Source organism: Chiloscyllium punctatum, chromosome 42 (assembly GCF_047496795.1).
Source record: "Chiloscyllium punctatum isolate Juve2018m chromosome 42, sChiPun1.3, whole genome shotgun sequence".
Taxonomy (NCBI): Eukaryota; Metazoa; Chordata; class Chondrichthyes; order Orectolobiformes; family Hemiscylliidae; genus Chiloscyllium; species Chiloscyllium punctatum.
The window spans coordinates 42,251,623-42,539,980 of record NC_092780.1 but is presented as its reverse complement, the minus strand read 5'-3'; the positions used below and the strand labels follow the sequence as shown (position 1 = coordinate 42,539,980).

The 288,358-nt window shown below is 43.6% G+C and overlaps 1 protein-coding gene across 1 annotated transcript; it reads left to right on the top strand.

Moving 5' to 3' along the window:
- Positions 1-60,122: 60,122 nt before the first annotated feature.
- Positions 60,123-197,523, top strand: LOC140465534 (vasoactive intestinal polypeptide receptor-like). Its single transcript, XM_072561073.1, has 13 exons — positions 60,123-60,337; positions 109,721-109,823; positions 110,650-110,757; positions 135,955-136,058; positions 142,670-142,767; positions 161,709-161,838; positions 165,196-165,346; positions 172,428-172,488; positions 174,065-174,131; positions 179,063-179,154; positions 191,810-191,939; positions 194,688-194,729; positions 197,221-197,523. The coding sequence occupies exons 1-13, from the start codon at positions 60,287-60,289 to the stop codon at positions 197,410-197,412; spliced, it is 1,329 nt and encodes a 442-aa protein (XP_072417174.1). The 5' UTR covers positions 60,123-60,286; the 3' UTR covers positions 197,413-197,523.
- The last annotated feature ends 90,835 nt before the right edge of the window (positions 197,524-288,358 follow it).

Genomic DNA, 288,358 nt, shown 5'->3' with positions numbered 1-288,358 from the left:
AGCGCAATATTGAGGGCTGAAGGGCCTGTTCTGCGCTGTATTGTTCTATGTTTTGTCTCAGAGATGGTTAGAATGCTCTCAAAGGGGCGTGGGACCAGCAGGAGATCATTGTAGACATTGGAATTAGTGACTTTGGAAGGGAAAAGAATAAGATTCTGAAGGAAGAATACAGGCAGTTAGGCAAGAATTTAAAAAGGAGGACCTTGATAATAATAATACCTGGTTTACTCCCGGTGCCAAGAGCTAGTGAGGGTAGGAACAGGAGGATAGAGCATATGAATGTGTGGCTGAGGAGCTGGTGCAGGGGAGAAGGGTTCACAGTTTTCTTTCATTAGAATCTCTTCTGGGAGGGAAATGACCTACACAAGAAGGATGGATTGCACCTGAAATGGAAGGACTCTAATATACTGGCAGGGAGATTTGCTAGAGCTGCTCGGGAGGATTTAAACTATTAGGGTGTGTGTGTGTGTGTGTGTGTGTGTATAAGAGAGAGACAGTTTGTGTGTTTGGGTGAAACCCAGGGAGATCAATCTGAGACTGGTACAGTTGGGAAATGGAGTGAGTCAAACTATCAGGGCTGGAAGGAACAAAGCAGAGAACAAGCAGTTCAATTCAAAAGGCCGAGCAGGGAAGGCAGATGAACTCAAGACATGGTTGGGAACGTGGGACGAGGATATCATAGTAACTACAGAGGTGTGGCTTAATGATAGATAAGACTGACAATGTAATGTTCCAGGATACAAATGCTATAGCAAGGATAGAAAGAGGCGCAAGAGAGAAGGGGTAGTAGCCTTTTTGATCGGGGACTGCATTACAGCTGTATTTAGGTGGAATATTCTTGGGAATACATCCAGGGAAGCTATTCCAGTGGAACTGAGAAATAGGAACAGGATGATCACCCTATTAGGATTGTATTATAGACTCCTCCAATAGTCATCAGGAAATTCAGAAACGTATTTAAGGAGATATCAGTTATCTGTAAGAATAAGAGGGTGGTTGTAGCAGGGGATTTTAATCCTCCAAACATTTTTTAGATTAGATTAGATTACTTACAGTGTGGAAACAGGCCCTTCGGCCCAACAAGTCCACACCGCCCCACCGAAGCGTAACCCACCCATACCCCTACATCTACATCTACCCCTTACCTAACACTACAGGCAATTTAGCATGGCCAATTCACCTGACCTGCACATCTTTGGACTGTGGGAGGAAACCGGAGCACCCGGAGGAAACCCACGCAGACACGGGGAGAACGTGCAAACTCCACACAGTCAGTTGCCCGAGGCGGGAATTGAACCCGGGTCTCTGGCGCTGTGAGGCAGCAGTGCTAACCACTGTGCCACCGTGCCGCCCAAAGACTGGGACTGCCATTGTGTTAAGGGTTTCGATGGAGAGGAATTTGATGGGTGTATACAAGAAAATTTTCTGATTCAGTATGGGGATGTTCCTACTAGAGGAGTTGCAAAACTTGACCTACGCATGGGAAATAAGGCAGGACAAGTGACTGAGGGATCAGTCAGGGAGCACTTTGGGGCCAGCAACCATAATTCTATTAGTTTTAAAACATTGATGGAAAAGGATAGACCAGATCTAAAAATTGAAGTTCTAAACTAGAGAAAGGCCAATTATTAGGTAAGAATTTTCAAATGTTGTTTAGGGACAGATGTTCACAGATAAAGGGACCGCTGGAAAATGGGGAGAGCCTTCAAAAATGAGATAACGAGAGTTGAGAGACAGTATATTCCTGTTAGGGTGAAAGGAAAGGCTTGCAGGTGTCGGGAATGCTGGCTGACTAGAGAAGTTTGGTTAAGAAAAGGAATCAAGCATTTATTAAGTATAGACAGCAGAGATTGAGTGAATCCTTAAAAGAGTATAAAGGAGGGCAAAAAGCTGACATGACAGCATTTTGAAGGACAGGGAAGATACAGAATGTGGGGAAATAGATGGTGACATCTTTAAAAATGTTCATATTACAGAGGAGGAGGTGCTGAATGTCTGAAAACACATAGAAGAAGATAAATCCCCAGGACCTGATCAGGTGTATACTAGAACTCTGTGGGAAGCTAGGGAAGTGATTGCTGGGCCCCTTGCTGAGCTATTTGTATCATCCATAGTCTCAGATGAGGTGCTGGAAGACTGGTAATGTGGTGCCACTACTTAAGAAAGCTGATAAGGAAAAGCCAGGGAACTATAGACCAGTAAGTCTGACAACAGTGGTGGGCAAGTTGTTGGAGGGAATCCTGAGAGATGGGATTTACATATATTTGGAAAGGCAAGGACTGATTAAAGTGGGAAATCATGTCTCACAAACTTGATTGAGTTTTTTGAAGAAATGAGGAGGATTGATGAGGGCAGAGTGGTGGGCATGATCTATATGGACTTCAGTAAGCAATTCAACAAGTTTCCTCATGGTAGACTGGTTAGCAAGGTTCGATCTCATGGAGTGCAGGGAGAACTGGCTCCAAAGGTAGAAGATCGAGGGTGGTGGTGGAGGGTTGCTCCAGGACTGGAGGTCTGTGACCACAAGGATAGGTGCTGGGCCCATTGCTTTTTGTCATTTATATAAATGACTTGGATGTGGACATAGGAGGTATAGTTAATAAGTTTGCAGGTGACACCAAAATTGGAAGTGTCATGGACAGCGAAGAAGGTTGCCTCAGAGTACAACAAGACTTTGATCAGATGGGCCAATGGGTCTGGGAGTGGCAGATGGAGTTCAGTTTAGATAAATGTGAGGTGCTGCATTTTGGAAAAGCAAATCAGAGCAGGACTTATACACTTAATGGTAAGGTATTGCTGAACAAAGAGACCTTGGAGTGCAGGTTCATAGTTCCTTGAAAGTGGAGTCAGAGGTTGATTTAATAGTGAAGAAGGCATTTAGTATGTTTTCCTTCATTGGACAGAGCATTAGATTATAGGAATTGGGAGATCTTGTTGTGACTGTACAGGATGTCAGTTAGGCCACTTTTGGAATATTGTGTATAATTCTGGTCTCCCTCCTATCAGAAGGATGTTGTGAAACTTGAAAGAGTTCAGAAAAGATTTAGAACATAGAACATAGAACATTACAGCACAGTACAAGCCCTTCAGCCCTTGATGTTGCGACAACCTGTGACACCAATCTGAAGCCCATCTCACCTACACTATTCCATTTTCATCCATATGTCTATCCAATGACCATTTAAATGCCTTTAAAGTTGGTGAGTCTACTATTGTTGCACGCAGGCCATTCCATGCCCCTACTATTCTCTGAGTACAGAAACTACCTCTGACATCTGTCCTATATCTATCACCTCACAATTTAAAGCTATGTACCCTCATGCTAGTCATCACCATTACTATTTATAAGGCTGTTGCTATAGGGTTGGAGGATTTGAGCCATAGGGAGAGGCTGAAAAGGCTGTGGCTGTTTTCCTGGAGCGTTGCAGGCTAAGGGGTAACTTGATAGAGGTTTATAAAATCATGATAGGCATGGATAGGGTAAATAGACAAAATCTTTTCTGTGGGGTGGGGGAGTCCAGAACTAGTGTTCATAGGTTTAGGGTGAGAGGGGAAAAATTTAAAAAGGACCTAAGGGGCAATTTTTTCATGCAGAGGGTGGTGCATGTATGGAATAAGCTGCCCAAGGAAGTGAAGGAGGCTGGCACATTTACAGCATCTGTTATTAAAAGGCACCTGGATAGATATGTGAATGAGAAGAATTTAGCAGGCTATGGGCTAAGTGCTGGCAAATGGGACTAGGTTAACTTAGGAGGTCAGCATGGATGAGTTGTTCTGAAGGGTCTGTTTCCATGCTGTACATCTCTGACTCTATGATTATAACATGAGTGAGGAGTAATTGAAGTCACATGTGCATTGTGTCCAATTCCTGTCATATTGTATTTTAGATTTAGAGAGGGTACAGAAAAAAATCCTGATTCAAAACAGGAGGGAGCTTGTTTAAGTACCTAGTTTGGAGAAGGTGGTATTGTCCTCCCAAGAGAAAAGAAGGTTAAGAGGAGATTTAATGGAGGTGTCTAAAATCATAAGGGATCTGTTGTGGCTCTGTTCGCCGCGCTGGGAATTTGTGTTGCAGACATTTCGTCCCCTGTCTAGGTGACATCCTCAGTGCTTGGGAGCCTCCTGTGAAGCGCTTCTGTGATGTTTCCTCCGGCATTTATAGTGGTTTGTCTCTGCCGCTTCTGGTTGTCAGTTCCAGCTGTCTGTTGCAGTGGTCCATTGCAGGGAGTTTGACTCCACCCCACAGCTCACCAATAGGATAAACAACGCACTGAGGAACCTCCAAAAAAACAGACAGATAACCAGATTTGACCTACAAAGAATGAAACCTGAAAGCAACAACACCCCCAGATTCTATGGACTACCTAAAGTGCACAAACCAGACATCCCATTCAGACGAATAGTATCACTACCAGGGACACCATCACACAAACTGGCTAAAGAACTACAGCAGAAACTGAAACACCTGATCAGAGGATCCAGACACTCTATACAGTCAACACAGGAATTCTTGGGCGTCATCAGAAATATACACATAGACAAGGAAGAAACCATGGTCTCATTCGATGTAACAGCACTGTTCACCTCTATCGACAAAACCCTAGCCAGAGAAACAATAGCCAACCTGCTGGACATACAGAACAGACAACAGGACGGTGAACCTATCAACAAAGACGGCATACTCAAACTACTGTGCCTCACAAAACACTTCACATTCACAACCAAATATATGAACAAATCAACAGCACACCCATGGGCTCACCCATCTCTGGACTCATAGCAGAAGCGGTAATGCAAAGATTAGAACAAACAGTCTTACCGCGAATTCAACCCAAACTCTGGGTCAGATATGTGGATGACATCTTTGTAATAATTAAAAACACAGAAATAGAGAAAACACATCGGATCATCAACGCCACACTCACAGGAATCAGATTCACTCGAGAGGAAGAAAAGGACGACCAACTCCCATTCCTAGATGTGATGGTACAGAGAACACCGAACGGAGAATTCACCACAAAGGTATACAGAAAAGCCACATACACAGACCAAGTCCTAAACTACGAAAGAAACCACCCCAACACACACAAAAGAAGTTGCATCAAGACACTATTCAAAAGGGCCACAACACACTGCAGTACACCAGAACTGCAAAAAGAGGAAGAAGAACACCTCTACAATGTATTCGCCAAAAACAGATATCGGTGCAATTTCATCAACAGATGCCTAAGGGAAAGACAACGGAACGAGGACATGCCGCAACCCAAAGGACTAGCCACACTACCATACATCAAGAGCATTTCCGAACTGACAGCCAGACTACTGCGACCACTAGGACTCATAACAGCACACAAACCAACAGCCACTCTCAGACAACTCACCAGAACGAAGGACCCAGCATGAGCAAAACCAATGTAGTGTACAAAATCCCATGCAAGGACTGCATAAAACGCTACATAGGACAAACAGGAAGACAGCTCACGATCTGCATCCATGAACACCAACTAGCCACGAAACGACATGACCAGCTATCCTTGGTAACCACACACGCAGGTGACAAGCAACATGAGTTTGACTGGGACAACACTATTATCATAGGACAAACCAAACAGAGAACAGCCAGGGAATTCCTAGATGCATGGCACTCATCCACAGATTCAATCAATAAGCACATCAACCTGGACCCAACATACCGACCACTGCAACAGACAGCTGGAACTGACAACCGGAAGCGACAGAGACAAACCCCTGTAAATGCCAGAGGAAACATCACAGAAGCATTTCACAGGAGGCTCCCAAGCACTGAGGATGTCACCTAGACAGTGGACAAAACGTCTGCAACACAAATTCCCAACTCGGTGAACAGAACCACAACAACGAGCACCCGAGCTACAAATCTTCTCACAAACTTTGATCATAAGGGATCTAAACAGAGTTGGCAGTAAATAAACTGTTACAATAGCATAAGTCTAGAAGAAAGACACCAATGTGAGCTGAATAGTACAGGAACCAAAAGGCCCATGATGAAAACGTTTGCCAGGGCAAGTGATTAGGATCTGGAGCACAATGCCTCAGAGTATGGCAGAGGTGGATTCAATCCTGCCTTTGAAATTGGAATTGAGTGAATACCTAAAGAGAGAACAATTGTGGGATTACAAATAAAGATTGGGGCTAGCTGCATTGCTCTTTGTAGACATCCAACACAGCAACAATATGTCAAATGGTCTCTTTCCACATGTAACCGTCCCATCATCCAATACAGTCCTGGCCCATATTGAGTTAGGAGAATGGAAGGTTTGTCAATTTTTCTCCTCCACCCACATTAATTCCACTCAATAACTGAACACTGCCAATGAGAAAAGTCAAGGTTCTTGAGTTTTCTTCTTCTTTCATTTATGTTCTTGATTGACTGTTATGTGGCACCTTCTTAATTTATATTATGAAGAATTGCAATATACAACTTTTAGCTTTTCTCTTTATTTCTCTATTTTTGTATCTAATCTATTTTAGTTTCTAAAAATTTTTATCTAGGTACTTTGAGCCTAAGATGGTGCCATGTCTGGTGCATTGTACATATTTCACTGTTCTCTTGTATTTTATACTTGAATACATGTGACAATAATTCTAAATTCTAATTCTAACATATTTCAGGACAGTAGAAATCACATTACAGTCTGTCAAGTATGATCACTGTTTATTGTACAGATGATAAAGACCCACAAGAAAAGGCTTTGTTTTGTTAATTACATATGACTGTGTTTCTTGCAATGATTGTTGCCTGACTCTCCTTTGCTTTACCTTATGATGGTGCTGCACTCCATGCTAACACTGTGCACAATTATAATTCTTATACAAACTCTTTGACCAGAAGTAGACTGGAGCACATTCAAAAAACTACCAATATCCTCTGGATATTACACTCAAGTTTCACAAATGGGGATCAAACTCAGAATCCTCTGCAATTTTTGATAAGATTCATAGCTCAGGTTGAGGTTCAGGTTGTAAGTTTGCTAGCTGAGCTGTTTGTTCTCAGATGTTTCATCACCATGCTATGTAATATCATCAGTGAGCATCTAGTGAAGCACTGCGTTCTGTCCTGCTTTCTATTTATGTGGCTTGATCTGTTCAGGTGGGTAATATCATTTCCGATTCTTTTTCTCAGAGATTAGCAAATGGGGTCCAAGTCGATGTGTTTATTGACAGAGTTCCAGTTTGAATGCCAGGCCTCTTGGAATTACCATGCGTGTCTCCGTTTAGCCTGTCCAAGGATGGATGTAATGTCCCAGCTAAAGATCTTCTTCGTCTGTGAGCAAGGATATGGTGATAGTTGGTCATGACTTTTGGTGGCTAGTTGGTGCTCGTGTATGCTGGTGGCTAGTTTCCTGCCTGTCTGTCCGATGTATTGTTCCAAAAGAAATGACTCACTATCGCTAGTTTCCTTACGTACAGACAATGAAGGACACCACTTCAACTGGGACAGCACATCTATCCTAGGACAAGCTAAACAAAGACACACACGAAAATTCCTTGAGGTCTGGCATTCAAACCAGAACTCCTTCAATAAACACATCGATTTAGACCACTTTTGCCAACCTCTGAGAAAAAGAACCAGAAATGATATAATCCACCTTAATAGACCAAGACACGTAAATAGAAAGCGGGACAGAACACCAGAGATTCAACGGAGGCTATCTGACAATGTTACCTAGCATGGTGATGAAACATCTGAGAACAAATCTATCAGCTCAGTGAGCAAATTTATAACCTCACAATTCTCTCATTGAGCACTAACAGCACTCCTAATTGAGCCCAGCTGCTCAGGAGCATGGGTGGATGCCTCTTCCATTAGTCATTCTGTTTAATTCCTTTTCATGATCTCATTTCCATATCTCATTACTTGCTGTTCTATGCAGTTTGATCGTTTTGTTTTGTCTGGCTCTTTGGTGCATTCTGTTTCTGTTTAAGTTCAGTAGCATATTAATTTACCCTTTTTTGTCAAATTCTCTTGTTTGCTGGAATCTTTTGTTTGTGCCTCTAATGGTTATTTGTCAGCCTACGTGCTGACATTGTTGGGGGTGACACACTCCTTTGTCTGGCTATTCGTACGTTTGCCTTTTTGATTTTATTCCACAAGTGTTGCTACTTTGAGTGGTAAGAATTTAAAGCAAGCAGTTTTCGGTAAGAGAGGTTTTAATTGCCTGGCTCCACTGAGCTTCTTGTTGCTAGCAAACATCTTCATTTCTTATTTAAGCAATCACATTTCAGCTACAGTACCCACCTGAAGTCAGATTTTGGAATTGTCTCTACACCATCGACCCAAGTCCCTTGCTTAAAACCTTCAATTATAAATGTAACCTCATTGCTGCACTAATCTATAACGCTCCACTCCCTACCCAGTCAAGTGCTCATCCTCCCTGCTTGTTGGCTATCCATTCCCAAAGTGGCCATGCCCTGGCATTAACATTCCAGGAGTGAATCACATATGAAACTGATGCACATTAAAAATATAGTGAGTTGGAAAAAATGATTTTCACATTTGACAGACATACAGCTGTGACAGCGTCAACAACAGGAGGATTCAACCAGAGTCCAAGACAGAGTCAGAGAAGGGGGAGGGGTTGGGGAAGTGAGTATAGGAGGAGATGAGGGTGTGGGGGGTGAGTGTAAGGGAGGGTGAGGGGGGAGTGTAGGAGAGGGTGAGGGTGTGACTACGGGGAGAGTGAAGGATTGAGTACAGGAGTATGTGAGGGAGAGTGTAGGAGAGGATGATGGAGTGACTGCAGGGTAGGATATGATGGAGTGTGAAAGACTGAGTCCAGGGACGGTGAGGGGGTAAGTGTAGAGGAGAGTGAGAGAGAATGCAGGGGAGTGTGCAAGAGTGGGTTAAATTGGGGGCAATGAGTGCAGTAGTGATTACATGGGTGCTGAGAGTGATGATGCCGTGGCTTTAAGAACTATATGTTGCACTTTTTTTGATATGAAGAGAGGTAGAGACAGAGGTATTGAGTGGTCTGTTCCAAGACAAAAAGGTTTATGAGGCCTTGGGTTTTTTTTAAGGTAGAATATTAGGAGCAGCCTGACCGAACAGGGTTTTAGTTTAGCTTTCACGAGTTGCTAGGGCTTTGATGTTGGCTGCGGAAGTTACATTGCTTACTGTTACAGCTAAAAGCCTGGGTTCTCTTTCTGCTACCTGAATCCCATATGAAACACTCTGCTTAACTGATAATGCCTTTGCCAAGGTGTCTTTATTGAATGTTACTATGTTGGAATAGTTACTGTTTAGTAGTTAAATAATCTATTGTTTCTAATAGAGTTAAAATTAGACCAATTCTTCTTGTTTGCATTTTAACTGTAGGTTAAGAATAAGGTGTGTTTTGCTTAAAGCTAAGTAGTGGGACAAATCTTATTGTATCTGAAACAAAGTACCTAAAATAAAATAAACATTAGGGTCAAGGTTATCTCATTGATATATTTGCAAGTAGTTTGGTCTGGTCCATAACAGTGAGTGTGGGTGGTTAAATAGAGTGCTGAGTTCTGGGGAGGTGAGTTGAGGAGAGGAGTGAGTGGTGTAAGAGCATGTGTGAGTATAGGGTGAGAGAATTGAGAGGTGGTGTGATGAGAGGGTGTGAGTGGGGGAGTCATTGTAGGGAAATAAGTGGATGATGGGTAAGGGAGATGTTTTGGGGGTTGAGAATGTGAATGGGGGCAGTTGAGGGGAGGTGTAAGGGGATTAGTGGGTGGAGGAATGAGTGGGGGTGGAAGTGGCTTTGGGATTGTGTGGGGGTGGATGAGTGTGGTTGTGGATGAGTGTGGGGCTGTGGTGAGTGTTGGGGGTGTGGTGAATATGGGGTGTGGTGAGTGAAAGGAATGTGAGTGCAGGGCAATGAATGCAGAAGGATGAACTAGAGGGGTGACTGAGAGGGGTGGGTGTGTGGTCTAGGTGCAGGGCGTGAGTGAGATTCGAGTGATCCTATGGGCAAGTCTGTGGATTAGGTCAGTCTATGGGTGAGGAGAGTGTATGGGTAGAGTGGATGTTTATTTGTGGGATGGGTGTCCAGGTGGGGATGGTCTGTGATGGAATTGATCTGAGAGTGCAGTGGATCTCAGGTGAGGCTTTTGGTGGGTGGGGTGAGTCTGTGAGTGGTGTGGGTCAATGGATCAGGTGAGTCTGTGGTGGTGGAGTTTGTGCGTGGGTGTGTCTGTGTGGGTGGGTGGATCTGGGGTGAGGTGAGTTTGTAGGTCCATGGGTCAGGTGAGTCTATTGGTTGGGTGGAAAGTATGTATGTATGGGTGGGGAGGGTCTGTGGGTGAGTTGAGCCTATGTGCATTGTGGATCTGGAGGTGGGTCAAGCCTCTGAGTGGGGTGTTTCTATTGGTCTGATGGGTTTGTGGATGGGGTACGTCTGTGGGATTAGGTGGGTCTGTGGATGTGGTGAGTCTGGGGGTGGTTGGAGTTGATGTGTGGGTAGGGTTATTGTGCGGGTGGAGTGGGTCCATGGGTCAGGTGGTCTGTGGGTGCGGTGAGTCTGTGAATCAGGTGAGTCTGTGGGTAAGGTGAACCTGTGGGCTCGATGGCAGTAATGGTCCAATAATATGACTATTCATGACAACCTGTGGAGTCAGCTTGAAGCCATTTATTTTCTCCAAGTTACATTTTTATAGTTCAGCTTAACTGCATAATGAGATATGAAGGCAAGTAAAAAGAACTAATGCAATTTTTCTTCCTTTTGTTAATAATCTGAACAAATCTTCACCTCAGCAGATGGTAGCATTGCCTCCCAGTAAGCAAATAATAAAATCCAGACACAAAAGGCATATTTTCATCTGCATCTTTAGTGATGTGTTTAAAAAAAACATAAATTTAATACCCACTACCCTGCTAAACAAATAGCTCAGTGAAATGAGGAATGAATTCTGAATCAATTTAATGTTTCACGGTTGGTTGAGATTTTAACTCTGAAACTGCAGGCAACGTCACAGAGCAGCTGGGCTTACTGATCTCATACTGTCATAGAGTCTTAGAGGAAAAAATGAGGATTGCATATGCTAGAGATCAGAGTCGAGAGTGTAGTGCTGAAAAAGCACAGCCAGTCAGGCAGCATCTGTGGAGCGCGAGAATTCGACAGCATAAGCGCTTCATCGAATGGCTTTCCTGGAGCTTATGCTCGGAATGTCAATTTCCCTGCTCCTCGAATGCTGCCTGACTGGATGTACTTTTCCAGCACCACACTCTTGACACAGAGTCATAGAGTCTTACAGCATGGATATAGTCCTTTAGCCCAAACTGTTCCATGCTGACAAAAATGTCCATCCCCGCTAACCCCATTTGGCTGATATCCTTCTGCACTTGAGCCACATCCTTCTTAGCCTTTCCTATCCCTGTATTTGTCCAATGCTTTTTAAATATTGTTAATGTGGCCACTTCAACCACTTCCACTGGCACATCATTCCACATGCAAACGACCCTCTATGTAAAAAGATTGCCCCTCAGGTTCCATTTTATTCTTTCCCTTCTAACCTTAACCTGATGCTCTCTAGTCCTCGATTCCCCAACCCTGAGAGACAGACTGAGTGCATTCACCCTATCCATGCATCTCATGATCTTATGCACTTCTATTAGGTTCCCCTCAGTCTCCTACACTCTAAAGAAAAAAGTCCTAACTTGTCCAACCACTCCCTATAACTCAGACCATTGAGTCCAGACAACATCCTTTTCAATTCCTTTTGCACTCTTCCCAGTTTAATAACATCCTTTCTGTAACAAGGTAGATTTAAACAATCTTTGGATGTGCACATGGATGATGATGGGACAGTGTAGGGGACGAGCTTAGAATAGTTCAGGGGTCGGTGCAACATCGAGGGCCGAAGGGCCTATTCTGCCCTGTATTGCTCTAAGTTCTATGTTCTAAAACTGAACACAATACTCCAAGTGCATTCTCACCTGTACAACTGCAACATAACTTCCCAACTGCTATACTCAATGCCCTGACTGATGCCAGTGTGACAAAAGCTTTCATCACTGCCCTGTCTACCTGTGACTCTACTTTCAGAGAACTGTGAACATGATCTCTGAGATCCCTCTGTTCCACTATACTCCTTAAGGCTCTACCAGTCACCATGAAATTCCTAACTTGATTTAACTTTCCAAAAATGCAAGACCTCACACTTTGTTATATTAAACTCCAGTTACCATTTCTCGACCCAATTCCCCAGCTGATCAGTCATGTGGTAATTTCTGAGAACTTTCCTCTCTGTCCCCTGTCTTCTGTTCAATCGCAAAGGAGGGTGCCTGTAAACAGGAAAGTGGCTTGAAGTGTGTATACTTCAATGCCAAGAAGTATACGAAATAAGGTAGGTGAACTTGCAGCGTGGGTTGGTACCTGGGATTTCGAAGTTGTGGCTATTATGGAGACATGGGTAGAACAGGGACAGGATTGGCTGTTGCAGGTTCCAGGGTTTAAATGTTTTAGTAGCGTCAGAGGTGGGGCTAAAAGAGGAGGATGTGTGGCATTGCTTGTCAAAGATAGTATTACAGCGGTGGAAAGGATGATGGATAAAGAGTCGCCATCTGAGGTAGTTTGGGCTGAGGTTAGGAATAGAAAAGGTGAGGTCACCCTGTTAGGAGTTTTCTACAGGCCTCCAAATAGTCCGAGAGACGTAGAAGAAAGGATTGCGAGGATGATTCAGGAGAAGAGTGAAAGTAATAGGGTGGTTGTTATGGGGGACTTTAACTTTCCTGATATTGACTGGAAAAGCTATAGCTCGAGTTTGTTAGATGGGTCGGTGTTTGTCCAATGTGTGCAGGAGGGTTTCCTGACACAATATGTAGACAGGCCAACAAGAGGTGAGGCTATACTGGATTTGGTTCTGGGTAACGAACCAGGCCAGGTGTTAGATTTGGAGGGAGGTGAGCACTTTGGGGACAGTGACCACAATTCGGTGACTTTTACCCTAGTGATGGAGAGGGATAAGTGTGCACTGCAGGGCAAGAGTTATAGCTGGGGGCAGGGAAATTATGATGCGGTGAGGCATGACTTAGGATGCGTGGCTTGGAAAAGTAGGCTTCAAGGCAAGGGCGCAATTGATATGTGTATCTTGTTCAAGGAGCAACTTTTGAGTGTCCTTGATAAGTATGTACCTGTCAGGCAGGGAGGAAAGGGCCGTGTGAGGGAGCCGTGGTTTAGTAAGGAATTGGAATCCCTTGTTAAAGGGAAGAGGGCGGCCTATGTAAAGATGAGGCGTGAAGGTTCAATTGGGGCAATTGAGAGTTATAAGGTAGCCAAGAAGTATCTGAAGAGATAGCTAAGTGCAGCAAGGAGGGGACATGAAAAGTCCTTAGTTGGTAGGATTAGGGAAAACCCAAAGGCTTTCTATAGGTATGTCAGGAATAAAAGAATGACTAGGGTAGGAATAGGTCCAGTCAAGGATAGTAGTGGGAAGTTGCGTGTGGAGGCTGAAGAGACTGGGGAGACACTGAATGAATACTTTTCGTCAGTATTCACTCAGGGACAGGACATTGTTGCCGATGTGAATACTGAGTCACAATTAATTAGAGTGGACGGCTTTGTAGGGAAGAGGTGCTGGAAATTCTGGAAAGGGTGAAAATAGATAAGTCCCCTGGGCCTGATGGCATTTATCCTAGGATTCTCTGGGAAGCAAGGGAGGAGATTGCAGAGCCATTAGCCTTGATTTTTATGTCCTCGTTGTCTACAGGAATAGTGCCAGAAGACTGGAGGATAGCAAATGTGGTTCCCTTGTTCAAGAAGGGGAGTAGGGATAACCCTAGTAACTATAGGCCGGTGAGCCTCACTTCTGTTGTGGGCAAAGTCTTAGAGAGAATTGTAAGGGATAGGATTTATGAACATCTGGATAGGAATAATGTGATCAAGGATAGTCAGCATGGTTTTGTGAAGGGCAGGTCGTGCCTCACAAACCTTATTGAATTCTTTGAGAAGGTGACTAAGGAGGTGGATGAGGGTAAAGCAGTAGATGTGGTCTATATGGATTTTAGTAAGATGTTTGATAAGGTTCCCCATGGTAGGCTACTGCAATAAAACAGAGATATGGCATTGAGGGTGAGTTGGAGGTTTGGATTAGGAATTGGCTGGCTGGAAGAAGACAGAGGGTAGTAGTTGATGGTAAAGGTTCATCTTGGAGTGCAGTTACTAGTGGTGTTCCGCAAGGATCTGTTTTGGGACCATTGCTGTTTGTCATTTTTATAAATGACCTGGAGGAGGGGCTAGAAGGTTGGGTGAGCGAGTTTGCGGATGATATGAAAGTCGGTGGAGTTGTTGACAGTGAGGAAGAATGTGGCAGGTTACAGCGGGATATAGATAAGCTGCAGAGCTGGGCAGAAAGGTGGCAAATGGAGTTCAATGTGGGTAAGTGTGAAGTGATTCACTTTGGTAAGAGTAACAAGAAGATGGGGTACTGGGCTAATGGTCGGAAACTTGGTAGTGTGGATGAGCAAAGGGATCTTGGTGTCTATGTACACAGATCTCTGAAAGTTGCCACCCAGGTAAATAGTGCTGTGAAGAAGGCATATGGCGGACTGGCTTTTATTGGTAGAGGAATTGAGTTCCAGAGTCCTGAGGTCATGTTGCAGTTGTATAAGACTCTGGTGCGGCCGCATCTGGAGTATTGTGTGCAGTTTTGGTCGCCATACTATAGGAAGGATGTGGAGGCACTGGAACGGGTGCAGAGGAGGTTTACCAGGATGTTGCCTGGTATGGTAGGAAGATCATATGAGGAAAGGCTGAGGCACTTGGGGCTGTTTTCATTGTAGAAAAGAAGGTTTAGGGGTGACTTGATAGAGGTGTACAAGATGATTAGGGGGTTAGATAGGGTTGACCATGAGAACCTTTTTCCACATATGGAGTCAGCTATTACGAGGGGGCATAACTTTAAATTAAGGGGTGGTAGGTATAGGACAGATGTTAGGGGTAGATTCTTTACTCAGCAAGTCATGAGTTCATGGAATGCCCTGCCAGTAGCAGTGGTGGACTCTGCCTCTTTATGGGCATTTAAATGGGCATTGCATAGGCATATGGAGGATAGTGGGCTAGTGTAGGTTAGGTGGGCTTGGATCGGCACAACATCGAGGGCCAAAGGGCCTGTACTGCACTGTATTTTTCTATGTTCTATGTTCTTCTATGTTCTATACTGCCTATTTTAGTGGTGATATGGAGGTGCCAGTGTTGGACTGAAGTTGACAAAGTTAAAAATCACACAGCAATAGGTTATAGTCCAATGGGTTTATTTGGTAGCTTTCAGAGCACTGCTCCTTCATCAGGTAACTTGTAGCCTATTTTAGTGTCATCAGCAAACTTGCTAGTCATGCCTAATACATTCTCATCCAAATCATATAGACAACAAACAGAAATGGGCCCAGCACTGACCTTGAGAGGTACTCCACTAGTCAACGTTCTCCATTCCAAAATGTGTCCTTCCACTATTACCCTCTGCTTTCTACTATCAAGCCAATTGTGAATTCAATTTGCCAGCTCCCCCTGGATTCCATGCAATCTAATCTTCCAGAGCATATGGAACCTTGTCGAAGACCTTACTGAAATCCACATAGACTGTCTACCACCCTGCTTTTGTCAACCTTCCTGATTACTTCAAAGAACTCTTAACAAATTTGTGACGCATGATATTCCGCTCATAAATGCTGGCTCATCCTAGTCAAATCCTGGCTTTCCAAATGCATGTCTACCTTATCCCTCAGAATGCTCTCAAGTAACTTACTCACCATAGATATTAAGCTTTAATATTTCTAACATTTTTGGTCCAGATTGTGTAAAACTGAAAGAAAAATTATGACTGTAATTCAGGAATTGAAGCATTCGGAGTGACATTATTGCTGTACTAGCTTGAAAAACCAGTGCCAAACTACTGAATTCACATTTGATTGTCAGCCTCAGATTAGCCAGGACTGAAGGAGTACTGGCCTGTCTACAGGAGTACTGTTTTCTACACCAGCCAACCAATCAGCAGCCTTTTCTTCTACAATATAAATACAATGTATATGGATTTTCTGAGGAGCAATGATCTCACACAGATTGCTAATCCATTCCTTTATATGAGGAGTGAACTTTCTGGGAGGAGATTTCACTCAGGACTCAGGATTCCACAGAGCCGTGCTTCTATTTTGATAATCGCTTTATAATGCTGAAGTATCAGAGGAAGGGAAACCAGGGCTTCCTTCACAGCTGGCAGCTGCCCGTCTGATATGTAAAGGTGCTGCCAGCCTCAATCAAGCAGTGAATGTATAAGGTAAGTATGATGGAAGTGTAAGGGTCTGCTGGAGTACCAGAACTGTCCCAAGACACGATCCATTCCAATATTGCATGGAAGCACCCCATTTGAGTCATTCTAAATTGTCTTCAGAAGTTGATATTTCTTACATATCATAGAATCCCTATAATGTAGAAGCTAGCTATTTGGCCCATACTGACCCCCTAAAGAACATCCCACCCAGACACATGCCTTAACTCTATCCCTGCAACCCTGCATTTCCCACGGCCAATCTAACTAATCTACACATCTTGAGATTGTGGGAGCACACAAAGAAAACATGCAAACATGGGGAGAAAGTGCAAACTTCACACGGACAGTCACCTGAGGGTGGAATCGAACTGGGGTCCTTAGTACTGTGAGGTGGCAGTGTTAACCACTGAGGCAGAGTGCTCCCCATTATCATGTCTTGGTCCTGACTGTAAAAGCAAGCAACTACAACAAACCAAATCAATCCATGTTTTCTTGAAAAAAAGTGTGACATTAGAGTGCTGGGAGGGTAGGGTCACTACTGAGTGGGATGGAGGGTGCCAGGACACAAGTGGGCAAGGTAAATGACACAGACTTGGTGATAGGATTTGGGTCTGATGCAGGCTGGGAGGAGGGGGTAGGTGGAGTTGGCTCGGGTCCAATAGCAGAGGGACTCAGAAGTATCAGGTCAGTTCCAGCAAGAAGGGATATTGGTGCTCTCCAGTTCGGAACCAATTGGGGAGTAAAGGGGGTTTGGAGTCGGGGTAGGATGGTGATGATGGGGCCAAATGGTGGGGAGTATCTATTTTACATCATTTTGTCAGAACCCCCTGAAGTTTACAATTTAAATGCAGACTATGGAGGGTTACAAATTATTCCTTTGGGGTTTACTACAATAGAGATCCCCATGCTTAACTCCCATCTACACTGGAATAACAACTATCTGGCCAGCTAGTGACTTCCCTTCACATTAGTAATTTTGCAAACTAACCTTAAATAAAGATCCAATGTATCAAGTAATGTGCATTAGAGAATGGCAAAAGTGAGGACTGCAGATGCTGGAAATCAGAGCCTAGGTTAGAGTGGTGCTGGAAAAGCACAGCAGATCAGGCAATATCTGAGAAGCAGGAAAATCAATGTTTCCTGATGCCCGAAACCTGCTTTACCTGCTGTGCTTTTCCAGCACCACTCTAATCTAGTATTAGAGAATGGCACTAAGAGTGGAGACAATTACTATTCTCAGGGGTATCTGGACAATGAAGTCAGGCTGAGGAACCAGGAGTAGAAATCCTAAGAAAACCTCCTAGAAGTATTAGAACAAAGAAAAAAGAACAAAAAAAATTACAGCACAGGAACAGGACCTTCGGCCCTCCAAGCCCATGTCTATCCATATTCTTTATCTAAACCTGTCACCGATTTTCTAAGGATCTGTACCTCTCTGCTCCCTGCCAATTCATGTATCTGCCTAGATATGTCTTAAGTTACACTATTGTGCCCAACTCTACCACCCCCATTAGCAACACGTTCAAGACACCCACTACCCCCTGTATAAAGAACGTTCCATGCATATCTCCCTTAAACATTTCCCCTCTCACATTGAACTTGTGACCCCTAGGAATTGAGTCCCCCACTGGAATAAAGCTTCTTGCTATCCACCCTGTCTATAACTCTCATGGTTTTGTAGACCTCAATCAGGTCTCCCCTTGACCTCAGTCTTTCGAATGAAAATAATCTTAATCTATTCAATCTCTCTTCATAGCTAGCACCCTCCAAACCAGGCAACAACTTGGTGAGCCTTCTCTGCACCCTCTTCAAAGCATCCACATCCTTTTAGTAATGTGGTGACCAGAACTGTACACAGTATTCCAAATGTGGCCAAACAACTGCAGCATGACCTACCAACTCTTGTACTCAATACCCCGTCCGATGAAGGCATACAATGCCATATGCCTTCTTGACCACTGTATCAATCTGCATTGCCACCTTCAGGGTACAAAGGACCTGAACACCAAGATCTCTCTGAACATCAATGTTCCCCAGGGGCTTTCCATTTACCGTATAGTTTGCTCTTGAATTGGATCTTCCAAAATGCATCACCTCACATTTTGCTTGGATTATCGGTCGTTCAGCGGTTAGCACTGTTGCCTCACAGCACCAGGGTCCCAAGTTTGATTTCAGCCTCGGGTGACTCTCCCCGTGTCTGTGTGGGTTTCCTCTGTGTGCTCTGGTTTCCTCCCACAGTCCAAAGATGTGCAGGTCAAGTGAATTGGCCATGCTAAATTTCCCATAATGCTAGGTGCATCATTCAGAGGGAAATGGGTCTGGGTGGGTTACTCTTCCGAGGGTTGGTGTGGACTAGTTGGGCTGAAGGGCCTGTTTCCATACTGTTGGGAATCTTAATCTAACTCCATTTCTCTGTCCAATCTATCTATATTCTTTTACTTTCTCTGACAGACCTCTTCTCTAACTGCTCCTCCACCAATCTTAGTGTCATCAGCAAACTTGCTAATCAGACCACCTATACCTTCCTCTCGATCATTTATGAATATCACAAACAACAGTGGTTACAACACTAGTCACTGTGGAACACCACTGGTTACAGTTCTCCATTTTGAAAAACTCCCTTCCACTTCTATTCTCTGTCTCCTGTTGCCCAGCCAGTTCTCTATCCATCTAGGTAGTACACCCTGGTCCCCATGCGACTTCACTTTCTCTATTAGCCTACCATGTGAAACCTTATCAGATACCTTACTGAAGTCCATGTATATGACATCGACAGCCCTTCCCTCATGAATCAACTTTGTCACTTCCTCAAACAATTCTGTTAAGCCAGCATGACAATGCCAGCACAAAACTATGTTGTCTGCCTCTGATAAGCCCATATTCCTCCAAATGTAAATAGATCCTATTCCCTATCTTCTCCAGCAGCTTCCTTACCACTGACATCAGGCTCAGTCATCTATAATTACCTAGATTATCACTGCTACCCTTCTTAAACAAGGGGACAATATTAACAATTTTCCAGTCCTCCAGGACCTCATCATTGTTCAAGGATGCTGAAAATATATCTGTTAAGCCTCCGTTACTTCTTCTCTTGCTTCTTCCAGTAACTGAGGATAGATCCCATCTGGACCTGGGGACGTCTTCACCTGAATGCCTTTCAGAATAACGAACACTTCCTCCCTCCTTAGTAAACTGAAGATGAACATAAAGTGAGGTAATCTGGTTGAAGACTTATCTGACAAGGGGAAAGTGACAGAGTATTGGTGTCAACCATGCAATCCCAACTGTTATCATCTAATCTGGATTAAGGAATGCTTGAGATCTAATGGAATAAGGGAGTAAGAGTCAGTTGAATTTGAATAGGTGTATAAATATGGGGAGCGATTAATCAATGGGGAATTATTTGGAGCATAGATAACAAATAAAAACTAAACGAAAAGTGTGGGCTTTTAAACATAGCTTTGTTACCTCTTCACACCCCTTCAATGTTTCTAAATAGCTAATGCAAGCACATGGACAGGAGTTACAGAAGATGCACTTCTAAGATCTACTTCCAAGCCCCACTTGAAGCAACAACAGCTCCAACTCAGTACTTTTTAACACATTGTGGATCCCGTCACCAATGAGCTCCTTCTGTGGTAAGGTGGCTGCTGAAGCTTCAGCAGAGTTTTCAGTCAGTCCTTATAGCATTTGACTTTTGTTTTAGTCTTAAGTAAAGCTTAATTGTCCAGGGCACCCATTTTAGCCAGTGGAGCCAGCAGTTAAAGGAACAGGCAATTTTCTTGATCAATAAGTGCACCCAACTCCAGCTTCTTGAAAACCGCGTTAGGGAACTGGAGCTGGAGCTGGAGCTGGATGAACTTCGGGTCATTCAGGAGGTGGAGGGGAGTTATTGAGAAGAGTTACAGGGAGGTAGTCACACTTCAGGGAAAGGAAGAAGGTTGATGGGCTACCATCAGGGGACAGAAAGGGAACTAGCAGGCAGCACAGGAATCCCCTGCGGCCATTCCATTCAACAATAAGTATACTGTTTTGGATACTGTTGGGGGGGAGCAAGCAATGGGGCACAGGTCTCTGGCACAGAGTCTGTCCCTGTGCTCAGAAGGGAAGGGGGAAGAGGAGTAGAGCATTCTTTATTTGGGAGTCCATAGTTAGGGGACAGATAGGAGGTTCTGTGGGAACGAATGGTACTCATGGTTGGTGTATTGCCTCCCAGATGCCAGGGTTCATGATGTCTGTAGTCGTGTTTTCAGGATCCTAGAGGGAGAGGGGCCGCAGACCCAAGTCATGGTCCACATAGGCACCAACAACGTAAGTAGGAAAAGAGATGGGGATTAAGGCAGAAATTCAGGGAGCTTGGGTGAAAGCTTAGAGCTAGAACAAACAGAGCTGTTGTCTCTGGTTTGTTGGCCATGCCTTGCGCTAGTGAGGTAAGGAATAGGGAGAGAGAGGAGTTGAACATATGTCTACAGGCATGATGCAGGAGGGAGGGTTTTGGATTCCTGGAAAATTGTAGCTCTTTCTGGGGTAGGTGGGACCCTTGCAAACAGGATGGTTATTACCTGAAGCAAAGGGGTACCAATATCCTGGGGAGATATTTGCTAATGCTCTTTGGGTGGGTTTAAACTAATTTAGCAGGGGGATGGGAATCGAAATTGTAGTTTGAGTACACGGGAGGTTGAGAGGAGTGAAGACAGAACTACGATTTCAAGATTGCAAGAATGCACCAGAAAGCAAGAACTTGTTTGAATTGTGTCTACTTCAATGCCAGGAGCATCCAGAAAAAGGTGGATGAACTTGCAGCATGGGTTGGTACCTGGGATTTCGAAGTTGTAGCCATTTCAGAGATATGGGTAGAGCAAGGACAGGATGGTTGTTGCAGGTTCTAGGATTTAGATGTTTCAGAAAGAACAGAGAAAATGATAAAAAAGGGGTTAGTGTGGCACTGTTATTGGTTAGGCCACTTTTGGAATATTGCGTGCAATTCTGGTCTCCTTTCTATCAGAAGGATATTGTGAAACTTGAAAAGGTTCAGGAAAGATTTACAAGGATGTTGCAAGGGTTGGAAGATTTGAGCCATAGGGAGAGGTTGAATAGTCTAGGGCTGTATTCCCAGGAGATTTGAAGGCTGAGGAGTGGCAATATAGAGGTTTATAAAATCATGAGGGGCGTGGTTAGGATAAATAGACAAGGTTTGAAAGAAGATTTGTAGCTTGGGTGCTCGTTGTTGTGGTTCTGTTCGTAGAGCTGGGAATTTGTGTTGCAGAGGTTTCATCCCCTGTCTAGGTGTCGTCCCCGTCACAGAAGCGTTTCACAGGAGGCTCCCAAGCATTGAGGATGTCACCTAGAGGTTTTGTGTAGTGTCTATAGGTTTATTGGGTCAAAGCTGGATTCGAACATTCTTCTGCACTTCCCTGAAGGACGAAATGTCTGCAACACAAATTCCCAGCTCGGCAAACAGAACCACAACGAGCACTCGAGCTACAAATCTTCTCACCGGTGGGCAGCATGATGGCACAGTGGTTAGCACTGCTGCCTCACAGTGCCAGAGACCCGGGTTCAATTCCCGCCTCAGGCGACTGACTGTGTGGAGTTTGCACATTCTACCCGTGTCTGCATGGGTTTCCTCCGGGTGCTCCGGTCTCCTCCCACAGTCCAAAAATGTGCAGGTCAGGTGAATTGGGCATGCTAAATTGCCCGTAGTGTTAGGTGAAGGGGTAAATGTAGGAGAATTGGGTCTGGGTAGGTTGCGCTTCGGCAGGTCGGTGTGGACTTGTTGGACCGAAGGGCCTGTTTCCACATTGAATCTAATCTAATCAAATCAAACTTTGAACATCCTGTCATTAATCCTGTGCTATTCTTTGCTCAAGAGTGGGTTACTCTTTGTCCAGGAATGGATTACTGTTTATTGGAGATTCGGGGAAGTGTCTGCCCAGGGAGAGACAAGGGTGGTATCGGTCCAGGAAGAGTAAGGGAGAGGTCTCTGTCTAAGAAGAGTCGGGGTGGGGGGTGTGGGGGAGGGGGAGGTGTGGTGTGTGCGGTAGTGTCCATCCAGGGACAGACAGAAGGAGGTGTTTCTCCAGGGAAAGTCATTGGCAATGTTTTTCCAGGGAGAGTCAGGAGGAGATATCTATCCAAGGAGAGCCAGGGGTAAAAAAGGCTGTCCAGGGTTTGGTCCTTGCTGTGAAAGGGTCATGTACAAAGCTGGGAATGATATTGTCAAGGGGAGTGGTGGGGAATTGTTAAGGAATATTATGCACCTGGTCTCAATGATGGGAGGATGGGGGTCAGGAGAGCCTTTGGGGCCTGGATCATAATGGGTTCAGCTGGAAATTGTGGATACTAACAAATTGATGGACAAGATCTGGGCTAGTTCCAGGGTGACATGGATTATGACGCATTTAGGAAGCTAAAGAATAGGGGGAGCTTTCTGGATGACATTGGGTAAGCTGAATTCACTCATTTGGGCAATGGATATAAATCTCGTCATCTTCTGATCGTCCATCATATTGTCTTACCATTTTGAAAAGGGTATGCCCAAAGTAGGATGAGATTTTAGTTTTGGGTTGATGCAGTTTAAGCTTAGCATTATTGATTGACTGAAGGAAGACCCCATTGACCATAAGTCTAGTGGGTGAACAATCGTGATCTGCTGGGTTACTTATCCAATCATTGATTATATCTCCAGAACTTAACTGGAGCCATGAAGCCACAGCAGATTGTGAATGAGTGCCATCTTGTGCTATCTGAGATATATGGTTATAGCTATGGAGGAGCTGAGATAAATTAGTCATTCCTTAGATAAGTTAGTCGCAACTGTTACAAGCACTGGAATCCTCACTGGAAGCTGCTGCCAGTGAAGGGGAAGGGTTGGAGAGAAATGGAGTGAGGTTTTGTGTAGTGTCTATAGGTTTATTGCGTCAAAGCTGGATTCGAACATTCTTCTGCACTTCCCTGAAGGAAAGCTGACTATTGGGCTACTCCCTGAAGACTTGACTAATGTTTTCCAAGAGAATTAGTTCTCTGAGAGCTTCATGCATGGCTTTTACTCCTAATACTTATATCCACCCGCCAGATTTACTTTATCTTTTCAAATTCAATATATTTTTTCCCAGTTTGAAAAGTTTGAAACTGTTAACTGCATGCCTCAGGAATTAACTCATATGCATCCAAAATAGTCTTTTGTAGAGAGTCATGATACAAAGAAACCTCTGACAGTGATACATAAATTTCATGTGCTCTACCTGGAAGCTTTCCTTCAGCAACTTCATTTGTTTTTCTGTTATCAAATAACACAAAAGTGCCTGCACAACCCTTTTCCATAATTTGGGAGGGCCTGAAGCATATTGAAAACAAAAAATGCTGGAAATCACAGCAGGTCAGGGACCATCTGGAGCAAGAGAGAGAGCAAGATAATGTTTCAAGTCATTCAGCATCTGCACTAATTTGCTCCTACAAACACAATCATATTCTGACTGGAGTTTAGATTATGACTAGGGTTTTCTCCATCAGAGCTATCAGCAACATCCAAAGTCCCTTTGTTAACTGTGTAATTTAAATTCTCTACTTCACTCCATTTTTGCACTTTCTTTATTCTCTTAACTCTCCAGAATCTCGAGTCTCAATTCTTCTCCTCTTCCTCCTCTCTTTGAGGTTCAAGCATTTTAATTCTCGTTCCCTTTTTAATTTTGGGCTGTCTTTTTCATGGTTAAATCTCTTCCACTGTGATTGAGTCGTTGTTAACACAAGTGACCCACCACTTGGTGTACCTTGTCCATCATATATTTTGAGCAATCCCAAAAGATGTTTCAATATTTCAATTACCTCTGCTGTTTTGGCTCTGACAGGCAATTCCACCTGTAATTTATTTACAAATTCCACTGAAGTAGCTTTTGTCAAGTCTTGTACATTTGCAATAAATAATTCATTTAACTGCCAGATGGTTTTGGCTTTTTCCAGGGTTTTAAAATTTGAAACCTGGAATCTGTCCAATAACCCTTCACCCTTTCTATTGACTCTTTGTTCAATCATGCATTGTTCTTGTTCAGAAGATCCAAGTGAACTGCCAAACCTTTTTTAACAACCTAAGAACATAGAACATAGAATAGGACAGGCCCATCAACCCTCAATGTTATGCCGGCCTTCTATCCTACTCTAAGATCATACTAACCTACATACTCTATCCAAAAATCGCTTAAATGTCCCAAATGTATCTGACTACTATTACTGCTGGCAGTGCATTCTATGAGAAATGAACCCACCTCTGACATTCTTCCTTAAACCTTCCTCCAATTACTTTTAAATTATGCCCCCTCATGATAGACATTACCGCCATGGGGAAAGGTCTCTGGTTATCCACTCTACAACATCTTGTACACCTTTATCTAGTAATCTGTCATCCTTTTTCACCCCAAAGAGAAAAGGCCTAGCTCCCTCAACCTTTCTTCAAAAGTCATGTTCTCCAGTCTTGGCAGCATCCTGGTAGATCTCCTTTGCACCCTCTCTAAAGCTTCCACATCTTTCCTATAATGAGGTGACCAGAATTGAACGCAATATTCCAAGTGTGGTCTTAAACTCAATCCCCCTGCTAATGAAAACCATCACATCGTATGCCTTCTTAACAAACAAATGTGAGAGATCTATGGAAGTGGACCCCAGGATCCCTCTGTTCCTCCACACTGTCAAGAATCCTGCCTTTAACCCTACATTTGAATTTGACCTTCCAAAATGAATCACGTCACACTTTTCCAGGTTGAACTCCATCTGCCACTTATCAGCCCAGTTCTGCATACTATCGTTGTCTCATTGTAACCTGCAACAGCCCTCCACACTATCTACAACTCCACCAACCTTCATGTCATCGACAAACTTACTAACTCACACTTCCAGTTCCTTATCCAAGTTATTTAGAAAAAATCACAAAGAGCAGAGGTCCCAGAGCCAATCCTTGTGGAACACAACTGGTCACCGAGCTCCAAGCTGAATATTGTCTATCTACCAACACCCTGTCTTCAATGGGCCAGCCAATTATGTATCCAGACAGACAGGTTTCCTTGTATCCCATGCCTCCTTATTTTCTCAGTGAACCGTCTCAAATGCCTTGCTAAAATCGATATACATCACATCCATTGCTCTAGCTTCATCAACGTGTTTTGTCACATCCTCAAAGAATTCAATAAGGTTTGTGAGGCTTGACCTGCCCCTCACAAAGCCATGCTGACTATCTCTAATCAAACTTTGATTTCCCAAGTAATTATATATCCTGTCTCAGAATCTCCAATACTTTGCCCACCACAGAAGAAAGACAGACTGGGAAGAGATAATTGGCAATCATTCCTTATTGTTCCAAAGCTGTCATAAAACTATATAAATGTACAAAATCCCATTGAGATCATAAAACAATCAATTTACCCGACTTACTGTTATTTAGGACAAAAGCAAATCATACTGGATTGTTTCAGGAGCATTAAAAATTGCTCTTTATTACTGAAAGGTGGCTGCGAGATGACCTGGATTGGGACCTAGACATTTAGAAAGGACAAGAAACCGGGAAAGGGTTGATGAAGGAACTGAAGATATGATACCTACATTTGCTGTTGACACAAAGAGTAGATTGCAAAGTACATTGCAAAGCGGACATGAGGAGTCTACTAAGTGACTAGGCAAAAATTTAGCAAATGGAGTAATATGTAAGAAAGTGTGAACTTGTCTACTTTGGCAGAAAGAACATATTATCTAACAGGTGAGAGCTTGCAGAGTTCTGACATGCAGAGAGATCTGGGTGTGCTAGTGCATAAATCACAAAACGTTGGTTTGCAGGAACAGCAAATAATCAGGCAAGCTAGTAGAATGTTATGTTTATTGTGGGGGGAATTCCATAAAAGAATTGAGAGGTTCTGCATCAGTTACACAGGGCATTGGTGAGACCGTATATGGAACATTGTGTACAGCACTGGTCACCATACTTACAGAAGGATGTGAATACACTGGAAGCAATTCAGAGAAAGTTTATTAGATTGGTACCGAGAATGAGCAGATTGCCTTATCAAGAAAGGCTAGACAGGCTGGGCCTGTATTTTCTGGTATTTTGAAGAGTCAGGAGGTAACTTAATTGAAACATATAAGATGTGGAGGGTGGATGTTGAAAGGAAGTTTGCTCTTGTGGGAGAACTAGGGGTCAGAGTTTAAAAATAAGGGAACACCATTCAAAACAGAGAAAAGAAAAAAAAACTGTCAGAGTTGTTAGTCTTTGGAATTGTTTTACTCAAAAGGCAGTGGAAGCAGAATCTGCAAATATTTTTAAGGCAGAAGTAAATTGATGCTTGATTATCAAGGAGATGAAAGATTATTGGAGACACGCAGGAATATAGAGATGAAGCTAAAAGCAGATCAGCCATGATCTTACTGAATGATAGAGCAGACTTAAAGGGTTGAGTGGCCTTTTTTGTTCCTTTCTTGTGTGTTCCCATGACTACAGACCAGCATAGTCTGAATTGGCATAGTTCAAATTGGGCAGATTCCAATCTTTGAGCAGAGTATTAGCATGTGACTACTGAGGTTATAGTTGCATCCCAGAATGCCTTAGAGGCTCATTTCCCTTTTAATTAAACCTTATCATTATGTCTTTGCTCCAAGTACTTTCTCAGTTTTCACCGTTAATACATTTTCTCAGATTACTGGCCAAACATAAAAAACATAGAACATAGAACAATACAGCACAGTACAGGCCCTTTGGCCCTCGATGATGCGCCGATCCAAGCCCACCTAACCTACACTAGCCCACTATCCTCCATATGCCTGTTTAAATGCCCATAAAGAGGGAGAGTCCACCACAGCTACTGGCAGGGCATTCCATGAACTCACGGCTCGCTGAGTAAAGAATCTACCCCTAACATCTGTCCTATACCTACCACCCCTTAATTTAAAGCTATGCCTCCTCGTAATAGCTGACTCCATACGTGGAAAAAGGTTCTCATGGTCAACCCTATCAAAACCCCTAATCATCTTGTACACCTCTATCAAGTCACCCATAAACCTTCTTTTCTCCAACTAAAACAGCCCCAAGTGCCTCAGCCTTTCCTCTTTTAACCCCTTTAACCAAACATATGTCCAGCTCCAACACCTCTCTCCATAGTTCATTGCTCACAGATGTAAATGCGGCTCTCCCTGACTTGTCCATTCGAAATGGTATAGGTGGGTGAAAGCAATGGCCTGAAATCATTTTGAACAGCTGTTGTGAATTAATAACAGATTACTCAATTAACAATTTGAAAGAGTATCCTTCAACTCATCGCACTGAATTAATTAGTAGCCAGTGGCTGCTGTAACAGGATGAAGACATTATAAAAACATCACATTTTGCCCTGTGGTTTGAAGGGCAGTGCTTGTCACTGGCCACTCGGGTGTCTTTCCTATCTTCCTGGTGGTGGAAATTGAATAAAGATTCGTGCACTTTGTGTCTTTTCACTGTGTCTCACACCTGCACACACACACCATGGGTGCTGGGGAAAAAATAAGCACTACCGCAGTTAGGCGGTAGTGTGGGGGTTAAGGAAAAAAAAAAAAAAAAGAAAAAAAAGAAAAAAAATATAAACAAGAAAAAAAAAAAAAAAAAAAATAAAAAAAAAAAAAAATAAAAAAAAAAAAAAAAAAAAAAAAAAAAAAAAATAAAAACATCACATTTTGCCCTGTGGTTTGAAGGGCAGTGCTTGTCACTGGCCACTCGGGTGTCTTTCCTATCTTCCTGGTGGTGGAAATTGAATAAAGATTCGTGCACTTTGTGTCTTTTCACTGTGTCTCACACCTGCACACACACACCATGGGTGCTGGGGAAAAAATAAGCACTACCGCAGTTAGGCGGTAGTGTGGGGGTTAAGGAAAAAAAAAAAAAAAAAAAAAAAAAAAAAAAAAAAAAAAGAATAAAAAAAAAGGAGAGAAAAAAAAAAAAAAAAAAAAAAAAAAAGTAAAAACATCACATTGCCCGGGTGTCCTTGGAGAAGGAGCACGCGGGTGTCCACCGACACCCTGGAGTTGTGACTGGCCACTCGAGTGTTTCCTTCCCTTTGGAGACTGGATCATTCTGTGACTGTGCAAAAAAAAAAAGAAAAAAATAAAAAATAAAAACATCACATTACGTTAGAGCCCGGGTGTCCTTGGAGAAGGAGCACGCGGTGTCCACCAACACCCTGGAGTTGTGACTGGCCACTTGAAAAAAAAATATATAAACAGGGAATTAAGGGCAGTGCTTGTCACTGGCCACTCGGGTGTTTTTCATATCTTCCTGGTGGTGGAAATTGAATGAAGATTTGTGCACTTTGTGTCTTTTCACTGTGTCTCACACCTGCACACACACAAAAAGAAAAAAGAAAAAAAAAAAATAAACAGGAGTGTCCCCCTTCACTGTTTTGCTCACAAAAAAAAGAAGGAAAAAAAAAAATAAATAAAAACATCACATTACGTTAGAGCCCGGGTGTCCTTGGAGAAGGAGCACGCGGTGTCCACCAACACCCTGGAGTCGTTCAGGGAGAGGTGGGCGCCGCAGGGAGTGGAGTGCATTATTTCCCCCTCCAACTCTATTTTGATTTAGTCCCTACCCTCCCCTTCACTGTTTTGATCACACAGCATTGCCCTTTGATGTGAAGGGCAGTGCTTGTCACTGGCCACTTGGGTGTTTTCCTATCTTCCTGGTGGTGGAAATTGAATAAAGATTCATGCAGCTCGTGTCTTTCACTGTGTCTCACACCTGCACACACACACACCATGGGTGCTGGGGGAAAAAATAAGCACTACCACACTTAGGCGGTAGTGTGGGGGTTAAATATAAAAAAAATAATAAGTAGGGAAAAAAAATATATAAAGAGCAGTAGTGGCCCGGGTGTCCTTGGAGAAGGAGCACGCGGGTGTCCACTGACACCCTGGAGTTGTGACTGGCCACTTGAGTGTTTCCTTCCCTTCTGGAGAGATTGGACCATTTCTGTGACTGTGCGAGGACTGTTCCTGTTGCTGCTTGGGGCCTGCCTCCCTGCTGCCGCCTGGGACTTTGGAGAGGCCTGCCTCTGCTGCTGCTGCCTGAGGCCTGCCTCTGCCTTCGCTGCCTGGGACTCGCCTTGGGGCCCCTCCCCAGGACCTCCACCACCACCACTGCTGCTGCTGTGGCCTGAGGAGAGGCCTGCCTCTACTGCTGCTGCTGCCCGGGGCCTGCCTCTGCCTTTGCTGCCTGGGACTCGCCTTGGGGCCCCTCCCCAGGACCTCCACCACCACCACTGCTGCTGCTGTGGCCTGAGGAGAGGCCTGCCTCTACTGCTGCTGCCCGGGGCCTGCCTCTGCCTTTGCTGCCTGGGACTTGCCTTGGGGCCCCTCCCCAGGACCTCCACCACCACCGCTGCTGCTGTTGCCTGAGGCCTACCTCCACCACTGCTGCCTTGGGCTCGGTTTTGGGGCTGCCTGGGACTTCCCTTGGGGACCCTCCCCAACAGGCCTGCCCCCCCCACTGCTGTGACTGGAGGAACTGCCTGGGACTTGCCGGAGGCCTGCCTCCACTGCTGCTGCCTGGGACTTGCCTTGGGGGCCTTCCCCAACAGGCCTGCCCCCCACCACAGCTGCAACCGAGGAACTGCCCAGGACTTGCCGGAGGCCTGCCTTCCACCACTGCTGTTGCCTGAGGCCTGCCTCTACATCTGCTGCCTGGGACTCGATTTTGGGGCTGCCTGGGACTTGCCTTGGGGACCCTCCCCAACAGGTCTGCCCCACACCGCTGCGACCGAGGGCCTACCTGGGACTCGCCTGAGGCCTGCCTCCACCGCTGTTGTCGCCTGAGGCAGGTCTCCACCGTCGCTGCCTGGGACCCTCCCTGCGACCTCCACCACTGCCGCTGCCAGAGTCCCGACTCCACCACCGGCAGCAGAGGATGGCGAGCCCGAAGGTCGCGGGGCCCAGCCGCACCTACGCCGGGGTAGCCGCTGCCTTAGGCTCGGCTGGCCCAGCCCCGGCTGCAAACCACACCCCCTTCAGGCACCTGACCAAACGCCTGGGGGTCAAGGCCTATCCCCACCCCAATATGACCATCGAGGCCTGCAGCAAGGCTATGGCTAGTGTGGTCGGCCCACTGGCCATAGTCGCTGCGGCCCGGATGTACGGGAAGGCTGTATTTTTCCTGAAGACCGAGCAGGCGGTCCACCTGGCCGTGGAGAGGGGGCTCGCTGTGGGCGGGACACATTTGCCCGTCGACCCTCTGGAGGTCACGGCCCAGAGGGTCGTGATCTCCAACGTCCCGCCCTTTATTGCCAGCGAGCTCCTTCTCCCCCACCTCACCACCTTGGGGGAGATCCGGTCAGGGATCCAGCCGCTCCTGCTCGGTCTGAAGGACCCTGCCCTCCGTCACGTCTACTCCTTCCGTCGCCAGGTGTTTATTTGCCTGGCCCGGGAGGAGGTCACGGAGGGCTCCTTTACCCTCCTCCACGAGGGCGCGGCCTACCGCGCCTTCTGGACGGCGGACGGCGTGCGGTGCCACCTGTGCCGCGAGGTGGGGCACATTAGAAGAAACTGCCCCACCCAGAAGGCCGCCCAGCCCTCGCCAACGGCTGACGGTGGTGCCGCCGCGCCCACTCCCCCTCCCCCAAAGTCAACACCACAGGCCCCGGCACCGGAGCCTGAGCCGGAGGCTTCCGATCCTCCAGCCTCCGGCAGGGAGGGGGGTGAGCGTCCAGCCGGCCGGAAGGCGCTCAGGAAGGCGCGACGCGTCAGGCCCGCCCACGGGGAGACCACCCTATCCCCATCCCCGACACCCAGCCCACGACCTGCCCCGCCCCGGCACGACGATGCCCCTGCGGCCGTGCCAGCGTCGCCCCGGCGCGGGAACCCTGACCCCCAAACCCCCGGACCCGTACCCGACCCTGACCCCACGTCTACCCCCTGCCCCGATGGAGAAACCCCTGGGGCTGCGACGCCTGCCCCAGGCCCTGCAACACCTGGCCCCGGGGACCCCGAGCCTGAGCCCCGCCCTGGCACTAACCTGGGGGGGACCACTGCTGCCCAATCTCCTGCAGCCACCGTGTCTCCGGGCCCCGGAGAGGGAACTGGGCCCCTGCCCCGCCCGCCGTCACCTGATAAACCAGGGGCGGGGCAGGAAGTGACACGGCTGACCCTCCCCACCCTGGCCACGCCCCCTGCCTTCCCCCAGCCAATCGTATTCCGGGAAAGGCTGGGGGGAGGGGCCTCAGGCCCCATGACCACCAAGGCGGGCGGGGAGGGAAAGGCCCATAAATCCCCCCCTGTCTCTCTGGGGAAGAGGGGCTGGCCCTTGGAGGGGAGAGACAGTCCTGCAGCGCGCCGGCGGCGCTGCCCCTCTCCGGGGGACGGACCCACCAACGATCCCGCACCGCGGCCTGACCTGCCCAACAACGACGACGAGGGCCGTGGTGCGGGCGTCGACAAAGGACCCTTTACTGGGTCGCCGAGCGGCGGAGGGGAGGTAGGTGTTATCCCCGCTCCTCCCTCCCAGACTGTTTTTCCGGGAGCCTTGGCCCTGGGGGACGATCTTTTCCTGGGGGATGACCTTTTCCCCGAGGAGCCAGGCGTCCCGGTGTCGGGAGGAGAGCGGGGCCCCGAGCCTCCGCCGCCCGACGACCCGAACTCGGGGCGTTCCGGGACGGGGTGCGCCGAGGAAGGTACCGCCGGTGACCCTGGGGGTGGGGTCGCCGGGGGTTCGAGGCCTGTTGGCGGCGCCGGACCAGCCCCCATCCTCTCGGTGGGGGAGGGGTCGGCGACCGAGGGCGACCTCCCGGAGGAGGGTTCGGGATCGGTGGCGGACACCGGGGACGACGCGGACTCCGTCTGCAGTGACGTTTTTGAGTCCCAGGTGCCCCCCGCCGATCTCCCCCTCATCCCCCTCGAGGAACTCCGGGAATTTGTCGAGGAAACTCGAGGTCGCCGGGATAGAGCCCAACTGGCGCTCGACCGCTGGAGCTCTTATGAAAAAGTTTATTGGTCGGCCCACGCTGCTCGCCAGGCGCCTGGGCTCGACGTCAACGAGCGAAAGCGAGTCAGGAACTTCCTGGGGGCACTCCTGGTGAGGGCGAGGGACTCCTGTGCCCCTCCCTCGTCCTCCCAGTAATTGTATTTGTTTTTAACTGTACTGGTGGTGGTAGCACAATGCTTCCGACATGGAGACTACTATAGCCAGCCTCAACATCAACGGCAGCAGGGAGTCACAGCGCAGATTCCAGACCCTCTCGGTCCTTCGGGACGGGAGGTATGCGGTGTGCTTCCTGCAAGAAACCCACACTACCCCGGGAGACGAAGCCACCTGGCTCCTGGAGTGGCGAGGGGGGGTCTACATGAGTCACCTCACCCGCAGATCTGGTGGGGTGGCTATCCTGTTGGCCCCGCATTTTCAGCCCGAGATCTTGGGGGTCAGGGAGCCGGTGCCAGGCCGTTTGCTTCACCTGACGGTTCGGCTGGGGGGCGCGGTGCTTCACTTGGTGAACGTATACGCTCCCCTGGCCGGGCCGAGGCAAGCGAGCTTCTTCGAAGAACTGTCCGCTCATCTGGCTTCCATCGACGAGAACCAGTGCGTCGTCCTCGGGGGAGATTTTAACTGCGTCCTCGAGGGCAGGGACCACGGCGGTACCCGCACTGGCTGCGCGTCGGGGAAGAGGTTGGGGGACTTGGTCAAGTCCTTCGACCTGGTGGACGTCTGGCGGACTCTCCATCCCGACTCCATCGCCTTCACCTTCGTGAGGCCTGGGGTCGGAGCGTCCAGAATCGACCGCCTGTACGTTTCGCGGGCGTACGCCTCCTGTTTTCCGAAGGCCTCCACGCGGCAGGTGTCGTGCACGGACCATCACCTGGTGTGGGCGGAACTCCTTCCGTTCGGCGCCAGGCTCGGCTCCGCGTACTGGCACTTTAACAACCTGCTGCTGGAGGACGAGCGGTTCCGGGACTCGTTTCGTCGTTTCTGGGCCGGCTGGAGAAGGAAGCGGGGAAGCTTCCCCTCCCTGAGGCTATGGTGGGACGTGGGCAAGGCTCACGTCCGCGTCTTCTGTCAGGAGTACGCGAGGGGGTCGACCAAGAGGCGGAAATCCAGGATCGCGGAGTTGGAGAGGGAGATGCTCGACCTGGAGTCACGCCTCGGTCAGCCCGACGCGGACCCGGCCCTGCGCGGGGTGTACGAAGAGAAGAAGGCCGCGCTCCGGGACCTGCAGCTCGTCGGGGCTCGGGGCGCGTACGTGAGGTCGCGGATCCAGCTCCTGCAGGACCTGGACCGCGGCTCCCCCTTCTTCTACTCGCTGGAAAAAAGGCGCGGCACCCGTCAGCAGCTCCTTGTGCTGCTGGCCGACGACGGGTCCCTCGTCTCGGATCCGGAGGGCGTCAGGGCCCACGTCCGAAACTATTACACGGCTCTGTTCTCTCCGGATCCGTCCAGCGAGGACGCTCGCAGAGTTCTGTGGGAGGACCTGCCGCAGCTCAGCCCGGAGGACGCCGGAAGGCTCGACGCTCCCGTCACCTTAGAGGAGCTGACCGGCGCCCTCGACCGGCTCTCGAGGGGCAAAACCCCGGGGCTGGACGGGCTGACTGTGGAGTTCTTCAGGGCGTTCTGGGACGTCCTGGGGAACGACTACGCACAGGTCCTGGGGGAGTGTCTAAATGCCGGACAGCTGCCCCTTTCTTGGCGCAGGGCGGTCATCGTCCTGCTGCCGAAGAAGGGGGACCTTCGTTCTTTGAAGAACTGGCGTCCGGTCTCCCTCCTCAGCACGGACTACAAAATCTTCGCCAGGGTGTTGTCTTCTCGCCTGGCTTCCGTGCTGGCCCACATGATTCACCCGGACCAGTCCTACACGGTCCCGGGCCGGAGGATACACGACAACGTCCACCTGGTCCGGGACCTGATCCATTTCTGTCGACGGGCTGGTCTGCCGAGCGCCTTCCTGTCCCTCGACCAGGAGAAGGCGTTCGACAGGGTCGATCACGAGTACCTGCTCGGGACTCTGCGGGCGTTCGGGTTCGGGACGCGGTTCGTCGCCCGGATCCGACTTTTGTACGCCGCCGCAGAGTGTCTGGTTAAAGTTAACGGGTCCCTGACGGCGCCCCTTCGCTTCGGGAGAGGAGTGCGTCAAGGCTGCCCCCTGTCCGGCCAGCTGTATTCCCTGTGCGTGGAGCCTTTCCTGCGCCTCTTGCGGAGGAGGTTGTCGGGGCTGGTTCTGCGCGGCGCGGGCACGGGGGTGGTCCTCTCGGCCTACGCCGACGACGTGCTCCTCACTTTCACCGACCCGGCTGACCTGGGGAGGATGCGCGAGTGCCAGGCCGTGTACTCTGCGGCGTCTTCCGCCAGGATCAACTGGGCCAAGTGTTCCGGACTACTGGTCGGCCCGTGGCGGGTGGACTCTCTGCCGGAGGAGTTACGGGGGTTCAGCTGGAGTACCACCCATCTCCTCTACCTGGGGGTCTACCTCAGCCCGGCTGAGGAATCCTGGCCGGCCAACTGGCAGGAGCTGGAGGCCAAAGTCTCGGCTCGCCTAGGCCGCTGGACAGGACTGCTCCGAGTGCTATCTTACAGGAGTCGAGTGCTGGTCATAAACCAGCTGGTGGCCGCCATGCTGTGGTACCGGCTGGTCACTTTGGTCCCTCCTCCTGGCTTTGTCGCTGACATCCAGAGAACGTTGGTCGACTTCTTCTGGGACAAAAAGATGCACTGGGTCGCCGCGCAGGTCCTGAGTCTCCCTATCGAGGAGGGCGGTCAGTCGCTGGTGTGCGTCCGCACCCAGGTCGCGACGTTCCGCCTTCAGACCTTGCGGCGATACCTTTACGTCGAGCCTCCTCCTAGGTGGTGCGCCCTGGCGACGTATTTTTTCCGCCAGGTGCGTAACCTCAACTACGACACGCAGCTCCTGTTCGTCGACCGTGACGGTTTGGAGGTCGCCCTCAAGGTGCTGCCTGTCTTTTACCAGGACCTGATCACTGTCTGGAACATGGTCGAATCGCATCGCGCCTACCCTCCGGCTGGAGTAGCGGCTGTCGTCAGGGAGCCGTTGCTCAGGAATCCGCACCTCCGTACTCGCGGGTTCGAGTGGCTGTCGGAGGGGAGGGCCGTGGCGGCGAGGGCGACCAGGGTCGGGGACGTGCTGGGTGCCGGGGGCCTGGGCTGGACGCTGCCGCAGGACATAGCTAGCAGGGCAGCGGTAGACGTCCGGTACGTGGCCACCGCCATCCGACGCCTTAAAACGGCGGTGCTCGGACCCGACGTAGTGCACCAGTTGGAGGACGCTCAGGTGTGCGGTGGGATCCCGTCCGCGCTCACCCCGGCCCGGACGGAATTTCACATTGGCCCCAAGGTCCCGTACTTCCCGCGGGAGCCTGTGCCCCACAACCTGAGCCGCCTCCGGAATTTTAATTTTGTTGCTTTTAAGGATATTAAAAGGAAGGCCCTGTATAGACTGCTGCTGCACACCGTCCACCTCTTCTCCCTCATCCACCGTCCGGACACGCCTTGGCGTGCCCATTTGCCACTGGGCGGTGGGGATCCCCAGTGGAGGGCTCTCTACGCGGGAGTCCTCCCCCTTTCTCTCGGGGATCTGGGGTGGAGGGTGCTGCACGCAGCAGTCCCCTGCAACCACAGGTTGCGGTGGTTCACGGACTCCCAGCCCAACTGCTTGTTCTGTGGCGCTGTGGAGTCCGTGGACCATGTATATATTGGGTGTGGGCGTTTGCACTCCCTTTTTGATTTTCTTAAGAACCTTCTCCTCTGTTTCTGGCTGCACTTCAGTCCCACGCTCCTGATCTTCGGGCACCCGGTACGGAGGAGGGAGGGCAGGTCCGAGGACCTCCTCGTGGGTCTGCTCCTGGGCCTGGCCAAACTGGCCATCAACAGGTCCAGGCAGCGGGCCGTGGAGGGGGTCGTTAGGGCCGACTGCCTGCCCCTCTTCCGGGGTTACGTTAGAGCCCGGGTGTCCTTGGAGAAGGAGCACGCGGTGTCCACCAACACCCTGGAGTCGTTCAGGGAGAGGTGGGCGCCGCAGGGAGTGGAGTGCATCATTTCTCCCTCCAACTCTATTTTGATTTAGTCCCTACCCTCCCCTTCACTGTTTTGCTCACACAGCATTGCCCTGTGGTTTGAAGGGCAGTGCTTGTCACTGGCCACTCGGGTGTCTTTCCTATCTTCCTGGTGGTGGAAACTGAATAAAGATTCGTGCACTTTGTGTCTTTCACTGTGTCTCACACCTGCACACACACACCATGGGTGCTGGGGATAAAGATAAGCACTACCGCACTTAGGTGGTAGTGTGGGGGTTAAAAATAAAAAAAAAAAAAGAAAAAAAAAAAAAAAAGAAGAAAAAAATAAAAGAGCTCTTGTGAGGAGCACTGCTTATCACTGGCCACTTGGGTTAAAAAAAGAAAAAAAAATAAAAACATCACATTGCCCGGGTGTCCTTGGAGAAGGAGCACGCGGGTGTCCACCGACACCCTGGAGTTGTGACTGGCCACTCGAGTGTTTCCTTCCCTTTGGAGACTGGATCATTCTGTGACTGTGCAAAAAAAAAAAGAAAAAATAAAAAATAAAAACATCACATTACGTTAGAGCCCGGGTGTCCTTGGAGAAGGAGCACGCGGTGTCCACCAACACCCTGGAGTTGTGACTGGCCACTTGAAAAAAAAATATATAAACAGGGAATTAAGGGCAGTGCTTGTCACTGGCCACTCGGGTGTTTTTCATATCTTCCTGGTGGTGGAAATTGAATGAAGATTTGTGCACTTTGTGTCTTTTCACTGTGTCTCACACCTGCACACACACAAAAAGAAAAAAGAAAAAAAAAAAATAAACAGGAGTGTCCCCCTTCACTGTTTTGCTCACAAAAAAAAGAAGGAAAAAAAAAAATAAATAAAAACATCACATTACGTTAGAGCCCGGGTGTCCTTGGAGAAGGAGCACGCGGTGTCCACCAACACCCTGGAGTCGTTCAGGGAGAGGTGGGCGCCGCAGGGAGTGGAGTGCATTATTTCCCCCTCCAACTCTATTTTGATTTAGTCCCTACCCTCCCCTTCACTGTTTTGATCACACAGCATTGCCCTTTGATGTGAAGGGCAGTGCTTGTCACTGGCCACTTGGGTGTTTTCCTATCTTCCTGGTGGTGGAAATTGAATAAAGATTCATGCAGCTCGTGTCTTTCACTGTGTCTCACACCTGCACACACACACACCATGGGTGCTGGGGGAAAAAATAAGCACTACCACACTTAGGCGGTAGTGTGGGGGTTAAATATAAAAAAAATAATAAGTAGGGAAAAAAAATATATAAAGAGCAGTAGTGGCCCGGGTGTCCTTGGAGAAGGAGCACGCGGGTGTCCACTGACACCCTGGAGTTGTGACTGGCCACTTGAGTGTTTCCTTCCCTTCTGGAGAGATTGGACCATTTCTGTGACTGTGCGAGGACTGTTCCTGTTGCTGCTTGGGGCCTGCCTCCCTGCTGCCGCCTGGGACTTTGGAGAGGCCTGCCTCTGCTGCTGCTGCCTGAGGCCTGCCTCTGCCTTCGCTGCCTGGGACTCGCCTTGGGGCCCCTCCCCAGGACCTCCACCACCACCACTGCTGCTGCTGTGGCCTGAGGAGAGGCCTGCCTCTACTGCTGCTGCTGCCCGGGGCCTGCCTCTGCCTTTGCTGCCTGGGACTCGCCTTGGGGCCCCTCCCCAGGACCTCCACCACCACCACTGCTGCTGCTGTGGCCTGAGGAGAGGCCTGCCTCTACTGCTGCTGCCCGGGGCCTGCCTCTGCCTTTGCTGCCTGGGACTTGCCTTGGGGCCCCTCCCCAGGACCTCCACCACCACCGCTGCTGCTGTTGCCTGAGGCCTACCTCCACCACTGCTGCCTTGGGCTCGGTTTTGGGGCTGCCTGGGACTTCCCTTGGGGACCCTCCCCAACAGGCCTGCCCCCCCCACTGCTGTGACTGGAGGAACTGCCTGGGACTTGCCGGAGGCCTGCCTCCACTGCTGCTGCCTGGGACTTGCCTTGGGGGCCTTCCCCAACAGGCCTGCCCCCCACCACAGCTGCAACCGAGGAACTGCCCAGGACTTGCCGGAGGCCTGCCTTCCACCACTGCTGTTGCCTGAGGCCTGCCTCTACATCTGCTGCCTGGGACTCGATTTTGGGGCTGCCTGGGACTTGCCTTGGGGACCCTCCCCAACAGGTCTGCCCCACACCGCTGCGACCGAGGGCCTACCTGGGACTCGCCTGAGGCCTGCCTCCACCGCTGTTGTCGCCTGAGGCAGGTCTCCACCGTCGCTGCCTGGGACCCTCCCTGCGACCTCCACCACTGCCGCTGCCAGAGTCCCGACTCCACCACCGGCAGCAGAGGATGGCGAGCCCGAAGGTCGCGGGGCCCAGCCGCACCTACGCCGGGGTAGCCGCTGCCTTAGGCTCGGCTGGCCCAGCCCCGGCTGCAAACCACACCCCCTTCAGGCACCTGACCAAACGCCTGGGGGTCAAGGCCTATCCCCACCCCAATATGACCATCGAGGCCTGCAGCAAGGCTATGGCTAGTGTGGTCGGCCCACTGGCCATAGTCGCTGCGGCCCGGATGTACGGGAAGGCTGTATTTTTCCTGAAGACCGAGCAGGCGGTCCACCTGGCCGTGGAGAGGGGGCTCGCTGTGGGCGGGACACATTTGCCCGTCGACCCTCTGGAGGTCACGGCCCAGAGGGTCGTGATCTCCAACGTCCCGCCCTTTATTGCCAGCGAGCTCCTTCTCCCCCACCTCACCACCTTGGGGGAGATCCGGTCAGGGATCCAGCCGCTCCTGCTCGGTCTGAAGGACCCTGCCCTCCGTCACGTCTACTCCTTCCGTCGCCAGGTGTTTATTTGCCTGGCCCGGGAGGAGGTCACGGAGGGCTCCTTTACCCTCCTCCACGAGGGCGCGGCCTACCGCGCCTTCTGGACGGCGGACGGCGTGCGGTGCCACCTGTGCCGCGAGGTGGGGCACATTAGAAGAAACTGCCCCACCCAGAAGGCCGCCCAGCCCTCGCCAACGGCTGACGGTGGTGCCGCCGCGCCCACTCCCCCTCCCCCAAAGTCAACACCACAGGCCCCGGCACCGGAGCCTGAGCCGGAGGCTTCCGATCCTCCAGCCTCCGGCAGGGAGGGGGGTGAGCGTCCAGCCGGCCGGAAGGCGCTCAGGAAGGCGCGACGCGTCAGGCCCGCCCACGGGGAGACCACCCTATCCCCATCCCCGACACCCAGCCCACGACCTGCCCCGCCCCGGCACGACGATGCCCCTGCGGCCGTGCCAGCGTCGCCCCGGCGCGGGAACCCTGACCCCCAAACCCCCGGACCCGTACCCGACCCTGACCCCACGTCTACCCCCTGCCCCGATGGAGAAACCCCTGGGGCTGCGACGCCTGCCCCAGGCCCTGCAACACCTGGCCCCGGGGACCCCGAGCCTGAGCCCCGCCCTGGCACTAACCTGGGGGGGACCACTGCTGCCCAATCTCCTGCAGCCACCGTGTCTCCGGGCCCCGGAGAGGGAACTGGGCCCCTGCCCCGCCCGCCGTCACCTGATAAACCAGGGGCGGGGCAGGAAGTGACACGGCTGACCCTCCCCACCCTGGCCACGCCCCCTGCCTTCCCCCAGCCAATCGTATTCCGGGAAAGGCTGGGGGGAGGGGCCTCAGGCCCCATGACCACCAAGGCGGGCGGGGAGGGAAAGGCCCATAAATCCCCCCCTGTCTCTCTGGGGAAGAGGGGCTGGCCCTTGGAGGGGAGAGACAGTCCTGCAGCGCGCCGGCGGCGCTGCCCCTCTCCAGGGGACGGGCCCACGGGACCCCCCGACGATCCCGCACCGCGGCCTGACCTGCCCAACAACAACGACGACGAGGGCCGCGGTGCGGGCGTCGACAAAGGACCCTTTACTGGGTCGCCGAGCGGCGGAGGGGAGGTAGGTGTTATCCCCGCTCCTCCCTCCCAGACTGTTTTTCCGGGAGCCTTGGCCCTGGGGGACGACCTTTTCCTGGGGGATGACCTTTTCCCCGAGGAGCCAGGCGTCCCGGTGTCGGGAGGAGAGCGGGGCCCCGAGCCTCCGCCGCCCGACGACCCGAACTCGGGGCGTTCCGGGACGGGGTGCGCCGAGGAAGGTACCGCCGGTGACCCTGGGGGTGGGGTCGCCGGGGGTTCGAGGCCTGTTGGCGGCGCCGGACCAGCCCCCATCCTCTCGGTGGGGGAGGGGTCGGCGACCGAGGGCGACCTCCCGGAGGAGGGTTCGGGATCGGTGGCGGACACCGGGGACGACGCGGACTCCGTCTGCAGTGACGTTTTTGAGTCCCAGGTGCCCCCCGCCGATCTCCCCCTCATCCCCCTCGAGGAACTCCGGGAATTTGTCGAGGAAACTCGAGGTCGCCGGGATAGAGCCCAACTGGCGCTCGACCGCTGGAGCTCTTATGAAAAAGTTTATTGGTCGGCCCACGCTGCTCGCCAGGCGCCTGGGCTCGACGTCAACGAGCGAAAGCGAGTCAGGAACTTCCTGGGGGCACTCCTGGTGAGGGCGAGGGACTCCTGTGCCCCTCCCTCGTCCTCCCAGTAATTGTATTTGTTTTTAACTGTACTGGTGGTGGTAGCACAATGCTTCCGACATGGAGACTACTATAGCCAGCCTCAACATCAACGGCAGCAGGGAGTCACAGCGCAGATTCCAGACCCTCTCGGTCCTCCGGGACGGGAGGTATGCGGTGTGCTTCCTGCAAGAAACCCACACTACCCCGGGAGACGAAGCCACCTGGCTCCTGGAGTGGCGAGGGGGGGTCTACATGAGTCACCTCACCCGCAGATCTGGCGGGGTGGCTATCCTGTTGGCCCCGCATTTTCAGCCCGAGATCTTGGGGGTCAGGGAGCCGGTGCCAGGCCGTTTGCTTCACCTGACGGTTCGGCTGGGGGGCGCGGTGCTTCACTTGGTGAACGTATACGCTCCCCTGGCCGGGCCGAGGCAAGCGAGCTTCTTCGAAGAACTGTCCGCTCATCTGGCTTCCATCGACGAGAACCAGTGCGTCGTCCTCGGGGGAGATTTTAACTGCGTCCTCGAGGGCAGGGACCACGGCGGTACCCGCACTGGCTGCGCGTCGGGGAAGAGGTTGGGGGACTTGGTCAAGTCCTTCGACCTGGTGGACGTCTGGCGGACTCTCCATCCCGACTCCATCGCCTTCACCTTCGTGAGGCCTGGGGTCGGAGCGTCCAGAATCGACCGCCTGTACGTTTCGCGGGCGTACGCCTCCTGTTTTCCGAAGGCCTCCACGCGGCAGGTGTCGTGCACGGACCATCACCTGGTGTGGGCGGAACTCCTTCCGTTCGGCGCCAGGCTCGGCTCCGCGTACTGGCACTTTAACAACCTGCTGCTGGAGGACGAGCGGTTCCGGGACTCGTTTCGTCGTTTCTGGGCCGGCTGGAGAAGGAAGCGGGGAAGCTTCCCCTCCCTGAGGCTATGGTGGGACGTGGGCAAGGCTCACGTCCGCGTCTTCTGTCAGGAGTACGCGAGGGGGTCGACCAAGAGGCGGAAATCCAGGATCGCGGAGTTGGAGAGGGAGATGCTCGACCTGGAGTCACGCCTCGGTCAGCCCGACGCGGACCCGGCCCTGCGCGGGGTGTACGAAGAGAAGAAGGCCGCGCTCCGGGACCTGCAGCTCGTCGGGGCTCGGGGCGCGTACGTGAGGTCGCGGATCCAGCTCCTGCAGGACCTGGACCGCGGCTCCCCCTTCTTCTACTCGCTGGAAAAAAGGCGCGGCACCCGTCAGCAGCTCCTTGTGCTGCTGGCCGACGACGGGTCCCTCGTCTCGGATCCGGAGGGCGTCAGGGCCCACGTCCGAAACTATTACACGGCTCTGTTCTCTCCGGATCCGTCCAGCGAGGACGCTCGCAGAGTTCTGTGGGAGGACCTGCCGCAGCTCAGCCCGGAGGACGCCGGAAGGCTCGACGCTCCCGTCACCTTAGAGGAGCTGACCGGCGCCCTCGACCGGCTCTCGAGGGGCAAAACCCCGGGGCTGGACGGGCTGACTGTGGAGTTCTTCAGGGCGTTCTGGGACGTCCTGGGGAACGACTACGCACAGGTCCTGGGGGAGTGTCTAAATGCCGGACAGCTGCCCCTTTCTTGGCGCAGGGCGGTCATCGTCCTGCTGCCGAAGAAGGGGGACCTTCGTTCTTTGAAGAACTGGCGTCCGGTCTCCCTCCTCAGCACGGACTACAAAATCTTCGCCAGGGTGTTGTCTTCTCGCCTGGCTTCCGTGCTGGCCCACATGATTCACCCGGACCAGTCCTACACGGTCCCGGGCCGGAGGATACACGACAACGTCCACCTGGTCCGGGACCTGATCCATTTCTGTCGACGGGCTGGTCTGCCGAGCGCCTTCCTGTCCCTCGACCAGGAGAAGGCGTTCGACAGGGTCGATCACGAGTACCTGCTCGGGACTCTGCGGGCGTTCGGGTTCGGGACGCGGTTCGTCGCCCGGATCCGACTTTTGTACGCCGCCGCAGAGTGTCTGGTTAAAGTTAACGGGTCCCTGACGGCGCCCCTTCGCTTCGGGAGAGGAGTGCGTCAAGGCTGCCCCCTGTCCGGCCAGCTGTATTCCCTGTGCGTGGAGCCTTTCCTGCGCCTCTTGCGGAGGAGGTTGTCGGGGCTGGTTCTGCGCGGCGCGGGCACGGGGGTGGTCCTCTCGGCCTACGCCGACGACGTGCTCCTCACTTTCACCGACCCGGCTGACCTGGGGAGGATGCGCGAGTGCCAGGCCGTGTACTCGGCGGCGTCTTCCGCCAGGATCAACTGGGCCAAGTGTTCCGGACTACTGGTCGGCCCGTGGCGGGTGGACTCTCTGCCGGAGGAGTTACGGGGGTTCAGCTGGAGTACCACCCATCTCCTCTACCTGGGGGTCTACCTCAGCCCGGCTGAGGAATCCTGGCCGGCCAACTGGCAGGAGCTGGAGGCCAAAGTCTCGGCTCGCCTAGGCCGCTGGACAGGACTGCTCCGAGTGCTATCTTACAGGAGTCGAGTGCTGGTCATAAACCAGCTGGTGGCCGCCATGCTGTGGTACCGGCTGGTCACTTTGGTCCCTCCTCCTGGCTTTGTCGCTGACATCCAGAGAACGTTGGTCGACTTCTTCTGGGACAAAAAGATGCACTGGGTCGCCGCGCAGGTTCTGAGTCTCCCTATCGAGGAGGGCGGTCAGTCGCTGGTGTGCGTCCGCACCCAGGTCGCGACGTTCCGCCTTCAGACCTTGCGGCGATACCTTTACGTCGAGCCTCCTCCTAGGTGGTGCGCCCTGGCGACGTATTTTTTCCGCCAGGTGCGTAACCTCAACTACGACACGCAGCTCCTGTTCGTCGACCGTGACGGTTTGGAGGTCGCCCTCAAGGTGCTGCCTGTCTTTTACCAGGACCTGATCACTGTCTGGAACATGGTCGAATCGCGTCGCGCCTACCCTCCGGCTGGAGTAGCGGCTGTCGTCAGGGAGCCGTTGCTCAGGAATCCGCACCTCCGTACTCGCGGGTTCGAGTGGCTGTCGGAGGGGAGGGCCGTGGCGGCGAGGGCGACCAGGGTCGGGGACGTGCTGGGTGCCGGGGGCCTGGGCTGGACGCTGCCGCAGGACATAGCTAGCAGGGCAGCGGTAGACGTCCGGTACGTGGCCACCGCCATCCGACGCCTTAAAACGGCGGTGCTCGGACCCGACGTAGTGCACCGGTTGGAGGACGCTCAGGTGTGCGGTGGGATCCCGTCCGCGCTCACCCCGGCCCGGACGGAATTTCGCATTGGCCCCAAGGTCCCGTACTTCCCGCGGGAGCCTGTGCCCCACAACCTGAGCCGCCTCCGGAATTTTAATTTTGTTTCTTTTAAGGATATTAAAAGGAAGGCCCTGTATCGACTGCTGCTGCACACCGTCCACCTCTTCTCCCTCATCCACCGTCCGGACACGCCTTGGCGTGCCCATTTGCCACCGGGCGGTGGGGATCCCCAGTGGAGGTCTCTCTACGCGGGAGTCCTCCCCCTTTCTCTCGGGGATCTGGGGTGGAGGGTGCTGCACGCAGCAGTCCCCTGCAACCGCAGATTGCGGTGGTTCACGGACTCCCAGCCCAACTGCTTGTTCTGTGGCGCTGTGGAGTCCGTGGACCATGTATACATTGGGTGTGGGCGTTTGCACTCCCTTTTTGATTTTCTTAAAAACTTTCTCCTCTGTTTCTGGCTGCACTTCAGTCCCACGCTCCTGATCTTCGGGCACCCGGTACGGAGGAGGGAGGGCAGGTCCGAGGACCTCCTCGTGGGTCTGCTCCTGGGCCTGGCCAAACTGGCCATCAACAGGTCCAGGCAGCGGGCCGTGGAGGGGGTCGTTAGGGCCGACTGCCTGCCCCTCTTCCGGGGTTACGTTAGAGCCCGGGTGTCCTTGGAGAAGGAGCACGCGGTGTCCACCGACACCCTGGAGTCGTTCAGGGAGAGGTGGGCGCCGCAGGGAGTGGAGTGCATCATTTCTCCCTCCAACTCTATTTTGATTTAGTCCCGACCCTCCCCTTCACTGTTTTGCTCACACAGCATTGCCCTGTGGTTTGAAGGGCAGTGCTTGTCACTGGCCACGCGGGTATTTTTCATATCTTCCTGGTGGTGGAAATTGAATAAAGATTTGTGCACTTTGTGTCTTTCACTGTGTCGCACATCTACACACACGCACACACACCATGGGTGCTGGGGAATAAAAATAAGCACTACCGCACTTAGGCGGTAGTGTGGGGGTTAAATAAATAAAAAATAAAAGAAAAAGAAACAAAAAAAAAAAAAAAAGAAATAAAAACATCACATTGCCCGGGTGTCCTTGGAGAAGGAGCACGCGGGTGTCCACCGACACCCTGGAGTTGTGACTGGCCACTCGAGTGTTTCCTTCCCTTTGGAGACTGGATCATTCTGTGACTGTGCAAAAAAAAAAAAAGAAAAAAATAAAAAATAAAAACATCACATTACGTTAGAGCCCGGGTGTCCTTGGAGAAGGAGCACGCGGTGTCCACCAACACCCTGGAGTTGTGACTGGCCACTTGAAAAAAAAATATATAAACAGGGAATTAAGGGCAGTGCTTGTCACTGGCCACTCGGGTGTTTTTCATATCTTCCTGGTGGTGGAAATTGAATGAAGATTTGTGCACTTTGTGTCTTTTCACTGTGTCTCACACCTGCACACACACAAAAAGAAAAAAGAAAAAAAAAAAATAAACAGGAGTGTCCCCCTTCACTGTTTTGCTCACAAAAAAAAGAAGGAAAAAAAAAAATAAATAAAAACATCACATTACGTTAGAGCCCGGGTGTCCTTGGAGAAGGAGCACGCGGTGTCCACCAACACCCTGGAGTCGTTCAGGGAGAGGTGGGCGCAGCAGGGAGTGGAGTGCATTATTTCCCCCTCCAACTCTATTTTGATTTAGTCCCTACCCTCCCCTTCACTGTTTTGATCACACAGCATTGCCCTTTGATGTGAAGGGCAGTGCTTGTCACTGGCCACTTGGGTGTTTTCCTATCTTCCTGGTGGTGGAAATTGAATAAAGATTCATGCAGCTCGTGTCTTTCACTGTGTCTCACACCTGCACACACACACACCATGGGTGCTGGGGGAAAAAATAAGCACTACCACACTTAGGCGGTAGTGTGGGGGTTAAATATAAAAAAAATAATAAGTAGGGAAAAAAAATATATAAAGAGCAGTAGTGGCCCGGGTGTCCTTGGAGAAGGAGCACGCGGTGTCCACCGACACCCTGGAGTTGTGACTGGCCACTTGAGTGTTTCCTTCCCTTCTGGAGAGATTGGACCATTTCTGTGACTGTGCGAGGACTGTTCCTGTTGCTGCTGGGGGCCTGCCTCCCTGCTAAAATAAAAAAAAAGGGGGGATTCTGGGCTTGGGTGTTCTTGGAGAAGGAGCACGCGGTGTCCACCAAGACCCTCGAGACTTTCAGGGAGAGGTGGGCACCGCAGGGAGTGGAGTGTATTATTTCCCCGTCCAAAAAAAAAGAAAAAAGAGAAAAAGAAAAGAAAAGAAAAAAAAAAATAAAAACATCACATTACGTTAGAGCCCGGGTGTCCTTGGAGAAGGAGCACGCGGTGTCCACCAACACCCTGGAGTCGTTCAGGGAGAGGTGGGCGCCGCAGGGAGTGGAGTGCATTATTTCCCCCTCCAACTCTATTTTGATTTAGTCCCTACCCTCCCCTTCACTGTTTTGATCACACAGCATTGCCCTTTGATGTGAAGGGCAGTGCTTGTCACTGGCCACTTGGGTGTTTTCCTATCTTCCTGGTGGTGGAAATTGAATAAAGATTCATGCAGCTCGTGTCTTTCACTGTGTCTCACACCTGCACACACACACACCATGGGTGCTGGGGAAAAAATAAGCACTACCGCAGTTAGGTGGTAGTGTGGGGGTAAATAAAAAAAAAGGATGAGTTGTCCTTTGATGTGAAGGGCACTGCTTGTCACTGGCCACTCGGGTGTTTTCCCCTTTTGAGAATTGGATCAGTGTGAGAGTGTGCGCGTGCACGTGCAAGGACTCTCCTCCTTGAAACAAAAAGAAAAAGAAAAGAGAAAAAAAATTTTAAAAAAACATCACGTCCACTTGACCAGACCTTGATTTTTTTTCACGATTTAAAGAGAGGCTGTAACAACAAGACAAAATTTCATTGAAGGACAGCTGAGGAGTATCACCCTTCAGCTGCTGTGGCTGTACAATGATATCCCTGGTTCTTGTGCTATCGTCTTAACCTTAGTTCAAAGAGACCATTGAATGGTTAGGAAAATCACAGTGCATAATTTCACGTCTTCAAAAAGCTTGCACAACGGTTGTGAACAAAACTCTTCTCACAGATTAAAATAAAACTAAGAGGCATGGATGCTGGGGATATTAAACAAACAAAAACAGAAATTTCTGGAGAAACTCCACAGATCTGGCAGCTTCTGTGGAGAGAAAAGAGTTCAGGACTCAAAATATTAACTCTGTTTCTCTCTCAATAGATGCTGCCAGATCTGCTGTAGTTCTCCAGCAATTTCTGTTTATGGCGCTTCAAAGATTGCTTGAAAATTTGAAGTTGGGATTGTTGAGATTGCAGCTTTTCAAAGGTAAAACATTCTGGAATTAAAAGACAAGATGAAATAATCATCTACATTGCCTGCTGCCACTCCTGACAGTACATCTGGAACACGAGATGAAGATAAAGAATTTTGTGTGCTCTCATACAGAAGTAGAAAGTCATTCTCATGTGTCAGTGGTGCTGAATGATTTGCCTGCCTCTGCAGAGCCTCTGTAATCTTGGACAATCACATATAGCACTCTTAGGTTGTTGCTGGCTGAGAAGTCACTGTGAAGCAGGAATCTCTATCACATTTTCAATCTCCATCACATCTTCAATCACCACATACTTCATCATTAACATTGCCAGTCATAAAAGCTGGCATTGCCACAGGAGGAGGAAAGGAATTCAGCTCCCTGTGGAGACTATGAGAGGAGATGTATATTCAGGACAGTGGAGTTGGGTACTGCAGGATTTTCATCCTGAAGTGTTGAGATTGGATCTGTTAGTACCAGTATATCAGGCTCACCCTCTGAGTATATCTCCTGGTCAGGAATCTGTAAAAGATGAGGTTCACAATTGAAGGATCATCAAAAGTATAGGATATTGGTTACTGTGTTCCAGTTTGATCTCCCTGATATCGGAAAAATGTTAAAATTGAAAGAGTTCAGAAAAGACTTTCAAGAATGTTGCTAGGGTTTGAGCTATAGGGAGAGGCTGAATAGGCTAAGGCTACTTTCCCTAGAATGTCGGAGGTTGAGGGTTGACGTTATAGAGGTTTATAAAATCATGAAGGGCATGCATAGGATGAATAGCCAAGGTCTTTTTCCCAAGGTAGGGGAATCCAAAACTAGTGGACATAGTTTTAATGTGAGAGGGGAAAGATTTAAAAGGACCTGAGGGGCAACTTTTTCACACAGAGTTGTGCATGTGTAGAATGAGTTGTCAGAGGAGCTGGTGGAGGCTGGTAAAATTACAACATTGAAAAGACATCTGGATGGACATATGAATAGAAAGGAGTTAAAGTGATACAGGTCAAGAGCTGGCTAATGGGACTGGATTAACTTAGGGTGTCTATTCAGCATGGACAAATTGGACCAAACGGTCTGCTTCCGTGCTTTACAATTCTATGTGGGGATAAGAGGGTCCTTCTCAGGATGGCAAGTAGCATTCTGCAATGGTCAGTGTTGGGGCCACAACTTTTCATTTTAAACTTTATTGATCTAGATAAATGAACTAAGGGCATTCTGGCTAAGTTTTCAGATGATGCAAAGATAGGTAGAGGCACAGGTAGCTTTGAGAGGCAGGGAGGCTGCAAAAGGATTTGGACAGGTTAGGAGAGTGGGCAAAGAAGTGACAGATGGAATACGACATGGGAAAGTGTGAGCTCATGCACACTGGGAAGAAGAATACAAGTATGGACTATTTTCTAAATGGGGAGAAAATTCAAAAGTTTGAAATGCATAGATACTTGGGAGTTCTAGTCCAGGATTCTCTCAAGGTGAACTTGCAGGGTGAATCAGTAGGCAGGAAGGCAAATGCAATATTGGCATTTATTTTGAGACGGTTTCAATATAAAAACAGGAATGTACTTCGAGGTTCTATAAGGCTCTGGTCAGACCATACTTGGAACATTGTGAGCAGTTTTGGGCCCCATATCTCGGGAAGGATATACTGGTCCTGGAATGAGTTCAGAGACAATTCACAAGAATGGTCCCAGGAATGAAAAGCTTAACATGTGAAGAATATTTGTGGACCTTGGGTTTGTATTCTCTGGAGTTTAGAAGGATGAGGGGGAAACTAATTGAACTTATAGAATACTGAATGTCCTGGACAGAGTGGATGTAAGGAAGATGCATCCATTGGTAAGAGAGTCTAGGACCTGAGGCCTTAAAGGAAAAGGAAGACCTTTTAGAACAGAGATAAGAAGAAACTTCTTCAGCCAGTGAGTGGTGAATCTATTGAATTCACTGCCACAGAAGGCTATGGGGTCCAGCTTATTGAGTATATTTAAGACAGAGATAGATAGGCCCTTGACAATCAAGGGAATCAAGGGTTACAGGGACAAAGTGGGAGAATGGGGTTGAGAAACTTATCAGTTATGATTGAATGGTGGAGCAGACTCAATGGGCGGAATGGCTTAATTTCTACTCCGATGACATATGGTTTTATGGACTCTATGACTCCAAGTGGTTCAAAGCAGAGAACCTTCTTCACTGAAGGTCATGAGAATTCAGAAGCTGGAGAAAGTAGTGGATTTTGTTTTACAAATTGTCATCCAATCTCTTGTGGGTGAAAGTGCATGTTCCTGAAGAGGATTGAGGTAAGTCTTCACAAAACAGAATGTAATCATCATTATACAATGGGATGGCATCATCGCCTTGGCATGGGGTGTTTTTACATGGGCTGCAATGTCTGATAGTCACTGTAGAAAACCCAGTTGGATATATGTGTGCCAACTTAACAAGGACTTTTTCTGATAGAGCATGATGTAAATCAGATCGTTAATAACTTTGCCACTGAAGGTCAGTGTTAATTTAAAGTGATCTTCAGCAGAAAAGATGTGGTTTCCCAGACCCTGCACCTGGACTTTGAGGGTTGAATGTGAAGCCATTCCAAAGTATCAGGCAGGACAGAAATAGTTAGTCCAGAATCAAGGAAATAAAAATTGGTATAAAATTCTTGATATTTAAGTTGATTGACCAGTAATTCTGGCCTGCATCATCAGCTTGAGCTAACAACTTCCATGTGGACCAAGAAAGAGTGAAAATCGCATGTCATGTTTAATCGCATGTTTAATTTGTTGGATTCTCATCGAAACATAGAAACTAGGAGCAGGAGTAGGCAATTTGGTCCTTTGAGCCTGCTCCAACATTTGATATGATCATCACTGAGCCTCTATCTCAATGTCATATTCGTCCATTCTCTACATATTCCTTAATGCTTTTAACACCTAAATGTTTAACTGTGTCTCTCTTGAATATATTCTCCTTTGCTGTTGAGTTGATTTATTGAATATATACTTAAGAGAGGATCTCACTTTTCAAAATTCTTCAAAGAGACCAAATCTGCAACAATGAGAGCCTTGAACACACTCTGCTGGACTAACTTATTACTTGTCAGCTATTACGAGGGGACATAGCTTTAAATTAAGGGCTGGTAGGTATAGGACAGATGTTAGGGGTAGATTCTTTACTCAGCGAGTCGTGAGTTCATGGAATGCCCTGCCAGTAGCAGTGGTGGACTCTCCCTCTTTATGGGCATTTAAACGGGCATTGGATAGGCATATGGAGGATAGTGGGCTAGTGTAGGTTAGATGGGCTTGGATCGGCGCAACATCAAGGGCCAAAGGGCCTGTACTGCACTGTATTTTTTTCTATTTCTATTTCTATTTCTATTGTGTTGCCATATTGTACCATAATATGAATATTTCAAAATGGTGGTTCCTGCCTTTTGCCTAGACTTGGCAAGCTTTTTATTAGGTATGCTAGACATCTTTAGCACTGGGCAAACCTAATCACATCCTGGTTTCACATACTTCTCTTGGCCTGCCAAGCATGCTGGATTACCTCCTTAATGTTAAATTATTTAGGCGGCTAAACATTGGACAATTTATCATCGAGCATTCCAATTACTTTAATATGTCAAATCATTACAGCGCTGTACAGGCTCTTTTGTCTTTGATGTTGCGCTGACCCTTGGGACCAATCTGAAACCCAGCTAACCTACACTATTCCATTCTTGTCCATATGGCTATCCAAAGACCATTTAAATGCCCTTAAAAGTTAGTGAGTCTAGAACTGTTGCAGGAAGTATGTTCCACATTCTTACTACGCTCTGAATAAAGAAACTACATATGCCAACTGTCCTATATCTATAACCACTCAATTTAAAGCTGTGTTCTCTCATGCTAGCCAACACCATCCAAGGAAAATGGCTTTCACTGTCCTCACTATCTAATCCTCTGATTATCTTATATGTCTCAATTAAGTCACCTCTAACGAAAACAGCCTCAAGTCCCTCAGACTTTCCTCATAAGACCTTCCCTATGTCCTATGCGACATCTTAGTAAATCTTCTTTAAACCCTTTCCAAAGCTTCCACATCCTTCCAATAATGCTGTGACCAGAACTGTATGCAATATTTCACATTTGGCCGCACTAGAGATTTGTACAGCTGCAGCCTGATCACATGGTTCTGCAGCTCAATCCTTCTACCAGTAAAATCAAACACATGGCATGCCTTCTTAATAACCCTGTCAACCTGGGTGGCAACTTTCAAAGATATATGTACCTGGACACTAAGATCTTCTGCTCATCTACGCTATCAAGAATCTCACCATTAGCCCAGTACTTAGCATTCCTGTTACTCCTTCCAAAGTGATTCACCTCACACTTGTCTGCATTAAACTCTATTTGCCACCTCTCAGCCCAGCTCTGCAGCTTATCTATGTCTCTCTGTAACCTAAACAGTCTTCTTCACTATCCACAACTGTATCGACCTTAGTGTCGTCCTCAAATTTACTAACCCATCTTTCTATGCCCTCATCCAGGTCATTTATAAAAATGACAAACAACAGTGGACCCAAACTAAATCCTTCCATGAGTAACTGAACTCCAGGATGAATATTTCATAGAACATAGAACATAGAACTTAGAACAATACAGCGCAGAACAGGCCCTTTGGCCCTCGATGTTGCGCTGACCTATGAACAATTCTCAGCTTATCCCCCTACATCATCCATGCGCTTATCCAAGGATAGTTTAAATCTCCCTAATGTGGCTGAGTTGACTACATTGACTACATTCCATGCCCTTACCACTCTCTGAGTAAAGAACCTGACTCTGACCTCTGTCTTAAATCTATCACCCCTCAATTTGTAGTCATGGCCCCTCGTACAAACTGATGTCATCATCCTAGGAAAAAGACTTTCACTGTCTATGCTATCTAATCCTCTGATCATCTTGTATGTCTCTATCAAATCCCCTCTTAGCCTTCTTACTTCCAAAGAGAACAGACACAAGTTTTTCAGCCTTTCCTCATAAGACCTTCCCTCCAGACCAGGCAACATCCTGGCAAATCTCCTCTGCACCTATGCTTCCACATCCACAAAATATGGCGACCAGACCTGTACACAATATTCCAAGTGTGGCCGCACCAGCGTTTTGTATAGTTGCTGCAAGATATTGCAGCTCCGGAACTCAATCCCTTTACGAATAAAACACACTGTATGCCTTCTTAACAGCACTATCAACCTGGGTGGCAATTTTCAGGGATCTATATACATGGACTCCAAGATCCCTCTGCACATCCACACTACCAAGAATCTTTCCATTGACCCAGTACTCTGCCATCTGTTATTCTTCCCAAAGTGAAGAAAGTGAAGAAGGAACCCCTAGGAGGCAATGATCATAGTATGATTGAATTTAGTCTGCAATTTGCGAGGGAGAAGCTGGAATAAGAGACAATGGTATTACATCTGAATAAAGGCAACTACAGAGACATGAGGAAGGAGCTGGACAGAATTGACTAAGAGAGGAGCCTAGCAGGAAAGGCAGTGGAAAAGCAATGGCAGGAGTTTCTGGGAGTAATTCAGGAGACAGAGCAGAGATTCATCCCGAGAAAGCATGGTACAGGGAGAGTGAAGCAACCATTCTGAAGTTTAGATTAGATTAGATTAGATTACTTACAGTGTGGAAACAGGCCCTTCGGCCCAACAAGTCCACACCGCCCCGCCGAAGCGTAACCCACCCATACCCCTACATCTACATTTACCCCTTACCTAACACTATGGGCAATTTAGCATGGCCAATTCACCTGGCCTGCACATCTTTGGACTGTGGGAGGAAACCGGAGCACCCGGAGGAAACCCACGCAGACACGGGGAGAACGTGCAAACTCCACACAGTCAGTCGCCTGAGGCGGGAATTGAACCCGGGTCTCAGGCGCTGTGAGGCAGCAGTGCTAACCACTGTGCCACCGTGCCGCCCACTTAAACAATCCCAAATCAGTCTTGTGAACCTCTAGATTAGATTAGATTAGATTAGATTACTTACAGTGTGGAAACAGGCCCTTCGGCCCAACAAGTCCACACCGCCCCGCCGAAGCGCAACCCACCCATACCCCTACATCTACCCCTTACCTACACTACGGGCAATTTAGGATGGTCAATTCACCTGACCTGCACATCTTTGGACTGTGGGAGGAAACCGGAGCACCCGGAGGAAACCCACACAGACACGGGGAGAACGTGCAAACTCCACACAGTCAGTCGCCTCTCTATGTTCTATGTTCACATTTAGGTGAGGCATCACCTCACATTGAACTCCATTTGCCACCTCTCAGCCCTATTCTGCAGGTTATCCAAGGCCCCCTGCAACCTGTAACATTCTTCCAAACTCTCCACTACTCCACCGACTTTAGTGTCATCTGTAAATTTACTAATCCATCCACCTATGCCTGCGTCTAAGTCATTTATCAAAATGACAAACAGCAGTGGTCCCAAAACAGATCCTTGTGGCAGACTTCAGTAACCAGACAGAAACAGATCCTTCGGTCCAACAAATCTGTGCCGACCTGATATCCCAACCTAACCTAGTCCCATTTTCCCGCATTTGGCCCATATCCCTCTAAACCCTTCCTTTTCATACACCATCCAGCTGTCTTTCAAATGTTGTAATTTTACCAGTCTCCACCACTTCCTCTGGCATCTCATTCCATACACACACCACCAACATAAAAAAGTTGCCGCTTTTAAATCTTTTTAAATCTTTCCCCTCTCGCCTTAAACCTATGCCCTCTAGTTCTGGATTCTCCCACCCCAGGGAAAAGATTTTGTCAATTTACCCTATCTATGCCCCTCATGATTTCATAAACATCTATAAGGTCACCCTTCAGCCTCCGACACTCCAGCGAAAGTAGCCATAGCCTATTCTGCCTCTCCCTTTAGCTTAAACCCTCCAACCCTGGCAACATCCTTGTAACTCTTTTCTGAACTATTTCAAATTTCATAACATTCTTCCTATGAGAGAGAGAACAGACTTGCATACAAAATTCCAATATTAGCCTGACCAATGTCCTCAACATGACCTCCCAACTTCTATACTCAGTGCTCTGACCAATAAAGGAGAGCATACCAAATGCCATCTTCACTAACCTACCTACCTGCAACTCCACTTTTAAGGAACTGCATTTATGAACCTGCATTCCAAGGTCTTTTTGTTCAGCAACGCTCCCCAAGAACTTATCATTATTTAAGCTTTTCCCTCCTTTTTTTTGGCTCCCTCTGTTGATCTTTGTAAGCTTCCTAATCCTCTGTTTCCCATTGGCTTTTGCCACATTATGTGCTTTCTCTTTTGCTTTTATGCTATCCCTGATTTACCTAGTCAGCCATGGTTGCCTCATTCTCCCTGTACCATGCTTTCTCGGGATGAATCTCTGCTCTGTCTCCTGAATTACTCCCAGAAACTCCTGCCATTGCTTTTCCACTGCCTTTCCTGCTAGGCTCCTCTTTTAGTCAATTCTGCCCAGCTCCTTCCTCATGTTTCTGGAGTTGCCTTTATTCAGATGTAATACCATTATCTCTTATTCCAGCTTCTCCCTCGCAAATTGCAGACTAAATTCAATCATACTATGATCATTGCCTCCTAGGGGTTCCTTCTCCTTAGACCCCCTTATCAAGTCTGCCTCATTGCACAACACTCAATCCAGTAATGCCTATTCCCTCATGGGCTCCATCACAAGCTGCTCCAAAAGCCATCCCATAGACATTCCTCAAATGCCTTTCTTTGCATGCCACTACTAACCTGATTATCCCAGCCCACCTGCATATTGGAATCCCCCATGTTCACTGTAACTTTGCCTTTCTTAGACATCCTTTCTATCTCCTAGTATATCTTACGCCCCAGCTCCTAACTCCTGTTTGGAGGCCTGTACATAACTCCAACATTTTTATAACCTTTGCGGTTCCTCAATTCTACCCACACAGATTCTACACCATCTGACCCTACTTTGTTTATTACTATTAATTTAATTTAATTTCTTACTACTAAGACAACACCACTCCCTCTGTCCAACTGCCTTATCTTTTCAATAGGATGTGTATCCTTGGATATTCAGCTCTCAATCCTGATTGCCTTGCAGTCATGTCTCCATGACGCCCACCATGTCATAACTGCCAATTTTGATCTGCATCACAAGCTCATTTACCTTATTCCTCATACTGCGTACATTCAAATATAACATCTTCAGTCCTGTATTAACCATCCCTCTTCTCATCATCATTTGATGTCCCAGTGTGTTTGGAGTTTGATTGCTAACCCTTTCCAAATACTTTGTCCTATTTATATCTGTGCTGGAGACTTTAATATCTGCTCCTAAGTTCTCATTCCCTGTCATTTCTTTCATATTTTTCCATGCAGTTGAATCCACCCCAATGGATGTTAACTTGCTGCTTTGTTTCCCACTGGGGGAAGGTTCTCCTCTCCACCCGCCAACTTTCTAGTTTAACTTCCTGAGGTCAGCCTATTTATTACAGCATTAGTCCCAGGTCAGTTTGGATGGAGACTTTCCCAGCAGGAGAGATGCCTCCTGTTCCAATACTAATGCCCCATGAAAAAGAACCCCTCTTTCTAGCACAACTCTTTTAGCCATGTGCTAATTTCCCTTATTCTTGTGTCCCTATTCCAATTTGCATGTGGCTCGGGCAGTAATCTGGAGATTATAATTCTTGGGGACCTATTCTTTAATTTTGTTCCTTACTCCTGATACATCATGGATCATAACATCTGGATCCTCTCCCTCCCCCTCCAATATCCTTTCAAGCCAGCCAGATATCCCTTACCCTGGCACTGGGCAGGCAACATTCTTGATCCTGCTTACAAAGGATGTTACTTATTCTCCTAATGATAGAATCCCCTATAACAACCACTTGTCTTTCTGCTCTCCTCTCTTGAATGGCTTCCCATACCATGGTGCAGTGACCTGTTGGCTCATCATCCCTGCACTTGTGCTTTAATGAGTTGCTAATGCATGCTAGCAAGCTTCCCAGCACCAACAGTATGAAGTATCAACCCTCCTTTCAGGTTCACGGAATGTAATCGAAGAAGTTTTCCCATCTTTGGACTCCAATCTTTGGACTGTTGCCCAGTTATGTTTACTCATGTTTACTAACTGTTAACTCTTCTCACCTCCTCCAGGACTGGAAGATCCTCCCAAAGAAACAGAGGATGTACCTCTGAGTAAGTCTCTGGATTAACTGAGAGACAAAAACTAAAACAGGAAACAAAATGGGGGCAAAGTTTATGGCCTCAATTTGATGAACTCAGTGTTGACTCCTGAATGCTGTAGAGAGTCTAGTCAAAAGATAAACAAATATTGGTAAAGCTTCCATTGAGTCTAAATGGAACCACTTCACCATTGTTTATTGAGAGTGTCTGGAAGGCTGAAACCAGATGAGACTTGGAATAAAACATGCAGATGTCACTTGGAGCAATATGACCTTCATTCAGAGAAGATAAAACCCTAATGCAGCAGGGGTCAAGGCCAAAGATTCTCCCAAGCACGACCATGGCCCTCTGCAATAACAGAGCTTGCCCATTTACACTTTCCTCCTCTGATCTCCCTTTGTTCAATCGCTTGTTCTACTGTTGGTCCAGCCCAATTTTTGATTCAGTAATTCATACGGTCTCAGTTGCAATCCAGAGATTTAAGGGCAAAGTCTGAAGTCCAAAAACTGAGAGAAGGCTGCATTGTTGGATGTGCTGCCTTTCAGATTGTCCTATGTGGCCTTTTAGGGATAAGTAAAAGACTCTACTGCACCATTTGAAGACAAGTAAAGGAATATACCCTAATATTATAATCGATGTTTATCTCACAACCAACACCAACAGAAATGGATTTACTGGCTATATACACTGTACAGATGCCTTCATGCTTTTCCTTGTCCTGTAACGGTGATGATATTTCCAAAGTACTGGATGAGTGTTGAAGTGACCAGAGGCTATGAAAAGTGTCATATAAATGCAATTCTTTCTGTGATTAGAATAATGCATTGTCCTGAAAAAGAAATTGAAGACCATTGTGCTAATATTCTAGAAGAACAATCCAGGACAGAGATCTCTGCTTCCTGTGGCACCGAGCAGGATATTGTGGTAAACTCAAAAGACTGAAACCTGGGCAAAATACAAGGCTGATTCACCTAATGCTTGCTCCCACTGGTAAGATTTGTGCTTTGAGGAGAAATTCAGAGTCTGAATCTCTACACTCTAGAGTTAAGAAGAATGAAAGGTGATCTCATTGAAATCCATAAAATTCTTACAGGGCCTGACAGAGTCAATGCAGGAAGAACATTTCCCCTGGGATCTGGAACCAGAAGACACAGTCTCAGAAGAAAAGACAAAGAATGTAGCACTGAGATGAAGATGAATTTTATCAGCGAGTGGTGAACGTTTGAAATTCTCTACCCCAGAGAACTGTGAAAGTTGTTGAACATGTTTAAGACAGAGATTAATAGATTTTTAGTTATTAAAGATATTAAGGGCCATGGGAACATAACGTTGAGGTTGAAGATCAGCCATAATTCAGTTGCAGGGTGCTGCAGACTTGAGGCAACGAGTGGCTTGCTCATATTTCCTGTGGTTTTATGACTATGTCTGGTCAGGAAACTGCCTCCAATATTTACCCTTGAGGTTCTTGAGGTCCTCAGCTGCTCTAAGACCAGCAGAAAACTCTAAGCCAGTGTCATCCTGGAGTTAATTCATTCCCTGTAATCAGCAGGAGCTGCCAGTGATATCTGCATGAAAAAAAGCCTCACATTTGTATGATGTACTTTTTTGCCTCTTGCTTGTCCAAGTACTTTACAGACAATGGAGTGCTTTTGAGGCATTAGGAAATAGGGCAGCCAATTCATAGGCAGTAAGCTCCTAAAATTGGTCAACCAAACAACTTTAGATGCTGTTTGTGGAATAAACATGGAGAGAATTTTATTTGTTCTTCCAAACAGTGCAGTAGAATCTTTAACATACACCTGACCAGCCAGGTAAAGCCTTGGTTTAAGGTTTCATTCAAAAGGTGGCACCTCAGATAGGAAAGCACTATTTCAGTACCGCACTGAACTGTCATCCATGACTTTATGCTCATTTCTCAAGCATGGGACAAGTGCCCCCAAACTTCTGTCTCAAAAACTAATGTTTGTGTAAATATTGGGTACCACAGAAGGCACATAAAGGAGGCAATTTGGCCTCATTAAATTAATATCATAACTTCATGCCAATCTTCTGTTTTATCCCCATATTGTAACATATTACTTTTATCAAAATAATTTTCCAAGACCCTCATCAATGCCTCATTGAAACTGTCTCCACCACGCACCCAGGTGGTGCATTCCATACTCTACTTGCTCCTCTCTTGCATATCACTTTAAGTCTATGTCCTCTCATTCTTGTTCCTTTAATGAGCAGGAACAACCTCTCTATCTATTCTGTGCAACCCACTCATGATTTTGAAAATCTCTATCAGATCTCCTTTCAGCCCTTTTCTTTCCAAGCAGAACAGTCCCACCTTTTTCAGTCTATCCTCAAAACTGAAATTTCTCATTCCTGGAACCATTCTTGGAGAAGTTCCATTCCTGGAACTTCTACACTCTGTCCAAAGCATTCACATCCTCTGATATGGCACCCACAACTGTACAAAATGGTCCAGCTGAGGTCTAACAAGTTTCAAATGTAAGTTTAACATTACCTCCCTCCTCTTCTACTCTATACCCCAATTATTAAAGCTGAAAATACACACGGGAATTCCTAGAGGCATGCCATTCAAACTGGACCTCCATCAACAGACACATCAATTTAGACCCCATTTACCAACCTCATAGAAAAAGAACCGGAAGTGTTGTCAAACACTACAACAGACCACAAAACATCAATAGAAAGCGGAACACCAGCGCTTCCAGCTCAGCGAGTAAACCGACAACTTGAACCACAAACCGGAGCTACTTATCTTCTCAAAAATCACAAAATCTATGTTTTATTTACCCTCTTGACTTGTGCAGCTACCTTCAATGATTTATGCACAAATACCCAGTTCTTGCACCCCCACTATTTTATATTGTCTTTCCAATGTTCTTCTGACTAAAGTGCATCATCTTGAACTTCTCAGTATTGAATCTTATTTCTCACCTGTCCACCCACTCCACCAATTTATGTGTCTTTCTAATATTCTGCACTGTCCTCCTTACTATTTGAGGTCGAAGCAAAATGTGATGGGTTAGATCACCTAATACATAGGAAGGGACAGAGAGGACTTCAGGGAATATGCTCCTGTCAGGGTTAGTCTGCTTTATTTCAAAACAATCGGAGTTGTGACAATGTTACGAACAGCTTGTGGTGAGATGGTCTCAGTCAAGACTCCATCCTCACTTCACCCGGAGGATCATTCCATCCCATGTTTTGGTATTTTGTCAGTATCAATGCCTAAAACCCTGATTTCATCATTAGCGCGGACAGGAATTTATCGTACACATCAGCGAAGACCGAACGACGTGAGGGAGTGACGGTACTGAATGTGCAATGAGCAGGAGGCAAGAGGCAGGTGGAAGGTGGGGGGAGGTGTGGTTGGAATTAAGTTGTACGGGGGATGGTGTAACAATCCGTCCCTCCGATTGTTCCAAACCAGAGGGAGGGGAAATAGGGACACTTTAATCCAGTCACGGGTAAAATTGGAACTGGCTACGTTTGCAATGTGTTGAACAATCTCGGGGATCGCTGCAGACTCAGTCACTGCTCTGAGACTCGTCGCCTGCTCATTCACTGTTCAGGGCTGGAGTTGAACAGTTCGGGGCTGCTGCTGACAGTGCCCGTTACTTCGCCAGGCAGCCGCTACACGTGGACTGTCAGCCAAAGACTCAATCGGTGGATTAAGGCTGCTCCTAACCAGCTCTTCTCTCTCTCTCGCTCGCTCCTGGAGAATCAGAAACAATATGAAGTGTCCAGCAAGCCCTTTACTTGTATTCAGTTTTTGCACCGTGTCTGTGAGTACCTGGAAAAAAGAACAAAGCCGAAAACTCAGAAATAGTGTTACTCACCGTTTTATTGCATACTGCAGTTTGGAAGAATAGAGTTTTTACAAAAATAAATAATCCTTTATATCAGTTTTCAATTCTTTAGGATACCAACTAGGAAAAATGTTCCTCTCTATCTGTATAATGGTTATTGTTTAAATTCTGTTTTATCGCTGACAACTTGGAGATTTTGGAATCTATCTAAATTTAGATTTTACAATAAAGTCAGATGCTGGTCAGGTCCTGGAATAAATATACACAGGAGGCAATAAGAGAGACTCTAGATTCTGGTAGCAGGGTCTGTGTGGAGAGGTTTGAGATCGACCAGCATTGGCCAGAACTGAGTCTCACCATAGATGCTTCTGGCACCCTCTGTCTCAAATACTGCTCCCCCACAGACCCTGCTAGCATTGAGCAGGCGGCCAGAGCTCCTAGCCGAGTTCATGGTCACAGCTTGGAGAGGGGAAAGGGGGCCTCGTGGACGGTGTGGAAGGAGAACAAAGCAAATGGGGCAAGCTTTAGACCGGGAACCTCAGAGAAAAGAAAACATCTATACATCATCTAGCACAACCTCAGCCTTGTCCCAAACTACTTTACAAGGCAAGGAAGCATTTAGCCTGCAGTTACAGATGTGATGTACCCAACACAGCAGCCAGAGTGTGCATAGCATCATTCCACAAACAGCAGTGCCATCATAAACATAATGTCTGTTCCAGTGATGTCAGTTTTAAGATAAGTATTGCCACTGGAAGTAACTTTCTCATGATAGTGCCAATGTAATTTTTGTTATTGCACCCACCTGAGAGGGCAGCTGAGTTCTCAGTTTGACCTGACATTGAAGAAGGAGCATTGCAGACAGTGCAGCACACACTCAGATCCCTATCTATATTGGGAGTCTATGATAGACAGGGAAAAGCAGGTGCACCAACCAGCAAAGATAGTGCGACAGTTAGGTAAGACTGGCCAGACAGACAATAAGCTAGCCAGCCAGACAGACAGTGAGCTAGCCAGACAGACAGTGAAACAGACAGACATTAACCTAGCCAGACAGACAGGCAGTGAGACAGACAAAGAATGAGCTAGCTAAACAATGGGACAGACTGACAGTGAGCTAGCCAGACAGGCAGTGAGACATACAGACTGTCAGTGAGACAGACAGACAGACAGTGAGACAGACAGTGAGACAGACAGAGAGTGAGCTAGCCAGACAAACAGATAGATAGTGAGCTAGCCAGACAGTGAGACAGACAAACCGTGAGCTAGCCAGGCAGACAAGGAAACATACAGAAAGACAGTGAGCTAGCTGGACAGATAGTGAGACAAACAGACAGTAAACCAGACAGACAGTTAACTAGCCAGACAGATAATGAGACAGACAAACAGTAAGCTAGACAGAAAGTCAGTTAGAGTGACAGACAGTGAATCAGACAGTGAGCTAGCCAAACAGAAGGTGAGATAGTCAGGCAGTGAATTAGCCAGTGATTTGACAAGGAAGGACAGACCTAAAGCAGACAAATGAAATGTAAACAAAAAAAAACTGCTGATCAGTTTAGTTGGAATGTATTTGTATCCCAATCAAGAGATTAGATGACATTATAAATATTGAAAATTTGTTAATTTGGTTACAGTTTTAGAATGTCCTTTGTGTATCACAGTGTAGCTCCATGAGTACAGCCGAATCTATCTCTGGGTAACCCATGGTAGACACGTCAAGTAATCAGCACAGTATTATATGTGTGGAGTGGGGAATTTACATAAAATTCACAGCCAATTTTGAAGATAACTGTGATATATCAGACTAAAGAACAAACTGTTCTGACAACAGTAAGTTCCAACAGTGAATGTGATGCAATCACAACAAACCTGTTGTTAGCAACACACCATTGTTCAACTCTGAGAATGATAGAAAGGAGCATTATATTGCATTCATCTTAGCATGAGATGGAACAAATTTTATTGACATTTAGGGTGAAAGCCAACCCAGGATCAGAATGTCTGTTTCCAGATCATCAGTAAAATTACAACAACCCTCACTGGCTGATGATCTTAAATTCAGCAAGTGGGGAGGCCGTGACTTGACTCTAGGGATCTTCATTTGCTAAAAAGTAAAAATAATGATACCGTTGGAAACAATGCACCTTTATGTGTTAAATATTGCTTGCTTCAAAGGTACATGTGACTCAAGCCCTAATGCTCTAAATTTTGCTTTTTTTTTGGAAGAAAATTAATTATGTAAAGAGTTGTAGTTGTTCACTCTTCAGCTACGGAAATCAAACAAGACTTCCTGATTTAACTTTTCTTAACCTCTTTTGATAAACTTGGCCAGGGCAAATAAGACAAGGGATTCCATGATGAGCAATAGGACCTCGAGATGCACTGAGGATCAAAGGGACCTTGGTGTGCAAGTCTACTGGTCCTTCAGGCATCAGAACAGGTGTATATAGCGATTAAGAAGATCTATAGCGTCCTTGCTGTTATTAGCCGAGGGGTTTAAGAGCAGGGAGGTTATGCTAAGACTGTATAAAATGCTGATGAGAAATGAAAACAGTTTATTTCTATCTACTGTATTCCTCAAGATTTTGAATACCTCAATCAAATCTCCTCTAAACCTTTTCTAAGAAGAGCAGACCCACCTTCTCCAATCCAACCATGTAACTGACACTCATCATCCCTGAAACCACTACCATAGAATTATGCAGCACAGGAACAGGCTCTTTGACCCACCATGATGCTATTCTAAACTAATCCCACCTGTCTGCATGTGGCCCATATCCAGCTATTCTGTATCTGTCTGTCTAAATGCCTGTTAAACTCTGCTATTGTATCAATCATCTCTCTGGAACCATGTTCTAGGCACCCTCTGAGTAAAAAACTTGCTTCGTACATCTCCCTTAATTTTCCCCCTCACTTTAAACCTACGCCCCCTAGTATTTGATATTTTCACGCTGGAACAGTATTATGCACCATAATTCATAATCCAGCATAATCTTGTAATTTTACATTTTTGTCTAGACAGTGAAAATAATGAAACCATTGACTTCCCTAGTTTCGGTCTAATAACCCAAAATTATTTATAGTGGCACTCATAACAGACAGATTAACACACTTATATGAAATTAATCTGTACACTGTTTTGATGTCATTGGAGGATTAACATATATTGTAAAGATTTCTGATGAATGTATTTTCTTTACAAATGTCAGCAGGGAGTTCATTTTAAAAGCCACCTATCTTATTTATAGTGTGCACATTATATTTCTGATGTTGCACATTTTTCACATGTCATACTTTACATTCACTATAAATAATTTTGTTTAACTTTGTCTACTCAGTTAGGTAACCAAATCAAATCTCTGAAAATCAAGAACGTGAAACTTTATCTAAAAGAATCTAGTTACTTTTGAGATCTCTGTAAAGTCAAAAATGGATTTAAGACTATGCCATCAATAGAAATTAGAACTAACAATACTCAAGAATGTTTGAGACCTTTAGTCAATATCTCCTGCAATTTTGTATTCCTTGCTCATGAATATTCTCGACTTTATCATTTTTTCTCTGATCTGTTTCACCATTCCAGCCTCGGGCGACTGTCTGTGTGGAGTTTGCACATTCTCCCTGTGTCTGCGTGGGTTTCCTCTGGTGCTCCAGTTTCTTCTCACAGTCCAAAGATGTACAGGTCAGGTGAATTGGCCATGCTAAATTGCCCATAGTGTTAGGTGCATTAGTCAGAGGGAAATGGGTCTGGTTGGGTTACTATTCGGAGGGTCGGTGTGGGCTTGTTGGGCTGAAGGGCCTGTTTCCACACTGTAGGGGATCTTGAGACTCATTGCTTGTAATTCCATGTGAGAATTTAAGGATGTTTTATGTACTTTAGATTACTACATGGATGGGAGTACATGAGCTTGAGTTCAGGAATTCAGAGCTTGAGAGATGGCTCAAATCGCTGCTGAACATACAAAAGGCTAAGATTGTCTTGGAGTGCATGCTTCAGGAGGTTCACAGAAAGTACAGAAGGTTCATAAGTAAATGATCCACTGGCAGTATAAGATGAGACAGCAGTGATATTCTCAAGCTACTGTTCAGGTGACAGCTTCTCAGTGGGACGTCATCCAATGCCACGGGGGCACAGGGTAGGAGCATGGAGTTGGCACAGCAAAATGTAGAAATGCTCCACCGATTTGATACTTGACACGTAATGAAAAACATTTTATATTCTCCCCCAGGATAAGTTTGGAAGTAGGAGGGCATTTGATCAGGCAGGATGATGGCAAGTTGCCTGCACACCAACTAGATCCATGCCAGGGAGTCCCCTGAATGACCACCCTTCATCTTACGTAGCTCCCTGTGTACAAGGATGAATTGCTTCCATACTAAAATGGGTTCTCAACTAACTGAAGATTCCAGTGCATGACTGGCAGCCTCTGTAATAGCAAGGCTAGTTGGGTGAATGGGAGGAATACAATTGGTCATTTCTCTATCGATGTTCGACCAGCATTCCTTCTGATTTTCTTTCCAACTGAGTGGGCCTCTGGGATCATCATGTTGGTGCTGACTGCCATGTCCGGAACCTTGGGGCCGATGGGTGCATCTCAGAGGGAACATTAAGCTAGATTTACCATTGGACAAGGAGACTTGAGGGATGCACATCTTTTCTATTCATCTTTAAATCTTGGGCCACGTTTTCCTAAGGTGTTGATGTGGACATTGCACTTTTTCAGATAGATGTTGAGGGTATCTTTGAAATATTTGCTCTGCTCCCTTGGGAGTCTCTTGTATTGTTGAAGCTCCCAGAAGAGAATTCAAATAATACTGTGAGTCAATTGTCTAGTGGTGTTATCACAGAACTATTCTGGGGACCCATCACTGCAGATGGTGGAATTTGAATTTAACGAGGGAAAAAAAATCTTGAATTAAGAGTCTTATGATGACAATGAATCCATTGTTGATTGTAAGAAAAAAAAACCATCTGGTTCACTAATGCCCCATAAGGAAGAAAACTTCATCCTTCCCTGAAATGGCTTCCATGTGACTCCTGACCAACGGCAATGTAATTAAGGATAATTAAGGATGGGCATTGAAATTGCTGGCCTTGCCAGTGACGCCCACATTGCATGAATGACTAAGAAAAGTGGCCTGGCCAGCACAGCTGATCGACTGCGGGCGGTGTTTCAGCACTAGATACATTAGCCTAAGAGAGAAGAGCTTAACATTGATGCACATGTCCTGCAGGATATGCAGAATGCAGGCAGCTTTCGTGGTATATCTCCAGGGTTTGAGGTGACTGCTGTACACAACCTAAGTCTCTGAGGCATGTAGGAAACCTACTGCTCTGTGGATCATGGGCTTGGTGCTGAGGTTGAGGTCTTTAAACACTAGGCCTGATGAAGGGTTAAGCCTGAAACATTGACTTTCTTGCTCCTCAGATACTGCCTGACCTGTTGTGCTTTGTCGACTCAATTTCTGAACACTGTCTTCCTTAGGTGATTGAAGGCAGTATTGAACATTTATGACTGCTTTTTTTGACAGTAGGATCCCAAGGTATGGAAAGTGAATCCCATCAAACAAGGCCTTGTCCTGCATTATGATAACTGGAGGCCATTGCTATGTTGCTCAAGAACTTTTGTCTTATAAATGTTAATGTAAGGCTCACATCTTCATGACAGTGTTGATAGTCGCTTGGAGTTTGATCTTCGAGTCTACGCAGACATGAACATCATCAACATACTGTAGTTCAGTGGCAACCATTTATGTCATCAACATAAATTAATGATCGAGTAAGAGTCACTTCTTATCATCACTGGCACTTACCTCGTGGCAACCCTCCATGTTGTCACATCAGGAACACGTAATAGTCCTCATTCAAAGGCACTCAGTGCCTGATCAACAGACCTGGCATCAAGAAGGGGAAGAGCCCACTGGAAACTGCCTACCACTTAGCTGATAATGTCCTACATGACCTCTCCACACTGCAAACCCCTTGCTGCCATCACTTACTTCAGGCTTGAGTTGCTCCATAATGCAAGGCTTCCCACTGAGTGCATTGCCATCAGTGGTCATCTACTCCTCGTGGTGCTGCTCAGCAACTTAGCTGCCAGACATTGGTTGGCCAGCAGCTAGCTCTCAGTGGGTGGAGTTGGATCTTCTGATCACTGGGTCCTGATCCCAGGAGGAAATAGTGCTGGCCTCTCATTAGCTCTCCAGGTAGCATCTCAGATTCCCATCATCTTTATAAAACTCCCATTTTGCTGTCACCTAAAGGATTTGTCTGAAGTGTGCACAACATTTTACAGGGGATTGGAAAACAGCCAGAAGTCATGGTCCATGTGTGAACCAATAATCTGGGTTTTGAGACAGAATCTTGAAAGCAAAGGAGGTGACTATAGATCAGGATTACAACAGCACTAAGCTCTCATTGTCGAGGCATTGTGGTGATCTTTCAGGAATCAATGGAGTCAGGGAGGGTCCCAAAGGATTGGAAATAGCTAATGTAACACCCCTGAATGTGCTGGCATTAGAGAGGGTCCAGAGCGGGTTTACAAGAATGATCTCAGCGATGAAGAGCTTGTCATATGAAGAGCAGTTGGGGACTCCAGGTCTGTACTCAATGGAGTTTAGAAGGATGGGGGCGGGGTTAATTGAGACTTACAGAATACTGATAGGCCTGGATAGAGTGGACATGGAGAAACTGTTTCCACTAGTAAGAGAGATTAGGACCCATGGGCACAGTCTCAAAGTGAAAGGATGACCCTATTGCAATTGATATAAGGAGGAATTTTTTCAGTCAGAGAGTGGTTAATCTGTTGAACTCATTGCTATAGAGGTGTGTGGAGGCCAAATAATTGAGTGTATTTAAGATAAAAAGAGATAGATTCTTGATTAGTAAGGATATCAAAGGTTACAAAGAAAATCAAAGGATATCGGTTATCAAAGGATATCAAAGGCTAAAGAACTGGGTTGAGAAACAGATCATCCATAATCGAATGGCAGAGAAGACTCAGTGGGCCAAATGGCCTAATTCTGCTTCTATATTTTATGGTATTATGGTCTAAAATTAATCTAGGAGATTTAGTAATGGGGACAAAGAGACGATAGATAAGTTAAACAGTTATCTTGTGTTAATCCTCACTTGAGAGGATACAAGTAGCATCCTATTAATCAGGAGTTGGGAGGGAAGAAACAACTGAAGAAAATTATAGCTCCCATGGAAGCAGTGGTAAATATATTGTTGGAACTATGAGTTGACAAGTCACCAAGACCTGATGGAGTTCATCCTAGGGGTCATGAAAGAAATAGCCAGTGAAAAGGTTGATGCTTTGGTTTTAATTTTCTAAACCACATTAGATTTGGGGCAAGTTAAACTGGAAATTGGATAACGTAACTCCTTTATTCAAAAAGGTTGGGAGACAGAAAGCTGGTTAGTTTAGCACCTGTCATAGGGAACATGAATGAATGAATGGCTTTATTGTCACATATGTCTTGAAGATATAGTGAAAAGTATATTGTCGCCACAATCTGGTGCCATTTGGAGTTACGCCAGGAGTCCAGGCTCTGGGCCTACCATCACCAGGAGTCCAGGCTCTGGACCTACCACCATCAGGAGTCCAGGGTCCGGGCACCGCCACCATGAGCCCAGGCTCTGAACACTATCCCAATCAACAGCACTGATGCTGCAGCCACTGCCCACCAACACCACCTTAGCCTTAAAAATTATGAGGAAAGGAAGAAAGAAAAGAAAAAAGGCAAAAACTACATTGAGAAAACAATGCTGCCAGCCTGGAGTGGACAGGTTCCAACAAGGTCAAACCAAACTATACTGTGGTATGTTGGAACTTATAAATAAAGGTGTTACAAATAGGCAGTTGGAAAATGTCAAGATAACCAGGCAAAGCCAACATGGTTTAGTCAAAGGGAAGTCATGTTTAGCTATTTATCGGAGTTCTTTGAGGAAGTAACTTGTGTTGTTGATAAAGGAGAAGCAGTGGATATATTGTACATATATTTCCAGAAGGCATTTAATCAACTGCTACAGCAAAGGCTATTGTGAGAAATAAAAGCTCAGAGTGTAGGAGGTAACATATTGGCATGGATAGAAAATTAGCTGACTAACAGAAAGCAGGGCGTAAGAATAAATGAGTCTTTTTCAGGCTGGAGGGATGTGCCACAAGGTCAATACTGGGGTCTCAACTCATTTCAACTTATATAAATGACGTGGATGGGGGACTGAAGGTATAGTAACTAAATTTGCTGATGACACAAAGATAGGTAGGAAAGTGGGTTGTGAAAAGACATATGGAACCTCCAAAAGGATATAAATAAGATCTGGCATCTGAAGTATAATGTGCAAAAGACTGATATTATCCAGTTTGGCAGAAACTGGGGAGGGGAATTGGATGTAGGAGTACAGACATTATACTTCAGTTATACAGGGCACTAATGAGACTGTACTTGGAGCATTGTGTACAGCTCTGATCATTCACATTAATGTGTTGGAAGCAGGTCAAAGAGATTTACTAGATTAATAGAGCTGAGGTAAAGTGAAGAGGGAGCAGCATTTAGATTAGATTAGATTAGATTCCTTACAGCGTGGAAATAGGCCCTTCTGCCCAACCAGTCCACACTGACCCTCCGAAGAGTAACCCATCCAGACCAGTTCCCTCTGACAAATGCACCTGAGATACTTAGCAAGGAAGGATAAACTACTGACCAATTTCAGCACAGGTTAAACAATTCTTAAACTCAAATACATTAGCGGTGAGCAAAGTCTATGATGAAAATCATTTATATAATGCCTTATACAATCTCAAACAATGTCTCAAATTGCCTTATAGCCAGCTAACTACATTTGAATGCCAGAAATACCAGAGAGAATTAATATAGAACATAGAACATAGAAAAATACAGCGCAGTACAGGCCCTTTGGCCCTCGATGTTGCACCGATCCAAGCCCACCTAACCTACACTAGCCCACTATCCTCCAAATGCCTATCCAATGCTCGTTTAAATGCCCATAAAGAGGGAGAGTCCACCACTGCGACTGGCAGGGCATTCCATGAACTCACGACTCACTGAGTAAAGAATCTACCCCTAACATCTGTCCTATACCTACCACCCCTTAATTTAAAGCTATGCCCCCTCGTAATAGCTGACTCCATACATGGAAAAAGGTTCTCATGGTCAACCCTATCTAAACCCCTAATCCCCTAATCATCTTGTACAACATATCTAGCAACATCCTGCAAGCAGCAGCATAGCAATCAGTTAAATGATTTTAGGGACACAAAAACAGAAATGCTAGAAAAGCCCAGCAGGTCAAGCAGCATCTATGGAGAAAAGAAAGATCGCTGGACCTGAGATGTTAATTTCCCACACATTCTGCCAGGCCTGTTGAGGTTTTTCAGCAATTTCTGTTTGTGTTTCTGATTTCCAGCATCCTTAATTCTTTTGGTTTAATTGATTTTACGGATATTGTAGGACTTTAATCCACACCTTCCAATGTAATAAACAAGGGAACAAGCAACTGAGCCACAATTGACACCTAACAAGAGTTTGTACAATTATAATACTGTCTTCAAACACAATTCAAAGGGCGGCAAAATGAGTGGAAGGGGATTCAATTGTAAGGGAAGTAGATAGGTGGTTCTGCCGCCAAAAATGAGACTCCCATATGGTATGTTGCCTCCCAGGTGCACGGGTCAGGGATGTCTCAGATCAGCTGCAGAACATTCTGAAGGAGGAGGATGAACAGTCAGTTGTCGTGGTGCATACAGGGACCAATGATATAGGTAAAATATGGGATGAGCTTCGACAAACAGAATCAAGGGAATTAGGAGCCAAGTTAAAAAGTAGGGCCTCAGAGGTAGTCATCTCAGGATTGCTACGAGTGCCACATGCTGGTCAGGGTACAAATGAAAGAATAGCAGGATGAATGCATGGCTTTCTGGGACATTGGGACTGGTTGTGAGGGAGGTAGGACTATACAAATTGGGTGTTCTACACCTGGGCAGGACAGGAACCAGTGTCCTTGGGAGTGCTTTTGCTAACTCCGAGATTCATTTTCTGAGGGTCATGTTTTCACTTCAACTTCTCTCTTCCTTTTTATATATTAGAAGAAGCTCCTTATTATCAGTTTTGTATTTTCCTCACTAGTTTGCCTTCATGGTTTCTCTGTTCTTATTTATTCCTTTGTGAGGTTCTCAGTTTATCGGAGTCTTTAGGAACTATCGCTGACATTGGCCTCATTATATGCTTTTTCTTTCAGCTTAGTATTGTCCTTACTTCCTTGCTTGGTGATGATTGGTTTGCCTCTCTCTTAGGATCTTTCCTTCTTATAGGGATGTATTTTTGCTGAGAGTCATGAGTTACATCCTTAAGTGTCCAACGTTGCTTCATTACTGTCACTGTAGCTGGATCACTCCTTTCTTAGGGATCTTTTACTCTGAGGTAATTTACTAACCTGCCTCATTACATATTGCCACATCTAGAATAGCCTGATTCCTGCTTAGCTCCATGAAACATTGTTCTAAAAATCTGTCTCTAATGCACTGTATGAATTTGTTGTTGTAGTTACCCTTCCCAATTTGATTATTCCAATCAATCTATCATAATTATTTTTTTTGTAACATGCTCCTATTATGTGTTGATTTATAGCCTTTCTTAGAGTGGGCATTGCTTGGGATGTACACTGTTGAGAGTGTGTCGCTGGAAAAGCACAGTAAGTCAGGCAGCATCCGAGAAGCAGGAAAATCAACTTTTTGGGCAAGAGCCAAGGGTCTTCCAAGGATGCCTACATTGAAGAAGGCCTCTTCCTCTCTCTACAAAGATCTGAGTGAGTCTCTCTCTCTCCCTATACTCCCCAAGTCCTCTCCTCTGTCCTAGAACATAGAACATAGAACATAGAACAATACAGCACAGAACAGGCCCTTCGGCCCACGATGTTGTGCCGAACTTCTATCCTAGATTAAGCACCCATCCATGTACCTATCCAAATGCCGCTTAAAGGTCGCCAATGAATCTGACTCTACCACTCCCACGGGCAGCGCATTCCATGCCCCCACCACTCTCTGGGTGAAGAACCCACCCCTGACATCTCCCCTATACCTTCCACCCTTCACCTTAAATTTATGTCCCCTTGTAACACTCTGTTGTACCCGGGGAAAAAGTTTCTGACTGTCTACTCTATCTATTCCTCTGATCATCTTATAAACCTCTATCAAGTCACCCCTCATCCTTCGCCGTTCCAACGAGAAAAGGCCGAGAACTCTCAACCTATCCTCGTACGACCTACTCTCCATTCCAGGCAACATCCTGGTAAATCTTCTCTGCACCCTCTCCAAAGCTTCCACATCTTTCCTAAAGTGAGGCGACCAGAACTGCACACAGTACTCCAAATGTGGCCTAACCAAAGTCCTGTACAGCTGCAACATCACCTCACGACTCTTGAATTCAATCCCTCTGCTAATGAACGATAATACTCCATAGGCCTTCTTACAAACTCTATCCACCTGAGTGGCAACCTTCAAAGATCTATGTACATAGACCCCAAGATCCCTCTGTTCCTCCACCTGACCAAGAACCCTACCATTAACCCTGTATTCCGCATTCTTATTTGTTCTTCCAAAATGGACAACTTCACACTTGGCAGGGTTGAACTCCATCTGCCACTCCTCAGCCCAGCTCTGCATCATATCTAAGTCCCTCTGCAGCCGACAACAGCCCTCCTCACTGTCCACAACTCCACCTATCTTTGTATCATCTGCAAATTTACTGACCCACCCTTCGACTCCCTCATCTAAGTCATTAATAAAAATTACAAACAGCAGAGGACCCAGAACTGATCCCTGCGGAACTCCACTTGTAACTGGACTCCATGCTGAATATTTACCATCTACTACCACTCTCTGACTTCGACCGGTTAGCCAGTTTTCTATCCAATTGGCCAAATTTCCCTCTATCCCATGCCTCCTGACTTTCCGCATAAGCCTACCATGGGGAACCTTATCAAATGCCTTACTAAAATCCATGTACACTACATCCACTGCTCTACCCTCATCCACATGCTTGGTCACCTCCTCGAAGAATTCAATAAGACTTGTAAGGCAAGACCTACCCTTCACAAATCCGTGCTGGCTGTCCCTAATCAAGCAGTGCCGTTCCAGATACTCGTAAATCCTATCCCTCAGTACCCTTTCCATTACTTTGCCTACCACAGAAGTAAGACTAACTGGCCTGTAATTCCCGGGGTTATCCCTATTCCCTTTTTTGAACAGGGGCACAACATTCGCTACTCTCCAGTCCCCTGGTACCACCCCCGTTGCCAGTGAAGACGAGAAGATCATTGCCAACGGTACTGCAATTTCCTCTCTTGCTTCCCACATAATCCTAGGATATATCCCGTCAGGCCCGGGGGACTTGTCTATCCTCAAGTTGTTCAAAATGTCCAACACATCTTCCTTCCTAACAGATATCTCTTCTAGCTTATCAGTCCGTTTCACACTCTCCTCTTCAACAATACAGTCCCTCTCGTTCGTAAATACTGAAGAGAAGTACTTGTTCAAGACCTCTCCTATCTCTTCCGACTCAATACACAGTCTCCCACCACTGTCCTTGATCGGACCTACCCTCGTTCTCGTCATTCTCAGGTTTCTCACATACGCATAGAATGCCTTGGGGTTATCCTTGATCCTATCCGCCAGGGATTTTTCATGCCCTCTCTTAGCTCTCCTAATCCCTTTCTTCAGGTCCCTTCTGGCTATCCTGTATCCCTCCACTGCTCTGTCTGAACCTTGTTTCCTCAACCTTATGTAAGCCTCCTTCTTCCTCTTTACTAGACATTCAACCTCCCTCGTCAACCAAGGCTCCCTCACACGACCATTTCTTTCCTGCCTGATCGGTACATACATATCAAGGACACGTCGTATCTGCTCCTTGAAAAAGTCCCACATTTCCTCCACATCCTTCCCTGACAGCCTATGCTCCCAACGTATGCTCCTCAAATCCTGTCTTACAGCATCGTAATTTCCCTTCCCCCAATTGTAGAAACTTCCTTGTTGTGCGCACCTATCTCTCTCCATAACCAAGGTGAAAGTCACAGAATTGTGGTCGCCATCACCAAAATGTTCACCCACTAACAAGCCCACCACTTGTCCCGGTTCGTTACCGAGTACCAAATCCAATATGGCCTCCCCTCTGGTTGGACAATCTACATACTGCGTTAGAAAAGCTTCCTGGACACACTGCACAAACACCGCCCCATCCAATCTACTTGATCTAAAGAGCTTCCAATCAATATTTGGGAAGTTGAAGTCGCCCATGACTACGACCCTGTGGCTTCTGCACCTTTCCAAAATCTGTTTCCCAATCTGTTTCTCCACATCTCTGCTGCTATTGGGGGGCCTATAATAAACACCCAACAAGGTGACTGCACCTTTCCTATTTCTGACTTCAGCCCATACTACCTCCAGAGGCAGATCCCCCTCAAACTTCCTTTCTGCAGCCGTTATACCATTTCTAATTAGCAATGCCACCCCCCCTCCTTTTTTACCACCCTCCCTAATCTTACTGAAACATCTGTACCCAGGAACCTCCAACAGCCATTCCTGTCCCTCATCTATCCATGTTTCCGTGATGGCTACAACATCGTAGTCCCAGGTACCGATCCATGCCTTAAGTTCACCCACCTTATTTCTGATACTCCTTGCATTGAAGTATACGCACTTGAGCCCATCTCTGTGTCTGTAAGTAGTCCCTGTCAGTGCTACCTTCTCCACAGCCTCCCTACAGTCTTGGACATCCTGATACACAGCTAGCTTACTTGCTGGACTACAAGTCCGGATCCCATCCCCCTGCCAAATTAGTTTAAACCCCCCCGAAGAGTGCTAGCAAACCTACCCCCCAGGATATTGGTGCCCTTCTGGTTCAGGTGCAACCCGTCCTGTTTATACAGGTCCCACCTTCCCCAGAATGCAGTTCAATTGTCCAAATATCTGAAGCCCTCCCTCCTACACCATCCTTGCAGCCACGTGTTCAACTGCACTCTCTCCCTATTCTTTGCCTCTCTGTCACATGGCACCGGCAACAACCCAGAGATGACGACTCTGTCTGTCCTAGCTTTTATCTTCCAGCCTAACTCCTTGAGCTCTTGAAGCTCTTCAGCTTCAGCCTGAAGCTCTTCAGCCACGTACTCAAGAAGACTTGCTACCACAGCGACATCTGCTCATTCCTGATGAAGGGCTCCAGCCCAAAACCCAATTTGTGTAGTCCTACCTCCCCCAGAACCGGTCCCAATGTCCCAAAAAGCCACGCATTTTTCTGCTCCTTGGATGCTGCCTGACCTGCTGTGTTTTTCCAGCAACACACTCTCGAGTCTGATCTCCAACATCTGCTGACCTCATTTTCTCCTGGGGTGTACACTGCTTCTACCCTTGAAGAAGGATGACTGGAGTTGAAACATTAACTGTGCATTCTCTCCACTGGTGCTGCCAGACCTGCTGAGCATTTCCAGCAATTTCTGTTTTTCATAGAATCATAGAATTCCTACAGTGCAAAATAAGGCCATTAGGCTCATCGCTTTTGCATTGACCTTCCAGTGCATCCTACCAGACTCAGACCCCATCCTATCCCCATAACCCTGCATTTCCCACCCCTAAAACACCTAGCCTGCACATCCCTGGACACTATGAGCAATTTAGCACATTCTGTCCCTTCTCTTTTATTTTCTGGCAACAATCAGCTCCACCACAAACCTACAATCCTACCTTCTCCTTTACCTTTGATTTTATCATTTTCCATCCATCTAAACGTAAGGGGTGCCATTATAGAAGTTCATATAATCATGAGGGGCATGGATAGGATGTGTAGACAGGTCTTCTCACCAGGGCAAGGGCATTGGTTTAAGGTGAAAGGGAAAAGACTTAAAAGGGATATAAGGGACAACTCTTTCAGCAGATACTGGTGCATGGAAATAATGAGCTACCAGAGGAAATGGTGGAGGCTGGTACAATTACAACATTTAAAAGGCATCTGGATGGATATTTGAATAGGAAGGTTTGAGGGAATGGGCCAAATGATGGCAAATGGAATGAGGTGAGATTGAAATGTAGGCAGGGGCAAGTTAGATGGAAGGGTGTGTTTCCATGCTGTATGACTCTAATACTCTATGATTCTTAAGAAAAAGCAAAAAGAACCTCTTCTACTCTGTACCCAATTCCCACATTGCTCCAAAGTCCCCAAAATAAACACTCAGTCAGATGTAACCTTTTCTTTTCTATCATGTGAAGTATAAATGTGTCTATTATAAAGGATGTAATGGAGCATTTAGAAATATACAGTCTAATCAAGCAAGGTCAGCATGTTCCATGACATGGACATCATGACTGACTAATTTAATAGAGTTCTTTGAGGTGGTAATAAGCAGGATAGATAAGTGGGAAAGATATACCGGTATTGGAGGCATTTCAAAGAACATTCATGAGGCTGATACCAGGTATGAGGGGACTATCTGATGAGGACAGGTTAAGTGGATTAGGCCTGTACTTATTGGATAATGGAAGAATGTGAGAATACCGTATTGAAATGTGCACAATGCTTAGAGAACTTGATGTGGTAGATAGGAAAGGTAGGAAAGTCTATAACTAGAGGGCATCGTGTCGGATTAAGGGGGTGCAAATTTAAGAGTGATGAGGAGTTGAAAAATGTGATGCTGGAAAAACACAGCAGGCCAGACAGCATCCGAGGAGCAGGAGAATCGATGTTTCGGGCATAAGCCCTTCTTCAGGAGTGATGAGGAGGAATTTCTTCTCTCAGAGGGTAGGGAATGTGTGAAATTCTTTGTCATAGAGGCCTGTTGAGACTGGGCCATTGAGCATATTCAAGTCTGAGATCGACAAATTTTTAATCAGTAAGGAAATCAAAGGTTATGGGAAAAAGGCGGGGAATTAGAGTAGAGGATTATCAAATCAACCATGATTTCTCTGAATTGCAGAGCAGACTCAATGGGCTAAATGGCCTATTTCAGTTCCTATGTTTTATGGTCTTAAGTTCATTTCATTTAATGTTGTGAATTGCAGGAGTACAATTACAACTTTAAGTAAGAACCTTTAGTATTTGCTTGTGATGCATTACTCAGATTTTGCCATCAAAGTAACTGCAGGCTAGTGATGTTTAATGTTATCCAGTTAAAACTTGCAGTGTAGCTGCAGACAAGGGCACTGTGTAGTTAAATATGTAAATCTGGATGTTGCTACTTGAGAAGTGGAATTCTGACATTAACTTTGTAAAAGTACCATCACATCGATCGCCTCTCCATTAGCATTCATTGTCAAGCATCAACTTTCTGGATTTGGACAGGACATGACAATTTAAATTCAACTCAGAAAATTGTGAGTTGTTCATTTTATTCTAAGAATGGCTTTTTAATTTAAAGAATTGAATTTCACAGACATTGGAAATAACTATGACAAGAATGGAGATATTTCAGGCTTTAATTGTTGTTGAAATGTTTTAAAGTCTTTTCAGGACAAAAATATATTCTTTCTATCTCTTTTATTCTTTTTCTCTTAAATCAGATCTCTACTTCAACCTCTTTATTCTTGTTTCTTTGTAGCTAAATTGTCCATTTCAATTTACATTTCTTTCAGCAGTTTCAGCCATGACAATAGAATGCAATGACAATATAGCAACCTTAACATGGTGCAACATTCCAAGGACCATTGCAGGAATGTTAGTAAGCAAAATTATGTTGACGGTATCCCAAACACAAAAGCAAGTATTTGATAAACAAGGTTAACCAAAGAGGAAACTGTTACCACAAGAAGAAGAGAGATAGGGAGACTGCAAGGTCTAAGGAGAAAATTCCAAAGCATTAAGCTTTGGCAATTGAAGGCATGACCTCCAAAGTGCAGCATGGAAAGAATGCAGAATTCTTGAAGCCATGTCATGTAGCGATTGCAACAAAGTCAGCCAGGTGGACATCATAGAATATGAGTTCCCTGATTTGGGGCTGTTAATCTCATCCAATTAGGGAGTTCTAACTAACAGATATAAGCAGGGATATCAGAGGTTCTGTTCACTCCAAGAGCCAGCTCTGAAGAAGCTGGATCAGTGTCAAGGACTCTCCACGTGTAAGTAAAGAGTGAATTCATTACTGGATATTGGCCTTTGTGGTGTTATTTCAGTAGGTCTGGAATAGAGTACAGAGGTTGGAATGGACTTGATGTTAAGGGCAAGTATTTTAAATTCAAGGTATTGATGGATCAAAGCAACTGTGGTTCAGCAAACACACAGATGATGGATGAATGAATTAAGTTTGGGTACCACATTTGAAACTATTGACCTGACTGGCCATGATCCAATTATGCCATATTAGCCACCAAAATAATATCACACAGTTCTTACTCCAAATAGTGGAGTGAAAGGGATTAGAATATAAAGCATCCATTCAGAATAATGATCTTCACAAAGATGATTGTTTGCATTGCCAAGAGCAGTTTGCCCTTTTAATTGTTGGCAATAATGCATATTAGAGGATTAATGAGATCAGTATAAAAGCAAGGGCAATTGTATGAGTAAATTTACATTAATATACAATATGACTGAAACATTTTATGGACGAGTTTTGGCATTCTTCTGTCCTCCTCTAACCTAACTTTAAAGTCCACAGACGTGCCCCAAAAAGAGAGTCCAGGGAAGTTCCTGTTGAGAGAAGAGAGAGTCTTTAGCTCAGGAGTCTTCGACAAGGAGGTTTAGTGAAGTGATTACGCCACAGTTGAAGAGGATGAAGACATGACTGCCCAGCTGGTTGAGTGTGCTACATGCATGATGTGGGAAGTCAATGACTCTGGTGTATCTGGCTCGTATATCTGTGGAAAGTGTGTGCACGTTCAGCTACTGACAGAGCATATCGCAGCACTGAAGAAAGAACTCGAGGACCTTAGGCTCATCTGAGAGAACGAGATCTTTTTGGACAGGACCTTCAGCGATGTTATTACACCGACCATACCAGAAGAGAGCAGAAGAGAGAAGACGATGAGGAAGGCAGAGAGGAGACAGGTGCAAGAGACCGCGGGAGAAGTACCTGCCAGGAATAAGTTGAATCTTTTGGAAACAGTAGAGACAGATGACACTGCCAGTCCGCGAGGCGGTCAGGTCTATCAATCAAAAGTTGGTGTGGAGGCAGAGCCGAGGAGTCAAACATCGCACAGAGCCGTGGTGATAGGGGACTCCATAGCGAGAGGAACTGAACGGGTTTCTGAGGCAACAGGTGGGATTTAAGGATGGTGAGTTGCCTTTCTGGTGCCAGGATTAAGGACATCACAGACGGAGTGCAGGAAATCCTCAAAGGTGAAGGTGAAGAGCCAGAGGTAGTGGTACATGTCGGCACAAATGATGTCGGGAAGAAGAGGAGGAACATACTACAGCGGGACTTCGGAGAACTAGGAAGAAGGCTAAAAAGCAGGACGTCCAGAGTGGTTATTTCCAGTTTGCTTCCAGTTCCTTGGGCTGGGGAGGCCAGAAACAGGGAGGTAATGGACTTGAACGTGTGGCTGGGAACTGGTGCAGGAAGCAAGGATTTAAATTCTTGGATCACTGGGGTATGTTTTGTGGTAAGCATAAATTATACAAAAGAGACAGTTTGCACCTTACTAGGTTGGGGACCAGCATTCTGGCAGGCAGGTTTGCTACTGCAACACAGCTGCATTTAAACTAAATAGCGGGGGGGCGGGGGGGGGGGGGGGGGGGGGGGGGACAAACTGGAAGTTTAAGGAGGAAATTGAAGGGAAAGTTAGAACAAGGGAAATCAAGAAAGTCAACGGTATCAATGAAGCAGCAAACTCAAAAAGGGATCATGCCATAAGGTTGAGTGAAATAGGGGTTGATAGGAAGGGTGAGGGCAGTAACAAATTAAAAATACTATATATGAATGCATGAAGTATTAGAAATAAGATGGATGAGCTTGAGGCTCTTTTGGAAATTGGCAGCTACGATATTGTGGAGATAACTGAGACGTGGCTTCAAGTGGACAGGGCCTGGGAAATAAATATTCAAGGCTATACGTGCTATCGTAAGGACAGACTGACGGGCAGAGGGGGTGGGGTGGCCCTGTTGGTAAGGGATGATATTCAGTCCCTTGCGCGGGGGGACCTGGAATCAGGGGATGTAGAGTCAGTATGGATAGAGCTGAGAAATTCTAAGGGTAGAAAGTCCCTCTTGGAAGTTATCTATAGGCCCCCAAACAGTAGTATGGGTGTAGGGTGTAAGTTGAATAAGGAGCTGAAATTGGCCTGTCACAAAGATGTTAACTACAGTTGTTATGGGGGATTTCAACATGCAGGTAGACTGGGAGAATCAGGATGGTATTGGACCTCAAGAAAGAGACTTTGTGGAGTGCCTCCAAGATGGATTCTTAGAACAGCGGGTGCTGAAGCCTACCAGGGAGAAGGCAATTCTGGATCTGGTATTGTGCAATGAACCAGAATTGATCAGGGACCTCAAAGTGAAGGAGCCATTAGGAGGTAGTGACCATAATACAATAAGCTTCAATCTGCAGTTTGAAAGGGAGAGGGTACAATGGTAGTGACAATATTTCAGTTGAACAAAGGAGCTATGAGGGAGGAGCTGGCCAAAGTTCAATGGTGCAATACCTTAGCAGGGATGACAGTGGAGGAACAATGGCAGATATTTCTGGGGAAAATGCAGAAGATGCAGGATCAGTCCATTCCAAAAAGGAAGAAATATTCTATGAGGAGGCAGGGGTGACCGTGGCTGATGAGGGAATTTAAGAAACATATAAAGTCAAAAGAGAAAAAGTATGTTGTGGTTCTGATCGCCGAGCTGGGAATTTGTGTTGCAGATGTTTCGTCCCCTGTCTAGGTGACATCCTCAGTGCTTGGGAGCCTCCTGTGAAGCGCCTCTGTGATGTTTCCTCCAGCATTTATAGTGATTTGTATCTGCCGCTTCCGGTTGTCAGTTCCAGCTGTCCGCTGCAATGGTCGGTATATTGGGTCCAGGTTGATGTGCTTATTAATTGAATCTGTGCATGAGTGCCATGCCTCTAGGAATTCCATGGCTGTTCTCTGTTTGGCTTGTCCTATAATAGTAGTGTTGTCCCATTCGAACTCATGTTGCTTGTCATAGCTGGATAGCTGGTCATGTTGTTTCGTGGCTAGTTGGTGTTCATGGATGCGGATCGTTAGTTGTCTTCCTGTTTGTCCTATGTAGTGTTTTGTGCAGTCCTTGCAGGGGATTTTGTACACCACATTGGTTTTGCTCATGCTGGGTATCGGACAGGAGACGAAACGTCTGCAACACAAATTCCCAGCTCGGCGAACAGAACTACAACAACGAGCACCCGAGCTACAAATCTTCTCCCAAACTTTGAAGAGAAAAAGTATAACATAGCAAAGTTATACGCATAGTGGGAAAACGGAGGACTGGGAAGCTTTTAAAGAACAACAGAGGATTACTAAGAAGGAAATACGCAGAGAAAAAATGAGGTACAAAGGTAAACTGGCCAAAAATATAAAGGGGGACAGTAAAAGCTTTTTTAGGTATGTGAAAGGGAAAAAAATGGTTAAGACTAAAATTGGGCACTTGAAGACAGAAACATGGGAATATATTATGGGGAACAAAGAAATGGCAGAAGAGTTGAATTGGTACTTCAGATCTGTGTTCACTGGGGAAGACACAAGCAATCTCCTAGAGATAACAGTGGCTGAAGGACATTTAAAAGTTACATTCTCAAGTGAACTTTAACAATTGGTGTCATGTCAGCCCAGATAATGTATTTAAGGTGATTTTAAACTTCTTCTGATTTCATTTACCTGAGATCTTTCATGGGCCTTTTTTATTCAATGGAAGAAACCTAACATGGCTGCTGACCACAGACTAAACCAAACTTCGTGAGACCTGTGTGGGATAAACAAAGCTGCTGGCCCAAAATTACATTTTTATCTAAAAACATCAAAACCAGCCAACTGAGACAGTGCCATGTTTAATTCATAATCTCATGTGTTGGGAGATGAAAAGTTCACCAGTTAGCATTGGAAAAACATTGGAGCTAAACTCCAGAATACACACTGAATTAGATTAGCTGCCTGTAAGCAATAGATCACAGAGCTAGACAAATAGGCTTTTAAGCTAGAACTGAATGACTCTCTCATTCTCTCTGCCTATCTTCTGCATCATCTCAGAAATCAGTGCCCAGAGTGGCACAGAATGTAGTCTGGGTGAAAAACTTCAATGTCCATTACCAAAAATTGTTCAGTAAAACCACTCCTGACTGAGCTGGCTGAGCCCTAAAAGTATAGTTGCTAGACTGGATCTGTGGCAGGTGGTGAGGACCCAACAAAGTGAACAAACCTACCTAACCTCAACCTTACCAATCTGCCTCTCGCCGATGTATCCGTCCATCAATACTGGTAAGAGTGACCACCGCACACTTCTTGTCGAGACAAAGCACATTGAGGATGCCCTCCATCTTGTGTGATGTTACCACCATGCAGACTGGGATAGATTTTGAACAGATCCAACAATTCTGGGTAAGCATAAAGTTCTGTGGATCAACAGCAACAGCATTGTCATCAATCAATAATCTGTCACCTCATGATGCAGTGTGTCTTGAGCATATTTAAAACAGATAGATAAGTTCTTAATTGCCAAGGAAAGCAAAGGTTACAGGGAGAAAGCAGGAAAACAGGGTTGAAAAATGTGTCAGCCATCATTAAATGGCGGAGCAGATTCAATGGGTCAAATGGTCTAATTTCTGCTCCAAAGTCATATGATTTTATGGTCTCCCAATCTTCCATTACCATCAAACCAGAGGATCCACCCTGATTCAATGGATACTGCAGGAGGGCATGCCAGGAATCGCAATGGCCATAGCTAAAAGCTCTGTGTACACTTGCTGAAACTACCAAACAGAACTCCTTGTGTGCCAAACAGCACACATAGCAAGTGATAGACAGAGCTAAGTGATTCCATAGCCAACAGATCAGACCTAAGCTTTGCAGTCCTGCCACATTCAGTTGTGAATGTGGTGGGCAATTAAACAATTCATTGCAAGAGGAGGTTTCACAAATATTCTCATCATCAATAATAGAAGAGCCCAACACATCAGTGTATGCCCGAAACATTGACTCTCCTGCTCCTCAGATGTCCCCTGACCTGCTGTGCTTTTCCAGCACTATACTTTCCAACAACATCAGTGTAAAAGGTCAGGTTAAAGCATTCGCAGCAAATTTCAGCTAGAGGTGTTGAGTGCATGATCCATCTTGATTTCTTCTGGACACACGCAGCATCATAGATGCCAGTCTTCAGCCAATTAAATTCATTCCATGTTGGAGACTCTGGACAATGCCAAGGCAATGGGTCCTGACAACATTCTGGCAATAGTACTAAAGACTTGTGCTCCAGAACTTGCTGCTCCTGTAATCAAGCTGTTCCAGTACAACACTGGCATCTACCTAACAATTTGGAAAAATGCCCAGGTATGTCCTGTATACAAAAAGCAGGACAAATCCAACCCAACCAATTACCCCCCACCATCTTCAGTAAAGTGATGGAATTTGCTCACAGCAATGAATATTCTTATTGGCAGTTATAACATGGCAGTTGGTGTTACTTTTGATAGAAGGGATGCGGATCTGGAAGCTTAGCTCAGTGTAAAATAAAGTACCAAGATTGTGAATGGTTTGCTTCAACCTCCATCCTGCAAGAGGGATGGATTCAGTGGCTAAGGAGTAGAACATTTGTGATGTACCAAAGACGATCTCATTGGCCTTCTCTTTCAGCAGAGAACATTTATTTTCATCCAGTACTTGGGGGAACTGGTTAAGCATGGGTCAGTCCTGGGAATTAAGACATTAGGGTCAGTCCTTGGGGGTGAGAAGTAAGGGTTCAATGTCTGTCATGTGGGTGATGGTGTTGGGGATCAGTGTCAGTCCTGCAGGTAAGGGGTTAGGGGTCAGTGTCTCCCCTGGAAGTGAAAGGTTAGAGTTCAGTGTCAGTTTTGGGGGTAAAGGATTTGGTGTCAGTCTCAGTGCTGAGGATGAGGGTCAGGATCAGGGTGAGGTCAGGATCAGGGTAAAGTATTTTATTTGTATTCATTAAAATGAAGTCAATATAATTAGTGTCACTTGTGTACAAGCCAGTTCCCAGAACTCTATCTGGTTTGATAGATCATGTATCTTTTTTCCTTATTTATCATGGTACATAGGCACTGACACATAGGCATACAAAGCTGCAGATTTTCTTATCGATGATAAAGCAAATGGTATTACAGAATAGAAAAGAAAACATAAAAAAAGCATGCTACCTAAATATAGAACTCAGTTTGAACCATTTCAAAACAGAGTAAACAAAGGATCATATATTTCCCAATACCAAACTTCACAGTATTTCAAATCCAGAGAATTACTGTGAAATTACTTCGTAATATTAACATTCAAACATCTTCTGGCTGTTTGTTCTATTTACTACCTTTTCAAATGAAGAAATATCTTTTCAACATCATTGCCAGTAAATTTGGTCCAAACCAGATTTTATTGAAATCAAATCCCTCATTGGAATTGGAATCATTCTCCAAACTATTATATATTATTCCTTCCTTTACTCCAAGCTTTGCTCTGGCTGACTCTTGTACTCTAATGTACTTATCTCTTTTGACTTTTTTAAAACTCTTATTAGGCAGAAAGTTTTCTTACGTGAATACTCAATAAAATGAAAGCTCAGATCTTTCCAATCATTTAATAATCTGCCAATTTCTAACCTAACAATCCTAATATGACAGTTTTAGAAGTTAAATTTTTACAGCAAGGTAATTGAGCTCTGCTAAATTATCCTGTATTTCTAGGAGAGAAACTATAATTGCTTCCAGCCAGGTCTCCTTCACAGTGGCCCTAAAAGCTTTCAATCTTGTTTTTTTTCTCTCTGCTAAAATGAACAATTGCTTATTCTAAACCAAAAGCAGGCCAATGTTTACTCCTTGTCATAAACGAGGAGAAAGTGAGGACTGTAGATGCTGGAGATCAGAGCTGAAAATGTGTTGCTGGAAAAGCGCAGCAGGTCAGGCAGCATCCAAGGAACAGGAGAATCGACGTTTCGGGCATAAGCTTATGCCCGAAACGTCGATTCTCCTGTTCCTTGGATGCTCCTTGTCATAAACCCCACAGTATAAACAAGCAATATTCCATTCAGGGAGGTTTGCAGGCACCTTCTCTCTGATACATTCTAATTATGTCACAGTTTTGGAAAGTCTCTCTAAACTTGTTCTTTTCAAAAACCCTTCACAAAATTAAGCAAAAACCAGTTTTAAGCCTAAATGCTAACAATGATATTCATACACTCATGTATCTATATAAACCACATACTTTTCTTCACAGTAAAAGTACAGGATATTGATTGACACATATATGAACAGACTCTTAACAGACATAGGTGTAGAGTGAAGTAAAGAGATATCAACAAGTAATATTTCTCTCTGTGAATAAACGTATTCCAATTACTGTCTGGCTCTGCTTTAACTCCTATACCAAATAGCTATTAAGACTATAAATGGTAGTTGGAAAGTATTCCAGAGCTTTGGGCCTCAACAACTAATTGTAGGCATGGATGCCAATGGTGTGTGTACAAAAATCAGGAGTAATGCTAGAGCACAGAGATCACAGGCGTTTGTACTAGTGTTGAACTTATGCTAGGGAATGAGAAACCAAAGAGGGATTTGAAAATAGACACGAGTTTTAAATATCTGTGGCAGGTACAGAATGGGGGTGTTATAACGTGGCAGTTGATGTTACTTTTGATAGAAGAGATGCGGATCTGGAAGCTTAGCTCAGGGTCAAATAAAGTACCAAGATTGTGAATGGTTTGCTTTAACCTCCATCCTGCAAGAGGGATGGATTCACTGGCTAAGGAGTAGAACACTTGTGAAGTACCAAAGACGATCTCATTGGCCTTCTCTTTCAAGAGAAAACATTTATTTTCATCCAGTACTGAATGTCAAGTAGGCAACATCAAGGGCAGTGGAATGTTTGAGAGAGGGGAGCATAAGGATGAGGAATAAGACAGGATCAAAGATAGATACTTGGAAAATCCTAAATGCAAACATGGATTTGAAGGACAAATGGGTAGAGAATTGGGAAATGTTTAGGGACTTCAGATAAGAAAGGGAATCAACAGAAAGAGTAGCAGTTTGCAAGGACAAGAAGTGTCAAGGCTTTTTCCAATGATTATAGCAGATTTTAATAAAGAGGTTATAATACTGAGAAGAGGTCATCATTAACATCAGAAAAGATGGGAACCACAGAGAGAAGTAACAGTTATTTATTTGGTGGGAATATGATCAAGAGAGCATGAGTGGGACTCATAGAGAAGTTCAGTTCTGAGAGGGCATAAGGTGAGATGAGAGCGAAGTAAGAGAAATGTGCTGGGACAAAGACAAATCTTAAAGAATATTCAGGCCAATTTCTTGGATAAATGTGAAAGCAGCAGAAGCAGCTTGACCAGATTTTAATTTAAAAATTCTGTCTATCCCAATCAAGTCTTACAATGAATGGGTTATAATGAATGAAATTTAGCACAGCACAGCTAGGAGAGCAATTTGACAGGAGTGTGTCAATTATGCAAACTATAACAGCTCTGAATACAGCTTCTCCTCACTCTTTGATTGATGTCTTATGCAGTTGTATATTTAACAGTACACCTCAAAGCCTGTTCCTTTTAAAATGAAATTGCTTTAATTAAATGTGTGGTGTGTAGCTCCAGTTTGAGGTTTTGAATGACGGGCTGTTTTTGCAAAGGCACCAAAATATGCACAGAGTAAGAGGATCCATTATAAATATTATCAAGAGATTGAAACCAGTTTATATTTCTGTCCAGGGTCATGCTGAATAAAACTGCTCATTAGCACTTTGGCAAGTTTAATTACAACATATATGGAGAAGCATGGGACTCAGTAAAAAAACACTGTACTAACTATTACATGAGATGTTATCAGTAGGAACAATGCAGACTCTGCCATAACAGGACGTCTAAACCCAAATGCCGTTGCTTTGATTTGCCCCTGATCACTTCAGCTCAAACTAACTGTGTCCATAATGTTCCTCAAACTATGAACGAACAATTGATTGAGGAAAACAAGGCAACTAAGTATCTCCAGAACCAATCTGATTTAATGATTGGCAAATAGCCAGCAGATAAGGAAGGTAAATTTGAGTGTGAATTTAATGCCAGGCCAAGAACAGAAAAGTAAAGAAATCGAAGGGAGAAAGACTGGGTAAAAAGAGAAACAGTAGAAAAAGACAAAAACACTGACATTTGAAATTTGACGTTCTTAGATTCTGAAGAATTCGCATCCTGAAGGAATGAAATTACAGAATTATAAATGTGTCAGAGAGGTTGTTTAGCCACAATAAGTCATAGTTATGCCATTAAAGGAGTACCTTTGTTTTATATGCAGTCTCTAAATAAATGCAGTTGATTTAGGTGATATATCCAATGTGATGTGAATGAGAATGGTGAAGGAAACAGTATTTTTTTCTCTGTAAATGCAATAGTTGACCAGCACAACATAATGAGGAATCATTTAAACATGTACCTGCTCCTTGCTTGATGCTGCAGTCCCATTTATGCAACAATAATAATTGAAATTTGTAGTATAGTTTTTTGGTCTAATATTGTTCCAACTGAGCCTTTCATGCTATTTACTACATGCAAGTCAGACTCCAAACCAGTGAAATTTAGTAAGCATTAATCAGAGGGCCACAAAAGTTGAAAAATTTAACCAAATGGAAACAAATCATTTTCACAGAATGTGGTAGAAAATGCATTTGTAAACACAATGACAAAGAGATGCAGAAATACGTAATAAGAAATATGCAATAAATATTATCAGCAACTTTACATGCAGTCTCTTCATCACCATCACAGGCTGCTGTACCATTAAACAGTGTATTCAATCACTGGTCAGATCAGGTTCACATTGACAACAATCCTGACAACTCTAATTCCAAACAGTGTATTGACAACACGAATCCCACACTGTATACTGACAGTTCTAATCCCGCACTGTGCACTGACAGCTCTAATTTTATACTACATACTGACAGCTCTAATTCTACACTGTCTACTGACAGCTTTAATTCCACACTGTGTACTGACAGATCTAATCCCAATCTGTCCAAGGACTGCTTTAGCGTCACACTGTATACTGACAGCTCTAATCTCACACTGACAGCTCTAATGTCACACTGACATGGACAGTACTAATCCCACACTGTTTACTGACAGTTCTAATCCTACACTGTGTACTGAGAGCTCTAATTCCACACTGACATGGACAGCTCTAATTCCACACTGTGAATTGACATTTCTAATCCCACACTGCAACATGATAACTTTAAATTCATAAATGACGACTTTTATTTATTGTAATTGACATTATCTTTTTGAACTGACATCAGAATATGTCATTAGAATTGGAATATGGATTGCTATAATATTTGAAAGGACAGTTACATTATGCATCTATTGCTGAATGTTGGCTATGAATGAAGTTTTTAAAGCATTACACACACTATTGAAAAGCTGGTCCCTTTACAATTGTCATTCAGATTCTTTGAACAAAAATTGAGTTGTGGCGCCTGGTGTTAATTCTGAGAACTCGTTCATACTGTACTGACAGATTAACTTGATTTTGCCACTCTGGCCTATATCTTGCTGACTAATCTCAGTCATGGCTAAGTTTTTAATTGAAGTCTGGAAACTGATATGAAGTGGATGTAGCTGAGTGAAAACACATCCCAACAACATCCCAGCTGTAGCATCGCAGAACAATATACCAGAACTAACCACTTGTTGAGAAATAATATGCAGTCCAACTATGGTTACAGGTATGATATTTGACACGAGTCAAGATGCAGTTCAGAACCCCAATACAGCCTCCTCCCCAACCACTGGTTAAACATTTAAAGGAGTCATCATTGAGTGACATCTAATCAGCAAAGATGTACTCCCAAAAACTCAGATTATGTTGCAATGAGACCATTTGGTTCTACATCTCATCACAGTTCTGATTCAGACATAGAGTCATACAGCATGGAAACAGAGCCTTTGGTCCAGCCAGTCCATTGCCAACCAAATTAAAATAGTCCCACTTTCCTGAGTTCAGCTCATATCCCTCCAAAGATTTCTTCTTCATGCACTTATCTAAATGTCTTTTAAATGTTGTAACTGAACTGCATCCACCACTTCCTCTGGAAGCTCATTCCACACACAAATCTTGCCCCTGTATTTTTTTTAATTCTTTCTCTCTCACCTTAAAAATATGCCCCTAGTCTCAAAATCCCTCACCTTAGGGAAAAGACAGTGGCTATTCATGCTATCTACATTTCTCGTCATTTTATAAGTCTCTATAAGGTTTATAAAACCTTATACACCTCTATACACATCGGCATAGAACATAGAACATAGAAGAATACAGCGCAGTACAGGCCCTTCGGCCCTCGATGTTGCGCCGATCAAAGCCCCCCTAACCAACACTAACCCACTATCCTCCATATACCTATCCAATGCCCGCTTAAATACCCATAAAGAGGGAGAGTCTACCACTGCTACTGGCAGGGCATTCCATGAACTTACGACTCGCTGAGTGAAGAACCTACCCCTAACATCAGTCCTATATCTACCACCCCTTAATTTAAAGCTATGCCCCCTTGTAATAGCTGACTCCATATGTGGAAAAAGCGTCTCACTGTCAACCCTATCTAACCCCCTAATCATCTTGTACACCTCTATCAAGTCACCCCTAAACCTTCTTTTCTCCAATGAAAACAACCCCAAGTGCCTCAGCCTTTCCTCATAGGATCTTCCTACCATACCAGGCAATATCCTGGTAAACTTCCTCTGCACCCGTTCCAGTGCCTCCACATCCTTCCTATAGTATGGCGACCAAAACTGCACACAATATTCCATATGCGGCCGCACCAGAGTCTTATACAACTGCAGCATGACCTCAGGACTCCGGAACTCAATTCCTCTACCAATAAAAGCCAGTACGCCATATGCCTTCTTCACTGCACTATTTACCAGGGTGGCATCTTATCTCAAGTGAAAAAAGTCCCAGCCTATCCAGTTTCTCCCCATAACTTAAACCCTCAATTCCCAGCAGCATCCTGGTAAATTTCTTCTGAACCCTCTCTGGCTTAGTAATATCCATCATAATATGGAGCTGAGTGTCACAGATGAAGTGGAGCTAGTTTTCAAAGGCCAACTGGAATCAAAATAAAATGTGCCAGTGGCCAGAGACAGCCTTGAAACATATGAAGCTGAGGAGTTATTGAACCAGCTCCAGGACATCACTGCAAGAGTTTCTTCAGCAATTCAACTACTTCAACAGTCCCCCAAATATAATGTGGAGTGGGAGTGCCCATTCATGATTCCATAAGGTTCGGCTCCTTTCTAAACCTTTCCAATAATGACAGAGTCCTTGCTAGCCTTCATTGGAATACTATCTAGGGCAATCAATCAAATGGACTTTGTGCCACAAACTGGGCACCTCCCAAACCCTTTAAAGCCTTTCCACTTCTTGCAAATCTCAAATGAAGAAAATGATAGAATATCAATCAGTCACCATTCCCAATGAATTAGACTTTGCAGACTGAAGAAAACCAACATTATCTCAGCTACATCACCCAGAGGCATGGATAGGGTGAATGCACTCAGTCTTTGACCCAGGATTGGGGAATCGAGGACTAACGGGAATCAGTTTAAGGTTAGAGAGGAAAGATTAAAAGAAACATGTGGGGTAACCTTCTTACTCAGAGCATGATATGCATATGGAATGAGCTGCCAGTGGAAGTGGTTGAGGTGGGTACATTAACAACATTTAAAAGGCATTTGGACAAATACATGGATAGCAAACGTTTATAAAGATATGGGAAAGTACAGGGAAATGGGGTTAGCATTGATGGACATTTTAGTCGGCATGGACCAGTTTGGGCCAAAGGGCCTGTCTCCACGCTGTAGGACTCTGTGACTCTTTAGAGCAAGTTTCAGCATGATCTCCACCGCTGTTAATGGGCATTGTCCGCAGGATTCATTGCAGGATCTCACCAATGCTTCTGTGACAGTGTTTTCCATTTCCATGTTCTCTGTCACTTAGAAGGACAGGAATCATAATTTCAATACAACACCATCGTCCTCAAGGCACACCCTATCCCGATGTGGATTTCCATACTAAACAGGATTGTGGGAGCAGAATTCTGCACATTGATTACGGTGATTCATGGAAATACCCTCCCCTCCCCATGTTCTTGGGGCACTTATGAGCAATGAGTGTCATGTGCCATTGTCACCTACATCCTGAGATTGAATCATAAAAGGAATCTGTGAATTGTGCTGGCAGTATGAGTCAGAGAATAATGAGCATAGCGACTGTTTACATTAAACTCCGTAGCAGGGAATAGAGTGAACATTTACCTCCTTAGACTAAGGTTTATTAAGTGCCTAAAGTGCCTTGTTTGCACAGTCTTCATTGACCAGTATTGGAGATATTATCAGTTGCACAAATGAATCACTGGAAGTGCTTCACCATTGCTGAGGAGCACTATTCCTTTAAACAGTCAACAAAACAAATCAAAATGAAGTGTGGCTGCATACCAGCTCACAGCAGTTTATTATCAGATTTCTGATAGTGTGATTAATAAGACAGAACCATGAAGAGAACATGAATAACTTGATTAAAATTGGTTTCTTTTCAACCATAACGGTTACAAACTCAAATGTCTTTTGAATGCAATACAATTTAGAGTTGGTGGATTCTGTTGAGTCAAGTACAAATACAAGAATCATGTGCTGCAATAATTAAATCACCAATTTGATTAGTTACAAAGCTGGCAATTTAATAGATTTGAATGGTTAATCTATTTGAGTACTTTTCAGTTCAAATTCAGTGACTCATTGAGAAACTATTCAAAGTCATGTTCCTGGAAATCTTTCAGCATCATCCTTTCAAGATGGCTGTTATCAAGCTAGCAATGCTGCCTCTGCATGTGAACTCAAATTGATCTTGGGGATACCTTCAAAGCTCATTTTAAACTGTAGCCTTAACCCCCTTCACAGTTCCACCACTTGCTCCACAGTAAATGGGTGAATCCAATTTCCATATATTTAAAGGTGCAATCCAAGCGGGCTGTAGCCCTCCTGTTCTTAAATATTAAAACTGATGCCTTTCAAATAGATTCCTGTAGCCTCTACAGGACTTTGAATCCTTTCATTTTCTTCATTTAGTCTATTCTTGCCAGATCTCCAGACCAGATGCCTGGTTTGGGTGCAGGGAACTGGGTCTGTTAACTGCCGACTGTATGAATAACTCCAGAGGGGACAATTGTCACCTAAAGCTTTGGAGAGATTTAGTGAGGGAATTCCAGAGCTTCTGCACCAAGCATCATTTATTAAGCCTCTGTGTCTGAGTCAAACCAGCGTGGACCTCAGTCCTCTCACCTTTAGTGGAGAGGAAAGTTGCTTTTCTGAGATTGCACCAAACTAGCAGGATAGGTGTCCAAATATTGCCCACAATCAGCCAGAGCATAGAATTACTGATAGGGCCATAGAAAGTGCCACTGAAATCATGAGGCGAATAAGCCAGCTCTTGTTGGGAGCAGAATATCAATGGCACTCACAAGATAGCAGTGTCCAACTCAAAATTTTTTTCAGCTCAACTACCCTCCAGAGCCCATGCTTCAGCCTCTGTTACATGTGCAATTTTCTTGACTCTGTAATGATGCCATGTCTTCAAATGCCCAGGCCAGAAGCTCTGGAATTCCCTCACTAAATCTCTCCATAGCTTTACCCTGTTTTCTCAAAGTCATAGAGTCATAGACGCCTTCTGTAAAGAAAAATGCCCTTCAGGCCTTCAGGTCTGCACTGGTGAAGCCTCAAAGCAACTTGTTATAACTTACATCCTAGATCAAACTGTTGGTCACCTGTCCTCACATTTCTTCTGTAGCTCAGACTCAAGCTTTGTTTGCTAATGTTGCTGAGAAGCACCTTTTCCTCAATGAAGGATGCCATATAAATAAAATGTCTCGCTGATTTGGCTTTATTAAAGAGTGGGTTTTAACGTTTTACTGCAAGACTCTTTTAAAGATAATTTCTGTTGGCTTTTTGCTGAGAAATAGCCACAATGAGACACGCATAAACCCAATGCCACGCTGAATCATCTCCCTCTAAATTTGGTGACAGAAAGATAAATGAAAACTTGCCTTTGCATAGTGCTTTTCACAACCTCAGGAAATCTCAAGTGCTTTACAGCCAACAAGTGTAGTTGCCATTGTAACATTGGGGCAGGTGGAAACATTGCAAGCTCCTGCAAATAGCATTGCGATGGTATAAATAGCATATTTATAACCTGTAATGCTGCAAGGAATGGCTGATTTACGCCAAGCTGAATGAGAATTCACTGCACAGCTTGTGGCATAGAACGTGAGATGTTTGTAAATAATTCTGGCCATTGAGAATGGTGTTGAAAAGTGAGCTCTTTCATTCAAAAGATGAGAGAAGAATTGAATGTATTTGCAAGCATCCATGTTGAAATTGGTGGTCATATATGAATTTGCAAGTGGTTGCAGTGAAAGTTGTGAGAGGGGAGTACTCTAACGTCACTGATGATCACAATATTGTGAATCAGAGGAACATGTTACACAGAATAAAGAATTTAGTTGTTAATCATGCTGCCAAATGTCTTTTAAACACAATGACTTTCTTTGACCTCATAATGTGTTTATATGCATTTATTAGCTTCATTAGGAAGTTCTAATGCACCATATGTCTACTCTTACAGTGAAACCATTGAGTGAAACAAGGTGGGAAAGCTAAATTAATGTCTTAAAATCTCTTTACTGTCAGTCAAGTGGTATCAGTGAAGCACTCATCAAACTTTCTTATCGCACAACACCAGGTTATAGTCCAGCAGGTTGATATGGAAGCACTAGATTTTTGAACGTTGCTCCTTCATCAGGTGGTTGTGGCGTACACAACCACTTGATGAAGGAGCAGCGCTGTGAAAGCTAGTGCTTCCAAATAATTGCTGGACTACAACTTGGTGTTGTGTACTTTTTAACTTTATGCACCCTAGTACAAACTGGCACCTCCAAATCGTTAAAATTTCTGGTGACCTAACTTTAACTCGAGCATGTGACTCATGATTCGATGCGCAAGCCCTTGTGAAAGACATTTCTACTTTCATATCTGTGGTTTCTCTGTGTTATATGGCATATTGTTTGAGATCAATATAAATAGCAAATAGGTGAAATTATCTGATATTTGTGATTCCATTATGCAACTATGAGAAAGCAAGAGGTATCTGATAGGCTTCAGGAATGATAAAGAGTTTGAGAAAACACTGATGGACATGTGAACGTGCTAATGGTTTGGAAACAGTAGTAGATCTGGTCTAGACCAGGAGAAAGAGCCTATTCAATATCAAAAGGAAAAATTCAAAGGGAACTTCTGTAAATAATAAACAGAAACAGAAATTATCTAGTTTTGATAGGATTTGTAGCTCATGTTGAGATTCTGGATGTAGGTTTGCTCGCTGCTCTGGAAGGTTCATTTTCAGATGTTTCATCACCTTACTAGGTAACTCTTCAGGTGGGCATCCGGATGAAGCACTACTGATGATTCCTGCTTTCTATTTATATGTTTGGGTTTTTTGGGTTGGGGATGTCATTTCCTATGGTGATGTCCTTTCCTGTTCTTTTTCTCAGGGGGTGGTAAATCAGGTCCAAGTCAATGCGTTTGTTGATAGAGTTTCAGTTGGAATGCCATGCGTTTTGGAATTCTTGTGCATGTCTCTGTTTGGCTTATCCTAGGATGGATGTGTTGTCTCAGTTGAAGTGGTGTCCTTCTTCATCTGTATGTATGGATACTGGTGAGAGTAGATCATGTCATTTTGTGGCTAGTTGATATTCATGAATCCTGGTGGCTAGTTTTCTGCCTATTTGTCCAATGTAGTGCTTGATACAGTTCTTGTAAGGGTCTTTGAAGTTCATTAGCTGCTGTTTTAGTGTGTTGGTGGGTTTGTGGGCTACCATGAAGTCACAATAGAGCGAACAGCCAATGGGAAACTTCAAATCAGCGTCTACCCGAAAACAACACATATGTACCAAATATTGAACTACAGAAGCAATCATTCCCAACATCCACAAACAAAGCTGCATTAGAACATTACTCCAACAAACCAGCACACACTGCAGCACAGAAAAACTATGCAGAGTATCGGTATACAGCTTATTCAAAAAGAACGGGTATCCAATGAACACAGTCCACAGATTTCTCAACAAACCCAAACAAGCAGACAAAACGTGTCCAGAAACCCTAGCCACTCTACCCTACATCAATGAAATCTTGGAAATGACTCCCAGACTACTCAGACCCTTTGGCATCATGGGAGCCCACAAACAAATGATTTTCAATATCTATTATTAAGGTTTAAGTGATCAATGTCGCTGGATTATTAGCTCTTAAAGGATCTGCGCTTTTTCAAAATTTTCATCATTTGCAAGTATGTACTCGATAGTGTGCTGTCCTCTTTTAGTCCAAAGATGGATGACCACATATTTGCCATAGAAGACCAATTGTCACAATTTTGTCAATTCACTTAGTCTATTAATATTTTCATAATGTTATGGTTCCATCTATAAAGCTTACAATGTTGCCTATCTTTGTGTTCTCAGCAAATATAGATATGTGGCTTTCTATTCCATCATCGAAGTCATAAATAAATAAGAGGCAAATTGAGGTCCGAACCCATATCCTTGAGGATATGAGTCATATCCTGTCAATTAGACAATCTGCTTTGCTCCCCGGCTCCTGTTATTCAGCTAGTGTCCTAACCGGAAGAAGAATGAACCTTCAGCTAATATTCTCTGATGAGCAACTTTTTCAAATGCCTTCTGACAGTCCATATCATAACATTAATATAGCTTCAAGAGGTGTATTTTGTCCCAGTTTTTAAATGAAGAAAGATTGACACAGTGGTGATGTGCAATCTGCTCAAAGCCACTAAACAGTTTGTGAGGTCCATTTTTAAAGTTGGAGCAACAGAAACAGCCTGAATAGGTGGGGCCAAGCTCCCACAGAACTAGGATTGTTAGTTTTAACTTTTAGCAATTGCTGGGGTTTTGAAGCTGGATGTGAAAGCTTTTATCCCTCTCTCCTTTACATCTAAAATTTGGGGCTCTCTTCCTGCTGCTCGAATAGCATATGAGACAATGTTTTACTGAATTTGCCTTTGCCAAGGGTGTGATTATGGGATGTTATGATATTGGAACAGTTAAGTAGTAGTGGTTTTTACAATTTATATATATAGTTTTGTTAAGCAGATCAATAGAGTTACAGCTAAGCCAATCCTTTTTTAAAAATTTTGTCTGCATTTTAACTGCAAAAATGAAGTGTTTTTTCCTTAAAGTCGAATAGTTTGATCAATCAAATTGCATTTGGAATGCAACGCCTTACACTGACCTTTAAAATAAGAAAGAGTTGGAGCCTAGGGTATCTCCTTAATATATTTTGAGTGGGTTTGGTCTGGTCAATAACATTATAAATGACAGGAATGGTCTTATGTCCATTAATTTAGTTACATCTCGACAATTAAACTGTCAAGTGGAGCTTAGGAAGTTTGTGGGGAGTTGAGACTGTCACACATCTCCTACTGGAATATGCCTATGCAAAGAAGGTCTGGAGGAAGATGCGGTGGTTTGTGTCAAAGTTCATCCTGAGCAGTTCCGCGGGTCTCTGTGCTCTGCATGACATACACCGAGACAAATATCAACTCCAACTGGAAGACCATCAACTTGGTGACTGATGCTCTTTGGTCTGCTCAAAACCTGTTGGTCTTCTAGATCAAGGTGTTGACCCCCATCAAATGTTGCAGATTGGCATATTCCAAGGTCCAAGGCTGAGGGACACATTAAAATTCGGAGCAGCCGCCACCAAGGCACAGTGGAGAAAGGCCACTGTCTGAGGTCTCCCTGCTGAAGGTAAATGGGGTTCCATTCAGTCATGGGACGCTCTCAATATCTTAAATACACATAAATGTTGGCATTGTATGTATAAGAGAGTTGGATAGAGTCAAAGTCCAATGTTTTTTGTTTTATTTGATATCCAACTGTACAGAACTGATCTGCATGTGTCACAATGTGTGCATGTACAAATCTTTTTATGAATAAAATATATGTTTGAAAAGAAACTTCTGATATTATCCACCCTAGTCCAACGTCAGCATCTCCACATCATAATATCTTGAACAGCATGCAAAAGCTCCTGACAATGTTCTTTCCTTGTGTTGCAACAGTTAGGAAGGTACTAGGCTGGTCATTCATAAGGTGTAATTTATTTAGCAATACTGTATGTTGAAATAAACAAACTGTATTAAGATGGATTATTGGCTCCTGGTTGAATCCACTGCCCGTTGCTGTCAGCCACCAACGCCCTCAATTGGTTTGCCATTGTCTCCTTCCAGTTCACCACAGAGACAACTCACTGAAGTGTCTCTTTAGCCATACACCCATGTACATGGAAGTGGAGGGTTGGGTTTGGGTTGGGTGAACTTCAAACCCACTGTGTCAAGGGCCTCTCTAACTAACAATAGAATAGCCTTGCAGAAAGTGTGTTAATCTTAATTAAGATGGTTTATTTCATGACAACAACAAGAACAGCCTATATTATCAATCAGGCATAATTACTTAGAACGCTCAGGAGCTGTATAGTAGACATGTGTTCCAGTGAATGCTAGTGTAGAACTCCCTGTTTTCATTCACAGACTGTGGTCAGATTGGGTGGAGCTAGTGCTGCTTCAGCACTTTATCTTTCAGAAACTTGTTTATGAAACATCATCCTGCAAGGTTTTTTTTTCTATAAATAACTATAACTTCTATAATTTTATAATAATATATGTAACTCATATAAACTCATATGTAACTCATATAAACTCATATAATAATTCATATAAACCTTCATCACTATACGACCTAACCCCACACATTTCTGACTTCACAAAAGCAGATGTCCTGAACATTTCACGGTTTTTTCAAAACGCACTCTCTTCAAACTCAGAAGAATGGTAGCTTTCTGTTGGAGGACTGTTATCTTTTATTCTAATCCATACATAATTTCTCCTCTGGAGAATAACTTAATTCTCAGACATCCTTTTCAGGGCCATCGTTCCTTGTAGCCCTTGTTGGATATATGTTTGCACTGTATTTTCATTAATACAAGTGACAATAAATAAATAAATACTACATTTGTTGCACCATACCCTTACCTTAATCTCTTAATTTCCTTCACAATTCTTCTTTGCTATCTCAGGTAGTTGTCACGTTAATACTATCAGGAGGCCTTTATAGTCAAGAATATCCATTATGGAAGACAACTTCTTTGTTGAAACAAATACATTCTTCCTTACAGTTCTCTGGAGATTTTGACCAGCAAATACCTTTCCAATTGGAACAGCACTTTTTAAAAATGGTTTCTTAAACCACATCGTTTTTTTGGGGGGAGCCATATCCTAAGTATGTCAATGTGGATCTGGCCACCATGGAGTCAGTTGAGGATGTGATAACCCAATGGTGTTATCACTAGATTATTAATTCAGAGACTCGGGTAATGTTCTGAGGATCCCAGTTCAAATTCCACCATGGCAGATGGTGGAATTTGAATGACAATAAGATTCTGAAATGAAGAGTTTAAAGTTGACCATGACGCTATTGCAAATTGTAGAAAAAATGCATCTGCTTTCCTAATGTCCTTTAGGCAAGGAAACTGCCATCCTTACCTGGTCTGACCCACGAGACTCCAGACTCATGTGAGCAAACAATTAGGGATGGGCAATACATGCTGGTGTTTTTAAAAATTTGCTCTTCATCTCTCTCGATTTGTTGATGAGATTGGACATCTTTGATTGTTCAACTGGGGAGCTTTATTTCACTCAGGGTCATGTTACTTGATGATTGTTGCTCATTTATCAATATCTTTTTCACTGACATTGACAGCAGACTGAAAATTGAACATTTTCAGCAGACCTATGAATTCTGTTACTTCTAGGAGAAAGTGAGGACTGCAGATGCTGGCGATCAGAGCTGAAAATGTGTTGCTGGAAAAGCGCAGCAGGTCAGGCAGCATCCAAGGAGCAGGAGAATTGACGTTTCGGGCATAAGCCCTTCTTCAGGATCTTTCTCAATTTTGACAGTTTGAAATGGTTCTTTTTTACCGTTATATGTTGTCTCACTGAATTCTCACTTTCACTTAAGATTTACTGTGAATCTATGAAGTCTGTTGACAATTATTTTACTGGAGTACTGATCCCTGGGCCTTTCAATATCGTTTTCAGCTGTGCCTCATGGAGCCTGTTCTCAATGATGACAAGATTCCTTGTAAGAGGTGAGAATGCTCCTATATACAGCATAGTCTTTTTTTTCTGGTCTTTGTACTTATCTCATACAGTTAGTCCCTTTTACCCTAGGGATTTCTAGCTTTAGTCCTGGAACCTTCTCTTGCTCCTTATGAAATCTTCCTTCTCAGTGTTAAAGACATATTTCTGTCTTTTTCCTGCACTTCTTACCGGCTTCTTAGTGAAGGTTTGCCTTTATAGTGCTGAATTTACTCCTGTCTGTATGGAGTTTGCATATTCTCCCCATGTCTATGTGTGTTTTTTCTGGGTGCTCCAGTTTCCTCCCACAGTCCAAAAATGTACAGGTTAGGTGAATTGGCCATGCTAAATTGCCTGTAGTGTTAGCTGAAGGGGTAAATGTAGGGGAATGGGTCTGGATGAGGGTTGGTGTGGACTTGTTGGGCCGAAGGGCTTGTTTCCACACTGTAAGTAATTTTATCTCATCTAATCTTTTCTGCTTCCTCAGTTGTTTCCATCTTTCTCTCTGTCAGTAATCACATTTCAGCCAGTGACTGGCTGTATCTTTTTAAAACAATAATGTTTTTAAAATGGTAGATTCACTTTCCTTCAAATAATAATCTTTCTTCTGGCTTTTCTGGAATTTTCTCCAATTAGGTGATGTCTTCACAAGGAATTCAAATCCACACTGCTGCCAACATGTAATATGACCCTGATAACTACTGGATTAGTGGTGCTGGAAGAGCACAGCAGTTCAGGCAGCATCCAACGAGCAGTGAAATCGACGTTTCGGGCAAAAGCCCTTCTGACCCTGATAACTCCTGCCTAGTACTTGATGATATCTGCCATCTCTGACAGTATGTATCACAGGGGAAGAGTCTTTTGAGGTAGTACCATGATACCAATCCTCCTTTGAGAAAGTGAGGACTGCAAATGCTGTAGATCAGAGTCAAGAGTATGGTGCTGGAAAAGCACAACTGTTCAGGCAGCATCCAAGGAGCAGAAGAATCGATGTTTCAGGCATAAGGCCTTCATCAGGAGTGAGGCTTGTGGGCCGGTAGCATGCGAGATAAATGGGAGGGGGAATGGGATTGGGGGGAAGATAGCTGGGAATGCAATAAGTAAATGAAGGTGGGGGGGATTGTGGAAGATTCCTTTGAGACTTTGGATGGAGTTGAGGGGTAGAAGTGGGTGCGGGTTTTGCACTTCCTGCAGTGGCAGGGGAAGGTGCTGGGAGTGGAGCCCCAAAGGCCCTAAAGGATCCTTCCACATCTAACAGAAATGTACCTATACCTCCACAAATGTCATTTACTATATCTGTTGCTCCCGATGTGATCTCCTCTACTTTGGGGAGACAGGACTCCAACTTGCGGATCATTTCAGAGAACGTCTCTGGGACACCCGCACCAACCAACTCTACTGCCCATGGCTGAACACTTCAATTCCCCCTCCCACTCCACCAACAACATGCAGGTCCTGGGCCTCCTCCATTGCCAAACCCTAACCACCCGACGCCTGGAGGAAGAACACCTCATCTTCCACCTTGGGACCCTGCAACCACATGGGATTAATGTGGATTTCACCAGTTTCCTTAATTCCCCTCCCCCCACCTTATCCCAGTCCCAAGCCTTCAACTTGCAACGCCCTCTTGATCTGTCCATCATCTTTCCCATCTATCCACTCCACCCTCCTCTCCGACCTATCACCTTCACCCCCACCTTCATCTACTCATTGCATTCCCAGCTACCTTCCCCCCAGCCCCACCCCCCCTCCCATTTATCTCTCAGCCTCCCTGGCCCACAAGCTTCATTCTTAATGAAGGCCTTATGCCCGAAATGTCCATTCTCCTGTTCCTCAGATGCTGCTAGACCTCAGATGCTGTGCGCTTCAATCACCACACTCTTGACATCAATCCTCCTTTGTCTACACCATATCTGGGCGCTAAGTATTAGTTTTACCACTTTGGAGTTTTTACATAAAAAACAATTGTCTCAGTAAACGAGGTGGCTAATGAATATTGACAGTAAATGCTGGTGACAGTAAAACCTGATTATATCACTAGTCAGGCATAATTACAAAGGACTCCTGAAGGTTGTACATCTGCTCCCTATGATGAACTCCACCCAAAGACTCAAGAAAAGCTTCTTCCCCACTGTTATCAGACTTTAAACTGACCTTTCATGTATTAAAGTTGATCTCTGCATCTTCCCTGTAGCTGTAACACCACATTCTGCAGTATGTTCAATTACTTTGATTTATTCATGTATCTGGAGTTACACAGCATGGAAACAGACCCTTTAGTCCAATTTGTCCACGTCAACCAGATGTGCCAATCTAACCGAGTTCCATTTGCCTGGCTAGCATATAGAACAATACTTTTCAGTGCATCTTGGTAAATGTGACAATTATAATCAAACCAAATCAAATCCAACTTCCTGACATTGGGTGGAGTTGATGTACCTTTCAGTACTGTGCCTTATACATCAATCAGCACATTGACGAGGATGAGGAAAATGTTGAAACAAGAGAAAAGGCAAATTCTCGCCTTCATCATGGGAAACATGAAGTTAATATTAATCAAATATTCCCAACCTCACTAAATCGGCTCCTCACAGATTTCATCAGCTATGTTTTAAATGGATATCACTCATCTCCAAATCATCAGCTGGTACCACTGCTTCCACTCCTAAAGAGATCAGTGACAGTGGACTGCTCAGAAGTCTTTCATCAGGCTGCATATTATTATTTTTGTGGTTGTACATCAGTTGTATGTCAATGGAGTGGAAGCTTGAGGATAATGGATGATCGTGGCTGATCTAGGGGCACGTTCCTTGCCATAAGTGAACAAACAAAAATGTGCTGCACTTATGCAAAGTTAATCAGAGACACAAACCAGCTCACTCTGGTTGGAAATTCCATAAGCAACGTTGACATAATTGTCGGCTGTAGCAAATAATCCATCAATCAATTGTCACGTTCAGTTCTAACTGTAAGTTCTTGAAACTGTTATTGGGAGAGCACTGGAGGATCTGGAGTGATGACAGCAGTAGAATCTTTAGCAACCACTGATAAAGCCTGGTCAGATCTACATGAGAGCAGGGTGTAAACACCAACCATCATTGGCTAGCATGCAAGAGAGCATGAGATGATTATTTGGGTAGAAAAGGTGTGCAAGAGTATGGCTGAAAAGCAAAGAATTGGCACTACGTAATGATGCTCATTTGAAGAGTTCAATGGACTGAATGACCTCATTCTGCTCCGTAATAATTCTGTGATCTGTGATCATTCGATACAACAGACTGAGAAACCCATGTTCAGACATTCCCTGAGCTTATCCTCTGCATGTTACACTTGGGTTGCCAGAATTGCCTCTTGTAAGCTACACCTCTCATGTAGAGTGGCAGTTTGTTCATGCTGCCTCTGTCCCAGCTGGTGACAGTTTGCTGCTGCCACAGTGACTTCAGCTGGTGATCTTCCAGAAGATAACAGTCACACTGAACTCGAAACATTAACTCTGCTTCTTTCTCGGCAGGTTGTGCCAAACCTGCTGAGTTTCTCCAACATTTTCTGAATTTTTTTGTTGCTGGTATTCTTGGTGCTGCTGATGTTGTTGATCGTCTTTATTGTCATTTGACGGCCAAGCTGGTTTAGCTTGCACTTCCATCCAAAACTGCTGCTGCACATTTAGGTGCTCAGTCCCTCTGGGCTATGAATGTCCATACATACATTGTTTGTGAGGTTGTTTGCTCTTTATCTCTAAGTAAGGCTGTTCCATTTCTGATGTAATATTCCTTTATTTATATCTGCACTTTACAGGTTACTAAATACAGATCTCCAGTGTAGTGTCTAAGACCTCTCTGTTCAGAAGTTACTTCTAACATGACGTCTTCTCATCTATTGATATCAGAGTCACATAATCGGTTACATAATCTTCAGTTACATCTATCATGTCATTTCCTCATAAGTATTGCTCTACTTGGTTTCCGTTATTTCAGTCATTTTACATAGTCTTTATAATCATTAACATCGTTATTGACATTATTGCCAATCTCATAATTAACAACATCCTGCCATTGAACATTCAGCAGTCATTCTTCAGGGTGATGACAACACCTTGGGGCCTTCCGTGTCAGGAGATTCCACAATGTTTTGCTGCAGTCTTAATGATTTTGGACACTAATTTCTGCCTGGTAGTGAACTGTGTTGACTGACATGATGTCAAATCCTCTTTAGATTAAAGGAAGTCTGACAATTGCTTATTCTTCATATCAACCACCAAATATGTGGCAGGGGCTGGGTCTGGGTGGGCTGCTGTTTGGAGGGTCAACATGGATTTGAAGGGCAGACTGGCCTGCTTCGACACTGTCAGGGTTCTATGATTCTGTATGTTTCAATTGAATTCATCCTGCTGCACAATATAAATCTGTTCAAAAATCTTCCATTGATTCTCTCAAACACTAAGATTGCTAATTGAATCTAACCCACACCAGCTCTAAACTTATACTCAGCCTACAGTACACATCCGTTTCTTTAATCAGTGCATCATATTCTGGAGTATTTTATACATGCCTTGCCTTATCAGAATATCATCATATTTTGGATCCACATTACATAAAATGTGATAGTTTGGTGTTGCTTCTTACGTGTGAAGTTGTTCTGTAACATTGCAGATTTCCTACTTGTAGTCTGGTTGTGTGTCTTCTACATTGTCAAGTGGCTGTGATAATTCTAAGGTCTGTACTACAACTGGCATTGATATGGACTATCGTGATTGATTGACCTGATGAGTACTTGCGTTTCTTCTACTATTTCTGTGTTTTCACTCTCCAAAACATTGCTAGCTTGCAGCTTAGCTTTAAAAACTTTCTGCTTCTTTCTCAGCTGCAGCTCCAAAGTTTGGCAATATTATGCTTTGCCTTCAGACCTTTCCAGCTTGTCCCTTGGCTCTGAAATATTTAAACCAACACTGCTCCCTTAACCCAACATTTTGAGATCCCAGTTGGCCGTATTTTGGGCTGTGCACATACACTGTCCCTGCGGCAATTTGTTCCTTATGTCTAAATAAGGCTCTTGCACTCCTGATGTACTGTAACATCCATAGGTTAAGGGATATTAAGCACAGTGCTCCTGTGTTTTATGTGTTGTGACACTAATTGCTATCAGCATGTACTTAGAGTAGTTTCCTGCTATAGGCCTCTTTTCTTGACTAGTCTATTTATTTTACAATCATACAGGAAAGCCACTATTGATCTTAACAGAAGACGTTGTTGTCTTAAGTATGGCAGCTCATGATGGCAATCAGGGACACGGTACATGAGGAATTTAGCTATTGTTACTAAGACTGTTGGGAGACGTGTGAGTTTAGGTCTTCACTCCATAGGTTCCTAAAGGTTTGCTATTTTTCTGCACTCAAATATTTATGGCATGAGTAGATTGAGTACAGCTTAGTACGTTTCTAACATTAACCCTTTCAGAACCATTACCTTATATAGTACCTAGTGTAATGAATAAGAGCTCTCTCTTTAATGTCATTTCACCCACTGATATAGGAGCCTTGTTACCATCATGGACATCTGACTCATGAACCTACCCAAGCTATTGCAGCATTAGCTTGAGTCATGCTGATCTGATAAACCACATGTTCATAAATATCCAAAATAGTGAACATAACATTTGAAGCAATGAAATTGACCTGTAAGACAATAACTACTCAGATAATGTTATGTGAGTAAAAGCCTTTCACACGTTAGTCAAAGAAACAGCTTGAAACTTTCAGGATTGATGAGAACTTTCACACATTATTTCTTTATCCTCTCCAACATCTTGCTGTATTTTCACCAGCGAGTTCTGGGGATCCAGGGAAACCTGTGAATTACTCAGCAGGTCAGAGCCAGTGTCCCAACACAATGGCAGTTTCAGTCCATTTAAGCCCTTCCCAAATCCATGCATGTCTCTAAATTAAAACATCATTCAACAGATTAGTCAGAAATCAATTATTTCTTCCAGATGCTATCTGACCTTCTCAGAATTTCCAGTATTTTCTCTTTACGCTTAAGATTTCCACTCCCAGCCATTTGTAGCCATTATGGTCAACATTCCAGGCCAGTTTCTCAAAGTGGAATCAGCCTCAGCTGAATTCCAAGACCCAACCCACAACTGAACCATGTTGGTCTTGCAATGCTATTTTGAAATATCAGTGCCCAAATTGGACAGCTTGACACCCAATGACACCCAAGCATTTCCTGGAACTAGGAGCTGTAGAGTTCATGGAGTAATCTTTCAATAAAGTAACAGTAAGCACATAGCTTGGTGTACTTCTGAATGCCATGTGCTGTAGTATTTCGAGTAATATGTCATATAAAGTGTTATAAATAAATCTAAGCCTGAAGACTGTTCTTGACCTTGCTTCATCCACAACCAGCCTATCTTGAACCCATGTGGGCATAAACACATACACACAAAAAAGAGTAGTTAGCCCAGGATGTTGGCTATTTCATACATAGAAGCATTGAATATAGAAGCAGTGGGGAAGACCTGCTAGCAGTTAGTATAGCTGCATTATTTCCATATCTCATGGTATGCTGCCACACAGAGTAACGAACCAACATAATTCCACCCCCACAGCCTTGTTCTGTGTCACCCTTTCTCCTTCTGTTAATGCAAGTGGTTGCAGCATTCAGTGCAGTTATAGCCCAGAATAACCAGGCATCTAACAGTGATAGCAAAAGCTGCAACGTATGGGGAGAATTTCTTGGTGCAGTAGTGACATTTAATGCAATGAACCCTGCCTTGGCATAACCTTTGAATCCTTAGTCCATTTAGTCTCCTCTCTTACAACTTGCAGTTCTGTTAACTTCCAGAAGACCAGAGACCCAACTCAACTTTATCTCCAGCTCCTGTCAGCGACAAATACAGTCAGAACAATGCCTTCTGCAGCTCCTGCTTTTGTAAGTTCTGCTGCAATAGCATTGTACTCAGATGACCAAACCTGTTATTACAGGCACCATGGAAACCTAATGCCGCAGTGCTCGCAGATAAAAACATTCATCCTGACCTCTCCATTTTCTGGCCACCACTGCCCATCATGGAAATGCGTAATTTAAAACTTTCATCGAACAATAATGGTAGACAGAAAATAAAAGACCAGAGTATCTAGACTGAGCCAGAGCTGATTTCACATGTTTGTGAAGTGTGAGAACTTGTTCCCACAAGTGTGAGAAAAAAATTCCCAATAAATTAGTTAAAAGACCCGTGTTATTATTTCTCACTGCATTGAGCTCCAGAGGTCAGTCAAAGAAGAGACAGAGATAAAGGACTGTACACAGACCTCAGGGACAAGGGTACACACACAATTCACTTTAAAGGATGCAGACCTGAGAGTGAGGCTGAGTATAGGATTGACGGGACAGAAACTACTGGGTTAAACTGGCCTAAACTAGTGTCTCTGATTCTTCCTACTTGAATTGATCGCACCTTGTCAGTCTTCCATTCATTTCTATACCTAGCTTGCCCTTAATTATTTAGAATCATCAAATCCTTACAGTGTGGAATAGGCCATTTGGCCCAACAAGTCCACACCGATAGAGGTCTATAAAATCATGAGGAACATGGATAGGATGAATAGACAAGGTCTTTTCCCTGGGGTGGGGGAGTCTAGAACTAGAGGGCATAGGTTTTGGGTGAGTGGGGAAAGGTATAAAAGAGATCTAAGGGGCAACATTTTCATTCAGAGGATGGTGTGTGTATGGAATGAGCTGCCAGAGGAAGTGGTGGAGGATTGTACAATCATAGCATTTAAAAGGCATCTGAATGGATATATGAATAGGAAGGGTTTAGAAGGATGTGCTGGCAAATGGGGCTAGAATATCTGGTCGGTATGGACAAGTTGGACCAAACTTGTCTGGGCTGTACATCTCTATGACTCTATGACTCTCTGAAGAGTAACCTACCCAACCCTATTCTACATTTATCCCTGACTAATGCACCTAATCTACACGCCCCTGAATACTATGGGCAATTTAGCACGGCCAATTCACCTAATCTTTGGATTGTGGCAGAAAACCGGAGCACACGGAGGAAACCCACGCAAACATGGGGAGAATGCGCAAACTCCACACAGACGGTCAGCCGAGGCTGGAATCAAATCTGGGTCCCTGGCACTGTGAGGCAGTAGTGCTAACCACTGAGCCACCGTTCCAACCTTATCTATTTTTTGTTATTCACTTCAACAACACCTTGTGGTGGCTAAAAAAAAATGAAAGATAGCTGTTTTATATTTTAAACCCTTCAGAGCTATTTAGAGATGACACTAATTTCGATATATGTAACATCCCTTACCAGAATTGTAAAAATACAGTTCGATGGTGAGTATTCAGGTAATTTCCACTCAGTATCAGAGGCTTTCATGGAGGGTGCATGCAGCTAAAATAGCTGATCACAAGTTTAAACTTCCTCCATGTAAACTTCTACAATGTACTGATACACTCACCACTCAATTTCCCTCCAATCCTCAAATGGTTAAACCAGACCTAGTACCAACTTAAAGGGAAACAATATTCCTTTCTATCCCTACTGGAACCCTTATTGATGGAGGCTGATTTATGTCAATTCAGGGAATTCTTTTTTGCTCGCCTTCCTATTCCATAGATTCCTTCATGATTTCCTATGTACAGTTTGTTCCTTCCTGCACAAACTCACACCCCCACCCTGGCCATAGTAGGTCAGTTTCTCATTGGCCCGTTGTTACTTCATGTGTCAATTGTGGTCTCTGCCTCTTGAAAATCAAGCCTTAGATTCATATTTACACTCTTTGTTTGGTTAACTGATGCGAATTCACTATCGAGGACACTAATACAACAGACTTGCACACTTTCATCTAACTTCTCCCTGGTAGTTACAATTTAACAAAATGGAGATGGAATCTGCCTGTCTTTGATCTCAGTGAGTAAGAGTTAATCACTCTGCCACTGTCACTTTCATTTATTTTAGGTGTTTTTATTATACCACATTAAAGCTGTCATATGACTTAACATTGGGGTTGTCTGGTGTATTCAAATTTCACATTCCTCCCTTGTCACATTCCCCCATTGAATTTCGCAGGTTAGCCACTACCTGCTTGTTATTGGCAAATTAATGCACTTTGAAGACATCCATGATGAGATACAACTCAGACTGTTCTATGTAATAATCTGACGCTTCATTGTCATCATTATTTGTTAAAAGTGAATTGAAATCTTGACATATTTGAACTGGATTCAAACCCACTGTTCTGTGCATTTTATTTAATTTATCTTTTTTGTTTAATTTGAATCCTGTTCATTACCAATATGTTGGGTTTGTGCCTTTCCAAAAAGAACACTGAACATAGACTGTAGACAACTTCAAAGACAGTTTTCTAAGAAGAAAAAGAATAAAAACCTTCACCTACCAACTCACGCACCAAAACACCTCACACCCTCCCCTGCAACCCAGGCAGAACAAACAATACAGACCATTTTCATACTGTTAAAATGTTACCTTCATACACAAAAGGAACCAATATGGACCTCAGTCATTCTCTCTCTTAATGTACTTTGAAAAAAAGCTGTTCGCCTTAATATTGTTTGCATTGTTTCTTATATTCATTTTTGCAACTTGTCCCACCTTTTCTGTATTCCTTTCCTGTTCTTTCTACTGCCTGCCAGACCTGCTGAGTTTCTCCTGCATTCTCAGTTTTCATTTGTTTTAGACTTCTACCATTCACTGCTGTTTCTTTTATTTGTAGAGTCTTTTATTTAATTATATTTTGCATATTTCCATTTGTTCTTCTGTAGTTTTACCCATCAACAGTTTGTCACAGTTTAGTAAGGTGAGTTCCCATGTCAAACCCTGCTATATGAAAGATATTGTTAAATGTGAAAGGATTCAGAAAAGGTTTACAAGAATGTTGCCAGGACAGAAGGGTTTGAGCTATAGGGAGAGGCTGAATTGGCTGAGGTTATTGTCCCTGGAGTGTCGTAAGTCAAGGGTTGACCTTATTGAGGTTTATAAAATCATGAGGGACATGGATAGGGTGAATAGCCAACGTCTTTTTCCAAGAGTGGGAGAGTCCAAAACCATAGGGTTTAAGGTGAGAGTGGAAGGATATAAAAGGAACCTATCAGGCAACTTTTTCATACTAAGGCTGGTGGGTTTATGGAATGAGGAAATGGTGGGAGCTGGTACAATTATAATAGTTAAAAGCCACCTTTATTTGTACATGAATAGGAAGGGTTTAGAGAGATATGGGCGAAATGCTGACAAATGGGGCTAGATTAATTTAGGGTATGTGGTCGGCATGGATGAGTTGGACCAAAGGATCTGCTTCTGTGCTGTGCAAATCTATGACCCTATAACTCTTCAGAAATCAGACTTAATGAAAATTAAGCTCTCTGTCCTTCTCCTGTCAAATATCAAATGCAATCATGTCACTGTTAGATAACTGTTCACTTGCCATTGTTGACTAATTCTAGCTCATTATTCATCACTAAACCTAATATTGCTTGTCTTCTTTTTGTAACAAGAACATCATGTTCCAAAGAAATGCCCCAAATGCATTCAGGAAAATTTCAACCTTTGGGGTTCAAGCTGTTCTGTGTCTTATGTATGACTGCCTTCTCCCATTAAACTACTTTCCAAAAGAGCTCTCTGATTTCCAATTTATAAAACCCACGACTTTCTCATATTTTGTGGTGAGAAAGTCAGGAAAGGAATATAACACAGGTACTCTTCTTACTTTTAGCAATTCCAAAGGGTTTCTCTGGAGCATTTTCTATGATGTTCATTAGTGACACTTCTGATTACTACAGGAACATGTAATCATTAAAGAGAGCTGTTGTCCAATTTATCATTCAGTCCTAAATTTCTAAAATGGTATTTTTGTTATTGCCTCATGGAACATGATAAGACATTTTGGGAAATCCCTTTAATCTGTTCCTTAGGCATTGATGATCCATCCAGATTGTGAGCTGATGTTGGAGATCCAGCTGGCTGAGGAGATGTGCCAGTCTGAACGAGCAACAGTCCAAACAGACTGGGAATCTGGTGAGTTAACTACATGAGCTATAGGTAGAACATGACTCTTGCTGGGGTCAGATTCCAGAGAGTATCTTTCACATTGGCAGAGGAAGCCACTAACAATGTGGATGACACACACACACACACACACACACACAATCATCCCACCACATAGATTAATTTTAAATGTTTACAATACCATTCTTCCTCAAAGTAACTCACTCAATGATGGCACATCATGGACTGGATCCTGGTTTTCTTCAATAGTTTGAATTGTGAACAATGATTGGTCAACCCATTTTACATTTCTCCAATTTATATTGTTAACGGTTTCATAAAACCTGGTCAAATTGTCAAAAAGCTGCAAACAGCCTTCCTGTTACAATAAAGTCACAATTAATCTCTTATCTCTACCAAGTAAAACTCTGAACAAAATGTCAATGAAGGTAAGGCCTTAACTGATGTGGTGAATTGTGCCTTGATTTCTTACTGAAATGAGATTAATCAGCATCATTGTAATATTATATTTAATTTGGTGGTAACTTCCAAACCTGACATTCTATCACCATGAAGAACAAAGACAACAGGTGCATGAGTTCCAGTGCAAGTCACACACCATCCTGATGTGGTCTGTATCACTGTTTCTTTTTGGCTAATGGGTCCAGAACTCCCTGTGAACATACCTATCATGTACCACCATCTGAACAGCATCTAGGCATGTGCAATAAATAGAGACCTCAGCACTTATACTGTACATTAATATAATAAACACTGACGACATTCTCTTCTGTTTTTCCTCTGCAGTGTGTGTGTTGCTGCTCATTAATACATTCATTTTTGTCTCCTTCCTCAGGATGTGACTCCATGTGGGACAATGTATCCTGTTGGCCACCTGCAATTACTGGTGCCACTGTGGTACTTCCTTGCCCCAAGCTTCTATTGCCATATGGGGACAAACCAGGTAAACCTCAGTCAGGTCATTGAAGATTGCACTTTCTATCGCATCACTCCATTCCAGGATCACAGTCCAGGGATTGGAGCACAAAATATAGGGTGATGTTCCACTACAGCACTGAAGGAGCACTGCACTCTCATAGGGGCTGACATTTGAATGGAATTTTCATAAAGATGGACATCCCCCATTTCAGATCAGAAAATACAATTTTCCCAATAGTGTCTTCCCAACTTCTGAAAGTCAGTCCATTCACACAATTTTGACTTTCCAAGGTTGTGCTGGAGTAGGGCTGACCCTTCAAGAAATAATGTAATGCTGAGAATGTAGGAATACAGAGGCCGTTGCTCTTTGTGGGAGCTTCCTATATCTAAACTAATTGCTGCATTTCCTATAACTGTTCCGACATTTCAAAAATATCCTAATTGGCTGTACAATACTATGGGATGCCTGGCAGTATGAAAAGGTATCATAAGTCAATATTTTCTTTCTTCTGTGTTTATTAATTTTCTGTCATAAATGACCTAGTAATGACATTGAAGAACATGTGACAGAACTGATAAGAGAGTTTACCAGTTTGTTCTAGGAACCGGGTGACTCAGGCACATAAGAGTGAGTGGGGTGTGGGGCTTGTAAAGACATTCTGTTTCCACACATCGTGTCCCTTTCACGGCTCTCTTGGCCACTACTGCTGGATAATTTTCAGCACCACCACTCCACCCCCACCCACTTAACTGACCAAGATGTCCCCAGCCCATTTATGTGCCACCTGACCTCCATTGCCAGCTCAATCCTGACACTGGCTGCAGTCCCAACAGTGGGCACCCCTTGGAGGCTACAACTTCAGGCAACTAATAATCCAAACTGAATAAAATTGGAATGTGGCTTCTTATGCAGGAGGACATAACTTCCCTGCCATGGAAGTTACCGCCTCCACGATAAATTCTCAGCCACATTTTTTAAAACTGAAAACACATGAATTATTTATCTGTCACAGTTCAGCATCTCATCTGGCACAATACTTTCATGATGACAAACAGGGATATTTCACGGACTGAGACACAAAAGTATAATTCTTGCCAAAACTCGCCATAATTCTTGCTTCCTCGATATGCTTTCAGACCAGAACACTTCCAATGCATTCTGTCCAGAGGATTTGTAAATGAGATGATTCTGACAGCTTGTATAGTATGTATTTCTGAGCAACATTTTATTATGTCACTTGACAATGTTTGCACAAACTCTTCATCTGAGCAATGGAGTTTCACATGGAACTGTTGAACTAAAGTCAGATGAAGAAACTACTTGCTGTTTGATGTTCGATTTGGGATTTAGAACCTGATGTCTGGATAATTTCTAGGTCACTTCAACACAGCGTTAACTCAAAGTTTAATTCGCCTAACTGGGCGAAGGTGCTCAATTAGTGGCACTGAGGAGGTAGGATCTACTGTGGAGCATGAGCAGCGAAGGCAAGCAGCAGCCATGACAATACATGGTTCTGCCGTGGCAACAAGATTAGAGACCCAACAATTTGATCACACACAGTGAGAGATACCACACACTTGAGAGTAATTGCCAAAATCTTTCAATGAAAGATATTTTAACCTCTGTTGACCCAGCAGTTGTTGTGCAATTTACAAATGGAAAATTTGTCACTAACATTGTGATATTTCATTATCATATCTGTTCTCATCATACTAGGCACAAATATCCCAGTGTAAAATTGCTCTCTGGTTTCCCTTTTCCCAGACTCTCACTTTGAATTCAGTCAAACTTTAACACAAAGTCTCGTTTGCACTGGCTCTCAGACCAACACTGTGGGAATGCTACACTGTCAGTGGTGATGGTACCAAGATTGGGTGTTAAATGGAGACCCCGTCTGCGGTCGCTCAGCTGGGAGTAAAAGGTCTCACAGCATTATAAATAACACAAAGGGATTTCCCATTGCTATCTTGACCAAATACTTGACCAAAACCAATGTCACCAAAACAAACAATCCAATCACTATCATGTTGCTGTTGTCACTGTTAATGGGAGGTGGGGATAGAGCAGACTGATCAGCTGTTTTGGACTGAGCCTTGGGCACGTGTGTGTCAACCAGACCATTTGCAATTGTAAGTGTTGTATGGATAAAGCTCATGCTGTATTTTTACTACATTGCATTGGAGCAAAAGTAGGCCATTCAGCCCATCAAGTCTGCTCTGCTGTTCATTGAGGTCATGGCTGATCTGATTATCCTCAATTCTACTTTCCCACTTTTTCCCTATAACCCTTAATTCCTTTACTAATTAATAATCTGTCTACCACCATCTTGAACACACTTAATGACCAGCCTCAACAGCCCTCTGCAGTAAAGAATTCCGTAGGTACACTAATCTCTATGAGTAGAAATGCTTCCTGTTTTCTTTTTAAATGGGTGACAACCCCCCCCCCCCCTTTACTTTGAGGCTATACCTTCTGGTCCTAGACTCTCCCATGAGGTGGAACAACCTCTCCACATCTACCCTGTTAATCCCCCTAAGAATCTTACATGTTAGAGTAAACTCACCTCTCATTTTTCTAAACTCTGTTGCGAGTACAACTTTCCTGAGATAAGGTTGGGGCAGCATGGTGGCTTAGTGATTAGCACTCTGTCTCACAGAACCAGGGCCCTGGGTTCAATTCCCACCTGTCTGTGTGGAGTTTGCACATTTCCCTGTGTCTGCTTGGGTTTCCTCCGGGTGCTCCGGTTTCCTCCCACAATCCAAAGATGTACAGGTCAGGTGAATTAGCCAAGCTAAATTGCTCACAGTGTAAAGTGCGTTAGTCGGGGGGTAAAAATAGGGTAGGGGAGTGGGTTCCTCTTCGGAGGGGTGGTGTAGACTTGTTGGACCAAAAGGGCCTGTTTCCACCCTGTAGAGAATCTAATCTAGGTTACGAAATATATTCACAGTATTCTATGTGTTTTAATGCATATTTATTCGTGGATTCCATTCCCTTTGAAATGAAGGCCAACACTCCATTTGCCTTCCCTTTTGCCTTCTGAGCTCATATGATTGCATTTTACAATTTATTTATGAGATATGCATTTGACAAGGTTCCACATGGTAGACTAGTTAGTAAAGCTACATCACATGGGATCCACCGGAAGCTCGCCATTTGGAAATAAAATTGACCTCAAGCTATGAGGCAGAGGGTGGTAGTGAAGGGTTACTTTTCAAACAAGAGGTTTGTGACCAGTGGTGTGCCACAAAGATCGGTGCTGGGTCCACAGCTTTTTGTCAATTATATAAACAATTTGGATGTGAATATAGGAAGCATAGTTCATAAGTTTGCAGATGACACCAAAATAGGTGGTGTGGACAGTGAAGAAGATTATCTCAGAGTACTCTGGTACCTTGATCAAATGGCCAATGGACCAAGGAGTGGTAGATGGAGTTTAATTTAGATAAACGTGAAGTGTTGCATTTTGGTAAGACAAACAAGGGCAGGTCATATACAATTAACGATAGGATCCTGGTGAGTGTTGGTGTAGGTCCATAGTTCCTTGAAGGTTGCATCACAAGTAGACAGGGTGGTTAAGAAGGTGTTTGATATGTCTGCCTTCATTGGTCAGAACATTGAATGTAGGAGTTGGGGCGTTATGTTATGGCTATACAATACTGGTTTCCCTTCTTTTGGAAGGATATTGTTAAACTTGACAGGATGCAGAAAAGATTTACAAGGATGTTGCTGGAACTGGAGGGCTTGAGTTTTAGGAAGAGGCTGAATAGGCTGGGGTCTTTTTTTCCCTGGAGCATTGCAAGCTGAAGGATGACTTTATAGATGTTTGTGAAATCATGAGAGGCATGCGTAGGGTGAACAGCCAAGGTCTTTTTTCAAGGATGGGCAAGTCGAAAACTAGAGGGCATAGGTTTAAGGGGAGAAGGAAAATATTTAAAAAGGACCTGAGGGGAACCTTTTCACATAGGGTGGTGAATGTATGGAATGAGCTGCCAGAGGAAGTGGTGGAAGTTGGTACAACTACTGCATTGAAAAGACATGAGTGTGGGTTTTTGAATAGGAAGGATTAAGAGGGAGATGAGCCAAATGCTGGCAACTGGCACTACATCAGATTGGGATGGTTGGTCAGCACGGACAGGTTAAACCAAAAGGTCTGTTTCCATGGTGTATTCTATGACCCCAAATGTCTATGTGTGGTAGCTTTGTGCAGTCCTTTTCCATTAAAATCATACTAAGCTTCTGTATTCTTCCTGCCAAAGTGCATAACCTGTCAATTTCCCACATTATATTCCATCTGCCAAGCTCTTGCCTACCCTTCTAACTAGTCCATATTTCTCTGCAGATTGTTGATGTCAGCTCCCATACTTGCCTTCCTAACTGATTCTGTGACATCTACAAACTTGGTGATTCTATATTCGCTTCCCTTATCCAATTCACTAATAAATACTGTAAACAGTTGTAGCCCTAACACTGACCCCTGTGGCATTCCACTAGTTACAGGTTGCCATCCTGAAAATGTCACCCATTTCCCAACTCTCTGTCTTCTGTTAGTTAGCTAATCCTCTCTCTGTACTAAAATACCATAGGTATTTTATTAAGTAGGCTAATGAATAACATTTATTCATGCCTTTTGGAAATCCACATCCATGGCCTCTCATTTAACTATCCTACTTGTTATCTCATAAAGAATTCTACTAAATTTGTCAAGAATGACTTCCCCTTCATGAAGCAATGCTTACTCAGCTTTATTATAGAATGTGTTTTAAACACCCTGCAATTGCCTTCCTTGTAATAGGGGTTGATTATCTCATTCTGGATTAGTGGTGCTGGAAGAGCACAGCAGTTCAGGCAGCATCCAAGTAGCTTCGAAATCAACGTTTCGGGCAAAAGCCCTTCATCAGGAATAAAGGCAGTGAGCCTGAAGCATGGAGAGATAAACTAGAGGAGGGTGGGGGTGGGGAGAAAGTAGCATAGAGTACAATGGGTGAGTGGGGGAGGGGATGAAGGTGATAGGTCAGGGAGGAGAGGGTGGAGTGAATAGGTGGAAAAGGAGATAGGCAGGTAGGACAAGTCCGGACAAGTCATGGGGACAGTGCTGAGCTGGAAGTTTAGAACTAGGGTGAGGTGGGGGAAGGGGAAATGAGGAAACTGTTGAAGTCCACATTGATGCCCTGGGGTTGAAGTGTCCTGAGGCAGAAGATGAGGCGTTCTTCCTCCAGGCATCTGGTGGTGAGGGAGCGGCAGTGAAGAAGGCCCAGGACCTCCATGTCCTCGGCAGAGTGGGAGGGGGAGTTGAAATGTTGGGCCACGGGGCGGTGTGGTTGATTGGTGCGGGTGTCCCGGAGATGTTCCCTAAAGCACTGAGTTAGGAGGTGCCCAGTCTCCCCAATGAGTTGGCTGAAGAGCTAGTTCACAATATAAAGTGATGCCAACAGCATGAGTTCACTTCCTGCATTGTCAGAGGTTACCATGAAGGATTGTCTTTGCCAACCTTTCCCCTTGCTTGAGGCATTGTGACCACCAATCATATCCCTTAAATGGGAAAGCAGGGCTATAGTAACTTTACCTTTATCATGAATTCTAACACTTTCCCAATTACAGATGGTAAACTAATTGGCCTGTTTTGTCTACTCCCCTTTTTAAATATCAGTTTTCAAATACTTGGGACTTTTCCAGAATTTTAGGATCCTTGGAATATTACCATCCATGTTCTCCAAAGCTATTTCTTTTAAAATTCAAGGATGCAACCCATCAGGTCCAAGGGACTTATGGGTCATTAGCAGCATTAGATTTTCCAGTACTTTGTTTTCCAAAAGATGTTTGTATTTATTGTATTTATTTCTAAAGGTTATCGTATTTATTTCTTCCCTACAACTGGTCAACAAACCAGGTCATGGAATTGCAGGTCAAAGAAGCATCAGAGAGTGAATGACCAGTCAGGAGGGGGCTGGTAGAAGATTTATTAGGACAGACTCCAAAGAAGGCAGAATCCACTGGGATTAGTATTGTGGCGTGAAAGAATCATTTCATGGTGTCAGCAGGATGGAAACCTATGACTATATCAAGTTGACAAAAATGTTTTCCACTCCTTTTAAGGAGTGGAAAAGCTGAGACATCGAGATCCAGCCAAGTTTGTCAGGTGACACAAATGATAATGAATCTTTTTTTCGTAGAATTCTTACAGTGGGGGCACGGTGGCACAGTGGTTAGCACTGCTGCCTCGCAGCGCCAGAGACCTGGGTTCAATTCCCGCCTCAGGCGACTGACTGTGTGGAGTTTGCATGTTCTTCCTGTGTCTGCGTGGGTTTCCTCCGGGTGCTCCGGTTTCCTCCTATAGTCACAAAGATGTGCAGGTCAGGTGAATTGGCCATGCTAAATTGCCCATAATGTTAGGTAAATGGGTGGGTTTCGCTTTGGGGGGTAGGTGTGGACTTGTTGGGCCGAAGGGCCTGTTTCCTCACTGTAAGTAATCTAATCTAATCTACAGTATAGAAGCATGCCATTTGTCCACACTGCCCCTCCAACGATCATCTCGACCAGACCTATTCTCCTGGAGTAACCCAGTATTTCCCATGGCTAATCCACTTAGCCTTGGAGAAAATGAGGACTGCAGATAATGGAGATCAGAGTCAAAGAGTGTGATACTGGCAAAGCACAGCACACAGGCAGCATCGGAGGAGCAGGAGAATCGAGGCTTTGAGCATAAGCTCTTCATCAATGGTCTATCTAGCCTGGACAATATGGACAATTTAGCAAGTCCAATCCACCTAACCTGCACACCTTTGGACTGGGAGGAAACCGGAGCTCCCCAAGGAAACCCAGGCAGAGAATGTGCAAACTCCACACAGACAGTGGTCCGAGGCTGGAATTGAACCCAGGTCCTTGGTACTGTGAGGCAGCAGGGCTAACCACTGATGAGTAGATGATCTTATTTGAGCTTTTGATGAGATTTTAATTGAAGTCATTCAACTGGCAACACAGCCTGGGGAACAAATCATGATGGCAGACTCCAGTGCACTGACTGAGAGATAGAAGCATCACTTTGGCGCATATATTGGAGTCTAGAAGCAGTCATCTGCACTGAAGAACAACAGCCTCCATGATCAGCAGCATGAAGCGAATCCAACAGAGGGCAGTTGAGAGGGAGAGGCATCACCTTGATGCATAAATTACAGCCTGGAAACAGTCACCTGTAATGAAGAGCAGATTGTCTCAAGGAGCAGTTATAGCCTAGACATGGCGTTGGTGGTTCCCCCCTTCCCTCATCTTGGAGTAAGGAGTAAAGTCGTTCCTGTCCTCTGCAGATGCGTCTATCCGCTCAAAGATAGATTACCTGTTTGTGTCCCGAGTGCTCTCGGTCAGATCCACCGACATCAAACCAGTGTTCTTCTCTGACCATGGCCGACTGTCATCTACAGGATGAGCAGTGGGCTGATAAGGGAACGTGGATTTGCAGGAACAATAGCTTGTCACATAGAATAGAATGTAGAACATAGAAAAATACAGCGCAGTACAGGCCCTTTGTCCTCGATGTTGCACTGATCCAAGCCCACCTAACCTAGACTAGCCCACTATCCTCCATATGCTTATCCAATGCCCGTTTAAATGCCCATAAAGAGGGAGAGTCCACCACTGCTACTGGCAGGGCATTCCATGAACTCACGACTCGCTGAGTAAAGAATCTACCCCTAACATCTGTCCTATACCTACCACCCATTAATTTAAAGCTATGCCCCCTCGTATAGCTGACTCCATATGTGGAAAAAGGTTCTCATGGTCAACCCTATCTAAACCCCTAATCATCTTGTACACCTCTATCAAGTCACCCCTAAACCTTCTTTTCTCCAATGAAAACAGCCCCAAGTGCCTCAGCCTTTCCTCATATGATCTTCCGACCATACCAGGCAACATCCTGGTCAACCTCCTCTGCACCCGTTCCAGTGCCTCCACATCCTTCCTATAGTATGGCAACCAAAACTGCACACAATACTCCAGGTGCGGCCGCACCAGAGTCTTATACAACTGCAACATGACCTCAGGACTCTGGAACTCAATTCCTCTACCAATAAAAGCCAGTACGCCATATGCCTTCTTCACCGCACTATTTACCTGGGTGGCAACTTTCAGAGATCTGTGTACATGGACACCAAGATCCCTCTGCTCTTCCACACTACCAGGTATCCGACCATTAGTCCAGTACCCCATCTTCTTGTTACTCTTACCAAAGTGAATCACTTCACACTTACCTACATTGAACTCCATTTGCCACCTTTCTGCCCAGCTCTGCAGCTTATCTATATCCCACTGTAACCTGCCACATTCTTCCTCACTGTCAACAACTCCACCGACTTTCGTATCATCCGCAAACTTGTTCACCCAACCTTCTAGCCCCTCCTCCGGGTCATTTATAAAAATGACAAACAGCAATGGTCCCAAAACAGATCCTTGCGGAACACCACTAGTAACTGCACTCCAAGATGAACCTTTACCATCAACTACTACCCTCTGTCTTCTTCCAGAGAGCCAATTCCTAATCCAAACCTCCAACGCACCCTCAATGCCATATCTCCGTATTTTTTGCAGTAGCCTACCATGGGGAACCTTATCAAATGCCTTACTAAAATCCACATAGACCACATCTACTGCTTTACCCTCATCTACCTCCTTAGTCACCTTCTCAAAGAATTCAATAAGGTTTGTGAGGCACGACCTGCCTTTCACAAAACCATGCTGAATCTCCTTGATCACATTATTCCTATCCAGATGTTCATAAATCCTATCCCTTACAATTCCCTCTAAGAGTTTGCCCACAACAGAAGTGAGACTCACCGGCCTATAGTTACTCGGGTTATCCCTACTCCCCTTCTTAAACAAGGGAACCAGATTTGCTATCCTCCAGTCTTCTGGCACTATTCCTGTAGACGAGGACATAAAAATCAAGGCCAATGGCTCTGCAATCTCCTCCTTTGCTTCCCAGAGAATCCTAGGATAAATGCTATCAGGCCCAGGGGACTTATCTATTTTCACCCTTTCCAGAATTTCCAACGCCTCGTCATCCATTCTAATTAATTGTGACTCAGTATTCACATCGGTAACAATGTCCTGTTCCTGAGTGAATACTGACAAAAAGCATTCATTCAGTGTCTCCCCAATCTCTTCAGCCTCCACACGCAACTTCCCACGACTATCCTTGACTGGACCTATTCCTACCCTAGTCATTCTTTTATTCCTGACATACCTATAGAAAGCCTTTGGGTTTTCCCTAATCCTACCAACTAAGGACTTATCATGTCCCCTCCTTGCTGCACTTAGCTCTCTCTTCAGATCCTTCCTGGCTACCTTATAACTCTCAATCACCCCAATTGAACCTTCATGCCTCATCTTTACATAGGCCGCTCTCTCCCCTTTAACAAGGGATTCCAATTCCTTATTAAACCACAGCCTCCTCACACGGCCCTTTCCTCCCTGCCTGACAGGTACATACTTATCAAGGACACTCAATAGTTGGTCTTTGAACAAGCTCCACATATCGACTGCGCCCTTGCCTTGAAGCCTACTTTTCCAAGCCACGCATCCTAAGTCGTGCCTCACCGCATCATAATTTCCCTGCCCCCAGCTATAACTCTTGCCCTGCAGTGCACACTTATCCCTCTCCATCACGAGAGTAAAAGTCAACGAATTGTGGTCACTGTCCCCAAAGTGCTCACCTACCTCCGATTCTAACACCTGGCCTTGTTCGTTCCCCAGAACCAAATCCTCACCTCTTATTGGCCTGTCTACATATTGTGTCAGGAAACCCTCCTGCAAACATTAGACAAACACCGACCCGTCTAACGTACTCGAGCTATAGCTTTCCCAGTCACAGTAGGGGATTTAAATTTTTCTCAGCATAGACTGGGACTGCCAAAGTGTTACCTGCTGAGATGTGGTGGAACTTGTTCAGTGCATTCAGGAAAGTTTCCTCAAGCAGTATAAAGATGGTCCTACTTAGGAAGGGGCAAAACTTGACCTAATCTTGGGAACTAGGGCAGGAGAGGTGACCGAGTTGACAGTGACCATAGCTCTATTAATTTTAAAGTAGTTATGGAGAGGGACAAAACTGGCTCACAGGTTCAAGTTCTAAATTGGGGCAAGGTGAATTTTGATGGAATTAGACAGGATCTTGCAGGGGTTGATTGGAGTAGTTTGTTTGCAGGCAAAAGGGACCTCCAGCAGTTGAGAGGCCGTCAAAAGTGAGATATCTAGAGTTCAAGATCTATATGTTCTTCTGAGAGTGAAAGGCAAGGTTGATAGGAAGAGGGAACCCTGGATCACAAGAGATATTGCTTCTTTGACCAAAAAAAAGGAGGTATGGCTTAGGTATCAAGGGAATCCCTGGAGGTATGCGGGAGTTTACTAAAAAAGTAAATCAGGAAGGTAAAAAGGGGGCACGAGAAAACCTTTGCTGAGATGATTAGGATGAATGTAAAGAGGTTCTTTAAGTATATTAAAGGAAAAAGAATAACTAGAGACAGATTAGAACCCCTGAGGACTGAAGTTGACATGTATGTGTAGAACTGCAGTGATGGGTGAGGTCCGCAATGAATATTTCTCCTCTGCGTCTGTCATGGAGAAAGATGTGAAGACTTGGGAACTTGGGCAAATCAGTGGTAATATCTTGGGGACAGTCCATATCACAGTAGAGGAGGTATTGGACATATTAGGAGAATGTATGAAGGTGGATAAATCTCCTGGTCCTGACCAGATATATACAAGAACATTGCAAGAGGCTGGAGAAGAAATTGCGAGGGCCCTGGCTAATATCTTTGCATCATTGTTAGCCATGGATAAGGTTCTGAAGACTGAAGGGGAGTGAATGTTGTGCTCTTATTCAAGAAGGGCTGCAAAGAAAAGCCTGGGAATTATAGACAGTTAAGCCTCACATCTGTTGTAGAAAAGTTACTTGAGAAGATTCTCAGGGATAAGATATTGTTATGGACAAGGCCAGACCCCCTCAAAACACCTAGCTAAAAACAATGACTACAGATGCTGGAAACCGGAGTCTAGATTAGAGTGGTGCTAGAAAAGCACAGCAGTTCAGGCAGTATCCGAGGAGCAGTAAAATCGACATTTCAGGCAAAAGCCCTTCATCAGGAATACAGGCAGAGAGCCTGAAGGGTGGAGAGATAAATGAGAGGAGGGCAGGGGTGGGAATCTCTCAGTACTTTGCTTTCCGGTTACTTTGACCAAAGTGAATCACCTCACATTTGTCCGCATTAAATTCCATTTGCCACCTCTCAGCCCAGCTCTGCAGCTTATCCATGTCTCTCTGTAATCTACAACATCCTTTGTCACTATCCACAACTCCACCGACCGTAATGTTGTCTGCAAATTTACTAACCCACCCTTCTACGCTCTTATCCAGGTCGTTTATAAAAATGACAAACAGCAGTGGACCCAACACCGACCCTTGCGGTACACCACTAGTAACTGGACTCCAAGATGAACATTTCCCGTCTTCTTTCAACAAGCCAATTACTGATCCAAACTGCTATATCTCCCACAATCCCATTCTTCCGCATTTTGTACAATAACACTACTGTGGGGAACCTTATCGAATGCCTTGCTGAAATCCATATACACCACATCAACCAGTTTATTTTCATCTACCTGTTTGGTCACCTTCTCGAAAAACGTAATAAGGTTTGTGAGGCACGACCTACCTTTCACAAAACCGTGCTGACTATCCCTAATCAAATTATTCTTTTCCAGATGATTATAAATCCTATCTCTTATAACCTTTTCCAACACTTTACCAACAACTGAAGTAAGGCTCACTGGTCTATAATTACCAGGGTTGTCTCTACTCCCCTTCTTGAACAGGGGAACCACATTTGCTATCCTCCAGTCTTCTGGCACTATTCCTGTAGACAATGACGATTTAAAGATCAATGCCAAAGGCTCGGCAAACTCCTCCTGGCTTCCCAGAGGATCCTAGGATAAATTCCATCTGACCCAGGGAATTTATCTATTTTCACACTCTGCAGGATTTCTAATACTTCTTCCTTGTGAACCTCAATCCCACCTAGTCTATTAGCCCGTATCTCAGTATTGTCCTCGACAACATTGTCGTTTTCTAGAGTGAATACTGTCGAAAAATATTCATTTAATGTTTCCCCTATCTCCTCTGACTCCACAAACAACTTCCCACTACTATCCTTGATTGGCCCTGATCTTATTCTCATCATTCTTTTATTCCTTAAATACCTATAGAAAGCCTTAGGGTTTACCCGATCCTATCCGCCAACAACTTTTCATGTCTCCTCCTGGCTCTTCTGAGCTCTCTCTTTAGATCTTTCCTGGCTACCTTGTAACCCTCAAGTGCCCTAACTGAGCCTTCACATCTCATCCTAACATAAGCCTTCTTCTTCCTCTTGACCAGAGATTCCACTTCCTTCATAAACCACGGCTCCTGCACTCTACAGCTTTCTCCCTGCCTGACAGGTAGATACTTATCTAGGACACTCAGGAGCTTTTCCTTGAATAAGCTCCACATTTCTAATGTGCCCTTCCCCTGCAGTTTCCTTCCCCATCCTATGCTTCCTAAATCTTTCCTAATCACATTGTAATTGCCTTTCCACCAGCTGTAACTCTTGCCCAGTGGTATACACCTATCCCTTTCTATCACTAAAGTAAACATAACAGAATTGTGATCACTATCACCAAAGTGCTCACCTAATTCCAAGTCTAACACCTGGATTATTTTACTATTATTTCTCTGCATAAAAATTCTGCACCTGTATGCTTCCTTCCACTTTATCTGACGAAGGAGCAGCACTCTGAAAGCTTGTGATTTCAAATAAGGCTGTTAGACTACAACCTGGTGTCACCTGACTTTTGAAAGCACTACTAGAACAATAATGGGCTGAATTAACACCTTCAGTGTAGCATGTTTCTATACCATTAGTCTTTTTAATGTATTAACTGATGAATGTAACTGAAATCGCAAATCTTTTTACTCTTCTACAGCTTCTGGTTTCTCACCATTTATAAAATATTTCAGTCTATCAGGGATCTAAAGTAACCCAACATGGAGCCAAATTGAATTCCATTTTCTGTATTTTTGCCCATTCATTAAGTCTATCAATGACCTTTTGTAATTATTTTCTCGCATATAACTTCCCCTTCTAACTCAAGGGCTCAGAAAATTTACATTCTGCAAACTTCTATTCCTTTATCCAAATCAATTAATGCTGAAAGGTTTGAAAAGCACTTGTCACATCTGAGCAATCAGAGAATGCTCTCTTTACACCTATTCTCCTCCAGAAATTCCCAGAGATCATGAACTATTCTGCAAACACAAACACATTTCTTGTTGTGAGAAGTTCCACTTCAGAAAACAAGCTCCAAGCAGGTTTACAATTTCATCAAATGCAAGGTAATAAATATTCCCCAATTGTTCATAACACCAGTTTATGAATTTTAAGCAAAGAATTAAAGATTATTACCGATAGCCCATTACTGAACTTACAGTCTAAGAAGAGACAAGGCTTATTTGAGTGATGTCAATATTATCTTGTGTGTTATAAAGTACATTTAGAGAGACAGAGGAGAGATCCACTGCAAATGACTCCTTGATATTACAAGGAAAACTAGCCACAGAAAAATACACTTTTAGGGAATGCTTAGTTGTCAAGATGACAATTTCAATCCACATTACAATTTACATTAAGTCAAAAACACTGAATTTAATGAATGATTTCTAAATGAACAAATGTATACGGAAAATACCATTTGTTATAATTTTTACTGAAATGTGAACCAGAACAAATGTAAATGTACAAATGATACATTGTATAGAAAGCTAAATAAATAATTGATACAAGAAAGATACAGTAGAAACAACCACAAGCACATCCACCACAATTCTCAAAATGTGGCATAATGTAGCTGCACAGTTCTATGATGTGATGTTCTTTATTCCTACAGGTAGATCAGGAGTCCTATATAGTAATAGATTTCGCCTTTCAATTTATCAGCTCTAATTATTCACTTACAGTGAGAAGCAGTTCTGTGATTCCTCTCTCCTCCAGTTCAGGTCACTCCTGGTGGATTGCAGAGTACCCCTTCAAATGACCAATCAATAGACACCAGTTCACGGCTCGGCCAATTCTTTTGTGTCTTTGCACATTACTTCCAAGAGCACCTGTCTTTATCTGCTGAAAAGAAAAATTAAACCTTTTCTGGAATTGATTCTCTGAACATGTTTCTCTTTCAGTCTCTATTTATTTTCTCTTTATATCTGTATTTGGGCCTTCTTTCTCCAGCTCCTTTGCTTACAGGTCTCCTGCATGTCCACAGTTCCCCTTAGACTATGGCAGCATAGCATTTAAATGTTACCATTCCTTCCTGGTGCTAAATGCTTCCAACTCAACACAGCTCACTAGTGTTGTGTATAGCAATGGTTCTGATAGGCTTAATGTCAAAGACTGCATTAAGGTCTATCTCAGCTTTGGATATACTTAATGACCCAACCTCTACAATAAAGAATTCCATGGATTCAGTACCCTCTGAGATTATGTCCTGTGGTACAAGACTGTCCCGCAAGGAGAAACAACTTGTAAGGGACAGGATTGTAAGGGATAGGATTTATGCACATCTGGATAAGAATGATGTGATCAAGGATAGTCAGCATGGTTTTGTGAAGGGCAGGTCGTGCCTCACAAACCTTATTGAATTCTTTGAGAAGGTGACGAAGGAGGTAGATGAGGGGAAAGCGGTAGATGTGGTATATATGGATTTTAGTAAGGCGTTTGATAAGGTCCCCCATGGTAGGCTACTGCAGAAAATACAGAGATATGGCATTGAGGGTGAGTTGGAGGTTTGGATTAGGAATTGGCTCTCTGGAAGAAGACAGAGGGTAGTAGTTGATGGCAAAGTTGATTGGAGTGCTGTCACTAGTGGTGTTCCGCAAGGATCTGTTTTGGGACCATTGCTGTTTGTCATTTTTATAAATGACCTGGAGGAAGGGTTAGAAGGTTGGGTGAGCAAGTTTGCGGATGATACGAAAGTCGGAGGAGTTGTAGACAGTGAGGAAGGATATGGCAGGTTACAGCGGGATATAGAGAAGCTGCAGAGCTGGGCAGAAAGGTGGCAAATGGAGTTCAATGTAGCTAAGTGTGAAGTGATTCACTTTGGTAAGAGTAATAAAAAGATGGATTACTGGGCTAATGGTAGACTACTTGGTAGTGTGGAAGAGCAGAGGGATCTTGGTGTCCATGTACACAGATCTCTGAAAGTTGCCACCCAGGTAAATAGTGCAGTGAAGAAGGCTTATAGCGTACTGGCTTTTATTGGTAGAGGAATAGAGTTCCGGAGTCCTGAGGTCATGCTGCAGTTGTATAAGACTCTGGTGCGGCCGCATCTGGAATATTGTGTGCAGTTTTGGTCGCCATACTATAGGAAGGATGTGGAGGCACTGGAACGGGTGCAGAGGAAGTTTACCAGGATGTTGCCTGGTATGGTAGGAAGATCCTATGAGGAAAGGCTGAGGCACTTGGGGTTGTTTTCTTTGGAGAAAAGAAGGTTTAGGGGTGATTTGATAGAGGTGTACAAGATGATTAGGGGGTTAGATAGGGTTGACAGTGAGAACCTTTTTCCACGTATGGAGTCAGCTATTACAAGGGGGCATAGCTTTAAATTAAGGGGGGGTAGATATAGGACTGATGTTAGGGGTAGGTTCTTCACTCAGCGAGTCGTAGGATCATGGAATGCCCTGCCAGTAGCAGTAGTGGACTCTCCCTCTTTATGGGTATTTAAGCGGGCATTGGATAGGTATATGGAGGATAGTGGGTTAGTGTAGGTTAGGTGGGCTTTGATCGGCGCAACATCGAGGGCCGAAGGGCCTGTACTGCGCTGTATTGTTCTATGTTCTATGTTCTATAACTTCTGCACTTCTACTTATCAAACGCCCTAAGAACCTTATATATTTAAATAAGTCGAAAGTCCAGTGAGTATCGGCCTAACCAATTCAACTTCTCATAAGGAAATCTCTTCATGCTCAGGATCAGCCTCGTAAGCTTCTCTGTATTGCCTCTAATGCCAGTATATCTTTCCTTTGATAAATGGACCCAAACTGTTCACAGTATTCCTATGGAAATACAAGTATTGATTTAGAAAACCTCCCTATTGTTACATTTCATTCCCTTTCAACTAAAAGCCACATTTGCCTTCCCTATTACCTACTGAACTTGGATGCTCGCTTTTGTGATCCATGCATGGGGATTCCCAAATCTCTGTTCTGTAGCTTTCTGCAGTCTTTCTCCATTGAAATAATATTCAGTTCTTCAATTCCTCCTGACACTGACAAAGTGCACGATCTCTCGTTTTCTCACAATATTCCATCAATCCCACTAATTGCCAAGATTTTGCCCATTCACTTAACCTGTCTCCATATGTAGACTTAGAGTCACAGAGATTACAGCACAGTAACAGACCCTTTGGTCCAACTCATCCATGCCAACCAGATATCCCAACCCAATCTAGTCCCACCTGCCAGCACCCAGCCCATATCCCTCCAAACTTCTTGTATCATCCCCAATACCTGCCCTCCCACTTACTTTTTGTGTTGTCTGCAAACTTAGGGATGATATATTCACTTCCCTCATCAAAGTCGTTAATATTTATTGTTAATAATAGTGGCCCCAGCAGTGATTCCTGTGGCACATCTGTATTCAATTCCATAATAAAGTTACAGGTTGCCACTATGAAAATGCCCTCCTTATTCCAACTCTCTGCCTTATGAGAGACTTATCTCTGAATTATGTTGGTGAATACTAATTTTAAATTCTCCCAAAGATGAAACATCCTGTCAAGAACTCATGGAATTTTGTTGTTTCAATCAAGTTGCCAGTTACTTTTATAACTGGCAATAGCTACAAACCTAACCTTACAACTTCTCTTCAGAAGACACCCTGGCCAATCCAGATATCAGTCTAGTAAACCTTCTCTGAACTTCCTCCAACACACTTACATCCTTCCTTAAATTTGGAGACCAATAATATACCTAGTTTTTCAGATTGGCCTTACCAATGCATTCTATAACTGAAGCAACACTGTATTCAATTCCATAATAAAGTTAGCTTTTACTTTGCCAGGTTACTTGCTGTACCTGCATGCTGATGTTTTGTGATTAATGCATGAGAACACTGTGATCCCTCTGCATCTCAAAGCTCAACAATCTCTCACCATTTAGATAAAATGAACAATTCATATTTTCCCACATTTGCCAGATCTTCGCCCATTCAGTTAACCATCTCTATATCTCTATGTAGTCTCTTTATGTTCTCTTCACAACTTACTTTTCTACCTATCTTTATTTCATCAGCAATATTTGCAACCATACTTCAGATCATTCATCCAAAACATTTGTACAGTTTGTAAAAGGTTGAAGCCTCAGCACTGATCCCCATGACACATCACTCATTACATTTTCTAACCAGAAAGAGACTACTTATGCCTTCTTTCTGTTTTCTGCTAGTCAATAAATCTTCCATCCATGCTAATATGTGGCCCCCATGTGACTTTATTTTCTACAATATTTTTTGATATGGTACTTTATTAAATGGAAATTTCCAGGAATTGAAGTATAAAAATCCATTAGTTTCTGTTATTCATATCAAATAGCATTTCTTCCTACAAATTAGCCCATTGTAGAAAAAATGTGAAATGATTAAGTTCTAAATTAGGGCAAAGCAAATTCTGATGGTATTAGACAGGAGCTTGTCGGGGCTGACTGGAGTAGTTTGCTTACAGGCAAAGGGATCTCTAGTAAGCAGGAGGCCTTTAAAAGTGAGGTAGCTAGAGTTCAATGTCTATATGTTCCTGTGAGGGTGAAGGGCAAGTTGGGCAGGAGTAGGGAACCCTGGATGACAAGAGATATTGAGACTTTGAACAGAAAAAAATGAAGCATGACTCAGGTACAGCCACCTGTAATCTAGGGAATCCCTGGAGGTACAGGAGTGTACTGAAGAAGGAAATCAAAGGGGGCACAAGATAACCTTGGCTGAGAAAATTAGGCTGAATCCAAAGAGGTTCTTTAGGTACATTAAAGGATAAAGAATACCTAAAGAGAGTATAGGACCTCTCAAGGACCAAAGTAGACATGTATGTGTGGAACCACAGGAGATGGGCAAGGTCCCCAATGAATAAATCTCCTCTGTGTTTACTGTGGAGAAAGACATGAAGACTTGGGAACTTGGGTAAGTTAGTGGTGATATTTTGGTGACAGACAATATCACATAGAGGCGGGTGTTGGGTGTATTAGAATGTATGAAGGTGGATAAATCTCCTGGTCCTGACCAGATATATCCAAGAACACTGCAAGAGGCCAGAGAAGAAATTGTGGGGGCCCCGGCTGATGTATTTGCATCATCGTTAGCCACAGGTGAGGTCCCAGAAGAATGGAGCAAATGTGCCCTTATTCAAGAACGCATGCAAAAAGAAACCTGGGAACTATAGACCATTAAGCTTAATATCTGTAGTAGGTAATTTACTTGAGAAGATTCTGAGCGATAAGATACACATGCATTTGGAAAGACAGAGATTGATTAGGAATAGTTAGCATGAGATTATGCCTTAAAAATGTGTTAGAGTTTAGATTAGATTCCCTACAATATGGAAACAGGCCCTTCGGCCCAACAAGTCCACACCGACCCTCCGAAGAGTAACCCACCCAGACCCATTTCCCTCCAACTAATGCACCTAACACTATAGGCAATTTAGCATGGCCAATTCACCTAACCTGCACATCTTTGGACTGTGGGAGGAAACCAGAGCACCTGATGGAAACCCATGCAGACACAGGGAGAATGTGCAAACACCACACAGTCACCCGAGGCTGGAATTGAACCTGGGTCCACTGAGCCACCGTGCTGCCCCAAGTTCTTTGATGAAGTGACCAAGAAGGTTGATAAGGGCAGGATGGTAGAGTAGTCTAAATGGATTACATTAAGGTCCACATTAACCTGGAAGGTTAAATCGCATGCTATCCGGGGAGCTGGCAAATTGGATATACAATTGGCTTAATGGTATGCAGCAGAGGGTAATAGTGGAAGGATGCTTGTCCGACTGGAGGCCCGTGACTTGTGGAGTGCTTCAGGGGTTGGTGCTGTGCCCATTGCTGTGTGTTATCATTATCAATGATTTGGATGAGAATCATGATATGTTGGACTGAGGTGGACAAAGTTAAAAATCACATAACACCAGGTTATAGTCTAACAGGTTTATTTGGAAGTATTAGCTTTGGGAGCTGTGTTTCAATAGATGTTGTGTGATTTTTAACTTGGATGAAAATGTACAAGGCATGATTAGTAAGTTTGAAGATGACACTAAAATACGTGGTATCGTGGACAGTAAGGAAGGTTCTCAGAAATTGTAGCAGGACCTTTATCAGCTGGGGAAGTGGGCCATGAATTGGCAAAAGAAATGTGAGGCCTTGCATTTTGAAAAGTCAAATCAAGGTCGGAGTTTAGTGGTGAATGGTAAGGCTTTAAGGAGTGTAATGGAAGAGACGGACCTTGGAGTTCAGGTGCACGGTTCTCTAAAAGTAGTCACAGGTAGACAGTTAAAAATCACACAACACCAGGTTATAGTCCAACAGGCATCTCCAAATCATGACAGGTAGATAATGTAGTGAAGAAGACTTTTGGCACACTAGCCTTCATCAGTCAGGGCATTGAGTATAGAAGTTGAGAAGTTATGTTGCAGTTGTGCAGGACACTGGTGAGGCTACACTTGGAGTATCATGTTCAGTTTTGGTCCCCTTGCTTTGGAAGGATGTTATTAAACTGGAAAGAGTGCAGAAGAAATTTGCAAGGGTGTTTCCAGAACACAATGGTCTGAGTTATCAAGAGAGTTTGAACAAGCTAGGACTTTTTCGTCAGAGCATAGGAGACTGAGAGTTAATCTTACAGAACTGTATAAGGTAATGAGAGGCATGGATGGGGTGAATGCACTCAGTCCTTTTCCTGGTGTTGGGGAATCAAAGACTAGAGGGCATCAGTTCAAGGTGAGTGGGGAAGGATTAAAAGTGAACCTGATGGGCAACTTGTTTACACAGAGGGTGTGTGCAAATGGGATGTATGCTGCCAGTGGAAGTGGTTGATGTAGGTACATTAACAACATTTAAAAGTCATTTGGACAAATACATGGATAGGAAAGGTTTAGAAGGATATGGGCTAAATGCAGGTAAATGGGGTTAGCGTGAATGGACATTTTGGTCAGCATGGACCAATTTGGACAAAAGGGCCTGTCTCTGTGTGTAAATCTTTACGACCCTATAATTATGTTCAGGCAAGTTTATAGATCTGGATAATATGCAGGATATTCCTATAGATCCCAATCTTGGTGCAGGTATCAAAGAGGATCTAAGTCTCTTGAAACTTCAAGTTCATTCGATTGTGGATTATGGTGTATTCCTACTTACGAATGACATTCCCACGATATTAATATCTGGAATGGAGCAAACTTTGAGCTGATGTAAATGTAGATATTCTTACCATAGCAGTGGAAGGGAAGTACTCCTTGATACCAGAATCCTTTTCATTCCTCTTTATATCAGTCTGGTATGTCCATGGAGATGGTGTGTAATGATTCTCAGTAATCTCGGACAGCACAGCTGTGAAGTTCTTCAGTGCATCTAAGAGAACTTCATTTTTTCAAGCAGATGTTTTAAATTTTAAGCACATTGCTTAAACAGGGGAACACAAATTTTAATTTGTGATCTTCCTGTTTAAGGGTTAGTGGTGATTTGCATCCTCAAAGCTGTGAGACAAATCAGTTCTTCACTCCAGATGGTACAGGGCAGGATGGTACAAGGTAGGATGGTACAGGGCAGGAATGAACCGTCATGAGAAGATGCCAATGCATTCACTAGGGCTCAACTTCTAAGGAAATGAAAAAGAAACATGCACATCCTACAATTGCTTTATATTTTTGAATTTGTTCACTGGCTGAGGCCAGCATTTATTGTCCATATCAGAGAGCAGTTAAGAATCAATCACATTGCTGTTGGTCTGGAGTCACATATAGGAGGAGAAAGTGAGGACTGCAGTGACTTCCGAAAAGACCACTCCCTCCGTGACTCCCTCGTCAGGTCCACACCCCCCACCAACCCAACCTCCACTCCCGGCACCTTCCCCTGCAATCGCAAGAAATGCAAAACTTGCGCCCACACCTCCCCCCTTACTTCCCTCCAAGGCCCCAAGGGATACTTCCATATCCACCACAAATTCACCTGCACCTCCACACACATCATTTATTGCATCTGCTGCACCCGATGTGGCCTCCTCTGTATTGGGGAGACAGGCCGCCTACTTGTGGAACGTTTCAGAGAACACCTCTGGGACACCCGGACCAACCAACCCAACCACCCCGTGGCTCAACACTTCAACTCCCCCTCCCACTCCACCAATAACATGCAGGTCCTTGGACTCCTCCATCGCAAGACCATGGCAACACAATGGTTGGAGGAAGAGCGCCTCATCTTCCGCCTAGGAACCCTCCAACCACAAGGGACGAACTCAGATTTCTCCAGTTTCCTCATTTCCCCTCCCCCCACCTTGTCTCAGTCAAATCCCTCGAACTCAGCACCGCCTTCCTAACCTGCAATCTTCTTCCTGACCTCTCCGCCCCACCCCACTCCGGCCTATCACCCTCACCTTGACCTCCTTCCACCTATCGCATTTCCAATGCCCTTCCCCCAAGTCCCTCCTCCCTACCTTTTATCTTAGTCTGCTGGACACACTTTCCTCATTCCTGAAGAAGGGCTTATGCCCGAAATGTCGATTCTCCTGTTCCTTGGATGCTGCCTGACCTGCTACGCTTTTCCAGCAACACATTTTCAGCTGGAGTCACGTATAGTCCAGACTAGGTAAGGATGACAGTTTCCGTCCCTAAAGGACATTAATAAATCAGATTTTTTTTCTGACAATTGACAATAGTTTCATGGTCCTCATTAGACTTTTAATTTCAGATTTTTAATCAAACTCAAATTTCACAATCTGCCATGGCAGGATTCAAACATGCGTCCCCGGAACATTACACGCATCTTTGGATTAACAGCCAACGATAATGCCACATCCACCAGGAGAGCCGAGACACCATTGGAGATTGTCACCTCAGGGGCAAGATACCTAGAGACATGAGTTGGATCAAAACTTTAAGTGGTTAATGAGTTTAACAATTTGGCGGAAGGTGTAAGCTTTGGGGGAGACATGAAGTTAATTGTTAGCTATACCTTTACTTTCAACGTAGCTACTGAGATTGGACATAAGGAGCTGTGTCGTGGTCTTATCAGATTGCATAGAACTGGTACCCAAGGTGTATAGTTCCAGGGCTATCTTGTTTCTCACCAACTCCAATGTTTAGTGCAGGGCTTCGCAAAATATTCTTCTTCTGTGACCCCATCTTGAGGTTTTAAAATTGTCATGTTATGTGAGGGAGAACTGTGAGAGCAGGTGTACAACTATCATAACTTGGTCAGGGCTCTGTAGTGGTCATTGTTGCTTCAGAATTAGCGACTTCAGGTTTTCAGCTCTTGACTCCAACTTGGCTTATGGATATTTCTCTCTATCAAACATTCTAGTGAAAGGTTGTGACCTTTCTCTCTACAGATGAGACCTGATCTGCAGAGTTTCTTCAGTGTACATTTCAAAAGACACTTTTTCAACCCGCAGACAGCTTCTGTGTAAACACTATAATCACACAATTTTGTTAAGAGATGAAAGTATGAAATTTTATTTCATTGCATAAAAGTGATTCAATTCTTCTACTTGACTGTTTTCAAGGTCTCTCATTAATTTCTATACATTTAATAAAATGAAGACCAATAATTGAACTGAACTGCATGTCATGTCATTATGTTTTACCTCCTTGGTTTGTTGAAACTTGGATTTCAGTGTAGAGAGAAGGACTTGCATTTATGTAGCACCTGTTTACAGCTTTGGATATCACAAAGTACTGTACAGTCATTTAAATACTTTTCAACTGCAGTAACCATTCGTAACGTGGGGAACTAGCAACTAATTTCCACAAAGAAAGATCTCAAACATAGCTGTAAAGTAAACGACCAGATAATTTTGACATTTTTAGCATTTTGGCTAGGAAATAAATGTTGGCAATGGCACCAAAACACCTCGCCTGCTTTTCTGGGAAGAGTGACATGGAATTTTTAACATCAACCTGTGAAAGACTCTTGGGTTTAACATTTTATTCCAAAATGCAGCACAAGTAAGTGTCCAAGCCATTGTCCAGGCCCGTCATTCATCCCATGAAAGTTAATTGCTTACCTCCTTCATACTTCTCAATGTTCAGCTTTATTTTAGTATTCAGTTTGAATATGACCTTTCTGAGCATGTTTCCTGGTCTTTCCTTTTACTCTTTCACCCTGCTTGATCCTTCATTCCAATGTTAGTAACATAGCAAAGTACAACGTTCAGTCATCTCTCTAACTGAAATGAAACAAGACGTTTACAATGGATCCAGCAACTTCTATAAAGAGCAGAATGTTGAGTCACCATCAGAGAAAATAGGAGCAGTAGTAGACCACTTAGCCCTTAAAGCCTGCTCCACCATTCATTAGAATCATGGCTGACCCCCCTATCTCAAAGCCATATTGCTTCTTTCTCACCATACCCCTTCGCTCTGATGGTCATGAAACATTAACATCATCTCGCTCCATTACTTGTTGCCTGACTAGCTCTGCATTTCTAACATTTTCTGTTTTTACTTCAGATTTGCAGCGTCTGCAGGATTTTTCTTGATGTTTACTTTTACTGGCATCCCATTGAAATGGAGAGTCTCTTCTGTTTATCACTTAGTCAGTGTTCTCGGATGACTACCCCAGGCCTAAGCTGACAAACATTCATTAACACCAAAGCAAACTCCTGCTGAGTGTCTATAATAAAACAAGAAATTGTTGGAAACATTCCAACAGCCCAGGCAGCAGTTTGGAGAGAGAAATAGAGTTGGTATTTCAGGATGACAATCAGAAGGTTCATGGATGTTTCTTGGCTACTGCCAAGAATTCATCTATTAACCATAGTGACAGAACAAACAAGTTGATCGCTGTGGTAAACTTTCCCATGTCGAACTACCTTAGGCTTCTAATGTGAGTTGATCTAATGATTATGGTAATTCAAAGTTTGGGAGAAGATTTGTAGCTCGGGTGCTCGTTGTTGTGGTTCTCTTCACCGAGCTGGGAATTTGTCTTGCAAACATTTTGTCCCCTGTCTAGGTGACATCCTCAGTGCTTGGGAGCCTCCTGTGAAGCGCTTCTGTGCTGTTTCCTCTGGCATTTATAGTGGCCTGTCTCTGCCGCTTCCGGTTGTCAGTTCCAGCTGTCCGCTGTAGTGGCCAGTATATTGGGGCCAGGTCGATGTGTTTGTTGATAGAGTCTGTGGATGAGTGCCATGCCTCTAGGAATTCCCTGGCTGTTCTCTGTTTGGCTTGCCCTATAATGGTAGTGTTGTCCCAGTTGAATTCATGTTGCTTGTCATCTGTGTGTGTGGCTACTAAGGATAGCTGGTCGTGTCGTTTCGTGGCTAGTTGGTGTTCATGGATACGGATCGTTAGCTGTCTTCCTGTTTGTCCTATGTAGTGTTTTGTGCAGTCCTTGCATGGGATTTTGTACACTACATTGATTTTGCTTATGTTGGGTATCGGGTCCTTCGTTCTGGTGAGTTGTTGTCTGAGAGTGGCTGTTGGTTTGTGTGCTGTTATGAGTCCTAGTGGTCACAGTAATCTGGCTGTCAGTTCTGGCTGACAACCGGAAGTGGCAGAGACAGGCCACTATAAATGCCGGAGGAAACAGCACAGGAGGCTCCCAAGCACTGAGGTTGTCACCTAGACAGGGGACGAAACGTTTGCAAGACAAATTCCCAGCTCGGCAAACAGTACCACAACAATTATGGTAATTTACTGGATCTGTCAAAAATCACTTTGGCTCTCTGATAATGGTTAATTCTGTTACTTTTCAATCCTATTGGAATCAAACCAGATTGGGTGCGAATTTGGTTGTCAGATCAAGTGTACAACTGAAAATTTCAAAATGGCATAATATTTAAGGATGTACAATCCTGGGTAACTCACATTGGCTGCCTGGCTCATCTAAGTTGCTCTGAATTTATAAAGAGTTTTGTTCCCAGTCAATCATTATTAACCCCAGTGCTAATGATCTTGCTGTAGGGAATGTGAGCAGGGAGTGCACTGATGAAGGTTGGACTGAGATGGTGCAGTCTTACACAGATGCATGCGGAATCAACATGAGCAACATGGAGGATGATGTTGAGGTCAGTAGTTCTTTTCAAATATCTTTATGTCTGGAACCAAAGATTACAATTTCAGGATTGTCAGCAAGAGAGCTAGGAGTGAGATGAGGAGAAATCAACCTTGAGTGACTGTCTCTGGGGAGTTTGCACATTCTCCCTTTAGGGTGCTGCACTTTCCTCCCACATACCAAAGGTATGCAGGCTATGTGGATTAGCCATGGGAAATTCAGGGTTATAGAGATAGGGTTGGGGGGGGGGGGGGGGTGGGGTGGGGGGGGGGGGGGGTTGGTGGTGGTGAGTGTAGATGGTATGTTCTTTGGAAGGTCAGTGTGAACTCAATGGGCAGAATAGCCTGCTTCCACGCTGTAGGGATTCTATGATTCTAATATTCTTTACTCAGAGAGCTGTTAGGATTTGGAATGCACTGCCTAAAAGAGTGGTGGAGGTGGGTTCCATAGGAGGTGACCAAAGAAAGCAGGATTTATATTTGAAAGTAATGAAGTTAGAGGATTGCGGAGATAGTGATGGAGAGTGGAGCTAGTTGCGTAGCTCTTTCAGGAGCCAGTAAAAGTATGATGAATCAAATATGCTTCCTAAGAGGAAAGAGGCCCAGTCTGTTCATTCTTCCTGCTACATTTCTGGATTTACCATTTTAAATCTCATCTGCACCCTCTCCACTGCCTCTTTATCTGTTTTACTTCGGCCACCAGCATCGCAAACAGAATTAAAAGGATGGTCTGTCCAAGGTTTGAAATGGATTTAACATACTTTCCAAACTTTTTAACCCTATACCATGAGAACTCAATCTGACTGTTTAATTTAACTTCTTCATGACCTTTTAAATCTGTGTTACTTTCTTTGCACTCAAGCTTTCCCTTTGGTATTAATTAATTGGTGTTAACTTATTCTTATTTTTTAGTAGGATATATTTTTCTTTGACATGGAAAACCATTTGGAATGTTTCCCATTGATTGCAATATTGTGAACCATTTTATTATCTACAGTTCTATTCTCACAGAACTGGCCTTTCTCCAATTTATTACTCCAATGCAGATTAATTTATCAGGAAAGTCTGAACAGGCTTGGCCTTAGTCCTTTAAGCATTCATACGAGTCAGATGTGATTTAACTGAAACATATAAGATCATGCAGGGACTTGACTGGGTGGATATGGAAAGAATGATTCTCTTCTGGGAAAATCTAGAGTTAGGGGTCATGGTTTAAAAATAACTTTAAAACAGCAATGAGGGTAAAGATTGTCTCAGAGGGTTGAGAATCTTGGGAATTCCTTTCCTCAAAAGGCAATGGATACAGAATGTTTGAATACTTTTAAGACAGAGATTGATAGATTCTTGGTTATCAAGGGAACGGAAGGTTATCAGTAATGTGCAGGAATGTAGAGCTGAGGTTAAAATCAGAGCTTATTGAATGGTGGAGCAGGCTTAAAAAGCTGAGTGATTTCCTCTTGTTCCTACATTCATGTTCTTTCTTATACTTACCAAATTTTTAATTACTCTTTTGAAGTGTATCATATTATTGTCACTATTGCCAAAATAGCTCCCTTTTTCTGCTTATTTTATGACACAATATCAAATAATGAAACGTTAGCTCAAATGACCAAAGGCTCAGTAAACAAGACAGGTTTTAAGAATTGTCTTAAAGAACAAAAGATAGAGGCAGGGAGGTGTAGGGACAATTCAAGTGATTAATTTTCTAGGCATCTAAAAACCCAGCCACCCGTAGTAAAGCTTCCTTTTTAATGGGCTTCTTACGGACTCGGTTAGGTGAGATCCAATAAGGATGTAGCTCAATTCCCTTATTCTCCTACCTTTTAAAGCCAATTAATTTTGGGATAGTTAAAATCTGTCATGATTCTTCTTTTTTATACTTGTTTCTCTAATTTTATACTATATATATTTTATTTTATATTATTTCATTTATAATGTTTGATATTTCTTTCCTCTCCTCCATCATTGTGATTAGGTTGGCTGTAGGTCAATGTCAACAAATTATGCATTGATCCATTGCTGGTTCCACTGAAAGGTGCAGACACAGACTGCATCACCCACTGTTGTACACAGCTCTGAAGCAGCTCTCCGTGACTGCTGCAAAATATTCTAATTCTCCGGGTGTGGGAGAATCACATTGTTCAGGCAATCAGTATCAGCCAATAAAAAGCATTTTGCTGGCAGTTTTACAGAGTTTTACTGGCACAGGACAGACAAGGGCAGGGGACCCACGTGGAGCAACTCGGCAAAGTGATCACGAACACGAGGATCCTTATTTAATATGCATTGATCCATTGCTGGTTCCACTGAAAGGTGCAGATACCCACTGCATCAATGGATCATGCAGCATCCTTCATGTCCATTCAAAAACAGTAACAAGAGGTCTAAGATTTGCATAGTCTCTCGGGTCTGACGATTTAATACTGAATCATAGAACATAGAACATTATGCTGCAGGACAGGCCTTTCGGCCCTCGATGTTGCACCAACTCGTGAAAGCAATCTGAAAACTATCTATCCTAGGCTATTCCATTTTTATCCATGTGTTTATCCAATGGCCATTTAAATGGCCTTAAAATTGGCGGGTCTACTACTGTTGCAGGCAGGGCGTTCTATGCCCCTACTTCTCCCTGAGAAAAGAAACTACCTTTGGCATCTGTCCTATATCTATCACCTCTCACCTTAAAGCTATGTCCCCACATGCTAGCCATCACCATCTGAGGAAAAAGGTTCTCACTGTCCATCCTATCTAACCCTCTGATAATACTATATGCCTCAATTAAGTCCCCTCTCAATTTCTCTCTAACAAAAACAGCCTCAAGTCCTTCAGCCTTTCCTCATAAGATACCAGCAATGGATCAGTGCATATTAAATAAGGATCCATACCAGCCAGCATCGCAGTAAATCTCCTCTGCACTCTCTCCAAAGCTTCCACATCCATCCAATAATGCGGTGATCAGAACTGTATGTAATACTCAAAGTGCGGCTGCATCAGTTCTTTGTACAGCTGCAGCATGACCTCGTGGCTCCGAAATGCAATTCCTCTACCAATAAAAGCTAACACACTGTATGCCTTCTTAACAACCCTGTCAACCTGCATGGCAACTTGCAGGGACAAATGCACGTTGACACCGAGATCTCTCTGCTCATCTACAGTATCAAGAATCTTACCATTAGCCCAGTACTCTTCATTCCTGTTGCTTCTTCCAAAGTGAATCACCTCATGCTTTTCTGCATTAAACTCCATTGGCCACCTCTCAGCCCAGCTCTGCAGCCTATCTATGTCCCTCTGTAACTTGCAACATCCTTCAGCACTATCCACAATTCCACTGACCTTAGTGTCATCCGCAAATTTACTAATCCATCCTTCTATGCCCTCGTCAAGGTCATGTAAAAAAAAAGACAAACAGCAATGGCCCCAAAGCAAACCCTTGTGGTACACCACTAATAACTGAAATTCAGGATTATCATTTCCCATCCCACCACCTTCTGTCTTCTTTCAGTTAGCCAATTTCTGATCCAAACTGCTAAATCGCTCTCAATCCCACGCCTCTGTATTTTGTGCAATAGCCGACCATGGGGAACCTTATCAAATGCCTTACTGAGTTCCACATACACCACATCAACCACTTTACCCTCATCCATCTATTTGGTCACCATCTCAAAGAACTCAATAAGGTTTGTGAGACACAATTCACCCTTCACAAAATGGTGTTGTCTATCCCTAAGCAACTTGTTCCTTTCTAAGTGATTAAAAATCCTATCTCTTATAACCTTTGCCAATACTTTACCCAAATTGAAGTAAGACTCACTGGTCTATAATTACCAGGGTTGTCTCTCCTCCCCTTCTTGAACAAGGGGACATTTGCTCTCCTCCAGTCTTCTGGCACTATTCCTGGAGACAATGATGACATAAACATCAAAGCCAAAGGTTCTGCAGATTCCTGCCTGTCTTCCCAGAGAATCCAAGGATAACTTTAAGCGACCTTTAAGCGGCATTTGGCTAGGTACATGGATGGGTGCTTAATCTAGGTTAGAACTTCGGCACAACATCGTGGGCTGAAGGGCCTGTTCTGTGCTGTATTGTTCTATGTTCTATGTTCTAACTCCCATCCAGCCCATTCATTCTTTCCAGAATTGCTAACACCTCCTCCTTGTGAACCTCAATCCCGTCTAGTCTAGTAGCTTGTATCTCAGTATTCTCCTTGACAACATTGTCTTTCGCCAGTGTGAATACTGACGAAAAATATTCATTTAGTGTTTCCCCTATCTCCACGGACTGCACACACAACATCCCACTACTATCCTTAATTGGCCCTAATCTTTCTCTAGTCATTCTTTTATTCCTGATATACTTATAGAAATCTTTAGGGTTTTTGTTTATCCTGGCTGCCAATGACTTCTCATGTCCTCTTCTGGCTCTTCTTAGCTCTCTCTTCAGGTCTTTCCTGGCTAACTTGTAACTCTCAAGCACCCTAATTGAGCTTTCATAGAACATAGAACATAGAACAATACAGCACAGAACAGGCCCTTCGGCCCACGATGTTGTGCCGAACTTCTATCCTAGATTAAGCACCCATCCATGTACCTATCCAAATGCCGCTTAAAGGTCGCCAATGAATCTGACTCTACCACTCCCTCGGGCAGCGCATTCCATGCCCCCACCACTCTCTGGGTAAAGAACCCACCCCTGACATCTCCCCTATACCTTCCACCCTTCACCTTAAATTTATGTCCCCTTGTAACACTCTGTTGTACCCGGGGAAAAAGTTTCTGACTGTCTACTCTATCTATTCCTCTGATCATCTTATAAACCTCTATCAAGTCACCCCTCATCCTTCGCCGTTCCAACGAGAAAAGGCCGAGAACTCTCAACCTATCCTCGTACGACCTACTCTCCATTCCAGGCAACATTCTGGTAAATCTTCTCTGCACCCTCTCCAAAGCTTCCACATCTTTCCTAAAGTGAGGCGACCAGAACTGCACACAGTACTCCAAATGTGGCCTAACCAAAGTCCTGTACAGCTGCAACATCACCTCACGACTCTTGAATTCAATCCCTCTGCTAATGAACGATAATACTCCATAGGCCTTCTTACAAACTCTATCCACCTGAGTGGCAACCTTCAAAGATCTATGTACATAGACCCCAAGATCCCTCTGTTCCTCCACCTGACCAAGAACCCTACCATTAACCCTGTATTCCGCATTTTTATTTGTTCTTCCAAAATGGACAACCTCACACTTGGCAGGGTTGAACTCCATCTGCCACTCCTCAGCCCAGCTCTTTCATGTCTCATCCTAACATAAGCCCCCTTCTTCCTTTTGACAAGATATTAAACTTCATTCGTAAATCACGGGTCCCTTACTTGACCACTTCCTCCCTGCCTGACAGATACATACTTATCATTGACAAGCAGTAGCTGGTCCTTGATTAAGTTCCACATATTTATTGTGCCCATCTCCTGCAGTTTCCTTCCCCATCCTATGCATCCTAAATCTTGCCTAATCACATCATAATTGCCTTTCCCCCAATAATAATTCTTGCCTGCGTTATATACTTATCCCCTTCCACTGCTAAAGTAAACATAACCAAATTGTGGTCACTATCACCAAACTGCTCATCTACCTCCAAATCCAATAGCTGGCAAGGTTCATTACCCAGTCTCAAATCTAGTGTGGCCTCCCCTCTTGTTGGCTAATCTACATACTGTGTCAGGAAACCATCCTGCACACATTGGACAAAAACTGACCCATCTAAAGAGCTTGAACTATAGTATATCCAGTCAATATTTGCAAAGTTAAAGTCCCCCATAATAACTACCCTATTCAGAATTATCTTTGCTATCCTTTCCTCTACGTCTTTGAAAGTATTCGGAGGCCTATAGAAAACTCCCAACAAGGTAACCATTCCCCTCCTGTTCCTAACCTCAGCCCATACTACCTCAGTAGATGAGTCCTCAGATGTTCTTTCTGCCACTGTAATACAGTCCTTGCCAAACAATGCCACATCTCCCCCTCTTTTACCATCTTCTCTATTCTTACTAAAACATCTAAACCCCAGAAACTGCAACAAACATTCCTGTCCCTGCTCTTATCCATGTCTCCAAAATGGCCACAACATCGAAGTCCCAGGTCAAACCCCTGCTGCAAGTCCACCCACCTTATTCCAGATACTCCTGGCATTGACATAGACACACTTCAAACCACCTTCCTGCTTGCCAGTGAAACTCTTGAAATCTTATTTCTGACCTCACTACTCTCAACCTCCTGGACACTGAAACTATAACTTAGGTTCCCATCCCCCTGCTGAATTAGTTTAAACCCATCCCAAGAGCATTAACAAATGCCCCCACCTCCCCCACCCCAGAAATCATACAGCAATAATATCCATCCTTGTGAGGGGCTATTGGAAAGTGGTTTATGGAATGGCCTTCTGGTCACAAAAATTATCAGAAAATTGGAGAGGAACTAACACATTTTGTTAGAAGTATCAAGCAAAAAATGTTTACAGTGTCACCATGGTACCACAATTGATCAGTCTGTTCCTCCTGCTATGTTATATTGTTGAGTTTGTATCCTTTCATTAGGATTTCCTGATCTCTCTAATGATCTGTTTTCTCCAGGGACTATTTCTGCAGGCTGTGAAGATAAGTTATACAGTTGGCCACAGTCTGTCTCTCCTGTTCCTCAGTGTGGCACTGATCATTCTGTGTCTCTTCAGGTAATCATTGCACTAAAATTACAACATATTATATACAATTGGCGAATGTCAGAGGACAGAAACAGACTACCTCTGTTTATTTACTGACAAAAGCTATCACACACACTCTCCCACTCATACGTTCCACATTCCACCTTATCAATACCCATCCTATACTTATTAATATCCCAGTTAGTCTAATCACACTCTCCTCATGGCCCCATAGCCTTTAATATTCCACCTCATCTCTAGGAAGGTTTGCTTGTTCAGTCACAATCTATTATAAAAGAGAGGCAGGCTAATCCCCAGTCACCTTCAGTTTGGAAGCAATTAACCATCTGAACAGTAGGTTAATGAACAGAGGATAAACAAAGAAAAATTAGAAAATATTGGCTTGAACAGAATGAAATCTATTTGGAAAGTGCAATGTGGAATCAATTTGTTTGCCTGCACTGGTCAATGTTGGTGTTTATCCTCCCTATGTATCCCCATGTTCCAATATCTTTTCACCTCCTTTTCCCGAAAACTAGTAACCAAGCTCATTGTTAAATGTTGACATGGCTGCACTATGCTTGCAGAAAAGGTCACGCTTTCTCAACCCTTGATGCAAAAACTATCCTCCACTCTACCCAAAACAAAACTCATACACTTAATATGGCTCCAGTCTCTCAGTACTTTGCCCATGCCAAAATATTGAAGATGCTGGAGTATTTTTCTGTGGAAGAGGTAGAAAGACTGAGTCGAGAAATGTCCTAGCTTATCAGATCCACCTCCTGTGAAGAGGTTTGTGCCCACGAATTTTCCCACAAAGGAGGTGGGAGCTTAATTATATTGTTGACCCAGCTTTAAAAATAACTGTTAAGCCTTCAAATCTGCATCTCCAATCATCTCCAACCAGTTACCACCCTCCACCAAATGCTTTAAAACCTCCATGCCTCCTTATATCCCCATGTCACTCCATCTCCCCTTATATTTCTCCATACTGCCTGAAATCCTTTTTACAGTCCCTACAAAACCCATGGAGAACTATTCATAGAGTCACAGATTATGCACATGGGAATACCCTCTTCGGTCCAACTCGTCCATAACCATGAGGTATCCTAACTCCAACATTTGGTCCATATCCGTCTAAATTCTTCCAATTTGTGCACCCGTCTAGATGCCTTTTAAATACGTAATTGCACCTGCCTCCATCACTTCTTCTGGCAGCTCATTCTATAGACGCACCACCCTCTGAGTGAAAAAGTTGCCCCTTAGTTCCCTTTTAAATCTTTCACCTCACACCTTAAACCCGTACGTTCTAGTTTTGGACTCCCCTATTTTGGCGGCACGGTAGCATAGTGGTTAGTACTGCTGCCTCACAGTGCCAGAGACCCAGGTTCAATTCCCGCCTCAGGCAACTGTCTGTGTGGAGTTTGCACATTCTCCCCGTGTCTGTGTGGGCTTCCTCCGGTTTCCTCCCACAGTCCAAAGATGTGCAGGTTAGGTGAATTGGCCATGCTAAATTACCCGTAGTGTTAGGTGAAGGGGTAAATGTAAGGGTGGGTGGGTTGCTCTTTGGAGGGTCATTGTGGACTTGTTGGGCTGAAGTGCCTGTTTCCACACTGTAAGTAATCTAATCTAATCTAATCTACCCTGAAAAAATGATCTTGACTATTCACTCTATCCATGTCCCTCTTGATTTTATAAGCCTCTATAAGATCACCCCTCAGCCTCCGATGTTACAGGGAAAATAGCCGAAGCCTATTCCTGTGGCTCAAACACTCCAATCCCAGCAACATCTTTGTAAACCTTTTTTTGAACTCTTTCAGGTTTAACCTATAGCAGGGAGACCAGAACCATATGCAGTACTTCAAAAGTTGCCTAACCAATGTCCTGTAGAACCACAACATAATATCCCACTTCAATACTCAATACACTGACCAATAAAGGCAAGTGTATTAAATGCCTCTTGGCTACCCTGCCCACCTGCGACTTCACTTTTGAGTAACCAATAAAAGCAGACCTCAGGATGTCTTCAAAATTGACATTTTTTTTAAAACCTCATAGCGATCTAATAGAGTTGTTAAACAAATTCAAAATCCTGAAATTGGGTCCTGCCTGCCATTTTTAAAGTAATTTTGATTTGACCTAAAATCCAGGCTTAAAGCACAGGTTAGCATTCTCCCACTGTGTGAAGGTTAAACATGGAACAACCAAAACTTCAGAGAGATCTCATCAAGTACTTATTTCATGTTTCAATTCTCTCTGGATAGAAAGTGAAGATGATGATTTAATCATGCGATGAAGAGAATGTAGATTTACGTATTTCATTTAGTTGGGTTAAGGCTGAACTGAACCACGTCTTCCAGCTGTGGCTACCGTGCGAATATAATTGCCTTGAAAAGAGACTTGTCACTATTTGTCACTAGTATGTAATCATGCCAGAGTAGCATGAAAGTTCATAATTACTTGCAATAGTTGCCTATTTCAAGTAAACAGGCATTTCAGATATTCGCTGATAATTGCTGAAATTAATTTGCAAGCACATGTTTATAAACAGGACAGAGAAGGTGAAAAGTGAAAAGTAAATGAGGATTGGAATCAGGTTAATATTGAGTCCTACTGGAAACTTATGTACTGAAATGCAGGGGAAATAAAAAGAGCCTTTTCCATTTTGTAACCCACAAATACTCCTGAATCATCACTGATGTAATGTAGGAGAATATGATAATCAATTTGTGCTCAACAAGCTCCCACAGAGGCGGCACAGTGGCTTAGTGGTTAGCACTGCTGCCTAACAGCACTAGGGTTCTAGGTTCGATTCCAGTCTCGGGCAATTGTCTGTGTGGAGTTTGCACGTTCTCCCCCTGTCTGAGTGGGTTGCCTCCGGGTGCTCCGGTTAGGTGAATTGGCCATGCTAAATTGCCCATATAGTGTTAGGTTTCAGGGAATGGGTCTGGGTGGGTTGTGCTTCGGCAGGTTGGTATGGGCTTGTTGGGCCAAAGGGCCTGTTTTCACGCTGTAAGTAATCTAATCTAATCATGTACAAAAACTCAGCAATCTATGGCAGCATCTGAGGAGAGAGAAACAGAGTTAATAGAACAAAAAAAACAAAGAAAATTATAACACAGGAGCAGGCACTTCAGCCCTCTAAGCCTGCGCCAATCAAAATCCTCTATCTAAACCTGTCGCCTATTTTCCAAGGTTCTGTATCCCTCTGCTCCCTGCCCATTCATGTATCTGTCTGGATACATCTTAAATGATGCTATAATGCCACCCTCCACCACCTCCACTGGCAACGTGTTCCAGTTATCCACCACCCTCTGCGTAAAGAACTTTCCACACATATCTCCCTTAAACATTTCCCCTCTCACCTTGAACTCGTGACCCCTAGTAATTGAGTCCCCCACTTTGGGAAAAACCTTCTTGCTATGTACCCTGTCTTTACCAAACATGATTTTGTAGACCTCAATCAGGTGACCCCTCAATCTCCATGTTTCTGATCAAAATAATCCAAAAGTGGCCTAACCAGCCACAACAAGACCTCCCAACTCCTATACTCGATGCTCTGTTGAATAAAGGAAAGCATACCAAACACCTTCTTCACTATCCTATCTACCTGTGATTCCCCTATGAACTTGCACTCCAAGGTCTTTTTGTTGCCAGGACCTTTCCATTGAGTGTGTAAGTTCTGCCCTGATTTGCCTTTCCAAAATGCAGCACCTCACATTTATCTAAATTAAACCTCATCTGCCATTCCTCAGCTCATTGCCCGATCTGAACAAGATCCCATTGTACTCTGAGATAAGCTTCTTCGCTGTCCACCACACTGCCAATTTTGGTGTCATCTGCAAACCTACTAAGTATGGCTCCTCTGTTAACACTCAAATCATTTATATAAATGATGAAAAGCAGTGGACCCAGCACCAACCCTTGTGCCACAGGCCTCCAGTCTGAAAGGCAACCCTCCAACACCACCCTCTGTCTTCTACCTTTGAGCCAGTTCTGAATCCAAATGGCTGGTTCTCCCTTTATTCCATGTGATCTAACCTTGCTAGCCAGTCTACCATGAGGAACCTTGTCGAACACCTTACTGGAGTACATATAGATCATGTCCATCACTCTGCCCTCATTAATCCTCTTTGTTATTTCTTCAAAAAACTCAATCAAGTTAGTGAGACATGATTTCCCATCCACAAGGCCATGTTGATTATCCCTAAGCAGTCCTTACTTTTCCAAATACATGTAAATCCTATCTTTCAGGATTCCCTCCAACAGCTTGCCCACCACCAGTGTCAAGCTCATCAGTCTATAGCTCCCTGGCTTTTGCTTACCACCTTTGTTAAATAGTGGCGTCACATTAGCCAATCTCCAATCTTTCAGCACCTCATCTGTGACTATCAATGATTCAGATATCTCATCAAGGGACCCAACAATTGCTGCCCTATCTTCCCATAGAGTTCCAGGGTATACCTGATCAGATCCTGGGGATTTATCCACCATTATATGTTTTAAGACACCAGCACCACCGCTGTGTAATATCGACATTTTCAAGATGTCACCATCTATTTCCCCACATTCTAGATCTTCAAAGTCCTTCTCCACAGTAAACACTGATGCAAAATACTCATTTAGTATCTCCCCCATCTCATGTGGTTCCACACATCGGTTGCCTTGCTGATCTTTGAGGAGCTGTATTCTCTCCCTAGTTACCCTTTTGTCCTTAATATATTTATAGAATCTCTTTGGATTCTCCTTAACCCTGATTGCCAAAACTATCTCATAACCCCTTTTTGACCAATTGATTTCTCTCTTAAGTATACTCCTGTACCTTCATACACTTCTCTGCTCTCTAAACCTGAGATATGCTTCCTTCTTTTTCTTGACCAAAACCTCAATTTCTCTAGTCATCTAGCATTACCTACACCTACCGGCCTTGCCTTTCATCAAACAGGAACATCCTGTCTCTGGAGTCTTGTTGTCTCATTTTTGAAGGTTTCCCCATTTACCAGCCACCCGTTTCCCTGCGAACATCTGCCCCAATCAATTTTTGAAAGTTCTTGCCTAATACCATCAAATCTGGCCTTCCTCCAATTTAAAACTTTATCATTTAGATCCAGTCAATCCTTTTCCACTATTTTAAAACTAGTCAAATTATGTCGCCAGCAACAGAGTGCTCCCCCACTGACACCTCAGTCACCTGCCTGGCCTTATTTCCCAAGAGTAGGTCAGGTTTTGCACCTTCTCTAGTAGGTACATTCCACATGCTGAATCAGGAAATGTTCTTGTACACACCTAACAAATTCCTCTCCATCTAAACCAACACTATTGCAGTCCCTGCCTATGTCTGGAAAGTTAAAATTCCCTACCATAAGAACATGCCCCTGTTGTTCTTACAGATAACTGAGATCCCCTTGCAAATTTGTTTCTCAATTGCCTGCTGACTGTTGGGGGGTGGTCTGTAGTACAATCCTTTTCTTATTTCACAGTTCCATCCAAACAACGTCCCCTGGACATATTCCCAGGAATGTCCTCCCTAAGTACAGCCGTAATGTCATCCCTTTAATGTTATCAAAAATGTCATGCATCTCCCCCCCCTGTTCCCAACCCCCCCACCCCCCCCCACCCCCCCACCCCCCTACCACCCACCACCCCCCCCCCACAACCCCCCCCTCACAACCCCCCACCACCACCACCCCCCCACCACCCCATCCTTCCTGTAGCATTTGTATCCTGGAACATTACGCTGTCAGTCCTGTTCATCCCTGAGCCATGTCACTGTAATCGCTATGATATCTCACTCCCAAGTTCGTAACCATGCCCTGAGTTCATTCACTTTCCCTATTAGACCTCTTGCATTGAAATGAATTAATTTATCAGTCCTACATCATTCTCTACTTTGTCGTGCCTGCCATGACTGTTTGACTTGCTCCTTTTCCCAACTCTGCCAGTCTCAGATTTATTTCTTTCCTCATTATTTCCCTGGCACCTCCTCCCACCATGCCCCTCTCTACCCCCCACCTTACTAGTTTAAATCCTCCCGAGCCAGCTCTAGCAAATCTCCCTGCCAGTATATTCGTGCCCTTCCAATTCAGGTGCAATCCATCCTTCTTAAACAGGTCACTTCTACCTCAGAAAAGATTCCAATGATCCAAAAATGTGAACACTTCTCCCTTGCACCAGCTCCTCAGCGATGCATTCATCTGCTCTATCCTCCTGTTCCCACCCTCACTAGTTCGTAGCAGCGGGACTAATCCCGACATTGTTGCTCTTGAGGATCCCCTTTTTAAATTCCTGCCTTTTTTTTATATTCTCCCTTCAGAATCTCACTTTTTTCCCTTCCAAGATCATTAGTTCCAATGTGCACAATGACCTCCTGCTGGTCCCACTCCCCTTTGAGAACATTCTGCACGCTCTCTAAGATATCCTTAATCTTGGCCTCAGGGAGGCAATACACCATTACGATTTTTTGCTGCCGGCCGCAGAAACGTGCATCTGACTAGATAGCCCCCCTATCACAGTCGATTGCTTTGAGCCTGACATACCCCTCATTACATTAGAGCCAGTCTCAGTACCAGAAACGTGGTTGTTCATGTTATATTCCCTTGAGAGTCCATCATCCCCTATATTTTGCAAACGGCATACTTGTTTGAGATGGGGATAGCCACAGTAGACCTTTGCACTACCTGTTTCCCTCTCCTACCTTTCCTGGAGGTAAGCCATCTACCTGACTCTTTCTGTGGTTTTTCTCCCTTCCTAATCTATCGCACCCCCCCGGCTCCTGTAAATTCTTCATTGCCTCTAACTACAGCTCTAACCAATTCATGTGATCTGGTAGGATTTGCAATCAAAGACACTTCCTGCAGACACAATCAGTAACATGGGAACTCTCCCTAATCTGTCATATCTGACAGGAAGAGCACATCACTCTACTAAAAGCCATCTTTGCTCCTTAACAATTTACAGACCCAGAAACGAGCATCGTTTACTGCTCTAAAGAACACTGCTCCAGACTAACTTAGTACCCATGTTTTATATTTTAGAAATTTGAGTCAAGAGACATCTCAAAAAAAAGTCAAAAAAGAGCCTACTCCAGTCACTATTGTAGATTTACAGCATAGTTACACTTAAAAACTATGCACTTTAGATTAGATTAGATTACTTAGATTACTTACAGTGTGGAAACAGGCCCTTTGGCCCAACAAGTCCACACCGACCCGCCGAAGTGCAACCCACCCATTCCCCTACATTTACCCCTTTACCTAACACTACGGGCAATTTAGCATGGCCAATTCACCTGACCTTAGCTTCTCCTCTGTTGTAAGCTCTCCCACATAGGTTCATAGAACATAGAACATAGAAGAATACAGCGCAGTACAGGCCCTTCGGCCCTCGATGTTGCGCCGATCAAAGCCCACCTAACCTACACTAACCCACTATCCTCCATATACCTATCCAATGCCCGCTTAAATACCCATAAAGAGGGAGAGTCCTCCAAGGTCAGCTATGAATTTTGTTGTTTGTTAATTTTTCTTAAATGAACTGCAATGTCCAGAGATACTTGAACTGTGCAGATTCACAGCTGTGTCAGACAACAGTGTAGGTTGCTTTCTCTGACCATGTAGTCTCTGGCTTTGCCTCCCTTCCTCGTTTTAAAGTTTTGATCTTTTCTCCCCCAAAGTTCCAAAACAATGCAACAGCTTATAAAATAGTAATTACTGCTCCTGGAATTCAAAGTAATCACCTCCAACATCAAAAATATCTCAAAAAAGAAGCAGCTCTTACAGCCACAACTTTTTCCCATCCTTCATCTTGGATTACCTAGAATCCTCATCTGAAATTAGTGAGCAAAGCTCCCATGGATAAAAATAGTAAAAAAAATTGAGTTATCAAGTGGTAGTCAAGCTACATGAGCATGCATTACAGACCCCAAAAAGGTGAGAGAAAGATAGAAGAACAATTATATAGGCAACTAATAAATGTGAAGTCATCCATTTCAGTAGGAGTAACAGTAAAATTGACTATTACTGAATGCTAAGAAGTTGCAGCATGCTGCTGTACAGAGGGACCTGGGTGTCCTTGTGATTGAATCACATAAGGTTAGTTTGTGGGTACAACAGGTAATTAGGAAGGTAAATGTAATTTTGTCCTTCTTTGCTAAAGGGATTGAGTTAAAAAGCAGGGAAGCCATATTGCAGCTGTACAGGGTGCTGGTGAGGCCACACCTGGAATACTGCATGCAATTTTGGTCTCCTTACTTGAGAAAGGATACACTAGCACTTAGAGGGGGTATAGAGGATGCTAACTAGGTTGATTCTGGAGTTGAGGGGCTTGGCTTATGAGGAGATACTGAGTAGACTGGGATTAAATTAATTGGAATTTAGAAGGATGAGGAGGGATCTTATAGAAACATTTAAAATTATGAAAAGAAGATATAAGATAGAGAGGATGTTTCCACTGGCAGATGAAACTAGGACAAAAGGGCATAGCCTCAAAATAAGGGCATAGCCTCAAAATTTCAGACTGAATTGAGAAGGAATTTCTTTCCTTGGGGTTGTGAATCTATGAAATGCCCTGCCCAGTGAAGTAGTTCATGCTAATTCTGTAAATGTTTTTAAAGCTAAGATAGATTTTTTTAACAATAATGGAATTAGAGTTATGGTGAGAGGGCAAGTAAGTGGAGCTGAGGTCATGAAAAGATCAGCTATGATCCTATTGAATAGAGGAGAAGGCATAAAGGACCAGATGGCCTACACTTGCTTCTAGTTCTTATGTTCTTATGTTCCATCATGGGGAACCATATCAAAAGCCTTACTGATGTCCATGTATATGCAATCTACAGCCCTTCCCTCATCAATCAACTTTGTCACTGCCTCAAATAATCTATAATGTTGATAAAATATGACCTTCCATGCTGCCTCTCACTGATCAGCCCATTTTCTTCCAAATGTAAATAGATCCTATCCCTCAGTATCTGCTCCAGCAGCTTCCCTACCACTGACATTAGGTTCACCAGTCTATAATGACTTGGATTATCCTCGCTACCCTTCTTAAATAAGGGGACAACATTAGCAATTCTCCAGTCCCCTGGGACCTCATCCGTGTTCAAGGATGCTGCAAAGTTTTCTGTTAAGCCCCAGCTATTTCCTCTTTCACATCCTTCAGTAATCTGGGATAGATCCCATCCAAACCTGGTGACTTGTCTACTATAATGCCTTTTGAATACCCAACACTTCTCTTTCCTTATGCTGACTTGGCCTAGAGTAATCAAACATCTATCCCTAGCCTCAACATCCGTCATATCCCTCTCCTCGGTGAATACTGACACAAAATACTCATTAAGAATCTCACCCATTTTCTCTGACTCCACGCATAGCTTCCCTCCTTTGTCCTTGAGTGGGCTAACCCTTTCTCTAGTTACCCTCTTGCTCCTTATATACGAATAAAAAGCTTTGGGACGTTTCTTCATGCTGATTGCTAAAAGTATTTCATGACCCCTTTTAGCCCTCTTAATTCCTCATTTCAGGTTGGTCCTACTTACCTGATATTCTTCCAAAACTTCATTTGTTTTTAGTCGCCTAGACCTTATGTATATTTCTTTTTTCCTTTTAGCTTGTCTCACAATTACACCTGTCATCCACAGTTCCCTAATCTTGCCATTTCTATCCCTTTTTTTTCACAGGACATGCCTGTCCTGCACTCAAATCAACCTCTCTTTAAAAGCCTCCCACACATCAAATGTGGATTTACCCTGAAATAGCTGCTCCCAATCCACATTCCCCAGCACCTGCTGAAATTTGCTATAGTCGGCCTTTCTCCAATCTAGCACTCTTCCTTTAGGACGACTCTCGTCTTTGTCCGAGAGTATTCTAAAGTTTACGGAATTGTGATCACTATTCCCAAAATAATCCCCTACTGAAACTTCAACCAACTGACCGGGCTTATTCCCCAACACCAGGCCCAGTATATCCCCTTCCTGAGTTGGACTATTTACATACTGCTCTAGAAAGCTCCCCTAGATGCTCCTTACAAATTCTGCTCCATCTAAACTTAAAGTGAATCCTAGTGAATGTTGGGCAAGTTAAGATCTCCCAACACCACCCTGTTGCTCCTACATCTTTCCATAATCAGTCTATATATTTGTACCTCACACTCACACTCGCTGTTGGGAGACTTGTAGTATAGCCCCAACTTTGTTACTGCAGCCTTCCTATTTCTGAGCTCTGCCCATATTGCCTCACTGCTCGAGTCGTCCATAGTGCCCTCCCTCAGCACAACTGTGATATCCTCTCTTACCAGTAATGCAACTCCTCCACACCTTTTACCAGCCTGTCTGTCCCACCTGAAGCATAGATATCCTGGGGTATTTAGTTGCCAGTCTTGCCCTTCCCTCAACCAAGTCTCAGTATTAGCAATAACATTATGCTCCCAGCTACTAATCCATCTGCTTTACCTACGACACTTCTCGCATTAAAACAAATGTACCTCAGACCACCTTTGCATTCATCATCTGCTCCCTGCCTACTCTTCCCCTTAGTCCCACCATCCCGAGAACTGGTCCCAGTGTCCCAAAAATTTGAACACCTCCCTTCTATTTCTCAAGCCACTCATTCATCCTGCTCATTCTTTCATTTCTACACTGACTAGAATGTGACACTGGTAGCAATCCTGAGATTACTACTTCTGAGGTCCTACTTTTTAATATGACTCCTAAATTCTGCATGTAGGACTTCATCCCATTTATTACCCATATCAGTGGTGCCCACATACACCATGACAGCTGACTATTCACCCTCCCCCTTCAGAATGTCCTGCAACCAATCTGAGACATCCCTGACCCATGCACCTTGGAGGCAACATTCAATTTGTGAGTCTTATTTTCAACCGCAGAACCAGAACTCCCCGTACAATTGAATCCCCTATGACTATAGCCCTTCCACTCTTTTTCCCTCACTTCTGTACAACAGAGCCAGCCACGGTGCTACGAACCAGGCCATCTCCTCCAACAGTTTCCAAAGCGATGTACCTGTTTTGGAGGGACATGACCACAGGGGACACCTGCACTGCCTTCCTGCTCTTTCTCTGCCATATGGTCACCCATTCCCTTTCTTCCTCACCAATCCTAATCTGTGGTATGACCAACTCACTAAACATGCTGTCACAACCTCCTCAGCATTGCGGATGCTCATAAGTGAGTCCATGAGCAGCTCCAGACTTGTCATGCAGTCTAACAGGAGCTGCAGTTAGACACACTTCCTGCACATGAAGGAGTCCCTGAGCTCGCCTATTGAGCAAGAGAAGCATAACATGGGTCTGAGACTGTTAAACTTAACTTAATCCAACTAGAATATCAAATAATAGATAAATGAAATTTGAAAAAACATTACCAATCACACTACTTACTGGCCAAAAGAATACACCACAGAGTCTTTTTTTTTGGCTAGAGGCAGGGGGGAGGGGTTGCGGGGTAGGGGTGGAGGTCAGAGAACTCCATGTGTAGTGTCTCGGGTTTAGCCACTGCCCAAATATATTAGTTCACTCACCTTCCCAGAGCTCAATTTGACTGCTCCCACTCAGCTCCTCGCCCTCACCGCTCCCACTGCTGCTGCAAAAATGGGGGCTGCTGATTCCACAAGGTAAGTATTTAAATGGGAAATTTAACTTCCTGGCAGCCCCTGGTTCTTGCTCTCACTGCTCCCACTGCTCCTGCAAAATGTTTCAAGTCCAGTATGACTTCTTCTGAAGGTGGTGGAGGTGGCATGTGGAGTCCTGCTGCTTTCCAGTGTCTATTGTATATGGGTCTGGAAATGTTAATACTCACTGAACACCATAAGCACACTGTCATGAGGATTATTGAGGCAAGTAACTAAGGGCTGTGTTGGAGTCAGACCAAGATGAGAACCACCAAACAGTCTCTCTCAGAATATATGGCATTTCCTTGTCACATGTAAATAGTTATGGAAATATAACAAATAATGGTTTATTCTCTATAAGAGAATAATATAAGAGACCCTAAGAGGTCTATCGTTCTCCACACTAGACAATATGGGCCCATGAGGTGCATTTATCTAGACTTTATTGGTGGCAGTACTGAGAAGAATATCCACTCAGACTAAGTCTGTGATCGGAACCCTGCCACCAATTGAGTCTCTTAACTGGATAATTAATGCATACTTAAGGATCTCATCCCAATACATCTGTTTTTAACCTAGCAGCGGGTGGTGGGTTTGAGAAGCATAACAACCAGAATCTGTACGTTTGTTTGCAGGCTTTGGGCAGGGACCCTCATTTGAAGGCATTCAACACCTGATTGAAGGAACTAGTACTGAGGTGGGGGTGAATCCACGGAGTGCTATCTTCCTGCTAACACTTCCTTCACTCGTCCCAATATGATCTCCCTCCCTCACCACCACCTCTGTCACGTGTGTTGTCCTCTTTGACATGGTAGTACAAGCAGCAACCACCATCATCTCCACTAGAGGTGCTATGAGCACATAAACATAGCTGATCTCTGATTAGATATCAAATCCCAAGATGGGACTTTTGGCCAGCCCCAACCACCTAGGTCCTTGATCTCCCAGAGGATGGCCTGGTGCTGTCCATTTGAGTGCTGAATGTGGTGTGATGGAATTTCTAAAGAGTCAAAGTGGGATCTCATGATTCTCCATCTGCCAACCAAACCCACAGTTGTCTCCACAAGATTGTATCCACAGATGCCAGCACTTGGCAGTCTTTTATACTTAAATCAAAAAAAGTGCTGTTGCTATAGAAAGAGTAAGCATAGAGATAGTCAAAATTTATTTTTTGTGAAAGAGTTCCTCACCTTTTATTGTGAAGTTATTGGGAACCATTTCTCAGTAGTAGGAAATACATAGGGGTTAAAGTTAAGTTTGTACTGTGAATATAAGTGAAACTATTAATCTACATTAAAACTTAGTTTATCCACCAGCAACACATACATCATTCATACCTTGATAGCAAGCACATTTATTTTTACCATACACTGATGTAATAAATGCAGCAGGTTTAATGAGCATGATTTAAATCTTTAATGAGATTTAAATTGTCACAAACTTGAACCTGGCCATTGCTGAAAGCCGAAGGGTTCTGTCGAGTGCATCATTGACATCTCTGAGAATTTTGTTTCCATTTGTTTAATTGAATTTCAGGATATGGATGTCAGTAACAAGGGCAAGATTCATGACCCAATCCTAACAGCAGGGTGGAAAATTGAATTCCCTCTTCCAGTAACCTAGGCTTGAGTTATCAAGATGGGCTGGAACCTTTTTCACTGGAGAGTAGGAGGTTGAGGGATGACATTATAGAGGTTTGTAAAATCATGAGGGACATAGTTAAGGTGAATAGCAAGGATCTTTTCACTATGATGGGGGAGTTCAAAAATAGGGAGCATATTTCTAAGATGAGAGGAGAAAGACTTAAGAAGGGCATGAGGAGAAACCGTTTTGCACAGAGTGGTTCACGTGGAATGTGAACCAGTGACCATAAATCTATTAATTTTAAAATAGTTATGGAGAGGGACAAAATGGTCCACAGGTTCAAGTTCAAGCCCGGAGCAAGGTGAATTTTGATGAAATTGGACAGGATCTTGCAGGGAGTTCTTTGGAGTAGTTTGTTTGCAGGCAAAGGAGCTTTGGCAAGTGGGAGGCTTTAGAAGTGAGATAGCTCGAGTTCAAGGTCTATATGTTCCTGTGAAGGTTAGCAGGAATAGGGAACCTGGAATGACGAGATATTGAGGCTTTGACCACAAAAAAGGAGACATTACTCAGGTACAAGCAACTGCGATCTAGGGTTTTGGCACAACAAGTCCACACCAACCCTTCGAAGATTAATCTACCCAGACCCAATCCCCCACCCTATTGCTCTACATTTTGCCTGACTGATGCACCTAACCTACACATCCCTGAACGCTTTGGGCAATTTAGCATGGCCAATTCACCTAACCTGCACATCTTTGGACTGTGGGAGGAAACCAGAGCACCCGGAAGAAACCCACACAGACACTGGGAGAACGTGCACAGTGGAGGAGGAGTTGGACATATTAGAATGTATGAAGATGGATGAATCTCCTGATCCTGACCAGATATATCCAAGGGCCCTGCAAGAGGCTAGTGAAGAAATTGCGTGGGCACTGGGTGATATTTTTGCATCATTGTTAGCTATGGTGAGGTCTGGAAGGTAGCGATTCTGTGCCCTTATTCAAGAAGGGCTGCAAAGAACAACATGGGAACTATCGACTAGTAAGGTAAATTACTTGAGAAGATTTCAAGAAATAAGGTATACATGCATTTGGAAAAAACAGGGTTTGATTAGGAGTAGTCAGCATGGCTTTGTGCAGGGGACATCATGCCTCACAAGTTTGTTAGAGTTCTTCGATGAAGTGACCAGGAAGGTTGATGAGGGTAGGACAGTAGATATAGTCCATATTGTGATCTCAGTGAAGCCTTTGATAAGGTTCAACATGATAGTCTGCTCTGGCAAATTTGATACATGATTGGCTTGATGGTAGGAAGCAGAGGGTAATAGTGGAAGGATTCCTGTCAGACTGGAAACCTGTGACTAGTGGTGTGCCTCCTGTGTCGGTGCTGGGCCCATTGGTATTTGTTATCTATATCAATGATTTGGATGAGAATATACAAGGCATGATTAGTAGGTTTGCAGATGACACTAAAATAGGTTGTATCATGGACAGTGAAGAAGGTTATCAGAAATTGCAGCAGGACCTTGATCAGCTGGGGAAGGGGACCGAGAAATGGCAAATAGAGTTTAATATAGATAAGTGTGAGATCGTGCATTTTGGAAAGTCAAATCAGGTAGGAGTTTCATGGTGAATGGTAGCACTTTTAGGAGCATAGTCAAAGAGAGGGATTTAGAGTTCAGCTGCACAGTTCTCTGAAAGTGGAGTCACAGGTAGACAGGGCAGTGAAGAAGGTTTTTGGCACACTGGCATACCATTAGTCAGGGCATTGGGTATAGAAGTTTGGAAATGATGTTGCAGTTGTACAGGACGTTGGTGAGGCCACACTTGGAATATTGATTCAGCTTTAGTTACCTTGCTACTGGAAAGAGCGCAGAGGAAATTTACAAGGATGTTTCCAGGACACAAGGGTCTGAGTTATAGGGAGAGGTTGGGCAAGCTAAGACTTTTCATTTAGAGCATAGGAGACTTGGGGTAGGGGAGAGTGATCTTATGGAAATGTATAAAATCATGCAAGGCATGGATAGGGTGAATGCACTCAATCATTTTCCCAGTGTTGGGGAATCAAGGACTGGAGAACATCAGTTTAAGGTTAGAGCGGTAAGGGTAAAAGGGAACCTGAGGGGCAAATCTTTTACACAGAGGGTGGTACACATATGGAATGAGCTGCCAGGGGAAATGAAGTAGGACACATTAACAACATTTAAAAAGCATTTGAACAAATACATGGATAGGAAAAGTTTAAAAGAATCTGGGCCAAGTGCAAGGAAATAAAGGTAGCATGGATGGATGGATATTTTGGTTGGTGTGGACCTGTTCGGGTCGAAGGGCTTGTCTCCATGCTGTAGGACTCTATGACTCTAGGAAGTGACGCATGCAGGTACATTTGCAAAATTTAAAAGACATTTGGATAAGTTCATGAATAGAAAATGTTTGGAGGATAATGGGCCAAATGCAGGTAAGTGGGACTAGTTTGGTTTTGGAACCTTGTTGGCATAGCCTAGTTGGACCAGTGGGTATGTTTCCATGCTGTATGCCTCTATGTTGAGGTTTGTGCAAATGAAAAATTATAAAGCTAAGATTAGTTGATTTTGGTTAAAAATGCAATGGATAGATGGAATTAAAATACAGCATGATCTGTTTGAATGCAGAAAAGCTCAAGGGTTTGAAAGGCTGGTGATTAGTTAAGCTATAGAATGAGGAATTCTCTGTAAGGGTGACACTTCTTCTTAATCCTGAACAATATTACTGATCCACGTTTTGCAATCATTTGATAGCTTCATATACTTCAGCTTTTTAAATTTTGTGGTTTGTATTTCAAAATGAATTTCACTGGGATTTGTCCTTACCTCTGGATTAACTAGTCTCATAGTGCATTTGCTAATACAGTGAGACACCCTGTCAGGATTCATACACTTGCCCTCCTACAATTGAACCCAACTGGAGATACCAATGTGAGCAGTGAGGATGAATGTGAATGATCAGAATCAACAGGGTGTGAAGCAGATTTATTTCAGTACTTTGGGGAAAGTAATGTTGAACTCAACTTTAACCATTAACTCAATGGAAATACAACACAAAAGAGGCTAATGAGGGTTTGTGAAAATTGCTCACAACTGTACACATCAGGAAATGATCGAGGTGCAGGTAACAATGGTTGGTGATTGCCAGTCATTGTGCACACAACGATATCCTTTACATTGTATCATGTTCCCTCAAAATCTGCTAGCAAGAAAGGTTTAGTTTCCACAGAGTGGTATGCAGCTAATTAAGTATCATCACTGTAGTAGTAGCTAACTTGCACATAGTAAAGTCCCACAAAGAGCAATGTAATACTGGCTTGAAAGATGCTCTGTCAGTACTGCCCTGAACTGTCAAGTATCTTGGGAGGGTCTTGATTCCACAGCTTGCTCCTTCAAGGGTAAGAGTGATACGTTTAACCGTGGCTAAGACAATCACGTTCAGACAAGGTACCTGCATAAAACTAAACAGTTGATTCAAATTTAGCTTAAATTGTATACAACCGACCTACTCTTTGCTTCCTACAGAAGACAGGGGACTAAAGGCCACAACATCTGCTCCTCCACACCCAGCCACATTACATTTATGTACTTCTGTCACACAGCTGTGAATGGTTTCAAACTAAACTTCTGAGCACCTGTTAAAAATCGCTCAAGTATTTCAGTTGCAAAGATGAAGTTACAACAGAAAGCTTTGAAGCAACCTCACAGCCCAGGTGACAGAAGGGCAGCATTTATAATAGAAACATTACTTCCTTGATATCTGCAGTTTGTTTTTGAATCACATGAGCTCTTTAATTTCAGACAGAATATCGCGAGCCATATAATTTCCTTCAAGTATTATGTTTCTCATAATCTAATATAATGTGCATTTTTCTGATTTAAATGTATTGCTTACACTGTTAGATTTCCTTTGCAATAATTTGTGCACTAAGTATTATTTACATATTTTCACCTCATATCCCATCTCCATATTAAGAATGACTGAGTTGACATCTGGATTTTCATTCATCTATCATCGTGAGTACTGGTTTTCTCATTGATATGTTTAGCACGTGAAGTGTAAGTGCATTGCCAATATATTTCATTCATTTCCAAATGAGGATTTGTTTTCAGAAAATTCATTCACTTGTGTTGTGCTGCTTTTTTGTTGATGTACTTTTTGCTATTTGCAAAAGGAAAATGTGACTTGGCCACAGAGGTAACTTTGTTTAAAAATTTCCCATTCTGTTAACAATCTCTTGAATTGAGTAGTTCTCAAACAGCTCCGAGGGCAATCTGAAACTGTAATTTTCTATGGAGCTGCTCTTTGATATAGAAAAGCATTCTTTATAATTGGCATTGCTGGTGCAAGAGGGAAGGAAACGTCGCTCAAGAGACTGCATGCTGATAATTAAATTGACTTTGTACTTCTTTTCACAAGAGAGAAAAACAGTGACAGCTATTATTTGCTTGCACTTGAAGGGAGTTTGAAATAAAAATCATCCCATGTACTCTTCTTCACTTTAGCAGTCGAGATTGAAGTCAATTATTATTATTAATAGAAAATGATATTCTTTCCTTCACTTGGTGTTTCATTAAAGTCACCAAATGTTTTCAGGATGTCCACTCAGATCCTATGTAATCAACTACAACTTGACCCTCGTGATGATGTACTTTCAATATCTAGGATAAAGATCGAGTTTTGTGACCTTCCAACTGAAGCAACAAGTGTTTATTCCAATCTTGTAAATATAAATGCTGATATTTTTCAAATATTGAGAATGAGGGGAGAGGGTGTAAGTTTTGACATCCTCCAACAAGTAGGAGAGGTCAGGGATGTTAGTCAAAATGGTAACAATATGAAACTTAACTCTAAACTGCTATCAATGAATCAAATTCTAACTTAACTTTGGCAGATATTGCAATTTCCAAGTAACCCACTCTAAAGCAGCAGGTCAGTGGTTATAACATATTCAAGAAGCATAGTACCTCATGTTCTGACAGCTATTTAGGTTTAACAGCTGTCGGCTGAGTTTCACACAAAGAAAGTGTGAGTTCCTGCAACTAAAGATCTTTCGACCTATCTTCAGGGAGGAGGAGCTCCAATGCTTCCTTTAACCCCTCTTGTCAACCTCTCACCCATGCCTCTTCACTATGATCCAACCTCTCTCCCTCCTCATTTCCTCCCTTCCCCCCCATCCTTCCCTACAACTCCCATTCCCTAATACCATCATTCACAATGACCTCACTCCTCCATAACCTCGCTTTCTTACAAACTCTTCTCACCACCACCCCCCACCCCATGACCTCTTCCCACTTGCAAATTTCCACCCCCCTCCAGGCACTGTCAGATAACTTTGCTTCTTCTCTGTCAAACCCCGTAAATCTTATGATCAGTTTACAATTGTTTCCTGATCCAGAAAGATTGGAAAGTGGGATCAAGGGATATGGATCTGGTGAGATCAAAGGATATGGTAGAGTGATGAGAATGAGAGTTACTATGTGATTGAGGGATATGATGGGATTGATGGATGTGGTGAGATTGTGAGGTATAGTGGAGAGGTAGAATTGAGGAAATGGTGGGATTGAGGGATAATGTGGGAAAATTCAATTGAGAGAGCTGGTGGGAAATTATTGTTGACAGAAATATGGAAAAATTAGATTGAGAGATGAAAAACAGATTGGAGATTTCTCAATTTAAGGCATTATTTTTGTTTATAACATTTCTTTAACTTAATACTTCTTTACTGTCTTTGACACAGAAAGCTCCACTGTACCAGAAACTATATCCACATGAACCTGTTTGTCTCCTTTATTATGAGAGCCATTGCAGTGTTTGTTAAGGATGTGGTACTCTTTGGCACCGACTTGAACCAGTGCACCCTATCCACAGTAAGTGAAGCTTTGTGGGGATCCTGAGAGAGAATTCACAGTGGGTCTTATGGTCTTATGGAGTTTAGAGTTCAGGCACTGTGAACTCTCTGGAGGGATCCTATTAATCATCAGTCATCATAATCAGTGTCAGGATAGACTTTATATTTAAACAATAAAACAGGGTCAGATTTACCCTCAGTTCCTAGGTATGGCACCATAACATTCAAGGGGGCAAGCTCTCAAGTTCCCCTCCTAAGGCAGGATAAGGTGGTGGGATCAGTCCCAGTTTACATGCAGCCCAAATGACATACTTCATTCGCAAAGATGAACTATCTTCATAGTAAATTGAAATGGAGGTTACTTCCATTTACATCTGAAACTTAAGTATTAATCTTGGTACACACCTTTTTGAGCTAGATCAGATGGAAAGCTGAAGGCCTATCCCTGTACTCCTCCTAGTTCTTTGTGCCCAAGGATAGCCAACAAGCTGCTAACTCCTTGTTGTGGGATTCTAATAATTGCACTCACCCCGTCACCCCAACTCCCTGGGGATCTTATTATTAAACTTTCATTGTCACTAGATGTCTTGATATACAGGAACCTGACCCACATTCCCAGGATGTTCACTTTTCGTAATGTAATCCAACATGAATAGGCAGGTGGGACTAGTTTAGTGTGGGATTATGTTTGGCATGGACAAGTTGGACCGAAAGATTTGCTTCCGTGCTGTATGACTCTAAGACTATGACTCTATGAGCAAAATTTAACTTTGTATCATCTTAATGTAAATTACTTAAAATTAATCTGACGTAAAAATTGTCAACTGTCACAAACTACGAGAAGACACTGATTAGATTTTAACTCTGCAGTATGCTTCTTTTGCAAATCACAGGCTCCCGGATTGTCAGGTTGAGCTTCTTATCTAGTTAGGAGGCCTCTAGAAAAGCATACAGGACTGGGCTAGTCTAATCTATAATCCTGAGGGCTAGGGGGTTGGAAGGAGAAGTTGGGGAGATCATATGATCCTGAAGGCAAAGGAATAGGCTGTCTGATGAAGTGGAGGGGACTTTTTTTCCCAGGCGGGGGCAGGTAAGTTTGTGGGCATGAAGGAAGTTACATCCCCTGTAATGATGTTAAGTCAGGATATTGGTAATATCCCACCCTCTTTTAAATTACAAAGGGGCTTTACAGGGTGGGCACCAACAGGCACCAGAGGGAATCTGGCTGGGAATCGAGAACTTGAGGGCACAGTCTCAGGTTAAGAGGCTAATCATTTTGGTTTGAGATGAAGAGGAATTCCTTCACTTAAGAGCTGTGAATCTTTGGAATGCTCTGTCCCAGAGGGTTGTAAATACTCCAATATTCTCCTGTATTCAAGGCGAGAATAGACAGATAATTAGTGTCTAGAAATCATGCGATTTAGGGAGTGGATGGGAAAGGGGAACAGAGGCCACAAATCAGCCCTGATCATATTAAGTGGGGTGCAGCTTGATGAGCCATCAAGTGTACTATTTAGGGTGGCACTGTGGCTCAGTGGTTAGCACTGCTGCCTCACAGCACGAGGGACCAGAATTCTACTTTCGGTTGACTTTGTAGTGTTTGTATGTTCTCCCCATTTCTGCATGGGTTTCCACTTGGGTGGTCTGTTTTCCTCTCAAAGTCCAAAGATGTGCATTTAGATGGATCGGCCATGCTAAATTGCACGATAGTGTCCAGGGATGTACAGATTAAGTGGGTTGGTCATGGTTAATGTGGGGTTAATGTGGGGTCAATCCATCTAACCTGCACATCTTTGGACTGTGGGAGGAAACTGTGTCATCCTTGCTGACATGGGAGAATGTGCAAACCTTACACAGAGTGTCGCCTGAAGATGGAATCAAACTACAGGTGGAGGGACTGGCTTAATGGACATGAAATATGAATAAATAAAGACAAATAAAATAAGTGATTCCATATCTGAGGCAACACCTGGGTTCCTGGCATTGTGAGGCAGCAGTGCTAACCACTGAGCTACTGTATCATGCGGAATGATGCAAGTCCCTCTAAACAGTATCTACAGGTGGAGGGACTGGCTTAATGGACATGAAATATGAATAAATAAAGACAGATAAAATAAATGATTCCATATCTGAGGCAAAACCTCAGGAGACTCCATTTCTCAGTGAAGATGACAGCTACCACCTACAGCTTCCTGATACAAACCTGTATCAGGTAGACAGGCATTGCCAACAGCCAATAAGGTGTCTGCCCTGGGATGGCCACACTCTTCTCTTGGGAAGCAGTCACTTTGCACCTGAACAATGTCCTCTGCCTACAAAGGGACCCTAAGTGTCCACCACTGTCATTTGCTTACCCTTTTCATTATGTATGTTTTTCAAATATTTTCAGGCTCTCATTAATGTTAGCTGCTAAATTATTTTAATATTCCTTTTTGCCGTGGTAGTCCCTTCCACAGAACACAGCACTGTATGTTGTGAGATCAACATCTTGTACAATAGGTGTCTATGTATTGGTGTTAGCTATAAGAGTTCAGTGTTCAGGGGAGGGCATGTGGTCTTGTTTTAAAGCACCGTTTGTGGCTGGGTGAGTAGGCCAGTGTATTGGGCACACATCTGCTGCAAGTCCAAGTCTGTTACAGCTCCATATGAAACATGACTAGTAGAGTCTCCTCTGGGAGGGAATTAATCTATGCTTCCACTTCACTCAACAACCATCACCAGTAAATTATCAAATGTAAATGTGGACTGTGGTCCAAAACTGGGGGCCGAGAACTACTATCGCTCAGTACTTAGTTCAAACCATCCTGTACTAATAGAGATCCCACATAATGTCAGCATGGGGAAGATTACGCATCTTGTGCTGTTGCAGTGTAACTAATAAGTATTAAATCTCAGAGCCAAAGAAACCATATCCCATAAATAACCTGAGCTGACACCTCATTCATAGGGTGAAGTGCAATAGGTGGTCAAAGTTAGAAAAGCTGATCCCTTAAAGAGTCAGTTAAGTTTTGTATTTAAGAATCCCCAAGGAGGGCTCTTGTAGCAGAATGGTAGTGTCCCTACCTCTGGGCTGTAAAAACACAGATTCTACTCCATAGATGAAGAATAATGTCTCTGAACAACTTGGTTGGATAATATCTAAGAATTCCCCAGGGCTTGAGGGCAGAGAAATAATCCAGAGGGGAAAGATGGAAACGAATGTTTCAGTTGATTTACAATAAAACCGCTGTGAATTGCAAAGTTCTTTGCTTCTATTTCAACATATATACTATTAACTATGAGGAGTGATTTACAGAATACTGTATGCAGGGGTGAGTTTGTGGATAAGGGGTCAGGATTGAGGAGTGAGAAAAATGTCTGTTTCTATTCTCCCCAGCCATCGTGCAAAGCTGCAATTGTCTTCTTCCAGTTCAGTATCACAGCAAACTTCTTCTGGCTGTTGGCAGAAGGCACGTACCTATACACACTCATCGTGGTCTTCTTCAATGAAAGGGAGTATTTCTGGTGGTACATCGTGATGGCCTGGGGTAAGGCATTTTCTTTTTATTCATGGAATTATGTAAATATAGAAAAAAGCCAATCAGGCCCAATCTACCTCTGTGGCTTTTTGCAAGAGCTACCTGCTTTATTGTTTGCATGGGTTCAGCCAACTTTATTTTCCCTGGTAATATATCTTGATTCAAATTGCTTTCCTTTAAAACTCTTCATTTATAGAATTGTAGATCCACATGTTCTCTTAGTCTGGTAAAACTTCTGCTTCCTTCCAGATGTCTAGATAATCATGCAACACCAAGACTGCCATGCCATCATTACAAAATGCTGATGTCTCATTACACTCAGTATTCATATGGCCTCACTTCCCTGACTCACTCCCCATTTTTCCTTTACAACTATTCATCCATTCCTCTTTTAAAAGTTACGATTGCTTCTTCTTCTATTTCCTTTAAGGTGACACATTTCAGATCACAAAAAATCCACTGAATTAAAAATAAGTTCTCCTTATCTTGCCAGGTTTTTTTTGCCAATTATTATGAATCCTTGTCCTTCTGTTATTGGCTCTCAATTCAGGAAAAATATTTTCTTCCACCTTCCTCTAACCAAATGTTTCAAAATTCTAAACACCTCTGTCAGCTCCCCACTCAACCCTTTCTGCTCACAAAAGAACAATCCCAAGTTTGCTAATTTCTTCACATAACTGAACACCTTTATCCCTGAAACTATAACGGTAAATCTCCATTGTATCAGTTCCAAAGACTTAACATCCTTCATATAGTGCGGTGCCCAGAGTTGAGAATAAAATGTAGAAAGTTGAGGAGCATTTTCATTTGCCTTATTTCCTGTAGTGGCAGACCATGGTTGGAGGGAGCACAATATGGCCTAAATATGGCTGCAATAATAGAATTGGCTCGCCTAATCCAGCATTAAAGTGAGGTCAAAATTTAGCACAGTGGTAGCTTTGAGAAGGAGGTAACTGAAGGTAACAGGGTAAGTTTTAAACAGATGGTCTTAAAAATTAAACATGGTGTTCTGTAGAACCAACTGCTGAAGATGTCTGTAAGACCCAGTCGAATGAATGTCTAGGAACAGACAGCCTGAAGTTTGTAAGAAGCAGTTAAAAGAAAAGTATAATCCTACAGTAACAGAAACAAATGAGAAGGATGAGATTATAAGGTAAAAACAATGACTGCAGATGCTGAAAACCAAATTCTGGATTAGTGGTGCTGGAAGAGCACAGCAGTTCAGGCAGCATCCAACAAGCAGCGAAATCGACGTTTCGGGCAAAAGCCCTTCATCAGGAATAAAGGCAGTGAGTCTGAAGCATGGAGAGATAAGCTAGAGGAGGGTGGGGGTGGGGAGAGAGTAGCATGGAGTACAATGGGTGAGTGGGGGAGGAGATGAGGGTGATAGGTCAAGGAGGAGAGGGTGGAGTGGATAGGTGTCTTGTTTTTGGAGACAGTGTACAGTCATGGCAGCGCAGGGGGTGGAATGTTCCTCCTGCAGGATGTTTGGGGTAGGGGTGACCACCGATACTCCTGCCGACTTCGTGTGCAGGAAATGCAGTCAGATCCTGATCCTCACCGAACGAGTTAGGGAACTGGAACTGGAGCTGGATGAGCTGAGGATTATTCGAGAGGCTGAGAGGGTGATCGATAGAAGCTACAGGGACATAGTTACGCCAGAGAACAGAGGTAGCTGGGTAACAGTTAGAGGTGGGAAGGGGAAGAAACAGGCAGTGCAGGGTTCCCCTGTGGTCGTTCCCCTAAAAAATAAGTATGCAGCTTTGGAAACTGTTGGGGGGGACAGCCTTGCAGGTGTAAGCTGCAGTGAAGGGGTCTGTGGCTCTGAGATTCAGAAGGGAAAGGGGGAGAAGAGGAGAGCGCTAGTTATAGGGGACTCTCTAGTTAGAGGGACGGACAGGCGGTTCTGTGGACATGGGCGAGACTCTCGGATGGTTTGTTGCCTCCCGGGTGCTAGGGTCCGAGACGTCTCGGACCGTGTCTTCAGAATCCTTAAGGGGGAGGGTATGCAGCCAGAAGTCGTGGTACACATTGGCACCAACGACATAGGTAGGAAGAGGGGTGGGGAGGTCATTCAAGAGCTCAAGGAGTTAGGCTGGAAGCTAAAAGCTAGGACAGACAGAGTCGTCATCTCTGGGGTGTTGCCGGTGCCACGTGACAGAGAGGCAAAGAATAGGGAGAGAGTGCAGTTGAACACGTGGCTGCAAGGATGGTGTAGGAGGGAGGGCTTCAGATATTTGGACAATTGGACTGCATTCTGGGGAAGGTGGGACCTGTATAAACAGGACGGGTTGCACCTGAACCAGAAGGGCACCAATATCCTGGGGGGTAGGTTTGCTAGCACTCTTCGGGGGGGTTTAAACTAATTTGGCAGGGGGATGGGATCCGGACTTGTAGTCCAGCAAGTAAGCTAGCTGTGTGTCAGGATGTCCAAGACTGTAGGGAGGCTGTGGAGAAGGTAGCACTGACAGGGACTACTTGCTTACACAGAGATGGGCTCAAGTGCGTATACTTCAATGCAAGGAGTATCAGAAATAAGGTGGGTGAACTTAAGGCGTGGATCGGTACCTGGGACTACGATGTTGTGGCCATCACGGAAACATGGATAGATGAGGGACAGGAATGGCTGTTGGAGGTTCCTGGTTACAGATGTTTCAGTAAGATTAGGGAGGGTGGTAAAAAAGGAGGGGGGGTGGCATTGCTAATTAGAAATGGTATAACGGCTGCAGAAAGGAAGTTTGAGGGGGATCTGCCTCTGGAGGTAGTATGGGCTGAAGTCAGAAATAGGAAAGGTGCAGTCACCTTGTTGGGTGTTTATTATAGGCCCCCCAATAGCAGCAGAGATGTGGAGAAACAGATTGGGACACAGATTTTGGAAAGGTGCAGAAGCCACAGGGTCGTAGTCATGGGCGACTTCAACTTCCCAAATATTGATTGGAAGCTCTTTAGATCAAGTAGATTGGATGGGGCGGTGTTTGTGCAGTGTGTCCAGGAAGCTTTTCTAACGCAGTATGTAGATTGTCCAACCAGAGGGGAGGCCATATTGGATTTGGTACTCGGTAACGAACCGGGACAAGTGGTGGGCTTGTTAGTGGGTGAACATTTTGGTGATGGCGACCACAATTCTGTGACTTTCACCTTGGTTATGGAGAGAGATAGGTGCGCACAACAAGGAAGTTTTTACAATTGGGGGAAGGGAAATTACGATGCTGTAAGACAGGATTTGAGGAGCATACGTTGGGAGCATAGGTGGTGGGGTCTTTTTGGAGGTGGCGGAAATGTTGGTGGATGATTTGGTTGATGCGAAGGTTTGTAGGGTGGAAGGTGAGCACCAGGAGCGTTCTGTCCTTGTTACGGTTGGAGGGGTGGGGTCTGAGGGCGGAGGTGCGGGATGTGGACGAGATGCGTTGGAGGGCATCTTTAACCACGTGGGAAGGGAAATTGCGGTCTCTAAAGAAGGAGGCCATTTGGTGTGTCCTATGGTGGAACTGGTCCTCCTGGGAGCAGATACGGCAGAGGCGGAGAAATTGGGAATACGGCTTGGCATTTTTGCAAGAGATAGTGGGCAGCACGGTGGCACAGTGGTTAGCACTGCTGCCTCACAGCGCCGGAGACCCGGGTTCAATTCCCACCTCGGGCGACTGACTGTGTGGAGTTTGCACGTTCTCCCCGTGTCTGCGTGGGTTTCCTCCGGGTGCTCCGGTTTCCTCCCACAGTCCAAAGATGTGCTGGTCAGGTGAATTGGCCATGCTAAATTTTCCGTAGTGTTAGGTAAGGGGTAGATGTAGATGTAGGGGTATGGGTGGGTTACACTTTGGCGGGGCGGTGTGGACTTGTTGGGCCGAAGGGCCTGTTTCCACACTGCAAGTAATCTAATCTAATCTAAAAAGATAGGGTGGGAAGAGGTGTAATCCAGGTAGGAACCCCACACTGCCCGGTTCTACCTCCTTCCCAAGATCCACAAGCCTGACCACCCTGGCCGACCCATTGTCTCAGCATGCTCCTGCCCCACTGAACTCATCTCTACCTACCTTGACACTGTCCTATCCCCTCTAGTCCAGGAACTCCCCACATACGTTCGAGACACCACCCACGCCCTCCACCTCCTCCAAGACTTCCGTTTCCCCGGCCCCCAACGCCTTATCTTCACCATGGATATCCAATCCCTCTACACCTCCATTCGCCATGACCAGGGCCTCCAAGCCCTCCATTTTTTCCTCTCCAGACGTCCCCAACAGTACCCTTCCACTGATACTCTCATTCGTTTGGCCGAACTGGTCCTCACCCTTAACAATTTCTCCTTTGAATCTTCCCACTTCCTCCAGACCAAAGGCGTAGCCATGGGCACACGTATGGGCCCCAGCTATGCCTGTCTCTTTGTTGGCTATGTAGAACAGTTGATCTTCCGTAATTACACCGGCACCACTCACCACCTCTTCCTCCGCTACATTGATGACTGCATTGGCGCCACCTCGTGCTCCCGCGAGGAGGTTGAGCAATTCATCAACTTCACCAACACATTCCACCCTGACCTTAAATTTACCTGGACTATCTCTGTCACCTCGCTCCCCTTCCTGGACCTCTCCATCTCCATTAGTGACGACCGACTTGACACTGACATTTTTTACAAACCCACTGACTCCCATAGCTACCTGGATTACACCTCTTCCCACCCTATCTCTTGCAAAAATGCCATCCCGTATTCCCAATTTCTCCGCCTCCGCCGTATCTGCTCCCAGGAGGACCAGTTCCACCATAGGACACACCAAATGGCCTCCTTCTTTAGAGACCGCAATTTCCCTTCCCACGTGGTTAAAGATGCCCTCCAACGCATCTCGTCCACATCCCGCACCTCCGCCCTCAGACCCCACCCCTCCAACCGTAACAAGGACAGAACGCCCTTGGTGCTCACCTTCCACCCTACAAACCTTCACATCAACCAAATCATCCACCGACATTTCCGCCACCTCCAAAAAGACCCCACCACCAGGGATATATTTCCCTCCCCACCCCTTTCCGCCTTCCGCAAAGACCGTTCCCTCCGTGACTACCTGGTCAGGTCCACACCCCCCTACGACCCACCTTCCCATTCTGGCACTTTCCCCTGCCACCGCAGGAACTGTAAAACCTGTGCCCACACCTCCTCCCTCACCTCTATCCAAGGCCCTAAAGGAGCCTTCCACATCCACCAAAGTTTCACCTGCACATCCACCAATATCATTTATTGTATCCATTGCTCCTGATGTGGTCTCCTCTACATTGGGGAGACTGGACGCCTCCTAGCAGAGCACTTTAGGGAACATCTCCGAGACACCCGCACCAATCAACCAAACCGCCCCGTGGCCCAACATTTCAACTCCCCCTCCCACTCTGTCGAGGACATGGAGGTCGTGGGCCTCCTTCACCGCCGCTCCCTCACCACCAGACGCCTGGAGGAAGAATGCCTCATCTTCCGCCTCGGAACACTTCAACCCCAGGGCATCAATGTGGACTTCAACAGCTTCCTCATTTCCCCTTCCCCCACCTCATCCTAGTTTCAAACTTCCAGCTCAGTTACTGTCTCCTTGACTTGTCCGACCTGCCTATCTTCTTTTCCACCTATCCACTCCACCCTCTCCTCCTTGACCTATCACTCTCATCTCCTCCCCCACTCACCCATTGTACTCTATGCTACTCTCTCCCCACCCCCACCCTCCTCTAGCTTATCTCTCCATGCTTCAGGCTCACTGCCTTTATTCCTGATGAAGGGCTTTTGCCCGAAACATCGATTTCGCTGCTCATTGGATGCTGCCTGAACTGCTGTGCTCTTCCAGCACCACTAATCCAGCCAAGGATGAGATTATGTCTTGTAAAAACCTTGGAGAATAGACAGGTTCATTGATGCATGAAAGTGATTGAGTTTTAGTTATCACATTAGTTAAAAGACTTGCTGTAGAAATATTTAGAGTTGGGTCAGTAAATCTAATCTTAGACAGTATGTGATTAGAATGAGTTAGAGTGCAACTGCAAGATAGAGTAGCAATGTTTACCTGACCTTCCAAGGGCATGTGGGACAGAAGCTGCTCACAACTCAATGGCTAAAAAATACAACATCAGGTCTAATTATTTAACTTTACGGGAATGAATCCAACACATTTTGTAACAGTTAGTAAAAATTAATATCCTTGTGTATGTCCAGTAATGAGGTTAGTAAACAATATTATAGAACTTAAAAGGTCTTTAAGTGATAGGTACAGGAAGAAAGAAACTGCTCCCAACTTGTTTGCTAAAAAATTCTAACAGTAGTTGTAACCATACAAATTGATGTTTAACTAACTTTATATCAGAATTAATGTTCCAAATCTTATAGAAATTAGTAAGAATTAACATTGTTTTGTGTCTCCTGTTATTAGAACAGTAGGAAAGTATGTAATAGAATTTGATAGTTATATCAATGAATAGAACGAATGACAGAATTCGAGCGGTCCTTGGAAATAGGTAAATCTGGGAAATGAAAGACAGTATAACCATTAACTTTGTAATGTAGATTAGTGGGATACAATGTAGGATCCCAAGGCCTAATGATAAACATCATGAGACCATGGGGAATTTAGAGCTGTCCATAGGGGTGTTCATCATTGATCAGATGTATCATAGGATTGGAAGTATGGATTAAGGAGATAAGAGCAATGACAAAGTTGCATGCAATTATTGTAATACAAATGTGTAAAAAAATGCTATATCCCACTAGGAAAATCAGAGTGTCATTGACTGCTCCTCTGATTTGAACTATAATTAAAGAGGGTGATTATGGCCTTAGGTGCAAGTCAGATGTGGAGCAGTCTCTGGCCTCTCCCATGTGTGTTAAAGAGCTCTAATAAAGATTGAATGTACTGCTAAACACAGAACTCAAGACTCTTCTTTGACATCTCTCCCCAACATTTCTTTAATCCTATTATCACTTCGTGTAACCTGATTTTCCTTAGTCACTTCCACTGTGAAGGAATAGATTCATTTGGAAAATAGTAGACTTGCCAACCAATTGCAACAGTAATATTCACAATGGGCAAATTCACAGTGATGCAAATGATAACTATTTCTGTTTCACTAGGTGCTCCACTGCTGATCACTATCAGTTGGACACTTGCCATGCTACATTATGACAATATCGGGTAAGAGAGAACGTGCCTGTCTATGAATTAGAGCAATGTGGGAGGTATCTGTTTCCATTTGACTCTTAGTGGTTCCAGTTCCAGATATCAGTTTCCCTCCAACATCCAGTCCAGAGGTGATTCTCCTTGTGTGAGTTTGGATGGTGAATGTTGTCTGTTATCGGATATTAAGCCATTGAGGTTTTCAAAGCTGATATCGATCCTGACTGCACCCCTGCCCAAAAGTAAACCCAGCTCTGTACACAAGGCCTTTTTAGTTCAGAGGTTTGCTCCTGATATCAACTCAAGATTCAGAAATTGTAGTTTGCACACAGCATCTTTACTAGACTCTCAAAAATCAATTTACACTAAATAAGACTGACACTCACATGTATGTAAGGTTGCCTGCGCTTGTCTGAGAATCAGGACAGAGGGAGTGAGCAGTTCTTTCTGCTCTCCAAGTAATTGATCGAATTGCTTCAACCTAAGCTTACTATTGGCATGGTGTCTCAGCGCTTAGCACTGCTACTACACAGCGCTAGGGACCCAGGTTTGACTCTAGCTTTAGGTGACTGTCTCTGTGGAGTTTGAATATTCTCCCAATGTCTGCATGGGTTTCCTCCAGGTGTTCCGGTTTCCTCCATAGTCCAAAGAGTACAGGTTACGGTAGATTAGCCATGGGAAATAGTTAATTGTGTCCAGTGATGTGTAGGATAGGTGGATCAGCCATGGTAGATGCAGGTTTTAGGTGGAATGCTGTTTGGATGATTAGGGGCACACTTGAATGATTGAGTATGATTTCCTCGAGGTACAATTCCTTAAACCTCTGCATGCAACCAGCAGGCTAGGCTGAACCTGCCTAATCAAGGCCCACCGCTTGGCACGTTTTCTGTTGGCAGCCTCATTCTGTTGTTTGATCATTTTACAAACCATTCCCCCAGCCTTCACACAATTAATGAAACAATAATCATATCACTGTCAACTTATCAGTTTCTAAGCAATCAGCCCATGTGAAGCATTTATTATAACTTTAACAATAGTTTTAATCTTATCAATTCAGTAATTAATCTGATCTAAAGCACTCTCTTGCAAGTTTCTGTTCGTTCGGTTACTTTAACATTCGCAGTTACATTATGTTAATCATATTACAGGCTTGGAACCAAGATAGGAATTAAAGACTACTTAACTTTGATTTCAGAAAACAAACCTCACATTACAGATTCAGCCCATTCCACTCCATGTTATTCTATTATTTCTTTTTTATGTACAATAAGTCATCAGGCACCATACCATTCATGTAGGTAGTGAGAAAACGTGTTGCTTACAGCATAGTGGTAATGTCCCGGTCTCTAGACCAGAAGGTAAAGATTCAAATGTCAGAGGTGTGTTTTGACCACCCACACACCAGTGATACTCTATCTCAGGATCAGGAACCCTGGTTAATTGTTCCCACCCTCTAAATTACCTTGGTCATTGTCGCATGCATAGCACACTGACCATTTTGTTGAAAGTAGTTCATGTAGCTATTCTGGGAGTTACACTAGATTATTTTCATATTACAAAAGTCAAAAATAAAGTTTTTTCACATTTCCTTCAGGTGCTGGGATTCAATTGACTCTCCATATTTTTGGATTATTAAGGCTCCGGTCTCTCTGACAATTTTGGTGAGTATTTCTCCATATACTTGTGTCGGCATTGACATTGACATTTTCAGTCAGGATTGTATGACAGTTTTCATAGTATTTTCTCTGTTGCTCATGTCACTGGTCTCCATAAGGATCTCACATTAGTCCTGTCTCAGAGGGAGAGCAAGAACTCCTCATGTCTGCATGCCAGGTCAGTCTGCGATTAGTGGCTGGGAGATGCATGGACAAAGGATCATTTCTGTCTGATTTTCCTCCTGTTGTCTCAACTTATTCCCAAGAGATTGGAAAGAAAGATATATTTCTACAGAGCTTTTTTATGTCTCTCAATGTCCCAACAAGCAAGGAAGTAATTTTGAAGTTTAAAAGTAAAGTTGTCTCTCATTAGAGAGACACTCTCTCTAATGGTCATGGTCATGGGATACTCTCTCATTAGAGAGAGAGAAAGCGAGAGAGAGAGAGATGATTGGTGGTTTACCTGATGGTAACCTCAGCCAATGCAGGGTATTGATTCCGTGCTGGTGGCATCACTCTGCATTGCAAACCAGCTGTCCAGCCAACTGAGTTAACCAACCCCTATTTTTGAAGTGGGGTCACTATTTTAGTGGAGAAAATGTGTCATGCACCTTTCACACAGCAAGCTCCAATAAACAACAAAATGGTAAGGACAAGATGAGTGGTTTTACATGTATTAATTGATAGGTAAATGTTGGCTAAAACAACCGTCCATATTCAACTCCAAAATTACTCCATGATTCCTCTTTTTATGATCACCTGAGGGAGTATAATGTCTCCTTTGAGAAGCCTCCAGCAGTGTAACTGTCCCTTAGTACTACATTGCATTACCAGCCTGGAGCTTGCCTTATTTCCCTGGATTTGTACTTAAGCCCACACCCTTTGGGCTGTTACAAATAGGAGATCAGCAGATGACAGGTAAACATTTGAAATGGCGCTATCACAGCTTAGATAATGCATTAAAAGTGTGAGGTTAGAATCTGTCTGTATCCCAATCTTGAGTCAGATTGGTTCTATTTCCAAAATGGAATTTTCAAAATATTACATGGATTGACTGCCTGCAGATTGTGCATTTAGAATTAAATTAGAATGTATCTGCAAATATAATTCTGCAAATATAAATTTACCCCATAGACATATATCTGTTTGTGCAGGCGTGTTTGTGCGTGTATACACGCGTATGCATGTGTGGGAGAGAGAGTGTAGTGGGGTGACCTAGAATGTGACATGAACCCAGAGTCCTGGTTGAGGCCATCCTCATGGGTACCAAACTTGGCTATCAACCTCTGCTAGGCCACTTTGTGTTGTTGCCTATTCCAAAGTCTGCCTTAGAGGATGGTCACCTGAAGATCTGAGGCCGAATGTCCCTGACCACTGAAGTGTTCCCCGACTGGAAGGGAACACCCCTGTCTGGTGATTGTTGCATGGTATCCATTCATCCATTGTCGTAGCATCTGCTTGGTCTCACCAAGCCTTGGGGCGTCCTTGCCTGTAGTGTATGAGATAGACAACATTGGCCGAGTCACGTGAGTATCTGCTGCATACATGATGAGTGGTGTCTCCACATGTAATGATGGTATCCGAGTTGACACTCTGACATATCTTGCAGTGGCTGCCATGTACGGTGTTGTGGTCAATGTCGTCCTGAAAGCTGGGCAGTTTGCTGCAAACAATGGTCTGTTTAAGGTTTGGCGAGAAGTAGAGATCTAGGAAAGGTCTTGGCAAGGTACTTATCATCATCGATAATAAGAAAATGGCGTAGTTCTTTGGCTCCCAAGAAGTACTGAACAACGAAGGGTACCCTATCGGTTGCAATCCGTGACTATATCCTACAGAGGTCATGGTTTTTCCTGTGCATGTTGGAACTGGCAATCAATGAGTTGAGGATTGTACCCTGTTCTTATTGGACATCCTTGAGCACCTTAAGGCGTCTGTCGCATTCCTCCTTATGTGAACAGATCCTGTGTATGCATAGGGCTTGTCTGTAGGGGATGGCTGTTTTTAACATGTTTAGGGTGGAAGCTAGAAAAGTGTAGCATTGTGAGGTTATCTGTGGGTTTGCAGTACAGTCCTCACTGAGGTGTACATTCTTGATGGAGATACATGTGCCCAAAAATGAGACAGATACTAAACAGTAGTCCATGTTAAATCTGATGGTGATATGAAACTCGTTGATATCACTGTGTAGTTGTTTCAGTGACTCCTCACCATAGGTCCAGAGGAAGAAAATGTCAGTACATCAGGTGTATGGTGTTGGTTGGAGGTCCTGTGCAGCAAAGAAGTCTTTGTTCGAATTTGTGCATGAAAATGTTAACATATTGTGGTTGTTCCGTGTGTCTAGACGAAGAACTGGATGTCAAAGGTGAAAACGTCGTGGTTGAGGATGAAGTAGATGAGTTGTAGAATTGTCCTTAGAGATTGGCAGTTGTTGGTGTTGAGTACTGAGGCCGTTGCTGCGATGCTGTCATTGTGGGGGATGCTGAAATGTTGATTGTGATGAGGAATGTTACCAAGTCAACTAGTCCATAGGCGCTGAGTTTCTGTAAGAGATCTGTGGTGTCGTGACAGAAGCTGGGGGTCCCCTGTACAATGGGTTTCAAGATGCTTTTGACATAGCCAGAGAGTTTCTCACACAGGGTCCCCTTGCCTGATACAATGTGACGTCCAGGTGTGTTGGCTTCATTTATCATCAGAAGGCAGTAGAAGTCCCCTTCACGAGAAGTATATGGGATGAGAGCACGTAGGGAACTCTGAAGGACTGGATCAAAAGACTCGATCAATGTGTTTAGTTCTTTGGTCGGATTGGCTGGTAGTTTCCTGCAGTGTTCTTCGTTGTTTAGTTGTCGGTATACTTCCTTGCAGTAGTCCGTTCTATTCTGAATGACAGTCACTCCTCTTTTACCTGCTGGTTTGATGACAATGTTGCAATTGGTTTTGAGAGTATGGATGGTGTTGCGTTGTGATCGGGTAATGTTTTGCTCTACCTTATGGATGTTGCTAATGAAGCCCAGGACAGCAGCCCTCCGGAGGTGTCCAAATGACTCCTTCTTTGGCCACTTCTCTACAGATCTCTCTGATGACTGTTCTGGTCACCTTTTTTTTGTAAAACCTGAAGTTATCTCGAGAATGTCACTTAAAAGAACTTCTAGGATTTACATATTACTGAACCGAAACCTACAACTCATTCTAAAAGATGAAAGACTTAACAACAATCTAAGTTTGTTCAATATATCATTTCAGTTGCATGTCACTGTAATCTTTTGCTATAAATTCTGTGTCTTATGGTCTTGCTCTACAGCTAACTGATAAAGGAACAGCTAGGGCTTCCAAATAAACATGTTGGACTATAACCTGGTGTTGTGTGATCTTTAACTTTGTCCCATAGCTGTAGTTGTATTCTAACCATCATAATGTACACTGGCTTGTTCTGCACATCACAAAAATAATGCTTTGGAGAAGATGCTTCGGAGAATGTGCAAAGGCAATCTATATTTATGATCCTAGAACAGAAGTTACACCATACAGGAAAGGTCAGGAAAGGCTGGGACTGCTTTCTCCACAAAAAAAGCTAAAAAATGACCCATTATAGTTCTGGAGGAGATGTAGAGAGTAGTTAGGCAGAACAGAACAAAGGAAATATGAGAGTCACTGAAAGATTCAGTGGGCTCTCAGGAGGAATCCCTTTATTCAGTGAGTAGCTAGAATGGCAAATGGAGTGGTTGAGGTGAATAACACAGACACATTTTGGGGAAGCTAAAGAAGTAGAAAAAGAGAATGGATTAAATTAATACTATAATATTTCAAGAAGGACCAAAAGACCAAAGAGTTTAGAGTCATAAGGATGTACAGCACAGAAATAGACCCTTCAGTCTAACTCATCTATACCAACCAGATATCCTAAATTAATCTCGTCCCATTTGCCAGCACTTGGCCCATATCCCTCTAAACCCTTCCTATTCATAACAACAACAGGAGGTGTTCATTTTATATGCAGCTTAAATTGATTCCCTCCAAAATGGCCAACAACATCATCATGATGTCATGTGATCAGACTCTTAAAGTGACGGAGAAAAAGTGAGGACTGCAGATCCTCGAGGTCAGAGTCAAAAAGTGTGGCTTTGGGAACATTCCTAATGAAGGGCTTATGCCCGAAACGTTGACTGTCCTGTTCCTCGGATGATGCCTGACCTGTTGTGCTTTTCCAGCATCACACCTTTAAAATCTTAAAGTGACAGTCCACCATATACAAAAAAATGCACAACATCCCTCTCCCTTTAAATTTTCCACTGATAACGAGAAAGTAGAATTTTGCTGCTGTTTGCAAAGACGTATCCTTGTCCAGGGCGGGAAAGTGAGGACTGCAGATGCTGGAGATCAGAGCTGAAAATGTGTCCTGAAGAAGGGCTCATGCCCAAAACGTCGATTCTCCTGCTCCTTGGATGCTGCCTGACCTGCTGCGCTTTTCCAGCAACACATTTTCAGCATCCTTGTCCAGGAGCATGGCTGAAACGGCCTTCACTGCCAGAGCCCAGGATAGAGGTTAAAATCACACTGTGAACTATTAGGGCAAAATCTTAATTTTTACAAAGTTTTAAAAAAATTTCTTCTTAAAGTGGGGGGGATCGCTTCTAAATTAAATGTTGTTAACATCTTCAGGAGCAGAATTGACTAAGGACAGTTATAACATGCCTGAATGCTAATATCATTCAATGTGACTTAACCACAAAGTATGCAAAGGTGGCTTTACACAACGGCCATCAAACCAGGCCCTTGCTTAACTTAAACGTGTCGAGGATCCTCTCCAAAACAAAAATTGAACACATTGTGAAACTAGAGTTAGTCTAACAATTTCCTTTATAGTTAAACACTGACAGTTGCTTTACGTCAGGCCAGAAATGCTGAACTCAATAAAACGGGGTCTTCTCTTTTTCATTCAGGTGAACTTCATCCTATTCATCTCTATCATCCAGATCCTTATCCAGAAAGTGTACTCATCGGACAACAGAGGAAGCGAGTACAGGCAATACCTGTGAGTACTGAGTGTCCCCTCAAGACGACACTGCAACACAAAACCAATTCTGATCTGGGCCTGGCTTGTGCTGCCTTCATTGACTTTCTGCTGTCTATTGTTTCTAAGACTGAATCCTTTCTTCCAGCTTCATAAACATATGAGGCTCACATTTTGAACATGTTGGTAATAGTGTACAATTAAGAGCAGGAGTAGGCCATTTGGCCCCTCAGGTCTGCTGTACCATTCAACAAGGTCATTCCTGATCTGGTTGTAACTTCAAATCCACATTCCTGCCAATTCCTGTCATATTGGTCACAATGGTCTAATAATCAGTTGTTTGCCAAAGATTAATTAACTGTGTGAGTCATAGTTCTAAAGTTTTACTGCGCAGAAAGAGGCCCCTCAATCCATCATGTCCACACGAGTCATCAAGCACTTATTCACTCTAATTTCATTTTGCTACACTTGGCCCATAACCCTATATGGCATTTCAAGTATCAGAAAGCAGACAGTGGGGGTAAAACCATCCTTCTCAGAATGGCAGCTGTGGTGTTCCACAATGCTCAGTATTGAGACCACAACTTTTCACTTTATACATTAACGATCTAGATGAAGGAACTGAGGGGATTCTAGCTAAATTTGCAAACGATACAAAGATAGATAGAGGAACAGGTAGCATTGATGAGGCAGGGGGCCTGCAGAAGGATTTGGACAGGTTAGGAGAGTGGGCAGAAAAGTGGCAGATGGAGTACAATGTGGGAAAGTGTGAGGTCATGCACTTTGGTCGGAAGAATAGAACCATGGACTGTTTTCTAAATAGAGAGAAAATTCAGAAGTCTGAATTGCAAAGGGACTTGGGAGTTCTAGTCCAGGATTCTCTCAAGGTCACTTGCAGGTTGAGTCAGTAGTTAGGAAGGCAAATGCAATGATGGCACTTATTTTGAGATAACTTGAATATAGAAGCAAGGATATACTTCTGACGCTCTATAAGGCCCTGATCAGACCACCTTTGGAATATTGTACAGTTTTAAGGCCCATACCTCAGGAAGCATGCTCAGAGGAGGTTCACAAGAATGGTCCCAGGAATGAAAAGTTTAACACATAAAGAATGTTTGAGGACTCTGGGTCTATACTTGATGGACTTGAGGGGGATCCAATGGAAACATACAGAACACTGAATTGCCTGGACAGAATAGATGTTGGGTCGATGTTTCCATTGGTAGGAGAAACTAGGATCCGAGGGCATAGCCTTAGATTAAGACCTTCTGGAACGGAGATAAGGGAAGAGTACCAGAGAGTGGTGAATCTATGGAATTTATTGCCACAGAAGGTTGTGGAGGCCAGGTCATTGAGTATATTTAAGACTGAGGTAGTTCTTGAGATTCAAATGGATCAAGGGTTACAGGGAGGAAGCAGGAGAATGGAATTGAGAATTGAGCCATGATTGAGTGGCAGGGCAGACTCGATGGGCTGAATGGCCTCATTTCTGCTCCTATATCTTATGGTCTCTTACAAACACTTCTTAAATGTTATGATGGTCACTGTCTCTACCAACTTATCAGGCAATGAGTTCCAGATACAACTACTATTGAGTGAAAAGAAATCCTTAAATTCCTTCTGAAGCTCCTGCCTTTTAGTTTAAATCCATGCCCCAGTTATTGATCCCTCTATTAAGGGGAAATATTTCTCCCTATCTACCTTATCCAGCTATGGTACTCCAGCTATGTCATGTACAGCTCTATCATAGCCTCCCTGCTCTTATAATCAATGCAACAACTGATAAAGGCAAGGATCTCAAATGCCTTCTTAACCACCTTATCCACCTGTCCTGCTGCCTTAAAGGATCCATGGGCATGCATGCAAAGGTCCCTCTGATCCTCTGTACTTCCTCATGTTACGACATGGAGTAAACCCCTCAGCTAATTTAAGCAAAATTAGCAAAATTTTCAGCAAAACAGAAAAGGTTCACCCAGTGCTGTAATCTTAAAATTTGAGAGGCAGTGTCCAGAGGTCACTATTTAAAGTAAAAATTAACAACTTTATTCCTTAAATCAAACAGAGAATATTCGAACCAACAACTATTTACAATTCCTTTCTCTTAAACTATCTTTTATCTCCCAATCTACAATACTGGTGCTATAAAATATGCCGATTAAGATTTACAAAAAAAAATCACTCTTCAAAACAAGTCATCTTTACTGAGTCTCCTTTGTAGATATTCCTCTGTAGATTCTCTCCAGGTTGGCCTCAATGTTCTGCTGTGCAAACTCCTTCCCCAGACAGGTACCTTTCAGAGAGCTCTTGAGCTAGCAGTCTCTATGGCAGTTCTCTCTCAACTGCTCAAAATGTCCAGTTTTATACCTCAAAACATCGGAACGTTTCATTGGTTTTAATATTATCAAAATACTAAATTCAAACTTGATTGGATTTTGTTATCTTGGGACATAATTTAAACTGATTGGTTGAATTTGTTTTTTTTGTCTCATGGTAACCCAGCTGCTATTCGCTGTGTCAACCAAATGTTACATTGTTACTTTGTTCAGAACATTTTGTGCTGCGTCAGGCAGGCCTTGCTAGCTTTTCAACTCTCTTAAAGGTACAGCACCTCAACACCTTCATAACACGAGGATCCTATGTTTCATTGTGTACGCCCTTGCCTTATTGTCCTTCCAAGATGCATCACTTCATCCTTTTCAGAACTAAATTCCATTTTCCACTGTTCAGCCCCTCTGACCAGTTCATTAATATCATCCTGTGGCCTGTATTTCCTTCTTACTATTCCCTACACCATTAATATGGTGTATATGGATTTCAGTAAGGCATTTGATAAGGTTCCCCACGTAAGCAATTGCACAAAATATGGAGGCATGGGATTGAGGGTGATTTAATGGTTTGGATCAGAAATTGGCTAGCTGAAAGAAGACAGAGGGTTGTGGTTGATGGGAAATGTTCATCCTGGAGTTCAGTTACGAGTGGTGTACCGCAAGGATCTGTTTTGGGGCCACAGCTGTTTGTCATTTTTCTAAAAGACCTGGATGAGGGTGTAAAAGGATGGGTTACCTAAATTACCTACAATGTGGAAACAGGCTCTTCGGCCCAACAAGTCCACATCGACCCTCCACAGAGAAACCCACCTCCCCTATATTTACCCCTGACTAAACCACCTAACACTATGGGCAATTTAGCATGGCCAATTCACCTAACCTGCACATCTTTGGACTGTGGGAAGAAACTGGAGCACCTGAAGGAAACCCACGCAGACACGGGGAGAATGTACAAACTCCACACAGACAGTTGCCCGAGGCAGGAATTGAATCCAGGTCCCTGGTGCTGTGAGACAGTAGTGCTAACCACGGATCCACCGTGTAAATTTGCGAATGACAGTAAGGTGGGTGGAGTTGTGGATAGTGCTGAAGGATGTTGCAGGTCACAGAGGAACATAAATAAGCTGCAGAGTTGGGCTGAGAGGTGGCAAACAGAGTTTAATGCAGAAAAGTATGACGTGATTCACTTTGGAAGGAGCAACAAGAATAAAGAGAACTGGGAAAATGGTAAGATTCTTGATAGTGTAGATGAGCAGAGAGATATTGGTGTCCATGTACATAGATCCCTGAAAGTTGCCACCCAGGTTGATAGGGTTGTTAAGAAGGCATACGGTGTGTTAGCATTTATTGGTAGAGGGATTGAGTTTTGGAGCTACGAGGTCATACTGCAGCTGTATGAAATTCTGGTACGGCTGCAGTTGCAGTATTGCATACAGTTCTGGTCACCACATTATAGGTAGGATGTGGAAGCCTTGGAAAAGGTTCAGAGGAGATTTACAAGGATGTTGCCTGGTATGGAGAGAAGGTCTCATGAGCAAAGGCTGAGGGACTTGAAACTGTTTACATTAGAGAGAGGAAGGTTGAGAGGTGACTTGATTGAGACATATAAGAGTATAAGAGGTTTAGATAGGGTGGACAGTGAGAACTTTTTTCCTCGGATGGTGATGGCTAGCACATGGGGACATAGATTTAAATTGAGGGGTAATAGATGTAGGACAGATGTCAGAGATAGTTTCTTTACTCAAAGAGTAGGAGAGGCGTGGAACGCCCTGCCTGCAACAATGGTAGATTCGCCAACTTTAAGGGCATTTAAATGGTCAGTGGATAAATATATGGATGAAAATTGAATAATGTAGGATAGATAGTCATCAGACTGGTTCCACAGGTCAGTGCAACATCGAGGGCTGAGGGGCTGTACTGTGCTGTGATATCTGTATTCTATGTTGTATGTTCTACTAAGTTTCATGTCAGCTGTGAATTTACTGTCCAAACCTCCAAAATTCATATCTAGATCATGGATGTGAGCTACAAACAGCAAGGGATCCACTGGGCACAGGCTTCCACTCACAAAAACACACTTCAACCACTACCCTCTGCCTCCGGTCACAAAGCAAATTTTGGATCAAATTTGCGAAATTGCCCAGGATTCTAAAGGCTGTTGTCTTCTTGGCCAGATTCCCATACAAGATCATGTCAAAAGGCTAACATATAGATTGTATCAACTGCGCCACCCTCATCTACACACATAGTCACCCACTCGAAAAATCAAATTTGTCAGACATGATCTCCCTCTCACAAAGCCATGCTGACAATTCTTAATTAATCCTCACCTCTCTAAATGAGATTAATTGTGTCTCTCAGAACTTTTTTCAAAAGTTTCTCCACCACAGATATTAGACTCACTGGCCTGTAGTTTCCTGATTTATTAATACCGCCCTTAGACCTTAGAACAATGCAGCACAGGAACAGGCCCTTCGGCCCACCATGTTTGCAGCAATCATGATGCCATTCTGAACTCATCCTATCTGTCCATATCTCTCTATTCTTTCTCTGCTGGTTCACATATCTGTCTAAACTCCTCTTAAAAGTTGTCATATATGCTTTTGGCACCTCACCTGGCATTGTATTCCAGGCACTTATTACCCTAGGTGCAAAAAAACACTTGCCTCGCACCTTTAAACTTTCTCCCACTCACCTTAAACCTGTTTGACATTCCCACCCAAATGATACACCCTACCAATGTTTCGCATAATGTTTCTATCAGGGTGCATCTCAGCCTCTAATGCTCTAACAAATCCAAGTTTGTTCAATCTCTTCCTATAGCTATTACACTCCAAACCAGGCAATATCCTAAGTCTCCACATTCTTCCAATAGTTTGACAATCTGGACTACAAATAGTCCTCCAAATGTGGCCTAACTATAGTTTTATACAGTGGCAACATGACATGCCAGCTTTTATATCAATACCCTGACTGATGAATTTCAGTTACATCACACTGCAAATTTTTGCTATAAATTCTGAGTTACGATCGAGCCCTCCACTATCACCTGATGAAGGAGCGTCGCTCCGAAAGCTAGTGTGCTTCCAATTAAACCTGTTGGACTATAACCTGACTGATGAAGGCAAGCATGCTCTACACTTTCTTTACCACTTCATCCACTTGTGTTGCCACATTCAGGGAGTTTCAGACTTGCACCCTAGGATGCCTCTGTATATCAATGACTGAAGGATCCTGCCATTTATTGTATACTTTCCTCTTGTATTTGACCTCCCAACATGCATCACCTCACAATTGTCTGGGTTAAACTCTACTTGCCATTTCCAACTTTGGAACGGATCTGTACACTGCTGCAGCTTTATACAACTTTCCTCACTGTCCACCTTCTGAAATAATCTTACCATACCAGTCCTTGGGCACCCGTCCTGTGGCCAGAATGATTTGAAAATTGCAATTTCCTCTGTTGCCTCCCATAGCAGCCTGGGATACATCTCACCTGGGGATGTATCCAATTTATAGCCCATTAAAGCCACTAATACTGCGAATAACTTTCTCCCACTCAACATTGAGACACCATATCCTCTTTTACCCCAACCCTTTAACTCACTCGAAGATTCTATATTTGAATGTGTTGTGGACAAGCCAGACACCTTCCGCCCCACCACCACCACCACCACAAAAAAGGTAGCCCAGGCCCTAACTTTACTAGTTCTTTTAAGCAGGTATAGAGTGTATATTCCAGGAGTGATGCAACTAGCCCAACCATTTAGTTTTAAATAAAACAAAATTTATTTGAAGTTTACCAAATGAAACACAAACAAAAGAAAACAGAATATGGAAATCCTAACCTATCTGAAAACCCAACAGATTATCCCAACTTAATGATGTTGTTCCAACTACTTGCAATAATCCCAATCCCCATTTGTCATTCCTTGACAAAAAAAAAGTTAGAATCAAACACAGGGTCTTTCAGGAATGATGTCAGACAGAAGGGGGATCAGCATGGATGCTTCTTTTGGTGCAGCAGCTTCACAACTGACTGCTTGCTAAATCCAAACCAAACCCAAACTAGACAGAAGCTGAGCTAGGAGGTCAGGTCACTCTCATTTCATTGCACAGTGTTTCATTTTTAAAACGTGGAAACCTTTTCAAGTAGATCAACCCCAGATATTTCAGAACCTGTGTCTTTACAACCTGCTGAAAAGAAAAACAAGAACAATATAACCTTGTTAACGGAGAAGCATTATCACAAATGTTGAGCTGCTAATTCTGTCTCTTCCTTAACCATGTCTCCATGGTAACAGTTACATCAGATCCACATAATTCAATAAACATCCCTAACCCATCTTCTGCCTGACTCACCAAACGTTTCACATTAAAGTAAATGGTTACTCTTTGGTATTTGACTGTGCACCATCTCCTGTTGTATCTCTACTCTGTATCTCATTCTCCTTTTGAATTACTTTAACCCACTAGCAAGGGAACATCGAACATGAAACAGTACAACACAGGAATGGACCCTCGACACACGATGTTGTGCCAAACATGACACCAACTTAAATGAATCCCTTCTGCCTGCCCTTGGTCCACATCCCTCCATTCCTTCCATGTGCTTATCTAAAAGTCCCTTAAACGCCCCTATCATGTCTCCATCACCACTCCTGACAGGGCCTTCCAAACTCCTACCACTTGTAAATAAACTTGCCCCTCACATTTCCTTTGAACATTTCCCATCATCTTAAATGCATGCCCCTTAGTATTTGACATTTCAACACTGGGAAAGAGATTCTGACAGTCAACTCTATCGATGCATGCCATAATTTTATAGACTTCTATCAATTCTCCCCTCCACCTCCATGGTCCAAGAAAACGACACTAGTTTTTCTAGCCTCTCTTTATACATCGTACCCACTGATCCAGGCAGCATCCTGGTAAACCTCTTCTGTATCCTCTCCAAAGCTTCCACATCCTTCCTGTTATGTGATGACCAGCATTGGATGCAAGACTTTAACCAAACATTCATAAAGATGCACATGATATCTTAACTCTTGCACTCAAACCTCCCCACTAGGTCCCATTCCAATTCAAGTGCAACCTGTTGAACTTGGACCGGTCCTATGTTCCCCACTAACAGACCCAGTGATTCATGAAACTTAAGTGTACTGTCCTGCTTCAACTCTTCAGCCACACATTCATCTGTTATATCTATCTATTCCTATACTCACCAGCAAGTGCCACCTGGAACAATCCAGAGATTACAATCTTTTTGAGGTCCTGCTTTTCAATCTGCACCTAGCTTTCCAAATTCTTGTTGCAGGACCTCATACCTCTTTCTACCCATGTTGTCAATACAAATGTGAGCCACAATCTCTGCTGATTTGCCCTTTCCATTCAGGATGCAACACACTATTCTGGAGCCTCATGTGACTACAGAAAAAACTGTCTGTATCTTTGACTACTGACGTCTTTCATTACTATTGCTCTTCCTCAGTTTCTCCTCCCAGCTTATACAGCTGGATTCAGACTGTATTCACCAGAAAAAATATCACTCTTATCATTTAGATTAGATTCCCTACAATGTGGAAACAGGCCCTTCGGCCCAACAAGTCCACACCAACCCTCTGAAGAGTAACCCGCCCAGACCCATTTCCTTCTGACTAATGCACCTAACACTTTAGGCAATTTAGCATGGCCAATTCACCTGACCTGCACATCTTTGGACTATGGGATGAAACCTGAGCACACCCACGCAGACATGGGGAGAATGTGCAAAGTCCACACAGTTAGTCACCCGAACCTGGGACCCTGGTGCTGTGAGGCAGCAGTGCTAACACAGACAATTTGTTCTTGACTAAGATGAGCTCTGGGGCTTTCCTGACTGCAGCCTCCTTCCCCTCTTCTGACGGATGGTCACCACTCCAGCTACATTTCTAAAACTGTAGAGTGACCGTATCTAAAATATGTTATCCATATCACTCTCAGCCTCAAGGAGGCAGTGCACTACCTCTGACTGGTAGCATTTCCTGTACATTTAGGTCTTCCAGGCTGACAGAACTGTCTCAAACATTCTACATACTGCAGGCTGCACAAGATACGGGAATTAACTCCTCTGCCTTACATCAAGTTAACCAAAATTAAAACAAGTACAACAATCACTTAAGAGTCTTGTACCATTAATTCGAAACTGTAGGTTTGTAAAAAGTATCATTTTTTAGGCCCTTACTGACAAACCAGCTCCCTCTCCTGTGTTGGTAAATTTTGATTTTCCCTGTGCTAGCTTAAAGATTTGAGTTGTTAGAAGTTACTTGAGTTGAAACATAGTCCCTAACAGCAGCAGCTCAACAAGCAATCAACTCATTTCCCTTCGATGTCACTTTCACACTTCTTTCAGCTGAGGGGTCCAGGACAGGGTTCTCTCAAGGGTCTGTCTCGCTCCCACAAGGTAAGTGAGTGTTGGTCTCTCTTTATTCACAGCCACATTTTCTCAGGCAGATGTGATTCCCCCAGCCCTGGGTAAGGAAATGAAGATAAAAGTAAGTCTATTTAAACCAATAAGAACATAAGAATTAGGATCAGGTGTAGGCCATCTGGCCTTTCGAGCCTGCTCCGCCACTCAATAGGATCATGGCTCATCTTGTCATGGCCTCAGCTCCACTTACCTGCCCTCTCACCATATCCCTAAATTCCTTTATTGTTCAAAAAAAATCTGCTTTAGCTTTAAAAACATTTACTGAAGTGGTGCCAACTACTTCACTGGGCAGGGAATTCCATAGATTCACAACCCTCTGAGCGAAGAAATTCCTTGTCAATTCAGTCTTAAATCTGCTCCTCCTAATTTTGAAGCTATGCCCTCTTGTCCTAGGTGGAAACATTCTCTCTACGTCTATCTTATCTATTCCCTTCATAATTTTAAATGTTTCTATAAGATCCCCTCTCATTCTTCTAAATTCCAGTGAATATAATCCCAGTCTACTCAGTTCCCCCCTCATAAACCAACCCTCTCAACTCCAGAATCAACCAAGTGAACTTCCTCTGCACCCCCTCTAGTGCCAATACATCATTTCTCAAGTTAGGAGACTAACACTGCCTCACCAGCACCTTGTACAGCTGCAACATAACCTCCCTGCTTTTAAACTCAATCCCTTTCGCAATGAAGGACAAAATTCCATTTGCTTTTCTCATTACCTGTTGCATCTACAGACCAACCTTCTATGATTTATGTATAAGAACACCCAGCTTCCTCTGTATAGCAGCATGCTACAACATTTTAGCACTAAAGTAATAGTCCTTTTTGCTGTTATTCCTATCAAAATTGCGTTTATTAACATTGCATTCCATTTGCCAGACCTTTGCTGACTCACTTAAAGTATCTATATTCCTCTGCAAAGTTTCACAGTCTTCTGTACACTTTGCTCACCCACTCATCTCAGGGTCATCTACAAACTTTGACACACTACACGTGGTTCCCAACTCCAAATCATCTATGTAAATTGTGAATAATTGCGGTCCCAACACCGATCCCTGAGGCACAGCATAATCCCCAGTTTTGCTTCCAGTCCTCTATCCATGCTAATACTATACCTATATTCTGCAGCAGCCTCTTGTGCGGCACCTTGTCAAAGGCCTTTTAGACATCGAGGTACACTACATCTACTGGGTCCCCATTGTCCACTGTGTACATAATGTCTTCATAGAATTCCAAAAGATTAGTTAAGCATGACCTGCCTTTCATGAACACCCTTTAGGGGCAGCATGGTGGCTCAGTAGTTAGCACTGCAGCCTCACGGTACCAGGGACCCATGTTCGATTCCAGCCTTGGGTGACTCTCTGTGTGGAGTTTTCACATTCTCCCCGTGTCTGCGTGGGTTTCCTCCAGGTGCTCCGGTTTCCTCCCACATTCCAAAGATGTACAGGTCGGGTGAATTGGCCATGGTAAATTGCCCATAGTGTTAGGTGTATTAGTCAGAGGGAAGTAAGTCTGGATGGGTTACTCTTCGGAGGGTCTGTGTGGACTTGTTGGGCCGAAGGGTCTGTTTCCACACTGTAGGGAATCTGGATCTGAAACCCATGCTGCGTCTGCCCAATGGGACAATTTCTATCTAGATGCCTTGCTATTTCTTCCTTGATAATAGACTCAAGCTTCTTCCCCGCAGAAGTTAAGTTAGCCGGTCCAGAATTTCTCATCTTTTGTCTACTGCCCGTTTTAAACAGTGGCATCACATTTGCTGTTTCCCAATCTGCTGGAACTGCCCCAAAGTCTAACGAATTTTGGAAAATTACCACAAGTGCACTTGTTATTTCTCCTACCATCTCTTGTAGTACCCTGGGATGCATTCCATCAGAGCCAGGAGACTTAGCTGAATTTTCTTGCCTAATATTACCTCTTGGGTGATAATGATTGTTTCAAGGTGCTCACTTGCCTTTGTCTCTTTGTCTATTGCTAGCATGTCATTTGCGTCCTCCGCTGTGAAGACTGACACAAAATACCCATTCAATGCTTCGGTCATTTCATCATATCCCATGACTAAATGCTCCTTCTCATCTTCTAAAGGACTAATATTTACTCCAGAAATGCTTTTTTTGTTTTATGTATTTATAGAAACATTTGCTATCTGTCTTTATATTCTGTGCTAGTTTTTTCTCATGTTCTATCTTACTTTTCTTCATAGCTCTTTTTGTGGCTTTCCCAATCTTCTAGTTTCCCACTGATCTTGGCCGCTTTGTATGCCTTCTGTTTCAATTTGACAGCCTCCCTTATTTCCTTAGATATCCATGGCAGATTACCCCTCCCTTCTCACTAGAATATACTTCTGCTGAACAATTTGAAAAATTGCTTTGAAAGTCCTCCATTACTCATCAACTGTCCCACCACAGAATAAGTCATGTGGTTTTCCAGTCTACTTTAGCCAACTCCTGCGTCAGCCTATAGAAGTCTCCCTTCTTTACTTCACAGAATCCCTACAGTGTGGAAAGAGGCCATTTGGCCCAACAAGTCCACACCAATCCTCCAAAGGGTAACCCACCCAGACCCATTCCCCTGCCCTATTACTCTACGCTTACCCTTGATTAATGCACCTAACCTACACATCCCTGAGCAAGATGGGCAATTCACCTAACCTGCGTGTCTTTGGATTGTGGGAGAAAACTGGAGTGTCAAGAGGAAACCCACACAGATACAGGGAGAATATGCAAACAATATTCAATACCTGAGGCTTGTATTGAACTTGCGCCCCTGGTGCTGTGAGGCAGCAGTGCTAACCACTGAGCCACCATGCTGCTCAGGACCAATTTAAGCATAGGACCCTGGTTTTGGATTTTATCTTCACACTCTCCACCTGTATTTTAAATTCAACCAAACCATGATTGCTCCTTGCAAAAAGATCCCTAACTATGAGGTCATTAATTATTCCCGTCTCATTACACATAGCTTGCTCCCTCATTGGTTCCATTACATACTGTTCAAGAAAACTATCGCAGATATATTCAATTAACTCCTCCTCAAGGCTATTCTGACTAAGCTGGTTTGACCAATCAATCTATATTAAAATCCCACATGATAATTGTCATACAGAATGATTGAGAAAGTTATATATTTTCAGTGCATTCAGTACACTACATGAATTTACACTATTAAATGTAAGCCTTAGCACTAATCTTGGAGCCAGGCACCCCCAAACTCAGTGTGATTCACTGGTGCTAAAGCACACAGAAATCCAATTCATAGAACCCCTACATTGTGGAGACAGAGCATTCAGCCTATTGATTCACCGACCCTCCCACCCTCCACAACTCTGCGTTTACCATGGCTAATCCTAACATTAAAGACAATTGGTCAATCCATGTAGCCTGGAGAAAACCAGAGCACCCAGGAGAAACTGATGCAGATATGGGGACAATATGCAAATTACACGTGGACAGTTTGCTGAGGCTGGAATTAAACCCAGGTCCTATGGCACTGTGAGGCAGCAGTGCTAACCATGAGCCACCATGCTACCCTTTGGGAGAGATCTTCCTGGGATTCATTCCTGATGGATCAGATCCCAAACTGATCCTAATTAAAATAAATGGAGCTTCCCCAGGACTCAAATAGCCCTTTCTATGAGTGATATCAATGGAAAGGAGATCCAAATTCACAGCTTTTGCTGGGTTATCCAAGATTCATTTTAAATCCCAAATATTTTGAACTAAGCAAAAGAAAACTAATTTCTGATTACTGGTTATTCTTTCCCCATTTAATTTAGTTCCATGGGTATAAGAACCCATAAATAAGTTTATATCAAATAGTTCCATCTGAAAATATAAGATCCAAAATTATTTGCTGTTAATTGTTTGATATCTTTTATTCAAAGGAGACTAGCGAAGTCCACTTTACTGCTCATCCCATTGTTTGGGGTAAACTACATTATCTTTGTCTTTGTCCCTGACCATCTGAATGTCTACTTCCGACTGGTGTTTGACCTTGTTCTGGGATCGTTCCAGGTGAGTGTTCTGACAGTCTTGAATGGCATCAGTCTTTTAAGAGGCATGTGAATGGAAAGGAATTATAAATGTAACTTTGGTTAACAGTGATTGAGCAAACAGTATAAGAACAGGAGCAGCTGTTATGCTATTTGGTTGGATCATGACTGATCTGTACAGCAACCACATGTTGCTCATATTATGTCACTGCTATTAACACAATTCAACTCTTAATCTCAAAATCAACAGTTGAATTAAATTGCCAAAATAGAACATTGCTGTTTTAGAAGGTATCTTGCCTTAAGAAACGGTGCTGCTATGAATGAATATGAAGTGCAATGATCGAAGTGTTCAATGGTCTCAGTCTGGATTTATCAGGCATTAACCAAAAAGAATCTGGGTAGAGATGCTGTTAAAATCAACCTAAGGAATCTGCCAACATTCCATGATAGAACATAGAACATAGAAGAATACAGCGCAGTACAGGCCCTTCGGCCCTCGATGTTGCGCCGATCAAAGCCCACCTAACCTACACTAACCCACTATCCTCCATATACCTATCCAATGCCTGCTTAAATACCCATAAAGAGGGAGAGTCCACCACTGCTACTGGCAGGGCATTCCATGAACTTACGACTCGCTGAGTGAAGAACCTACCCCTAACATCAGTCCTATATCTACCCCCCCTTAATTTAAAGCTATGTCCCCTTGCTGCCTCAAATAAAAGCAGATAATGTTGAAAGTGCTTCACAGGTTTAGCAACATTTGGGGAGGAGAGACTGAGTTAATGTTCCAGGCTATGACCTTTTGTCAGAACTCAGTTATTCTCTACACAGATGGTGCCAGACATAATAGGTATACTTTCTGCTGTAGTTTGTACTTTTATCATCCACTCCATTTGAGTACAAGAGTTGGCAGGTCATGTCACAGTTGTAACTTTGGTTCAGCCATATTTGGAATACTGCGCACAATTCTGGTCGCCACATTACCAAAAGGATGTGGATGCTTTGGAGAGGGTGCACAGGAGGTTCACCAGGATATTGCCTGGTATGGAGACTGCTAGCTGTGAAGAGAGGTTGAGTAGGTTAGGATTATTTTCATTAGAAAGATGAAGGTTGAGGGGGACCTGACTGAGGTCTACAAAATCATGAGAGATACAGACAGAATTAATAGCAAGAAGCTTTTTCCCAGAGTGGGGATTCAATTACTAGGGGTCACAAGTTCAAGATGAGAGGGGAAAAGTTTAAGGGAGATATGCATGGTAAGTTCTTTATGCAGAGAGTGATGGGTGCCTGGAACGCGTTGCCAGCAGAGGTGTGTAGTGGTGGGCACGACAGCGTCATTTAAGATGCATCTAGACAGATACATGAATGGGAAGGGAGCAGAGAGATACAGATCCTTAGAAAATAGATGACAGGTTTCGATCGAGGATCTGGATCAGCACAGGCTTAGAGGGCCAAAGGGCCTATTCTTGTGCTGTAATTTTCTTTGTTCTTTGTATTTAGCTTCAGTAATAGACTGCTACTTTAATCAGTTTTGAGCAGACAACAAGAATTCTAGAATGAAGCCGTTGGCAACAATCTTTAAATAGGCATGATTTGGAGGAGCCGGTGTTGGACTGGGGTAGAATCCCTACAGTGTGGAAACAGGCCATTTGGCCCAACAAGTCCACACCAATCCTCCGAAGGGTAACCTACCCAGACCCATTCCCCTGCCCTATTACTCTATGCTTACCCTTGGACAAAGTTAAAAATCACACAACAGCAGCTCATAGTCCAACAGGTTTACTTGGAAGCACCAGCTTTTGAAGTGCTGCTTCTTCATCAGGTGGTTGTGGTCCTGCTCCACAACCACCTGATGAAGAAGCAGTGCTTCAAAAACTAGTGCCTCCCAAATAAACCTATTGGATTATAATCTGGTATTGTGTGATTTTTTTTAGTTTAAATAGGCAGGTTGCATTCCAATATTAATTGAGCAGGGCAGCACTAGTATAAACACTAATCAAACTTACATCAGGTATTAGTATAAATTATAGAGGGACGTGACAGATAATAGGTATTATCACATGACTGTTAATGGAGAGGCCCAGGTAATGTTCTGGGGATCTGAGTTTGCCACAGCATATGGGAGAATTTGAATTCAATAAAAATCTGGAATATGAGACTCATGATGACCGTGAGTCCATTGCCGACTGTCAGGAAAACCTTGTCTGGTTCACTAATGTCCTTTAGGGAAGGAAACGGCCATCCTTACCTGGTCTCACCTACATGTAACTTCACATGTGGTTGTCTCTTAACTGCCCTCTGGACAATGAGAGATAGGTAATAAATGCTGACCTAGCCAGTACTGCCCTCATCCCATAAGTGAATAAAATAAAGTGCTAATCAATCCTCAGAGAGATATTAATTCAAGCACTATTCAATACACGGTCATTTTTTATATGTGCCGCACATCATCTTAGACATATCATCTTAGATATTAACTGGACCTTCATGCAAGATTTAAGAATTTGAGTGGAGAGACACCATTCATAATTACTTATGATTTTGACTAATGCAAGGCACAAACTGGCCTAATCTATTCATCCACAGGGTAAACATTCATCTTTAGTGTATCCAATGCAGAGATCCTCACACTGAATCAGAAAGTTGGGGCTCGGCTCAAAATGACTGTTTGAAAGTTAATTCACCTGGTATTGGTCATTTTCATTACATTGGTTTAATATCTAAATATACAACCAGATTGTGACAATCTGTTCTCTGTTCCCAGGGTTTCATTGTTGCAGTCCTCTACTGTTTTTTGAATGGAGAGGTAAGATCAACAACACAATAACCTATCAATGTTAGTATTCTATTGATTATGGCTGTATCCCAGTGTTCAACAAGTGATATTGCAGCAGACCATCAGGGAATCTTGCTTATTAGGAGCTTTCCAAGATATCATGCTCTATGTGGTAGCACGTGAATTTCCAACATACCATGTCACCTCCTGATTGTACGAGATTCTATTGCATTCTCTCATCCTTTATTGCAAAGCTAACTTGAGTTTTAATTTTTCGAACATTGGTGGCACTGCCTTCAGTTGCCTTGCCCCCCACTCTGCAATATGCTCCCTATACCTTTACACCTGCATACCTCACTTTCAACTTTTAAGATACTCATGTGGTTACTGGCATATTTCCTCGAATCATACAGTGTGGAAACAGGTCATTTGGCCCATCGAATCTGTACCGACCTCCCAAAGTGAAGATTCTCCTCACTACAGACAGACCTCCTCACTAGACACAGTCTCCCACCCTATTCCCATAACTATACATTTGCTAATCTACTAGCGGGTACATTCCTGGACACTGTAGGGCAATTGACCATGGCCAATCCACCTCATCCATTCATTTCATACTGTTTCTTTGAAGCATCTTGTGACATTTATTGCTATTTAATGTTGCCATTTAAGTTTATGTAGTTGTTTTTTGTGGAAGTTTCCAGAGTTAGGCCCATGGAGGTGTGAAGTTGATCTGTTATTTCACAGCAAGAATGTCTAAGCTACTTATCTTCATAGAATCATAGGGATATATAGCTTGGAAAAACACTCTTCAGTCTAACTTTTCCATGCTGACCAGATATCCTAGATAAATAAAGTCCCATTTTCCAGCATTTGGCCCATACCCCTCTAAACCCTTCCAACTCAAAAACCAGCCTCTACCACTTTCTGTCGCAGCTCATTCCATACATACATCACCTTCTATGTGAAAAAGTTGCCATTAGGTCACCTTAAACCTACACCCTCTAGTTTTGGTCTCCCCCACCCCAGGGAAAAGACCTTGTCTATTTACCCAATCCATGCTCCTCATGATTTTATAAACCTCTATAAGGTCACCCCTCAGCCTCTGATGCTCTAGAGGAAATAGCCCCAGCCTATTTAGCCTCTCCCTATAGCTCAAACCCTCCCACCCTGGCAACATCCTTGTAAATCTTTTCTGCATCCTTTCAAGTTTCACAACATCCTTCCTGTAGCAGGGAGACCAGAATTGCACACAGTATTCCAAAAGTGACCTAACCAATGCCCTGTACAGCTGCAACATGACCTCCCAAACTCCTATACTCAATGCACTGACCAATAAAGGCATGCATACCAAACACTTTTTTCACTATCCTAGCCTGAAACGTCGATTCTCTTGTTCCTTGGATGCTGCCTGACCTGCTGCACTTTTCCAGCAACACTTTTTCAGCTCACTATCCTATCTACCTACTTCTCCACTTTAAAGGAACTAGGAACCTGCACCCCAAGGTTTCTTTATTCAGCAACGCTTTCCAGAACCTTACCATTAATTGAATGCATTTCCATGTCACCTCCCTCTTTAACATCCCAGGTTAGCAACTTGGAGATTGGTATTACACTACATTGAAAGTAATTTCTGTTTCACAACATATTGTTATAATCTCAGCTGCTATTATTATTAGACAATGCAGATGCCAATGAAACCCGTGTTGATAGATCACACATTTCTCAATATTGAATAACACATTGGGGTTCTAACAGCGGTTCTGATCTGGACCTTTCAAACTAAAACCCTTGCAGTGAGGTAAACTCTTTCTCAACTTTTCTAAACTAGCTTCTTTCTCTGTGAGGAAGATTCATGTTTACATCTTCAACAAGGACATCTGCAAATTGAAACTGAGAGTTTTCCCAGCTATGAGTGTTTCCCCTAAGCAAAAACAAAATTAATACCTGATCCCACTAACTGAAAGTAAGCTTTCAATGTTTATTCTGTTCACTTGTAAAACTCTCCCAATGTAACAAACTCCCATTACCACTCCAGGAAATCTCTCTCCCATACTTGTTTTAAAACAAAATCATGGCTGACAAGTTAATCATTAAAGACACAGACCCAAATCTCCACCACTGGTTCAAAATCCAAACTCTAAAATAAATGATGTTGACATATTTATAAATCTCACACTTTGTATCATGATATGTTCTGAAACAAAACTTAAGTCTTGTTTGAACTGACTTAAATCTGTTCACAAACAGGAGCGAACCAGAGTCATACCATTGTGGATGAGACAATTCTAGCGAATCCATCTCCTCCCAATCTGCCCTAAAGATCAACCCCATAGGGTCAGTACAGATCAAACATATATTCCCCAAGCTCAGACATTAAAACTTGGACAAATATTTCCCTTCATTAGGCTTCTGGATAGGTTGACATTATTGCATGTTACAATGAGTTAATAATCGAGAGATACAGCAGCATACACTGCCTTGCAGCTTCCTGTAAATGTCTTTGCATTTGGTTGTTCAGGTACAAATGGAGCTAGGCAGAAAATGGCGGCGATGGTGCACTCAGTGGTACCTCTCAGCTGATTCAAGGTACTGTCCCCCTTCCATGGAGAGTCACACCACAAAAGAAGGCACGCAGCTCTCCATGGTGTCCTGTTACAACTCCCAAATCCAAGCTGTCAATAATGACCAAGCTGACTCAACCATTGCCTGAGGATATTGAGATGAAAGGACAGTTGGATTTTCGTCTTAAGGGTAATCTGTATATTTCAATTCAAGGGCCAATTACCAGAGTGCACAGTATTGGTGGTCATCTTGTTCATCACAAACATCACAAAATTGGACCCAATAAAAGTGTCCAACTCCATTAATATGTGTGGTTGCTGAGCAAAGCTATATCACAAAGCTGTCTGCAGTCAGAAAATCTTGTGTTAAATGAAGAATAATTTGTATAATTCAGTGTTTTTATTTCATCAATATCCTGATGTGCTGGAGAGAATAATTTGGCTTTAAACTTGCCAAGATATAGCTGCAATATCAGCAGATAAATGTAGAATAGGCTTTTGTGAGACTTCTCAGAGCATGATTAGACCCACATTAAAACAATAGGCCCAGAAATGTTGTAGAAACATTGGATGAATCCTCTAACATGAATCCTCACATGGTCCCTATTTCTTATGCAGCCATCAGCCCTTACTGACAATGGCCTGCTGTTCTCCAGTCTCTCACACAAGGACCATTCTTTAAGTATGACTGCAGACTTCAAAACAACTTGTTGAATGGGAAATGCTCTGTGATATTTCAGGGAGGTGACAGGATGGGATGCCAGCGCAGACAATGCCCTGGCATTGAGTTTTGCCAAAAATGCATCCAAACAAAATGATAGTAACAAGATCTAAGTATAAAACTGCAGATGATATTCCTTTTGAGTATGCTCTGTTCTGGTGTGAGGCACAGGTGATGAAAATTTCTTTGAGTTTATTCTTCTACAGAGTTGCTCACCTCATTTCACAAAACTAGACCGAGGGAGAGTAAGGATCAACAGTTGTTTTCAATTCATTCATGGGATGTGGGCATCACTAATTGCCTTGAGAAGGTGGTCAGTTACCTTAAAAGTCAGAGAGTCATAGAGATGTCCAACTCATCCATGCCAACCAGATATCCTAAATTAATCCAGTTCCATTTGCCATAATTTGACCCATATCCCTCTAAACTCTTCCTATTCTACCCAAATGCCTTTAAATAATATAATTATACCAGCATCCACCACCTCCTCTGGCCATTCATTCCATACCTGTACCATCCTTTGTGTGAAAACGTTACCCCTTAGGTTCCTTTTAAATCTTCTCCTCTCAACTGAAACCTATGCCTTCTAGGTTTGGACTTTGCTACCCTGGGTGAAAAACATTGACTGTTTATCATGATTTTATAAACTTCTATCAGGTCACCCCTCAGCCTCCGATGCTCCAGGGAAAATAGCTCCAGCCTATTCAGACTCTCCCTATAACTGAAAACCCTCCAACCCTGGTAATATCCTTCCTTTAAATCCTTTCTGAACCCTTTCAAGTTTCATGACTTTCTTCTGATAGTAGGAAATCCAGAACTGAACACAATGGTTAATTAAGAACAAAGAACAAAGAAAATTTACAGCCCAGGAACAGGCCCTTCAGCCCTCCAAAACTGATCCATTGAAAGTACTTGAATTACAGTATTCTCAGTTAATATTTGGAAAGTTAAAGACCCCATAATAATTACCCTATCACTCTCGCTCCTTCCGAGGGTCATCTTTGCTATCCTATCCTCTACATCTCTGGAACTATTTGGAAGTCTACAGAAACTTCCCAAAAGGGTAACCTCTCCTTTCCTGTTTCTAATCTCAGCCTATACTACCTCAGTTGATGAGTCCTCAAATTACTTCTCTGCAGCCATAATACTGCCCTTGACTAACTCTGCCACTCTCACTCCTATCGAGAATCATCTTTGCTATCCTTTTCTCTGAATCTCTGAAAGTATTCAGAGGTGTATAGAAAACTCCCAACAGGGTAACTTCTCCTTTCCTGTTTCTAATCTCAGCCCATAGTACCTCAGTTGACGAGTCCTCAAACATCCTTCCTGACACCTTTATACTGTCCTTGACTAACAATGCCACATCCCCACCTCTTTTACCATCTTCTCTGTTCTTACTGAAACATCTAAATCCCAGAACCTGCAGCAACCATTCCTGTCCCTGCTCTACCCATGTCTTTGAAATGGGCACAACATCGAAATCCCAGATACCGACCCACATTGCAAGTTCACCCATTTTATTCCGGATGCTCCTGGCATTGAAATAGACACACTCCAAACACACTTCCTAATGAAGGGCTTTATGGTCGAAATTTCGATTCTCCTGCTCCTCGGATGCTGCACGACCTGCTGTGCTTTTCCAGCACCACACTCTTGACTCTGAGCTCCAGCATCTGCCGCCTTCACTTTCTCCACACTTCAAACTAATGTTTGCTTTCCGATGCCTTCTTGCAACCCTGAAACCTTATTTTGGACCTCCCTACTCTCAACCTCCTCTACAACTCTAACTACAATTTAGGTTCCCATCCCCTGCTGAATTTGTTTAAACCCACTCGAAGAGCATTTGCAAATCTCCCCCCCAGGATATTGATACCCCTCTTGCTCAGGTGAAGACCATCCTCTTTTGTAGAGGCCCCACCTACCCCAGAAAGAGCTCCAATTATCCAGGAATCCAAAATCCTCTCTCCTGCACCGTCCCACATGTTCAACCCCCCTCTCTCCCTTTTCCTCGCCTCACTAGCACATGGCATGGGCAACAAACCAGAGACAACAATTCTGTTTGTCCTATATCGAAGCTTTCACCCTAGTTCCCTGAATTTCAGCCTTAAATTGCCATCTTACCTATGTCATTGGTGCCTATGTGGACCATGACTCAGGGCTGCTCCCCCTCCACCTCAAGGATCCCAAAAACACGATCAGTGACATCATGAACCCTGGTACCTGGGAGGCAACACACCAACCGTGAATCTTTCTCATTCCCACAGAACCCCCTTAACTGCTCCCCTTAACTATGGAGTCCCAAACGATTAATGCTCTGCTCCTCTTCCCCCTTCCCTTTTGAGCACAGGGACAGACTCTGTGCCAGAGACCTGTGCCCCATTGCTTGTTACCACCATCCCCAACAGTATCCAAAATGATATACTTGTTGAGGGGAACAGCCACAGGGGATCCCTGTGTTGCCTGTCTGATCCCTTTCTGTCCCCTGACATTAACCCATCAACCTTCTTTTTGTACCTGAGGTGTGACTACCTCATTGTTACTCCTCTCAAAAACCCCCTCCACCCCTGAATGATCCGAAGTTAATCCAGCTCCAGCTCCAGTTCCAGTCACTAATGCAGTTTTCCATGAGCTGAAGTTGGGTGCGCTTCATGCAGATGCAGTCAGCAGGGACATTGCCACATTCTGCAGGAAGAACATTCAAATGCCCTAACCGCCATTCCCACTAGTCACCTTATCAATCCAGCACACAGAAACCTTTTTTTTTGTTCAGAAGAGGAGGATGGGTGGGAGACACTACCTGAGTAGTGTTTTGGGTAAAGCATCCGGCCAAATATAAAGTCTCACTTACCCAGCAGTCCCTATCCACTCCTGCTCAGCGTGCGCTCTGCCTATACATGAGGTAAGTTTTTAAACTTTACTTCTACCTTCCCATCGGACCTCTGGTCCTCACTGTCACTCCTTCCACTGCAACTGCTGCTAAGAAAATGCCGTTAGAGCCTGGTGAAAGGCAATTATGATACAATTAGACAAGATTTAGGATGCATAGGATGGGGAATGAAGCTGCAGGGAATGGGCACAATTAAAATATGGAGCTTGTCCTTGATAAGTATATATGTGTCAGACAGGGAGGAAATAGTCGAGTGAGGGGACTGTGGTTTACTAAAGAAGTTGAATCTCTTCTCAAGAGAAAGAAGGAAGCTTATGTGAGGGTGAGACATGAAGGCTCAGTTAGGGCACTTCAGAGTTACAAGTTAGCCAGGAAGGACCTAAAGAGAGAGTGGGGATAAGCCAGGAGGACATATGAAAAGTCTTTAGCAGGTAGAATCAAGAAGATTCATAAAGCTTTCTGTAAGTATGTCAGGAATAAAAGAATGACTAGAGAAAGATTAGGGCCAGTCAAGGACAGTAGAAGGAAATTGTATGTGGAATCCAAGGAGATAGGAGAGGTGGTAAATGAATATTTTTTATCAGTATTCATACTGGAAAAAGACAATGTTGTTGAGGAGAATACTGGGATGCCGTCTATTAAACTAGGTGGGACTGAGGTTGATAAGCTGGAGGTGTTGGCAATTCTAGAGAGTGTGAAAATAGATAGGTCCTCTGGGTCAGATGGGATTTATCTGAGGATTCTCTGGGAAGCTATGGAGAAAACTGCCGAGCCTTGGGCTTTGACATTAATGCCATCATTGTCTACAGAAATAGTGCCAGAAGAGTGGAGGATGGCAAATGTTGCCCCCTTGTTCAAGAAGGGGAGTAGGGACAACCATAGCAATTATAGACCAGTGAGCCTTATTTCAGTTAAGGGTGAAATGTTGGAAAAGATTATAAGAGATAGGATTTATAATCATCTAGAGAGAAATAAGTTGATTAGGGATAGTCAGCACGGTTTTGTGATGGGTAGGTCATGCCTCACAAACCTTACGGAGTTCAGTGAAAAGGTGAACAAACAGATGGATGAGGGTAAAGTGATTGATGTGTTGTATATGGATTTCAGTAAAGCATTTTGATAAGATTCCCCATGGTGGGCTATTGCAGAAAATATGGAGGTATGAGATTGAGGGGGATTTAGCGGTTTGGATCAGAAATTAGCTAGCTTAAAGAAGACAGAGGATGGTGGTTGATTGGAAATGTTCATCCTGGAATTCAGTTATTAGTGGTTAACCACAAGGATCTTTTCTGGGCGCCACTGCTGTATGTCATTTTTATAAACGACCTTGTTCAGGGCGTAGAGAATGGGTTAGTAAATTCGCCGATGACACTAAGGTCCATGGAGTTGTGGACGGTGCCAAAGGATGTTGCTTAGATTACTTACAATGTGGAAACAGGCCCTTCGGCCCAAGAAGTCCGCACCGACCCTCCGAAGAGCAACCCACCCAGACCCAATCCCCTACATTTACCCCTTCACCTAACACTAGGGGAAATTTAGCATGGCCAATTCACCTAACCGGCACATCTTTGGACTGTGGGTGGAAACCGGAGGAAACCCACACAGACACGGGGAGAATGTGCAAACTCTACACAGACAGTTGCCTGAGGCAGGAATTGAACCAGAGTCTCTGGTGCTGTGAGACAGCAGTGCTAACCACTGTGCCACCATGCAGGTTACAGAGAGCCATAGATAAGCTGCAGACCTGGACTGAGAGGTGGCAAATGGAATTTAATGCAGAAAAATGTGGGGCGATTCACTTTGGAAGGAGTAACAGGAATACAGTATAGCGGGGTAATGGTAAACTTCTTGGCAGTGTGGATGAGCAGAGAGATCTCGGTATCTATGTACATGGATCCCTGAAAGTTGCCACACAAGTTGATAGGTTTGTGAAGAAGGCAGATGGTGTGTTGGTAGAGGGATTGAGTTTCGGAACCATGAGGTCGTGTTGCAGCTGTACAAACCTCTGGAGCATTGCGGCCGCACTTGGAGCATTGTGTACAGTTCTGGTTGCCGCATTATAGGAAGGATGTGGAAGCATTAGAAATTATGCAAAGAAGATTTACCACGATGTTGCCTGGTATGGAGGGAAGGTCTTATGAGGAAAAGCTGAGGGAAAGAAGAAGGTTGAGAGGTGACTTAATTGAGACATATAAGATAATCAGGGGATTAGACAGGGTGGACAGTGAGACCATTTTTCCTCAGATGGTGATGGCTGTCACGAGGCGGCACAGCTTTAAATTGAGGGGTGATAGATATAGGACAGAGGTCAGAGGTAGTTTCTTTAGTCAGAGAATAGTGGGGTCGTGGAACACCCTGCCTGCAACTGTAGTAGATTCGCCAACTTTAAGGGCATTTAAGTGGTCATTGGATAAACATATGGATGACAATGAAAGAGTGTAGATTAGATGGGTTTCAGATTCATTTCACAGGTTGGCACAACATCGAGGGCTGAATGTTCTATTTTCTATATTCAATGCTCCAAGAGTGGCCTCACCACGTCCTGTGCATTTGCAAACTGACCTTCAAACTCCTATACTCAATGCACTGACCAACAAAGGCAAGCATACCAAATGTTTTCTTCACTACCATGTCTACGTGACTCCACTTTCAAGGACCTGTGAATCCAAGGCGCTCCAAGGTCTCTTTCCTCAGCAAATTCCCCAGGACTTTACCATTAAGAGTAAATATCCAGCCCTGATTTGCCTTATCAAAATACAGCACCTTGCATTTATCTAAATTAAACTCAAAATGCCACCCCTCGGTCCATTTCCCATCAGATCAAGGTGCAGTTGTACTCTGAGGTAACCTCCTTCACTGTCCACCACACCACCAATTTTCATGTTATCTGCAAACTTAATAACCATATCTCCTATATTTCTTGAACCTTCATAGTCCTTCAAGTGCAGGGACACCACACTGTTGTTGCGAAGGGAACAACACAGAAGAGTGAGCTGGAGGTGCAGATCACTGAGGTTTTTGTTGAGTAAGAGGCAGTGCTGTGGGGTGGAAATCAGAGAAGTGGAGCAGGCAATAAAGTGGAGTGAACCAAAGAGACTGAAGCTGAGAGAAAAGACTGAGACTGTGACGCAGGGGAGTGAGTTCACAGTTGTCAATCTAAATATTAGAAATGTCCCACAGAGTTCAGAACTATAACTGGGGATCAGCAGGAAAAGACAAACACTAAGCAAACCTGTTCGGAAGAGATCACAGTGTTTTAGATAAGAAGCACATTAGCTTCCAAAGGCATAGAACAGTGGGTCCAAGGAGCACAGCAGGCAATTGCTATTTAGTTCCAAGAACGAGGAGTAGAAATTAAAAGTAAGTCTCTTGCTTCTGGAGGTGACAGCTCCCTGTGAGACCTGCCAAATTTGCCAAATGCCTTAAAGAGTTTGATGCTGAGAAATTCAACCTATAAATTTTAAATGAACCAATAAATGGAAAGCGAAAGAACCTGTCAAATTCACTGAAATGTGGCAAGCTGATTGATGGAATGAGCAAGACTAGGAATGCCCTTCCTGTTAATGGCACTGGGGGAGAAGCCTGCTGCATCTCTTGACATGGGCAAAATGTCACAGAGTTGGAACTGGATCTGAACATGATTTACCACTTAAGTGTCACTGTTGACATTCCAGTGGACAGTTTAGCTGCCAACATTCCCCATCCCCCCCATGACTGGATCATGCCCTTTGACAAAAGCTTCCTGATCAGCCCTTCAGATCTCCAGATCTATCCAATCACTGGTATAATAGTGGAAGTTAGGAAGGTTTGGAATTAAGGTCATTTTTCTGTTGCTGGAGGAAAGTCTTTGTTTGACAACTAAGGATCATCAGGAGGCAAGTAGAAGTCTTTTGAGAATAAAATGAGGGTCCATTTAATCAAGATCTAGGCGTTGTTTAGCAGGAAACCAGGGGTCATTTAAAAAGAAAATAAAGATTGTTCCAGAATGGTGTCGTGATCCAACATCGCCCCCACTAGCTACACAACTCCCCCCTTCCCCAGTGACTCAACGTGCCCCCTTCCAGTAGTGACCCAACCTTCCCCCTTTGCCCAGTGATCCAATATTACCCCTCTCTAGTGACACAATCACCCCCTCCTGCAGTGACCCAGCCTTTTTCTCTCTCCCCAAGGGAGCCAGCATCTCTGTCCCCCAGCAACCCAGCCTTCCTCCCTGTCTCTGTGACCCAGACTCAAATTCACTACCCATCCCAACCACCCTAAACACTGCCCGTTTATCTCCCTGCACCCTAGCAACCTACCTACTTTGCATCCTATCCCATAGCCAGCTAGCACCCTACCTTACTGATATTCTGACACCCTACCCAACTGACACTGTACTTACCTGGTACCTACCTTTTCCCTGACGATCTTGCTCCCCATTATCACAGCACCCTACCTGTACTTAGTGTTTGACAGTAGCTGTCAAAGCAGCAGTCTGTGATTCCGGACCTTTAAGTGTCAGATCACAGCAGCCAGCTGCCATGAAAAGGACGTGAGGTTTGCTTTCCCTGACAGTTTTGCACTCCAACCAAATTGTCAGAATGGAAGTACAGTTCTGCATTTCTAACGGCATCCTGATCAGAATCTTCTCTTAGAAAAGTGCAGTTCCCTCCATCATAAAAACACAAATTGAGTGTCCAATGACATGAGATCCCTACTCCTTGGAAAATCCAGCCCAAATGTGGTGTCACAAAGTCTATTACAATTGTTGTAAGGCTTCTTCTTGCAATAAGGCCATTGTACCATTCACCCCCTATCAGATTGCTGCTCTTGCTTTTTCCATCTCTGATATGAATCCATCCAGAATCCATCCATCCATATGAAACCTCTCGAATAAGATTCTTCAGTGATTACTGCTATCAGCCGTTTGATAAATCATCTGTAATTCACAACCTGGTTACGTCTGAAGAGTGCTTGCATCGGTGCATCATTCATATGCTATGTTATTGATGTAACTGCAGTCACACTGTGTTAGAAGAAACTGTATTATCCAATTTAGCCATTGGGGTGGAACAGTGGCTCAGTGGTTAGCACTGCTGCCTCATAGCACCAGGGTAAAAACAATGACTGCAGATGCTGAAAACCAAATACTGGATTAGTGGTGCTGGAAGAGCACAGCAGTTCAGGCAGCATCCAACGAGCATCACAGCACCAGGGACCTGGGTTTAATTCCCACCTTGGGCGACTGTGTGGAGTTTGCATGTTTTCCCTGTGTATGATTAGATTAGATTACCTACAGTGTGGAAACAGGCCCTTAAGCCCAGCAAGTCCACACCCACTCTTCTGAAGAAAGGTCACTGGCACCAAAACATTACCTCTGCTTTCTCTCCATAGATGCTGCCAGACCTGCTGAGCTTTTCCAACAATTTCTGTTATTAATTCTTTACTACAGCTTTGGCATATGCATACATTCTCTGAAGACCCCATTGGAGTTTCTGGCTCCTTCCCATTCCCTTGACATAACAATGTAACATTGATTTTGCCACATTATGCATCATCAATATATACATTGTTGAAGTTATTCCCATTATTCCACAGGGATATTGTATTATTTTACTCAGGTGAGTTAAAGTAGGACCGTGCAGATCACGAACTTAGGTAGTCAAACCTGAATTTGAGCACAGTTTCCCACTGCCTCAGAATTCCCAGCTCACAAAGTTCTGTTGTCACCTGTACCCTCATTTGTTTGGAGTTGCTCAGGTTCCCATCCTAAAGGCTTTGAGCAATTTCATGTCCTGTAGAATGGTTTCCAAATTTCTGCACTCTTCCTGTCACAACAAGGAGCAATGGTTTATATATCATACAATCCCTACAGTGTGGAAGCAGGCCATTCAGCCTATCAAGTATGCACCAACCTCCAAAGAGTATCCCACCCAGACCTGTAACCTTGCATTTCCCATGGCTAATCCACTGAGCCTACACATCCCTGTTCACTGCGGGACAATATAGAATGGCCAATCCACCTAATTTGCACATCTTTGACTATGACAGGAAACCTGAGCACCCGGAGGAAACTCGTGCAGATACAGGGAGAATGTGCAAACTCCAGATAGATAGTAGTCCAAGGTTAGAATCAATGCCAGGTCCCTGGTGCTGTGAGACAGCACAAATTACTGAGCCACAGTGCTGCCATCAATGAAGAATGACATGGTTCCTTTCACTAAACACCCATTTAGAAGATTTAGTCCTCCAAACACTGTGCGTCCATAGATTTGATTTAATTTGAGTCAACAATAATGTAGGAGAAAGTGAGGACTGCAGATGCTAGAGATTAGAGCTGAAAAATATGTTGCTGGAAAAGCGCAGCAGGTCAGGCAGCATCCAAGGACCAGGAGAATCGACGTTTCGGGCTCCTTGGATGCTGCCTGACCTGCTGCACTTTTCCAGCAACACACTCAACAATAATGTAGCGTAATTCCCAATCCACAGTCTTAATAAATAAAACAGCTGCTGGAAGAACAGGATTGATGCCAACTCCTAATGAACATTAAATCTTGAAAATGTGAACATTAAATCTTGAAAATGCACATCAGTTTACTTTGATTCCTGACTAAGTTCTGTCAATCCACTAGCACATATGAGCAATAAGGGTCATAGAGATCTATGCCACAGAAAAAGGCTTTTCGGTTCACAACAATGGAAAACAGCCACCCAAACATATCTGTTAAAAAGAATGTTGCTGCTGCTTTAAGACATCCTTTTCCTCACCTAATTATGGCATCAAAGAGAATAAGTCTCATAAGGTTTATATACTGATCTTGAAATGGTAAGGAAGCCACATCACTGACTCAGGCCTCAAACAAGGCATTAATGATTGACAAATCTCATCGACCATAAACTACAGCAGACAAACTGAAACTGATATAGAAGTTGGCAGCTAAACAATGTTTGCAAGGAAAGTTCCTTTCTCACTGGTGTAGAGAATTTCTTTGACTGTCTCCAAGGAAAATATCTAAATAAACAACTGTCACATAAATACATTAATCATTCCTCAAACAGTCAGTTCTAGAATGCACAGTCACATTGGCCCAAATCTTCCTAGGCTTCCTACTTCCAACTCAGTTCAGACATAAAGCTTTATCTCAAAGCAGGATCCATCTCAGCAGGCACAGTTCAGCAAATAATGCAGGCAGCAGTATTCTGGCCATTTAATTAATAGCCAGCAGAGTATTTTGTACAATTCTGCCTTTATTCTGAGCTTCAAACGTATGTCCTAGTCATTGCTAAGACTGATTATTTCTATCTCCATTGCCCATCCATGCCCCCACCACTGAAATATTTACCTTTATTCTTTACATATCCAGACTTGATTTCTAAAATATTCTACTTACTGGCTGCCATTCTTCTGGAAATCCAATTGTTTCAAGATACAACATCCTGTATCCTGTCCACACCCTATCCCCCACTCATTGTCACCTGCCCACACTGCTCACAATATGATATGTTTAAAATCTTACTTGTAAATTTTATCATGGTCTCAGTCTTCCCATCTTAACTTTGCAATCAATATTCTCTGCAGAATCCATTATTCTAGCAGTATTGGACTTCGGTACATCCTCCCTCTCTTCACCACCATCCTTCACCCTCCCCCCACCCCGGTCCCTGAAAGGGAACTATCTCTCCTGTTTTCAATCATAACAACATTCCAAAAACCTTTACTCAGCTCTCAATTACTCACCATTGTCTCTCCTCCTTGACACTTGGGCATTTTCCTATGTTAAAAACATTGTGTAAATCATATAACACAGAAATGCTGGAGCAACTCAGGCCACGTAGCATGTATGCAAAGAAAACAGTGTCAACAGTGAAAACAGAGTCTAGTACAACTCTTCTTCAGAACTGACTTCGGACGCAAATCATTAACTGTCTCACCCTCTGCAAATGCTAGACCTGCTGTCTATCTCCAGCATTCTCTGTTTTTATTTCAGATTTCCACAATGTTTTGCTCTTATTTATCTGTGAACGTGATGTCCTGAAATGACTTGTGATGTACTCTTAAGGGTTAAATAGTTGCTGTCAGCTCAGAGCTACAATCTCTGGGAATGGACTTGGGGACTGCGGCATGTGCAAACAATGGTTTTTCATATGGAAAAGTAATCAGAACATGTACCCAGATTAAGCAGGCATGATATGTACCGGAACTGTGACTCTGTGATGTCTAACACAGCAGCACAATGGTGGCAGTCTCAAAGTAGCACATATGTGAAACTTGGTTGCCAAGAAATTTCTTCTCAAGAGTTCGGCCTGTGTAAAGGTCAGAAGGGATATCTGACAAATCCATTTTTAAAAAAAAATTCATTTAACCTTTTTTTTAAATCAACCTGTTCAGAGATATTATTGCACACCCCTGGAGTAGGTGGGACTGGAACCCAGGTCTCCCAGTCCAGGTGTAGGGACATGACTACTGGCCAACAAGGGGACCCCATATCATTCATCTTTAGGCCTGATGGGTAAAATGAGGGCATCTGTGAGACAATCCGGACTTGAGGTGTCTATGTTTAAGTCTGTTTCCAGATGAGCGTTTTAAGTATTTTGAATCAATATGTTGTACACTTCCGTTACAGATTGGACTTGAACCCTACACTGAACCCTACATGAGCCCTTCCCAAATGAGCTTGTGATAGATATTCAGAGATTATATGGCACATTTCGAGTCTGGTATGACTCCTCAAGTGGCACAAAGAAAATTAGCTTGACAGCTTGTTCTGTGTCCCTCAAGTATTACCTTGATTGAATCAAATGTATTTTACCTGCAATTTGCATGTTTTTTGGGAATGTAGAGAAACAAAGGAAAACTGAATTCTAAATGAAAGTAAGAGAAGGGACATGACACAATTAGTTTTGGTGTTATTAACAGTCCAGAGGTTAATGAGTCTCCTGAATGTGAACTGTTAGACTATCGTTAATCCCTAAAATAATTTGTGTTTTTGTTCTTTGATAATTAATGATGAAGGAAACAAATTTCCCTTGAGTATACTGTCACAGAAAGTCACTCCCACTTAAACAGGGGAGCAAAACCTTTGCAAACATTTTGTATCATACAGGAATATTTAAATAAGTATTGCAAGGAAAGCAATTAATAGATTAAGGTCAATAATTAAAACTTCACCTTACTCATATATATTAAATAGTGAGATTATAAAATAGATGTGAGAGAGTTGTTATGGAGCCTGTATTCAGATGAGAAGAACAATTTGCATTTATGTAACGATTTTCATAATCATCAATATCACAAAGCCAATGAAGTAATTTTGACTATTTGAAAGAATGGTTTGCAACAGATAATTTGTGCTCAGCAAACTCCCACAAACTCCCAGCAACTGTGGCTTTGTGATATTAGCTGAGGCTTTAATGTTGGCATCAGTCAGGATAATTCTCCTACTCTTCTTTGAAATTGCACTATGAAAGATCACCCAGTGGGGCTTTGTTAGTGAAGCTAAGAAGGGGATGATAATGTTATTTGGGTTGTACTATAGGCCCCCAAATAGTAAATGGCAATTAGAGGAATAAATACATAGACCATAGCAGGGAATTTTAGTTTTCTTAACATAGACTGGATTTCCATTGGGTTAATGGCTTAGATGGGGTCGAATTTGTTAAGTGCATTCAGGAAAGTTTCCTCAAGCAGTATATAGAGGGTCCTACTTGGGAAGGGGCAAAACCCAACCTACTCTTCAGAAATAGGGCAGGACAAGTGACCGAGGTGACAGTGGAGGAACACTTTGGGACCAGTGACTATTTTAAAATAGTTATGGAGATGGACAAAACTGGTTCACAGGTACAAGTTGTAAACTGGGGCAAGGTGAATTTTGGTGGAATTAGACAGGAGCTTGCAGGGGTTGATTGGAATAGTTTTTTTTGCAGGAAAAGGTTCCTCCGGCAAGTGGGAGGCCTTTAAATGTGAGATAGCTACAGTTGAAGGTTCCTGTGAGGATGAAGGGCAAGGTTGACAGAAATAGAGAACCCTGGATGACAAGAGATATTGAGGCTCTGACCACAAAAAAATGAAGGAGGCATGGTTCAGGTACAGGCAGCTGCAATCTAGGGAATTCTTGGAGGTATATAGGGAATACAGGAGTTTACTGATGAAGGAAATCAGGAGAGTGAAAAGGAGGCACAGGATAACCTTGGCTGAGAAGATTATGGTGTTTCAAAAGAGGTTTTTAAAGTATATTAAAGGAAAAAGAATAAGTAGAAAAAGAATAGGAACCCTCAAGGACCATAGTGGGCATGAATTGTGTGGAACTGCAGGTGATGGGTGAGTTCTCTCCTGTGTTTACCATGGAGAAAGACAAGAAGGCTTGGGAACTTGGAGGAAGTTAGTAGTGATATCTTAGAGAAAGTCTATATCACAGTAGAGGAGATGTTGGACATACGAGAATATATGAAAATGGATAAATCTCCTAGTCCTGATCAGATATATCCAAGAACACTACAAGAGGCTAGAGGAGAAATTGTTGGGGGCCTGGTTGATATTTTTACATCATCGTTAGCCACAGTGAGGTCCCAGAAGACTGGAGGGTAGTGAAAGTTGTGCCCTTATTCAAGAATGGCTGCAAAGAAACACCTGGGTACAGACCAGTAAGCTTAACATCTGTGTAGGTTGCTTGGGAAGATTCTGAGGGATAAGATATACATGCATTTGGAAAGATAGAGTTTGATTAGGAGTAGTCAGCATGGCTTTTTGAGTGACAGCTGATGCCTCACAAATTTGTTAGAGTTTTTTGATGAAGTGAACAAGAATGTTGATGAGGGCAGAGTGGTAAACGTAGTGTATATGGACTTCAGAAAGGATAAGGCTCCTCATGGTAGGCTGCTCTGGAAGGTTAGATTGCATAGAAATCCAGGGGAAACCATCAAAGTGGATACACAATTGACTTGATTGTAGGAAGCAGAAAGTAATGGTGGAAGGATGCTTGTCGGACTAGAAGCTTGTGACTAGTGGTGTGCTTCAGGGGTCAGTGCTGCACCCATTACTGTTTGTTGTATATATCAAAGATTTAGATGAGAATGTACAAGGCATGATTTGTAAGTTTGCTGATGACACTAAAATAGGCGGTATCATGGACAGAAGGTTATCAGAAATTGCAGCACGACCTTGATCAGCTGGGGAAATGGATCAAGAAATGGCAAATGGAGTTTAGTATAGTTAAGTGTGAGGTCTTGCAATTTGGAAAGTCAAATCAAGGTAGGAGTTTCATGGTGAATGGTAGGGCAGATCCATTAGAGTTTAATCTGTTTCAATCAGATCTCCTCCTGTTCTTCTGAACTCTAGGAAGTACAAGCCAGTCAAACCAATCTCTCCTCACAAAATAGTTCTGCTATCCCCAGTATCAGCCTTTGCTGCAGTCTCTCTCTGGCAAGAATGTCTCCTGCTTAGTGGTAAGATCAAAACTGTGTACATGCTCAAGGTATGCTGTCACCATTCAATTCAATCACAGTTTGTCTGTCTTATCTTAATTGCTCTCTGAACCAGTAATACCTTTGTCCAACAAAAATTTAAAAATCTCAGTTTTAAACTATTCAATTGACCCTGAATCTTGAACAGCTTTTAGTACATCTATACAAGCTGATTTATTAGACAAACAAAATCTCAGTAATTATATCTCTTAGGAGACACCCAGTAAAGTTGTTCTGTTTCATATTACAGTCTCTGCTTGCTTTGACTATTCGTGGTAATTGATGCTATTTTTAGTGGCTTTTAACTACAGGGCGTTGTCCTTCACATTACTGTGAGGGCTGCTCTTTACATCTCTCCTTTGATTTCCCAAGTCACTGGCATTAATACTATACAACCACCTCTAGCTCTGCACTGTGGCAAACTCATTCCCCCTGCAGCATTATGAAGACATTTCAAAGCTTGTTTGCTGTCTGATTGTATCTGGTTGTTGAAATTCCTGTGCCTGGATCTATCTCCTCCTCCCTCACTAACAGTCATTCTGTTCATAATCTTACAACGGGACAGATTGCAATGGGTGGACAGAAGGATGAGTAGCTGCAGGGAGAACAAGCCCCAGAGCAAGTTTTTTTTAAATCTCTTTTCGAAAGAAATTTGTCAAGCTTCAGAATGGACTGCAGCCTCAAGTTTGGTGAAACCAAACCTCCAGCTAAGCGTCAATGCAGTTTCCCAAACCATGCCCAGGTCTCCAGCTAACAATCTCTTGGAATGCAAGCTTTCAACCAGGGTCCAGGCTTTGAAGCAGTTACATCCCAATTTCCAGTTAGCCGGATTCCAGAAACAAAGACCCTCCAGACTCCAGGCTTAGATTGTCAATCGACTCTCATTCAAAACTTCCAGTCAACTGGGTCAAAAGTCAGTTGGCCACAAACACTGGGAAAAAGTGAGGACTGCAGATGCTGGCGATCAAAGTCGAGTGTGAGGTGCTGGAAAGGCACAGCAGGTCAGGCAGCATCCGAGGAGCAGGAGAATCGATTTTTCGGGCATTAGCCTTTTGAAAGGCTGATGCCCAAAATGTCGATTCCCCTGCTCCTCAGATGCTGCCTGACCTGCTGTGCCTTTCCAGCACCACACTGGCCTTAAACACTGGTTGACCAAAAACAACTTTGATTTATATTGCACCTTCAACGCAGTAAACATCTCATCTCAAAGGAACACTTTGAAACTGTGTTTGAAACATGTAACTGTCTGCCACTCAAAAGGATATTAATAATTAAACAGTTGGTTAAGGGGAAGCCTTTGAGGAGATTCTGTAAAGGAGGAAATTCCAGAGTTTAACATCTTGGTAGCTGAAGACATGGTAACTAATTGAAATCAGATATATTCAAGATATCAAAGTTAGAGGACTGCAGAAATCTGGTGGAGATTAGAGGTTGGGAGGGACAAGGCCATGCAGGAGTTCGAGAATGAGAACTTTACAATCAAGGGCATTATTTAACCTCAGCCATTGTAGGTCAGTGGAACAGAATTTCATGCAAATACAACCCAGAGCAACTCAGTCTTGCTGACCGCTGTTCACAGACCCAGATAATTAAGTCAAGCTGTGGGTTTTAGACACTCAGTGATTTATGGACTGATTGCTTCAGCTCTTTCTGGAGCCAATCCAGAACCAATATCATAACAAGCTCAATGTCTGGTTATTACTGCCATTCCATCAACAAATCTGAATTTTTTGCCATTGAATCAAAATTCTACCAATGATCCTCAGACTTATTCTTAAATTCAACTGTGCCGTACCCTTGCAAAGCAGAAGACAGATATGCAGAAAATGTTTGAAAGTATCTTTAAATGGATTCCTCACCAATCCTGCTGAATTGTGGTAAAAAGCATAACATTAAAAACTATGACCATTTCAAGATACAGGAGTGTACTGTAAGAGGGAAACTTTATAAATTAGAATGTCGAACTAACGAACGTGTTCCTAAAAAGACAACTTTTCAAATAAAGCGTGTTAAATGAAAATCATTTTTTTAAAAATAAGTTCAAGGGATTTGGGTGTCACTTGCATATCCCTACACGTAGTTCTTCTACAACATGATGGTTGCATTCTTGTACAACTCCATGTTATAGAAAAAACGCATTTTAGAAACAGTGCTAGGGGTATTCACAATGTGATTACTTTATAGCCAACACACATTTTAAAAGCATGCGCTTTAGAACCAATTCGCCAATTGTATTACAGCGGATTCACGTTATTGAAATGCACACTATAGCAAAATGACCTGTATTTGCATTTGAGAAGGTGGTGGTGAGCTGCATGCAGTAAATTCTATGTAGATACACCAACAAGTGCTTTTAGGGATGGAATTCGAGGATTTTTACCCAACAATAGTAAAAGAATGACAAGATAGTTCCAAGTCAGGTTGGCGCATGGTCAGGAGGCGAACTTGCATATTGTAGTGTTTCCCTGTCCTTCTGGGTGGGACAGGTTGTCGAAGGTATTGTCAAAAGTTTATGGATACATTGAAGCAGTGCAGCTTGTAGATGATACCCATTGCTGTCACAATATGTTGGTGGTACAGGGATGGAATGTTGATGGTCGGAGATAGAGTGCAAGTCAGGCTGTTTTGTCCTGGATGGTGTCAAGCTTCTTGAGTGTTGTTGGAGCAGCATCAATTCAGGCGAGTGGGAGCATTCTGTCACACTCCTTACTTGTGCCTTGTAGATGGTGACAGGCTTTGGGAGCATATGAATTGCCACAGAATTCTATGCCTCTGAATTGCTCACAGTATTTGTACAGCTCATCTAGTTATATATCTTATTCAGTTCAGTTTCTGCTCAATGATAACCTCAGATGTTGATATTGAGGAATTAAATGATATAAATACCATTGAGTGTACAGGCAGATGATTAAATTCTCTACTGTTGACGATAGTCATTGCCTGATAAACATATGGTGCAAATATTATTTGCCACATGTTAGTTAGATCAGAATATTGTCTAGGTTTTGCTGCATTTGGACACAGACTGTTCAGTATCTGAGGTGTTGCTAATAGTGCTGAACATAGTGCGATCATTAGCAAACATCCCCAGTTCTGACCTTATGACAGATCATTGATAACGTAGCTGATGATGGCTGGGCCAAGGAAGTCCTGTAGGGTTCCAACAGCTGCAGCCATTTGTGCCATTTCTGCCATTCCAACAAGCAGAGAGGTTAACCCCTATTCCCACTGACTCCAGATTTGACAGGGCTCCTTGATACCACACACAGTGGAATATTGATGACAAGGGTACACATTCTCTCCTCACCACTGGGGTTAACCTTTATGTACATGGTTCTACCAAGACTGCAATGAAATCAGAAGTAGAACCCAAACTACACACAACTGAACAGCTTATTCCTTTGCATTGCTTGATAGCACAGTCAAAATCATCTGACATAACCTTGCTAATGATCAAAGATAGACCTATTGGGGACTCAGTAGTTAGAGGCTCAGATAGAAGGTTTGTAGGGAATGAATGAAACGCGCGGGTTGGTGTGTTGCCTCTCAGGTGGCAGGGTCCATGATGTTTTGGATCGTATCTTTGGGGTCCTGAAGGGAGAGGGTGACCAGCCTCATGTCGTTGTCCATGTAGGTACTAACGACATAGGTAGAAAGAGGGATTTCAGGGAGCTAGGGTGGAAGCTGAGAGCTAGAACAAACAGAGTTGTTATCTCTGGAATGTTACCCATGCCATGTGATAGCGAGGCAAGGAATAGGGAGAGATATCAGCTAAACATGTGGCTGCTAGAATGGTGCAGGAGGGAGGGTTTCAGGTTTTTGGATAATTGGGGCTCATTGTGGGCAAGTTGGGACTTGTACAAAAGGACAGTCTTCACTTGAACCAGAGGGGTACTAATATCCTGGGTGGGAAATTTGCTGGTGCTATTTGGGTGGATCTAAACTAGGGGGATGGGAACCAGAGGTGTAGCTGCAGTGCACAGGAGGATGAGAGTAGAAAGGACAGGGACAGGATTTCAGGGTCACAGGAATGTGCTGGCAGACAGCGAAGTGGTTTGAAGTGTGTCTACCTCAACGCCAGAATTATCTGAAATAAGGTAGGTGAGCTTGCAGCATGGATAGGTACCTGGGACTTCGATGTTGTGGCCATTTCGGAGACATGGATAGAGCAGGGTGAGGAATGGATGTTGCAGGTTCCAGGGTTTAGATCTTTCATTAAAAACATGCAAGGCAGTAAAAAAGGGGGAGGCATGGTCTTGTTAGTATAACGTTGGCTGAGAGAACTTTTGATGAGGATTCATCTACTGAGGTAGTGTGGGCTAAGGTTAGAAACAGAAGAGAGGTCACATGCTTGGAGTTTTTTTATAGGTCTCCGCAGAGTTCCAGGGAGGTGGAGGAGAGGATTAGCAACATTACTCTGGGTAGGAGTGAAAGGAACAGGGTGGTCATTATGGGGGACGTTAACTTCCCCAACATTGATTGGAAATGCTATAGCTCGAGTGCGTTGGATGGATCAGGTTTTGTCCAATGTGTACAGGAGGGTCTCCTGACAGAGGAAATCGAAGGGCCGATAAGAGGGGAGGCCACATTGGCCACATTTGATTTAGTTGTAAGTGAGCACTTTGGAGAGAGTGACCATAATTCAGTTACGTTTAGTTTAGCGATGGAAAGGGATAGGTACATGCCACAGGTCAAGGGCAATTATAATGCAATTAGGCAAGAATTAGGATGCATAGAATGGGGTAGCAAAATGCAGGGGATGCAGACAATTGAAATGTGAAGCTGATTTAAGGAAAAGATATTGCATGTCCTTGGGTATGTTGGGTATGTCCTTGTCAGGCGGGGAGGAACTGATAAGGAAAAGGAATCGTGGTTTGCTACAGAAATTAGAGCATGGATCAGTACCTGATGCTATGATGTTGTGGCCATAACAGAGACATGGGTTGCTCAGGGGCAGGAATGGTTGCTGGATGTTCCAGGGTTTAGAGCATTTAAAAAGAATAGGGATGGGGGAAAAAAAGGAGGGGGTGTAGCACTACTAATCAGAGAGGGTATCACAGCTACAGAAGCTTCCATTGTCGAGGAAGATCTGCCTACCAAGTCAGCATGGGTGGAAATTAGGAACAGCAAGGGAGCAGTCACCTCATTAGGGGTTTACTACAGGCCCCCCCAATAGCAGCAGGGAGATGGAAAAGTGTGGACATAGTAGGGTTGTTGTAATGGGTGACTTTAACTTTCCCAATATTGATTGGAACCTCCTTCGAGCAGAAGATTTGAATGAAGCTGTTTTTGTAAGGTGTGTTCAGGAGGGTTTCCTAACTCAGTACGTTGACAGGCCGACGAGGGGAGAGGCCATTCTAGACTTGGTGCTCAGAAACAAGCCAGGGCAGGTGTCAGATCTTGTGGTGGGAGAGCATTTTGGTGATAGTGACCACAACTGCCTCACATTCTACATAGCTATGGAGAAGGAGAAGATTAGGCAAAATGGGAGGATATTTAATTGGGGAAGAGGAAACTATGATGCAATTAGACATGAATTAGGAAGCATGGAGTGGGAGCAATTGTTCCATGGTAAAGACACTATAGACATGTGGAGACTGTTTAAGGAACAGTTGTTGCAAATGATGAATATATATGTCCCTCTGAGACAGGTAAGAAGTGGTAAGATAAAGGAACCTTGGGTGACGAGAGCAGTGGAGCTTCTCGCCAAAAGGAAAAAGGTAGCTTACATAAGGTGGAGGAAGCTAGGGTCAAGCTCAGCTCTAGAGGATTACAGGCAGGCGAGGAAGGAGCTCAAAAATGGTCTGAGGAGAGACAGGAGGGGGTACGAGACAGGCTTAGCAGAACGGATTAGGGAGAACACAAAGGCCTTTTATACTTATGTGAGGAATAAGAGAATGGTCAAAGAAAGAGTAGGGCCGATCAGGGATAGCATAGGGAATTTGTGTGTGGAGTCTGAGGTGGTAGGGGAAGCCTTAAATGAGTTATTTTGCTTCTGTCTTTACGAAAGAAACAAACTTTGTAGTGAATGAAACCTTTGAAGAGCAGGTGTGGATGCTGGATTGGACAGAGATAGAGGAAGCTGATGTGCTGAAAATTTTGTCAAACATTAAGATTGACAAGTCGCCAGGCCTGGACCAGATTTGTCCTCGGCTGCTTTGGGAAATGAGAAATGCAATTGCTTCGCCACTTGCGAAGATCTTTGCATCTTCGCTCTTCACTGGAGTCGTACCTGAGGACTGGAGAGAGGCAAATGTAATTCCTCTCTTCAAGAAAGGAAATAGGGAAATCCTCGGCAATTACAGACCAGTCAGTCTCACGTCTGTCGTCTGCAAGGTGTTAGAAAGGATTCTGAGGGATAGGATTTATGACCATCTGGAAGTGCATGGCTTGATTAAATGCAGTCAACACAGCTTTGTGAGGGGCAGGTCATGACTCACAAACCTTATCAAGTTCTTTGAGGATGTGACTAGAAAAGTTGATGAGGGTCAAGCTGTGGATTTGGTGTATATGGACTTCGGCAAGGCATTTGATAAGGTTCCCCATGGTAGGCTCATTCAAAAGGTCAGGAGGAATGGGATACAGGGGTACTTAGCTGTCTAGATACAGAATTGGCTGGCCAACAGAAGACAGTGAGTGGTAGTAGAAGGAAAATATTCTGCCTGGAAGTCTGTGGTGAGTGGTGTTCCACAGGGCCCTGTCCTTGGGCCCCAATGTTTGTAATTTTTATTAATGACTTGGATGAGGGGATTGAAGGATGTGTCAGCAAGTTTGCAGATGACACAAAGGTTGGAGGTGTCGTTGACAGTATAGAGGGCTGTTGTAGGCTGCAGCAGGACGTTGACAGGATGCAGAGATGGGCTGAGAGGTGGCAGATGGAGTTCAACCTGGATAAATGCGAGGTGATGCATTTTGGAAGGTCAAATTTGAAAGCTGAGTACAGGATTAAGGATAGGATTCTTGGCAGTGTGGAGGAACAGAGGGATCTTGGTGTGCAGGTACATAGATCCCTTAAAATGGCCACCAAAGTGGACAGGGTTGTTAAGAAAGCATATGGTGTTTTGGCTTTCATTAACAGGGGGATTGAGTTTAAGAGTCGTGAGATCTTGTTGCAGCTCTATAAAACTTTGGTTAGACCACACTTGGAATACTGTGTCCAGTTCTGGTCGCCCTATTATAGGAACGATGTGGATGCTTTGGAGAGGGTTCAGAGGAGGTTTACCAGGATGCTGCCTGGACTGGAGGGCTTATCTTATGAAGAGAGGTTGACTGAGCTCGGACTTTTTACATTGGAGAAAAGGAGGAAGAGAGGGGACCTAATTGAGGTATACAAGATAATGAGAAGCATAGATAGAGTCGATAGCCAGAGACTATTTCCCAGGGCAAAAATGACTAACACGAGGGGTCATAGTTTTAAGCTGGTTGGAGGAAAGTATAGAGGGGATGTCAGAGGCGGGTTCTTTACACAGAGAGCATGGAATGCATTGCCAGAAGCAGTTGTGGAAGCAAGGTCATTGGGGACATTTAAGAGTCTCCTGGACATGCATATGGTCACAGAAATTTGAGGGTGCGTACATGAGGATCAGTAGTCAGCACAACTTTGTGGGCTGAAGGGCCTGTTCTGTGCTGTACTGTTCTATGTTCTTGTTAAGAAGATGAAAGAGGCTTATGTGTTGATAAGGCAAGATGGCACAGATGAGGCGATGGAAAGTTACAGATCAGCTAGGAAGGATTTAAAGAGAGAGTTAAGAAGAGCAAAGAGAGGACACGAGCAGTCTTTACCAAATAGAATAAAGGAGAACCCTAAAGTTTTCTATAGATATGTGAGGAATAAAAGGATGATTAGGGTAGGAATAGGGCCAGTCAAAGACAGAAGTGGGAAGTTGAGTGTGGACCCTATAGAAAACGGAGAGGTGCTAAATGAACATTTCTCATCGATGTTCATTCAGGAAAAGGCGAATATTGTAGAGGAGGAGAATGAGGTACGAGATATTAGACTAGAAAGGATCGAGGATAGTTATGCACAGGTGTTATCAATTCTAGAAGGAGTGAAAGTAGACAAGTCCCCAGGGCTGGTTGGGATTTATCTGAGGATTCTCTGGGAAGCTAGGGAGGAGATATCAGAGCCTTTGGCTTTGATATTTGAGTCATCATTGCCTACAGGTTTAGTACCTGAGGACTGGAGGATTGCAAATGTTGTGCCCTTGTTCAAGAAGGGCAGCAGAGATGACCCAGGTAATTATAGACCAGTGAGCCTTACTTCTGTTGTAGGAAAGGTTTTGGAAAGGATTATGAGAGGTAAGATTTATAATCATCTAGCAAGCAACAATTTGATTTCAGATAGTCAACATGGCTTCGTTGAGCTTTTTGAGAAGGTGACCAAGCATGTAGATGAGGGTAGGGCAGTTGACGTGGTATACTTGGACTTCAGTAAAGCCTTTGATAAGGTTCCACATGGTAGGCTGATGGAGAAAATGCAGAGACATGGAATTGAGAGTGATTTAGCAGTTTGGATTAGAAACTGGCTTTCTGAAAGAAGGTAGCGAGTGATGGTTGATGGAAAATATTCAGTCTGGAGTCCAGTTACTAGTGGTGTGCCATAAGGACCTGTTTTGGGACCACTGCCTTTTGTCATTTTTATAAATGACGCAGGCATATGTGGATGGATTAGTAAATTTGCAGACGGCACTAAAATCGGTGGAGTAGTGGACAGTTTGGAAGAATGTTACAGGTTGCAGGGGGACTTGGATAAGCTGCAGAATTGGGCTGAGAGGTGACAAATAGAGTTCAATGCAGCTAAATATGAGGCAATGTACTTTGGGAAGAATAACAGGATGGTAGATACTTGGTCAATGGAAAGATTCTTGGTAATGTGGATATACAGAGGGATCTTGAAGTCCATGTATATAGATCCCTGAAAGTCGTTACCCAGGTGGATAGTGCTGTTAAGAAGGCATATGGTGTGTTAGGTTTCATTGGATTGAGTTCCGGAACCGCAATATCATGCTGCAACTATACAAAACGCTGGTGCAGCCACACTTGGAATATTGTGTACAGTTCTGGTCGCCCCATTACAGAAAAGGTGCAGAGGAAATTTACCAGGATGTTGCCTAGTCTGGAGGGAAGGTCTTATGAGGAAAGGCTGAGAGACTTGGGTCTGTTCTCATTGGAAAGAAGAAGGCTAAGGGGGGATTTGATAGAGACATACAAGATGTTCAGAGGATTAGATAGGGTAGACAGAGAAAGACCTTTTCCTAGGAGATTATGTCAGCTTGTACGAGAGGGCATAACTACAAATTGAGGGGTGATAGATTTCAGACAGATGTCAGAGGCAAGCTCTTTACGCAGAGAGTGGTAAGGGCGTGGAATGCCCCACCTGCTAAGGTAGTCAACTCAGCCACATTAAGGAGATTTAAACAATCCTTAGATAAGCACATGGATGATTTTGGGATAGTGTAGGGGTACGAGCTGAGAATAGTTCATAGATCGGCACAACATCGAGGGCAGAAGGTACTGTTCTGCGCTGTATTGTTCTATGTTCTATGTTCTATAATTAAAAATCACACAACACCATGTTGTAGTCAAACAGGTTTATTTGGAAGCACAAGCTTTCAGAGCACTGTTCCTTCGTCAGGTGGTTGAAGGTGATGAAGGAGCAGCGCTCCGAAAGCTAGTGCTTCCAAATGAACCTGTTGGACTCCAACCTGGTGTTGTGTGATTTTTAACTTTGTCCACTACAGTCTAACACCAGCTCCTCCAAATCAAGACAATAATTGATAGGGTACATTTGTCCTTTTTCTATGTACAGGATATATCTGGAAAATTTTCCACATTGTCAGGTCGATGCTAGTGTTGTAACTGAACTGGAACAGCTTGGCTAGGGGACCGTCAAATTCTGAGCCTCACGTCTTTAGTACTTTTGCTGGAATGTTGTCAGTGCTTATAGCCTTTGGTTCACTTTTTATTACTCCAAGCATTTTTTGATATGATGTGGAGTGAATTGAATTGGCTGAAGACTGGCGTCTGTGACACTGGAACTTCCACTCAGCACTTCTAGCTGAAGATTGTTGAGGATGTTTCAGTCTTATTCTTGGCACTGATATGTTGGGTTCTCCCACCTTTTAAGAATGGGGATGTTTGTGGAGTCTCCTTCTGAAGTGAGTTTTTAATTGTCCACCACCATTCATGACTGATTGTGGCAGGACTGCAGAACTTAGAATTGATCCATTGATTGTGGGGTCACTTAGCCGTGTATTTTGCAGGCTCCCTCTACTGTTTGGCATGCAAGTTAGTCCTGTGCTGTAGCTTCAAAAAGGTTAAAACCTCATTTTCAGGTATGTTTGGTGCTGTTCCTGACATGCCATCCTGTATTCTCCATTGAATTAAGGTTAGTTCCCAGGCTTGATATAATGGTTGAGTGGGGAAATGCCAGACCATGAGGATACTCAAGTATCTGTACCAAGGTACATTGTACCTAAGATGGTGCCATAAGTGGTGACACTGCAAACTTTTCACTGCACTTATTTGAATGCACATGACAATAAAGCTAATTCAATTCAATTATAAATTGAAACAAAGGCAGAAGTTGCAAGAAAAACTCAGCAGGTCTGACACTATCTGTCAAGAAATCAGAGTTAATGTTTCAGGTCCAGTGACTCTTCTTCAGAACTGATTGTAGTTGGGAAAAGTTTGTCTCTATGCTCGAGAAGGGGTGAGGGGAGGGGTCAGGAGTAAAAGGTAGATGGAGATGGAGTCTAGAAAGAGAGAAAAATAGATGGGCAGATAAAGGAATGGGTAAAGGTCAGCCTGGGAAAATGAATTGCTGCTGATGGAAATTGTTCGTGGATAACAATGGCTTGTTTGTGGTAGCAACCCAAGTGATGGCAAGGACTGGTCTGTGGGGCTTGGTGGAAAATGAGGTGCTGTTCTTCCAGCTTGCGCTGAGCTTTAATGGAGCAATGTAGCAAGCCTGAGACAGAGGTGTTACTCAGGGAACAAGATGGTATGTTGAAGTGGCAGGCAACTGGAAGTTCAGGGTCATTTTTACAGACAGAATGTAGGTGTTCTGCAAAGTGGTCACACAGTCAGCGCTTCATCTCCCCAATGTAGAAGAGACCATTGTGAGCAGTGAATGCAGTAGACTCAATTGAGTGAAGTATAGATAAGTTGTTGCTTCATCTGGAAGGTGTGTTTGGCCCCTTGGGTAGTGAGGAGGAAGGAAGTAAACATTCTGTGATTACATGGGAAGGTGCTGAGGGGGTTTAGGGAGTAGAGTAGTGGACCAGGGTTTCCTGAAGGGAAAGGTTCCTGCAGAAGACTAACAAGGGAGGGGAGGGGAATATGTAGCTAGTGATGGCATCCAATGGAGATAGCAGAAATGGCAGCTAATAATCCCCTGCTGGTGGATGCTGGTGGTAAGGACTGTTGTGGGAAGGAAGGGAGGACATGAGGGCTCAAGTGTAGGCGATGAATTGGACATGGCTGAGGAGCCTGTCAACCATGGTTGTGGGCAATCCTCGGTTAAGGAAGAAGGTGGACATTTTGGAGGCACATGTGTTGAAATTGGTAGGATTAGAACAGATGTGACAGAGACAGAGGAACTGGGAGAATGGAAAGGAATCTTTGCAGGAAGCAGGATGTAAAGGTGTATAGTTCAGTTAACTGTGAGAGTCCGTTGGTTTGTAGTGGATATTGATAGTCAGCCTATCACTGGAAACAGAGATATCATGGAAGGGAAGGGAGGAGTCAGACATGGATCAGATGAAGGTGAGAGCAATGTGGAAATTAGAAGCAAAATTGATAAATATTTCCAGTTCCAGATGAGAGGGAGAAGCAGCTCTGATGATGTCATTGATGTAGCAAGAACAAAGTTGTGAGTAGGGCCCCAAGTAGGATTGGAACCAGCAATGTTCCACATATCCCACAAAGAGACAGGTGTAACTGGAGCCCATGTACCCATGGACACACACTCAACCTGAAGAAAATGAGAGGTGCTAAAAGAGAAGTTGTTAAGGTGAGGACAAGTTTGGCCAGGTAGAGGAGGGTGGTGATGGATGGGGTTAGTTCAGGCTGCTTTTCCAAGAGGAAACAGAGAGCCCTAAAAACATCCTGATGAGGGATGGACATGTAAAGGGATTGCATGTCCGTGGTAAAGAGGTTATAAATTGAAGTAGCATACAATTCATTTGTTGCTGATGGCCTATTCCAACACATGGTTACTCTGTTCTCCCCTAAAAAAAATGTAATAGGGGGTCATGTTTCTGACCAATGACTCTTACATTAAAAACTTACTGGCTGTCTTGAACCTAGCAAGCCCCTCATTAACTTATCATTCTCACTAACTCTTAATAACTTACTAGTGTAACTCTTCCTACTTGTCTCCACCTCACCACTTCCCACTCATTGGCTCTCTTGACTTTCTTACTCACTGTTGCTCTCCACCCTTCCATCGATACTCCTACCAGCCCCCTCAATACTCTACTTGCTCTGTGAACATGGGAGAGAGGGAGCAAGCAAGGGAGCAGTGAGTGATTGGGAAGGAAGAGGTGAGGAAATCGGTAAGGAGGAGGGACCAAGAGTGTCAACAGAAGGGAGCAGTGAGCAGGAGGGAACATGATATTCGGAGGAGGGTTGTGGTAAACAATAATGCTAAAATAGAGGCAAGATAATTCAGGGAATTTCTTAATTTACAACAAGAGTTAAAACAAAAACAAAGTGCTTTTCACTTTTGAGATAAATTATCCTTTGTCTTGACTTAATTATAATTGCACAACCTGAAAGGAATCCTCAGTTGAAACTTTGATTCTTATGTGAGATATCTTATTTTTTTTTAGATTAGATTACTTACAGTGTGGAAACAGGCCCTTTGGCCCAACAAGTCCACACCGCCCCGCTGAAACGTAACCCACCTACATACCCCTACATCTACATCACATCGACCCCTTACCTAACACTACGGGCAATTTAGCATGGCCAATTCACCTGATCTGCACATATTGCAGTCTTTCTGGCTTACAGCAAAATCTGCTTTTCCCTGAGTGGTTGAAAATTTGTTCATTTCAACACAGAACATGTGCCCAGCAAAGATAATCGTTACCAAATGAGAAACCTCTGATATAAAATATGTGACTTCAACTGTCCAAGTAAATAAATACAAAATGAGAGCTATTGCAGGAAATGAAATGGAAGGAATTTGCTTTGTCAGAAACACACTTCACATGGGAATCAGAACAATCAGTTGACTCAGGGCTGAGTCACAATCAAGCAGAATGAAAAAATATGGATGTTAAGTTTAGAATCTAGTCTGAATTAGTATCTGTCTTTACTTCAGTCATTGATGTTGAGCATAATATCAATTTGTAATGTGGAGCCCAGTGATGCAAACTGCCTTTGCTACATCCGATATTAATTCCATCAGTTAATTATATCAGTCTATCTTATATTGTCATGCTGTTTAATGTTATCAATTCTACCAGTGCAATATCTAACTGTATTAATAAAGAATGTGTTGGCTCATGATTTATGCTGTGACTTACTCTTTAATGACTTTCTTAACAAAGGATTAATTTGATCGGCGTTTAGTAGTGCAAATGTTAATGTAATTGCACTTGTTAAATTTAATCCAGCTCAAGCAATGTTCCATTGGATCAGAAACACACTGTCCTGATGAGAAGTCAAGATGAAGGAATTAATTTATCTGGCCTCAGTTGATATCCCTTAGTGTAAATGTCTGTCTTCTTATATGTTCATGGGCAGCCTCCATAGGAACACAGCAACAGATAGGAGTCAGTTAGCATCTCTGAGATTATGCTTAACTGTACCTCTGCATTGATCCTATGTTGTCCATTGCCTTTAACATAAATGTATCAATTGCAGGTTTAAAATGAACACTTAATCCAGTGTCAATCGATACAAGTCGTTCTGCTACAATGCGCATTTCATTTTGCAAATTCATTACAATGTGACACTCTTTCTAAAGTGAGAACCTTTAAAGCGTGAATTGGTTATAATGCAATTCTCACCGCATTATATTAAATTGTGCTGCTATTACACGATTATTGTGTAAAACAGGATTGTGTGAGAGCAGAACTATTGTGTTATAGCAGAACCAACTGTACTTGCCAAAGACAATCCCGGAACAACCTGGACCAACCAACCCAACCACCCCGTGGCTCAACACTTCAACTCCCCCTCTCATTCCACCAAGGACATGCAGGTCCTTGGACTCCTCCATCGCCAGACCATAGCAACATGACGGCTGGAGGAAGAGCGCCTCATCTTCTGCCTAGGAACCCTCCAACCACAAGGGATGAACACAAATTTCTCCAGTTTCCTCATTTCCCCTCCCCCCACCTTGTCTCAGTCCCAACCCTCGAACTCAGCACCGCCTTCCTAACCTGTAATCTTCTTCCTGACCTCTCCGCCCCCACCCCCACTCCAGCCTATCACCCTCACCTTGACCTCCTTCCACCTGTCGCATTTCCAACGCCCCTCCCCCAAGTCCCTCCTCCCTACCTTTTATCTTAGCCTGCTGGACACAGTTTCCTCATTCCTGAAGAAGGGCTCATGCCCGAAACATCGATTCTCCTGCTCCTTGGATGCTGCCTGACCTGCTGCGCTTTTCCAACAACACATTTTCAGCAAAGACAGTCCCAACCAACTACCGACTATTGTCGGTATTCCTTATTTCCCACTCCTGAAAGGCCTAACTCTCTCTGATTATCCATGGCCAGGAGAAACAGTTTCTCTTCTTGACACCTTATCAATTTCACTTGATGTCTTGTAATTTTTGATAAAAATATGCTTTAGCTTTCTAAACTGAAGAACATAAATCTTGATTTTATTATTTTATGGGTTTTGGCTGTTGTTGGCAAAGCTAATATTTGCTTCCCTTCCCTTATTGCCCTTAAGGAGGTGGTAGCAGGCAGTTCCTCCTGAACTGCGACGGTCACCTTGGTGCAAGTACATTCACATTGCTAGCATGTGACGTTTCAGTAGTGGTTTCAAAGGGTTGACAAAAGTCCAGCACATCACATGTTGGCCAGACCAAGCAAGGATGGCAGATTTCTTTCTCAAAAGGACACTAGTGAATGAAATAAGTTGTTTGCTGGAATCATTAACAATTTGATGTCCACCATTGCTTTCAATTCCAAATTTATTAATTACTTACATTTATTGTGATAGTGGGATTTGAACCCTTTATTTGTAATCTACAATAAAGGGAGTCAGGGTTATTACTGGAAGTTGGAAATGTGGTGTTGAGGCCAAAATCAGATCAGCCATGTTTTTTATTGAATGGTAGAGCAGGTTGGAGAGGTCAAATGGCCGACACCAAATCTGTAAATTAATAACTTTACTATTTAGAACATAGAACATAGAAGAATACAGCGCAGTACAGGCCCTTCGGCCCTCGATGTTGCGCCGATCAAAGCCCACCTAACCTACACTAACCCACTATCCTCCATATACCTATCCAATGCCCGCTTAAATACCCATAAAGAGGGAGAGTTCACCACTGCTACTGGCAGGGCATTCCATGAACTTACGACTCGCTGAGTGAAGAACCTACCCCTAACATCAGTCCTATATCTACCCCCCCTTAATTTAAAGCTATGCCCCCTTGTAATAGCCGACTCCATACGTGGAAAAAGGTTCTCACTGTCAACCCTATCTAACCCCCTAATCAACTTGTACACCTCTATCAAGTCACCCCTAAACCTTCTTTTCTCCAATGAGAACAACCCCAAGTGCCTCAGCCTTTCCTCATAGGATCTTCCTACCATACCAGGCAACATCCTGGTAAACTTCCTCTGCACCCGTTCCAGTGCCTCCACATCCTTCCTATAGTATGGCGACCAAAACTGCACACAATATTCCAGATGCGGCCGCACCAGAGTCTTATACAACTGCAGCATGACCTCAGGACTCTGGAACTCAATTCCTCTACCAATAAAAGCCAGTACGCCATATGCCTTCTTCACTGCACTATTTACCTGGGTGGCAACTTTCAGAGATCTGTGTACATGGACACCAAGATCCCTCTGCTCTTCCACACTACCAAGTATCCGACTATTAGCCCAGTACCCCATCTTTTTGTTACTCTTACCAAAGTGAATCACCTCACACTTACCTACATTGAACTCCATTTGCCACCTTTCTGCCCAGCTCTGCAGCTTCTCTATATCCCGCTGTAACCTGACACATCCTTCCTCACTGTCTACAACTCCTCCGACTTTCGTATCATCCGCAAACTTGCTCACCCAACCTTCTAACCCTTCCTCCAGATCATTTATAAAAATGACAAACAGCAATGGTCCCAAAACAGATCCTTGCGGAACACCGCTAGTGACGGCACTCCAAGATGAACCTTTGCCATCAACTACTACCCTCTGTCTTCTTCCAGCCAGCCAATTCCTAATCCAAACCTCCAACTCACCCTCAATGCCATATCTCTGTATTTTCTGCAGTAGCCTACCATGGGGGACCTTATCAAACGCCTTACTAAAATCCATATATACCACATCTACCGCTTTCCCCTCATCTACCTCCTTAGTCACCTTCTCAAAGAATTCAATAAGGTTTGTGAGGCACGACCTGCCCTTCACAAAACCATGCTGACTATCCTTGATCACATTATTCTTATCCAGATGTGCATAAATCCTATCCCTTACAATTCTCTCTAAGACTTTGCCCACAACAGAAGTGAGACTCACTGGCCTATAGTTACTAGGATTATCCCTACTCCCCTTCTTGAACAAGGGAACCACGTTTGCTAGCCTCCAGTCCTCTGGCACTACTCCTGTCGACAAAGAGGACACAAAAATCAAGGCCAATGGCTCTGCAATCTCCTCCCTTGCTTCCCAGAGAATCCTAGGATAAATGCCATCAGGCCCAGGGGACTTATCTATTTTCACCCTTGCCAGAATTTCCAACACCTCTTCTCTACATATCTCAAAGCCATCCATTCTACTTATTCGTGCCTCAGTATTCATATCGACAACAATGTCCTGTTCCTGAGTGAATACTGACGAAAAGTATTCATTCAGTGCCTCCCCAATCTCTTCAGCCTTCACACGCAACTTCCCATTACTATCCTTGATTGGACCTATTCCTACCCTAGTCATTCTTTTATTCCTAACATACCTATAGAAAGCCTCAGGGTTTTCCCTAATCCTACCAACTAAGGACCTTTCATGTCCCCTCCTTGCTGCTCTTAGCTCTCTCTTCAGGTCCTTCCAGGCTACCTTATAACTCTCTATTGAACCTTCACGCCTCATCTTTACAAAGGCCGCCCTCTTCCATTTAACAAGGGATTCCAACTCCTTATTAAACCACGGCTCCCTCACACAACCCTTTCCTCCCTGCCTGATAGGTACGTACTTATCAAGGACACTCAATAGTTGCTCCTTGAACAAGTTCCACATATCAATTACGCTCTTGCCTTGGAATCTACTTTTCCAATCCACACATCCTAAGTCATGCCTCACCGCATCATAATTTCCCTGCCCCCAGCTAAAACCCTTGCCCTGTAGTACACACATCCCTCTCCATCACTAGAGTAAAAATCACCGAATTGTGGTCACTGTCCCCAAAGTGCTCACCTCCCTCTAGTTCTAATACCTGGCCTGGTTCGTTACCCAGAACCAAATCTAGTATGGCCTCACCTCTTGTTGGCTTATCTACATATTGTGTCAGGAAACTCTCCTGCACACATTGGACAAACACTGACCCATCTAACGAACTTGAGCTATAGCTTTCCCAATCAATATCAGGAAAGTTAAAGTCCCCCATAACAACCACCCTATTACTGTCACTCTTCTCCTGAATCATCTTCGCAATCCTTTCTTCAACGATTCTAAGACTATTAGGAGGCCTGTAAAAGACTCCTAACAGGGTGACCTCACCTCTCCTATTCCTAACCTCAACCCAAACTACCTCAGATGGCAAATCTTCATCCATCTTCCTTTCCACCGCTGTAATACTATCTTTGACAAGCAAAGCCACACACCCCCTCTTTTACCCCCACCTCTGACCCTACTAAAACATTTAAACCCTGGAACCTGCAACAGCCAATCCTGTCCCTGATCTAGCCATGTCTCCGTAATAGCCACAACATCGAAGTCCCAGGTACCAACCCACGCTGCAAGTTCACCTACCTTATTTCGTATACTTCTGGCATTAAAGTATACACACTTCGAGCCACTCTTCTGTTTACAGGCACCCTCCTTTAAGATTGATGCCATATTCCTAACCTCCCTACACTCCAGGTCCTGCACCCTAAAGCTACAGTCTGGGTTCCCATGCCCCTGCAGAGTTAGTTTAAACCCCCCCCAAGAGCACTAGCAAACCTCCCCCCAAGGATACTGGTGCCCCTCAGGTTCAGGTGCAGACCATCCTGTTTATAGAGGTCCCACCTTCCCCAGAAAGAACCCCAGTTATCCAAGTACCGAAATCCCTCCCTCCTGCACCATCCCTGTAGCCACGCATTTAACTGTTCTCTCTCCCTATTCCTCGACTCTCTATCACGTGGCACGGGTAACAAACCAGAGACAACAACTCTGTTCGTTCTAACTCTGAGCTTCCAACCTAGCTCCCTAAAAGCCTATCTAACATCCTCAGCACTCCTCCTACCTATGTCATTGGTGCCAATATGGACCACGACTTCAGGCTGCTCCCCCTCCCCCTTAAGGACCCGGAAAACACGATCAGAGACATCACGTACCCTTGCACCTGGGAGGCAACATACCAAACGTGAGTCTCTCTCGTTCCCACAAAACCGCCTATCTGTGCCCCGAACTATCGAGTCCCCAATTATTATTGCTCTGCTCTTCTCCACCCTTCCCTTCTGAGTAGCGGGGACAGGCTCCGTGCCAGAGGCCTGAGCCCCGTCACTTACCCCTGGTAAGTCCCCCCCCCCCACAAGTATCCAAAATGGTATACTTGTTCTTGAGGGGAACAGCCGCAGGGGGTCCCTGCACTGGCTGCTTCCTCCCAGTCCCCCTCACTGTCACCCATCTATCTGCCATCTTTGGAGTTACTACTTCCCTATAGCTCCGATCTATGACCCCCTCTGCCTCCCAAATGATTCGAAGTTCATCCAACTCCAGCTCCAGTTCCCTAACACGGTCTTGGAGGAGCTGGAGATGGGTGCACTTCCTGCAAGTGTAATCAGCAGGGACGACCATGGCATCCCTCACCTCATACATGTTGCAGGAGGAACATTGCACTGCCTTCACTGCCATCCCTCTAAAGCTAACCTTTATTTTAAAACAAAACTGGGCCTAAAGAATACAACAAGCAAAATTCAGCACTTACCTACTTACCACAACGGATCTTATTATTAGGTTAGAGGAGGAGGGCTTCCATCTACACAGTGGCTATAAATATTATCTTTTTTATGCCATCAACAAATTTGGATGTGACTTTACATGAGTCGCTAATGAATACAGCAATTATTGAGGCTTTGAGACAAATCACCGCAAGTCAAATCCAATTAACTAACTGCCAATTATCCCTATTCTCTGTCTCCTGCCATTCAGTCAAGTCCTTAACTAAGTCAATCATTTGCTTTCAAATCCATGAACTTTAATTTTAACTAATAGTCTCTCAAGAAATGTATTAAATATCTTCTAGAAGTTCATTAAGATAATGCCTGCAGCCATTCCCATGCCCACAGTTTTATTCCTCTTTTCAAAAAGAATCAATCAGGATTGTCAGGTATTTAGTCATTCTCTGTCTATGTTGTCTGTGTCTTCTCTGCCATCCTCGAACTAACTTTCAGCTTCTCATTTTTCTCATCAAACATTGAGTCTGCTTCTTTTCCATTTACCCTCATCATTTTCCTGTTTCCTGTTTCCTGTTTTACAGTCACTTCCTATCCCTTCTCTTCCTGCCTTCAAGCTTCATTCTTGATCAACCAGTCAGGAGGCTCTGAGACTGAACCAAAACATGGCAGATAGGGGATGACAGCACCCCCACTGAAAGTACACATACATACAGACACCCACACTGTCTCACCTACACACACACACACACACATTCTCCTACACATTCCCCTCCAACGCAACCAGTATATACTCCAAACGCACAGGCACTCACACACTGTAACATCTTTCAAACCCCCCTCCATACATACACTCTTTCCCATACATACACACTCTCACGCATCTTCCCACGTATGCTCACACACACATACTCTTACCCACACAAACACACTCTCTCCAACACATGCATATAGACACACACACATATACACACAATTTATTCACTCCAAACCATCATGGCGATTCTACAGCTATCACTACTCTGCCACAGACATTCTCTCTTTCAGTAATCTGACTATCTGATATCCATTTCCTAAATGTCCGGGACAATTTCAAATTAAATTCTGTTTCCCCCTGTTCCATTTACTTCTGAATGATGTTTCATCTGCAATTTAGTTGTTCCTTTTGGTTCTGCTCCTCGTGCATCCCATACCCCTCTCCACTTCTTACATTTCCTATCTCTCCTCTCCTTATGTAATTTAATTCCCTCCATTAACTCACTTATATATGTCCAGTTCCACCATGACTTTGCCAGCTCTGAGATTTCATTTGTCAATAAAGATGTCCTGGAATTCTTACTTCCTTCAATCTGTTCACAAGATTGTTGAAAAAACCTCAACTGATTCATGTTCAACTTTGGGATCATATAAGATGTGGCACAGATAGTGCCATTGCAGGCAATTTAGATCAAAACTCCACATGCTTTTCATTGTCATTTTCCCCAACCTCTTAAGACAATCCATAAGTCATAGGAGCAGAAATAGGCCATTATCCCATCAAGCCTGCCTTGCCAATCAATGAGATTATGGTTGGTCTGATAATCCTCAAATCCTTTTCCTGCCTTTTCCCTATAACCCTTAATTTCCAAAAAAACTATTCATAGCTTTCCATCTGGGGTTTGATTACTACCTTGGGTAGTTTTAACAAGACCTCCCCTGTTTTTAAATTCCATTTCCTTTGAAATAAAAACCAACATTCCATTTGCCTTCCCTATTAACTGCTGAACTTGGATGCTAGCTTTTTGTAATTCATGCACAAGGACTCCCAGTTGTCTCTGCGTGACAACTTTCTGCAGACTTTCTCCATTTAAATAATATCCATCTCCTCTAAGTTTGTGAAAAGATTTGTAGCTCAGGTGCTCGTTGTTGTGGTTCTGTTCGGCGAGCTGGGAATTTGTGTTGCAGATGTTTCGTCCCCTGTCTAGGTGACATCCTGAGTGCTTGGGGGCCTCCTGTGAAGCGCTTCTGTGATGTTTCCAATGGCATTTATAGTGGTTTGTCTCTGCCGCTTCTGGTTGTCAGTTCCAGCTGTCTGCTGCAGTGGCCGGTATATTGGGCCCAGGTCGATTTGTTTGTTGATAGAATCTGTGGATGAGTGCTGTGCCTCTAGGAATTCCCTGGCTGTTCTCTGTTTGGCTTGTCCTATAATAGTAGTGTTGTTCCAGTCGAACTCACGTTGCTTGTCATCCGCATGTGCAGCTACTAAGGGTAGCTGGTCGTGTCGTTTCGTGGCTAGTTGGCGTTCATGGATATGGATCGTTAGCTGTCTTCCTGTTTGTCCTATGTAGTGTTTTGTGCAATCCTTACGTGGGATTTTGTATACTACAAGGTCCATCTCCTCTATTCTTCCTGCCAAAGTGCATAATCTCATTGTTTCCCACATTGTATCCCATCGGCCAACCTTTTACCCACTTGCTTAACCAGTCAATATCTGTACACAGACTCTTCACTTTATTTATACAAGGGAGGCAATGTTCTAGTGGTATTATTGCTAAATTATTAATCCAGAGACTCAAATAATATTCTGGAAATCTGTTTGAATCCCACCATGGCAGATGGTGGAATTTGAATTCAGTGGGAAACCAAGTTCTGAAATTAAGAGTCTAACGATAATTATGAATCCATTGTCAATTCTTGGGAAAACCCATGTCCTTGAAGGAAGGAAACTGCAAACCTTACCTGGTTTGGACTACAAGTGACTCCAGACCCACAGTAATGTGGTTGATTATTAAACTGCCATCTGGGCAATTAGGGATGGGCAATAAAATGTGGCCAGCCAGCTCACATCCTCCAGGTGAATAAGAAAAACGTCCTCTTCATCCCTACCACTTGCCTTCTCACCTATTTTTGGATCATTCACAAACGGTGATAATATGAGTATATTCCTAAACCAAGTCATTAATATGTATTGTAAATAATTGTGTCCCCAGCACAGATCCTTCTGGCACACCATTAGTTATAGGATGGCATCCTGAAAATTTTTCCCTTACACCTTCATAGAGTCTTAGACTCTTACAGCACAGAGACAGGCCCTTTGGCCCAAACTGGCTGATACTAACAAAAATGTCCATCCACACTAACCCCATTTCCCTGCACTGGGGGCCCATATCCTTCTAAACCTTTTCTATCCACATATTTGTCCCAATGCCATTTAAATGTTCCAATGTACCCGCCTCAACCACTTCCGCTGCCATTTCATTCCATAATTGTATCACCCTCTGTGTAAAAAAAGGGCCCCTCAGGTTTGCTTTTATTCTTTCCCCTTTAACCTTAAACTGATGCCCTCTCATCCTTGATTCCCCAAGTCTGGGAAAAAGACTGAGTGCATTCGCCTGACCCATGCCTCTCATGATCTTATACACTTCTATAAGAATCCCCCCTCAGTCTCCTATGCTCTAAAGAAAAAAGTCCTAGCCTGTCTAACCTCTCCCTATAACTCAGACCCTTGAGTCCTGGAAACATACTCGTAAATTTCTTCTGCAGTCTTTCTAGTTTAATAAGGTTAATTGCACCTATTTCTATCATTGCAATAAAATACATCTTAAAGTCAAATGCCTAATTCTGTTAATTTTGTTCCTTTGTTGTTTTATCCTCTACTACCGAAGACTAGTTATACCCTTCAATTCGGCATAAAACAGAGATTTAGATGGTCTAATGGCGCAGTGATAGTGTCCCTACCACTGAGCCAGGAGGTCTGGGTTCAGGTTGTAAGTGACTCAGATGAGTGTCACAATGTGTCTGAACAGTTTGATGAAATAACTACAAAGAAGGCTTGGTGGCAGTAAAGTGACCAAATAACAAGCTACCAGTGGTTAGTATCCAAATGCAAATAGGACTTAATGATAGCCATTGGACACTGAGGCTGATATACATTAGATACCAATGGTGGGTGAGTCCACTCAACATGAAAGAAAATAGTTTCTGAAGAGATTACAACTTTAACGACATTACTGCACAGAGTCAGACGTATATCTGAAAGAAGCAACAGTGAAAAGAACTGCATTTCAGAAGTAAACCTTCTTCTCAGAATTGGTAAGTGGTGAGAGTGCACATGCGCATTGGCCAAAATTTCACAGACATTATGGAATAGATTCAAATAGGACAATCTCCATTCCCCATTTCAATAAACATGGTATTGTAAGAGATGTCAATGAGAGTACAAAATTGGAAAGAAACATTGAACATTCAACATAAAACATAGAACACAGTACAGCATAGTAACAGGCCTTTCGGGCCATGATGTTGTGCCAAGCATTTATCTTAATCTAAAATCAACCTAACCTGCACACCCCTCAGTTTACTATCATCCATATGCTTGTCCAGCAGTCACTTAAATGTCCCTAATGTCTCTAACACCATGTTACTAACACCAATGGCAGTGCATTCCATGTACCCACCACTCTCTGTGTAAAGAATCTCCCCATACCTTTCTCCAATCGCCTTAAAATTATGGCTCTTCATGACAGCCATTTCTGCCCTGGGCAAATGATTTTTGGTTACCTGCTCAATCCATGGCTCTGATTACCTTGTACACCTCTATCAAGTCATCTCTCTTCCTTCTTCTCTCCAGTGTGAAAGGCCCTCACTTCCTCAACCTCTCTTCACTAGTCAAGCCCTCCAACCCAGGCAGCATCCTGGTAAACCTCCTCTGCAGCCTCTTTACAGCATCTACATCCTTCCAGAACTGGACACAAAGTTCCAAGTGTGGTCTAACCAGGGTTTTATAAAGGTGCAGCAAAACCTCGTGACTCTTAAACTCAATTCTCCTGCTAATGAGAGCCAACACACCATATGCCTTCTTAACACCACGATCAACTTGGACAGCAAATTTGAGAGATCTATGTACGTGGACCCCAAGATCCTACTGTTCCTCCACACTGCTGTGTGAATCCTGTCTTTAACCCTGTATTCAGCATTCAAATTCGACCTTCCAAAGTGAATCACTTTGCATTTATTTAAATTGACCTCCATCTGTCACTTCTCAGCCCAGCTCTGCATCTAGTCAATGTCATGTAGTCTGTGTTATGAAGATGTGGGGTGCACTGTACATTTAAGAGAGTTAGAAGCAACAGAACTACCTGACAGAACAAAGTGTTCTGAAAAAAAAGATACAATGTAACATGTGCTCCAGCTACTGGGGTAGTGAGGATAGCTGATTGCCTGAAAACAAGAAAACAGATTTGAATTAGGCCAATCAATTTAAATTAGACCCTGAAAAATACCAAATTCCAATCCAGTTTGAATTTAGTATATTGATAATCTTAAAAGCCAATGACACAATCCAGTGCTTTTGGGGGATAAGACCGGGAAAAATTGAACAGCTGAGAGGAGAACTGCCAAGCCAACGACACCTGCACACTGCCCAGAGAAATAGTTCTCTTATAAGGTACCTTTGGGTGAGAAGAGAGAGTGAGTGAGAGAAAGAGAGAGAGAGTGAGACAGAGAGACAGAGAGAGAGGAAAAAGAGAGAAAGAGAAAGTTCTTAGCTGAGCAAAAAGAGAGATATTTGAACTTGATAAGTTGCGACTTGGTCAGCAAAGTCAAGTTAACAGGATGGAGAAGGTAGTGATATACATAAATATGTCAAAACTCTGCCACATTTTGATGAGATAGAAATTGAAGCCTTCTCTATTTCATTGGAAAAATTGGCTAGGCAAATGGAGTGGTCCGAGGATTGATGGGTAATGCTAGTTAAGACTAAACTGGTAGGCAGAGCTAGTGAGGTATTTGCTGCACTGAGGTGTCAAGAGATTATGAAGAGATAAAACAGGCTATTTTAAGTGCTTAAGAATTGGTACCAGAAGCATATAGACAGCGGTTCGGAAACACAAAGCAAGAACCAGGTCAGTCTTCTGTTGAGTTTGAAAGAACTAAACATAGTCATTTTGATTGATGAGTGCATGCTTTGAAAATAGGTGAGACATTTGAGGCTCGAAGAGAGATTATTCTGCTGGAGGAGTTTGAAAACTCACTTCCAGAGACGGTAAGAATTCAAATTTGTTTGGTGTGTTTTCAGGGTACAAAATTAATTTCATGAAATCAGAGGCCATGCCTGTAGGGGGTCTTACCAGTATGTCCAACTTTGAGGATGGAACCTGTTTATCCTTTTGGTGTTCACAGGAAGGTGTTTTGTACTTAGGTATTATTATTACCCCTGTATTTGATCAGTTATATAAAGCCAACTACATGTAGTTGTTAGAGAAAATTAGGCAGGACCTTCGGTGCTGGGAATATCTTGGTGGACAGAATAGCTCTGGTCAAGATGAACGTTCTTCCTCGCTTTTTATATCCCTTTGATGTTGCCAAGGCAAGCACTGCACAGGCTTTATAGCTGGCGCAGATCTTTTATTTGGCATCACAGGCGACCTCTTATTGGATTAATTGCAGCTTTTGCAAGAAAGGTGGCGGGGGTGGAGGGGTCTAGATTTTCCGGACTTTAGGAAGTACCAACTGAGTTCCTTGTTATCTCATGTGGCTGATCGGGCCTCTCATGATCCTCAATCAATCTAGTTGGATATCGAGGCCTCTTGGGCAAAATGCCCCCTTATTAACCTGTCGTTTATGGACAAGATGAGATCTGTTATGGATCACTGTAAAGGTCCTATTGTCCTAAAGCTTGGAGGATGATGCGGCAGGGCGAGGGCAATTTACAAAAAATTTCCCCTTCCACTTCTATAGTGAGAATTTTGGGATTTCAGCCAGAGATGATGTACTTTGGCTTTAAGCTTTGGAAGTCCAGAGGAATCTCCTGTTTGGGAGACCTATTCGATGGGAAGGTCATGATGTCCTTCAAACAGCTGGGTCAGAAGTTTGTGCTGCCTAGGAAGGATCTCTTTTGATATTTCCAAGTTAGAGACTTTGTACAAAAAAAGACTACATTGATGGTTAAATCGGACATGGAAGGGAGAGTGCTCAGGTCAGCGGGCATCCCCTCAGTGACCACTCTCTATCACTTACTAGATAGTAATGTGTCGAAGGACATGGAATGACTATATCAAATCTGGATTCAAGAATTAGGGGTGGAAATCTCCTCAGAGCTGTGGGAGGACATTTGGGAAAGTGTTAGGAAGCTCTCTATTTGTAATAGGACTCAGGCTATTCAATTGAAGGTACTCCATAGGGCCCACCTGGCACCAGAACAGCTTGTGAAGTTTAAGTCAGGAGCATCCCCAATGTGTCCCAAGTTGGTACTCTTACTCATTGTTTATGGACATGCCACAAGATCCACAAGTATTGGGATGATGTAGTGAGTGCTTTGGCAAAGGTTTTGGGAATTGAGATTGAATTGGATCCGGCGTCCTTCCTTTTGGGTTTTCCAAGTCTTCCCTCCCTGGATGTACATGGAAAGAAACCATTTACTATCTTTCTGCATGAGGAAGAATATTTTAATGAACTGGGTATTGGAAAATCCCCCAGGACTCTCGAGCTGGCATAGGATAGATATGGAACACATCCCACTGGACCTCCTTACGAGTATGGTACACCAGAAAACAGAATTTTCTATTCATGGCAGCCCTTTTTGAATTATATTGATGTAGATGCATCGGCTATATTATCCAGGGCCTTTGTCTAGCTGTGAAGACTGTGCCTGTTGACCTGGGGGCTCCTGGAAGGAAGAATCCCATATGAAGGAAGAATCTACTCACTATTGCTCCCAGTGTTGGGGAGCTATGATGATTGCAGTAATTTAATTGAATGAAACTTAAGCTACCTTGTTATAATTTGGTATAATTTTATTTTGTCTGCTTATTTTTTCTTTTTTCTTATTGGTTATTTATTGAACTATAGTTTTTATTGAGTTTTTTTATTATTTTTGTATTTTGATAGTTTGTGGAGTAGATTAGATTAGATTAGATTGTTTCTTCTTTCTGTTTTGTTGTTGCTATTATATTGTACATTGGTCATATTTATTTTGTACTAGTGTTGTAATTTTGTAAAAAACCTAAAAATCTTTTTAAAAATAAAAATATTTATAAAAAGAAGACAAGCTTATCAGCCAGAATTTCGTCCTGTGAGGGATAGAAGTTGGGAGAATGGGAGATCCTACACTACCAAACCAAGAGTAGAGAGCACTGGTAAGGATTTACCATAGGTTAAAAAAAGAAGCCCAAGAAGTGGACAGGAGGTGAAAGGCCTCAGGTGTTTTCACTGTAAGGGAGTGGGACACAGAAAATTACAGTGCTAGGGGTTTCAGAAGAGCACTTCTAAAAAGGTGTTTTCACTGCCAGGGATACATAAAGACACAGTGTTGGTCATTAAAGAAAGGCACTGTGGGAAAAGATGTGGTAAAAGAAGCTAAGCTAGTGGCATGATTGAAGGTAGTACAGGCGACCGCAAGAAGAGACAAGGAGCCGCAGGAGAGTGCACAGCCTAGGCAGGGGCTGGGTATGGAATTAGTACCTGATCTCTACAAAGAACTCACCTCTGTGAGTAAAGATTATTCATAAATAACAGGGGAGAAGAACAAGAAGCTATAATTTTGAGAGATACAGGATCTAACCAGTCGTTGATAGTAAGAGATGAGCAAATATGCACTCTTTCTGATCTGCTACCCAAGTGAGTGGTAATTTGTGGGATAGATGGATAGAAATTTAGCGTTCCCCTATGTAAGATCAGGTTGGAGTGCCAACTCAAGACTGAGGAAGTTACAGTGGGAGAGATTGACAGAGTGTCAGTTCCAGGAATTCAGTTTGTTCCTTGGGAATGATTTGGCAGGATCCAAGGTGGGAGTGGCGCCCCTTGTTGTGGAGAAGCCCAAGGAAGACCAAGAAACTGAGAAGTTAAAACAGAACTATCCTGGTATATTCCCAGACTGTATGGTAACCAAATCCCACTATCATAAGTCACAGCATGAAGTGAAAAGTAAAGAGAAAGATGAAGAAGTTGAGGTTCAGTTAGTGGATACCCTGTTTTACATAATGGTGCAGGAACAGGCAGAGGGTCAGACAGAAGCATTTAATCCTGAAAAGCTAAGGGACTTGCAACAGCAAGACAAGACAATAAAAGATATATATGTGGATGCGTACTCTGAAAAGGAGGCAGAGCATATTCTGGAGGGTTATTATCTGAAAGATAGAATCCTAAGGTGGACATGGAGACCACGGCAGGTTAGTGCAGAGGAGAGATGGGCTGAAGTGCACCAGATTGTGTTGCCGGTAGCATACAGACAGGAGGTGTTATGGGTAGCACATAAACTACCTGTAGAAGGTCATCAAGGGTCAGGCTAAGGTACAAAAGCATCTTCATTGTCCTGGAATGCACAAGAATGCTGTACATATCATACCTGCCAAATAGTAGGTAAGCCACTGGCAGCAAGGGGAGATCATGCCTGACATACCTGTTAGAATTCTTTGAAGAGGTAACAAGTAGGTTAGACCAGGGAAACCCAGTGGATGCTATCTACCTCGACTTGCAAAAGGCTTTTGATAAGGTACCTTATGGAGGCTGCTGAGTAAGGTGAGGGCCCATGGTGTTCGAGGTGAGCTACTGGCATGGATTCAGGCTATTTGACAGAAGGCAGAGAGTTGGGATAAAAAGTTCTTTTTCAGAATGGCAGAATGAGACAAGTGGTGTCCCACAGGCTTCGGTGTTGGGGCTGCAGCTGTTCACTTTATATATTAATGATCTGGATGAAGGGACTGGGGGCATTCTGGCGAAGTTCGCGGATAATACCAAGGTAGGTGGACAGGTAGATAATTCTGAGGATGTGGGGAGGTTGCAGAGAGATTTAGACAGTTTAGGAGAGTGGTCCAAGAAATGGCTGATGAAATTCAATATGAGCAAATGTGAGGTCTTGCACTTGGAAAAAAGAATACAGGCATTTTCTAAACGGTGAGAAAATTCATAAAGCCAAAGTACAAAGGGATCTGGGAGTGCTAGTCCAGGATTCTCTAAAGGTTGACTTGCAGGTTGAGTGCAGGTTAAGAAAGCAAATGTAATGTCATTTATCTCAAGAGGGTTGGAATGTAAAAGCAGCGATGTGCTACTGAGACTTTATAAAGCTCTGGTTAGGCCCCATTCTATGCTGTGTCCAGTTTTGGGCCCCACACCTCAGGAAGTACATACTAGCACTGGAACGTGTCCAGCGGAGATTCACATGGATGGTCCCTGGAGTGGTTGGCCTAACATACAATAAATATCTGAGGATCCTGGGATTGTATTCATTAGAGTTTAGAAAGTTGAGAGGAGATCTATTAGAAACTTACAAGATAATGCATGGCTTAGAAAGAGTGGACCCTGGGAATTTGTTTCCGTCAGGCGGGGATACTAGGATTCATGGGCACAGCCTTAGAATTAGAAGGGGTCAATTTAAAATGAAAATGAGGACATATTTCTTCAGCTAGAGAGTGTGGGCCTGAGGAATTCATTTGCACGGAGCGCAGTGGAGGCCAGGACTTTAAATGTCTTCAAGGCAGAAATTGATAAATTCCTAATCTCGCAAGGAATTAATGAATACAGGGAGAGTGTGGGTAAACATAGAACATAGAACATAGAACAATACAGCACAGAACAGGCCCTTCGGCCCACGATGTTGTGCCGAACGTCTATCCTAGATTAAGCACCCATCCATGTACCTATCCAAATGCCGCTTAAAGGTCGCCAATGATTCTGACTCTACCACTCCCACGGGCAGCGCATTCCATGCCCCCACCACTTTCTGGGTAAAGAACCCACCCCTGACATCTCCCCTATACCTTCCACCCTTCACCTTAAATTTATGTCCCCTTGTAACACTCTGTTGTACCCGGGGAAAAAGTTTCTGACTGTCTACTCTACCTATTCCCCTGATCATCTTATAAACCTCTATCAAGTCACCCCTCATCCTTCGCCGTTCCAACGACAAAAGGCCTAGAACTCTCAACCTATCCTTGTACGACCTATTCTCCATTCCAGGCAACATCCTGGTAAATCTTCTCTGCACCCTCTCCAAAGCTTCCACATCGTTCCTAAAGTGAGGCGACCAGAACTGCACACAGTACTCCAAATGTGGCCTAACCAAAGTCCTGTACAGCTGCAACATCACTTCACGACTCTTGAATTCAATCCCTCTGCTAATGAACGATAATACTCCATAGGCCTTCTTACAAACTCTATCCACCTGAGTGGCAACTTTCAAAGATCTATGTACATGGACCCCAAGATCCCTCTGTTCCTCCACCTGACTAAGAACCCTACCATTAACCCTGTATTCCGCATTCTTATTTGTTCTTCCAAAATGGACAATCTCACACTTGGCAGGGTTGAACTCCATCTGCCACTCCTCAGCCCAGCTCTGCATCATATCCAAGTCCCTTTGCAAACGACAAATGCCCTCCTCACTGTCCACAACTCCACCTATCTTCGTATCATCTGCAAATTTACTGACCCACCCTTTGACTCCCTCATCCAAGTCATTAATAAAAATTACAAACAGCAGAGGACCCAGAACTGATCCCTGCGGAACTCCACTTGTAACTGGGCTCCAGGCTGAATATTTACCATCTACCACCACTCTCTGACTTCGACCGGTTAGTCAGTTTTCTATCCAATTGGCCAAATTTCCCTCTATCCCATGCCTCCTGACTTTCCGCATAAGCCTACCATGGGGAACCTTATCAAATGCCTTACTAAAATCCATGTACACTACATCCACTGCTCTACCCTCATCCACATGCTTGGTCACCTCCTCAAAGAATTCAATAAGACTTGTAAGGCAAGACCTACCCTTCACAAATCCGTGCTGGCTGTCTCTAATCAAGCAGTGTCTTTCCAGATACTCATAAATCCTATCCCTCAGTACCCTTTCCATTACTTTGCCTACCACAGAAGTAAGACTAACTGGCCTGTAATTCCCGGGGTTATCCCTATTCCCTTTTTTGAACAGGGGCACAACATTCGCTACTCTCCAGTCCCCTGGTACCACCCCCGTTGACAGTGAAGACGAGAAGATCATTGCCAACGGTACTGCAATTTCCTCTCTTGCTTCCCACATAATCCTAGGATATATCCCGTCAGGCCCGGAGGACTTGTCTATCCTCAAGTTGTTCAAAATGTCCAACACATCTTCCTTCCTAACAAGTATCTCTTCTAGCTTACCAGTCCGTTTCACACTCTCCTCTTCAACAATACGGTCCCTCTCGTTCGTAAATACTGAAGAGAAGTACTTGTTCTCCTATCTCTTCCGACTCAATACACAATCTCCCACTACTGTCCTTGATCGGACCTACCCTCGTTCTCGTCATTCTCAGGTTTCTCACATACGCATAAAATGCCTTGGGGTTATCCTTGATCCTATCCGCCAAGGATTTTTCATGCCCTCTCTTAGCTCTCCTAATCCCTTTCTTCAGGTCCCTTCTGGCTATCCTGTATCCCTCCACTGCTCTGTCTGAACCCTGTTTCCTCAACCTTATGTAAGCCTCCTTCTTCCTCTTTACTAGACATTCAACCTCCCTCGTCAACCAAGGCTCCCTCACACGATCATTTCTTTCCTGCCTGATAGGTACATACATATCAAGGACACGTCGTATCTGCTCCTTGAAAAAGTTCCACATTTCCACCACATCCTTCCCTGACAGCCAACTTAGGCTCCTCAAATCCTGTCTTACAGCATCGTAATTTCCCTTCCCCCAATTGTAAAATCTACCTTGTTGTGCGCACCTATCTCTCTCCATAACCAAGGTGAAAGTCACAGAATTGTGGTCACCATCACCAAAATGTTCACCCACTAACAAGCCCATCACTTGTCCCGGTTCATTACCGAGTACCAAATCCAATATGGCCTCCCCTCTGGTTGGACAATCTACATACTGAGTTAGAAAAGCTTCCTGGACACACTGCACAAACACCGCCCCATCCAATCTACTTGATCTAAAGAGCTTCCAATCAATATTTGGGAAGTTGAAGTCGCCCATGACTACGACCCTGTGGCTTCTGCACCTTTCCAAAATCTGTTTCCCAATCTGTTTCTCCACATCTCTGCTGGTATTTGGGGGCCTATAGTAAACACCCAACAAGGTGACTGCACCTTTCCTATTTCTGACTTCAGCCCATACTACCTCCAAAGGCAGATCCCCCTCAAACTTCCTTTCTGCAGCCGTTATACCATTTCTAATTAGCAATGTCACCCCCCCTCCTTTTTTACCACCCTCCCTAATCTTACTGAAACATCTGTAACCAGGAACCTCCAACAGCCATCTATCCACGTTTCCGTGATGGCCACAACATCGTAAGTGGCGTAGAAATGCCCATCAGCTATGATTGAATGGCAGAGTGGACTGGATGGGCCGAAAGGCATTTCGTCCACTCCTATGTCTTACGGTCTTATCGTCTTATGGTAATAAAACCAGCACCTTTGTTGCTAATTCCCACATTTGAAAAATCTTTCACACGGGTTATAATTGACTGTGTAGGTCCCCTCCCAAGAACTAAAAGTGAGAACCAGTACTTGTTAACCATAATGCATGTGCCTACCAGATTTACGGAGGCAATTCCATTATGGAGTATCAAGGCAAAAAAGGTGGTAGACAAGTTCGTAGCTTTCTTCACATGGTATAATCCAGAAAGATTCAGTTGGACCAAGGGTCAACTTTTACGCATAGGCTGTTTAAGGACATTATGGATAGCTTACGTATACAGTATTTTAAATCCTGAATCTTAGGGAACTTTACAAATCTGGTATCAGACTTGAAGTCTATGTTGAGAGCATACTGTCAGTAGTACTGAATGATTACTATAAAGGTATCCCATTCATATTGTTTGCCATGAGAGATGCCCCAAATTAATCTATTCACTGCACTCCCTTTGAGTTAATATTCGGTCATGAAGTGAGAGGCCCTTTGAAATTAATTAAAGAAAATTTGACAGGACCAAAGTCTCACACTTATCTTATTTGTCAGAGGTGAGGGAGAGACGAAATCAAGTAGGTGAGTTAGCTAACCAGCACCTAAAGAGGGAACAGGGTAGAATGAAGCAGGTGGCAGAGAAAAGACGTTTTCCCAAGGGGATAATAAGTTAGTACTGTTACCAGTGATAGGAGATCCCTTCAAAGCCAGATTTAGCTGACCCTATCAAACTGAGAAAAAAAGGTGAACTATTTAGTAAAGATGCCAGGTGGAAAAAGAAAGTATTGAATGTGTCATATGAACATGTTGAAACCGTATTATACTAGAGAGAAGGAACTGGAGAAACAGGTGTTAGTTACTGCCTTGCAGAATAAGGAATCAAATCCAGATGACACGCATTTTGAGGTGGCTTAAAATAGATTAAAAAAAATAAGTCCTTGAGGAGTGGGATTGGATAGGAAGCTATCTCTCTCAGGAGCATAGAAAGCAGATGAAAGATTTGTTACTGCAGTGTAAGGACATATGTAAGAATCAGATGGGGAGGACTAATGCTATTGTACATGAAGTCGACATAGGGAATATTGCTCCGACAAAACAACACCCCTATCAGCTTCATCCTTTCAATACCAGACAGGTCCAGATGGAGGTGGAGGCCATGCTCGATGGGGACATCCTCAAACAAAGTCAGAGCAAGTGGAGTTCGCCGATCGTCTTAATTCCCAAATGGGATGGGATTCAATGATTCTGGTTGGATTATCGGAAGATCGATGTTGTTATAAAATCAGACTCATATCCAATTCCCAGATTGGAGGACTGTATCAAGAAAGTCGGACAAACCAGTTACATCACCAAGTTGGACTTAATGCATGGTTACTGGCAGGTAACTCTATCAGAGACGGCAAAAGAAATTTCTGCATTTGTAACCCCAAATAGGCTATATCCATTAAAACACACCTGCTATATTCCAAAGACTCATGAACAAGGATTATGGTTGGGTTAACAAACTGTGCAGTCTATTTGGATGATATAGTGATCTTTAGTAAGTCCTGGAAAGACCACATGGTACAGTTGGCAGAGCTCTTTGAGTGAGTACGAGAAGCAAAACTGGTGATAAACTTAAATAAAACAGAATTCATGAAAGCAGAGGTGACATTCTTGGGACATAATGTTAGTCATGAAAGGTTGACCCCACAGAACACAAAGAGGAAGGCCATCGAGGAATTTCCATGGTCAACCTCAAAGAAAGAGGTGCTTTGATTCTTAGGACTCAGCCATTCTATCGGAAGTTTGTTCCAAACTTCAGGAGTATAGTGGCATCGTTAATCGATTTGCTGAAGAACACAAAGTTTCAGTGGACAGAACAATGCCAGAAAGCATTCGACCATTTGAAAGCCATATTAACCACCAAACCAGTTTTAGCTACACCAACTTTTTCAAAACCTTTTAAAGTTACCATCGATACTAGTGACATAGGAGTTGGAGCTGTACTCCTACAGGATGATGAGGATGGGATTGAACTGCCAGTTGGTTACTTTTCAAAGAAGATCAACATCCACCAGAGGAAATATTCCACAATCGAAAAGGAACTATTGAGTTTGGTACTGTTCTTACAACATTTTAATGTTTTGAACATGTGTCAGAGTTGGTTATGTACATGGATCACAATCCACACACATTCTTAGAACACTTTAAAGACAAGAATATGAAACTATTTCATTGGAGTCTTATATTACAGATGTTTAATTTAAAAATTATGCATGTTGTGGGTTGGAAGAATGCATTCGCAGATGCATTATTGTGGATTTAACTGATAGAGCTTAAATGAGATTTATCTTTAATAAGAAGTTAAGCTGAATGTATATTACATTTATATGTATGTTAGGGTAAAGTGTTTAAAAAATAGAAAAAAATGAAGCCATCTTTCATTATGATGGTTCATTTTTTTCTTAAGGGAGGAGGTGTTATGAAAATTTGGGGTGTACTGTACCTTTAAGAGAATTAAAAGCAACAGAACTACCTGAACGAACCAAGTTCTGAAAAAAAGATACAATGTAACATGTGCTCCAGCTACTGGGGTAGTTAGGGTAGCTGGTTGCCTGAAAATGACAAAACATTTTCAAATTAGGCCAATCAGTTTAAATTATACCCCGAAAAATACCAAACTCCAATCCTGTTTGAATTTAGATTATTGACAATCATAAAAGTCGATGCTTTGGTGGGATAAGACAGGGGAAATTGAACAGTTAAGAGGAGAGCTGCCAAGCCAACGACATCTGCACCCTGCCCAGAAAAATACTTCTCTTTATCAATCAGTAACTTGTGAAGCAGTATCCCCAAGGACAATAAATGAAGACTGAAATACAGAGAAGAACAACAGCTGCCTGGTTTTGAGATAAGAAGATTGTTTTTGTAAACCTTAACTGGGGGGTTTTATCTGACTAGTACTGTGTAGGGGACAGTAAAGGATAGGTTAGAGGAAGTAATTGTAAATAGTTGTTAGTTAATTATTTTCTGTTATACTTTTTTAAAAAGTGTTAATTTTTACTTTAAATAGTCTTTGGCCTCTTGAACCTTCACAGATTACTGCATGGGATAAATATTTTCTGTATTGCAGGTTTACATTAAGCAGGAGAGTTTACTCCCATGTCATAACACCTGCTTCAGCCCTCAACACTATCTACAACACCATCGACCTTTGTGTCATCAGCAAACTTACTAACCCACCCATCCACTTCTTCATCCAAGTCATTTATAAAAGGTACAAAGAGCAAAGGCCCCAGAACAGATCCCTGTGGGCCACCACTGGTCACTGACCTCCAGGTGGAATACTTTCCATCAAATACCACCCGCTGTCTTCTTTTGGCTAACCAATTCTGTATCCAGAGAGCCAAATTTCCCTGTATCCCACATCTCCTAACTTTCTCAATGAGCCTACGGTGGGGAACTTTATCTAATGCCTTACTGAAATCCATATACCGCATCCATGGCTTGACCTTCTTCAACTTGTCTCGTCACATCCTTAAAGAACTTAATAAGGCTTGTGAGGCATGACCTGCCCCTCACAAAGCCATGCTGACTATTTTTTTAATCAGACTATGCTTTACCAAATAGTCATAAGTCCTATCTCTCAGAATCCTTTCCAGTACCCTGCTTACCACAGATGTAAGACTGACTGATCTGTAATTCCCAGGGATTTCCCTATTCCCTTTCTTGAAGAGAAGAACAACATTCATCTCCCTCCAATCATCCGGTACTATTCCCGTGGAAAGTGAGGATGCAAAGATCATCGCCAGACGTGTAGCAATCTCAAGGTTCCCACAGTAACCTTGGATATATCTGGTCCCTGGGACTTATCTATCTTGATGCTTCCCAGAATTTCCCACACATCCACTTCCTTAATATCAATCTGTTCATACCTATTAACCTGGTCCACAGTGTTCTCACTATCAATAAGGTCCATCTCTCTGCTGAATACGGAAGCAAAAAACCCATTTAGGGCGTCCCCTGCCTCTTCAGACTCCAGTCACAAGTTCCCTCCACTATCCCTGATCAGCCTTACCCTCTCTCTGATCATTCACTTATTCCTCACATAAAGTGTAGAATGTCTTTGGGTTTTCCTTAATCCTTCCCGCGGAGGCTTTTTTGTGCCCCTCCTAGCTCTCCTCAGTCCATTTTTGAGTTCTTTCCTAGTATCCTCTAAAGTTGCGCCAGACCCTTGCTTCCTCAACCTTAAATAAGCTTCCTTCTTCCTCTTGACGAAAAGCTGCTCTGCTCTTGTTATCCAAAAATCTTTCACCTTGCCTGTCTCAGTGAGACAAAGTTATCCAACACTCACAACAAGTGCTCCTGAAACAGCCTCCACATTTCTGTTGAACATTTCCCGTAGAACAATTGTTCCCAATTTATACTCCATAGCTCCTGTCTAATAGCAGTATAATTTCCCCTCCCCCAAATAAATACCTTCTCTACTGGCTGTTCCTATTGCTCTCCATGGCTATGGTAAAGCTATGGCAGTTGTGGTCACTGCTGTCCCATCACGTTATCTGATACCTGGTCTGGCACATTGCCTAGCACCAAATCCAATATGGCCTCCCCCTAGTTGCCCTATCTACATATTGAGTCAGGAATCCTTCCTGAACACAACTGACAAAATCAGCCTCATCCAGAACATCTACACTAAAGAGGTTCCAATCAATACTGGGGAAGTTGAAGTCACTTATAACAACGATTGCAGATGCTGGAGATCAGAGTTGAGATTATGGTGCTAGAAAAGCACAGCAGTTCAGGCAGAATCTAGGAGCAAGAGAATCAACATTTCAGGCGTAAGGCCTTCATCAGGACGCCCAAAACGCTGATTCTCCTGCTCTTCGGATGCTGCCTGACCTGCTGTGCTTTTCCAGCACCACACTCTCAACTATAATAACAACACTGTTACATCTGCACCTTTCCAAGATCTGCTGTCCAATCTGTTCTTCCATTTCATTGCTGCTATTGGGGGGTTCTATAGAAAACACCCAATAAAATGACTGCTCCTTTCTTGTTACTGACTTTCACCCATACTGACTCAGCCAACAAACCCTTCTCAGGACCTCCTTTTCTGCAGCTGTGATGCATTTTATAATTAATAATGTTACTCCCCCTCCTCTTTTACCCTCCTCCCTGATCTTTTTAAAAGATCTAAACCCTGGAACATCCGGCAACCATTCCTGTGAAATCCATGTCTCCGTATGGCCACAACATCGTAGTTTCAAGTAGTGATCAATGCTCTAAGCTCACCACACTTGTTATTGACACTCCTTGCATTGAAACAGACATACTTTAACCCATCCCTTTGCCCTATCAATTATGTCTTCTTCCTAACAGACTCTCTGCGTTCTATTTCTGCCCATTCAACAACTGCCCTCTCCTCTGAACAGTAACCCTGTCTCCATCCCCCTGCCAAACTAGTTTAAACCCTCCTGAAGTGCTCTATCAAATCTCCCACCCAGGAGAACCTGAGTTAGCAAAATCATGAATGCAATGTAGCTTAATATGAGGTCCTCCATGTTGGCCCAAAGGCTGGATCTGTGGAATATATAAATGTAATATATAAATGATGTGGCCCACAAACGTGAGAGATCATAAAATCAGCCTCCTTGTTTAATTTTGAGACGGATTTTGCTGGACTATAACAACAAATCACATAATGCAGGTGACTACAATTCTGGAAGGTTTTACTGCCGGGATAGAGCTTAGATGTTATCCTTCTGGAATCCCATACCCTTGAATTGTGTGGAAGCTGTACTCAATAAGCACATAAGATAGTAAATGACCTGTCTTCCTAGTTAGGTAAAAAACAATGACTGCAGATGCTGGAAACCAGAGTCCAGATTAGAGTGGTGCTGGAAAAGCACAGCAGTTCAGGCAGCATCCCGAGGAGCATTAAAATCGACGTTTCGGGCAAAAGCCCTTCATCAGGAATACAGGCAGAGAACCGAAGGGTGGAGAGATAAATATCTCCAACCTTCAGGCTCTCTGCCTGTATTCCTGATGAAGGGCTTTTGCCCAAAACATTGATTTTACTGCTCCTCAGATGCTGCCTGAACTGCTGTGCTTTTCCAGCACCACTCTAATCTGGACTCTGTTTTCCTAGTTAAACAGTCACGCAACTGAAACAATATATTGAACAATATAGCATTTGTTCAACGTATCAATTCAGTTGCATGACACTGTAATCTTTTCCTATAAATTCTGTGTCTTATGATCCTGCTCCACAGCCACCTGATGAAGGTGCAGCGCTCCAAAAGCTAGTGCTTCCAAATAAACCTTTTGGACTATAACCTGGTGATGTGTGATTTTTAGCTTTGTCCACCCCAGTCCGACGCCAACACCTCCACATCATGTCTTCCTAGTAGCAGCTGATAGCAAAGAGAGCTGCCAAACTTTATTATGCCTGAGAAGAAGCTAATCGCCCACTATTTATCTCATACTACAAACAAAGACTTTTGACAAGGGACATCAAAACGTAATTTGAGGGTTCTCTTGTGGCACCAAGTAATGTCTCTACCACTGGAACAAGAGGCCTGGGTTCAAGTTCCACCTGCTCCAGAAGTGTGCAATAACATCTCTGAACAGTTTGATTAGAAAAAATAGGTTAAGTTAAAAACAATAGACACATAATTTGAAATAAATAAACAGGTTTGCCAATGTCTTAATTCAAGTTAACTTAACTGATTAATTCAGGAACTATGTCATATGACCAATACTCCTCCAGTCGGCAATTGGGCGGCACGTTGGCACAGTGGTTAGCACTGCTGCCTCACAGCGCCGGAGACCCGGGTTCAATTCCCGCCTCAGGCGACTGTGTGGAGTTTGCACGTTCTCCCCGTGTCTGCGTGGGTTTCCTCCGGGTGCTCTGGTTTCCTCCCACAGTCCAAAGATGTGCAGGTCAGGTGAATTGGCCATGCTAAATTGCCCGTAGTGTTAGGTAAGGGGTAGATGTAGGGGTATGGGTGGGTACGCTTCGGCGGGGCGGTGTGGACTTGTTGGGCCGAAGGGCCTGTTTCCACACTGTAAGTAATCTAATCTAATCTTTGAAGAGTTTAATAAGCTCTGGACATCATTTGCCTCTGTCTTCTGGTAACATAAAATCTTCTGCTAACATTGAGTCAGCTAATAATCTAACTGACTGGTAATAGCCAGACTCCAGGCTTATAGTTAAGCCCGCCTTAAGTCCAAGAAAATCTCCTTGAACATAATGCAATTATGCGAACATATGAATTAGGAGCAAAAGTAGGTCATTCAATTCCTTGAGGCTGCTCCATCATTCAATATAATTTTAGCTGATTTGATTATATATTGGATTCCACTTTCCCATCAAGCCCTGAATACATTTGACATCCTTGCTGAACAAGAAGCTGTTTGTTTCCACCATATACTTTCTCTGGGAAAAAGTCCCTGTATTCACATGCAAAGTGGACCGATTCCTGGTTTACAAACATCACCCTGCTGCGTCATTAGTAGTTTCAAAGGAATTCTGCAAACAGGCCACCTTCAGTCAATGGATATTAACTTTCAGGACAGCGATCATTGTAATTTTCTTTTTTTGAGATTAAATGTGGAGGCAACTGTATGAAAGTGGGATGGACTTCCATTTGAGGTGCAGTTGGGCTCTTCCATATTAATGTGTGGGTAAAACGTCAAGCTTTCTATGGCCAGCAAGTGCCTGTCTGGGCGCCAACATTCAAGTGCCATTTTTATAAAACACCCAGACAGCACTTTGGATGCTGCAACTGGGAGCATCATTTACCTACTGCTTATCATTCTAGCCCACCCCTGAGTCCAGACAAAAAAAAACAATTCCACACTTTAGCAATATCTCTCTAGAAGACTGTGTAAAAGAGAAGAAGTTTATTTCTCTGTGGAGAGCAACAAGTGGCCATTCTGTCTGTCAAAGTCAGTTTGGACAAAGGTGGTTGGAGAGATCATGAGTGGTTCAAGAAAAATGGCTGCAATGCCACAAGCAAATGAATGATTTGATGCCAGAGTGTGTAGTACTGTCTTCGCAATGCTTTGTACTCCTATGAATGGGAGTTGACATTGTAAGGTTGACACTGCAGAGGACTATCTCACAAAAAGTTGGGTGCCAGGCATCTCCATCAGTCACTTCATGTATTGTAAATGTCTGTCACTTTATTGCAGCTACCAATGCAGCATTACTTAAAATGCAGGGTCCACTACCTCTCTCATATCTGCCAGGGTACATACTGAAGAATGAAAGTGGACTGCCAGCATTTTTTTATCTTTTATCGCAAATACATCTGACAGATTTTCACCAAGCACTTGCACAGAATAAGGGTTTAATTACAAAAGATGGCCTTTTGAGTTCAGCCTCCTTTTTGGTTCAGTCCCACTTACAAGCTCCTGCCAAGTGTCAGGTAATGGAGCTGCCTTTGCTTTGGCAGGCATATCAGCTTAGTCAGGCTTCACCCACAACACTCTAAGTACTTAACAATAAGCCAGACTGCATATGACTGAGAACACAAGTGTTACCAATATGCAGCTAACAAGATTCTGTCCTTAAGCATAATTCGCACAGGTGAGTGAGTAAATGAGTAATCATAATATGCTAATGAATACAAAACGGGGTCCTGACTATGAAGAAACACCAACCCACTGAAAAAGTTCCAAAAACTTACTTGCGTGTGGGAAGTGCATGGTTGCCACCTGCCCACTTCCATCCCCCATCCCACATCTTTGTTCCCCCTCCCCCACCCCCTAGAGAGAGATAATTTTGCATCAGTTTAATATTGAATTTCACAGACAGAGAATTTGAGAGAAAACATCCCACAGCCTTCCTCAAAGAAGAGAAAAAGATGAAAACAGCCTTTGCTCATTGCTGGATGATGAGGACAATGACTGGGGTGGATCGACCACACTCCCCTGTCTGCAACAGTGGAGGTCTAAAGAGATTTAGGATTTGTGTTCACAGTGTGTTATATACCAGTCAGAAAGTTGTCATTTTCACAGAGATTGTCAGTGCTGAGGTGTGCTGATTAGAAAGCCCACCCTAACACTCTGGAACATCATCCTAATTGTCATAAATGTGATAAAAATGAAAGCATCTCCAGCCCTCATCCCTCACCATTCCTACATACACTCCCCATCCCCCCATTCCAAGCAATTTCCCTTCACTCCACCCTCCACCACAATCTGTCCTATCCCCCTTGTCAACCAATACCCCTCCACCAATCCTCATAAGCACTTATACTCTCTCTGTGCCTGTAAGATTTTCGCATTCACTTTAATTGTAAGACACAAGTTAATTACAATTACAGACTAAGTTGAAAGAGACAATTTAAAAGGTCACTAGACTTGCATAGTTCCAAGATCCATTCCAGGTATAAACACCTTTTCACAAGTTTAATAGAATTAATTAAGTTTATCGAAATAAGCCCAAGAAAATGATCCTCAATAAATGCAGTGATCTTCAATCAATATACTTCAGAACACCAGCATATGGTCACTGCCGGACTGGACATACATTTCTTGTTGTCTACTGTTGTTTAAAGCTGTTCCTCTGTCATTGGTCCTCTTACAGTGTGCACTGGTTCCATTGTTCTATCCCTTTCAGGGTGTTGGTGCCTGACCAATTAAACAGATTAGATTTGGGTTACACCACTGACCCCACTCAGAACCATAAGATGGCTGCACGGCTGACATAATTGATTTGAATTTACATTCATCAAGCAAACATGGTTAATTTAGCTTGACACAATCCTTTTGAGATGTAGTTTAAGCATTACAATGTAATTCAGCATTACAAATTTTTACATTCTGACAAACCTTTCTGAACAAGATTTAGCACTGATAGTTTGCTGGCTGCATTAGATAGTAATGTTTGGCATTTCATCACTTGTACAGAACCTTTGGTGAATATTCAACCAATAACATATTAATGTTATCCAAAAGTAATGTCAGATACAGAATGCAATGTTCATAGATATATTTCAGTTTATGACAATCTAGTTCTAACTGTACTCTTCTTCTAAAAAGAAAACTTCATCATGTGTGACAACCTATGATACTAACATGTTTATATTCTACAGAGAAGCAATGAACCCTTTTGATACAAGGTCATGCATGTAAAAGCTTTAAAAAACATTCATCTATAACTTCCATTAAATGTTTACTTCTACTAGTCCAATGGGAGTGTTAATCCAATCAGATTCGCTAAGTATCAATAGTAGATGCAGCAATATAGAACATAAAACATTATAGCGCATTATCGGCTCTCAATGTTGCACCGACCTGTGAAACCAAATGGAAACCCATCTAACCTACACTATTCCATTAGCATCCATTTGTTTATCCAGTGACAATTTAAATGCCCTTAAAGTTGGCGAGTCTACTAGTGTTACAGGCAGGGCATTCCACACCCTTACTATTCTCTGAGTAAAGAAACTACCTCTGACTTCTGTGCTATATCTATCACCCCTCAACTTAAAGTTAGGGCCCAAAACGAGTCCTTGCAGTACACCACCAGTAACTGAACTCCAGGATGAACATTTCCCATCAACCATCACCCTCTGTGTTCTTTCAGTGAGCCCATTTCTGATCCAAACCATTAAATCGCCCTCAATTTCATGCCTCAGTATTTTCTGCAATAGCCTGCCATAGGGAAACTTATCAAAAACTTTATTGAAATCCATATACACCACATTAACTGCTTTACCACCTGTTTGGTCACCGTCTCAAAGAACTCAACAAGATTTGTGAGGCACAAACTACCCTTCACAAAACTGCGTTTACTATCCCTAATCAAATTAATCCTTTCTAAATGATTATAAATCCTACCTCTTATAATGCTTTCCAACACTTTACCCACAACTGAAGTAAGGCTCACTGGTCTATTAATACCAGGGTTGTCCCTACTCTCCTTCTTGAACAAGAGGAGAATATTTGCTATCCTCCAGTCTTCTGTCACTATTCCTGTAGACCATGATGCCATAAAGATCAAAGGCAAAGATCTGCGATCTCCTGCCTTGCTTCCCAGAGAATCCTAGGAAAAATCCAAGCTAGCCCAGGAGATTTATCTACTTTCACACCTCCTCCCTCTGAAGCTCAATCCCATCTAATCTAATAGCCTGTAATGCAGTATTCCCTCAACAACATTGTCTTTTTCCAGTGTGAATAGTGATGAAAAATTGAGTGCCTCCCCTGTCTCCTCATACTCCACGCCCAACTTCTCACTACTGACCTTGACTGGCCCTAGTCTTACTCCAGTTATTGTTTTATTCCTGACATACCTATAGAAAGCTTTCAGGTTCTCATTGATCCTACCTGCCAGACTTCTCATGTCCTCTCTTGGCTCTTCTTAGCTCTCTTATGTTCTTCCTGGCTAACATGCAACTCACAAGTGCCCTAACTGAACCTTCACATCTCTTCCACACGTAAGCCTCCTTTCTCTTGACAAGAGATTCAACTTCTTTATTAAACCACGGTACCCTCACTCGACTACTTCCTCCTTGGCCGACAGGTACATACTTATCAAGGACACACAGTAGTTGTTCCTTGAACAAGCACCACATTCCAGTTGTGCCAATCCCTTGTACTTTCCTTCCCTATCCTATGCATTGGGTGGCACGGTGGCTAGCACTGCTGCCTCACAGCGCCAGAGACCCAGGTTCAATTCCCGCCTCAGGCGCCTGACTGTGTGGAGTTTGCACTTTCTCCCGTGTCTGCGTGGGTTTCCTTCCACAGTCCAAAAATGTGCAGGTTAGGTGAATTGGCCATGCTAAATTGCCCGTAGTGTTAAGTGAAGGGGTAACTGTAGGGGGGTGGGTCGGTGGGAACTTGTTGGGCCGAAGGGTCTGTTTCCACACTGTAAGTAATCTAATCTTGCCTAATAGCATACGCAAAGAGTTATTGAGAAATAGACCTCAAAGGAAAAGCCTTCAATTTTATGACCTCAGTCATGCTTCAATAATTTTGTTCCAATTTCAGCCAGGATATCTCAAAATGTTAAGTGCCCCAGTGAGGAGGAATGACCTGGCTCCTAGTCTTTATTCACTCCCTACATTGTTAGCAACAAATTTTACTAATGATCCCTTCCCTTGTGGACCAAATGAACTTCTGTTTTAGGAAGAGCCAATTTTAATCAGATTTTCTTCAACTAACAAAAAGGGTATGTTTTTTCATCAACAAACATGAGAACTAGGAATGCACAAAATGTATATAAGAGTTCAAAAAGATAATAGTTAAACAAACAGAACTTTTAGTTGAAAATTGTGGCTGCTGCAATGGAGATTATCAGTTGCTAGCTGAACTGTCATTTTTTTTTGAGGTTCTTGTGTTTATAGGCTGATTGAAGTTCCTTTGTCCTGATTCCTTTCTTTCGAATTGACTTGCAGCCCTAAAAGCATTTAGCTGCATCACAGGGCTAATGAGGGGAAAGATTTTAACTGTGACCTTCACAGCGATCTAATGCTCAAACATAACATGGTATGCAGGGAAGTGTTCAGTCATTTTTTAACCTCTGTATTCTTCAAAGGGAAAGCACAAAACGTGTCTAACGTTTGAAACATAATCCACAGGAAGTAGTTTGCTGTCGAGCAGGGAATCGTCAAACCCTCGGTATCTTGATCGTCACAAGTGATCACAGCCCAGTCTGCTTGAAGTTTCCCTGACAATTTTTAATTATGACATTCTAGGAGCTTCTCACAACATTGCTGGATGGTCACTGAATTTAAATCCTCAGAAAAATACTTTTTGGACTTAAGGGCTAAAAATGCCCACAATATTTTCAGATTCCAACTGATTGTAACACAACAAAGGAATGTTTTCCCAGATGCATTGTTATTTCAATAGACATAATGAGTACTTGGCTTTTGGAAGAAGTAAGTAAATTGGAAAACTATCTTGGTAGTACAAGGAACCCTAACAATAAAAAAGTAATACAGAGACTGTAGAAAGAAAGAACTTGATCAGGGAGGTCAGTGGGTATGGAATTAGGAGAGATGGAAAGCCAGTGGCTGATATTGGGAGTATGGTGAGGAAGCAGTCTGATTCTGTGGAGTTGTTCATTCTCATTGGGGTAGCAAGGTTCAGTAAGTGAGTGAAGAAGAGCTTGTACTTGGCATTGTTATGCCAAGGAAATTGATAACTGTTGGTGAACAAATGGGATGCACTCCATCAGCTGGGCTGAGCCAGCCGAATTAAATCTGTCAAACAAGCGTGACCGCCAGTCTTATTAGGACATTCAAACAGTCAGAATATCTTGTTGGAGTGGATTAATCATCTGTCCCCTGTCCTGACTGCACTAAACCCTGTTCCATTTGGATTTGAGAGCCATCGATATCGAAGATTAGCAGTCGGCTATTCACAGGAAGTCTTATGAAGGTTTCTTAAGAAGAAGCAGCTTAAATTTGATACAATAGTTAAGAAGATAGGAAATCTCAGATCTTCTGAATGGTACCTGCTCTTGCAGCTTGGTAAGTAGTTAATGGCAGCACCCTCATCAACCTGCTCCTCCTCCTCTAAGAATGCATAACAGATCTCCTCCTTGTAGATCCAGTCCTACATGCAAAACAATGACGTGCAAGGCCTAGCTAGCCACTGCATTTTGAACACTAGTGAAAAGGATATGTAGATGGTCACTAGAACTTTAAACTTTAGTTGGTGGGGAGTATGACGGTAAATATGTGTGCAGGAGGGTTTAACTACATGGCATGCTATGAAAGAAATAAAAAGGAAGGATAACTCAGGCGATATTTTAATGAAGATGTTGGAATTCATAAAGAGGGTACAAAAACTAGCAAATGGGCACTTTACCTGAATGCTTGTGGCATTCATAACAAGGTTGATGAGTTAATGGCACAAATCATTGTGAATGAATATGATTTAGTAGCCATTACAAAGACATGGTTACAGGATGGTCACAACTGGAAGTTAAATATCCAGGGGTATCAGACTATTTGGAAGGACAGACAAAAAGGTAAGGGAAATGGTGGAGCTCTGATATTTAAGGGTAACGTCAGGGTGGTGGTGAGAGATGATATTAGTTCTCTGGAGAATAAGGTGGAATCCTTTTGGGTAGAAATTAGAAATTCTAAGAAGAAGAAGTCACTGATACGCATAGTCTATAGGCTACTGAATAATAATAGCATTGGGACGGGCATTAAACAAAGAAATAACTCATGCCTGTAAAAATGGTACAGCAATTATCATGGGGGATTTTAATCTACATGTTGATTGGTCAAACCAGTTCAGTCAGGGTAGTCTTGAGGAGGAGTTCATTGAATCTGTCTGCAATAGTTTTCTTGAACAGTATATAATGGAACCGACGAGGAAGAAAGCTATCCTAGATCTGGTACTGTGTAATGAGACAGGAATAATTAATGATCTTATAGTGAGGGATCCTGTTGGAAGGAGTGATCACAGTATGGTTGCATTTAGAATATGGAAGGAAAGTGTGAACATAATATCCAATAATAGGGTCCTGAGCTTAATCAAAGGAGATTAAAATAGGATGAGGGAGGAGTTGGCAAAAGTAGACTTGAAACAAAGACTTTATGGTGGGACAGTTGACAAACAGTGGAGGATTTTCAAAGCAATTGTTCAACGTGCTCACCAAGAGAGTTGACCGGTAAAAAGGAAGCACTCTAGGAAGAGGGGTAATCTGCCATGGGTGTCTAAGAAATTAAGAGAGGCCAACAAATTGAAAGAGAAGGCATACAAAATAGCCAACATCAGCAGGAAACTAGAAACTTGGAAAGCTTTAAAGGTCAACAGAAAGCCACAAAAAAGCTATTAAGAAAAGTAAGAAAGCTTATGAGAATAAACTAGCTCAGAATATTAGGACAGATAGCAAAAGTTGCAATAAATATATAAAAGTAAAAAGAGTGGCTAAAGTAAACATTGGTCCGTTGGAGGATAAGAAGGGAGATTTAGTAATGGGATATGAGGAAATGGCTGAGGTATTATAGGGGTTTTTGTGTCAGAGTGTAAGACCTGAATAGCATGCCAATAATTGACAAGATTTGGAGATGCCAGTGTTGGACTGGGGTGTACCAAGTTAAAAATCACACACACAAGTTTATAGTCCAACAGGTTTAATTGGAAGCACACTAGCTTTCGGAGCACCACGCCTTCATCAGGTGGTTGTCCACCTGACGAAGGAGTGGCACTCCGAAAGCTAGTGTTTCCAATTAAACCTGTTGGACTATAACCTGGTGTTGTGTGAATTTTAATAATTGACAAAGAGACAAAGGGAGGTGAGGACCTGGAAACATTCATTATCATGAAAGAGGTAGTGTTGGGCAAGCTAATGGATCTAAAGGTAGACCAGTCTCCTGGCCCTGATGGAATGCATCCCAGGGTTCTAAACAAAATGGTGGGAGAAATAGTAAATGCACTTGTGGTAATTTCCAAAATTTACTGGACTCTGGGGCAGTTTCAGCACATTGGAAAACAGCACTTTTTTTAACCTCTGGTTAAAAAAGGAGGTAGATGGGGGATTATAGATTGGTTAGCTAAACCTCTATAGTTGAGAAAATGCTTGAGTCTATTATTAAGGAAGAAATAGCAAGTCATCTAGATAGAAATTGTTCCATTGTGCAGATGCAGCAGAGTTCATAAAGGGCAAGTCATGCTTAACTAAGCTACTGGAATTCTATGAATACATTATGAGCTGGCTGCAGAAGGATTTGGACGATTAGGAGAGTGGGTAAAAAAAAAGTGGCAGGTGGAGTACAACATGGGAAAGTGTAAAGTCATGCACTTTGGTAGAAAGAATAGAGGCATGAATATTTTCTAAAGGAAGATAAGTTAATCCTTTAAAAACTTACCTCATGGGATCAGCGACTTCCATTTTTGCACCAGCAGTGGGACTGAAGACCAGAGGGCTGCCAGGAAGCTAAATTAATCCTTTTAAGACTTACCTTGTGATTAGATAGACTGCACGTGGAGCAGGAGCGGATGTGGGACTGCTGAGTAAGTGAGGCAATATATTTAGGCGGTTACTTTACCCGAAATACTACTCAGGTAGTGTCTCCCACCCATTCTTCTCCTCTAACCAAAAAAAAGGTTCTGTGCACTGATTCCGTAAGGTTACTAGTTTTTTTTTCAATACTCTCTTTAGGAATTCAGAGCAGTGGGAATGGATTTTAGGGCAGTTGCATGCTCTTCCTGTAGAATGTCGGAGGTAAAGGTCACCACGAGTGTCTCCATTGACTTCATCTGCAAGAAATTCACACAACTCCAGGTCATCGGGAACCCCATTAGGGAATTGGAGCTGGAGCTGAATGAATTTTAGATCATTTGGACGGCTGAGGGGGTAATTGAGAGGAGTTACATGGAGATATTCACACCTCAGGTACAAGAAGAAGGTAGATGGGTTACAGTCAAGAGACGGAAAAGGAACAGGCAGACATTTCAGGGGTCACCTGTGGCCATTCCCCTCAATAATAAGTATACCATTTGGATACTGTTGTGGGGAGGAGCAACTTACCAGGGAAACGTCATAGTGGCCAGGTTCCTGGTACTGAGCCTGGTTCTGTGGCTCAGAAGGGAAGGGGGGAGAATAGAAAAGCGCTAGTGGTAGAAGATGCAACAGTTAGTGGAACAGACTGGAGATTCTGTGGCCATGAACAGGAAAGTATGTTGCCTCTCAGGTGCCAGGGTCCAGGATGTCTCTGATCAAGTCAACAAGACTCTGAAGTGGGAAAGTGAGCAGCCATTTGCCATGTCATGGTGTACATTGACACCAACAACACAGCCAGGAAAATGGGTGAGGATCTAAAAAGTAATTTCAGGGAGTTAGGCTGGAAGCTAAAAAGCAGAACGAGCACAGTAGTAATCTAAGGATTACTACCCATGCCCCAAGTTAGTGAGGTGAGGAAGGGGAGCAAGTGCAGCCAAACACGTGGCTGGTGCAGGAGGGACGGCTTCAGACACATAGATCATTGGGGTACCTTCTGTGGAAGGTGGGAGCTGTACATGAACGACGTACATGCAATTAAACTGGAAGGGCAAGAATATCTTGGGTGGAAGATTTGCTAGAGCACATCAGGAGGGTTTAAAATAATTTGGCAGCGTTATGGGAACTAGGGCTAAAGATCAGAGGAGAGTGTAGTGTTGAACAGGCAGAAATAGAATGCATAGAGTCTGTCAGGAAGGATACACAGTTGATAGGGCAACGGAATGTGTAAAGTGTATCTATTTCAATGCAAGGAGTGTGATGAATAAGAGTGATGAACTTAGAGCATGGATCACTACTTGGAACTACAATGTTGTGGCCATAATGGAGATATGGATTTCACACGGGCAGGAATGGTTGCTGGGTGTTCCAGGGTTTAGCTCTTTGAAAAAGAACAGGGAGGGGGGTAAAAGAGCAGGAGTGGTATTGCTAATTAAAGAGTGCATCACAGCTGTAGAAAAGGAGATTGTTGAGGCGGGTTTGTCTACTGAATCAGTATGGATGGAAGTCAGTAACAGGAAAGGAGCAGTCACTTTATTAGGTGCTTTCTATAGACCGCCCTCGAACAGCAGCAGAGAGATGGAAGAACGGTTTGTACAACAGATCTTATAAAGATGCAGATTAATAAAGTTGTTGTTATGTGTGATTCAACTTCCCCAATATTGATTGGAATCTGCTTAGTGCAGATGGTCTGAGTAGAGCCGATTTTGTCAGGTGTGTCCAGGAGGGATTCCTGACTCACTATATAGATATGCCGACAAGAGGGGAGGCCGTTATTGGATTTGGTGCTAGGCAACGAGCCAGGCCAGGTGACAGATCTCTCAGTGGGAGAGCATTTCGGTGACTGTGACCACAACTGCCTCACCTTTACCCATAGCCATGAAGAGAATAGGAGCAGGCAGTATGGGAAGGTATTTAATTGGGGAAATTATTAGACAGGAGCTGTGGAGTATAAATTGGAACTATTGTTCTACGGGAAAGGCACAACAGAAATGTGAAGGCTGTTTAAGGATCACTTATTGAGAGTGTTGGATAATACTGTCCCAGTGAGACAGGCAAGGAATGATTAGGTGAAGGAGCCTTGGATGACAAGAGAAGAGAAAGCTTACTTCAGGTTGAGGAAACAAGGATCTGTCACAGCTTTAGAGGATTACAGGGTAGCTAGGAAAGTACTCAAAAATGGACTGAGGAGAGCCAGAAGGGGGCACGATAAAGCCTTGGCGGGAAGGATTAAGGAAAACCCTAGGGCATTCTACACTTACAGGAGGAATAAGACAATGATCAGAGATAGGGTAGGGCTGTTCAGGAATAGAGGAGGGAACTTATGCCTAGATTCTGAAGAGGTAGAGGAGGCCCTAAATGAGTTTTTTGCTTCAGTATTCACTAGGGAGAGGGACCTTATTGATAGTGAGAACAACGTGGACCAGGTTAATAGACTTGAACAGATTGATATTAAGGAAGTGGATGTGCTGGAAATTCTGGGAAGCATCGCGATAGATGTGTCTCCAGAGACGGACCAGATATATCCAAGGTTACTACAGGAAGCGAGGAATGAGATTGCTGCGCCTCTGGCAATTATTTTTGCACCCTTACTCTCCACAGGAGTATTATCGGCTGATTAGAGGGAAGCAAATGTTGTTCCTCAAGAAAAGGAATAGGGAAATCCCTGGGAATAAAAGACCAATTAGTCTTATGTCTATGGTAAATAAGGTACTGGAAAGGATTCTGAGAGATAGGATTTATGACTATTTGGAAAAACATAGTTTGATTAAAGATCGTCAGCATGGCATTGTGAGGGGCAGGTCATGCCTCACAAGCTTTATTGAGTTCTCTGAGGACATGACGAGACAAGTTGATGAAGGTCGAGCAGTGGATGTGGTATATATAGATTTCAGTAAGGCATGTGATAAGGTTCCCCATCGAAGGCTCATTCAGAAAGCTATGAGGTAAGGAATACAGGGAAATTTGGCTGTCTGGATACAGAATTGGCTGGCCGAAAGAAGTCAACGAGTGGTAGTGAATGGAAAATATTACATGTGGTGGTTGGTGAACAGTGGTGCCCAACAGGGATCTGTTCTGGGGCCTCTGCTCTTTGTAGTTTTCATAAATGACTTGGGTGAAGAAGTGGATGGGTGGGTTAGTAGGTTTGCTGATGATACAAAGGTTGGTGGTGTTATAGATAGTGTCGAGGGTTGCTGCAGGCGACAACATGTCATTGACAGGATGCAGAGCTGGGCTGAGGAGTGACAGATGGAGTTCAGCCTTGATAAATGTGAAGTGATTCATTTTGAAAGGTCGAATTTATAGACAATAGATAATAGACAATAAGTGCAGGAGTAGGCCATTCTGCCCTTCGAGCCTGCACCACCATTCAATATGATCATGGCTGATCGTCCTTAATCAGTATCCTGTTCCTGCCTTATCTCCATAACCCTTGATTCCACAATCCTTGAGAGTTCTATCCAACTCTTTCTTAAATGAATCTAGAGACTGGGCCTCCACTGCCCTCTGGGGCAGAGCATTCCACACAGCCACCACTCTCTGGGTGAAGAGGTTTCTCCTCATCTCTGTCCTAAATGGTCTACCCCGTATTTTTAAGCTGTGTCCTCTGGTTCGGCACTCCCCCATCAGCAGAAACATGTTTCCTGCCTCCAGAGTGTCCAATCCTTTAATAATCTTATATGTCTCAATCATATCCCCTCTCAGTCTTCTAAACTCAAGTGTATACAAGCCCAGTCGCTCCAGTCTTTCATTGTAAGGTAATCCTGGAATTGACCTCGTGATCCTACGCTGCACTCCCTCAATAGCCAGAATGTCTTTCCTCAAATTTGGAGACCAGAACTGCACACAGTACTCCAGGTGTAGTGTCACCAAGGCCCTGTACAGCTGCAGAAGAACCTCTTTGCTTCTATAATCAATCCCTCTTGTTATGAAGGCCAGCATGCTATTAGCCTTCTTCACTACCTGCATGCTTGCCTTCATTGACTGGTGTACAAGAACACCCAGATCTCTCTGTACTGCCCTTTTACCAAAATTGATTCCATTTAGGTAGTAATCTGCCTTCCTGTTCTTGCCACCAAAGTGGATAACCATACATTTATCCACATTAAACTGCATCTGCCATGCATCTGACCACTCACCTAATTTGTCCAGGTCACCCTGTAATCTCCTAACATCCTCATCACATTTCACCCTGCCACCCAGCTTAGTATCATCAGCAAATTTGCTCATGTTATTACTAATACCATCATCTATATCATTAACATATATTGTAAAAAGCTGCGGTCCCAGCACTGATCCCTGCGGTACCCCACTGGTCACCGCCTGCCATTCCAAAATGGAGCCGTTTATCACTACTCTTTGTTTCCTATCAGCCAACCAACTTTCAATCCAAGTTAGTACTTTGCCCCCAATACTATGCACCCTAATTTTGCTCACTAACCTCCTAATTGGGACTTTCTCAAAAGCTTTCTGAAAGTCCAGGTACACTACATCTACTGGATCTCCCTCGTCCATCTTCAGAGTTACATCCTCAAAAAACTCCAGAAGATTAGTCAAGCATGATTTCTCCTTCATAAATCCATGCTGACTTGGACCTATCCTGATCATTTAAATGCTGAATACAGGGTTAAAGACAGCAGTGTGGACGAACAGTGGGATCTTGGGGTCCATGATCCCTCAAATTTGCCACTCAAGTTGATAGGGATGTTAAGAAGGCATATGGTGTTTTACCTTTCATTAAAGTTTATTGAGTTTATGAGCTGTGAGGTTTTGCTGCAGCTCTATAATTCCTGGTTAGACCACACTTGGAATATTGTGTCCAGTTCTGGTTGCCTAAATATAGGAAGGATGCAGATGCTTTAGAGAGGCTGCAGAGGAGATTGACCAGAATGCTGCCTGGATTGAAGGGCTTGCCTTATGAAGAAGGGTTGAGTGAACTCGGGCTTTTCACAGGGAGAGTAGGAAGAGAGATGAATTGATAGAGGTGTAGAAGGTCATGAGAGGCATAGATAGAGTAGATAGCCAGAGACCTTTCCTCTGGGCAGAAATGGCTGTCACGAAGGGGTCATCATTTTAAGGTGTTTGGAGGAAGGTATAGGGGAGATATCAGAGGTAGGTTCTTTACGCAGAGTGGTGGGTGCGTGGAATGCACTTCCAGCAGTGGTATGAGAGTCAGAGATTAGGAACATTTAAACGACTACTGGACAATCACATGGATGGCAGTAAATGGAGAGGTGTGTTGGTTAGGTTGATCTTAGATGAAGGTAAATGCTTGGCTCAACATTCACAAGTCTGAAGTGGAAAGAGACTTGAGAGTTTTAGTCCAAGTTCTCTCAAGGTAAACTTGCAGGTTAAGTCAGCAGTTATGAAGGCACCTGCAATGATGGCGTTTATTTTGAGAGGACTTTGAATATAAAAGCAGGGAGGTACCCTTCTGCTCTATAAGGCTCTAGTCAGACCACATTTGAAGTATTGTGCGCAGTTTTGGGCCCATATCTCAAGAAGGATGTACTGGCCTTGGAGCATGTTCAGAGGATGTTCATGAGAATGGTCTCAAAAATGAAAAGCTGAATGTATGAGGAACATTTGAGGACACTGGGTCTATACTCAATGGAATTTCCAAGGATGAGTGCATATGTAATCAAAACATTAACAGGAATGCAGAGTACTGGGCTAATGGTAAAATTCTTGGCAGTGTAGATGAACAGAGAGATTTCAGTGTCCAGGTGCGTAAATCCCTGAAGCTTTCCACCCAGGTTGATAGGGTTGTTAAGAAGAAATATGGTGTGTTGGTTTTTATTGGATGGGGGATTGAGTTTCAGAGCCATGAGGTCATTTTTCAGCTGTACAAGACACTGGTAAGGCTGTACTTAGAATAGTGCGTGCAGTTATGGTCACCACCATTAAAGAAAGGGTGTGGAAGCTTTGGAAAGGGTTCAGAGGAGATTTACCAGGATGTTGCCTGGTATGGAAGGAATGTTTTACGAGGAAAGGCTGAGGGAACTGAGGCTGTTTTGGTTGGAGAGAAGAAGGTTGAGAGATGACTTAATCAAGACATATAAGATAATCAGAGGGTTAGATAGGGTGGACAGTGAAAGCCTTTTCCCTCAGATGTTGAAGGTAAACACAAGGGGACATAGCTTTCAATTGAGGAGTTATAGCTTTCGGATAGATATCAGGGGTAGTTTCTTTATTCAGAGAGTAGTAGGGCCGTGGAATTGCCTGCCTGCAACAGTAGTAGACTGGCTGACATTAAGAGCATTTAAATGGTATTGGACATACATATGGATAATAATGGAACAGTGTAGGTTAGATGGGCATCAGATTAATTTCACAGCTCAGGCACGACATTGAGGACCAAAGAGCCTTTACTGTGCTGTAATGTTCTATGTTCTGTGTTCTATACAGAATACTGAATGGCCTGGACAGAGTGGATATTGGGAAGATGTTTCCATAGGTAGGAGAGACTAGGACCTGAGGGCAGAGCCTTAGATTAAAGGGAAGACCTTTTAGAACAGAGCAACGTCTTCAGGGAGGAAGGTCATTGAGTATACTTAAGACTGAGATAGACAGATTCTTGAGTATCAAGGGGATCAAGGGTTGCGGGGAGAAAGTGGGAGAATGTTAGAGCAGACTTGATGGGCTTAATTTCTGCTCCTATATCTTATGGTCTTATGGATAACGGGGACCCAGTAGATGTGGTGTATTTAGATTTCCAAAAGGCATTCGACAAGGTGCCACACAATAGGCTGCTGCATAGGATAAAGATGCGTGGTGTTATGGGCAATGCATTAGCATGGATAGAGGATTGGGTACCTAACAAGAAACAAATAGTGGGATAAATGAGTGCTGTTCTGGTTGGTAATCAGTGACTAGTGGTGTGCTTCATGGATCAGTGTTGGGCCAGCAATTATTCACAATTTAAATAGATAATTTGGAGTTGGGATCACATGTAGCATGTCAAAGTTTGCAGATGACACTAAGATGAGTGGGAGAGCAAAGTCTGCAGAGGATAGTGAAACTTTGCAAAGGGACGTAGATAGTTGAAGTGACTAGGCAAAGGTCTGGCAGATGGAGTACAATGTTAATGAATGTGAAGTCATCCATTTTGGTAGGAATAACAGTAAAAAGGACCATTACTTGAGTGGCAAAAAATTGCAGCATGCAGCTGTGCTGAGAGACCTGGGAGTCTTTATGCATGAATTGCAGAAGGTTGGTCTCTAGGTGCAGAAGGTAACTAAGAAGGCAAATGGAATTTTGTCCTTCATTGCTGATGGAATTGAGTTTAATAGCAGGTAGGTTATGTTGCAGTTGTGTAGGGAGTGTCCTTACTTGAAAACAGATATATTGGCACTAGAGGGGGTGTAGAGGAGGTTCACTAGATTGATTCCAGAGTTAAAGGATTGGCTTTTGAGGAGAGACTGAGTAGACAGGGATTATATTCATTGGAATTTAGAAGAATGAGAGGGTATCTTATAGAAACATGTAAAATTATGAGGAGAATAGATAAGACAGAAAGATAGAAGATGTTTCAATTGATGGGTGAAATTAGGACAAAATTAGGGGAGCAGATTTAGCACTGAATTGAGAAGGAACTTCTTCACCCAGAAGGTTGTGAATCTATGGAATTCCCTGCCCATTAAAGTAGTTGAGCTTCCTCATTAATTGTTTTTAAGGCTAAGATAGATAGGTTTTTGAACAGTAAAATGAATTAAGGGCTATGATGAGAGGGCAGGCAAGTGGAATAAGGCCACAAAAAATTCAGCCATGATTTTAATGAATGGCTGAGCAGGCTTGAAGGGCTGGATAGCCTACTCCTGCTCCTAGTTCTTACATTCTTATCACTGGTACAGAGTGGGCCCAGAATTGTCCATACACCTGAGTCACTTTTTCCAAACCCTCTTGTTCAGTCCTCATGTTGTTGAGTTATCATTGCTCTCCAATAATGCCAGGGGTCCTCTCTGGTATCATCAGCCACACCCTTACCTTCCAACAAATCATCTGGTTGCACCTGTCGACGATGTGACTAGTGAAGACTGAAGACATTTCAGAGGATAGTTAAGGGTCAAACACAATATTCTGGGTTAGACCTGGTAAAGATGGCAGATTATCTTCCCTGAAAGACATGATTGAACCATTTGAGTTTTTATGAATGCCTGATATTTCATGATTATCATTACTGAGACTAACTTTCAATTCTAGGTTTTACTAATTAACTCAATTTAAATTCCCCGCAGCTGCTCTGATCAGATTTGAACTAATGTCACCGGAGCATTTTTCCAGCCTCTGGTTTGCTAATCCAGTCATATTAAAACTGGGAACTGGGTCAGAAATCCCAGAAACAGAAACAGAAATTGAAATTGCTAGAAAAGTTCGGCAAGTCTGGTAGAATCTGTGCAGAGAAATCAGATGGAGTTAGACTTGGGGGCAAGTCAGTCGAGTGAACCTTCCTTGGAACAGAAATCCCAGGCCTTAATTCTGTGCCTTGCAGGCCCCATGACCCAGCTCCAGCCCTGATCCAAACACAGCAGCTCCTCTTGAGCTTGGTTAATGGGTTCCGATGTAACGTACTGTCCGAAGCTCTCATTATAACTGCGAAATATGGTTTTTTTATTTTGTTTGGATTATACTTTTATCAAAAACTTCACCTGCTGAAGAAGGTGAATGAGATTTGATCTCATCAACAAAATCAGATGGTGCAATGTGGATAACGAATTCTAAAAATCCAATAGGCTGTTGGGTGTGTAATCCATAACAGCCTTTCAGAGGGAAATGGATAAATAATGAGAGGGGAAAATATTGCAGGGCTATGTAGAAGGAACAGGAATGTTGGATGAACTGAAAGTTTTCAAAATTTGGGACAACTTAGTGAGCCAAATAGCCTCACCTGAACTGCATGCTTCTTTGTCTCTCAGATTGTTGGTTGATCTGAAGGGACCTTCATTGTTGTCTGATGCCCAGTACTTGTGGTAACACAAAAATGAGATTGTTCTCACTCTGGCTGGCCTTGACAGCAAAATAAGTGCGGTACACATTGCATCAGCCCCTAGTGTGGTGCCATCAACAAACTCATATGCTGGCTGCAGAAGCAGAATGCTCAGTTAAATTCAGAATTAATTACTGCCTTAAATATTGAACTGGCATGTTGGTATTTCTCTGTGTGAATATGAAGAAGGGAGAAGTGAATGGAATCATCCTGGATTTCTGCCTGTCAGCATTCCTTAGGAATTCAGCCCCTCCCCTCACTCAAACTGCCAATTAAAATTCAGCGAATAGATTAGCCAGAGCATGTGTGGAACAGGACTGGGACCAGGATCACTTCAGGTTTCTATCTTAAAAAGGAATACCAAGGTAGAAGGGCAAGCAAGGAAAATTGGAGAATTATTGTTTCATGGAGCATAGAACATAGAACAATACAGCACAGTACAGGCCCTTCACTCTTCAATGTTGTGTCAACCTTTTATCCTACTCTAAGATCAAGCAAGCCTACATACCCTTCAATTTTACGATCATCCATGTGCCTACCCATGTATTGTTTAAATGTCCCTAACATATCTGACTCTACTACCACCTCTGACAGTGCAGTCCACACAGTCACCATTCTCTGTGTGTAAAGAATCTACCTCTAACATTTCCCTTAAACCTTCCTCCAATCATCTTAAATTTTTGACCCCTCGCTATAGCCATTTCTGCCTGGGAAAAGGTCTCTGGCTATCCATTCTATCTATGCCTTATCATCTTGTACTCTTCTATCAAGTCACCTCTCATCCTTCTTCACTCAAATGAGAAAAGCCCTAACTCCCTCAAACTTTCTTCATCAGACCTGCTGTCCAGTCCAGGCAACATCTTGGTAAAATTCCTCTGCATCCTCTCTAGATCTTCTACATCCTTCCTACAACGAAGCGACCAGAACTGAACACAATATTCCAAGTGTAGTCTAGCCATGACTTTATAGAGCTGCAGCATAACCTCGCGGCTCTTAAACTTAACCCAGCTGCAAATGAATACCAACACATCGTACGCCTTCTTAATGACCCTATCAGCCTGGGTGGCAACTTTGAGGGATCTATGGATGTGGACTCCAAGACCCTTCTGTTCCTCCACATTGCCAAAAGTCTTACCTTTAACACTGTATTCTGCGTTCAAATTCCACCTTCTAAAATGAATCACTTCACACTTTATCAGATTAAACTCCATCTGCCACTTATCAGTCCAGTTCTGCATCCTATCAATGTCCTGTTGCAACCTACAACAGCCCTCCACACTATCCACAACTCCAAAACCATTGTGTCATCAGTAAACTTACTAACCAACAGTTCTACTTCCTCATCCAAGTCATTTATAAAAATCATAAACAGCAGGGATTCCAGAACAGATCTCTGTGGAACACCACTGGTCACTGAGTTCCAGGCTGAATACTTTCCATCTACTACCACCCTCTGTCATCTATGGATCAGCCAATTCTGTATTCTGTCAGCTAAATTTCCCTGTATCCTATACTTCCTTACTTTCTGAATGAGTCTACCATGGCGAACCTTATCAAACATCTTGCTAAAATTCACATACACCACATCCACTGCTTCATCGATATGTTTTGTCACATCCTCAAAGAATTCAATAAGGCTTGTGAGGCATGACTGCCCCTCATAAAGCTATGTTGACTATCTCCAATCAAGCTATGCTTTCCAAATAATCATAAATCCTGTCTCTCAGAATCCTTTCAAATAATTGGCTCACCACTAACATAAGACTGACTGGTCTATAATTCCCAGGGTTATCCATATTCCCTTTCTTGGACAATGGAATAACATTTTCCATCTTCCAGTCATCTGGTACTCCTCCAATGGACAGTGAGGATGCAAAGATCATCACCAAAGGCGCAATAATCTTTTCCCTCACTGCCCATTATAACCTTGGGTATAACCCTTCTGGCCCAGGTCACTTACATATCCTCATGTTTTTCAAAATTTCCAGCGCATCTTCCTTTTTAACATTAACCTGTTTGAGCATATAATGACATAGATCTTCTCATTAGTGAATACTGAAGCAAAGTATTCATTCAGGACCTCTCCTACTTCCTCTGACTACAGGCACAAGTTCCCTCCATTATCCCTGATCTGCCTTGCCTCACTCTGGCCATCCTTTTGTTCCTCAATAAATGCAGAATGCCTTAGGGTTTCCTTATCCTACCTGCCAAGGCTTTTTCATGCTTCCTTCTAGCTTGCCTCAGACCATTCTCCATTTCCTTCCTGGCTACCTTGTAATCCTCTAGAGCCCTGTCTGATCCTCGTTTCCTCAACCTTAAGTAAGCTTCCTTCTTCCTCTTGACTAAATGTTCCACATCTCTTGTCACCCAATGTTCCTTCACCTGGCCATCCCCTCCTTGCCTCAGTGGGTCAAACCTATTCAGCACTCATAGCAAGTGTTCCCTCAACAATCTCCACATTTCTATTATGTATTTACCTGAGAGTATATGCTCTACAGTTCTTGCCTAATAGCATTGTAATTCCCCCTCCCCCAATTAAATACTTTCCCATACCATTCGATCCTATCCCTCTCTATGACTATAGTAAAGATCAGGGAATTGTGATCACTATCACTGAAATGCTCTCCCACTGACAGATCTGACACCTGACCAGGTTCATTGCCAAGCATCCAATCCAATATGGCCTCCCTCTAGTCAGCCTACCTACATATTGAGTAAGGAATCTGTTCTGGACACACCTGACAAAACTGCTCCATCCAAACTATTTGCACTAAGAAGCTTCCAATCAATATTAGGGAATTTGAGGTCACCCATGACAACAACCCTGTTACTTTCCAAAATCTGTTTCCCAATCTTCTCCGACATGTCTCTGTTGCTATTGGGGGTCTGTAGAAAACTCCCAATAAAGTGACTGCTCCTTTCCTGTTCTCACTTCCACTCAGTAGACAAATCCTCCTCGACAACATCCCTTTCTGCAGCTGTGATAGTATCTCTGATTAGCAAAGCCACTTACCCACCTCTTTTACCTCCCTCCTTATTCATTTTGAAACATCTAACGCTGGAACATCCAACAACCATTCCTGCCTCTGTGATTTCCAAGTCTCCACAATGGCCACAACATCGTAGATCCAAGTACTGATCCATATAATTCCATCACCCTTATTCCTGACACTTCTTGTATTAAAATAGACATGTCAGGGATTCAAGAGGGCGGCAATCTGAGAAGGTGGCACTACAGAGCTTGGCATTGTCGCACAAGCAGGACGATCCTTTAACTCGCCCAATCCAGGCCATAGCAAAATCATGGGACTCTGGAAAGGTCATGGAGTCCCAAGAAATTTCTAAAAATTAATTTACGCGTATTTCCAGCTGTTCAGCCAGAAAGGGAGGAAGACCATCCGAGGCCGGGTCTGCGGTTCAACCTGCAGGATCCTCGGAGTTGATTGCCTTCCAGGCCCTGGTGAACGAGCTCTCGAAATCTTCTGAGATGCTAGGGAAACAGATTTAAGAGAAGTAGGCTCCAATCTCTCTCATGCTGGAGAAGAGGACGGATGAGGTGGAGCACAGGATCACAGTGGTAGAAGCTGATGCCAGTTCATCCAACGATAGGATCCAAGCCTTGGAGATGCAGGTCCATAATTTGCGTGACCAAGTGGATGATCTTGAGAACAAGAACAGGAGAAAAAACATTCGGATCAGAAGTGGGGTCAAAATTACATAAGATTTTGTTGTATGCAAACGTTGTCCTAATTTTTTTGACAAATCCAGCAATTTCAGTGCCTCGCCTGATACAATGTGCATTTGGCGCTTTTTCAGGGTACAAGACTAATTTTGCGAAATCAGAGGCTATGCCTATGGGTGCTTTATGAAGGAACTGGCTCTTGAGGGCAACTGAAGATTCCCATTTAGGTGGTCACGGGGTGAGGTTTGTGTATTTGGGCATATTCATTACTCGAGTTCTGGATCGGCTTGTTCAAAGCAAATTTTATCCAATTATTTGGAAAAATTAAACAAGACCTTCAAAGATGGGAGGCACTTCCAGTCTCATGTTTGAGTCAGATAGCACTTATTAAGATGAATATTCTCCCTCATTTGCTAAACCCTATACGATGCTCCCCCTGATTTTTCAATATGCAAACACTCAGGAGGCTGAATGGCTGGTTCAGCTCCTTTATTTGGCATCGTAAATGGCCCCTCATTAAATTAGCCAAACTGCAACTGCCTCACAGATTGGAGGGAATGGGCCTTCCAGACATTAAAAATTACCAATTAAGCTTGCTTTTGTCCTACGTGAGTGGTTGGGTTTGTGGAGATCCTCTTTCAATATGGCTAGATATCGAAGCCTCCGCGGCAAGGTGCCCCCTTACCAGTTTGGTGTTTTTTGGTCAAAATGAGGACAGTTAGGGAATACTGCCAGAACTCAATAATCTTCAATACTGTTAAAGCATGGAGGGCAATTTGGCAGAGGGAAGGCAATATTGACAAAACATCTTTGTTTACACCTTTAGTGGGTATGCCAGGTTTTTAACCGGGGATGATAGATTCAGGATTTAAATATTGGGCAGCTCGGGTGTGTCTTCCATGATTGATTTATTTGAGAAAGATGTAATGATGTCCTTTGATCAGTTAGTACGAGTTATCTAATAGAGACCTCTTTCATTTTTTTCAAGTTAGGGATTTTATTCAAAAAGAGACCACATTTTTGACTGATCCCTGCAAATCTGACATGGGGGGGGGGGGGGGGGGGTGGTGCTAAGTGCTAAGAGTACACTTTCTGTCAGTACTTTATATCATCAGTTGTGGAGACCCCCTCAGATGAGTTCGATCGACTCTGCAGGATGTGGGAAAGACAGCTGTGTGTTGAAGTCTACTCAGAGGCATGGGAGGATATTTGGGAGAATGCAAGGAAGATACCAATTTGCAACCCATGCTTTACAGTTGATGATTCTCCACAGGGTCCGGACAGTTTGTCAAAATTTAAACCAAGAGTATTTTCAGCATGCCCCAAGTGCAAGATCTGCACGGGGACTCTTACCTATTGTCTTCGGTCTTGTGATAGGCTTCAAACATATTGCTGTGGCGGGTGCAATGAAGAGGACTTTGGGTGTAAGAGTGGAGAAGGACCCTATTTCTCTCCATTTGGGCCTGCCCACTGTATTTCCTGCAGACACGCATAAGAAAAACTTTTCAATATTCTCACGTTCTGTGCAAGAAAGAATATATTGCTAGGTTGGATATCCAAAAACGCTTCAGGCCTGTTGGGTTGGTGGAACATTGTTATGGAGCCTATTCCTCTGGGTTTTCTCACAAAGATGGTACATCACAAAACTGAGGATTTTTACAAGACATGGCAGTCCTTTTTGGAATACCTTGACACAGATTGATCTGCCACACTAACAAGGGTATTTATATAAGCAGTAACAATTGGGTTTTATGAGTCCAATATCCAGGGAGGAGGAACTGTGAACGTATGAGCGTTTTGTTTGGCTGGGCTGTGTTATTGCTATTTATTAGTTTGTTTTTGGTAATTTATTTACTTAGTTAAATAGCCAGTTTGTTTTTTTTTATTCTACGTTTTTCTATATATGTTTATACATTTGTACATGAGGGTGGGTTGGGGATTTTTGGGGGGGCGGTTTTGTACTGTTTTGAATTGTGTTGTTTTGTACTTGTAATATTAAAAAATCTATTTTTTCAATAAAGATATATTTTTTAAAAAAGACACATGTCAACCCATCACATTGACTGCAACTTTGCCCTACCAATTGCCTATCCCTCCTCACTGCCTGTTCACCAGTTACCCCATCCTCTGATCAATAGCTATGATTCCCATCCCCCGACAAACTAGTTTAAATCCTCCTGAAGAGGGTTTCTTTTTTTTTCTATTTCATATAAAGCACAATCAAATTACCCTAACCTCTCCTTCTCCCATAATTAATACAGCAACATTTCTAAATTAACTTGCCCTGTTGATGGAAAACCATGATCAGCAGAATTTAAAATTCTTTACATACCGTTATTGCTCCCAAGACTATCCAACCCTTTCTACCACTCAACATCCCAAATGCAAATCCCTACATCTCCCCAAACACACAGTCCTCTGAACACACATTCCTCCCAAAAGACAGACTCCAACACATATGCTGCTAACTCAAACCTCCTTACACATGCCCCCAACATAACCTTTCCCATAGTACACACCACCTGAACACAACCCTGCCATCACACAGCCTCTGAGCACATCTGACTAATGAATTAGGCCTGCAGTAGACTATTCATCCCCTTAAGGCTGCTCCACCATGACTGATCTGATTTATCTACAAATTCCCCATGTATCTGATAACCTTGCTTTAGTTTCCAAACCTATCGACCTCTGATTAAAAATACTCAACTTTGCTTCTGCTGCCTTTAAGGGAGAGAATTCCAAAGATTCTCAACTTTCTGAGAGAAAAGTTGAGAATCTTTGCGGCACGGTGGCACAGTGGTTAGCACTGCTGCCTCACAGCGCCAGAGACCCGGGTTCAATTCCTGCCTCAGGCGACTAACTGTGTGGAGTTTGCACGTTCTCCCCGTGTCTGCGTGGGTTTCCTCCGGGTGCTCCGGTTTCCTCCCACAGCCCAAAGATGTGCAGGTCAGGTGAATTGGCCATACTAAATTGCCCATAGTGTTAGGTAAGGGGTAAATGTAGGGGTATGGGTGGGTTGCGCTTCGGCGGGGCGGTGTGGACTTGTTGGGCTGAAGGGCCTGTTTCCACACTGTAAGTAATCTAATCTAATCTAATCTAATCTAAAAAGAAATACCCATCTCTGTCTTAAATAAGCGATCAAAATAGTGATGCCATGGTTCTAGATCTTCCCACATGAGGGAACATCCTTGTCGAAAGCACTAGAAAAGTCTCTGCAGGATCTTATATGTTTCAACCCTCCCCCGCTCCGCACAGATCTCCACAGGACACGTACCCACTAAAGCCTATGGGTAAATCCTATATGACATCACAAACCCTTTAGCACAGCATGTCAATGTCCTTGATCTGGTTTCCTGCTCTGCTTTCACTCTTGTACCACTGTTTGTTTTCACTCTTGTATTATTGTCTGTCTTCACTCTGGTATGATTCTACCTTCACAATGATGCCTCTGTCTGCCCCAGTATGTGTTCCAGTTGGCCATCCTGAAATCAGTTTAACAGCTTGCCTTTGACTTGGTTTAATGGTCTTCACTTAAAACCCATCAACCTGAATAAAAAGTGATTGTGTGATATGCAAATGATCAGAACTGTCCTGTCAATCTACTATTGGCTCTTCAATCAAAGCATAGTTCAAAGATCCAACAGAAGGACCAATCATATTGGATTCCATGAATCATTTAAGTTGAATGTCTGCCAGAATCCATTCGGTTAACTGACGCTCAGGTAAGGTGAACTCATAACGGTGGACATGTGCCATTTCATTATTTAGATTCAATATTTGCTGATGAATTCTGTATAATATAATCTATAACCTGATATTTGTGTTTATTTAAAAACATTACCATCGGCTAGTAATTATTAAAACTATTATACAAATATTCACAAATATTTGATTGGTAATGCCTCACTGGTCATAGTGGCTAATAAAGAGAATAAGAAGATCCAATATTTCATTCCCAGTCAATGCTGAAGTTGCTGGAGTTTGCTAAGTAGCAGCAGAAATGGCAGCACTGTCCAAGAGAGAAAACCTCGAGAGTCCTGCTCCTCAGAACTAAGTTTTTGTATATACCTGTATGTATATAAGTGTACATGTACATGTGAAGGATATGTGTGTGTATGATAGTATACGTGTAGGGGTGCTGACACATATTGTATGTACGTGTGTGCAGAAGTCAGTCCATATGTATGGATCCAAGCACATGTATGTGTGCGAGTGTGCATGCGTATGAGTACGTGTGTGTAAAGATGTGACTCTTTAGATATGTGAGGAAGGAGTGGGTGTGCACATCAGTTGGTGACAGAGTTGTGCTGGAAGGTGTCACCCCACTGAAGGGCCTCTTAATTTTGCCACAATTTATGCCACGTTGAAGGGGACAGCAGCTGGAATGGCCATAACAGCTGTCACATTTATAAATGATATTTGTAACTCTTTTATTATCACACATTCTGCACATTCATGTTGAAGCATTTGATCTGCATAGAAAATATTGTTTCATAAAACCAGAGTCACACTCCATAAATACTGCCTGCAGTATCCCTTCCCCTCATCCAGGAAAAAAACGAAGCATACTTTACCCACCTCCACACCTTTAGAAACTGCTAGGACAAGCCATTCTGACAATTCTTTCGCCTCTCTCCGTTGTACCCATGACTGGGGCATCAGAGAGGAAGCACAGCCCTGACAGTGGGAAGCCTGTAATTGCCCCTTTTATCTGTGAAGGAACTCACAGTCAATTCTCAGCAACTGTGGGTCCTTTACAAGTCCTTCTCAGCAAATGTCCTAAATGTTCCATACCAACAGAGCCAGGATTGCACTGTGTCCTCAGGAACCTCTCCTACCCACCAAATAAGACCTACTCGAAGAAAATAAGTTGGATGAATCAAGGTACAACTCAGAAAATATGACCCAGAAGAAGAAGATCTGGATGAGAACACAGATATGTGGGCAGCACGGTGGCACAGTGGTTAGCACTGTTGCCTCACAGCGCCAGAGACCTGGGTTCAATTCCTGCCTCAGGCGTCTGACTGTGTGGAGTTTGCACATTCTCCCTGTGTCTGCGTGGGTTTCCTCTGGGTGCTCTGGTTTCCTCCCACGGCCCAAAAATGTGCAGGTTAGGTGAATTGGGCATGCTAAATTGCCTGTAGTGTTAGGTGAAGGGATAAAATGTAGGGGAATGGGACTGGGTGGGTTGCGCGTCCGTGTGGACTTGTTGGGCCGAAGGGCCTGTTTCCACACTGTAAGTAATCTAATCTAATATTTTGTAACTCTCAGAATTTTGACCATTGGACTCTGATGTCCAGGGCACCTGGAGTGGAAATTTATCAGTTATGGGACAATGAGTCGACAGACAGTGTGCTGCTAAAACAACAGAGAAAGGCATTAGTGGTCAGGGCATGGGATCAAGTGGGATCTTTACTCCACTTGTTATAGGTAACCAACTTTCCTAACAATAAGCAGGATGTGACAATTGGCAGATGATTCTATGGTTTATGCATCAGAGAAAATTCAAGATCATTTCAATTCTCTGTAAGAGGGGCTGGAATTCCAAAACTGTCTGGACTATATTTACTGCATTACATTATGTATCCTTACATGTTTTTATAACGTTACATCAATACTACATCACCTTAAGTTCTGTGATCAGTTTTCTAAAAGGTTTATACGCAACCATATCTGGGGCTTCATCTTCAGAACAATTTTCAACAGGGATTCCACATAATATTCAAACCAAGCAGGGTTATTGGGTTTTTGAGGAGGAGGTTTTGGTACAGCAGCAAAAATCAGTTTAAGGCATATCAAACATTTATTTGTTCAATCCTGGAGCATTCAATTCTGTGTAGGGTCCTTACATGGCACAAGAGAAGGACAAGATTGAAGAGATTCAAAAGATGTGTAGCAAGATTAAGACTTGAAAAAGAAATCATAAAGCAAAGCAGGGAGAAGAACACGCTGATGGTATTTTATAAAAGAAGTGAACGGGGTAAGGATTGACAGAAACAAGTACCTGGTGCTCTCCAGCAATAATGCACATGACGTAATCTTCCACACAAACTACAAAAACCGTCTGTTTTCGCGACAGTGTCTCAACAGTCTTCTTTCCCAAAGTGAATCTCAGAAACTGCAAAAGCGAACAATCACAGCCCCATCACTTGAAATTTCCAAGACCATCATTAGGTTCATTACATTTATAAGTTTTCATTACAAAGAAATCTTTTGTCTCTTCCATCACAATAAGATGGCACAATGGCTCAGCGGTTAGCACTACTGACTCATCGCCAGTGACATGAGCTTTGCCTACTCTTGGTGACTGTGTGGAGCTTGCACATTCTCAGGTTTCCTCCCACAGTCCAAAGAGGGACTTGAGGCATGACTGCTTCAATTAATGTCCCATACACTGAGATGTCAACTCCACCAGTGATTGGGGGAGTGAGAGAGGTAGACAAAGTGAATGGAATTACAAGCATCCAGAGGAGTAGCAGGTTCCTAAAAATGTGAGGGAACATGACAAGGTGGGCAGAGAGGGTCACTATTGCAAGCTCTTGATCCCTAAATGCACTATCCTGCTGAAGTGTTTACCATCAGAGGACCCACATCCTGAAGGTAGAGCATCTTCACTGCTTCAAGTTGGTCACAAATGCAACATTTTAGAGTGGTGTCCATTAAACACAGTTCCTTCAGTCCTCTGCCAGGTTTCCTAGATGTTAAGATGAGTCCTTCATTCTCAGCAATGCTGGAGCTCAGCTTTTGAGTTTACTTGAACACCTTCATGGATACTGGATGACAAGGTCTGTATGTTGAAGGCATGTCTCCTGTGTAAAACCTCCTTAATCATCTCATCAATGAGAGAACACCTTTAACCATCTGTAGAGTCCATCCAGATCTGCCCATGTACAACTTACTTTTCCAATTCGTCAGTCTCTATGCTCAATCCAATTCAGGTCAAGTAGTAAAGAAAGACTTGCATTTGTATAGCATCTTATACCTTCTCAGAAAAATTCAACTAGTTGATGGGCAATTCTTTGTTTAAACAGTTGTCAGTGTTGTGACCTACAAAACCTCTATGCACAGCAAGAACTCTGTAAATAACAAATCAATAAAGGCCCAGACATTTTGTTTCAGTGATGTGGTTGAGAGTTAAATATTTGCCAAGACTCTCTGCTCTTTCTCAAAGTTATTTTTTTGATTACCCTTTCATTGGATGTAGGGTTGCTGGAAAAGCCAACATTTTTTGCCCATCACTAATTTTTGGGACAAAGTGGTGGTGAGTTGCTTTCTTGAGCTGTTCCATTTTCTCTGGTCAGAGGCACCACTGTGCTTTTAGGAAGGGAATTTCAGGATTTTAACTCAGACACAGAACTAACAATAAAGGAACTGCAGGCACAGTTCCAAGTCAAAATGGTATATGGTTTGGGAGGAAACTTGAAGATGATAGTGTTGCCGTTGCCCTTCTAGGCTGGAGAGGTCATGGGTTTGGAAGATGCCTTGGTGAGTTGCTGCAGTGCATTTTCTAGCTATACACACTAGTGCAACAGTGTGCCAGGTGGAGAAAGTGAAAGTTTGAGTTGGTTGCAGATGTGACAATAAAGTGGAGAGCTTTATCCTGGATGGTTACTCATGGGATCTTTTCTATTATTTGAAACAGCAAGCAGAGTCCTGCTTTTAAAACCTCCCCAGAAGATAGTGTTTCCATCAGAGCAGCACTGTTTCGGTCCTGCACTGAAGTGTCAGTCAGGATTAAGTACCAACTTTCTGAGTTGAGCTTCAACACACAACCTTCTGAGCCAGCTGAGAGTACCAGCTACTGAGTCATGCCTCACTGTGACGATGTTGCCCCTTTAACAAGGTTATGTTGTCCATAGGTTTCTTCCAGAGGGGTTGTAAAGGCAGAGGTGTTGATTCACCTGGAAATGGTTACTTTGAACAGTGGCAGGGGAGTTCAGTTTTTTTTCTAGTCTGTTTTAGTTTTAGCATGCAGTTGAAAACTGCTGAGGACTTACAGAAGCAGCTACAGTGAAAGGAAGTTCCACATTTCAACAGAAGTCTTGTCTGAACTTTCTCTCTGAAAACACTCCTGCCTCAAATAACCTTGAATTTACCTTTTGCCAAGGGGTATTGCAGGGAGTGGAACAGCTTCGTTAAGTTGGGATATTGTGTTGGTTGGGTTATCAAATAAGTTAAGGTATTTTAAATTCTGTTTTCTTTTAGAACATAGAATAGTACAGCCCTTTGGCCGTTGATGTTGTGCCAACCTTTTATCATACCCTAAGATCAAACTAACCTACGTACCCTTCATTTTACTATCTTGCATTTGCCTATCCAAGTGTTGCTTAAATGTCCCTAATGTCTCTGACTCTACTACCACAGCTGGCAGTGCATTCTACGCAACCACCACTCTCTGTATAAAAAAAACCTACCTCTGACATCTCCACTAAATTTTCCTCCAATCACTTTAAAATTATGCCCTTTGTTTGTGTTTCATCCATAATGTGTAAATAAATTCTGTTTTGTTTAAAGCTGAATGGTTTGACCAGCTGCATCACTCTTGAAATATCCACCATACATCTACCTTTACAAAAATAAAAAATTAAGGTCTGGGCTACTTTCTTAATGTTTTGAGGGGGTCTGGCTGGTCCATAATACTCACAAACAAAACTGAACCTCCGAGAAGAAAATAAGAGAACTGGGAGTTCACATGCACAAATCTTTGAAGGATAAATTGCTGAGATAATTGAGAAAAATGTACATGATCCTTGGCATTCTACATTGAGTCATAGGAAACAAAAGGGAATTTTGTTTACACAACTTTACACATGCCTAATTGGTGTCTGCTAGAATATTGTGCTCAATTTCAGACACTGCAAATTTGAAAGGGCATTTTACTGCAAGTCCAGAGAAGATTTTCCAGAATGACAGGATAATAATGCTTGGGAGGACATGATACTCAAGAAACATCTCCAACCGTGCAACACTACCTCATTACTCCACTCTATCGTCACCAAGAGCTTGGATAGAACTTGAACTCAAGGGTCATTTGGTTCAAAAGACAAGGGTACTACTATTGAGTGACAGCTGATAATACAATCTTGTCCCTGCTGGTTTCAGAGGGAGTATTCTAGCTCCTCATTCATCGCTAGGAACATACTCGAGAGTGAAAATGGACAGAGATTCAATTCTGACCTTCATCCAATATTCCAATGGACAAGTAATTTTTCAGATGAAATTTATAGCTCTTACATCTCCCTTATCATATCAGATCTTTCTGTTCTGTTTCTGATATATTTTGACATTTGTTGACCAGCTTTTCATAGAAAAAATATTACTTGATTTGTAAACCAAAATACATTGACAAAAAGTTTTGTTTTAATCATTGCAGTGGAAAGTAGATAAAATGCCAATGAGACAAATATTGGACTAAGAGCTACAATGTATGTCTGGTGTTAAACAACTCATCTCATCAAGCCAGAAAATCTTTAATGCAAAGCACTAAAGCATGAATTGCGTCTCAGATGTGTTTGTACAGAGACAAAATCAACAGGCCGGACCATATGCTGGCAGTTAAACAAACGCTGAAGAGTCAGTCAGGCTACAAATAGGAGTTTCAAGAGAAACTGTGGCCAAGTCTCAGAAGCATGTGGACAATAGGGTAGTGTGACTAAGCATGATTGTCCCTCATTAGGTCTTTTAGCATTTTGGTTTGTTCAGTCTGGACTAATATTTACCACCCCCTCTAATTGTCCTTGTGATAGTGGGGTGGTGAGCTTCCTTCTTGAAGTACTGCAGTCCATTGTAATTTCAACACACGCCCAGTCCTACAACTCTCCAACTTGTCTGCATTCCTCTAATCCTCGAACATTCTCAACTTCAATCAACCTGCTAGTGTTTCCCATTCCTTCTGACTTTACATTCTGGGATTCACTCTTTAAGTTTCTCCATTGTTCTACCTTTTCCTTCTCTGTTAAACCTACCCTTTGATCCAGCTGGTGGGCATCTTTCCAAACATCTCCTTACATAGACTGGTATCAAACTTGTAAAAGTCTCTGATGAAGCAACCTTGGTGTATTTGATTGCATTAAAGGCGCTATATGATTGCAAGACATTGGTTTCATTCCTCTCCATGACCACTAGTTGTGAAATTAAGCAGTTTAGCAATTCATAGCTGGCCTTATCTCTCCAGATATTTTCAGTCACTGTTTTTGAAAAGAGTCATGCTTGGGAGTAACATACAAAATTCGGAAGTGCCCTGTTCGGATCACAAGGGGTTCCAAACCTTGTACTCCTGGGTTTTGCAACAAATACTCAGTAAGGGCAATACGTTTCCTGTGGAAGGCAACTTGCATGAGATCCCCCTAGAGTTTGGCCTTTGGAAGTGAATGAGTCTCTTAAGCACTTGTGACAGTGTAACATTCTTATTTATGCCTGAGAAGGACTTTAGTCCTGAAATGACAGAATGAAATTAATTTAAAAATTAAGAGAGTATATTCAGGTTAACATGTCTGGTTGTGTTTCTATCTCTGCTTTGTGAATTTATAGCCCCTTTCTGCTGTTACCACTCATGGAAACATAGCATAATGAACAAGATGAGCAGAAAAGTGTCATTTCAACGTATAAATAACAAAATAAGTGCTTCAAATGAATAGATAGTTCTATATTTATATATTTTGTGTCCAGAGCAGAAGTGAAATCATAATTGTTTACATGGGCAGCATGTAACAAGAACATAGTGAAATTAGTTAATCAGTTGCATTTAGCACAACATTATTAGATATCTCTCCAGAGACATCAACTAAAACCTAATGAGGTGATTATGCTTCAGGATGCTCTTCTGTTAACTATATTTGTCTCCCTGTTGATGAGTAACTACCTGAGTCAGAATGACCAGTCAGAGGTTTGTTGCTGGCCTTTGATTACAAAAGTACACACTGTATAAAAATCAATGTCCAAAATATGATTGTGAACATTGAATCGCATTAATGAACTCCTATTAATTCAGATAAAGCAAATCTTTCCTGGTTCGCAATCCTTAGTTGGCCTTCCACAAGTTCCAGCTTCACAATCCCAGTCACACTAGAAAGGTCTTGATTGAAATCTCAATCCATTTCAACATCAGCCTCCTAATTATAGAGATATACAGCATGGAAACAGACCTTTCTGTCCAACTCGTCAATGATGACCAGATATCCTAAAATAATCTGGTCCCATTTGCCAGAATTTGGCCCATGTCCCTCTAAACCATTTCTATTCATGTGTCTCTTCTATCTTGTTTTGTTTTGTGATGACAAAGGTGTCATCTATGTAGCGGACCCAGATTTTTGGTTTGATGGTTGGTAGGGCTGTTTGTTCTAGTCTTTGCATTACTGCTTCTGCTATGAATCTGATAGTGGAGATCCCATGGGTGTGCCGTTGATTTGTTTGTAGACTATGTTGTTGAAGGTGAAGTGGGTGGTGAGGCACAGGTCCACTAGCTTCATGATGTTTTCGTGGTAATGTGATTGATGGTGGTTGGTGTGTATGTGATGGTCTCTTCTAAAAGTGTGGTAAGTGTTTCCTTTGCCAGGTCAATGTTGATGGAGGTGAACAGTGCTGTTACGTCGAATGAGATCATTGGTTCGTCTTCCTCTATTTTGGTGTTTTTGATGATTTTTAGGAATTTTTAGGAAGAAAACAATCATCAAAAACACCAAAATAGAGGAAGACGAAACAATGATCTCATTCTACGTAACATCACTTTCACCTCCATCAACATCGACCTGACAAAGGAAACACTTACCACACTTTTAGAAGAGACCATCACACACACCCCAAACACCATCAATCACATTACCAACGAAAACATCATGAAGCTAGTGGACCTGTGCCTCACCACCCACTTCACCTTCAACAACATAGTCTACAAACAAATCAACGGCACACCCATGGGATCTCCACTATCAGATTCATAGCAGAAGCAGTAATGCAAAGACTAGAACAAACAACCCTACCAACCATCAAACCAAAAATCTGGGCCCGCTAAGTAGATGACACCTTTGTCATCACAAAATGAAACAAGATAGAAGAGACATTTAACATCATCAACAACACCCTCACAAGCATGAAGTTCACCAAGGAGGAAGAAACCGACAACAAACTCGCATTCCTGGACATCACAGTCAAAAGAAAGGACAACGGAGAACTACAAACCTGCGTATACAGAAAACCGACAAACACTGACCAAATACTTAACTACACCAGCAACCATCACAACACACACAAACAAAGCTGTATCAGAACACTATTCCAATGAGCCACCACACACTGCAGCACAGACGAACTTCGGAAAACAGAGGAGAACCACCTATACAACGTATTCAAGAAGAACGGATAATCAAAAAATTCAGTGCGCAGATTCCTCAAGAACAAACCACGACAAGCAGACCAAACACAGCCAGAAACCCTAACCACCTTACCATACATCAAAGAAGTTTCAGAAATGACAGCCAGACTACTAAGACCCCTCGGAATCCTAGTAAGCACACAAACCCATCAACACACTCAAACAAAAACTAACAAACTTAAAAGACCCAGTACAACCCATGGACAAAACCAATGTCATCTACAAAATTCCATGCAAGGACTGCCACAACATAGGACAAACAGGAAGAAAGTTAGCTACCAGGATACATGAACACTAGCTAGCCACAAAAAGACACAACCCTCCCTCCCTCGTAGCCCTACATACGGATGAAAAAAACCACCATTTTGTCTGGGACAACACATCTATCCTGGGACAGGCAAAGCAAATACATGCCAGAGAATTCCTAGAGGCCTGACACTCCAACCACAACGCCATAAACAAGCACATAGATCTAGATGCCATCTCCCAACCCCTCAGAAAACGAACAGGAAATGACATCACCACAAACCCCAGGAACCCCCATCCAGGAGAAAGATATAAATAGAAAGCAGTAGACAACAGCTTCGCTTCACTTGGAGGTTGCCACTGATGGTGTTACCTAGCCAGGTAATGAAACATCTGGATATCAAACCTACAGCTCAGCGAGCAAACCCCCTAAAACTCAACCTGAGTTACAAACCTTTGCAAACCTTGCAAAATCCTATACTCTGTAGTTTTGCAATCCCCTACCCTTGGAAATGACCTTGCCTATTCACCAAATCCATGTCCCTCATGATTTTATAAACCTCTATAAGGTCACCCTTCATGTTCTGACACTCCAGGGAAAATAGTCCTAGCCTATTCAGCCTCTCCCCTTAGCTCAAACCCTTTAACTGTGGCATGATTCTTGTAAATCTTTTCTGAAACCTTTCAAGTTCCGCAACATCTTTTCTTTAGCAGGGTGACCAGAATTGAACACAGTATTCCAACCCCTTTTCTCTGAGAGAAGCTCAGTGCTGAATCCCAGATCTCTCAACTTTTCTGTTCTGCAGAGAAGCCAGCCCATCTCACAGCCTAATCTCTACCTCTGGTTTGAAGACTAGGCCTGTTTGCAAAGTCTGGAGTCAACAAGTAGAGACAAGCTGAGATATTTCTACATCTGTGTAAACAAATCGTAGCCAAGTTACAAATGGTGCTTGGAATACTCCAAATATTTAAAGCTGTAGGATCACATTAAGGAAGCAAGATGAACAATCAACAGTCATTATTCTCAGACTCAGAATGTAGACTTTTATTGATCCTTTAAAAAGCTCTTAGTCAGAGAACATTAAGTAATTCTATTTGCTTAAATATTTAATGTTTCCAAGAGTAAAGTAAGTGAGGTATTTTAATGTTTTAATTTTGTCCAGCATTTGGGAAAGAGAAAACAAGGGAAACCACACTTATTGTGGGACTAGGAACAAAGTCACACTAACCGTTAGGTACAAAGCAAGGTGATGCTGTGTATAAGGCGGATGTCATTGAACTGACAGTCAAAGGCCCAGGCTCTGAGTCACAGGTTCAAATTCCAGCAGCTGGGGGATTTCAAGTTTCGTTAAATAAAACTGGAATTCATAGAATTATAGAATCCCTACAGCATGGAAGTGGGCCATTTGACCCATTGAGTCCACACTACTGAGCATACCACCCAGACCGACCCCTATGGCTCTGTAACCCTGCAATTGTCTATGGCTAATCCACCTAACCTACACATCCCTGGACACTATGAGGCAATTTAGCACCGCCAATCCACCTAATCTGCACATCTTTGGGCTATACGAGGAAAGTGGAGCACCTGGAGGAAACCCACACAGGGAGAACATGCAAAGCCAGTCTCAGTAATGATAAACTTGAAGTTGCTACCACCAGTAGTTCAAACCCTACCTGGGGTCATTGTAGTTCTCTAAAGGACAAATGTCATTCAGAGATGGAAATCAGACTTCAAATACATTGCAAAGTAGGGTTGATTCTGCATCACCATCTGAAAAGGGCAATTAGATATGGGCTAGAAATTCAGGCCTCATCAATGATGGCCGCATCCTTTAATTTGTTTTTAAATCAATCTCTCTTCTACTGTAAAAGGTGGAGATGCCAGCTCCTAATGCGGAGAATAGAGTGTGTAATAGGGGCAAACTCCATGAAATCAAAAGAGGTAGAGTATCACCATCCTGAATGTAATCCACATGCAGTTCAATACATGGTGCCCACCCTGCTGCTCCTGATGGGACAAAAATGTTTTTTTCAGTCTGTATTGGCTTCCCACTACTCCAACAAACCACCAAGAGTGTTCTAAAAGATCATCAAGCTGCAGGCTTCAGGCTTTGCATCAATCTGCTACCCACTCCACATTCAGTTCTTGAGTTCTGCTCT

What these genes read in the sequence shown, in the direction of transcription:
- LOC140465534 (XM_072561073.1), top strand. Translation starts at nt 60,287, where the DNA reads ATGAAGTGTCCAGCAAGCCCTTTACTTGTATTCAGTTTTTGCACCGTG. An exon ending in ATCATTCTGTGTCTCTTCAG is followed by an intron (nt 142,768 to 161,708) that starts GTAATCATTGCA and finishes TCTTTGACACAG; the next exon opens with AAAGCTCCACTGTACCAGAA. An exon ending in TTGTTCTGGGATCGTTCCAG is followed by an intron (nt 191,940 to 194,687) that starts GTGAGTGTTCTG and finishes CTCTGTTCCCAG; the next exon opens with GGTTTCATTGTTGCAGTCCT.